We start from the raw sequence: 267737 nt of genomic DNA, 5'->3' as shown, positions 1-267737 counted from the left end.
TGCTTTCCTTGCCATCCCAGTCTCAGACAGGACTCTTACCACACCAGCCTGGTCTCGCACTCACTCCTCAGGTACACCAGAGCATAATGTTGGATTATTTCTTGAAATAACAAAAAAAAAAGAATGAATGTAAAAGTGTTAAAAACAAATAAACACCAGAAACACTTTACAATAAGGTTATATTAGTTAACATTACTTAACATGAAAGGACAATGAACAACACTTTTACAGCAGTTATTAATCTTAATGTTATTCTCAGCATTTACTAATACATTTTCAAGATAACAATTAGTATGTTAACATTATTTAATGAACTATGACCTAACATGAACACAAACATTTGTATTAACATTAATAAAGGTTAATAAATGCAGTAAAACATATTGCTCAATGTTAATTCATGCTAGTTAAAGGAATAGTTCACCCAAACTAATTTTCTCACCCTCATTTTGTTTTAAACCTGTATGAGATTCTTTGTTCTGTTGAATGCAAAATAATATATTTTGAAGAACAATGGTAAACAATAATTTAAATAAAATACTATGGAATTCAATGGGGACCAGAAACCGTTTGGTTATCTTTTGCATTCAACAGAACAAAGAATCTCATATTTCCTTGGGTGAACTAACCCTTTAAAACATTAACTAATGTTAACAGATGAGACCTTATTGTAAAGTGTTACCAAAAACACCTGTTTATTCTTCACTGTTACTATTTTACATTTTTTAAATAAGTCATCAACGCTATATAAATTGAAAGTATATAAATTTTTTTCACCCTTCGTTTTATAGCTCCCTTTTCCCTTTTTTATTTTCAGAAGAAATGCAAATTTGGGCAAATGCCTCTCAACCTTAATTTGATTGGTAGTGTATACAATGTGACTATTTGGTTATATTAGCCTATATTTTTATACTATGATATTTAAACCTGTTAACTGTCACCCCCCTCTTTTAGATCATAGACGTAAATAATGCACATCCAAACTTAAATAGTTGTAATTCATTAATGATTTGGAATACAGAGATAAGGTTTCTTTTTAAAGAAGACTGTAACGGAGTTAGTTTGTGTGGGAAGAAGGACGCGGGAACCGGCGAACATTCAACAGACTTTAATAAAATAAATGAACACAAAATGAAAGTAAAAGCGGCAGCCCCTCACGGACGACTGCCGCGCACACACATGACAAAACACAACTTAAAATCCAGGCCTGGTCCTCTCTCGTACTTCACTCGTGTCCCTCGTCCTTGTATGCCTCCGTGCTCCTTCATGAGAGGACTCGAGACCGGTGTGCCTCGCAGGTGACGCTCATTCTCAATCACACACACCGATCTCGCTCGCTCCTCCCATGTCTCTTGCTCATCCACCTAGCCACATACCCCCAACACCCCTCATAGGCCGGGGAGTACGCCGCGTCTACGCCTACTCCCCCCCCCTCCCCTCCGGGGGATCGATCACGGGGCCCGCGGTACCTGGGGGTAAGGACAGAGAGGCGAGAGAAACGGAGCCAGGAGCATGAGGAGCGACAAAACGAGAGAGGGGAGAGAGGAGAAAAGAAAACAGGAAAAAAAATTCTGGTCCGGTTCCCGGACACACTGCCGCTCGGTCCTCAGCCAGCCGAGAGGCTCTTCCTCGCGGTGCCATGCAATGGCACTGGACGCTCGGTGGACGGCTCGATCCTCCTCCGCCCCCTGGTGGCCGGCGGTGGCTCCTCCTGTCGAGGGCAGCCGGCAGCGAGTCCCGCGCTCCTTGCTCCTCCCCTACACGGCGGATGGACACAGGCTCCGGCCCACGGCGAACGCCGGCAACTCCTCCGCTCCCTCTAGGACGGCAGCCACCCCACCTCAACCCAGGGGCACAGCAGCGAGCTCTCCGTCCCACCAGATCTTCACTCGCTCCAGCACCACCGCCTCGGGCAGCTCCTCGCGGTCTACACCTATCCATGCTGCCCGAACTCCTCAGCACCCCGATCCCCCTCAGCAGCGAGGGCTCTTCGACAGCATGTCTCTCCTTCCTCCCGGGTTTCGGCACCAATGTAACGGAGTTAGTTCGTATGGGAAGAAGGAGGCGGGAACCGGCGAACATTCAACAGACTTTAATAAAATAAATGAACATAAAATGAAAGTAAAAGCGGCAGCCCCTCACGGACGACTGCCGCGCACACACATAACAAAACACAACTTAAAATCCAGGCCTGGTCCTCTATCGTCCTTCACTCGTGTCGCTCGTCCTTGTATGCCTCCGTGCTCCCTCATGAGAGGACTCGAGACCGGTGTGCCTCGCAGGAGACGCTCATTCTCAATCACACACACCGATCTCGCTCGCTCCTCCCATGTCTCTTGCTCATCCACCTCGCCACATACCCCCAACACCCCTTATAGGCCGGGGAGTACGCCGCGTCTACGCCTACTCCCACCCCCCCCCCCCTCCGGGGGATCGATCACGGGGCCCGCGGTACCTGGGGGTAAGGACAGAGTGGCGAGAGAAACGGAGCCAGGAGCATGAGGAGCGACAGAACGAGAGAGGGGAGAGAGGAGAAAAGAAAACAGGAAAAAAAATTCTGGTCCGGTTCCCGGACACACTGCCGCTCGGTCCTCAGCCAGCCGAGAGGCTCTTCCTCGCGGTGCCATGCGATGGCACTGGACGCTCGGTGGACGGCTCGATCCTCCTCCGCCCCCTGGTGGCCGGCGGTGGCTCCTCCTGTCGAGGGCAGCGAGTCCGGCGCGCTCCCTGCTCCTCCCCTAGACGGCGGATGGACACAGGCTCCGGCCCACGGCGAACGCCGGCGACTCCTCCGCTCCCTCTAGGACGGCAGCCACCCCACCTCAACCCATGGTGCACGGCAGCGAGCTCTCCGTCCCACCAGATCTTCACTCACTCCAGCACCACCGCCTCGGGCAGCTCCTTGTGGTCTTCAACTATCCACGCTGCCCGAACTCCTCAGCACCCCGATCCCCCACAGCAGCGAGGGCTCTTCGACAGCATGTCTCTCCTTCCTCCCGGGTTTCGGCACCAATGTAACGGAGTTAGTTCGTATGGGAAGGAGGCATGAACCGGCGAACATTCAACAGACTTTAATAAAATAAATGAACACAAAATGAAAGTAAAAGCGGCAGACCCTCACGGACGACTGCTGCGCACACACATAACAAAACACAACTTAAAATCCAGGCCTGATCCTCTATCGTCCTTCACTGGAGTTGCTTGTCCTTATATGCCTCCGTGCTCCCTCATGAGAGGACTCGAAACCGGTGTGCCTCGCAGGTGACGCTCATTCTCAATCACGCACACCGATCTTGCTCGCTCCTCCCATGTCTCTCGCTCGTTTACCTCGCCACAAAGACACTCTGCAGATTATTCATATATGTGACCCTGGAGCACAAAAACAGTCATAAGTCGCACGGGTATATTTGTGGCAATAGCCAACAATACATTGTATGGGTCAAAATTATCGATTTTTCTTTTATGCCAAAAATCGTTAGGATATTACGTAAATATCATGTTCCATGAAGATATTTTGTAAACTTCCTACCGTAAATATATAAAAAAATTATTATTATTAGTAATATGCGTTGCTAAGGACTTCATTTGGACAACTTTAAAGGCGATTTTCTCAATATTTAGATTTTTTTGCACCCTCAGATTCCAGATTTTCAAATAGATGTATCTCAGCCAAATATTGTCCTATCCTAACAAACCATACATCAATAGAAAGCTTATTTATTCAGATTTTCAACTGGTTTTGTGGTCCAGGGTCACATTTGTACAAAATAATGTGGATTCTAAAATTGCTAGAAAACCAAAGCCATGTGTCTAACCAAGTTTTCCCAATTTGAGAATCAGAATCAGAATCAGAATCAGAAAGAGCTTTATTGCCAAGTGTGCTTGCACTCACAAGGAATTTTTCTTGGTGCTGAAGCTTCCAGTGCACATATACAAAACAAACACAACAAGAACATAGTAATACAAATTCTAAGAATTAAAATATGAAAAATAGTATAAACAAATATAAGGTCACAGTTACGTTTAGTCAGACTAAACATTTACAGATTATGAACATATTTACAGTATTTGAGTAGTATGAGTATATAAATATAAATAATCTAATAATTTGAAGTTATCACAAAAAAATAGGTTCCTGGCACCCTTTTTAAAATACATTTCTGTCACAATATCACTTCTATCACAGAACAGTAGGAAAATATGGAACCTTGAGTCTTAGACCTTTCCAGCAATGTTTTGTCAAGTATATTAAGTAGCCTATGTGCAGGTGGGGCAGTGCCATACCAAAATATGCATCCAAAACATAGACCTCTATATAAACTGAATCAATAATACATTGCAAATGTGTTCAGAATTCTGCTATTTCGACTATTTTCAGTCGTAAAGTGAGCAGGATACATTGAAATTGAACGTATGGCTTCGGCAGGCATGCCATGTAGGGTGCCTGAGTCCTCCCCAGCTCTACAGCGCCCCATATTTTCCAATGTAAATCTGTGGTGAAAAATGGAACTACAGCGCGCTCTAATTGAGAGACTGCCCCGCTTGTTTTCAAACCTCGCTCCCAGTCAGAGTAGACCATAGAGCGGAGTAGACGATATCAATCACCTCAGAAATGTGTACTTCAGAAATGTGTACTTTAGTCTGCATCAGGTCAGTAACTAGTTATGTGTTCTTCCTGTGTGGAGTAGCTTATCAAATTAATGAATGTATAAGTTAAATCCTTTAACGTTAGTTTAAACGGGCTCATGTTGTGTATGTTTTATGTTTGACTTTTTTCCCTCACTGGAATTCCTCGACAACTTATATTAAAGTAATATTTTAAAACAACATCCGGAGGCAATAAATACTACATTAAGGCAATTCTAAGATGACATTCTATGCCTGTGTCCACTGCAATCAATCAACATTAGAGCGCCACCCTCAGGCTGACAACGGAACTTCTGCCAAATGTTTGTTTATTTATTTATTTAAAAATGGACAGTGTACATTAATCAACATTCATGAATGTAAATGTACTCAAATTAGCCCAAAGGCTAGTTTTCATTGGTAGCCTTTGCCAGATGGGGCCTAAAACTAAAGAAAAGAAATAAGAGAAAACAACAATAACAACAGCAGGTTATTGATTAAAACCTATTGCAGTACATATTGAAACATGACACCGTCCACTAGGGGGAGGAGCCTGCTGAAAGGTTTTAAAGTACTGTTTCCATGGTAACGTAATGTCCAATTTCAAAATAGGATGACTTAAGCTTTTAAATGATAATTTATGATGAATTCTAAAAATATGTGATGGGGAAAGAAAATAAAAAGGCATGCCAAGTGTCCCACTACAGTGGTACTGTGTAAGGCCCTTCAATGAATTTTCATCATGGTAGTGTGCAAAAAAACATGGCATTACCATATTAGCTATACACTATACAAGACATACACCCAAACAATAATACAAATAGCATTTAACTTAAGCAACAACAAAAAAATGTGATAACAACTGATTACCTAGACTCTAATAGATTTTATGTTCTCACAAGGCAATGGGCAGGACAGGGCTGGCTGGCTCCTCTATGGATGGACACCTGGACATGTCTCACTTACAAGTCCCTAAACATGTGGGATCACCACAAGATGAGCCTAATGACCTGGAGGAGCTGGAGCAGTTTGCTAAAGCCTTCAAACAAAGACGCATCAAACTAGGCTTTACTCAGGTAAGATTTTGTGCCTGGTTTTATAACTCTTTTAGCTGTATATTTTTATATCATCAGCTTCTGATGAGTTTGGAAAATTATTTATACAGCAATCATCAGAATATCTCTTCTCCTGTCTCTAAAAATGTCACAATTTTTAAATCTTGCTGAGTCGCTGACACTCGTTTTAAAGGGTTAGTTCACCCAAAAATGAAAATTAGCCCATGATTTACTCACCCTCAAGTCATCCTAGGTGTATCTATAGATGTAAATGCATCGCTTCGCTTCAGAAGACCTTTATTAACCCCCCGGAGCTGTGTGGAGCAGTTATGATGGATATAGATGCCCTTTTATGGACTTTAAAAACAGAGCAACATTCACTGCCATTATAAAGCTTGGAAGAGCCATGACATTTTTTTAATATAACTCTGATTGTGTTCATCTGAAAGAAGAATGTCACATACACCTAGGATGGCTTGAGGGTGAGTAAATCATGGACTAATTTTCATTTTTGGGTGAACTAACCCTTTAAATGGCATTTAGTCAACTAGGTGGCTAAAGCACATTGAAAATATACATAACCGGAAATAAATGAGTTGTACTATTTTAAAACGGAAGTGCGTCACAAAACTCAGTGCAAGTATTCCATCCCGGAAGAGAGACACAGGCCGCATCCAAAAACGCATAATTCCCTACTATATAGTAGGTGAAAAACAGTATGGGCCCTATCATACACCCGGTGCAAATGCGACACAATTGTTTTTGCTAGTTTCAGCCCGGTGCAGTTATCATTTTCAAGTCCAGCGCCACGTTTAAATAACAAATGCACTTGCGCCCATCTGTTTGCCCATGGGCATGCTGGTCTGAAAATGAGGTGTGTGTTCAGGCACATTGTTGCTATTTTGAGACAACTGAAAACGACTGTGCCATCGGGTGAGACGGGTGCACAACGCACGTACACTCTGCTTATTACGCACACAAACATGGCAAATATTAAAAATAAAAGGATTCCTCTCTAGAGAAGCGCTCAGTCTTTCCGCTCGCAAATTCCACCATGTAAATAGTGAATCCGCCGCGGTGCAAGTGCAACTGGCTTTTAAAGGGAATGAGAGATGAGACTCTGATTGGTTTATTGCACGTTACGCCCAAAACACACTCATGACTCATTAAGAGAATAGGTACAACCCTTTTGGACCATGCGCCTGTTGCGCAGACGTGTCAAAAGTATGTGCAAATTCACAGTACTCATAAAAGAGTAGGCAAAAAGTACCTGGATGACCTACTTCCGGTGAGATTCTGAAGTGTGCATATTATCACATGAGGCCACAGGAGAGGATTTGAGTGAGTGGCAGTGAAGAGACGCAACTGACGCTGTTAAGGCCTGTACACACCGGGACGAATATCGCGCGCGCTTATCGCCAGCGTTTTTCGTGCCGTTTTTCGGCGTGTCTTGAGTCACACCCAAGCGATTTTCACTGGCGCTGCGCCGAGTGAACGTGCACATTCAGTCGATGCGCTCCCGGTACACAAGATGGTGCTGCGGCACTTTAAGCCTCTGACACTCGCTTGTCACACAGAAGGAGAAGAGAGACAGTATTTACGTGCTTGCCAAAACCATAGACATATTATGTATATGGACAAAACCATTCACACACTTTTTGCTAACTGGCAAGCAGCATTAGCAGTTCATCTTCTTCTTTGTCTACTTACTACTTCTTCATCGTATCAATGTGTGCTCGGCAAGACCGTTTTGTGCTCGAGCGCGACCAAGTCGTGTTTTACTGTCACTTCAGCAGCTCCAGGCACGTGAACAAAAGCGCCGATCTCATTGGTCGGACAGTTTTTTACGCGCCGCGTCAAAATAAAAAAACGAACCCGAGGCGTTTTTTTTTAAATTACGCTTTTACGCCTGGCGTTTTGCGCGTCGGTGTGAACACTCACATTGGCGCCCATTGTTTAGTCCCGAGGCGTTAAACGTCGGCGATAAACGCGTGCGAAAATCGTCCTGGTGTGAACAGGCCTTTAGGTCACGTGACAAGTGCAAAATGGTGAATATAGTACGAGCAGATTACATTCATACTACACACATTACTATAAAGAATGTACTTTTTTAGTGGCCGTGAAGTAATTATCAAAATAAATACCTACCCAAGAGAGTATACAATTTCGGTCGCTTCCATAGATTGAGCTTGAAGCCGCTTAATTCTCATCAGATTGCATAATTAATATAAAACAAATAGAAATAACAATTCTATCGAAAGACATATTTTATTAATGTAACAAGTAATGAAATATTTTTCCCTAAAGTACATTGTTTAGTGAAGCCCTGTGATCACAAATAAACAGGAGCGATCACGATTAAATACATTTAGGTATTCAAAATATATCAATAACTGCCAATTGATTTTGCATAATTTTGCAATCCTGACAATTGAAATTACAGTCAGAGTGCGTTTACATGCACCCTCATAATGCGATTATAATGGGATTTTGGCAATAATGTGATTAAACTTTACCTCATGTAAATGCAATACTTAGATCAGTCTAATGCGATTAAGCGCTTAACCGTAGTAACCATATTTGATTTAAACTATGTGGCGTGAGCCAATTTTAATCGCAATAAACAGGCATGCAAACACCTTAATCGCATTAGTTGTGGCGAATTCTGTGACCCATCGAATTATGTGATCCTAGTAGTAATTTGATGGGTCACAGAATTCGGCACTACACCGGTAACATGCATATGTATGCCTATCTGAGTGTGGTATAATCATACTTATGAGCGAATAATCAGATTGCAAAAATTGCATGTAAACTGGAGTGAAGAGTTCTGCTCGTATTGCAATTAAGACCTTACTCTGATTATTAGAAATAATCGCATTATTGGTGCACATGTACAGTTGAGGTCAGAATTAGTAGCCCACTTGATAAATATGATCAATTATTTTACTTCAATGGAAGGTTAGATTTTGTGGGGGGGTTTTTTTGGAATGAAAAATCAAAAGGATAAACAATGCAGTTTTTTTTTACAGCCATATTTAATCCTATATGATCTAATATTTCTGACCTCAACTGTAAACGTATTGTAACCAGGTTTTATCATAAACAGTGGTCAAATATTAAAGCTTTTCTAATGAAACATTTTTTCTCTTGCTCAAATGAGAGTGCTTTTTTGTTTTATTTATCGGTGAATAAACAAGCATACTTAGTCAAAATCTATGGTGTATTTATTTGTTTTGTCAGACTAATGAATTTCACCTATATTGTGATTGGTTATTATTATTTTATTATTGCTATTATTTCAACTGTCTTTTCAATTTAACTTCATGTGGGTATTATCCACTCAAATTTAAACGGAAAAGGAGCCAATTTTGAATGGGCTACTCAATGGCCCTGTTTCCACCTGGCATTAGGATGGTTCACAAGTGGATGACGCTAAATACAGGTGTAAACCGGGTCTAAAACGTTTTGAGCTTGTCCACTTTTAACCACTTCCAGAGGTAGTCGAAAATGCATTCAACCGGATTGCTTTTGTAGTGTAAACGCTCATAGACAGCCTACCCTCCACCTACTAACATTATGGGAAGCACGCTAGCCAGACGGGATTTCAATTTTGTCGGCTTGGCTGGAGACCCATGTTTGGTTTGAAGACGAAAACCGCACCAAGCACAATGTTCTCTCACCATTTCTGATTTCTAACACGCCCACATTCGGTCTTGCAGGTGTCAGAGCAGAAACGAAAGCTGCTGCTCTCTGTGTTTTTCCATCCTCTCCGGGCGTGTTCATATGTAAATTGCCTGAGCGTATTTTGTCCATTAGGTTGAAAGATCTGAAAAAACCCTCCCCTGAAAGAAATCAGGACAGAAGTGGTTGAAAGTGGACAAAAGAGACGGATTAAAACACCATGTGTAAACAGGAATGTCTACTTGAGATCCGATCAACTAAAATGCATCTTAATACCAGGTGTAAACGGGGACAATGTTGCCCGACCCCTATTGTAGATCTCATCCAGTTCTCAAATGCTTCTGTGATGTGTTTGCAGGGCGACGTGGGTCTAGCCATGGGAAAGCTGTACGGAAATGACTTCAGTCAGACTACCATCTCTCGTTTCGAGGCTCTCAATCTTAGCTTCAAAAACATGTGCAAGCTCAAGCCCTTGCTAGAGAAGTGGCTGAGTGATGCAGGTATGTGCTGCAGTGCCCTCTCGTGGGCAGAACTTCCGAATGTTTTTTTTCTTCTGTAAGCATCAGTAGGTATTTGTTTGACTGTAATCACCTGCGATATTAAGCCTTCTCTTCCCTCACCTCAGAGAACTCGCCATCCGACGCCATGACCAACCCCACCACCCTACCGCCCCTTATGGAGGGTTATGGAAGGAAGAGGAAAAAGAGAACAAGCATTGAAACTAACATCAAACTCACACTTGAGAAACGCTTTCTAGATGTGAGTTTGCCATTTTTACTTTGATTTGCTTCAGGCCCTCATATGAACATAATTTGCTGCTTTTTATTGCTAATCTTGAAAGGTGGTATTAGGGAGGGAGAATGTCTTGTTGTAGAGAGGATTTGATACGCGAGAAGAATGATTCATATTTTTGGTACGTGCTTTACAAAAAGGTCTAAGTCTAACAATAACTAACGATGAGCAACATGTTTGTTTCAGTGTTTGTTCATCTTTTTTTACATTAGCTAATAAAAATACTGTTCATTGTTAGTTCATGTTAGGTCCATTAAATAATATTAACTGATACAACTTTTGATTTTAATAATGTACACTTCCATTCAAAAGTTAGGCATGATTTAATTGTTGATGTATTTGAAAGAAGTCTCTTTTGCTCACAAAGGCTGCATTTATTTGATAAAAACAGTAACGTAGTGAAATATTATTACTATTTTCTATTTGAACATTTTTTAAATGTAATTTATTGCTGTGGTGGCAAAGCTGAATTTTCAGCATCATTACTCCAGTCTTCAGTGTCACATGATCCTTGTTGCCCAGTTGTATTATTGGTGCTCAATTATTAATAATGGTTCTTATAATTTGTCAGTTTGACAAATTATATATATTTTTTTATCTTTTGTATCAGTATAAATGCTTTTTATCTGTCACTTTTGGTCAAATTAATGTCCTTACTGAACTTTGATAATTATAAATTATAATATATCAATTATATATATATTATCATTATAATAAAATGTTTCTTGAGCAGCAAATCAGCATATTGAAATGATTTCTGAAGGATCATGTGACACTGAAGACTGGAATAATGATGCTGACATTTCAGATTTGTCCTCACAGGAATAAATTACATTTGGACAACAGCTCTTTAATTGTAATGATATTTTACTGTATTTTTTTAATCATAACATTAAGCATAACACTGTGTCCTAACTACACACGACGCGATAAGATTCCAGCGACAAGCAACTTGTCTATCCCATAGGTTAGGACAAAATCTCGAATTAACATGGAAAAGAGATATTGCAGCGTTGTGTGTAGTTAGGACAAGGTGTAAGAGACAAAAACATCTTAATTATTCCAAACTTTTGACCAGTAGTGTAAATGTTCAAATTAACATTAACTAAGATTAATAAATATATAATTTTTTGTTAGTTCACATTAACTAATATATAGTTAACTAATGTTAACAAATGGAATCTTATTGCAAATTTGTAATCTGCTAAAAGTTACTTTAGTCAGCTATGTGCATTAGCATTTGGAGGTTTCATCCAAAACTATCCTAAGATTTAGTAAACTATAAGATGTCACCACTTGCTCAAGACAGTCCCAACCTGCTCCTGGTAAACTGTACTTACTAACGTGGCGTAGCATGTCCTTTTCAGCAGTGACACAGTGCACCAGTTTGCTTTTAGTGCCACCTGCTGGCTGTGATACATAAACACACTTTATTCCCTATCTAGAACCCAAAACCCAACTCTGAAGAGATTACGCTCATCTCAGAGCAGCTAGCCATGGAGAAGGAAGTAGTGCGGGTTTGGTTCTGCAACCGGCGGCAGAAAGAGAAGAGGATATACTGCCCCATTTCCACTTCACCCATGAAGTCTCACAACTACAACCCTCGTCTGGTGAGTATTGAATGAGACGGGGGTCTGTCTGTTTTCTCTAGGAATGATTCATCTAGTCCAGAGGAAATTATTAACATTCCAGTTCAGCCAGCCCTGAAATTTTGCAAAATGGTAGTGAACATGATCCATAATGCATATGTGACATGCTTTTTTTTCCCCGTCATAAAAGTACAACCTATCAACCGATCATTGACCATTACGTTTTATTAAATATAATAGATATAGCCACATAGGAAGTTTCTGAGGGTTACCACTTTATTTATTCAATTCAACATTGAGAATGGGTATCCACCAGAAAATATTATATTATACCATTACATAGTTTGGGGGCGGTATGATTGTTTAAAAGAAATGAATACTTTTATTCAGCAAGGATGCATCAAATTGATCAAAAGTGACAATAACATTTCTTAAAATGTAATTTATATTTCTAGTAATAAGATTTATATTTCAAATAAATGTTGTTCTTATGAACTTTCTATTCGTCAAATAATCCTGAAAAGATATGTATCATGGTTCACAAAAGCATTTTCAACTGTGAAAATAATAAATGTTATTTGAGCACCAAATCAGCATATTAGAATGATTTCTGAAGGATCATGTGGACACTGGAGTAATGGCTGCTAAAAAATCACATTTGTCATCACAGGATTAAATTACATATATATTAAAATAGAAAACAGTTTTTTTTTTTATTGTAATAATATTTCACAATATTACTGTTTTTCGGTATATACAGTAAATGCAGCCTTGTTCAGCAAAAAAGACTTATTTCAAAACATTGAACAACCTAACTGACCCCAAACGTTTATTTTTATTTAAAGAAGTGGGACAAATGGATAGCCAAAATATGTAATAATAAGTGGAGAACATTTTTTTAAAAAGGAAAACATACACCCATTTAATCACAAAGCCTCTAAAACACAGTTTGGGGAGGACGATAAAGTTATAAACATGCCATAACATAATAATAAATCATATTGGCATGTTTATAACTTTATCATCCTCCCCAAACTGTGTGTTTTAGCAAAAAACTAAAAATGTTCTCCACCCTTAGTTTCCCACTAATTTGATTCATTTCCTGTTTCAGCCTTCAACTTCGCGTTCATTCAGTCCACTTGCCTCTGGAGGTGGTAAGTATAGAGCTGGTGGGATGACAAACCACACTATTGCCATTGTAGAAAAATGTAATGTCTGGGATTTATAACCTTAATGTGTTCTGAAGTTATAACACATTTTTCTTGCAGTGTCATCCAACTCCTCCCCCAACAGCCCCAGTCGAGGCTCTTCCCCCAGCGCTCTGTCCACCACATCCAGTCCACTGACGGCACAGGGGGTCAACCAGGCGTTCAACACCACAGGGTATAACCACATCAAATACCATCCCTTAAGTTACTTCACACGTGCAGCCATCTTATCTTTAAAGAGACCATATGATGCTATTATAAAAGGTCGTTACTTTGTTTATGTAGTGTACTAGAATGAGATAAAATGTTTTCATGTAAAAAAAAAAAAAACATAATTTTTTACATACTGCACATTTTTGCTGCACCTCTAGCCCCAGTCTGTCTGAAACGCTCAGATTGAGGTACATTTTCTACAAAGCTCCTCCTTCTGAAAAGCCCAGAGTTCTCTGATTGGCCAGCTGTAAACGCTGTTTTCTCAACTCAGTTGTGCACCTGCAAACCATATCCTAGTCCGCTTTAATAAGCTAGCCTGGGGTATGGAATATTATCTGGGTTCATGTGAACTCTGGTATAGTTCGCGCGGCTGATTTGAACGTAAATCGTGGAAGTTAACTGCTATTAAATGTAGGGTAGGCAATTTTCAGAGAGGCTAACAATAGTGAGCTAGCTTTGAAAGCATAAGATCCCACCTTCCCAACAGAGCGCTCTTCAAAGCCACGCCTTCTTCAAAACACATGAATGCGTACAGCAGGGAGCAAACAAAAGCATCACGAGAGACGGCATTAAACTACCTCATGTCTCAAAGCACATAACATCACAATAATAATGAACATAAACAACTTAAAGAGCACTGACCTGTACCACCTGACTGCTGCAGATTCATTTCGCCGTTGATAGTGTTGCCATTGAAACGCATACATTTGAGTCACGAACCATTCAGAGTTTAACGTCACGGGTTTCCATCTCTTCCAAATTAAAGTAATTATGGCGTGAACATAAGCTGGTTGTTTTGATTCAGGAGGAACTGTAAATGGTTGCTGCTGTTTTGGTTGCGGTGCTCAGTGACTGACGTCTGTCTTACTGATGAAGTGTAATGTCTGAGCGAGCAAGGTGCGCGGAGGTATGAAAATTCATATTTTGACAGGCAGGTAAGATGAATTCAGACCGAATGCAATGATTAGACAAACATTTTATGGTCCTATGACTTCCACAGACGATATATAAACATGTAAGTACATTTAGACCACTTAACTTAGTGATTGCTATCAGGATGTGAAGACTCTTGCAAACAGCATAACAAAAACATTTTCTGAAACAAATCGCCTACCCTGCCTTTAATGATGTTTGATTCGATAAAACTGTGTTTATGTGTTCTCACTCACTATCCTGACCAGTGTGACTGACGTACTGTAAGCAGACAGAATGTATATCTCATTTCTGCTCACCTTTAGCATAAATGGACTCCCGCTTTCTTCGAACAATTGCAGTACATTTGCAGTAGATTGACTCAAGTGCCGTTATGTGCTGACGCTTTGAAAAGAAAACCAAAATAAAAAAATAATAATATATATATATATATATAGAATTGAGGCGAGTAACACTATGCATTTTGCGGCCTTCTCCTGTGTCGGGTACAGCTGCTGCTTTGATGATGCAAGCTGTAGCAACAATGAGTTTCGGGGAATAATTAATTCAAATGGTGTAAATATTCATGAGTCTATGAATATGATTTGCTTGTTGTACAGACAATATCAACGTATAACGGAACCTTTAATCATTTAAAAGTAACCTTTATCCAAATTGATTTCTTCATCAATTATCAATCTTACAAACCTTAAGAAACATTAATCTGCTTGATCAGGACAAATAATATCTCTTATGTTTGTACAATTTGTATCACTGAAGTAGTAATACAAGAACATCAAGCTTAAATGGGTAGCTAAAATCTTACGTCTCATTGACTTTGATATTTGTGAGCAAAACAATACGGATTCACTTCAATGCAATAATAAAATAATTTAATAAAACAACTACAGTTTACAAAGCTACGATTCACACGGGGGAAATATGCATATATATGTAGGAGAAAACAAACAATATGGTACAAACAAGGAAACATGAAACTTAACGAATAAGGGGAAAAGAATGATGGAAAGAGAATTAACATGGGAGAGAGAGAGAGAGAGAGAGAGAGAGAGAGAGACAGAGAGAGAGAGACAGCTTCACAGTCCTTTCGCAAGAGCCCTCAAGAAATTCATATTCCTGTGAACGGGAATAATTCAGACAACCTTTTCCAAGCAGTTTGATTGTGAAATAGAATACTTGCATTACTACGGCTTCTCGTGTAAGTGTCTGAGTTCGAATCGTCGGGGAAGTTCGCTAAGGATTTGCGGGTCCAGGAGAATTTCTTTGAAGTTTAGGAAAGTCGTTCCAGAAGTTTGTTGGCAGCACGTTGCTATTTTGAGGAACTGAAAACGACTGTGCCAATGACCAACAAAAACCTGGTCTAAATTCAATAGTGCTGTATTTTTTGTGTTATTTTAAGGGCACGTTAGTAATATGCACATATAGGCGGGTGCACAACACGCGCACACTCTGCTTATTACACACACAGGGATGCGCATCAGCACACAAATGTAAATAGCGAATCCACCATGATGCAAGCGCAACTGGCTTTTAAAGGGAATGGGAGATGGGAGACTCTGATTGGTTTATTGAACGTTATTTGGACCATGTGCTTAGCACGCCGACCATTTTTTTCCATCGTTAAACTAGCAAAAGTGGATCTGGACATGCCCTAAGTACACCTGTGCCATGCGCTTCAGACCTTGCGCTTAGATCGTTAAAATAGGGCCCTATGTGTGAAAGTGCCCTAAAAATGTGGATGATCAAGCAGATCGATCGGAACCAACTTTGTAAGCACGACTTGTGTACAACCAGCTTTGTCAGGAAGCTGTCCTGACAAGCTAACTTTTGGGTTGTACTATTCAGGAACAGAATTATAAATATATCTTAACCACTGATTCCTAATTCAGCAATGTTTGGAAGGCCAAACAAAAGGGTTTTGCTTTGACATCAGAACACACAGCATCTCCACGACATGCGACAACATTTCATATTGTGTCAGACGTTTACGTAATTAATATCTGGACTTTGATGGAGGCATTTTAGGCAAGTCTGGATCTGTGTTCTCTGTTAGAATAAATCCCTTTTGTGGGAGACTATGAGCTTTGTAACTTTGCAGATGAGGGCAGTTGTGGCCTAATGGTTAGATAGTGAGAAATTTGCTGGTTCGATTCTCAATACCAGCAGAAAATGACTGAGGTGCCCTTGAGCAACGCTCCCTGAGTGCCACAGCAAAATGGCTGCCCACTGCTTCGGTTGTGTGTGTTCGCGGTTTGCAGTGTGTGTGTGTTCACTTCTCACTACACCTAATGTGTGTGCACTAACTTGATGGGTTAAATGCATAGGACAAATTCTGAGTATGGGTTACCATTAGGGCTGTCAAAAGATTAATCGCGATTAATCGCATCCAAAATAAAAGTTTGTGTTTACATAATATATGTGTGTGTACACTGTTAATTATTATTTATATATAAATACACACACAAGTATGTATATATTTAAGAAAAAAATATTATTTTTATATATAAAACATTTATATTTATATAGATTATATAAATGTATATACAGTATATACATGCAAATATTTCTTATATAATATTTTCTTATATATACATGAATGTTTGTGTATTTATATATAAATGATAATTAACAGAGTACACACACATATATTATGTAAACACAAACTATTATTTTGGATGCGATTAATCGCGATTAATCTTTTGACAGCCCTAGTTACCATACTTGGCCTTCACATGTCGCTTTCACTTTCGATTTCATACACGCACAAACAGATACATTACACACTAAAGGAAAAGGAAAGCATTAAAAAAAAGCATCATATGGCCTCTTTAATTAATTAAAGAAGCAGTCAAATTGACATATGATGAATTTTACAGATCCTGGTATCGCTGGAACACCGCCTCATACCACCACTGAGCACCTCTGAAGAGCTCCAGTACATCCGGAAGCAACAGCTTCCCTTCATAACTCGCCAGACGAGAGAGTTCTCTGTGAAAGAAAGGAAATGTTCATTCTGTAATGTTTACAACCAGCACTAAACGTGGAGGCAGAACGCAGAGGACCACTATTCTGCTTCTCATGGTCTAATGTTCAAAGGGCTTGTGAATAGATCTTCACTGCTAATTACTGAAGGGAAAAAGCACTAATATGTTTATGCACATTGTTTAGATATGCAAACTTGCTGCAAAGAACATGGCAGACATGTTCAGCATTTTCAGCAGAGCTTTTAATGTGCATGAAACCCTATTTTACTTTCTGTGCAAAATCTCGGTGCCAATTCTGTTGGAGATGAAGGTTAAAATCTGGCTTTATGTGAATTGATTACGACAAATAAACTGCACACAACTAAAAACAATATTTTAAAAACCACTAATATTTGTATACTTTGTTTACATATTGCTTTATTAGAAACTTGTGTCACTGTTATGTCATTTTATGCTGAAGGTTCATCAACAATTTTAGATGCTAGGTCAAGACATTTCGGCATGCACCTAGTTTTGTGTTTCTGAATTTTTCTAAGGATTTCTGGCAGGGAAAACATTTTATATGCCTGGTGTGGAATATAAGCATTTCACACTATTTTTTTATGCAGCATTGTCCAACGCATTTGAAGTGCCTTGAGTTTCACATTTTAGCTTTAATGTATGATTGATATTATCTAGATATTGTTTGGTTGTTCTTTGCTTTTTTATTTGTATAACACTGTTGTATATTTCAATGTCACTGTTTGACTGTTATTAAAATGTGCACTTACATTTGCCTTCTTTTTTATATGGGGGGGGGGGGGGCATATAATTATGATAGTGATAGAAGTCAAAATTATGAGATAGCCTACAAAGTATAATGATGAGATAAACAGTTGAAATTATAACATAAAAAGTTTTGGTCGATTTTGAGGTTTTCACAAAAAAGTTCATTAAGCCCTCGTCTAGCGATCCCAATGCTTCAAATGGCAATTAAACATCTAAAGGTATCTTTATTTGTAAGTTTTCTGGGAGGAGTAGCCTACGTTTCCTTTGTCCATCCGTGTCCATTACAGTAGAGTAGATTCTAAATAAAAAAGGATCTTACTTGCGCCCGATCCGACGCGTGCGCACAAAGACGCTAGTCAAAGCGCCGATATACGCATACAGAATCACAGTACTTCAAAATATCTGTCTTGGCGAGTATTTACTCAAACATTATCTGTTATTTCTTATGTTTGGCTAACTGTTGGGGAAAAACATGTGTAACATTATTTTAGGTCCGTGCGGTACAGATAGTCTTAATATATAAATTTCTAATTACTTTAAAAACTTTGTTACTTTACTTAAGTACATTTTTCACGTGTCTGTACTTTACTTAAGTAGAATAAATAGAGCATACTTTTGACTTTTACTTCATTACATTTTGCAGTAGTTATTATACTTTCTACTCCACTACATTTCTACAACGTTCCGTTACATTTTCTAATTAGTAGGCTACCATACAGGGCTCGACATTAACGCTTGTCCTCTTGTCCAGAATATATTGTACATTTATTTAACACCTGTACCTGTATTTGACTATTCAGGCGCAAGGAGAACTGATCACGCGTGTGACAGAGAGAGAGCACTTCTGTTGTGTGTCATTCAGCGTGATTCTGCCTATCCCGCTTTCACTAACTACAAGTTAATCGATAAAGAATCGTAATTTTGTGAATTGAATATTTTGTGATACAACGGTCTTGGCATTTCATTTGGCTGTAGGCTGAAATTATATTCAACCAGCCAAAGTGGCTGGCTAGTGGGAGTGGCTGCCTTACCCGCCACAGCTGAAATCGAACCGCATTTGGCAAGATTGTAATTCACTGACGGTAGTGCTGTTGACGCTTGCCCAGCCTCATGAGGGGAAATGGAAACAAATCCGCTCACACAGAGAAACTCAGTCGCATACTGATGAAACTCATGAATATAATTTAAGCTCCGCCCAGTGTCACCGAAAATCTCAGACACAGAGGATGCGTCTCAATCTTTTACAGTCTATGGTCTCAATGAGCCCCCTAGTTCAGTAGTCAGGGCACTGATCAGGGAGTCAGCCAAATGACTTATGTCCTGATCAGTGCCCTGACTACTGAACTAGGGAGCTGATTAAGACGCACCCCGAGTATTTCAAGTCAATCACGGAAAGTTTTGAAGTTTTATTTTATTAATATAATGTTTTTTTTATTATTTTTACCATATTATTCCTGGCGCTTCTACCTAAGTTATTAAAGTCGAATCGGCACATGACATCGCAGATAAATTAACTGTTAATAACTTAAATAATCTGTTCCGAAACACTGAGAAATATGGCGCTTGTGATCATTGTAAATAAATACATGATGAAAGTCATCATCCATTCCTTCATTTGTAAAATCATATGGTCTTTTTCATTTGGTCTTGTTTTGGGACCCTTTAATTAATTTGAATTTCTTCACCACTCTACTACTAACCGGGGTGATGACGTATTTGTGACACTGAAAGCTGATTGGCCTTGATGGTTACTGTATGCGGAAGGGGCAAATGTTGGAAAAAGCGTTGAGAAGAAGTGGGCTAATGTACACAGGTGATGATATTTATTTTAGTACACTTCACCTAAAACCACACTACAAAATAATTGTGTAAAACTCAGTAAACCTTGATATTATTACTTGTGACATGAGAACAAAATATATGCACCCATGTATAACTAAATAACGATCTCTTAAATATTTCCTAATTTCACTAAACATTTTCATTTAGTTTCGTGAATTTTTTTTAATTAAACATGGATCTTTATTTAAAAAGACTTATTTTAGCTTTTGTAGGCTCATTTTGTAAATATAAGCACCTAATTTGTATGTGCAAACTAGGTGCCAGTGTGATGAGACGTCATGCTTGGCTAGATCCGCCTAGAACTAGTTCATCTTCGGATGCGAAGTCGCACGCGCTGTTACAAAAATATGCGCTGCACACCGCCAGGCGAAATGGGGTCTTGCCCTCTTGCTACTCACAGGCCCTGTCCCAAATGGCACACTTCATGTGCACTTTCGGTCTTGTGGACTTACAATGGCCGCTGCGTGCGCGTGCGCGTGTCCGTTAAGTCCACGAGACCGCAGGGTGTCCCATTTGTCATTTTAGGTCTCAGAAGGGTGCTCGCGAGCGCCCCCTTTGAGGTCGATAGGCTTCCTTTTAGCACAGTACAGTTTTAACTGGCATTTGTGGATGTAACTACGTATTGTGGTACTTGACAAAGGTTTGCCAAAGTAGTCCTGAGCCCATGTGGTGATATCGCTTATAGATGAATGACGATTCTTGATGCAGTGCTGCCTGAGGGATCGGAGATCATGGTTGTTCAGCTTAGGCTTGCGCCCTTGTCCTTTACGCACTGAAATTCCTCCAGATTCCTTGAATCTTTTAATTATGTTATGCACTGTTGAATGTGAAATATCCAAATCTCTTCCTATCTTTCTTTGAGGAACATTGTTTTTAAACATTTCAATAATTTTCTCACGTATTTGTTGGCAAACTGGCGATCCTCGGCCCATCTTTGCTCCTAAAGAATTAGACCTTTCTTGGATGCTGCTTTTGTACCAAATCATAATTACAATCACCTGTTGACATCACCTGTTTCAAATCACATCATTATTTAACCATTTTACCTCATTACTAGCCCTAAATTGCTCCTGTCCCAACTTTTTTTGAAATGTGTTGCAGGTCTGAATGACAGGAAAGGATACATATTTACAAATGACATGAAGTTGACCAGACAAAACATGAAATATTTTGTGTTCATATTGTCTGCAATGAAATACAAGTCAAAGTAAATTTAGAAATCACTTCTTTTTTTTTATTTGTGTTTTCCATACTGTCCCAACTTTTTCTGATTTGGGGTTGTAAGATGATTATGGCCTATAAGATGAGTGCAACACACGCCTCGCGAGCAGCGGGACTTTTATTATGACACAGTCGCCGGCGCCACTTCCGCTTTTCCGGTCATGAGTATGAGGTAACGCAGCTCTGTTGATCATATTAGATACATCCGAGTGTGTTGAAAATGATGGAGCTCTAAATCCATATTTGCAATGTTGAACTGACTTTAGCCTTCTTTTTTTTACTGACTTTAGCCTTCATATTTTGTTTGTTTGTTATTTAGCTCAGATCAGGTATAATAATTTGATTAGACAATTATCTTCCAAGAACGTGAATATTTTGCATAAGTTGTTAGCACTATTAGAAGACCAGGATCAAAACATTACCGACAGAAATACAAAAGCAAACTACAAATTATTAATTCCACGGATCAACCACTGTCTGTAATATGGATTGTAGTTTGTGATCTACCTGTTAATTGGACGACATTCTGGACCTATCGTCTCCGCGACAGAGCGGGCACAACCACAGACTGTGAGCGATGCTGCGGAGCGAGCGGGAAAACACGGAGCGGATTAGCATAATTAGTGGATCTTTAGCGGAACAGAATGCTTTTATAGGAATCCTCTGGGGGTGAGGGAGGGAAGGGGGGCAAGAGGGGCACCTAAGTCGATGAGGACAGAGGGGCAGTGGCTCTAGCCACCGGGCCACCCCCTGTTACAAGCACGCCAGGCTCCACCCCCTCACTACCACAACGATCCCATTCACCAGAGTACTGAGCACACACACCTGCACGTCATCACCACAGTAATCACCATCTGCACTTAAGCCCCACACTCACACTCAGTCACTGTCCGGTATCGTTTGCACATGACCCTACATGCTTGCTTCCTTGGACTCACCTGATACCTTACCTGATCTCCACGAACCCTGTGTGTCTCCTCGTCTCGTCCTGTCTCCTGGTCCTCGTCTCTTTCGATCCATTGTTCCTGTGTTCAAGATTCCAAGACGTATCGTATTACCAACATATCCAGCATTACCAGATACTCTCACTCTGCTCACTTCCTGGTTCCGAAATAAACTCTGCTTTCACCTGCCTTTGTTCTCCGTGTCACCTCTGTTTGTAACAGAATACCGGACCAACACAGCGCACCAGGATGAGCACCCCGGATCCATTCCAAGAGCTCGTCGACGCCATTCGGCGAGCTCTTCCCACCAGCGCACCTGCACCTTCACCGGCGAGCACTTCCGGGATCCACACAACCACTTCTTCGTCCACACAACCACTTCTTCGCCCCCCGAGTACGCCAGTCCCATGGCCAGACCGGCGCCCTTCTCTGGTTCGGTGGATTGCAACGGATTCCTTCTGCAATGTTCGCTGGTCCTGGAGATGCAGCCGCGCCTGTACCCCAACGATCGCGCTAAGGTAGCGTTCATTACATCTCAACTCTCCGGTAAAGCGCTCCGTTGGGCGGAATCCATGTGGTCCACTGACAGTCCAGTTATCCAGACCCTGTCGGGGTTCCTGTCTCACTTTAAGGAGGTCTTTGGGAAACCATCATGGGATTCGTCGATCGGAGAACAGTTGTACCATCTGAAACAAGGTACCTCCACAGTTAATGAGTATGCTCTACAGTTTCGAACCCTCGCTGCTGCTAGTGGATGGAACGAGCAGTCCTTGCTTACGACCTACCGACAGGGTCTGGATCCTCGGGTGCGGCTGCATCTCGCTGCATACGAGGATACCATCGGGCTAGAACGCTTCATCCAACTCTCCATCCGCTTCGCCTCTCGTATGCAGTCGTGTATCGAAGAGCACCAGGGCCAGTCGTCATTGTTCCTCCGCCGACCAGGTGATGTCAGCACTCCAGAACCCAACCCCGAGCCCATGCAACTGGAGAACACCCGACTGACGTCAGCTGAACGGCAGAGACGGCTGACCCAGAATCTCTGTCTCTACTGCGGTCTACGTGGGCATTACATCTCAGAATGCCCAGTCCGTCCTCCTCGACCCATGGTGAGTGCAATCATTCCTTCACTCTTTAAAATGAAGCCACTCACCACAACTGTGAACCTTACTGCTGCTGAAATCTCCCTTTCAGTTACTGCCCTCCTCGATTCTGGGTCAGCCGGGAACTTCATCTCGGGAACCCTCTGCCGTCAGCTCAAGCTCCGCATGTCTGCAACTTCGACGATCTACCAGGTCCAGTCGGTAACGGGCAGACCACTCAGTCGGAGGCAGGTTAGTCGCTCCGTGGGCCCCATCGGAGTGCAAGTCGGAATCCTCCACATGGAGCGACTACACCTGCTGGTTCTGGAGGAATCCACTGCTGACATCATTTTAGGGCGCCCGTGGTTAGAGCAGCACAACCAAGTCATCTCCTGGAAGACAGGAGAGGTCCTGAAATGGGGCGACAGCTGCTTCCCGGACTGCTTCCCATCTCCACCGATTCGTCCCTCTCCGCGTCCCCAAGATCTCCCCGTCTGTGCCACGTCCATCGAGAGTCCGGTAGAGAGACGATCGGTGGATGTTCCCTCCTGTTACGCCCCCTTCAGAGACGTCTTCTGTCCCCAACGGGCCTCCAAGCTGCCTCCCCATCAGCCATGGGACTGCGCCATCGATCTGCTGCCAGGTGAACCAGTGCCCAGGGGGAAAATCTATCCCCTCTCTCTCCCGGAGGAGTCAGCCATGGAGGAGTACATCAAGGAGGCACTGGAGCAAGGCTACATCCGTCCATCTACCTCCCCTGCTGCTTCGAGCTTCTTCTTCGTGGCAAAGAAGGACGGAGGCTTGCGGCCTTGTATCGACTACCAGTCATTAAATAACATCACAGTCAAGTTCCGTTACCCCCTTCCTCTCGTCCCAGCTGCCCTGGAACATCTCCGTGGTGCCACTGTGTTCACGAAGTTGGACCTCCGCAGCGCTTACAACCTCATCCGGATACGTGAGGGGGACGAGTGGAAGACCGCCTTTGTCACGCCCACTGGTCACTACGAGTATTTAGTGATGCCCTATGGACTCGCCAACGCCCCCTCCGTATTCCAGGACTTCATCCACGAGGTGTGAGTGTTCGTGCACAGGTTCGTGCTGGTATATATAGATGACATCTTGATCTACTCCTGACCATCGCCGTCACGTTGCGGAGGTCCTACAACGCCTGAGGAACTACCAGCTCTACCTCAAGGCAGAGAAGTGCTCATTCCACCAGCCCACTGTGCAGTTCCTCGGGTACAACATAGATCACAGTGGCATCCGGATGGATGAGAGGAAGGTGGAAGCCATCCGGTCTTGGCCAACTCCCACCTCCGTGAAGGAACTACAACGCTTCCTGGGTTTCGCAAATTTCTATCGACGCTTCATTCAAAACTACAGCTCCATCGCCAGTCCCCTCACCAGCCTGCTCCGCAACAAGCCCAAGTCTCTGTCCTGGACCCCATCAGCCACCCAAGCCTTCCAGACCCTGAAGGACACCTTCACGACAGCTCCCCTCCTGGTCCATCCTGATCCCGAGATTCCCTTTGTCGTGGAGGTGGACGCCTCTACCACCGGGGTGGGTGGGGTCCTTTCTCAACAGCAGGGGAACCCCAGCCTCTTTCGATCCATTGTTCCTGTGTTCAAGATTCCAAGACGTATCGTATTACCAACATATCCAGCATTACCAGATACTCTCACTCTGACTCTCACCGCACCTGCTCACTTCCTGGTTCTGAAATAAACTCTGCTTTCACCTGCCTTTGTTCTCCGTGTCACCTCTGTTTGTAACACCCCCCTGTGCACAGCCCTGCTGATTATCTCTTCATCTCAGCACCTGTTAGTGGGTGGGATGTATATTAGGCAGCAAGTGAACATTTTGTCCTCAAAGTTGATGTGTTAGAAGCAGGAAAAATGGGCAAGCATAAGTATTTGAGCGAGTTTGACAAGGGCCAGATTTTGTTGGCTAGACGATGGGGTCAGAGCATCTCCAAAACTGCAGCTCTTGTGGGGTGTTCCTGGTCTGCAGTGGTCAGTATCTATCGAAAGTGGTCCAATGAAGGAACAGTGGTGAAACGGTGACAGGGTCATGGGCGGCCAAGGCTCATTGATGCACGTGGGGTGTGAAGGCTGGCCTTTGTGGTCCCATCAAACATACGAGCTACTGTAGCTCAAATTTCTCAAAAAGGTAACGCTGGTTGTGATAGAAAGGTGTCAGAATACACAGAGCATCACAGTTTGTTGCGTATGGAGCTGCATAGCCGCAGACCAGTCAGGGTGTCCATGCTGACCCGTTAACTGCCGAAAGCGCCAACAGTGGGCACATGAGCATCAGAACTGGACCATGGAAAAAGATGACCTGGTCTGATGAATCACGTTTTCTTTTACATCACGTGGATGGCCGGGTGTGTGTGCGTCACTTGGCTGGGGAACACATGGCACCAGGATGCACTATGGGAAGAAGGCAAGCCGGCGGAGGCAGTGTGATGCTTTGGGCAATGTTCTGCTGGGAAACCTTAGGTCCTGCCATCCATGTGGATGTTACTTTGACACGTACCACCTACCTAACTAAGCATTGTTGCAGACCATGTACACCCTTTCATGGAAACGGTATTCCCTGATGGCTGTTGCCTCTTTCAGCAGGATAATGCGCCCTGACACAAAGAAAAAATGGTTCAGGAATGGTTTGAGGAGCACAACGAGTTTGAGGTGTTGACTAGGCCTCCAAATTCCCCAGATCTCAATCCAATCGAGCATCTGTGGGATGTGCTGAACAAATAAGTCCGATCCATGGAGGCCCCGCCTCGCAAATTACAGGACTTAAAGGATCTGCTGCTAACATCTTGGTACCACAGCACACCTTCAGGGGTCTAGTGGAGTCTAGATTCCTTCACGGGTCAGGGCTGTTTTGGCAGCAAAAAGGGGACTAACACAATATTAGGAAGGTGATCATAATGTTATGTTATGCCTGATCGATGTATATATTTGGGGGCATATGTTTCCTTAAAAAAAATGCTACAGTTTTTCTAAATTGCTAAAACAAATGTCGTCTCTTGCCAGACAAAGGGAAAAACCCTCTAGTGTGCCAGATCCAGCCTTGATAATACTCTCCACACCTCTTTCCTTACACACACTCTTCCTCCTCCCCCTCTTATATTGTTTCCATCCATTGTTTTGGTATAAACATTCAGTGCAACATTTTGATTCAACTTTGGCTCTCTGAACTGACTTGAACTATGTACAGACGGTTTGATTAAGTCATTAGAAATAAGTGTGAACAGTTTTGAGTCATTGTGTGTAAACGATGACACCTGTGTTGTAGTTGTGTTTAATGTTTGCCTGCCTGTCTTTAGCATTTTGAAACTTAAATGCATCACAGTGCAAAGTGTGTTTTAGTGAGTGAGAATGGACAGAGATTTGCTTAACTACCTGAACTTGTTTAATGTTTTAAAGAAAGAGTGATTTATTCGACAAATTGATTTAGGATATTGAGAATTTGGCTCAGAGAATGGAAAGTTGGCATGAAACAGAAGTTGCAATAGTTTTTTCTTCCCTATTGTGACACATTTCTGAGTGAAACAGCTCTTCAAAAAAAATGTAACTAAGGGCGGGACGTGATTTTGTCAATCGAGAATTGATGGAATGGTTGTGGTTTGCTATTCTTGTTATGTGATGTCATGTGAGTGACAGGTTGTTCCGCTTCCGCCCATGTGCCAGTAAACACATCACCAGAGAAGAGAAGAAGTCGTTGCAAGAGGGAGGGAAAGCTATTCTGATTCATTCTGATGCGCATGGTGTTAGGTGTGAGTGACCCGTTTTATTACATTTTTGTTCCTAAAATCTACCCTTTTGCTGGGATCAGGATAATCCTGATTTTTTTTTATTCAAAGGTATCCCAATCTTACTAAAACGTTTTGAACATTACAAACTGATGATCTGATCAACTGGGCCCTGGGCGTTTATTTTGGCTCCAGTTTTCCCGAATCAGTAGGGCATGGTAGGGAGGTGGAGCCTTTTTATTTAGGATAAATTCTGTTTTCTCTTGTTTTTGGTAGTTAGGGAGGGAAGCTTTTGTAATTTATTATCAGAATTCTAGTTCAGTCAGGTCCTCTTAAGACACCATAGACAAACTTTTAGTCAACTTTTTATTGGCATATTTTGCAAAATATTTACATTTGGCAATATGGCTCTGTTCTAAATTCCCCATCCTTTTCATGAGCTTCCTGAAAAGCCAAGACAGGGAACAGCAGCAGATTCTGGGGACAACCTCCCATTTTTAAACTGGGAGGGCAGAGTAAATCCCCCATTTAGAACAGAGTACGCATCAATGACAACAGAAGGACATTGATCAAGTTAAACACAGTTTAAGGAGGAGCTGGGGAGGAGGTGGGTTGCAAAGCAGCGTGCAGCAGAAGCGGCCAAGCAGGCAGATTTATCTGAAGCTATCATCATTAACTCACCCTCAAGTTGTTCCAAACCTGTATGAGTTTCTTTGTTCTGCTGAACACAAAAGAAGATATTTTGAAGAATGTTTGTAACCTATCAGATAGAGCAACCATTGACTACCATAGTAGAGGAAAAAAAACTATGGTAGTCAATGGTTGCTCTATCTGCTTTGTTACAAACATTCTTCAAAATATCTTCTTTTGTGTTCAGCAGAGCAAAGAAACTCATACAGGTTTGGAACAACTTGAGGGTGAGTAAATGATTACAGAATTTTCATTTTTGGGTGAACTATCCCTTTAAGCATAGCTTCAGATAAATCTGCCAGCTTCTGTAAATCTGTAAGTAAGGCGCCCTGTTTGAGAGTTGCCAATTGAGTGCATAGGAATCGGATCAGCTGATATGGGCAGAGTTGGAATTTTTCCAATCGTGGCCTGCCTGAACTAAAGCAGTATGCTTGATTTTTGTATTTAATGTCAGTTAGATTTGTTTATCTTTTATGCCTTGCCTCCTCCCAAAGTTGATGTTGCTCCTTATTTCGTTTTTTTCCTAATACATTTATTTCCTGCACTATAAAAGTGTCTGTGTGTTTTAAAGTCTCGGGAGTGAGATCGGGCCTCTTTTTGACCGGATCCCTGTTATTTTACGAGTTCACACTTCCAAATAAATCTGATAGAATAAATGTTAAGCATATTTGGCGTGCTGTCCGAGGAGAGGGCTCTGAGCTCCGTATTTGGCCCGAACCCAGAGTACTCCCCCTGTATTCCTGGCTGTGGTAGGAACAAGCGAGTAAGGAGTCGGGGTGGTAGAGGGATGCTGAAAACTGTCGAGGAATGCCGGTGAGTCGACTGTATGTATATGCTTCCTCTCATGCGGATAGGATAGATGTTGTAATTGCTGATGACGAGTTGTTTGGATAGATCATGTGAACGTGCTCCTCCCGATCATTTGTTACGGGTATCTTTTTAAAAATGTATGTAGATTAAAATAATTGGACAACTGATAAATCATTTATAACCAATACTGCAATATTCCATAAAAAATAAAAAGATTTATCCATTTTAATTTCATGGTGACTTTAAACAGATTGACAGATGATAAAGTATAACTTTAGATTTATAAGCTTAACGGCAATAGAGAGATTATATGTTATTAAAAATCAATATTAATTTCACAAGAAACCATGTACCTTGCAATAGTAATAAATACATATTTTTGCCTGTTTGTTCCACAAAGCTATCAAATGACTTCAAAGAATGATGTGGAATATAGTGCATTATTTGTATGACACACTTTTATGATACTTTCGAAGCTAGATCTTCTCATTTTGTGTTCCTCATAAGAAAGAAAGCCATATGGGTTTGGAAAAGCATGAGCGTTATGGATATTAGCTGCCTTAGTCATTGTCCCTCAACTAATAAAGGATTTACTGCATCAGTTAAAACATGCATTCCAGATTGAAGGCCTCCCTAAGGTGTATCGAAAGGGAAGGGCTGTCATTTCATACACACCTGGACAGACCTGTTCTCTGTGCTCACTGATTGGCTCAATCCTATCGTTCAGTCCTGCTTGTCTGGTTTCAGCCGTACTGTTATCCTGTTATTTGCCATCCCACAGCTTTATCCAGAGCATTGTGACTCGTGGACACATCCAGACTCAATAGAGGACAATATGCTGGCTGTGCTCTTCATCCTGGGGGCGTTGTGTCCCCTAAGCTTTGCAGGTAAAAATGATAACTAATGGCCTCACATTACCACTACAAACTACTGTTGCTTAATATGTGTTTCCGGTATTTAAATACATTTAGTAAGTGTTTATTCAAAGGTTTTGATTATTATTTGCTTTTTAGAAATCCCGATTAGATTGCTGAGTCCTACAGATGGGGTAGTGGCGGGCAAATTCCCAAACGCTTTTCTCCTGGCACAGCCTGACTGTACTGTTTTTGGAGACAAGACTGCTTACCTGCTGTACATAGACGTGGACAGAAATGAAAACAGTATGGATCGCTTTCATTCTGAATTTGGTTCACGTGACATTGTCTAGAGAGTAAGCGTTGTGACTTGTGTGTCTTGCAGGCACAAAGAGTTTCCAGGTTCCAACTTGTTCTGTCAATCAGCTGGGGTACCTTCTGCAAGGCCTAAAAAGTGGAACAAATTACAAGTATGTGTGTGTGTGTGTGTATATATGTGTGGACATGTTTTTCTATCCCGGTGGGGACTTCAACCTGAATGCACACAGACTCATGGGGACTCATGCCACTGTGGGGACCTAAATTGAGTCTTTTAAAAAATGCAAAAAGTTTTGTGTAATGTTTAGGTTTAGGGGTAGGGTTAGTGTAAGGGGATAGAATATACAGTTTGTACAGTATAAAAACCATTACGTCAATGGAGAGTCCCCACAAAGATAGCGTGCCAGACGCGCGTGTGTGTGTGTTATTCTATCCTGGCGGGGACTTCAAACTGAATGCACACTGACTCAAGGGGACTCGTGTCACTGCAGGGACCTAAAGTGAGGTCCCCGTGAGGAAACAAGCTTATAAATCATACAAAATGAGTTCTTTTTGAAAATGTAGAAATGCAGAACATTTTGTGTAATGGGTAGGTTTGGGGGTTAGTGTAAGGGGAGAGAATATACAGTTTGTACAGTATAAAATCCATTATGTCTGTGGAGAGTCCCACAAAACCAGACATAAGTGTGTGTACAGCTTTTGCCTTAAATCTAATAATGTATGCCGGTTTGTGTGCTGCAACAACTCATTTTTACTGTAGTAACATTAGTAACTAACATTAATAACTAGTAACAAATAGTGTAACATTTTATAAAACCCCACAAACTTTGAAAATGATTTATGGTTTAACTTAAAGTAACCTGCCTTCAAATTCATTGATTTCACTGATACTCAAAATTCGAGTTAATACAGACAAAGAGACTAGTTTAATCAACAGAAACTCAAAAAATGTGATCTGAACAACATTAGTGAATCTAAGTTGATTTTTTTACACAATTTTAGCCATTAGAGTTCCTCACTAATGTAGTGTGGGTGTGTGGACATGTTTTTCTATCCCAGTGGAGACTTCATCCTAAATGCACACAGACTCGTGTCACTGTGGGGACCTAAATTGAGGTCCCCATGGGTACAAAAGCTTATAAATCATACAGAATGGTTCTTTTTAAAATGTAAAAATGCAGAAAGTTATGTGTGATGGATAGGTTTAGGGGATAGTGTAAGGGGAGAGAATATACAGTTTGTACATAAAAACCATTACGTCTATGGAGAGTCCCCAGAAAGATAGCGTGCCAGACGTGTGTGTGTTTGTGTGTGTGTGTGTGACCATCACTCGGCAAATCAAATCTCATTATAAATGCCTTTGTCTTTCAGCATGTCATACACAGTTGACAATAATAGCAGCGCAATCTTGACTGAAAAGACTACCACAGGTAATAAACATGTTACAGTAATTTAATATGAGCTGCTTGTAATAAATGATACACGTACCAATTGTATCCAGATATATTTTTGCTCATGTCACAAAAACGTAAAGAATCCCCAGCTTGAAAAAGATGTAACATTAAGGATTCGGTTGTAATCGGGTCTGTTTCTCTTGTCTCTTTTCCCAGCTCTTGATTATAAGCAGATAGACACAGGTCTTCCAGGGCGCAGTGGATCTATGGTGGCCATCACCGTCATTCTGACTCTGGCTATGGTGGCGCTCGTGGCTGGCCTCATTGTTAGCTTCTTCTTTTCAGGCTGAGTCAAGTCACCTTATGAAATGAATTTTGTATTAGATGAAAAGCTAAGTTTTTGATTGATTGATTTCTGTTGTAAAAAACTGATTTTAAACTGTAAAAACGCATGTAAAAAATATATATATTGCACAAAATAAAAACAATAAACACTACATGAAATCTATTTAACTTCAAAAATCATTCAAATGCATTTCAGAAACCTTTCAGATAGATCTATATTGTGTTGGATGTAAAAGATAATTACACATTATGTAGGCCTAGAGAATTACAAACTGAATGGTGTAGTGAATTTCAAATAAATATTGTTCTTTAAATACATGGTTTTATGTTTCTAGAGGTCTTTTTTGTTAGTTTTTAAGACATAAATTAGTTTATTTACTGACAAGCAGATTTTAAAGGCACGATATGTCGTTTTTCGCTGCTAGAGGTCGCCTTTTCAAAGCGTAGCTTGATGACGCAGAGACTGAGCGTGGAATCTTGGGAGTTGTCGTCTTCACCTCACAGCCGGTGGAAAAGAATCGGGACGGGACTCGGGCAGAAATCGTGTTCATGGATGAGATTATTAACGTTACTGTAGTAGTATGAAGCAGAGCAGGCCGAGTGTTGTGGCCGCTGGAGCGATTGCTAATGAGAGACGAGCGTGACACTGCGACAGCAGCAGAACCTTTATTATGCCACAGTCGCTGCTTCCTCTTTCGCCTTAACGCAGCAATGTTGATCATATTAGAGTTTGTATTAGATCATATTTGAGCGAGTTGAAAATGTTATAACGTTAGTCTCAGCCTGAACTTCTGATGCATATGGTACACTTATCTGGAAACACTTCAGGAGTTTCGAAGTCGTCATCTGATAAATGAGACACGTGTGTCGCATTCTTTAATGGTCCCCTGGAAAACAAATGCTGCGACTCCAAACTCCCTCTTGCGTTTACGACTGTGACAATGAGCGCTCACCAGGATCAACTAAACGCTGGATTTTCAAAAGTATGTGAAGTTCGCGGCTCCATTGCTGCAGTTAACTTGCACAACGTTCTTGAATGAATAATTTATAGATGCACGCCGGTCTGTTATTGCAGGGACATTTTCACGGCCCTAAACATGACGCGGAACAAAACGAACTGTGATTGGTTGCGTTACATGTCAGTCAAACATCCTCTGGGCCAATGAAAGCTGCGATAGAGTCCAGACCCTTCTGCCGCCAGTATTCTGCACACTGCAGTAAGCTAGATCTATATTAGAATATCATATTAATAAATGCTGGATGGCTTGTGTGGCTAAATGGCATGCAATATATTTTAAAACATTATATGACTGTGAAAATGCTGCGTTACTGTACAATAATAATTTTCTGTCTCCAAACAGTTGATCCCTTGCCTAATAAAACATATAGGATATATTGAAGCGTCTTTGGTGTTTCCATGGTTTCTACAAAATAAAACTGGAAATCAAGGGCGGGTATGATGTCATTGACAGGTGACGCACGCCATGTCCTGGTTAAAATTTCTCAGCATTTAAACATTCTTGGAAACATTTGGGATAATATAAGTAGGCTACACAAGTCAACAAAATATATCTATCGGCTATAAAATATAAAAAAATTATTTTAAAAAAAATACATATTGTGCCTTTAACTGAAAGGTTAAACTGTTCTCAATAGAGGTGTATTTTTCCATCAATGTCAGGTTGGTGCAAGTTGCCTCAAATCAATGTGAATAAATCTAGCGGGGCATGTTGTCACAAAATGTATGAACCGTAAAAAATCTTTTAAAACTGTAACGTGCTCTACGAGGACATGAATGCTTTTATAAGTTAAAATCATAATTGCGGTAATTACGACACGTGAACGGACCTTTAGCCCCAGTGATCACAGAAAACTTCCACACTCTTGGTTCCTAATAAGCTTAATGATTCCCACCTGTTATAATGAACGATACCGCCACATTTTAAGTCTTAATAACCACGACATTTCTTCGAATTAAAAAAAGATACGTGGCTTTATTTACACACGTTTTGCTGCCTATTCAAACATAGTCGGCAAAATGTATTTACAGCTACAATCCAAAAGCAGATTTAGCGACCTTCATTTAACCAGCGGCTTACATGACTGGGACATGAACGAAGAAATAAACTTAACGACGACGACTGATCAGTTTTACCACGGTAAAATCATTTCAGTGAGTGATTCACTCGAGTATGTGAGACAGTGCCGTTTGTTTCGTGTCACTGAAGTGTCGTGGTTTGGCAGATGACAAGCGGACTGACCAGTATCTGGCGCAGTGGCACTACGCACGAATCTCCAGAAGATCATTACCGGCAACGGCGGCAGCGCACAGGAGTGTCCAGCTCCCGCTCAGCGCCAGAGGTGTGTTCCATCCGTCACACCACCAGTCATATTAACTAATGGATCTTCATCATCTCATACAGGACTTACAGGAACAAAACACAAACTAGATCTCCCAGTCTAAGTTTTTTTTTCTAGAGGTTTCGAAACTTGCCAACCCCACCCCATTTATTTGTTTGTTAGTTTTTTTTAAATGCAAAGCTTTATTTATTTGTATTTTATTTTATTGCAGGTTTATTTTGTTTAATTTAATTTCAAGTTTATTTATTTAAAATATTTCATATTTATTTAGTGAAAATGTTCAAGTATATTTATTTATTAATTAATTTCCAGTTTATCAAAAGTATCAATTTCAGGTTTATTTATTTAAAATATCATTTCAAGTTTATTTAAAATATAATTTAATATTTATTTAGTGAAAATGTTCAGTTTAAGTTTATTTATTAATTTAAAGTTTATCAAAAAATATTAATTTCAAGTTTATTTATTTAAAATGTAATTTCAAATTTATTTAATTTAATTTCAAGTTAATTCATTGAAATGTTCATTTCAAGTTTATGTATTTATTTGTTGGCAGTTTCTTTTCCTGCCCAATAGCAAGATATTATTCCATTTTAAACTAGGATTACTGCTAAATAGTACACACTATATCCAAGACTATAAAGCCTGGTTTCAAAATTCAAAGACCGAGCTTAGGCTGCGTTCACACTGCAGGCTGAAACGACCCAATTCCGATTTTTTTGCCCTTATGCGACCTGTATCTGATCTTTTCATGACAGTCTGAACGACACGGATCCGATCTTTTCAAATGCGACCCAGGCCACTTGGGTATGTGGTCCAAATCCGATACATATCCGATCTTTTGAAATGCGTCTTCAGTCTGAACTGCCAGGTCACATGTATCCGACCCGCACGTCGTTGATATGCGACAAACGTCATCATTGTACGTTTAAGTAGGCGGGAATGAGAAGATACAAAACGCCATTGCCAAAAACCTTGCTCTCCTCCTCTTTTTTAATTTTCTTCTTAACATGAGAAGGTTGTAATGGTGCTGGCTCCGTAGCGAAAATAACTTTAATAAAGCTAAACGAACTCCAATGCTGACACCCATATTTGGCTACTTCCGTAAACAACAAGTGACGTTGTTGACCGTTGAGTTCTCTTCTGCACATGCGGGTCACTTCTGGGTCATTTCACGTTCACACAGGAGATCACAAAAGGTCGCATTTAATTGGAAATGTGAACGGCCTTGCAAAAAAAATCGCATTTTTTCAAAAAATCGGAATTGAGCATTAAGCCCTGCAGTGTGAACGCAGCCTTAGACTAGGCCTAGTTCAGTTTGATTCTCTGAAAATCCTTATTTGATGGTCCTTTCTGATTGGTTCCCAGTTCTGAAAGACATTATTATAGGAGTACATTCTTGAGTACATTCCTTTTAACTCCTGTTTCCTTTAAATGTTCTTCAAAAATCTTGTTGTTTCTGTGTTTTAAAGAGCCTGAAATACAACCTAATCTGTGGTTGATGGTGAATCCCAGTTTAGCCTGCCCCATAAAATACCCTAGTAATTACCCCAAAGCTCCAACACCTCCAAAACCGACACCGTTGTCAACAATGCCTAGAACCACCACACCTGTCCTGGCACAAAGTGTGCGCCCAGTGATACTGCCTGATGAGACCTGCCTAAATGAGTCAATGCACGACACCTCCCTCTCCAGCGAGTATCAGGTATGAGTAAAACTGCATTACATGATTTGTTTGCCATGTTGATATACCGGAATTTAAACCTGAGAGATTATTTGTGTCTATGTGAAAGATGATTTGATATCTCCACCTTGTACCAGTTCACAGATGAAGATGACGCCTCCTCTGTAGACGTGCCTGTTTGTCGTAAGGTGAAGGGTGCTCGGAAGGGGAGGACGCCCAAAGCGACCACTCGCAAACTGGGTCTGACGCAGAACAGAAGGCTTCAGAGAGCGCTGCAGGACAGTATGAACCTGAAGAGCGGCGGATGGCCTCGGCCCCCTGTTAACTACTGCATCCTCATCGCCATGGCCCTCAGCAGCAGCCGCAACGGCAGTCTGAACGTCCAGCAGATCTATAACTTCACCAGGTCCGAACCAACCCTGAAAGTATACCATAAACCATTAGAAAGGTCTTAGGTTTAATTATAAAATATTAAATTATGCTATAATATTAATGTGCAGAGGAAAAAAAAAACTACTGTACACTTCTCTACCAAAAAATATTTCTCTCTTTTGTTTTTTTTTATTCTTTTTTTTTAAACCCAAAATAAGGTGTTTAAAGCACACAATATCGGTTTCATACTTGTAGCCAGAGGGCGCCCTACCAGAAAGTCCACAAGAGAGACTCATAGGAGTAATAAATCTTATGAAATCTGTTATGTTGACAAAGGCATCCAGCTATCGCTGTAACGTATAGACGTTTTGACTAATAAAACATGAAAGTATATTTATAATGCAATGCTAATCTACATAGCCTTTATCACTGTACCGAATATTGTAAAATAATATAATTTGTATCTCATTTTGTGACGTGAAGCACGTCATATCACAAGTTAGTTATTTAAAACGCGTGATTACATTTTCAACATCATTACTCCAGTCTTCAGTGTCACATGATCCTTCAGAAATCATTCTTATGCTCATTTTCTTATTGTTATTCACAATATTATTATCATTATCAATGTTAAAAGTTTTTGCTGCTTAACATTTGTAGAAGCAATGATGCCATTCAAACACGGTAAGATAAAAAAAAAGAGAGAAATGAACTTTTATTTATCAAGGATGTATTAAATTGATCAAAAGTGACAGTGAATGCATTTATAAAGTTACAAAAGATTTTTATTTAATAAATGCTGTTCATTGAACTTTCTAATCATCAAAGAATCCTGGAAAAAAGTGTCACCATTTCCACAAATTAATGATAAATCAACATTAATGATTAGAAATATTTATTGAGCAGCAAATCTGCATATGCTTTCTGAAGGATCAGATGACACAGGAGTAAAGTACATTTGAAATATATATCAAAAATAAGGACATAAATTTACATTTGCTTGTATATCAATAACATATGATTATATTTGAACACTTAATTTTCCTGGTTAAATAAACATTACATAAAAATAGAGACCAAATGCAATTCTATTTTGTATTTTTACAGTAACTAATGTTCTATTTATTAAAGGTGCAGTGTGTAATATTTATGAAGATCTATTGACAGAAAAGCAATATAATATACTAGTGGTGGGAATAGATACATTTTTTTAATCTAGATTAAAATGGCTCATTTGAATTCTGCCGAAGGCATTCAGAATATGTGTACTTGTAAGTGATCGTTTGTCTTTTTGTAGTTTGAATAATAAATAACTTCTGTCCCTTTAAGACCTGACGCACACGTGGATCCCAGACACTGTTCCTGTGAGCTGGTTATGACTGTGTTTACGTGAAAACTCACCAAGATGGGCATTGAGACATTTTTGAGTGTATTTGACCATTAATAAGATGGAAAAAGGAGCTAATTTTTGCACCTGTCAGAGGCGGCTTTATTACTGTATGTGTGTGTGCGCTTTAGATGCGAGCACGAAATCTGCGGGAATTGGTAGAATTAACGTTATGTGCAACCCCGTGCAAAATTCAGACCGGTCACACCAAAACTAACAAGAATCCAGCAGAATACCCGATCGCAATGTTCAGAGGATTAGATGGACTGAATTAGAGGAGGCGGGTGCATGTCAACTCTCTCTCGGTCGGAGAGGAGAGCGCAGCTGATATCGATACTGTCGAAAATGAGTATTGTATCGTTTCAGATATTTCAGTATCGATACATAGCGAAATATCAATATTTTTGACATCACTAGTAGGCATACACACAAGTTCGAAGACTCGTTCTCTCGCCCCCTACAGTTCGGCTAGGTATACATCCGCGCTAAACTATTAAGGTGAAAGTCATCATAGCTTGCGTAGTATAGACCCAGCTCCCAACCCAACTTTGAGAATAGATTAACGGCGATATTTTTTTTTATCGCCCGATAAGAGTCTCACGTTAACGCCGATAACGGCTCACCACTATAATATACATAACTATGTTTTCAGTGGTGTAAAGACCTTATAATGAACCGTTATGTTTTTATTACCTTAGAATGAGCAATTTCTATCTACATAGACCGTGGGTCCCCTTGTAGTGAAATCGCCATTTTGCTCCACCATGTTTCTACAGATGACATCTTCGTCCTGTGTCGGCCACCGTAGCTTCTCTATGTGCTTCGAAAGGGAGGGGTGAGCGGTGGGCGGTTGCAATTTACAATCTCACCGCTAGATGCTGCTAAAACTTACACACTGCACCTTTTAAAACCAATTTCATAAAGTTAGACCCAGTCCACACGTACACATGTATTTTCATAAACAGTTTCTCCTCCGTTTAAAACAACAACAAAAAACGCGTCCACAAATGCAAAAAACGCACTATGAAACACTGTCAATAGCATGCCAAACCAACAGGTGGCAATATAAACCTAACGTAAAGCCATGTTGGCCAATCAGAAGCCTGGACAAAGTTATTGCCAGTTCCGGTTCTGACGTAACAATCCAAAATTTCCGGTTTCACTGTCCACACAACAACAATGCAACCGGAGTTTCTAAAAAAATCTTAACCCCTTAACTGTCACTGGCGGGATGCCTGTCGCTCTTTTATTTTTATTTTTTGCCTTTTTATCGTATCATATATTTAAGTAATTATCATAAATTGGGTATCATTCGAAAGCTTACGAACTCAAAATTCATCCTGTGAAAACCGTTTTGAAATCAGATGTTGCGTTACCATGTAAACGGTACTCTAAATTCTTCTACCGGGCTCCTCCCCCTAGTGGGTGGTGTCATGTTTCATATTACAAAATGTATTTAAACTACTTTATAATTAATCTTGACAAAACATATTGTTGGAAAGGTGTATATATTCCATATTTGGTGACTGTTTTGTGATGGAAGTGATATTTGGACAGAAATTTACGGGAAAATGCACTGAAAAAAAAGATCAATGGAATGTTACACCCGGTGGCTATTTTTGGTATAGCGCCTAAACAAAATCTCATGGGGACTTCAATTTTTGTGATATCAACTTCAAATTTGGAACACAACTTGGTTGGACATATGGCTTTGATTTTATAGTAAAACATTTTTTGTAAAATATAGAATTTATATAAAATAAAAAATATTTAGTACAGTATTTGTCATTAACATTTTCATAACTTTTACATACTTTCATATTTTACTACCAAACTTGGGTCTATATTCCAAAGCATTCTTGAATTACAGCCCTTTAAGTTTGGATAGTGCATTTTCATGAGTATTCTCAAAAAGGGGGGTGACCGTTAAAGGGATGGTTCACCCAAAAATTTAAATTCTGTCATTTACTCACCCTCAAGTTGTTCCAAACCTGTAATAGAATTTTCATTTTTGGGTGAACTATCCCTTTAAAGGGATAGTTTAGTTTCCAGGCCATTTCAAGTTCGATTTTGACATGACAAAGCTGTGATATCTAAATGACTGAATTGTCTTCATTTAGGCCGAGAATGTGCACGAAAAAACAAGAGGCGGGATTTATCGCACAAACCAATCGTATCCTATTATAACTGATCATATCCAATCATAGCGCAATGGAGCCATTGCCTCTCACGTGACTTTCCCCCATTCATTCTCAGTTATCACCCACCCACCGCACACTTTAGGGGGTCTGTTAAAAGTCAATGGGCTCAGGGGAGGCAAGCCCCCTGCTGTACTTCACCTTGACTGTTATTTTATGAAAAACAAGTGACTTACAGTTTTTAATGTCACATTTTGTAATATTTGTCTTGTTTAATTTGATTATTTTCTCATCCCGTTTTTATGAGGAGACACTGCCTCCATTGGAAACTAGACAGATAGACCTAACTCATTTTATATATTTTAATTTTCTTTTTGCAATGTTTCTCATCCTGTTTTCTTTTGTTTTGCTAGAGAGCACTTCCCCTTTTTCCTTACAGCTCCAGATGGGTGGAAAAACACAATCCGACATAATCTGTGTTTCAGCAACAGCTTTAAGAAGAACCCACAACAAGTATCTGGAGATGGCAAGAGGAAGTCGTGTCTGTGGCATCTCACTCTGGACGGCCGGCAGAGACTGAGAGATGAAATTCATACACTTACAGGAGATTCCTTCAGAATGCTGAAGAGGAGCATGAACTATCCAGGTGAGGGTTGAGTGGTGAAATAAGCAGCATTCTGTTTAACATCAATGAGTTTGATTTGATTTCACTCTCAATATTGTCTATCACAGATATGATTCAAGGGTTGTTAGAGCTGTAATCCAACTCTGGCCCCTGAAAAATCAGATCATCAGGCTAGACAGCAGGACCTGCCATGCTTTATTTTCCTTTATGAACTTGTGAATGTTATCACATTTAACGTCTTTAATTTAGTTATTTATGTAATTGTTTTCTTTTCATGTGCCTGTTTCCTTTTTTCTCAATGTACTCATTGTGCCTTATTAAATAAACAAATGCATGTTAGTTTCTTTATTTCCTTAAAGCAGCTGAAAAAAATATATAAATGGCTTAACTGACTTCAAAATCAAATCCTCTATTCACTGTCATTATAAAGCTGGGAAGAGCCAGGACATTATTTAATATATCTCCGATTGTCTTCGTCTGAAAGAAGGAAATCATGGGGTAATTAGCATTTTTGGGTAAACTATCCTTTTAGTAAAGGTTAAAGTTTATCTATAACGTTACACCCCAACCACAAGAGGGCGATGCTGCATATTTAACCACACAAAACGTCACTGTGTTTGGGAAAACCTCAAGTGAATGCTAGCTCTTGCTGCAGTGGCTAAAGAAACAAACCCAAAGTAGTCAAATGGGTGCATTTTATTGCTCTATCTGCAAAAAAACGGATTTTTCTGGAAAAGGACACATTCATGGGAAAAGCCACCAGAGTAAACTTAAAGTGATTCTTGTCAAATTCATGGAGAAGGTAAGTGTGCTAACCAAACAACTAGAATATGCTACGATTTGGGCGCTTAAGTCACAGATAATGTTTGAAATGTATTTTGTTAAATAACAAAACATCCAAAAGAGTGAGTCATGTTTTGCAGTTCCTTCTAGTAAAGTGTTATCAAAGCGAGTTTAGTGGCTGTATGAAGTCAGTTCAGGTGTACATTAACTATGAATGGGTTCAGATGGTTGACACCCACAAAATGTCTTAAAAATAATAACGTTACTACTTTTTCCTTTTGCAATGTGTGGAGGCTTATTCTGCCAATGAACTAAAATTGCAACCTTTTAATCTCAATTCTGAGAACGTGTCATAACTAAAGTCAGAATTAGTTATAAACTCTGAATTGCGAAAACTATAATTCTGACTATAATTTATCACTCGCAATTCTAACATTTTCTCGGAATTGTGAGTGGGGAAAAACAATTGAGTCGCAATTGCCGTTTTTATTGTGAACTTAAAGGGTTAGTTCACCCAAAAATGAAAATTCTGTCATTAATTACTTACCCTCATGTCGTTCGACACCCGTAAGACCTCCGTTCATCTTCAGAACTCAAATGAAGATATCTTAGTTGAAATCTGATGGCTCTGAAAGGCCTCCATTGGCACAATGCACGGTACACTCTCAAGACCCTTAAAAGGTACTAAAGACGTCGTTACAAAGTCCATCTCACTACAGTGGTTCTACAATAACTTTATGGAGTGACGAGAATAGTTTTTGTGCGCAAAAAACCCCTAAATAACGACTTATATAGTGATGACGATTTCAAAAGCTTCGAAGCGTTATGAATCAGTGAGTCGAATCATCATTCGGATCGCGTGTCAAACCGCCAAACTGCTGAAATCGCGTGACTTTGGCGATCCAAACTGCTGAATCGACTCACTGATTCATAACGCTTCGAAGCTTCATGATGCCGTGTTTTGAAATCGTCATCACTATATAAGTCGTTATCTAGGGTTTTTTTTTTTTTTTTTGCGCATAAAAACTATTCTCGTCACACCATAAAGTTATTTTAGAACCACTGTAGTGAGATGGACTTTGTAACAACGTCTTTAGTACCTTTTAAGGGTCTTGAGAGTGAACCGTGCATTGTGCCAATGGAGGCCTTTCAGAGCCATCAGATTTCAAGTAAAATATCTTCATTTGTGTTCCGAAGATGAACGGAGGTCTTACGGGTGTCGAACGACATGAGGGCAAGTAATTAATGACAGAATTTTCATTTTTGGGTGAACTAACCCTTTAACGTTGTATTATATAATTCTCAGTTTTTGCATGTGAAAAATTTTAATTGCTATTTACAAACTCAGCATTGCAAAAAATAGTCAGATTTTGCGACTTTATTTGTCGCAGTTCTCACAGTTCTGATTTTTCCTCAGAATTTTGAGAGATAACGTTAAACTCATTATTTTATGAAGTCACACTCGCAATTCTGCTATAAAGTCCAAATTTCATTTAATTCCGTGGCGGAAACAAAGCTTCATATGACATTAAATGGTTAGTTCACCCAAAAATTCAAATACTGTAATTTTTTTTTTACTCACTCATGTTGTTCCCGCAAGATTTTCGTTCATCTTCGGAACACAAATATATTTTTATGATGAAATTTGAGAGATTTCTGTCCCTCCATTGACAGCTACGCAACCACCACTTTGCTGGATAACAGATATAATTTAGGCTTTTATTCACATTTGAACATGATCATTGAACATAAACAGAAGTTTAACCGAACCTGCTTGACACGCGAGAACAAACCTCATTGGTTCTCACGGAAGCTCAAACGTGCTGCGTAACACGAGAATGAACCTCATTGGTTCTCACACATCAAGCGGACATGTTTGAGCTTCCGTTTACCACAACTGATGTGCGAGTTGATGAATGTCTATGTGAATAAAAGACTAAATTCAATCTGTTCATCACATAAAGCGGTCGTGTCTCTTCATAAAATCTGGACTAAACTGCTCAATTCATAGGGATCAGTTTTATGATCTCTTAGCGTAGCTGTCATCGGAGGGACCGAAAGCTCTCGATTTAATCAAAAAGATCTTAATTTGTGTTCCGAAGATAAAATTCTTACGGGTTTGGAACAACATGAGGATGAGTAGCCCAATTAATGACAGAATTTTCACTTTTGGGTGAACCTTTAAGTATGACTTGAGTGTCAAAGTCCTATTTGGAGCCACTACCTGAAATAAACGAGATCAGCTCTGTATCTGCACAGATGTAAAATTCCCAGATGTTATTGCAGGTCAAAGAAGCGCGGCGGACCATTAAAAATCCTCAGGTGGAGAAATACAGTCCCTATCATGACGACAAGTTCTGGTGTTACTGCTGCGCGCGGGAGGTGCTGAAACACGTGAGCGACAGTAACATCACTGTGCTGTATGGAGGACTGCTGGAGCACATGAGCACGTAAGATCACACACGGAAACATTTGAGAAACGCATGCAGAGCTTGCAGTGAATTCACAGAGCGCTTCTTTATTTCAGCCCAGAGCACAGGAAAAACACACACAAGTTCTGGTGGGACAATAAAGCAGATCCCAAACTACGGGACAAGTTTATCATAACAGAGGAGGAAACTGAGAGGTAGTTTGCTTGCTTATTTGTGTTTAGAGAAATGTCTGTGTTCATAATAGCATTTAGTACACACGTACAGACACTAAAAGTTTGCTGGTGTTCTACAGAGAAAAAAATTAATGCTTTTTTTTGGTAGATTCAAGTCTGAGGTTTCCAAAGCTCTTGAACAGTTTGAGGAAAAAGAGGATGTGTTTATTAAAGAGGTAAAGACATTTTACAGGTTCTTTCCGTGGAAATGGTTGTCGGTTCAACCATATCTGATGGTTTCTTCTCTTCCTTTGTCCTCAGCAAGCAGCAGTGATCCGATCTCAGGAGCAGCACAGACTGGAGGTCCTTCAGTCATTATCAGAGGTTTGTTTTCCTGGGATGCTCCAAGCGTATCCATATCTCAGTACTCATCTGTTCTGTTTGTTTGATGTCAAATATTAACTGAAAATGTGAAGCTTTCAAACCCCAGTGTTAATGAGCATTTTTAAAAACGCCATGCATTTGTCAAAGTAATTCCTTTGCTGGGAAAATGATGTTAAAGAGACATGGACCATTACTGTTGACTTTTCCTGAATCAAACTTAGCCTGATCCAGAATTGCTACGACCTGCTGAACTGGACCAGTACAGCAACAAACAAACAGCCAGGTAAAAGAAATGTCAAAATTATGGCCAGTGTTATCCTGAAACGTGAGGGATGCACCAATATCCATTCCAATGCACTTGCGTTCAAAAGTTTGGGTACAATTTACCGAAATCCATATCATGTCACAATCGTTCAAGCGCGGAAAGACGTTAATAAAACTTCTTGTCACATTTACCTCAGAAAAACCATATCCAGTGTCCATAAACTCGTTAGTCAACTAGACATATTAACTCTAGAGAGGAGCATTTTGCTAAATATAGGCATCATATTACATATTCATTATAACCTTTAATGTTTTTCAATATTTAATGTTTGAATAAATCTGGCAAGTTTTTATGACAGCCACCACCGTTTAAATGTTTATAGACTGTGTATAAAGACTGGAGTAATGATGCTGAAAATTCATCATAGGACTAAATTACATTTTAAAATTAAATTATTTTAAAGTGTAATAACATTTCACAAAACTAAATTTTTACTGTGGATACAAAATGCAGTCTTGGTGTATTGAAGCTTGTTTCTGCCACTAAATGAAAAATTAAATAGGTAATATCTTGCAATTATGAATTATTTAAAAATGATACACGACCCAAAACTTTTGATGGGTATTGTGTGTGTGTGTGTGTATATATTAGAAGTGATTTTATATGCATCCTATACCGTGCAGTTTATGCAGAGATAGACATGTGCCGGTAAACGGTAATATATACCGCAATAATGAACATGCACAATATTGTTATCGTGGGCACTTCAAAATACCGTGAATAATTATTTATTACGAATTATTCAGATTTTTAGAATGAATTTTAAGAATACTTTACCCATCAACGGTTTAAAATTAAAAACATGTCAAAGAGGAACGTGTCAAAGAGGAATGCGCACTGATGTAAATAGACCGTGCATGAGCCGAGCACATGGCGGAATGAGGAGACGTGCTGAAGTGCACATTCATTCTTCGACAGCAGAGGGCGCTGACGGAACAGCAGAAATGCAGCCGTTTCCCCAGTAATCACCAAGCGGCAACCTCCCGCAGTTTCTCTTGAAGCCAACACGGAAGTGCCTCAAACTGCAATTCATCGACTGGCCGCTAGGGACAGGATCCAGAAGGGAGCAGAATCTCATTGAGCCCCATGTTAAAATGGCCAACTTTAGAGCAGAATAAAACATGTTTACAGCCTACAGGTACAAATTGTGCTTTTGGTCTATACGGCTCATTTTGCCCTTCATGACAACGGTGAGGGGGGTGAATTTTTTTATAACTCATTTGTTTACATTATATAAAGCCTTAAAATTCTGCATAATTAAGGGCGTGGCCATTTCGAGTGACAGGTGGATAGCCATTTATCTGCTGTCTGTTAGTCATTGCGTCACTTAAGCTCCGCCCACGTCCCGCCTTTTTGCCCATTTTCTGTTATCCGGGAGTGACGCGCGATGACGCGCTGCCAAGATGGCTCGTCCCTACTTTGCGCTTCAGAACGGCTCATCAGAATCCTATGGGTGACGTCACGGACACTACGTCCATATTTTTTTTATAGTCTATGGTAATCACATAACCTAATACATAATACTTAAAGACTTAAGACTATTAATTTTCAAACTTGCATTTTATATTTTAATCTGGACTAAATTACATGCCCTAGATATTGTTTGAATATGTTCTGACTGTTGTTCAATCACACACTTTACAAGGCTCCAGTATTTAACATTAGTTCCTTCATTAACAAACTGACAATGAAAAATACTTCTAAAGCATGCATTAATCTTAGTTAAATGTAGATTTCAGCATACCTATTGTTCTTTATAATTCTTTTGCACTTTAATCGGTTTTAAATATTTGTTTAGTTTATACATTTTTGTGTATTGCTTTATTGTATTTAAACGTTATAAGAAAGTGATTTAACCTGTTATAGTATGACAACACTTTTTTTGCAACTTATTTCAATATCGTGATAATACCGTATACCGTGATAAAAGCTTCAGCAATTAATCGCAACATGAAAATTTGATACCGGCACATGCCTATGCAGAGACAAATAAATTGGGAAGAGTATAACGGATGGCAGAGACAGATAAACATAAACACCAGTCAAAACATTCTATATACATAAGATTATATTCAACTTTATTGTCATTGTGCGGAGTAGAGTACAACGAAAATCGTTAAAACGTACTCCTTATGATGCTTTAGTGTTTAGAGTTAGTTTTCTGTATCTATGTTCTAGATCAGGGTTCCTCAAGCTCAGTCCTGGAGGGCCGCTGTCCTGCAGAGTTTAGTCCCACCTGTGATTTTTCTAGTGATCCTGAAGACCTTGATTGGTTTGTTTTATCAGGGGTGGAGCTAAACTCTGCAGGGCAGTGGCCCTCCAGGACAGAGTTTGAGGAACTCTGTTCTAGATGATGAAAATACTATGCTGTCATTAAATTGCAGCGTTACTAGAGATACTGGTGCATCCCTGGGGTCCGTTCTTCGTACCTCGCTTAATACATCTGAGATGATTTGACAGATCCCAGATCTTTTAATCGTGATAACTGATGTCTGGCTAATTTGGTTCTTCAAACGAATTTGCGGATTGGATTTAAATATCTGGATTAAATGATCTAAGATCACTGTGCGTTCTTGTTGTTTTCCCTGAAGAGGGCAGATGCATCGATACTCGAAACCATGATCAGCAATGCAGCGATTGGCTGGCGTCAAGACAGCAACGTAATGACATCATATAATTAAAAAGCCGCCTGGCAAAAAACCATAAAAACTTGGCAAATTACACAAAAAAAAACACGAATATCTGGACCTTTTATAAGAAAACAGCTAAACGACCAAACCAACATAAAAGTTATAATGGATCAATGATCAATGTTTTTTTTTAACATTAACAATTATATTCACGATTTTATACAGTATTTGTACACCCTTTACATTTTTATTTCAATGTTGTAATTCAATTTAATTCAATTTGAAGCAGATTTGTAACGTGACCGTATTAAAGTTTCTTAAAGGTCAAGATCAAATTCTCTGCATCTCCTGCGCTGCATCAAGCCACTCCCATAATATCCGTCATCACTTAAATTAATGCACGGCTCAGATTAACTGTACAACATGTGTGTAAACCTCCAATTAAATTATAAAGTAATTATTCCATCATAAATAAATCTCTTAATCAAGTGGCTGTGTCGATAGTGTTATACACATTATAATATTATATACATATACAATTTAAAATTTGTATATTATTATTTAAAATTATTATTATTGCCCAGTAATGAACTCTTGTAATAAAGTAGCAGTGGCTGGGACAGATTTTAAGTATCACCTCAAGATGCAATCTAATCCTGTTTACATGAAATAAGCCTGCTCGCGAGCAGGTTTAAGCCTACGGACCTGTTGCTATGACAGCAAGTCCAGGATGAGCGTCGAAGAACCAAACAATCCAAGATCATGCCAAATCGCCAACAATCAAATCCAGCTAATGGAGTTAGCGAGGTACGAAGAACGGACCCCTGATCTTTATACATATATACAGTTCTAGTCAAAAGTTTGGACACGTGAAACTGGTTTTGTAGACAAAATATACATTAATCCTATAGATGGATTTCTTTAGTTTTTCTTCTGTAGTTTTCATTACCATTTTTAAGCTCTACGCAATACCCATATTTCAATTTATTTTATAGTTTTGATGACTACTATTATTATAAAATGTGGAAAATAATAAATGAGTAGGTGTGTCCAAACTGTTGACTGGTTTGTGTAATAGCAATTTCTCTTTGTCAGTGCTGAGAAATACATGTTTTAGTGTCATTTGATGACTAGAATCAGAGTTTGTAATGTCTAAAGCATGAGTTCTGATGTTTGATGATAAGTTCCCACAGTCGCTCTTATGAAATGGAGGCACAGCCCGGGCCGAGCCACGAGGATCTCGCTTCTCACAGTCGGTGGAATGAACCAGGATTTGGCTTAACCTTCATTGGTTACCAGGTATATTCTCTTACACTATATGCATGCAACTATTATTGATTCGATTAATAAACGAGGGCAGGCATCATTTTGGTTTGCTGTCTGTATTTGCAGGATGCATCCAGCAGTGGAAATGTTCATACTGGTGAGTAAAGTGGCAGCGCGGAGCACATGTGAACTGATCATCTCTTTAGCTTTACAACTAGTTACAGCACGAAATAAACATGAATAAACATCAAAAGGTATGTTGAAAGATACAGTGGTCTCATAAATGCTGTGTTTTAACTTTCAACTGCAGATGTCAATAAAACAGCCCGTGGACAATATATCACATAAACCCTATTCACACGGGATTAGTATTGCCTGGTGACCTCTAGTAATTTGTAATAATTGTGGAGGTTATCTGTGATCTTAATCCCGTGCGAATAGGCCATATCTGTAATTTGTAAAGTAAAAATTCCCCCGCAAATGACCTACCATATTTCACAGAACACCGAGGTCATGTGATTTAATATTAGTCCTGTGCGAATCGGCATTTGGCGGGGTCGTAATTTTTCAAGGTTTTTGTTTCCTGTGCACCTTTTTATCCATCTTTCGCGAAGAATGGAGGCTGCGTTGGAAACTTTTTGAAGTTAAAGGATTAGTTCACTTCAAAATGAAAATTTCCTGATAATTTACTCACCCCAATGCCATCCAAGATGTTCTTGTCTTTCTTTCTTCAGTGGAAAATAAATGTTTTTTTTGAAAAAAACATTTCAGGATTTTTCTCCACACGATGGATCTCAATGGCAACCAAAATGTTGAAGGTCCAAATCAATGCAGTTTCAAAGGGCTTCGAATGGCTTTAGAGGACTCTGCGCAATCTCAGATGAGGAATAGAGTCTTGTCTAGCGAAACCATCTGTCATTAAAAAAAAAAAAGTTATATACTTGAACCTAAATTGCTCATCTTGCGCTGCTCTGCGACACTCGTTGGAAAGGTCGTGCTAGACGTAGGCAGAAGTACCGCCCCTGTGTTTACAAAGCACTCGTGCGAAGACTAATACAAACATCCTTTAGCAAAAAAAGGTTAAACAGCGATGTTGGATGATTTTGAAGTTAGAGGTTTTTGTGTAAAGAGCTTTTGTATTAGTCTTAGCATGTTCACTTTGTGCGGTTCCGCCTTCATCTAGAGCAGTGGTTCTCAAACCTGTCCTGGGGACCCCCCCCCCACCGGTGCACATTTTGCATGTCTCCCTCATCTAACACACCTGATTCAACTCATCAGCTCATTAGTAAAAACTGCAAAACTTGAATTGAGTGTGTCTGATGAGGGAGACAAACAAAATGTGCAGTGGTGAGGGGTCTCCAGGACAGGTTTGAGAACCTCTGATCTAGTGACCTTTCCGACGGAATTGTGCAATCCGTGGCACGTCGCAGAGCAGCGCAAGATGAGCAATTTAGGTTAAAAAGTATATAAACGTTTTTTTTTTTTTCTTGAAAATTACTGATGGTTTCGCTAGAAAAGACCCTATTCCTCAGCTGGGATCGTGCAGAACCTCTGAAGCCCTTCGAAGTGCTTTGAAACTGCATTGATTTGGACCTTCAAAATTTTGGTTACCATTGTGTGGAGAGAAATCCTGGAAAGTTTTCCTCAAAAACTGAATTTCTTTTCGACTGAAGAAAGACACGAACATCTTGGGTGAGTAATATATCTGAATTTTCATTTTCAAGTAAACTAATCCTTTTAAATCGATAATTCTAAACCGAAAGTAAAATGTGCACGGCCGCACAGGCATTCATAGCACGGTTACCGCACGCATTATACTTCCACTTTAGATTTAGTGCCAATTCAGGGGTGAATTGCTTGAATGGTCAATATTATTCTGATTGAAAACCACAACAACTGAACCGTACAATGACAAACTCAATTAAATAGGTGCTTTTACAGTCCGCTTTGAAACCAAATCTTCCGCCGTCGCCTTGAATGAGATGTGACTCCTGCTGCTGGTCTGTGCCGTGACTCTCGTTCGGCTCACGCTGCACGTTCAGTTTTTAATTGTAGTGTCTGTTCTCTAACTGAACACAAATTATTTCTGTTACTATAAAAAAATCTAAACGACGGTGGCAACACAGACTGTCGCCTAACATGTGTAGCAGCATGCAGTAAGGAACATTCTAGTGTTTAACCTCAGGAAAGCCATTCAGTGTTCATAGCTTGTTAGTCAGCACCAAAAATAACTCTAGTGGAACACTTTGATAAATATTATTACATATTCATTCTATTCTTATACCGGTCTTTCAGTATTTAATGTATGTTTGAATAAATTTATGATGAAAACAAGTGTTTATGACAGCTACTATGTAAATGTTTATATTTTACAACTTGTATTATTATTATTATAATAAAAACAGCCTTCAGTCTCCATGAAATCAAATTGGACCATTCAAATTTTTTATTATATATTTATTATAAACGATCTATCTAAGCACAATTCTTTTTAAATTCATTTGTAATCTTTAATCAAAATAAACGCATCAGAGAAGAGATGCAGAGGGGAAGTTACTGGCGCAAGGGGAAAAGATGGACAACAGCCCTTCACTATCTTCCATTGGAGAAAAGTGAAGCCGCCAATGTCTGAACTTGGCGCTGGCATCTTGCACTTTGGCTTCACTTTTCTGGACGTGTGCGACACACTTGTAATGTACCAACAGACAAGGTTTACACCATAAAAATTAGAAATTTACGTTCTATACCCTATATATATATATATATATATATATATATATATATATATATAAATAAATCGAATCACAATTGTGTCAATACCCAGGTGTAATACTGTCCACGTGTGTTGAACTGTAGGCGCTGTACCGCCGTGGCTATTGGAAGAGCCTGATGAGGGCTCAGGCAGCGGACAGCAGGAAATGGGACCCTCACTTCAGGAGTTCCTCAAACACAGTATGTACTTCACTTTCATGGTGACTCTGTTTTTGGCAGATCGAGCTGGGTTTACCCAGTCTAGTAACAAATAAATGTTTAAATATCACTATCACAACCTCAGACCTTTCCGACGATATGCGTTTTGTCAAGATTATAAAGTAGTTGAAATAAATTTTGTAATATGAAACCTGACAACTCCCACTAGGGGAGGAGCCCTCTAAAATAATTTAAAGTATCTTTCCACGGTAACAACGTCCAATTTCAAAGTAGTTTTCACAGGAAGAATTTTGAAGCTTTCGAAGCATACCTAATTTATGATGATTGCTAAAATATGTGATATGAAAGGGCAATAAACCAAAAGAGTGACAGTAAAGGGGTTAAAAGAATGTAGTTACACAAGTGCTATTCATATTTTAATTAAAAACATTTTATAATAATACTTATCAACAAATAAACAATCTTCCAGTCATCGGTTTCTTTATGGTTATCCTTTAGTTGCGATTTGAAATTTTTTTTTGTTATTTTTATTAGGTATATCTTCCCATTTTGATCTTACTCTTTATATATTTAAGCACAGTCTAAGTTAACCAGGGTTACGTTCAACTGCAAGTTGTATTCTTGTATGTACTGTAACTGTGTATGTTATGAATGTTGAATCACAGAGGAGAAAGAGAAGCTCAAGAAGCTTCCGCCCAACCGTGTGGGTGCGAACTTTGACCACAGCTCACACACTGACGCCAACTGGCTGCCATCTTTTGGACGCGTGTGGAATAGCGGCAGGCGCTGGCAGTCTAGGTGAGCGCTAATTCTGCACAAATAGCAGGCTCGTTTAATTCTTCTCATTTTTACTGACACCCCCCCCCCCCTCTCCCCTCAGGAATCAGTTCAGGGAAGAGGAGGCAAAAACTAGAGGGAAGAGGAAGTGGGAAGATGATGGGAAAGCAACAAAGAAGCAAAAGGGCCTCAGTAATGGAGACTTATGAAATGGATACACCAATTACGCTGGCTGCAGGAGGACAGTACGGCGTATATATTGCTTTTCTCATATTGGGAATAACCATGTAAAGGGAGTAACATGCTTCAGTTTGACACAAATTACGGCTATTACATGTTTGTTTTAGCTTGTGAATATGTGAAACAGTCGTTATGAAGGATTTGTACGAGAAATGAACAGCACCGTTTGTGTTTCCAGTTTATTGAATACATTTTTTGCTACAGATGTTGTGTAATTTCCTTTTTTTGGTCTTAAATCCAAAACAAAAATATCCTTCCCACTCTCCTCAAAAGGTAAATGTGATAAAATGAAGACACAATGTGCAATATCTTCTTTCCATTTGGAACAATACATCAGTCAAATTGAATAGAATCTCATCTATTAGAGCTATTTCATGTTCTCAACGGAAAGCCAAGACCATATTAATGTTCAATAATATAATAAAATACCTCAAACGTCTAGACAGAATAATAAAAATACAGATTACATTAATATTAAAGGATACCTTGCAGTCTTTTATTTTTCTTCTTTTTTTTTAGTAGTTTCTGTTAAAATAATACATGACTGAACGCTTTAGAATGCAAAAGAAGAAGAAAACGAGTCTCTGTAAGAGATGCAGTGTTGGTCATAATTGTACAATACATTACATTTAAAAATGGACCGTTAAGGGTCTTCATCAAGTTCCTGCGTTGAAGCTTCTTTCTATTTAACTTCATTCTCAAAACCAAGAAAATCCGAAAGATGGGTCGGGCCGAGCTGCCGGAAATACGACGCTTCAGCCCGACCCGACGACATTGCGAAAGGTCCGGTTTTCCCATGGCCTCGCGCGAGCCAGAGAAAACGCTTTCAGTAGCTTCATTAAATAGCATGTGGTTTATTAAGAGAGGAGGAATGAGACACCACCACAATCGTCAGCCTCATTTCCATACTAGTATCATTTGCCTTCATCGTCAGTCGGCAAACATCGGCAGTTCCCCTTTGAGACGTCTCACGTGATCGTATTCTCCGCACATCTAATAACGTTCTCTAGTGTTACAGGACTTCAATCAGAAGTTCTCAACGCCACTCACTGCTGATTGTGACATCACATATACCACATGCCAGATTGAAAAGGAAGTCAGACATTCGGTTTATGTGAATGTCTGTCTGTCTGAACTAATCACTCTGTCATCATTATTAAGCACACGTGCTAGTGAGGTCAAAGATCTGTGGAGCTACCCAAGTAAAAGATCATGTGACCACTCAAGCTGTACTTTGATTGGGTGAGTCGATATTAGCCAATGAAACTTCATGAAAAAAATTCATGCAGCCTGGGGGCATTTTGCAGATCCACGCTTACATTTACCGGTTTTCTTTTCCATCCAACGTGGTTCATCAGGACAGCGTGGTTTTGGCAACGACGGAGACAAATGTCTTGTGTCCTCATTGCAGATGGTCGAGTGAGAGGCGATGAAACTTCCTCGCATGGCGATCGTTCTCAAAGTACCATGACGTGCGCTCGTCTCTGCGGGTGTGCAGAGATTTGGAGCGAGTGATTGGGGTCGTCCTGTTGCGTGAGTGTGAGCAGAATCTCCGGATCTCCTGTTCATTCTGTCTCGTGCATGAGCGTTGTTTTAGGAGGAGCAGGGCTGGAGCAGCCCAGTGTCTCTGTGTCTCCTCCTGTCTCAATAAACAGAAAGAGCTCCACTTCACTAACTTTTATCTGAAAGAAGGATAAAAAAGAAACTATGAGAACTATGAAATCTCTTTTAGGGTGTATATATAATGGCAGTACCGCGCTACCTTTGTTTTCCTCTGTGTCAGTAGCTGTTTCCTCTGATAGCCTTTGGCGTAGCTGGTTATACTTGATTTCTGTATCCTGGAGAAAAACAAAACAAAAACAGAATCAAGTATTACTTCAAATTTGTGACTTGAGCCAAACAGGCATGTACCTGTTTTATTTGATTATTTTTTCTAAAATCTAAAAATCATTTGCCAACATGCAGTGGCCCCAGAAAATATTTGGTCAGTTTGACATTAAAATGTATGAATCTCATTGCATTAAATCAGGGGTTTTCATTTCAAGGGCCCCCTGTCATAAAATATAAAGACAGCCAATTTATCTTGCAATCCAAATTATAGATTGCAAGAAAAATAGTATGTGTGATGTTCTATCAAAAATTTAACTTTTGGACATTATCCAGACATTTACAGAAATTACAGCATTTCTTAACAGAATGTTAGTTTTCTTTTTATATTATAAAAACATTTTCAATTCAATTCAAATGTATTTGTTCAGCACTGTTCAGTAAATACAATTCTAAACAGCCATAGAACCAGTACGCTTGCAAAATTGTAAGGAGAGATTTAAACATAGAACTAGAATTTTCAGAAAGATTTCATAAACAAAAAACATGCAGTTTTCATTTGTTTTTAATTATTACTGTTAAAATGTGTTTTGTAATTATATTGTCTCTCAAATTCTCCAGGGACCCCCAAGAATCTCCGGTGCTTTGAAAACCCCTGAATTAGATAAAATATCAAAGTGCCACTTATTAAAAAAAAATTAAGTTATGTTTTTAAATAACAGTAAAACAATATAAAAGGGAAGTATTGTATTGAAGCTTGTTTCTACCACATAAAAAAAAAAAATTGTAAATGGGCTTTTCACAATACATACTTTTTCTCAAGTGGTTTATATCTCTCAATTCCAATTTTATAACTCGCAATTCTGATTTTTTCCTCTCAAAACTTAGATATAAACTCGCATTTCTGAGAAAAAAAATCTGAATTGTGAAAAGTCTAAAGTCGCAATTACTTTTTTTTATACTACCAAGCTTCCATAGTATTGTGCCACTTCCTGGTTTTCTAACATCATGTTTACAGTTAATATGACCTGTGGTTACTCTGTGAACTTGAGGTGAACCGACTTCATACATCCACTAAAACCACCCAAACACTAGTTGATTAAAGACACAATGTAACTTTTTTTTCTTCAAAAGGAACAACATTTAAATAATGAGTCAGTACATGATCTATCCTCTGTAATGTGTTTTTTGTCTTTCCGTGAGCACATTTACATGCACACCAGTAAGCTGATAACTCACAAATATCAGCTTATTGAAATAACCAGTTTTCCCAGTTTACATGCAAACCAGTAAACTGACAACGCAAGTAAACAGTGTTTACATGACTTTATTAATAAATCGGTTTATTTCCTTGTAGTGATGTCAAAAATAATAATTTCCGTATCTGACTCCGAGTATTCCATATGTTATGTCAGTTGTGATGTTAAATATAGCTTACGTGTCAGCGGGAAACTTGCGGCTATAGTACACTCTCATGAAATTACAGATGCAGCGTTTTGACTGAACCACTTCTACTGCACTAGAGATGATAACACATTTTTACAATTTTCTGGGTCTTAAAAGAGTCTGCGTTTGTGATTATATTTCCTTCTTTCTTTCATGCAAAACGCTCACTCGGTCTAGATGTGTTTAAATCTGCTCCACAAGTGTGCGTTTCTGTCACCTATCACACATGCGCATTTCATTAAGCCGACAGAAAGCAGGTTAATGCGTTTACATGCAGCGCAAAATCGGGATAAGAGGCAAAAAAACGACCTGTTCCTACCGGTTTCTGCCTAAGCCGTTTATGACCTTACTCCGATAAAAGAAAACGGGTTACCGTGTTTACATGACCATGTTCGTTGTCGGCTTAAGAACATGCTTGTAAACGCACTCCCTGATTGACTATGGTAAGCCAATTACTTATAAATACTTTTTGGTCATTGTATATTTGTCTATCCGTGACCGGTTTTCTTGGAGGGCAACATGTCACCTTCAGGTGCTGCAGATTGGCCTGTAGAAGACGTATATGGGTCATGATCTGTCTGTTGAGGTTTGGTCCCCCGCTGCTCTGAGAGGAGGAAGAGAGGAGCTTCTTCAAGTCGATGCCTGAGTCTCCCCCGGCGACAGGCTCCCCGCTGTTGCCCTGCACGTCGTCATCTGTGCTGCTCTCACCTGAGCCTCCATACACCTCCAGCACCATGTAACTGCCTGCAGAGACTGACAGAAAACGAACGAGAGGAAGGGTTACAGGATACGGCCAACAGAAAATGTAAATGTAGTGTAAAAAGTAGGCTGCTTCCAAATGTGCATACTTGCCTACTATAGAGTTAGTGTAAACAGTACAGTATTTTCCAAAAACTAAATCAGGCATTCAAAACATATGCAAAGTGCACAGATTTGGATTTGTGCCAAATGAAGAGCCCAAGATTATTTGTATAGCTGCACATTTCCCACAAGCCGTTTATAATGTTTGAGCTAAACTAAAATACAGTTCAGTATTAACTAAAATATATCTTTATAATATGTGTAAACACTTTGTTTTATTTACTGGTATTTTACATTATTTCAACATGTAAATGTAATTTTGACCCGGTGCAACTTATTTTCTGAAATATATGTTTTGTACGAGAAGCATGTACAAATTCACAGTATTAATAAAACAGTAGGAAAAACGTACCCAGACAACCTACTACTTCAGCTGAGATTCTGAAGTGTGCATACAACAGATCTTTGACTTTTCAATCCCATGAGGCCACAGGAGAGGTGAAAATGATAATGTAGTACGCCCAGATTACATTCATACTACACACATTCGTTCTATATTGAACTGTTTTAACCGTTGTAAAGTAACAACTTATTTAAAAGTACCACCTACGATTTTGAGCGTTTGTTTCACTGATCAATATAGCACTTGTCTTGGTCTTTATACTGGCAACTGCTGGTGTGGATGAAACATCACATAAACTGACTCCACTATTTGTGACCAGTTAAAGCTGCAGTCTGTAAGTTTTACCTTTTTGTTGCCATCTCTGTTTGAACCCTGAAATCGCAGTTATTTGTGCATCGGCACAGCTCCTCAGCGCGAAAGAATCTGATGTTGTGAGGTGTATGTGTCTATCAACGCATCAGTTGTCAACGATGATTGTTATTTTGATAAATGATCCGCCACCTGCAGCATCCTCACATGCAATAGCATACTACCTGGGACTCCTTCTTTATGTATACAGACGTGATGTAATGACGCAAAGATGAACGGCGGAAGCTCGAATTTTCCACGGAAAGCTATTAGTACCACTCAAATTATAACATTGTTACAAGCTTACCGCTGTGAATCGGCCATGGTAAGGAGATCGTTTTGAACACTGGCTGGTTACGTACTTGCTCAAATTGATTTTGGATTATTTTTAACCAAAAACAGTCGGCAGCTTTAATATTTGTTAAAGGGATAGGACAAAACAGGACAAACACACACCACAATCCTCAGACGTCTCAAAGAAGCCTGTGTCTCCGGAGGGCAGTTCCTGTGCGTTCTCCCCTCTGTTCTCGCCCCTCTCTGAGCCGTTCTCAACAGTGGACCCGATCGCAGCGCTGTCCTCCGGCCCCTGCTGAGAACCTGTCCTCGCCGCATGTTCCCGTTGCTCTCCTCTATCTGGGTCTCTGTCTGTGTCCTGACTGGACATGTGGTTAATCAGGAGCTGCCTCAGTGTCGCCACTAAAGAACACAAAGAAATGAGAAATCGACAGATTCATAGGGCTGCAACTAATATTTTGAAAATTGATTAATCTTTTGATTATTTGTCGATTAATCTATAGATTGTTTTTTATTAATCTATTGATTATTTTCGGATTAGTCTATTAATCCATTAACGTAATTTTCCCCCATTTATGAGAAAACGCTTACCCACCACTGCAGATTTATTTATTTTTTTACAGCTTTTACCGTAATATGGTAGGGAACACTATTACGCATCTTCTGAAAGAGCACAGAATCTCAGGATCAAAACACAGGCGAAGCAGAAACAAGTGATATAATATGTAAGCAGATGCATATGTAAAATAACACAATCATCAACATTAAACAGCATATAAATTAAAACGTCCTAATGTATGCTCTTTCTTTTGAAATATTGCATGTTCAGAGATTCATACAACAAAATATTCTGGGGGCCATGAAACTTTTGTGAAAATTATAAAAAATGCTTGCAGGGAAAGAGTTAAGTTACCCAGCAATAGAAGCATTGCTTATGCACATGTAAAACAAGCAATCATCAAACATTAAAGAGCATATAAATTAAATTTAAAACTGCTTAAGTTACCAAATTAAATCTTGACCCATGAAGAGGTAAACGACTGTGAAGCTTTAGGGGTGTTGATGGACTCAATCTACTCCATCTATGTTTTAAACATCATTCTGAATCCAATCCGGATGTAATCTTTGACAAAAACGCTATTTTCTCAGCTTTTTGTTCAAAAGGTTGTTTTTTATGAAACTTCAAGAGTTGATAAAAAAAGAAAACAGCGGCTATTTGCACTAAGTGAAAATAACATTTTCTTAGCGACAGATGATATGTACTAAGTGAAAAAGCATATTAAGTGAAAATATATATTCTATTTATACCATGTAAAAGTAGCAGTTCTTTGCAATATGTGTAAATAGTAATTACATGCAATTTATACTTTATTTTGACAGATACATACTATTTGCACCTCTGTATTGTTGTACATTAACAGGATGCAGTATTAACATGGAGTGTAAATTATTATATTTATTAAAATTATTAAATGGATGCTGCCTTAATGGGACAATAAAACCCCTTCCTACACCGACCCCTAACCTACCCATTAAATGCTTTTATTATTATTATTAAACATTCTGTTAGGCACTTTATTTATACTTTAAGAACATTTTCTTAATTATTATTGAAAGTAAATGCTTTTCTGATGTGATATGTGATGGGGAAAAAGGGAGAAGAGCGAACTCGGCAAAAGGTGGATTTGAACCCGGGTCGATCGCGTCAAAACCTAGATCCTTAAGCCTAACGCTTTACTGACTGCGTCACTGAAGACGTCGAAATATCTTGTTTGGCCCAAATAGGCATTGTTAGACGGAGCTAGTGCGAATAGCACTTGCCAACAAGGCACGCTATTTGCACTTAGTGTAAATAGACACTACGAAAAAAAGAATGCATGAAGCTAGATTTTTTTTAAAGCAGAGGCTCCTGTTCTTTCTTTTGATATATTGCATGTTGAGATATTCATATAACAAAATATTCTGTGAGTTTTCTGAAAATGATCAAAAATGTTGGCAGCTTCTTTAAAAAACACTGATGTGGAAAGAGATAAACAACCAACAACGGCAACTTAAAATGCTTTGTAACCGACTGCAGATAGTACGTTTGAGCCGCACCTCACATTTCACATCCACGGCAGCTCTGGAGGTTCTTCAGATGAATGCAAATCATTTCTCTATCTCTGTGAGTAAACTAATCCATCTAATTATACAGTTTTGTGCGGCTCTCCCATTACATGGCGCGGCAGATTACTTGTTGTCCAGGGCGGTTTGTTGACGTGTCGTTACAGCCCTACAGTTATATAGGGTTACAGTTAAAGGCACAATATGTACGATTTTTGGATTAAAATATCCCAAAACCACTAGAACAGTGTTATATATTTTGCTGACTTGTGTACTTACATTATCCCTAATGTTTCCAAGAATGTTGAAATCCAGAGAAATCAAATGACATCATACCCGCGTTAGCCTCGATTTCTGGTTTTATTTTGTAGAAACCGTGGAAACACCAAAGATGCTTTAATATACTATGTGTTTTATTAAACAGGTGAGCAACTGTTTGAATACATTAATTGACAGAAAACGAATCATTGTTAAACAGCTCAACACAGTTAGTCTTATTGTTTAAATCTTGTTTTCTTGATTTACCGCGGGTACCATGTTTTACCATGACTATACCCAGGGTTCCCACTCTTTCATGAACACCAGATTCAAGGACTTTCAAGGACTTTTTAAAGCACCTTTTATTTTAAATCAAGCACAACAAATACGATAAAGGTGGGTGTGTTACTGCCAATATATCAAATACCTACTATACCGTTGTCTATCATTAATGCAGTAACGCTAAGGCATATACTGACAACTAAAATACAATTTCCAATGAGGAAAAATTTCTAATTTTACAAAATCCAATGAGTAAAGAGGCTGGTGTACAAGAGCGAGCGAGTTTTCACGAGATTCAACTTATTCCTGCTTTTAACATTTATTTCACACTAGTTTTAGTTTTCTTTTTTATAAATCATTACTTAATTATAACTTCAAAATATAGAGATAACATTGTATACATGAATTTTCCAATTAAATGAAAAGATATGGACAAGTTAATTGTTGTGCATTAAAAATATGCAAAATTATTTATTAAATCACCTGTACATGTACCTTTTTAAAAATCCATTTGAAGGCTTTTAAGACCTGCAAATATATTATATTTAACATATATAATTGCTGCCGTAATAACGGCCCATTTCAAATGTTTACGTGCTTTTCTTCTTTTAATTTTTTGAGCAGTGATGAAATATATCGCTCTTGTAAATACTCGCCATCATTTCAGTAAGGAAAGTCTAGAATAAATGCATCCAAATTACAGCAAAGCACAACCGTACGGTGGCTTGCAGTGGTCAAAAAGAATATAAACAGGGAATTTTTAAGTGATCTCGAAAACTCAGAGATGTGGATTTGGACGATAATAAAATCACTACACGTCCTTGGTGTTTGTCTAAAAACAGTAGGTAATTCGGACAGGGATTTTTACGCGGGTGGTGGGAGAAAAACACTGACATTCTGGATTTTGGCTGCAATAAAATCACTGACTAGCCCCTGACAATGATGAAAATACCACACGACCCCACAAGAAACAATTACCATCCGAATAGGGCTTTTGACAGTAGATGGCGCTTATGGAACAGTAGAAATATATTGAAATAGCTTCCTCCCGTAGCGCTGGTTTGTTCTGGCTTTGGCAGCGCATGAAGGCCAACGTTTGTAATAGCACCATGCTACTCTAACAAAATGTAGTTAATGCTTAATTCAAGCACTTTCAAGGACCTATCTTTGTTTTCAAGTACTTTCCAGGCCTTGAATCCATGCGTCTTAAATTCAAGAACTTTCAAGTACTTTTAAGAAGCGTGGGAACCCTGTATATCAATCTAGCTCACTGCAGAGTGCAACAAGTGTCTCATAGTAGCATTATAACATAACTTTCAACACACTCAAATGTGTCTATGATAAAACAGCGCTGCCTTACCTCACATACGCATGAGCAGAAGCAGCGGAAGTGTTCGTCTGCGACTTAATAAAAGCGAAATCAAGGCATCATAAAACTACGCCTTTATTTTGAATAAGCGACCTCTAGTGGCAAAATTTTACATATTGTGTCTTTAATCCCAGAAGTTGTTTTGTTGGATTTTATCTGTCCCTATCCGAATTAAGTTTTCAGTTTCGGGAGAGGGGTAGCTCGTAGAGGTTTATCTTCTACTCACGTGTTCTGAGAGCTTCATCAGCTCTGAGTGGCTGGAGCTCAAAGGCCTCGGCCTCATCCTCATCTATGGCGATGCCCAGCCTCGAGCGCTGCTTCAGTAACGTCAGTCGATCAGTCAGATCAGCCACCACGAACGCTTCATCATCTTCAGCCTGATCCTGTAGTAAGTTTTCTTCTTTTTCTTCCTCTTCATTCTCCTCATCAGATTTGGTCTCAAATGGGTTGGTGCTAGATGGCGTGGTTGACATGACCTCAGTGTCATCTTTTTCTAAGGAAAATATACAACATATTTGAAGAAAACAATTCTGAAACATTTGAGGCTCCTAGCCAAATAAACTAGATATTTATGAGAATTAGGTGACTTTCACACAGGCAGTTTAAATCAAAAAGGCGCACGGTTGGCATGAAAAATTGCTAATGTGAAAGCTATAATGTGGACCCGGGAGTGCACCATGGTACACCTGTAGGACGTCTTCTGAGTTTGGTTGCAATGGAACTGTGGCACGATTCGTGTGCATGTGGCACACAACTCAAACTTGGGTCTGCACTTGTTCAGGAGGTGATGTAACATGCAAATGCGTTTTAGACGAAGTCATTAATTCAACAAAATGACTGAAGATAATGATACTGATACATTATCATTATCACCTCAAAATGTTGTCACTGCTCAACAACCTGCTGTGGTGAGTTGAAATAAGTGAAGAAACAAACAAACAAACAAAATGTTTACCTGGAGACTGATGTTGTTCCACATGAATGTTCCCTAAAGAAATGGGCTCAGAGTCTTTGTTTAGTTTCTGAACACCAGAATTCATCAACTCGACCTCTTCACGTTCCCCACTGGAAAACATGTCATGTTATCACATTAACTTACTGCCAATAAAACGATATAAATGATGTAGAAACCTTAAACTCACTCAGTCTGAGGTAATGGAATGATGTTGTGTAGTTTGGTCTTCATGCAGTCTGCTCTTTGTGTGATCAGACACTGCCACCTAGTGTTTGGAGAATCAAACAATCAAAACAGGTCATGAACTGCATTTAAAAAAAAAAAAGTATAATGTTATCAAGATTTTTACATTAAAAAAACCTTATTTAGATAAGCTATTTTCTATCCTGTTTTTGACCCTCTCTTTCGAACACACATTTTGATTCAAGACTTTGAAGTAAATGCCAACTGCTATGATTGGGTAATAGTTTTGCATATTAAAATAAGTACTTGGAGTTACCGCAGTTATAATTGCCAAAGGATGACTTGCGGTGTTTCGTGTAAATGGAACTATGAATGAATGTACCATAGTTTGTCTCACTTGTCATACTTGTTCTTATAGGCTATTCAACGTTCATCCTTTTCGATAAAATGAAATATTTGAAATGTCATATTTTAAATCAAATGAAAACGTAACATTTTACTGATGACAAAACAGAAGATGTCGCTCACTGAAGCTTTTATTCAGGATTACAGGGAATGGCTTAGATCAAAACAATAACAAAAGCAGCGTTCTCTACCTGCTTTCTTCTGTATATGATAATCCAACACATTAACCCCTTAGATGCAGAACAGCAAATCACAAGTATTCAGTTTGACTGCGGCACTGCTGTATAAGTACTCAGAACATATCAAACGATCTCTATCGGACTAAACAATAGTGACACATGGTGAAAAAACTGTTGCTCGTACTTGGGTGTTGCGTCGTAATCGATTCCAATATATTCTGCACTGAATTCTTTTTTATTTTCTCTCTCTGAAAATGTTTAACAACGAATCCGCAGTATAATGAAGTGAACAAACGCACAGTGTCTCACTGACACGATCTGACTGGAAATTTAAAAAATAAATAAAGTTTATCCACATTTTCTTAATGTTAGCATTACAAGGATTGCAATGGTTTTTACACAACTAAATCCTCAGAGGCATCTCTATAATTCTGTTGCTGGAGTAATCTAGCAACAAAATCTACTACATGACGTGTGAATCGGTGGGAAGGGCTAAAGAGGCAATGATGGAGAAGTACGCATGGATTTTCTTCTGCAGAGGCGATCTTTCGTCACAATATAAGGTAATGTGACAAAATCCGAAACGAGTTGTTTTCTGAGCTTGGTTTCAATAAAAAACAGTTTTTGGACTGACAAGGAAGTTTTGTGTTCTGAAACTAACAGGCTATTTTTTATAGTACAATGACCTCTTATATGTCAAAAGATCAAGGAAAACTGAACCATGAGCCATTTTAAATGTTAGCTATAATGTTTAAAAATCATTTTCGGTAACTGAAATAAGGCTGAAATAAAAATAAACACTAGATGGAAAAACTTAAATTAGAGATGTTGCCTTGGCAACTAACTGAAATAAATACATTTACTAATTAAGGCTCCATAGAAACAGATATATAAAAAAATATTAAATAAACAAAATTCCTTAAATTAAAATGAAAAATACACTACCAGTCAATCATTGGAATCATTAAGATTTTTTTAATGGTTTTAAAGAAGTCTCTTCTGCTTACCAAGGCTGCATTTATGTTATTAAAATGTAAAATAACTGTTATCTATTTGAATATATTTTAAAATGTCTTTTATTCCTGTGATGCAAAGCTGAATTTTGAGCATCACTACTCCAGTCTTCATGTCTCATGATCCTTCAGAAATCATTCTAATATGATGATTTGCTGCTCAGGAAACATTTATGATTATTATCAATGTTGAAAGCAGTTGTGTAAAAATTTTTTTTAGGATTCTTTGATTAAAAGAAAGTTCAAAAGAATAGAAAGCTTTTGTAACATTGTACTACCGTTCAAAAGTTTTGGGTCGGTAAGATTTGTTTTTTTTTTTAGAAAGAACTTAAAAGAAATTAATACATTTATTTAATCAAAATTGATCAAGTGAGAGTTTAGACATTTATAATGTTGCAAAAGCTTTATATTTCAGATAAATGTGGTTCTTTTGAACTTTCTTTTCATTAAATAATCCTGAAAATATTTTTTACACAACTGTTTACAACATTGATAATAATAATAAATGTTTCTTAAGCAGCAAATTGGCACATTAGAATGATTTCTGAAGGATCATGTGACACTGAAGACTGGAGTAATGATGCTGAAAATTCAGCTTTGAATCTTAATGATTCCAAACTTTTGACTGTAGTGTATATAAAAATAAAGGCTCATTCAAAATAATAATAAATACTATAATGGTACATTTGTGATTTTTAAATAACATTTGTCTACTGTTTTTGAGGCTAAACATATTGAGGTGAATTTTGTTTACTTAAACTGAATAACAGATACTTTGTGGACACTCTGAAAGGGCAGATAAAAAGGAATTATGGGTAAAAAGATCAGTACTCACGTCTTCTGCTCAGATACAGTCTGGGCCATTAGCTCATAGATCTGGGCTCCATTATCAGACATAGACAGCACAAAGAATGACCTGTTGTCTGTAATACATTCAGACAAAAATGTTATTTCGACCTACCCTTTATGCTTTTATTTTAATCAGGAAGCCATTAAACACCTTTAATAGTTTATTTGATTATGGAAGAAATTATTTTTGAGGTTTTTGCCAAAAGTACAATCTGATAGCAGTGCTCCTTACCGGTGGCAACCGAGCGCACCATCACAGTGCTGAGTTTAATGATTGGGCTGAAGATGTGTTTGGTCTCAGCGGTGCCCGCCAGATTCTTACTGTGGCATTTTAAGATCAGCTTCTCATCTTGCCTTTGAAGTAGCACCAAAATATCTTCCAGCAGCAATGTGTACAGCTCTGCACACACACATAACACATGTAATCATTTCACAATAATATTACATTAAAGTGCCCCTTATTATGCTTTTCGGACACTAACTTTCATGGAGTGTTATATAAATGTTTGTGAATGTAAAAGGTCTGGAAATGTTCAAATATCATTTGCCCTGTCAGTAGAAATTCTGAAATGACGTAACCCGGCTGACAGCGACGTCACAGGCATTTGGAGGATCGACGATGCCGTGACCGGAGCTTTGTTTTTGTTGTGTGTCATGCGTTTCGTGATAACGTAGATGGAATGTAGATGTATAAGTTATGCGATCACTTATTTAAGAGGGCTGAGAGACGAAATCTATCATCAAGGCTGAGAAAAGAACACGCTGCGACAGGTAAATGCCATTTAATCGCCGTTTTCCATGTTAGTGGAATTATTTTCTGAAGTATATGTAAAAATGTTTACATGGCTTTTTGGTGGGTGTCGTGTTTCGTATAGCATGTGTTCGGCTAATCACTGGTTCCTATTGTGCCGGGTTAGACCCTACTCTGAAGTAGGAGCTAATTTAATTTTTTATATTGATTTTTCTATAACTAAAATCATTCCCAGTTCCTGCGGTGCAAACACACCAAAAAAAGCAGGTCCTTCCGCCATTAGTTATAGGAACTACGAAAATGTTCCTCCAGTGCAAAAGCCCCTTTTAAAAAAGCATAATAGGGGAACTTTAAAAATGCCATATTATACACTTTTGCAGCATTACATTTTTGTCCTACTGTCCACTTATAATGCTAGTCAAGCTGTCTTGCACCAAACACAAGTCATAATTGTTCAAATGTAATCAAATAATCAAATGTTTTTCATGTCCATTTTCCTCAACAGAATTAAACAGGCTATTTTCGCTACTGCACCTTTAAGAGATCTTTATGTAAATGACCAAGCCACACCCACCAATAGTTTTATCTTTGTTGACCTTCCAGGATAGCGGTCCCTCATGCACCATCTTCCTCTTAGTCAAGTCCAAGTTCTAGATAGAGAGTAAAATTATTATTTTGTTGATAGCAAGTGATAATGTGTTATGCAACTTTTTGTAATATCCTGGTTTTTTTAATGGTCTCAGTTATATGTTGAAAAAATGGATTTCAATTAGATAAATATGAGGTCTCACCTTAAACTCCGCTATCATGGGGTTCTCGCTCTGTTTCAATGAGGACAGGTCCAGTCGTCTCTGGTAGTCCTCCAACCTCTGGGGGCAGCAGATGATCCAGGATCAGTTCAATATTGTCTGATCTGAGGTCAGGCACCCATTGTGTTATTTACTCACCTGTTTGTTTTCTGCTTCTTTCACCTCCTGATTGACGTGAGTGAGAATCTTTCGACAGCATTCGCCGGCTCTTTTCACTTTACTTCTCTCCTCAGGGTCCTCTGTTGTATGTGAGAATTTGACATGTCTTACAATGTGATTTGCTCTACCCCATCCAAAACTTACATTTCATGACAATTTAGTTTGTAATAATTATCACTGGCCAACTTCAAATGGCCATTTTATCATTTATGCCTGATACTTTATGTCATCATTTCCTGTATTGAGCTGCAGCAGAAATTCAGTTAATGTGAAAGCATTAAATAAGTCTGCTGATGATGTTACACAGATTCAGGATGTGTTGTTCACGCTAATTCTGGCTCATATGTGAACGCTCTAAACAGAAACAGACCTCACTACATCTTTAATCTCAAGAGATTAATTTTAGTATCAAACACAGTGACAAAATAGCAACATGTATTTTTGCTAATGAAGTGGACATAAAAAGGTAAATGATTTTTGTCAGATTAGCATATATTTTAATATTTAACATATTATTATATTATGCATTTTTGCTAATGAAAAGGACCGAACATTGTAAAGAATATATGTCAGATTAGCAGATATCGTAATACTTAAGATATTAATCTTAATTATAATTGTATGTATTTTAGCTAATGAAAAGGCTTAACATGGTAAAGAATATTTGTCAGATTTTCAGATCTCTTAATACTTAAGATATTAATTATAATATTATGTAGTTTAGCTAATGAAAAGGTCATAACATGGTAAAGAGTATGTCGTCATATTTGCAGATATCGTAATACTTAAGATATTAATGTTAATTTTAATATTATGTATTTTAGCTAATGAAAAGGGCATAACATGGTCAAGAATTTTTGTCAGATTTGCAGATCTCTTAAAGGTCCCATGGCATGAAATTTTCATTTTATGAGGTTTTTGAACATTAATATGAGTTAGCCTGTATATGGTCCCCAAGTGGCTAGAAATGTTGATAGGTATAAACCGAGTTCTGGGTGTCCTGCTCTGCCTTTGAGAAAATAAGAGCTCAGACGAGCCGATCTGGAATCTTCCCAGTATGTCGTCATACGGGGAACGGTTACCTCCCCTTCCTCTGCTTTGCCCGCCCAGAGAATTAGGAGAAAATGGATTCCGCTTATCAGTCGCGATGTCAGCACAGGCTTTACAAACAGACTTTTACCATTTGGATTCAACAGCACCGCCACAAACAGTGAGTAACAGTTTTCATTAATGCCTGATCTGTGATCAGTGATTTCTGATGTGTAGCTAATCATTCAAGTTCACGCAGACTTTCTTTCTAAATCATTTAATACTGTCAGTCCCACCGCTGGCCGTCTTGATGCCCTAAGCGTAATGCATCAGTGAATCAACCAGTGACTAAAACGATAAACTTCACATGGTTTCTGTTAGTAGCATGAAACAAATCCGTTATTTAAATTATTACAGAGAGCGATCAAAGAACACTTTCTTTATAATGGCCGAAGCTGTCAATCACACGTTGCGAGTGTATCTGCACACTTGTCCAAACTGCCGTTATAATGAATGATGCTGTTATGCTGCACAACAAAGCTCTTACTGTATTCATATCGATGTTGTGTTTGCTGTAAGTTGTGGTGAAAGCATTTTGTGAGAAAAATAGCACTGCAATGACGAGATCACTGCATTCACGAGATCAACAGACTGCCTGTGTACTCAATGCTCAAGCCTTTCATGTGATGGGAAAATATCTAAAAATAATTCTATAATCAACACTTTCACGATTCGTTCATCTCGACGGCTGTGATGGTAAAAAAACGTAGTAAAAGTATTCGAGAGGGGTTCCACATGTTACAAAGTTCGTAGGATAAGAAGGAGGAAGAAGAAATGGGTTGCATGACTGGGACTCGTGTTTATTCAGAACTCCCAGGTACAAACAAAATAAACTTGCGCTCACAGTACTCTCAACAACTTGGTACACTAAAACTTTCTCAGCTATCTTCTGTGCCCAGTCCATCTCTCTCTCTCTGGCAGCGCTTGCAGACCTTGCTAAACCACGCCCCCTCCGCCACATAATCTAATACTCATTTCAAATGCAAAGATGTCAGCCAATCACAACAATGGGCGTTTTCACTGAAGTCTCACAGCAGACACGCCCCTTCAAACAGAGCATTCAAGCCAGAGGGCTAATATCAGTATTGAAAAAATGCTTTTTATTTCATTTCTTAATTATGACATTTTTTTAATGTAAAAACCATACTAACAATATAAGTACACATCAGGAAACATTATAAAATAATAAAAAAATCCATGCCATGGGACCTTTAATACTTAAGATATTAATGTATTTTAGCTAATGAAAAGGGCATAACATGGTAAAGAGTATTTGTCACATTTGCAGATATCCTAATACTTTAGATATTAATATTAATTATAATATTCAGTATTTTTGATCATGATAAAACATAACATTGTAAAGAATATTTGTCAGATTTGCAGATATCTTAATATTTAAGATAGTAATTATGATATGTATTTTTGCTAATGAAAAGAACATAACATGGTAGAGATGATTTGTCATATTTGCAGATATCTTAATATTCAAGATATTAGTAGTAATTTTAATATCATAGTTTTGCTCATGAAAAGAACATAACATGGTAAAGAATATTTATCAGATTTAGCATATTATTTATAATATTATGTACTATGCATGTATTCTATATTAACAATACACAGAACAACAAGCCTAATATAAAAACAATTGTGGTCAGCTGTGACAGCTGTGACAGCAAATGTAATATGAGCGCTGAATAAAGAAGAAGCTGCTGTACCTGTGTATTTGGCGATGTTCTCTAGCAGAAGGGGATACTTTGTGAGCCTCTGAGTCTCCACAGGAATAATGTCCTTTAACTGCAGCCTGCGACAATTACGGTTACTCTCCGCCTCCTGCAATACAAACACTTCTACATGAAAATGACATTAACCATCTGGCAACAGCCAGATTGATATCAAACACACAAACACGACCGAAAGCAAGTACAGTTACAAACGATTATGAAAGCAACCACTGGACTTTTAAGCTATTGACCTGAATGAAGGAGTTGAAGCGCTGGTCTTTCTTCTGTTTGCTCTTGATGAGTTCCAGGGCGAAAGGCTGATTACTGCAGTACGTGCCCGCAGCTCTCTTGATCTTCGCCTCTTCTTCCCCACTGAACTGTGAGTAAAGACACAAGCTAGTGTGAAGCTTACATGAGCTGGAAAATCTAATGGGAACTGGTTTAAGATGGTTCGTAGCTGGCTAAAGCTAGTCATTCATGGTCATTACCTCGTTAATGTTGGTTAAGTTGGTAGAAACTAGCTACCATTAAAAAAAAAAAAAAAAAAAAACTTGACTACTGCAGACTAGTACAACCTGGTTTTTCCAGCAAGGAGCTCTCTTTAAGGGGGCTTTCACACTGGGCACATTTGCTGCGGTCGAAGCATGATTTTTCCCTGCGCCCCCCACAGCGTTGGTCTGGTTTCACACTCTTGAACTTCATTCTATTGAACCCTGTTGCATTTGCGTTCATCTTACGTCACCACAAACATGCACGCCGCATGATGGAAAACAGAACACGGGTCAATATATCGTGTTTTTCAATAATTTGGTGTTATATTATGTGCAGCAGCGTGAACGACACTTGCATCTACTCTATGTGAGTCGCATGAAGACGGCTTTCTGCTCCTTGCAAACGCCATTCATTTGACGCTCTGGTTGCACTCACTATGTGTGACTACACTGCACATGCACTCTCGCTCATATTCTAGGTAAATCATCACCACTTCACATGAAAATCGCACCACAGTTCCAGTGCAACCGAACTACAGGTAGTCTCAGGTTCGGTACCCCGTCGCACACCCGGGTCCGCATGACAGCTTACACATTAAAATTTTTTCATGCGAATCGTGCCCCGTTTCGAACTTAACTGCCAGTGTGAAAGCACACAAATACACATTTGCCCCTGTATTTCTTCCTTCCTTACCCAGGAAAGCAGATCGTCTCCTAATAAGTCAATGAGCGCCGTCTCATTCTTCTTCCGAACAGCAGCCATTTGTTCCGTTAAAGACACTGAAGTGAGAAGACAATGAAGAGAGTGTTTAGAAGGCATGCTTATTTCAGAGGTGTTCAAGGATTTAGGGGGTCTATGAAGTTGTGAGATTTACTGTGCAGCTGAACGATCTCCTCAAGGTTGCTGAAGATGCTTTTGATGTCTGCAGGAGGCAGGATGGTGTCTCTGATCAGCGGCTGGTAAAACAAATTCTCCAGAACCTTCATCATTCGAACGTGTGCTCTCTCAGTGTAGAACAACTCTGTGAAAGCAATGAAGTGGCGGAGAGAAGCGGTCACACAGGATGGTTTGCACTGGTACATTGCCCATGAGCAAGAGAACAAGCTTCTCAAACCGAATGTATGCTTATACACTGTTGGGAGAATTCAGAATACTTTTTCCTGGGATAATGTAGGGAATTTATTTTCAGAGTGTCTATTCACACCAAGTGCAAATAGCCCGCCTTGTTTTACACTAACTCTGCACACCTTGTCTGATTGAGCCAGACAAAATTACAACAGTGGTGTCGAGAGTAAGGCATGTGGCGTTAGCTTTTCACAGTCTATTTTAAACAAAAAAATAATAAAGTATTTGAAAAGTAGAAATAAAGTGCCTAACGGGTATGTAATAGTGGGAATTAAAGTGTTTATCAGGTATGGTTAGGGGTAGTTTATCATTGTAGGTGAGGGCTTTAGGCATAGGGGCAAGTAATGTCCCAATAAGGCAGTATCCATTTATGATTTTAATAAATATAATCAATTACACCAAATTAGGGTTGTGCCGTCATGATGCCACACCCCCCGTTGCGAGCCTTGCGAGTGCGACACACACTAATCCTAGTCTCTTCTATAGTTAACCTAAAAACTTTAAATTGAGAACATAACTAATACATATTTGCTATTGAAAATACTGTAGTCTATGCCAGAGACGATATGTGTTAGTAGAAAATACTGTGTCAGACAGTAATCTTGACATTGTTAGCCTCTTGTCTTTTTTACATGTCTTACACTGTACATTTAACTTAAAATATTTAATTTTGTACAAGAAAACAGAACCTTATTAATGAATTATTAGTAGCCTACTGTAGTGTCTCAGGAGATCTTGCTCATTGTCACATAGCTCTTCTGTGGCTACTGCACTGAAGCGGCAATTTAAGATAAACCCAGGCTTCAGCGAACGTCAAATAACTTTAGTCTGCTTAATACTTTTGAAGACAATTTGTCTTGGCCATAATGTCAAATCAAATGAAAGAATGAAGGTGATTCTGATAACACACATTTATTAAAAACAAAGAAGAACAACAAATCAAGAACAAGAAAACGGGATCAACACTCAGACCGAAACTCTGGATTTACATTTCACTAATAATTAGCAGCACAATTAACTTTTTGTTGTGCAAAGCATAGCATAGGCTACAAAATAAATTATGTTATTGAAATATTGTAAAGTGGTCATATGAACTACACGAATGAACGTAAAAAAAAAACAATATGCAAAATCAAAATTGAATAGCTCCGTAACGGATTGCGAAAAGTGCGTGCAACCTATTGGAAAGCGCAAATGAGTCATTAGTTGGGTTGGTAAAATAACGAAATGATAATTTTTAAAGTAGAAAATAGTATTTATGTAAAGAGATATAGTAAAATACAATCTAAAAATCTAAAAAAAAGAAAATAGTAATGTAACATTAAAATAAAAATAAATATGTAAAATATATACATAGCGTTACTTATGTTACATATACAGTTTTAATCAAATGAATAGTTCACCCAAAAATGAAAATTCTGTCATCAATTACTCACCCTCATGTCCTTCCAAACCCGCTATACTTTGATTCATCTTCGGAACATAAATTAAGATCTTTTTGATGAAATCTGAGATCTTTCTGGCCCTTCGATAAAAGCCTAAATTCAATCTGTTCATCATATAAAGCGATCATGTCTACTCAGAAGTTTGAACAAAACCACTCCAGGGTTTTTCCTGGGTCAAAAATGGTCTTCGGTGGTGGTTGACACACACACACCCTACCCACGTGATCTGCGAGCGCAATACTGACAATACATTTAAAAAATGCTAGTAATTTTGATCATCTTATTTTGATATCTGCTGATAATTGTTTTGGTATACAATCATATCAATATTAAAAAGTAGCATTAAAAATGAACAAATAGCCTAATTTTCTGCCATATGCAATTTAATAAACATTATCAGCTAATAACAACTTTGTTCTGGTTTCACCTCACTCCAGTTTAAATGATTGAAGGCTATTTATTTTACTACACATTGTCAAAAGAAATAAGCTGAAATACTGTTGATAATTAAAAATAATTCTTACTATCCACACTTGCTAAATTGGGTGAGCACACTTGTGTTCACACCCAGCGGTTATTCTAGGAAAAAATTGTCCGAATGTGCCACGTGCAACATGGTTTTGGTCTTCCGACCTTTTGATTTGGATTAATATGTGAAATGTGAGAAAGAGCTAACAACTAACACAGTGATTATTTTGAAGACCCAGAGAGTGCGTGAGGGGGAGGAGCTCTCTGATCCAGCATCTATTCTACATCACTCATAAATAACAATAACTCATCAAATTAGGCTTTGGCAGGACAAAAATTTGTTTTGGCGGCCACCAAAAAAATTTCAATGCAGGAAAAACCCTGCACTAAATTCATATGGATTAGTTTTACGATCTCTTACAATCACTTTTTGAAGCGTCAAAGCGGTAGTTCTGTACCTGTCAATGGAGGGTACAGAAATCTCACAATTTAATCAAAAAGATCTTCATTTGTGTTCCGAAGGTGAACAAAAGTCTTACAAGTAATTTTTGGGTGAACCATCTCTTTAATAATGATAGATACATTAACGTCCAATAAGGAATAGTATTTCAATCAAAAATGTAATAATAACATGAAACTAAAGGCAAGAGATTCATGTAGCACAACAGAAGGTGACTTATGTCTTGAACTGTATGACAATTTATCTGATATTTAATAAAGAACAAAGTGTTCATCATTCGTCCATATCATACAGTTTGATTTCAATTTATGAAAATAAATAAAAAATTAGAAGAAGAAGACAAAAAATCAGTGATTACTTTAGGGAGCAACTTCCCCAACACTGCTCCTACATTAAACCACACATGTCGCTCACCATTGATGACTTCCTGTCTCTTGATTTCCTGAGGGGTAAGTGTGGACAGGACGTCTCTGCTCACCAGCGTCTGCCAGTTAGAAGGCTCTAGTTCCACCTCAGCACACTGATCATCCTCGCTCTGCACTTCACCAGAGCCCAGCGGCTCCATCCTGCTGTACAAACACAATGAGAAACCATGATCATCACATCTAATCAATTCAATTACTAAAACTTTAACAAATTAATAATTTATTAATGTTAACAATAATAGCCCCCCCATTTTTCCTGGATTCTGTGTTTTATCATTTATTTCCAATTTATCATCAAAAACAGTGGTAATCAAATGAATTTATAAAAATGTAACAAATCTAAATCAATCTTTTAAAATGTAATCAAATGCTTTTTTTCTCAAAAAAGTGCTCTTTTTTTACTAAATGAACATGTTTTTGAAGCTGGTATGAAACAGAGCTTGGGCCGAGAGCCTGGAACAGTTTACGTTGCTGTTTATTATGCTTATATAATAATAATAATTTGTTACATTTATATAGTGCTTTTCTAGGCACTCAAAGCGAATCTCCTCAACCACCACCACCAGTGTTGGGGAAAGTTACTTTGAAAAGTAATGCATTACAATATTGCGTTACTCCCTTAAAAAGTAACTAATTGAGTTACTTAGTTATTTTTTAAGAAAAGTAATGCGTTACGTTACTTTTGCGTTACTTTTTCTCACCTGGGCTGGGCTTGTTTTTGGGTTTTTTTATAACAAAAAAGTTATATTTTTGTGCAACGGTAAAGACCTCTTCATACCAAAATGTAAATAATAAGCCCAGGCTGAGGTAAAAATGCAGATTCCCGCATGAACAGTAGAGGGCGCAGCTCTGGATAATGGGAGAATAGGATGCAGGAGAAAAAAGTTTTACCAATAAAAACAAAAAATCTAGTAATTTTCATCATCAAAGGTCAGCAGCAAGACATTGGTAAATTAAATATAAAGGTAGATTATGCATAAAAATAGGTGTTTTATTTAACATTTAATTATTGGAGGTTTGCATAGTACTCTGATTTTGCATTTGACTGATTTTATTCATTTTGAGGAGTACAGAATCTTTATTGTGCAAGTGAGATAAATAAATGCTCACATTTAGTCTAGAAACTACAATAACCCTCATGTTCACACACACACACCTCTGCACTAACTCTCAACATGAGGACAGGAGAGCTGTCAGTCAAATGAATGTGAAAAAGTAACTTGTGTTACTTTTTTGAAAAAGTAACTCAGATATTTTGTTGTACATTTGAAAAGTAATGCGTTACTTTACTAGTTACTTGGAAAAAGTAATATTATTACGTAACTCAAGTTACTTGTAATGCCTAACCCCCAACACTGACCACCACCACCAAGCATCCACCTGGATGATGCGACGGCAGCCATATTGCGCCAGAACGCCCACCACACACCAGCTGATTGGTGGAGAGGAGACAGAGTGATGAAGCCAATCTGTATATGGCGATGATTAGGAGGCCATGATGGACAGGGGCCAATGGGCAAATTTGGCCAGGATGCCAGGGTTACACCCCTACTCTTTATCGAAGGACATCCTGGGATTTTTAATGACCACAGAGAGTTTAACGTCTCATCCGAAGGACGGAACAGTGACACTTGGTGGTGGCCGCTGGGATTGAAACAGCAACCTTCTGCATATGAGTTCCATGGTTTAGCCCACTGGACCACCATCACACCCCCCTTATGCCACAGTCGGCCACTGCCACTCCTTTAGTTTTTTTAGTTTGTTTATTTTATGATTAAACTTATTGTTTTATGTTCGCCTTCTTCCCTGAATTTGAACTTTTTTTACATTTACGTTTGCTCACTTAAATTCACATTATTTTATTTAATTCTAATGAAATAGACGCAAGTGCTGAATTACTACTCATACAAAATTATGTGACCACTAGTGAATTTTTGTCTTTTTTATTATACATTTGGCCCATCTGAGCTTTCATTTTCTCAAAGGCAGAGCAGGATACACAGGGCTTGGTTTACACCTATCACAATTTCTAGCCACTGGGGGACCATAGACAGGCTAGGGAACCTCATTTTAATGTTAAAAAATGTCATGGAACCTTTTAGTCAGTGCCATTGTTTTGTCTCAAGATGCCCACCAGTAATGTTTTTTTCTAAGGCAAAGCTAACTTAAATGTCTTAATTTAACCAAGGCCTAGTCCTGCTTAATCTAAGCCCTGTCTGTGAAACCGGGCCATTATATATGTGAATAGTCAGTTTATTGCCCATATTGGTCATGTTATTGTTATTAATGGCCAAGAGATGATATCAGCATCGAACACTGAAACACCCACTGGTCGACCACGAAAGCAAAGAGCACTCACCTCCGGTCAGGCCTGGGGGTGCCAGTGTCCTGCGTCCTGTAAGGTAAATCACATTACAATTATCCTACAATAGTAACAATCCCAACATCCCAAAAGCAGCATGTCGTCAGCATTCCCTCTCTCTCTCTTCAATAGACCCAGTCATGAGGCACAAGCTTAATTCTCTATGTCTGTCCCAATAAAATAATTTACAGAGGAGAGCACCACAGAGCAATGCTTTGTTTCAAACGTTACATGTGCATCGTCACAACGGAGACTTAAGGAACAAAAATAGCTGTGAGGCCTGTATTGTGGACACTGAGACAGCAGAGACTGCTTTTACTTTAAACAGCCTGATTGTGAGACAACGGCTGCTCAACTTTTAATGCAAATCCAAATTAAATGCAAATTAATGTTCTGGAGTGGTAATTCTGTCAAGCGCAGGGGCTGTTATATACACTACTATTCAAAAGTTTGCAGTTGGTAAGATGTTTTTGAACGAAGTTTCTTATGTTCACCAAGGCTACATTTATTTGTTCAAAATCAAAAACAGTAATTTCATTAAATATTACAACAATTTTACTTAATTTCTGTTTTAATACATTTTAAAAGGTAATTCATTCCTGTGATGTCAAATCTGGATTTTCCACATAATTACTCCAGGCTTCAGTGTCACATGATCCTTCAGAAATCATTTTAATATGCTGATTTGCTGCTCAAGAAACATTTCTTGTTATTATCATATTGTGCTGCTAACTATTTTTGAGGAAACCTTGATTTGATTTGATTTGAGGATTCTTTGATGAATAGAAAGTTCAAAAGAACAGCATTTATTTAAAATATAAATCTTTTGTAACATTATAAATGTCTTTACAGACACTTTTGATCTAATAATTTAGAAAAGTAATAATTTCTTTAAAAATGTAATCGAAATAATTAAATAAATAACACTTTCTGACCCAAGATTAAGTGGTAGTGTTGTACAGAATCAAACAGTTTCCGTTTTTGAAGTCTGAACAGGAAAAAAATATTAAAAATGTGTTTTTATCTGAATAAAATTTGATTTTTGAAAACAATCAGTATGAAATGTCAGATTTTTCCTCTTCCAAGATGCAAATTATATTCAGTGTCACATTGAAGAGGACATACTTTAACTGACTGAGCAAATGGAACACAGATGAGATTTGATCAATTTAAATTGTGTGCAGTTTGAAAAAGTGGACAGGTCTGGATGGTGATGGCTTGACTCACTTGTCTGTCTCGCCTTCCTCCTCCTGTAGATGCTCCAGTGTAGAGGGGCTGAAGTCAAAGTGAGTGTTTGAAGAGGAGGAGTCCTGCGAATCTCCTGGGATGGAACCCTCTCCCAGTCTGACCAGTGCAGAAGAGGGAAGTCCACCTAATCCACAGTCAGAGAGACGCACAATGTGTCAGAAAAAGAAAAGCAAAACCAAGCTAAACCAAAGGAGCAGTAACACTTTATTATTTTGATGGTCCACTTTAGAGATTCTTCTAATTATAAGTAACTTTGCGACTCCATGTCAACTACCAGTCATTAGAGTATTAGTAGACTGTATGTGTGATATCTGTGCGCTCAATTCCGATTCATTGCTCAGATCCGATTTTTTTACATTGTTGTTTTAAATGTAAAAGCCAGCAAATGTATGCGCAATATACATATATATATAAAAAAAAGATGAGCATGCAAAAAGAGAGAGCACAGTGTTTTGCTTGTATATAGAGCTGTCACTGGGTGCATTCCATTCGACAGGGACCCTACGCATTGTTCACTGCTCCCTACTCCCTGAGCACGGTATATTAGTTGAAGTAAACTTCGCTGACAATAATCGTTCATTTGGAACGCCCTGCAATGTCATTAAAGAAGGCAAAGATGGGGTAGCGCAGATTATGATATAACAAAATAATATTGTAATTTACTTTACTTTCAAAATTAAAACCATATAATAGGCATATACATTTACAAAACACATAGTATGCATTAAAAAAACTAATTTCAAAACATTGTACATTAGTTTTATTAGTTTACATATACCTGTATTGACTATGAACAGATTTGAAGCTGCACCTGTCATTCAATATGAAAATACATTTCGATTTGGTTAACTATGTATAAATGTATTCTTAATCAATGGTCTCTGTAGCGGTCTCATCTTGTGTGCTTTCTTTCCCAAGCGCAGCTGTGAAGTAAACATTCCTGAGGTAAATATTAAAGTAAAATATTTTAAAAAATGACAGCCCTTAGCTGCTTCTCAACACTTTTAATTTGTTTACATATTCATAAAATATAATGTGCGAATGTAACAGTTATTGCCATAACCATTCATAAATACTCTAGTTTGTATAATAACTATGAATATTCAAATGCATACGTAAACTCCTCCATCGCAGAGCTGTTTAAAAACTCTTCCAATGGCACTGCTCCGTTCAGACAGGTGATGCGTCGCGCAATGACAGTTGGGTGATTTTCACTCTCTACTTCCTGTGAAGTGATGTATCGATGTTCCCTTCTTCCCTACGCCGTTCGCGGTACCCTTCAAACTGAACATGTTCACTTCCTTTGGATTGGAATCTCACTTAAGATGGCGGAATACCCTCTGAAGTCCACTTCGCAGTCCACTTACGGCCGAATGGAACGCACCCAGTGTAATACTTGTAAGCTCTGACACTGTCCTTCACTGACTACCTTTCGCAACAGTCTTGATAACGTCTACATTGTAAAATCTTTGAATCCATGAGTGCAGAATTGTGAAGAATGTTGCTCTAGAGTCTGACGTAATAGTTGCATTAATTCAGTTATGACTGTTAAAACTGAGGTTGCATTGCAAAACATCTGACCTGCATTTAGAACCACATATGGAAGTGGCCCAAATCGGAATTAAAGAGATCAGATTTAATCCATTTTTTTTTTGCTGTTCACACTGTCATGATAAAAACAGATCTGAGTCACGTGAGCAAAAAAAAACATGGCAAACTCCTAATGACTATCATCTAAATTCAATTATGGTTAATCTAAATATGGTTGGATCTTCATTGGGGAGCTTTTCTCAGCCAATGCTCACATTTACATGATCAGCTTGGTTATTACTAAAAAATATAATGTAATTAATTTCATTCAAATCATCTTTGATTCAAATCTGACAGCGGACCAAAGACACTCGACAGCAATGATTTGAGAAGCGTCTCTCACCAGTTTCAGACTCTCGGCTGATGCTGTCTGTGCCCTGTGCTGCTGGAGCGCTGTGAGGTGGTGACGTGACCAGGGCAGCGGTGCCATCTGAGCCCTCACTGGACTGACTGCCCCGAATGGGAAGAGACGACCCGTCTGCCTGCTCTCCAGTGCCCAACGGCAGCTGAGGCTTTGTCAGACGCTGCCTCGGCTCCAGAGCCTTGCTGACTGCAGGGCGAGAGACAGAGAGAGAGAGAGAACAAAATCAGTGTCAGGGCTCGACAATAAGGACAGTTGACAGAATTGTCTTTAGGGGATGTGAAAATATATATAATTCAGTGAAGAATATGCAGTCTTTTTACATTTGACCTTCATTTCTATAGTATTTCTTACCTGAATACTACTGTTAGTCCTACCTGAAAAACTTAAATCGCCATTTATTCCATTTGTATAGTATTTATACGGTATCTATTGGTTGTTTATTTGTTCTTATTTTATTACTGACTTTACTTGTCTTTAATAATGTTTAAACTTTTTTAATGGTTGCGCTAGTATTTTTTGCCATGCCATCGAAAATAGAATCGAGAATTGTGAAATTTCACAGGTATCAAAGGGTCTGTTTACATGTGTTTTTACGGATCGAATAGCTATCTGATTTCTTAAAACGGTTCCATTTAAATCCAATCTTCATTTCCCATGTGGCATCAGCACTGGTAAGATCACTTAGTCTCACTACTTTTAATGAAAATGTTTGTGTTTTGAGCATCTGCTATTTACTTTCAGTTTCATTTGTGACAGTTTGTGCGTTGGCTTGCTGAAGAGAGGCAATACAGGTTATAGTGGAGCAGTCATATCTGGCTATAAAGTCATATAACCTATAACAAGCTCTCACACGTTTATTTTTTTACATTTTGGGAGGAGTAAAATTCTCATATGTGGTTTCAACAACCAGACGCATTTACACTTGTCCAGTTTTGTTTGGAATATGTCCCAGATCACCTCCTGAAGTGGTTTGAGTGATCAGATTAAAATCAGTCTCAAATATATAGCAGTAAAAAAAAAATCCTGTAAAAAATGGTATGTCTCTTCAAGTTTCTTTCAAATAGGTGGTTGCCTTTAAAAAATTGTCACAAATAGGGAAGTTAAATAAACCCACAATCACTTTACAAGGAACTACATTATACCACGGAAAAAATTCACCATAACAGAAACAAAACAAAGAGGATTTTTTTCTGGGAAATGAGAATAGATTTTTTTTTTATACTAAAAACAAAAATGATAATATGGTTAACATTAATATAGGGGGCCTGCAAATAATTGTGTTGGACAATGGTGGACCTTTGAGTCAAAAAGATTGAGAACCAATGGTGTAACCATTCATTAAATTAACCATCAACTTACGTGATGAAGCATCAATCCTGCTCGGCCGTCTCTGAGGAAAGACACTAGGAAACCGTGTTTTCTTTGATTTCTCCTCACTTCCATCTTTCTCGGGCTTTATACTTTTCTGTTTAGGGAGCAAAGAGAGACTGGTTTAGTTTATTTGGTTTCATGGAGTCATTTGGAGATTAAGTGATGTTTGTTGAGAGTTTGTACCTTTATCTTAGGGAAAAGATTCATTAGCTTGGGCTTGTGCCCAAGTGTCTCCTTCCCTTTTACACCAAGCTGCTTCATATATGACAATATGACAAATTGCATGGTGGTACTGCGAGAGAGAATGACAGAATGAGAGAAATGTAAAGGGTTAGTTCACCCCAAAATGAAAACTTAATTTATCTTCGGAACACAAACAAAGACATTTTTAATGAAACCATCCAACTAAAGCCTAAATTCAATCTGATCATTATATAAATTGGTTGTGTCTCTGAAAATTTGGGCTAAACCGCTCGATTCATATGGATTCGTTTTATGATCTCTCTTTATGAGCTTTTTAAAGCGTCAAAGTGGTAGTTGTGTAGCTGTCAATGGAGGGACAATAATACTAAAATCATTAAACATATCTTCATTTGTCTTCCGCAGATTAACAAAAGTCTTACGGGTTTCGATCAACATGAGGGTGAGTAACTGAGGACAGATTTTCATTTCATTTTTGGGTGAACTAGCCCTTTAATACTTGGAATTTGTTGAAATCACTTACTTAATAAAGAATAGTATTGCATTCACGTTGCGTTATATCTGTATAAATACCCAGGTGTTGATCATTCAGACAAAACTTACGGGGCTAATCAAGCTTTTGACTTGAACGTTGTAGTTTAAAACCGACTCACTTCCAGCAGGGGGAGCAAGAGCTCGGTTCAGTCCATGTTGAAATACTTTACAGTGCGCAGAAAATTATTCTGACAGCTAGGGGAACTAACAAAGCTGTTCTCACAAACACTTACAAGCCAAACAGATGACTTGTACAATGCGCAACTGCAGTCAGTGCCAGAGCAGAAATAGCTCTCACAAGCTCCTGTCAGAGGCTTCATAGGGCTCCAGTCTCTTGAGTGCCATCTGGGCGGACACACAACGCCTCAGTCCCTGCTGCTGCCACCCATATGGGCTCCTGTCCGATCATATGCTGCAACAGTGCAACTACACACCACTCACAAGACTGCAGCTAAAACTGGTGGGAAGGAAACTAGAGCACTAGTGTGATTTGTAGCTCGTTTTGCCTTTAAAAGCTTATTAATACTTCAAGTTTTCAGTTTACTGCTTTATGCAATAATGTAAAACTGTATTGTTTTACTAAATATTTTTAGTGCGACGTTGGATTTAGAGTCCATCTATGAGGCTGGACAGTGTTTCAGGGGTTAATTTGGGGTGACGTAATATGTCGTTCATGGAAGAGAGAGGACATGAGAATTCCCCTTACCACTTATCTTCCTCTGTGGCCTGCGACGTCAATCTGAAACAAAACATAAGTTGCAATTTATTGAAGTGTGAGAGAGAGACAACTCTCAGTGAGTTTTACTTCTCATTTGAATAGTGTCGTGTATCAAAAGTATTTACCCATTTTGGTTTAAATCTAAAGATATTGAAAGAAAGTGGAAGAGACATGTGAAGGCCAAGTATGGTAACCCATACTCGGAATTTGCCCACTGCATTTAACCCATCCAAGTTAGTGCCCACACATTAGAGGTAGTGAGTAGTGAACACACACACACACACACACACACACACACTGCAAACTGTGTACACAAGGGCACCTCAGTCATTTCCTGCCGGTATTGAGAAACGTACCTGCAACCTTTGGATTACTAGACAATTGCAGGTAACTTGAGTTTATATCAAAATTATGTAAACTCGCAATTGCGAAAAGTGAGATAAAAACCTCGCAATTACCTTTTCTTTTCGGGTTCTGACTCTCTAACCGTTAGGCCATGACTGCAGTGTAATTAAACAATTAGTTTAATTTCAATGCTATTATATTACTCTCGGTTTAATCTTAGTCAGTCTTTTGGTCAAAAGTGATCCTGATGTGTCCCGTAAAGAATGACCAACAATGAATATGCCATACATGAACCCTTATTAAAATAATGTACCATTCCAATCAAAATGACATCACTATTCATGGAACTCAGTGAACTCAGAAAAGATAAATGCTTCTTTTTTTTTACTTTATCTTAATTTTTGTTATATTTATCAGTCAGGAACAATCTTAAAATGTCAACCCAGTTGCAATGATTTTGTAAACAATGCCAAAACCAGAATAATATCAGAATTAATATATTTCAAATAAGTCCCTTGATGTGTCAAGACCTTTTACAGAGTCAACTATCTGACTAAAGACAGTTCTGCTTAGTTTATATATTGACCCGTTACAAAAAAAAAAAAATAATAAAAAAAATAATAATATGGACTAAGCCCAAAATGGCTAAACATTACGATTTTAATTGTCTTATCACAACTTACTGGTCAGGAAATTATCAAACATTTAAGCAAATGCACTACTTAAAAAGCAATTTCTGTTTTAGAAAAAGTTTTTAGCAGGATATGCACGTTTAATTTAGAGTGGTTTAGCAGAGCTGTGTGGAGTGATGAACACCAATGAAAAACAAGTTGCATGGTGATGCTCCAGTGCGGTGTCTTTTAATATCTGGCGAGAAATATAATAATAAATTCATCTCTACCACAATGAAGCCTGGAGGTGTGTCATTGTGGTATTGGTGAGTTACTTCACTGTGAAAAATCATTTAATGCTTTGGAGTACAGGAGATTACAGAATGGCTTGCTTTCCATAAATAAAATGTTATTTAAAGAAGAATGATCAGATGTTATTTTTCAACAAGACAACAATGCTCCTGCCCAAAGTGCAAAAAACAACCAAGAAGTTGCTTGAGAACAAGTCAACCAGGCTCATGTTTGGCCTGGTCAGAGTCCAGATTTGAACACTATAGTGTATATTTGGTCTCACAATAAACTCATTTGAACTGATAGATATGTTTCTACCACTCATGAAGCCATTAAGAGGAACAACACTGACTCTTCTTCCTGTAAAAATCTTTCTGCAAGTTTACCCACACGGCTTAAACATTTAAAGAAAACAAAGGGGAAGTCTATTCCGTGCAAAGTTACTTTATCTACAGTATTTGTGTAATTCTTGCTAATTTCCTGACCAGCGATTTGTGATTAAATATATATTTGTGATTAAAATTGTTAAGACAATTAAAATACCATTTATATACAGTCAAACCAAAAATTATTCAGACACCAGATATAATTTATATAAGGACACTATAGTTCATTTATGTAAGTGAGGATAGCAAAATAAAGTAAACTGTGACATCCTATACACAAAAATTCTTCATACAGTGGACTACCAGTAAAATGTAGAAAAAATTTGGGACCAAAATTATTCAGACACTTTGACCTGACATGTTTTTTCTTTAATTGCTAATGTGACCTTTTACACCACAGACTGAACAAAATTAAGCATTGCTTGGTTATTGGTTGACCTAAATCGGTATTATCCAATTGTGTACTTAAATTTAACTTTAAGTACTTTAACTTTAAGATAGGAAGGGATGTAATGGATTACAATCAATGTTAACTGACATTATCAAAATGAATTTGTTCTGACACAGTGGTTGTCATAGTTTATTACCATTTTCTAAACTATAGCAAATAAACGGTGATAATGTGAGAAAATGTTAAAGGTGTCTGAATACAATTTTGGTTTGACTGTGTGTGTGTGTGTGTGTGTGTGTGTGTGTGTGTGTGTGTGTGTGTGTGTGTGTGTGTGTGTGTGTGTGTGTGTGTGTGTGTGTGTGTGTGTGTGTGTGTGTGTGTGTGTGTGTGTGTGTGTGTGTGTGTGTGTGTGTGTGTGTGTGTGTATATATATTAGTGCTGGGCATCGATGAAAAAAAATTAACTAATTAATCGCATTTTTTTCTGTAATTAATCGCGATTAATCGCAAGTTTTTAATATTTTACGTTTTTTATATTTTGATATTGTAATAATTTCAGTTACTCTCCAAATTAATGTATAAACAATTTAAAGACAGTATATTTTAAATATGTGTTGTATTGTCATATTTTTGTGAATGAAGGCCAGTATCACTGATACTAAAGTCTCTATGAAACATTAATGACGTTACATTACAGTATAACTGAAAGCTCCCAATTTCAACATTTATTAGGCTTTAAAAAACAACAACTTTTAATTTAAGTGAACTTAAAACAATCTTTACATAAACCCAAAATAAAAAATGTTTTATTTACCCATGGCCTTCCCTGTTATACATATACAGAAATGTAATAGTTATCTTTCTTAACTGCATAAATAATAAATAAAATATAGAGGAATCATCATTAAAGCTACAATTTTCTCTGTTCCCGTTGTTCTTTGATGAACATTAATGACAGGCATTATCAGTGCTCCTGTCACTTTAAGAACAGCCGCGGATCTCACGCGCTGTCCCGCGCATCTCATTTCCTCACAACTCTTTAAGTTCATTTAACACGTTATTTAACTAATTTAAGACTCCTTATATGAGAATACTCAAAATCCTCTGTGTTATTGTTTGTTCAAGAGCAAAAGAGAACTCGATGTGAGCAGGAAACTGACGCGAGTGTATCTATGCGTCGAGTGTGTGTGTGTGTGTGTGTGTGTGTGTGTGTCCCTTGATTAGCTGACATGAGACGCATCCACACAGACAGGACACTGACACACACACACACACACACACACACACAGAGGACATTGGCATACAGCGCGTTCTCTTGTGTCTTGTCGCTTGGAAGCATTTACATGAATAAGAGCGTGATGATCATGTAACGCTAAGCAAAAATGGATATAAAAACGCACGCTGCATTATTTGCGTTAAATATTTTTAATGCGTTAAGCTGGAAAAATGAATCGCCCGCGTTAACGCGTTAATTTGCCCAGCCCTAATATATATATATATAAATAAATAAATAAGAGGAAGAGCTGTGTCAGAATAAGCAAATATGCTGAATTGAAGGTCATCAGCATAACAATGGAAGCTGAGACTATGACAGCAGATTATATGAACATGGGGTAACAAGTAAATATTGAAAAGAAGAGGACCAAGAACAAAGCCTTATGGGACACCCAGACTGAAAGGAGTAGTGGAAGATTTAGTCATAAGTCATGGACAACAATAAATTGTCTAGTGAGATATAAGCTAAGAAAAAGCAGTACCCAAGACGCCAGCAGCTGAAAGATGAGAAATAAGTACAGTATTTATTAAATAGGAGATATATATATATTTATTTATTTCAATAGTACTGACTGATAAAGCTATTTGACAGTACAATATACTTTAGGTAGCTTCTTCTGAGCTTTTTAATAATGCTAAGCATCTTAAGGATTCTGCAAGGGGGTGTGTAAACTTATGAGAAAAGTGGTATGCAAATGATAGTGATCTGTAGTGTGCGTCACATACATATGTCAGCCCGGACATGTGCACTTACAGTACATCCTCTATCTTAGAGATGATGTGCTCTGCACAGGATCGCTCTTTTTCCGGAGCCACGCGGTCTCTCATTCTCTCCGTATCCAGACGGGCTAACTCCGCTTCAGCCAGCGTCAGACCCATACTGCGCTTTTGCCTGAAACATACAATTACTACATGAGAGATCATACTGGAGGAGAAGGTTTCCACTGACACTTGTGCTACATTGGAGTTGTAGTGTGTGTGTGGATTAGATGAGTGCATCTCACCTGAAGTCTTCTAGGTTCCTCTGGATGTCAGGTAGAAGTGTGTCCTGCAGCTGCTGCACGTACTGTCGGTGGACATCCTCTGAGATGGGCTCCGGCCTCTTCCGTTCTGCATTAATTGAGTGTGCAGTCCGCTCTACATTCACGCAAACACATAAATTAAAGTCACGCAAAGTGACACGATAATGTAATTGAGATGAGATGGGAGTCTTTTAAAATAATAAAGATAAAAAATTTATCAGCAACATATTAGTAATCTGATGATTTTTTCATTTATCAATAAACCATCCAATATCAGTCAATAAATACCGGATATCGGCTGACACTGATGAAAAAAAATCTAATCAAACAAAAAAAAAAACTAATAAACTAAACAATATGGTGCATACATATTGAACATACTGGATTGAAAGTCTTCTGCACATTTTCAGATGTAAATTGCGTTCATCATCTAGCACTTACCTATGCAACAAAAGATTATGTATAAAATTCACTTGTAGCTTTATTTTTGTTAAATTTTGTAAAAAATATAAGATCTAATAGTAACACTTTACAATAACGTCTCATTTGTTAACATTAATGAATGTATTAAGTAACATGAACAAACAATGAACAATACATTTGTTACAGTATGTATTAATCCAGCTGTTCATAGTTTGTTCATGTTAGTTCGCAGTCCATTAACGAATATTAATAAATGCTGTAGAAGTATTTTTCATTCTTAGTTCATGTTACTTGAACTTATGTTAACTAATGAAAGCTTATTGTAAAGTGTTATCGATATAATATTGGTCTTTTATAGGTTATCCGTCATAACAGGTATCGGTATCAAGCAGAACATCAGTACATCCCTATGAAAGAGGAATTTATTGGTAACATCCTAGATTCATAACAGACATCAACATAACATCTGAATTAGTTATAATAGTCCTTTACGATTGTTCTTTGTCAGACTGTACTAACATGATCCCCGCTGTAAGCCATGTCACATTGTAAGATGTCAGTTGTCATTAATGTCAGACTGTACGATAGTCAAGGCGCGTTCAAAAAACGGACGCACGCAAGAAAACTCGTCCAGAGTTTTATATCATCAATCAATGACACGTTCGGTGACAGTGAGCTGCATTACACGCAGGATTGAAATGGTGGCTACAAAGAAATCTCTAGTGCTCATTTTGGGGGTAGTTTGTCTTGAAAAACGAAGATAATTTGACGGTCGTTGTAGGAGAAGTCACACTGCAGGATTGTGTGCCAAATCTTCTGACACTGCAAGAATTTCATCTGATGTAAAATTTGATCGCGGCGGTCATTAATCGGCTGCCGGTGAACATGTCAAACTAACGATCAAAGACTTCAGATTTTAGCCTAGGATCAGCGGAATCGTTTAGGATTTGCAAAATTTGTCTCGGACAGCCAAATTGTGGCCAAAATCGCACAGTGTGCACCCGGCTTTAGTCAGACAGACCCCATGTTTAATATGATTTATCCAAGTAGGAAATATTACTGGATCAACATTCTTGTTGGTCCTAAAACATTTCTATGAAACTCAATGAGGATTTTAAGTTGAAGGCCGTGGTTTGGGGTTTGCACAACACTTTTCACAGCCTTTCATTTCATAACTAGCATTTCCATGAATGTTAAAAAAGGCAATTTAACAATGTATTTTAGAGGTTTGAACTTACCCAGGTCAGTGATGATGGATTCAGGTACTGTTACTTTCAAGCTCTGTTTAAAAACAAAATACAGCTCTTAGTCAGAGATCACATCATCTACGACAAGCTAAACAATCTGAGACGGTTATAAGCTGTCCCTCACAGCTGTTTTGTCTATGAAGAAGGTATCCATGAGGATTCGTCGTGTCTCTTTGGAGCTGGTCTGTTTGTAAAGTTCAGCATAGAGGTAGCACAGCTGCGGAGTGAGAAGGGAGATGAGAGGCGCTTTAGTGATGTGACTCATCTGATCTGAGACCAAACCATAAGCATGTAAGAGAGATTCATGGAACATGGAAAGCCCTTTATAAACATTTTGTTAGATGCCTGGAAATTCCAGGTTTGTGTGAGAGGGTTTGTGGGTAAGAGGGGTGATCGATCTCACCAGTGGCGCAGGGTCAAACTGAGAGACCACATGATGGATAAAAGCTGCCAGGTGAGCAGGCCGAGATTTCAGGAGGTCTATGTTCTGAAAACAGCTACACTGGCCATTAATCTAGAGACAGAGAGAGTTATTTACAGTACAAGCACAAAATTATTCAACTTTATGTGAATTGTGAATGTAATTGTGTAAAAGTTTTTGCTATTTCCCATGAATAAATGCTGACCTCAGTTCCAAAATCTAGTGAGCTTCCTCATCAAATGTCCACATAGGCCGTTACTTCTAAGGCAACATCCATCCTAAAAGGAAACTTCATAGACTATCTAGGGGCCCTGATATACTTCAAGCTAAATTTAAGAACTTCTTTTCAAACTTAAAGGAACGCTACACTTTTTTTGAAAATAGGATCATTTTCCAACTAGGTAGCACTTTTAGCATAGATCATTGAATCTGATTAGACTGTTAGCATCTTGCTCAAAAATGACCAAAGAGTTTAGATATTTTTCCCATGGGTGCAGCAGGCGCAACGCTATTACGCAGCACCTGAAATGGTCCCCAGCACGCTCTCTGTGCAAGCAGGTTGTCACATCGGTTATGTTGACGGAAGTTAGCCTATTTTCAGGCGCTGTGTAATATCATTGCTCCTCCTGAGTTCCTTGATTATTACGCAGGAATGAGAGTATAGTTCCTAGCCATACTTTTCATTTTCTTGTAAAGTGTACTAAGTACACTATGTAAGAGTCAAGTTTTGAATAGGAAAAATATCGAAACTCTTTGGTCATTTTTGAGCGAGATAGCTCACTAGTGTTTGGAGGAAAGCCCACAAGTTCAAAAATACAACCAGCAGAAACAGGGCCGTATCACATGAATTCTAACAATGCACGAACGTGAACAAACATGAAGAAGCTTGAGACAGTTGACAGGCCAGCACTGCCTTGTCATGAAAGTTTAAAGGCCTATTCACACGGGGATAATTTTCGCGCGCGTTTATCGCCTCTTGACTAAACAAAGGGCGCCAATGTGAGTGTGCACACCAACGCGTAAAACGCCAGGCATAAAAGCGTCATTAAAAAAAACACCTTGGGTTCGTTTTTTTGTTTTGATGCGGCGCATTAAAAACTGGTCGACCAATGAGATCTGCGCTTTTGTTCACGTGCCTGGAGCTGCTGAAGTTACAGTAAAATACGACTTGGTGGCGCTCAAGCACATAACAGTCTTGCCGAGCACACATTGAAATGACGAAGAAGAAGTAAGTAGACAAAGAAGAAGATGAGCTGCTAATGCTGCTTGCCAGTTAGCAAAAGCGTGTGAATGGTTTTGGCAAGCACGTAAATGTCTCTCTCTGTCTCTCTTCTTCTTCTGCGTGACAACCGAGTGTCAGAAGTGTAAAGTGCCGCAGCACCACCTTGTGTACCGGGGGCGCCAGCTACAGAATTTGCACGTTCACTCGGCGCATCGCCAGTGAAAATCGCTTGGGTGTGAACACTCAAGACGTGCCGAAAAACGTCTCGAAAAGCTTATTTGCGCGTGATATTCGTCCCTGTGTGTACAGGCCTTAAGCCTTGACAAGAGACGTGAAAGGGAGCTCATCGTTACTCACGCACTGTGTGGAAAGTTTTGCGTGTGCACACATCTGAAGCGCTCGCCCAAACAGCCGCGTCAGACAGCACGCGAATACTAAACTGAGCTCTCTTTCATGTATTCATGACAAATTGACACAAAATTGTCCAGTATCATAGTAAACATAGCCGGTTATGTCGGTCAAGTAAACATGTGTACAGTATCAGTATATAGATTCTTGCATTTGCTCTTAAAGTGACGGCAGCCATAATATTCCTGTTGATGTCTGTGTTTTTAATGTTAATCAAACAACAAAAGACAAAAAAAAAAAAAAAACTCACACTGCTCTTGACTAAATATTTTTGTAACTTTATTAAGGATTAATAAATAATATTAAGATAACTTATACAGTGAAGAAGTTATTTTACATTTGCTTTCTTTATTACATTTTTATACCTGAAAACTGCTGTTAGACCTACTTGAAAACCCTGAAAAGCATTGTTTATTTAATTTGTATCTTTGTTATATTGTATTTATTTGTGCTTTTGGTTGTAATTTGAATATTTGTTCTTATTTTTATTACTGACGGTTTACTTTTCTTTAATAATGTCTTAAATGTATTAGTTAGGCTAGTAACTTTAGCTGTCACATCAAAATTTTGCAGAAATTTTTCATGGCCAGTAAAAATGGCAAAAAGGTAGTTTTAGGTCCTGGGCAAAAATAACCGTATAGAATACAATCAAGCCACGTCACCCCTACCTGTTCCTGCTCTGTGTCAAAGTCTTCATCCTCAGCACCAATGATGTGTGCAACTGGACGAGAGGAGGGGCTCCCCATACTCGACTGAGAATCCTAAATGAGAAACGCACAATTTTTGCACAGCTCTAAGAAACTTCAAATGAACCCATTAGGTTAAGAGGTCACTCACAAGTTCAGGTGTGTCTTCGGCATCCGGTGAAGGACAGGAGTTGAGGCTGTCTCGGGGTGTAGTCTTTGGGCTGTGGCAGGGGGTCTCTCTTTGGCATGGGCTCTCTGGGACAGGACTAGGAGTGACCTGCATGGAGCAATTGAAAGCAAATGTCAATTATATAGAGGAACCATAGATCTGCGTTCGAGAAATGTGGAAGGTGAGGTGTACTGACAGGGGTCGTGGTATTGTTGGTCCACATTGGCTCCGTTCCAGCATCACCCTGCCAGGAAGGGGGTCGATCCAAATCTCCCCCTCCATCCTCCTGATCTCCTTCACCTGGCCTTGGAGATATGGAGCCATCCTACAACATACACAAACTCTCATTATGATTGTAACTTCATGACTTATTGTTAGAACGTGAAGTGTAATTTCCACACCGCTAGTGGTACTGAATAGAATCAAACAAAATAAAGACTGTAACTGATACCCCGCAGAGGCCGGTTTTCATGTAAAATGTTGCAACGACATCTCGTTTTTGTCACATCGCGTCTGGTTAGGGCAAGACTACATCAGTTATTTCAGTATCATTGATCATATACTATGTTTATTTTGATATGCAAGTTTCAGTAATTTTGTTGGATGTTCCTTTTATTTTATTCTTTTAAATATAGTTTTTATGAAGTTTTAGTTTATTTGGTTATTTTAGTACTTCACTTAAAGTCACCATGAAACCAAAATTGGCAATTCTTTTTTTTAAATATAAAAATACTGCAGTATTTATTATACATTATTTATTTGTGCACATCAATATTATTTATTTTTAAATTCATGCACCCTCATAATCTTCGATCAAAGTAACATCCCCCACCCTCTTGCAAAGACCTCTCTTCTCTTGTTTGATGACACGTTTTTTTCACGCGAGGGCGAGACTACCTGTCACTCACATGACATCACAGCAATGGCCAACCACAATGATCAAATGATCCAATCAATTCCCTATGGACAAAATCAAGCCACGCCCTACATATTTTCTTGTTCAAGAAGCTGTTTCACTCAGATATGCCTTCACAATAGGGAAGAAAAGACAAATCACAACTTCTGTTTCATGGGGAATTTAAAATAAACAAAATTGAATGAAACAGAAGTGTTGCTAATTGAGAAATATGCTACTTGATGTCACCCACTTACACATTACTTAGATACACATTTAGAAAAGAAAATGATTGTGTGAATCTCATGAAGAAAAGTCTTGGATATACTTTACATCGCAAAAAAATGACTAAATAAATTATGTTTTGAAATAAAGAAAATGAAAATTGTCCCAAATTGTAATTATTTAACCCAAAAAATTAATGCAAAAATGTGATTCATAATGTCCAGAGACAATTATTTTTAATATTAAATTAACATCTACACATACTTTTGTTTATTACAGTAATACATTTTTTTAGGGTTTAGAATCGAGAATTCCTCTGAATCAGAGGAACTGGGAGTCTGTGTGTTTGAGTGTGTATGTATATGAGTCTGTACCTGTCCAGTCCCAGTGGGCTTGCTGAGCTGCTCCTGGTGCTGTGGAATGTGCTTCTTGGCATCCTGGTTTTCCTTCAGTAGTTTAGGTGTAGGGTTCCTGCTGTACTCCTCCGTCATGGCCTGCAATTTATCAAACATTACAGCGGCTCTGATCACTCACACGTCTCTTGTCGCAGAGGATGTGAGATTGAAGACAGACTCTGTCACAACATCACGTGGTTGATGCATGTACACTTATGTGTATGAGCTCAATGATAGTCCTAACCACACATGAGTCAGTCTGTAATAATAGCTTCAGTTCTGCAAATTAAGGCAATACTTTCCCATAGTTCAAAACCAAATGTGTGATGCATATAGCGCACACACAGGTATACAAATAATAATAAGTTGCAGTATCAAGCAACTCTATGTGGCAGCAGCATTGCACGTAGTCTTAATCAGCAATGCAATCTTTTATAATAATAAAATAATACAGTTCTTGAAGAAACATAATAATGGATTAACTAAAATAATTATACAAATAAATACATTTGAATAGCCCAAATCTCAATAACCAATGTACATTACCTTTGAAAAGTTTGTTGTCGGTAATATTTTTGGTTACACTTTAGAACTAGTTAACTTTAGCAACTTTGCAGTCAACTAGCAGTCATTCGAGTATTAGTAGGCTTAATATCTGCAAACACTTTATTTTGATGTTCCCCAACAGACATTCTACTGACTATAAGTAACGTTGCAACCATATGTCAGCTTATTCTACTAACCCGAACCCTAACACCTAACAGTCTACTAATACCCTAATCAGTGTTGTGAGTAACACATTACAAGTAACTTGAGTTACGTAATTAGATTACTTTTTTCAAGTGACTAGTAAAGTAACGCTTAACTTTTAAATTTACAACAAAGTATCTGAGTTACTTTTTCAAATAAGTAATGCAAGTTACTTTGTTTTCCCATTTATTGACTGACAGCTTTCAGTCCCCGTGTAGAGAAAAATCGAGAGTAAGTGCTGAGGTGTTGTGTGTAAAAATGATGGTTATTGTAGTTAAAGTTCTCACTTTATTGACCAATGTACTAGCTGCTGATCTTTGAGGATTCAGTTAAACCATAAGCAAAAATGACTTTAGATTTTCTGTTTTTATTACTTAAGTATGTTAAAATGTCTTCATCTCCGTCCTATTCTTCTGTAATCCTGAATGGCAGCACAGCTGAAAGGTTTGTTGGAGCTGTGCCCACTAATGTACAGGCATGAATATGCATTTCCTTCAGCGTTAAATTTGTTGAATTTTTTTTTTTTTTTTTTTGGTGTGAAAGGGCGTTTACATTTGGCCAAAAACAGAACTTTTTGGTATAAAAAAAACAAGCCCATCACAGGTGAGAAAAAGTAACGCAAAAGTAATAACGTAACATTACTTTTCTTAAAAGTAATGCAATTAGTTACTTATTAAGGGAGTAACGCAATATCGTACGGCATTACTTTTCAAAATAACTTTCCCCAACACTGTTGGCATGTAGATACAAATTTTCTTATAGTTAGTATAATGTCTAAAGTGGACCACCGAAATAAAGTGTAACCAGATTTTTTTAATGCTTTTAATAGAAGTCTCTTATGCTCACCAATCTAAATGTATATACTTTTTAACCTAAATTGCTCATCATGCGCTGTGCTGCTCTGCGACACACTACGGATTGCGCAATCCCGCTGGAAAGGTCACGCTAGACGTAGGCGGAAGTACCGCCCCAAGCGAACATGTGAAGACCAATACAAACGCCCTTTACAAAAAAAACTTTTTTTGTAATAGGATGTTTGTATTAGTCTTCGCACGAGCGCTTTGTAAACATGGGAGCGGTACTTCTGCCTACATCTAGCGTGACCTTTCCAACGTGATTGCGGAGAGCAGCGCAAGATGAGCAATTTAGGTTAAAAGTATATAAATTGGGATCGCGCAGAGCCTCTGAAGCCCTTTGAAACTGCATTGATTTGAACATTCAACATTTTGGTTGCCATTGACGTACATTGTGTGGAGAAAAATCCTGAAATGTTTTCCTAAAAAAACGTAATGTCTTTTACACTGAAGAAAGAAAGACATGAACATCTTGGATGGCATGAGGGTGAGTAAATTATCAGGAAATTTTGATTTTGAAGTGAACTAATCCTTTAAATATTATTACAATATTATTATCATTATTAAAATAACATTTTCTAATATATTTTAAAGTGTAATTTATTTCTGTGATGGCAAAGATTTGGTGCTCAAGAAACATTTCTAATAATTATCGATGTTGAATACAGCTATTTATTATTTTTGTGCAAACAGTGTTTTGCACAAATTTTTTTTTGTGCAAATCCATTTTTCAGGATTCTTTGATGAATATAGGCCTGGTTTCTCAGACAGGGCTTAGATTAAGCCAGGATTAGGCCTCAGTTCAGTTAGGGCATTTAAGTAGCTTTTATAAACGTGCACTAGAGAAAAACATTAGTGGTGTGCATCTTGAGACAAAAAAATGGCAGTGACATATTTTAAGATATGTCAGTGCAAGTTATTTGAAATAGACATTTTTTTTCTGTCCGAAACACTGTCTGTGAAAAGCATGTGACTGCTGTTGTATTTTTGCTGCTGTGATGCTCCAAACACAACCATTAAAATGCACAATGAGTTACTGTAGTAAAAGGCTTACAGTTCTATGAAAGAAAAAAAAAAGGAGGAGCTGAAGGAGATCAAGGCTGTTTTACGGTGATCTACGGTGAAGACTGAGTTCTTACCCATACAGGCAGAGGGGTCGGTTTGCGCTCCGAGGAGTTGGGGGAAGAAGAGGAGCGGTCTTGACCGATGGGCCCCGGGGAGTGAGGGGAAGTGAGCGAGAAGAGAGGCCCCTCCTCCACCTCACCGTCTGAGAGGGGGATCTGAGGCAGGCCCGGCGGTCTCCCCAGCACGGTTAGGGCCACATAGGAGCCCGCTGTACACAAACACACACACATACATACAAATAGGTTATCTGTACAGAGTAACCAAATATTGTTCACTTTAAATGTGAATAACTTCAGTAAAATGACTAAAGTGAAAGACACAGGCTACTTACATTTTATTAGCTTTACAACTTCTACATGATTTGAATGTGTAACTAATGTCCCGTTGACCTGCATGAAAAAAAAAACACGCTGATTAATTTAAATTCATAGATAATAGTCAGCAAATCAGAATGCTACACTAGTCTGTACTTTGTGCTGTATATAGTGAAAAACCCAACTTTATTTTTATAAAGCCTTTAAAAGTTGCTTCTCAACATTAAGAGCAATATTGCCAGTTACTTTGTCTCTTTCTGCACCAGCAACAAAAATAGAGCCAAAAATGCTTATTTTGCTGGTTTATGAGTCGAAAGACTTGCACAACCAAACTACATTTACCATCATTCTCTATAACAGAATGATAACGATATATATGTGTGTGTGTGTATATATATATATATATATATACACACATATATATCGTTATCATTCTGTTATAGAGAATGATGGTATATATACATTTACCATATATATATATATATATATATATATATATATATATATATATATATATATATATATATATATACACACACACACACACACAAAGCACAAATTACACACCAAACGTAATGTCATTTAGTTACACCAGTGTTCCACAAAAACATCGTGTCTTTGTTGTGTAGTGGAAATGAGAAGAAATATGAAAAAGCCCAATTTTTCTTTCTTTTTTAAGCCGTTTCACTCGGATATGCATCACAAGACTATTGCAACTTCCGCTTAATGCCAACTTTAAACTAAACACAAATGAGAAATGTTGCCTTGGCAACTAGCTGAAATAAAATAAGTATTTTTTCTATATTTTATTTCAGTTAATGTTTATTTTATTTCATTGTTTTTCTTTTGAAGCTGAACCAAAGATTTCCAATTTGGAATAAAAAAATCCTACTTTTTGTCACGCATCCCAACTAATGAATAAAACATCACGGGTGTAACGATATCCTCATGTTGCGATACATATCACATTACTGTACTCACGATACGATATTATTAAAAGGTTAATAAAAAATGTAATGTTGATTAAAATGCTACATTTGGTATTACATCAGTGGTGGAAATAAATAGGCTTGGACTTGGTGCTGGTAACCCAATGCACAGGACAATGGTGACACCAGAATAAAAATATTCAGGATTCTGAAGCAGAAAATACAGAGATATTTTAGATGTATATGCTTGCACTCTGTCACTGACTAGATATATGACTAGATATATTTAAAATAACGTTGGCCAGTATTTTTACTAACATAAAACCTTTGGCATTATCAGGACCAACACATATTCTACTATTGCATCATTATATTCAACATTATATAGTAGTTTAATGTAGTACTGACACTAAAACTCTGTAAACTTGAATTGTTTTCTCACACAGTAATTTTCATTTTGGGTGAACTATACACAATACAGATTCTCAATATCCACGATACTGTATACGATATTGTTGCATTTTTGTATTGCGATATATGTGACACAATATATCGTTACACCCCTAGTAATTAGTCAGTTAAGCACATTTAAACCCAATTCATTACTGCAAAAATATGATTCATAATGTCCAGACACAATTTAAATTAACATCTACATATAATTATTTTTTTATTACAGTAATACATTTTTTTAGGTTTTAGAATCGAGAGAATTGCAAATTGTAATGGAAATGAGAAGAAATATGTAACAGCTCAATGTGTCCATTTTATTCTGACAAAAATGATATGAGGGTGCACTACTGTTCAAAAGTATGATTTCACTTTTAAACAAATAATACTTTTATTCAGCAAGGATGCTTTAAATTGATCAAAAGTGACAGTAAAGACATTAATAATGTTACAAAATACTTTGAATCCTTTGAGCTTTCTATTCGTCAAAGAATCCTGAAAAATGATTCACAATTCGCAAACACAATTGTTTTTATCAATGATAATAAGAAAAGTTTGAATGATTTCTGAAGGATCATGTGACACTGAAGACTGGAGTAATGATGCTGAAAATTCAGCTTTTGCCAACACAGCAATAAATTACATTTTAAAATATGTTCAAATAGAAAACAGTCATATTAAATTGTAATAATATTTCACAATATTACTGTTTTTGCTGCATTTTTGATTAAATAAATGCAGCCTTATGCACAAGAGACTTCTTTCATCTTACGGACTACAAACTTTTCAACGTTAGTGCACGTCACATCATAATTAGGACATATGATGATTTCCGAACTTAAGTATGACCAGAGAACGTATAGATCTACTCTTCTTCATTCAGCCAGCAGGTGGCAGAATGCAGCACCCGAGGCATCCTGCCGACATCAGGTGAGCCTGTCTGGAGAGCTTCTTTGTATTGTAGCCTCAGGGCTTAAAGACACAAGCTTTAATAACATTTTCTAGGGTTGGTCATACAGACTGCGCTCATTTTTAACTGAATCTCAAGAATTTACATTAAAATCTTCTAATAAATCCGAACTTTGTCACAGTGGAGCCCCTGATAGTCATCACCTTTATGATCCGGTCGCCTGTCTGAACACCAGCTCGCATGGCAGCTCCATCTACATGCAAAAGAAGAGAAGGAGAGATCATGCAGTCTGCTGGAATGAAATATATATGCACCTTTATCTGAAACCATCATTGTGTCATGATATCGCCACAGTACAGTGTAAGGATCACAAGTAGCTTGAATACACATTTTCACTGCCTCACTGTAGTTACCGGGAAAAGCAACTATGTATTTAGCACCGTCAGTGTCGTAATTATACCGTACTGTGGTGTTACACAACTGGATAATTATCCAAGGCTGGGTAGTTAAAAGAGACAAGCATGTGTTTAAGTCACTCGTGAATCTGCTCTGCATGCACATGAAATGGAGGGCAAAACAAGGACAATAAACAACATGGTTTGTGTCTTTCTTACCCTCTTTTACAAGCTGTACAAACACAGGGTTATCGCCGCTCACTGTCAGCCCAAAGCCATTCTCATCTTTCTGGATGATGACACAACGCTGCACAAGCCCTGAGAGACAAACAGAAAGAGAGAGGGGGGTTACAGGAATGGAAAGATATGGAGGGTGCAGGAGAAAGGATGATGACTTGGTAAGTAGAACTCAAGGAGCTGGATAAAGAAGAGCGCGTTATTTCTGGTCACACACAGCATAGCGGTCGTGTGTACGTAAAACTAGACCAAACGGTTGAGAGACAGTAGGTGAACGCATCGAAAATGATTTCTTAAAAGGCCTTGAGCATGCCAGATGCACTCAGCCATAAAAGAGCTTTAGAAACGACATTAAACAACAAAAACCTGTTTCTTTTCTGGCATGCCTGTGACAGGAAGTCTGAGTGAGAAACTTACACTTACACTACTGTTCAAAAAGTTTTTTTATGAAATGAATACTTTAATTCAGCAATTATGCATTGACTTGATCAAAAGTGACAAGACATTTACCAACTGTTACCAACACAAAAAAAGACTATTCATCAGCATATTAGAATGACATTTTAAAATCTAAGGATTTTTTTTTTAAATTGTAATAATATTTCTCAATGTTACTGTTTTACAGTATTTTTTGATCAAATAAATGCAGTCTTTATGGGCATAAGAGACTTTTCAAAAACGTTGTACCGACCCTAAACTTTTGAACAGAATGAGTGAATATGTGGAAAGTGAAACCTCACTTCACAGTATAAATAAGCTTGAGGAGAAATAAGAAAGATTTTAGATCATATCAAAGTCAAGATGAAACCCATTCTACTTTTGTAATCAGAAGTTGTTGTTTTTTTAATCAAAAATAAAAAAAGTCATTATAAGAGGGTTTGTTGGTGTCAAGAGTAGGAGAAAGTTATTACATTATGATGAAAATATGATGATCATTTTTTTATTTTTAGAATAACGTGCAGTGATTTACGCAATTTACAATAAGATCAAGAAGTTGTATTAATAAAGTAAGTGGGATCAATTTCAAGATGGCTGTGAACTGGCAAAGTCTTAAAATACTTTGAAAATTATATACTGTATGGACTTTTTGTACAGATAATAAATTAAGACCCTGCCTGCCATCAACTAAGGATATTTGTGCAAGCATCTTCAGAAAACAATAAATCCCTCAACTATGAGCACTATAGTGTCTTAAACAAGAAAAAGGTCATTAAAAATGCAAGTTTAAAAATAATGAAACAACAATATAAACATCACAGTCCTCACAAATAAATAATTCATTTTACAGCAGAAAAGAGCTGTGGAAATACAAAACACTTGTGCACCAACTACACAAATTAAGATTCATTCAGCACAGATGATAATGGGGTTTTATTTTTCCCAGAGTATTTTCATGTGTATAGCAAATGTATAGTACAGAAACTATTGAAAGTTTTTTGCCTCAGACTGGTGTCTTTTAACAGTTTTTACATGGACACTGCTTTTGTGAAGAGTGGAAGTGTAAAAAAAAAACCATGTCAGATAACAACTCTCTCACCAGACTCGATCAGTCTGCAATGTGTTTACATGAAACGCTTTGGAGTAGCTCATAAGCCATTCATGTGTGATGGCTACAAAGCGGATGTTCCTCCATTTGTGCTGCTAACACAAAAACACACATGCACTCAAAAACGCTCAGACCAATGCACTCCAAATTTGTGACAACCACACTCAATAAAACAGGACTAGACAACCTGCCTTTGGAATTGTATTGCTTTATGGATGTGACATCTGGCCTAGATGCGTCTTTTAATACTCCTGGAAGTTGTTAGAAAGACAACTCCTCGTTCTCATGCATTATTATGCATATCTGTTGTTTTACTAGTTGTATTCAGTGTAAATGAATGTAAAAATTGTATTCATTTATACATTATTACTACTACATTAATTTGAAATATACATTTTTGTCTCAACACAAAACCATATTTATAAAATTTTTGTGTACATGTAATCTAAGTTGCTAAATTAAAAAAAAAAAAAAGTAAACTCATTTTTGGCATGAAAACATTGACAGGTTTTATGCTCAAAAATAAGCATGTATTAAGCATGTGTTAGTGGACAAGAGCCCATGTGAGAAAACTAAGTTGTGTTGATTGTCAATCTCCTGTATGAAGATGATGTGCTTATTTTAAATGAAATTCTTAATGAACAACTTGAGCTGGGTGCACATGGTCAACTAACCACAAAGGATTGGCTAAATAAAATGTTTCAAGCATCTGTTCATTCATTCTGTTCGCTTACATCAAACAGATGGCTGTAAAGTAAGATTAAAGAAAAATAAAGGCATGAACTCACTATAGAATAGATAAAAAAAGAAAGGTTAAGGTGTGTGAGGAAAAGGCACAGCACACCACCTCAATAATGCAAAAGTACCAAAATTGCTGATAATTAAACATGTCTTTGAGTAAATTCAATTCCACCAATGTATAGCCCGACACCAAGACATGCTAAAGGATTGGTGCAGGTCGAGTCTGATAGGCCGACGGGCATAAAAGAGAAAGAATGAGGCTCACACACACACACACACACACACACACACACACACAAACCACAGCAAAACCCCAGAGCAGTGGCAGTGACCCAGTGACTCTTACCGCAGGACTCTGGCCTTCCGTCGGCTACTACACTCTGAACAGGCAGTTCTGACAGCAGAAAACATGCGGCACACACACACACACACACACACACACACACACAAACAGCAGAAAACAGCAAGATAAATAATATGATTATGAAAAACAAATCTCACTAAAAAGATAAAAAGTAACTCATATAAAGGCTTTATATGGAGGAAATCTGTGGAGTTGTTCTTCTAAGTATGACTTGAGTTTTTAAAATGAGTCACATTTTTATAAGATTTGAGACCGATTGAACTTTCTATTCATCACAAATTGCTGGGGGGGAAAATACAGATTTTCAATTTACACTAAGTGCAAATAGTCCGCCTTGTTGGAAGAGGCCATTTACACTAACTCCGCCCACTGAAGTCTGATTGGGCCAGACAAAATTAAGGAAGCTGCACTGTCAACAGTAGCAATTGTGTTGCAGTAAGGCGCGTGGCAGAAAGTTGTGATGCAAATCGACTCGTGTTCGAATCCACCTTTTGCCGAACACAATCTACTCTCCCTTTCCCATCACATATGAGATCGAAGAAAATATTCAAAAAGTGGAAATAAAGTCTCTAACATGTTTAATAATAAAATATTTAGGGTTAGGGCTAGGTTGTAGGGAGGGCATTATCGTTCCAATAAGGCAGAATCTATTTAATAATTTATAAATATAATAATTTATATTATGTTATTATTGCAGACCGTTTAATGTACAACAACACTGAGGTGCAAATAGTATCTGCCACTATTTATATTTATAAATAGCACAACTACTATTTATACTTCTTGCAAAGAAAATACTGCTATTTTTAGATAGTGTAAATAGAATCTATCGCTATTTGCACTTATTGTAAAGAGCATTTAGTGTCAACTGTTTTCAACATTATTTACAATCAATAATGTTCCTTAATTAGCATATTAGAATGGCTTCTGGAGAAGCCCCAAACTTTTGAAGGGTGGTGTATAAATTGTATTGATTTGAATTTTTTTTTAATAAATACTATATACATTTTGTCTTACCAATGCATATTTCCATCAGGACATTTTGAGTTGGTTGTAAATTTTGATTACACTATATTTTGCTACAGTGTAACTTTGCCGATTTTCAACCCGCTTTGTATTGTTACAATGTCTGTAATATATGTAAATGAACAATGTTTACTTGTTCTTCGTGTTACCTGGACTGAAAAATTCACGTTTATTTTGACAGCTCCAGGGCTTTCGTGAAAACGGCAGTTTCTTTCAGTTTTCCTACCTAAACCTAAAGCACTGTTCGTGGTCATCCAGTTCGAAACGATGACTACAAACACAAAGGTTTTCACATTTTCCATTGCAGCGCTCTCTCCGTATTTACAATTATTAGCAGCCTTTAGCTACTGCCTACAACATGCTGGATCCTTCACTGGAAAGTAACTCACTCCCACTAAACGTTTACTTTCGTGAATTCTTACACCCAGAATGATACAAGTCAACACCATTATGACTAAAAGTTTGCTAAGAGGCATTTCCTACTAAAGCAAGGCAGTATTTGACTTTGGTAAGCATTTCCAGCAGCCATATCATCCTGTAGCTTAAGACTGGTTTCCCACTGAAGCTAAGCAGGGTTGATCCTGGTCAGTACCTGGATGGGAGACCTCCTGAGAAAACTAGGTTACTGCTGGAAGAGGTGTTAGTGAGGCCAGCAGGGGGCGCTCTCCCTGTGGTCTGTGTGGGTCCTAACGCCCTAGTATATCGATGGGGACACTTTACTGTAAAAAGCACCGTCCCTCGGATGAGACGTTAAACAGAGGTCCTGACTATCTGTGGTCATTAAAAATCCCAGGATGTCCTTCGGAAAAAGAGTAGTTGGGTGTAACCCCGGCATCCTGGCCAAATTTGCCCATTGGCCTCTGTCCATCATGGCCTCCTAATCATCGACATATAGTGATTGGTTTCGTCACACTTCTCCTCTCCACCAATAAGCTGGTGTGTGGTGGGCGTTCTGGCGCAATATGGCTGCCGTCGCACACCCAGGTGGATGCTGCACATTGGTAGTTGAGGAGATTCCCCCCTTCTATATGTAAATCGCTTTGAGTACCCAGAAAAGTGCTATATAAAATGAAACTAATTATTATTATCCATAACAGACTGGTGGGAGTGGCCTTGGACAGCAACATGCCCAGCGCATTATGGGTGTTGAAGTGCTCCTACCTATTTGGCAAAAGGGAAGACAACAGCCTTGTTTCTCTGTTTACTCTAATCAGTTAGCACTGATTTCAAAAACTAATTCATAGGCAGCCAAGTTTTATTGAAAGCCCCTTTTGTCAGCGGTGAAGTACCCCTTTAACACCCACTAAATTTTTCAACTAAACATCGAAATACATCTAAATAATAAACTAAATTAACCATTTAAACTAAATTACTGATCAAATTATTGATCTAAAGCCCACACTGTCACTGTATGATACTTGAAATTTTTCCAGAATGGCTATACAGCTGAATAAAATTATGCTGCATTATTTTCCTGTTTAACACTGTAAAGCTGCTTTGAAACAATCTACATTGTTAAAAGCGCTATATAAATAAAGTTGACTTGACTTGACTTGACTTTAAATACTAAGCAATAATAATAAACAACATTTACTTACTATAAGGTTAGAAACAGGATTCGTTTTATGGTTAATTAATTATGCATTATTTACTGTTACTACAGTTAGAACATGTAACAAGGACACAAAAATATCATTACATTAATCTTTTACGTAAATTTAGGGGGTGAAACTAAAAGTAAACTTATGGATGAATCCTGATTTTTGCATGGAAATGTTCACAAAGGTTTAATGCACACAAATAAATGTGTATGCACGGTTACATGGTTGTCAGTTTATCCATGATCAACAGACACTGCTTTCTTTTTCCTCCCAAATCATTTATAAAACGATGACTCAAACCCATCTGAGACACACCCTGTATATCCTCCTTGATGACTCAGCTAGATCCCTTACTAAAATAAACTGTCATCCTCAAATGAGATTTCCCTCTCTGATGGCCGCACAGCTGTGCGTCTCTGCGGCAGGAAGAGAGAGAGGGGGATTACAGGCCTGTGACAACATCCGGAGCTTGTGATGAGATGGGCCTCCCACATAATGGTATAACCAGGCTGCTAAAACGATATCAAGTCCAAAGCTCTGGGAATTAAAGAGTTAAACTTCCATGCCGCATGGCAACATGGGCTCTTATGTGCTTGATTCGATCACTTCAGTCGTGTCTAGTTAATCCCAAGAAAGATTATGAATGAATCATGACTTCCAGGTTTGAAACACAGATGTGTGAGGAGTTCAGAAAAGTATACAAAGAGCACATTTTCACTGCTATGTGATATTAAAAAAGAAATTATACATTCCCATGGATCTCTTTCCATCGAGTGTGAATATTCGCATTTTGTTTTTGTCCAATAAGCCATTTGTTTTATTGCTCACTTTTGGTTCATGTGTCTGGAACCAGTATTTGATATTGCTGTACGCTGAGTAAACGTAACATTTAATCTCCATGAGTGTAAACAGTGTGCAAAGAAGTGGTGATATGACAACCAACTGTTGTCAAAATGAGAATGTTTATAATATAATTGAGTCAAAAATGAAAAATGTGTCATAATGCGTGTCCGCAAATCTCATTTACACTTACACATTTCACATATTTCTGCAAGAGAATCGAAAGGTTTGTGGATCTGTTGTATGAATTTAAATTTTCAGTCTGTTCCTCACACAAAGCTATCGTATGAGAGTGGGCAAGTCATGTAGAGTATCTTTATAGTGTTCTTTTTGTCATTTTTATTAGGCTTGACAGCCTCAGTTCTCTTTCATTTTCAATGTATGGAAAAGCGGTGTAAACATTTAGCCGTTAGTCAGTCAGTCAAAATAAAACTGCACTGCAACTGCACCACACACATCATTTGAGAAAAGTGTCAATTATATAATGATGGTAAAATTTTACCTGAACTGAACTGAGTTTTCAAGACAAGGGTATTTGTTACAAATGTCATGTTTGGCCAAACTGACACAACTGGGTCGAGTTACATATGCATTTAAAACGCTAGAAATTTTTGTAAACATTTAACATGCAAATATTGAACGTTTCCAGTGTCTTTTTTTTCATTGTCAGTGAAGTGGAAAAAAACACAATGTCTACACACCTGTTTTTTTTAAAAGTTGAACTTGAGCGCCACGTTTTTTGAACGCTGTCATGCACAAGACGATTCAAAAGTCATAAGATGTGAGCGCAACTGTTAAACACATCCGTCTAGCACGTGTTTACATCGAAAACACTGGAAAAGTAGTGCAGTGGAATAGAATCTAAATATTGAGAAAATTGCCTTTAAAGTTGTCCAAATTAAGTCCTTAGCAATGCATATTACTAATTATAATTAATTTTGATATATTTACGGTAGGAAATTTACAAAATATCTTCATGGAACATGATCTTAACTTAATATCCTAGTGATTTTTGCCATAAAAGAAAAATCGATAATTTTGACCCATACAATGTATTGTTGGCAATTGCCACAAATATACCTGTGCGAGGGTGACCTCCAGGGTCACATTTGACAGTAGCATGAGTTAACATTTTGTAACTGTAATTAAATTAAATTTCAGTAACATCTGTAAAAACTGTAACAACCTCATTTTATACAGTAAAATTAAAATATTCTGACTGTTTGTGTTTACTTTACTCTTATTAAAATTGGCCATTGTATCATACATTTGTAGATCATGATAACCATGATAAAAGTAACTATATGGTTTCTGTGATATTTGTTATGAAAAACGATAGGCAAAAGACATTCTGTTAAAATACAAATGCATATCAAATACTATAACATGGCTCCAGACAAAAAAAGAATTAAGGAGCCATTGGCTCCAATAAGGGGGGAACCTTTTTTTTTTTTAAAGTGCCACAAAAAATAAATGTGTTTTAATTGTGTCATGTGTTGTCACATCTGCCCTCCTTTTACAGCATAAGCATTTTCATACATCTTGTGGATGTCCTGGGAACTAAGATTCACTTAAAGTAGGAACTGAATTGCTTTTTCAACTTGAGAACTACATACAGTCACAAAGAATCCTTCTTTACACAGAATCTAAACCATAATAATGTCAGCATCACTATAGTTTGGCCTCCTGTCATATGTCTTGCACACACACACACACACACATCTATTTTTCTTCATTAGCAATATCTGAGAGGTAAATTTGGTGAAAGGCCGCTCTTCACATGCAATTAAATGTGCGGTGTTGAATTTCAGTTTTAGCTCCTTCCATTCTTTCTCATGTCGACAACAGGTTAAGTAAAAATATAAGAATTATGTGATATAGTGCATATACAGTATTTAGCAAAATGCCCCTTTCTATAGTTATTTTTCTAGCTGACTAATGAGTTTATGAGCATTAAAGGGATAGTTCACCCAAAAATGAAAATTCTGTCATCATCTACTCACCCTCAAGTTGTTCCAAACCTGTATTAGTTTCTTTGTTCTGCTGAACACAAAAGAAGATATTTTGAAGAATGTTTGTAACCAAGCACAGAGAGCAACCATTGACTACCATAGTAGGGAAAAAAAATACTATGGTAGTCAATGGTTGCTCTATCTGCTTTGTTACAAACAGTCTTCAAAATATCTTCTTTTGTGTTCAGCAGAACAAAGAAACTAATACAGGTTTGGAACAACTTGAGGGTGAGTAAATTATGTTTCATTTTTGGGTGAACTATCCCTTTAAATGGCTTTTCTGAGGTAAATTTGATGTTACGTTATGTAAGTTCTTTAAGTTTTATACAAGGTCGTAATGCTGATTAAGCGATCTTGTCACATTAAAGAGTGCCAAAATTACATTTATTGCTTGTATTTCGTGATCAAATTGACAGAATTTGAAAGTTGCAATAATATTCCATTACTCCTTTTATAAATTGAATACATGTCTGCATTAATATAATACATTCTATATGAATAGCCCATCTTTCTGCCACAATACCAAAGTTACAGTACAATAAATCCATGGAAAAATGTTAAGTGATCCATGGATTGAAAAGCGTTCTAACTGGCACAATGTTTCTCCTGTTTTCCGTGACAGTTTTGTTGAGAAAGTCAGCGCTGTTTCCCCAAACTAGCTTAAATCACAAGACATTTGTGGTTAGAACTCTGTGCCAAACTTGAAAGCATTCCATTGGATCTCACAGCGCTGTTTAGTGGTCGTGTGATCGAGATCACTGGTCAGTGAGTAAACGCATTTGCTCTAAGCTCACGCTGCGCTGTCTTTCGGGCTGAGCTGATCAATGGTCGGTGTGGCGCAGCTCAAATTACTAGCGCCGTTTCGTTCAGCTTTTGGCTCATTTGTTATAGAATGTTTCATATGAGCGACAGAATAGCAGCGCTTACCAGTTTGGCAAATTGGTAGTGGCATCAGTGTGACCTCTAACAAAATTCAGTCGCACCGGCAGTAAAAAAGGTTGCAAAATGCGAGCAATCCGCAGTCTAGAGCCCTGAATATGCTTATTTGGTGCTCAAGAAACATTTCTTATTACTATCAATGTTAAAAACAGTTGCTGCTTAACGTTTTTCGTGGAAATTGTGATACATTTTCCAGGATTCTTTGATGAACAAAAACAGCATTTATTTTAATAATCTTACAGACCCCAAACTTTTGAGCGGCAGTCTACGTTGCAGAGAAGCCAATAATATGATGTTTAACGACAGTTTTAATTTTTAATGGGTGAACTACCCCGTCGATCCATGAACACATTACTCAGCGGTTGCCTAAAGTCAAAGTCAGTGTTAAGCCTTTAAACAAGGTGCTACTCCAGCATTTAAATGATGATTGAGGTCCCTGTGGTCCCTCTGATGTCACAGCTTGACATGTCCCTGGTGTAATTATCTTTATACAGACTGAGGCAGTCCAGCAGCACAAGTTGGGTCTGCATTCAATCTCTCCAACAATAAATCTACAGAAACGCAAGTTCACTGGTCTTTAGAGCAATGTGCACTATATCTGCACAATGTCCTAGCTGTCACAACCCAGATATACGCATTGCATTGTAAATAACCTGATTAACTTGGTCGGTTACTTTTACTTTTCAAACAAAATAACTTGAAAACACTTAAACATTTTGTTTTGCACCACAAAATATTCTTGGAATGAAGAAAACAAGAGAGAGAGACAGTTATGTATTATTTAGATGTTTTTCAAGAGGAAACAAACAGGCGGGTTCTTACCTGTGGGGTCAAACTCATGCGAGGGGGGGACTGACGCCTTGTCGCTTTTGGGCTTTTTGTCTGGGGGATGGTCCTTGCTGAGAATACTTCCTGTCCTGTGCACACACAAACGGAAAAAGGGTCAGCATCACCGCCACATAATGCTATTCTTATCCAGCAGCACACAAAAACTAGACAGGAAATTTGGATCCACTTACAAAAGGTCACACTCATGCCCCCTGTCCAAAAACAGGCCCAGAGAGAGCAGACAAAACATTTCTGATCAACACAATGCAAACTACTGTTCGCTGTGATTTCACCAACTACAAAGAGCCATCATGATGATGGGTCAGGATGGTTGCGTAGTCATCCATTAAGTGAATTCTGAGTTCAGCTTTAATTTGGCACTTTAAAGGGGATACATTTAAAGATGGCACTTCCCAGAGTGGGTTTGAGCGTGCTTACATCATATTGTGCTGGTGAATTGAGAAAATAAATGTAGTTTTTATTTTAAAAAAATTTGTCTCTATGAATGCAGTTATTTAGATGTTTTGTGACAAACAGCAAAACTCATTGTATTGCAGATAAGTCTACATCTTCCCACCATTCACAAAAACTTAAAGACACATTGTGATTTTCTGCCTCTTATTTTCGTGTTTGATCAGGGCTGGGGCTGAATTTTGCAGTAAGGTAGATCTCCGGGTTAAATGCGATGGAAGGCAAAATAAACTGTCTTTATTTATGCGTTCTCTCGCAAATATTTTGCGTTTCCCGAGAAACTTTGCATTCACTCGTAAAGAACTCCAAAGATTCTCCGGGGAACACAAACATTTTGCGATTGAATGCAAAGTTTTTCGTGAAGTGCAAAATATTTGCGCGAGAGCGCAATAAAGACATAATTTTTTCATCCATCGCATACTTTTTCCACCACAAAGTCCTTTGAGGGGCTCCATATTAATTCAAATGTTTGGGGTCAGTAAGATATGAAAACTTTTATTCAACAAGAACACATTAATCTAAAGTTTATAACGTTACAAAAGACTTCCATTTCAAATAAATGCTGCTCTTTTGAACATTCTATTCATCAAAGAATGCTGAAAAAAATATGTAATAATAGAAGTTATTTTAAATTGAATTTCACAATATTACTCTTTTACTGTATTTTTGAACAAATAAATGCAGCTTTGGTGAGTGTAAGAGACTTCTTTAAAAAAACATTTAAAAATCTTACCTAAATTCAGAAGGGGTAAAAATTTCCTAGATACGTTTTCCTTGAAATAAAAATTTGGTTGAAGATGATCGGGAGCCTGTTGCATAAACTATAGTGATTTCAAATTAAAATAAAGGATCCATAAAAAACCTTTATAATTCATAGAACTATTTTATTGCACAAAAGGTTATTTATAGTTGAAAAAGCTTCTCACATTATTCAAATGTTCTTTACATGAAGAAAAGAAAATGGTTGTTTTATGAACTGTTGACCGAAAGGTTCTTTGGGGAACCAAAAAAAAAAAAAAAAACCTCTTTTTTTCTTTCTTTTTTTAAGCATGCATGTTAAGACTGAAACATTTGATTACTAAATTTTAAGACTAGTCTAAGCAGTTTATGCAACCGGCCACAGATGATGATTTTGTGATTTTTCCTAGATGTTGATGAGTTTTGCAATTTTTTATTTTTTATTTAATGAGTGTACGCCTTAGATCCTGCTCACAAGCAAATAAGCAAACTAAAACTGAAAGAAAGGATATGATTTAATTTCAAAATGCATGTAAAGCCTGAGTGGTAACACTTTACAATAAGGTTTCATTAGTAAACTGCTTTAGTTAACATTAACTAAAACTGAACAATACTTCTACAGCATTTATTAAGTGTTCATTTCAACTTTTACTAATACACTATTAAAATCAAAAGTTGTATTTATTAAAGGAACATGCCACTTTTTTTGAAAATAGGCTCATTTTCCAAATCCCCTAGAGTTAAACAGTTGAGTTTTACTGTTTTCGAACAAGGAACTTTGCTGCCGTGGGAGCAGCAGGCGCAATAATATTAAGCAGCACCTGAAAATAGTCCCCAACTAGTCCCTGTGCAAGCAGGTTGTCACGTTGGTTATGTTGACGGAAGTTAGCCTATTTTCAGGCGCTGCGTAATATCATTGCGCCTGCTGCACCCACGGTACTAGGGCTGTCACTTTTTATTCGATATTCGAATATGCATTCGAACATGACGTGAAATATCCGTAATCGAACTATAAATAAACTATCCGGTTTTTAAAGTGCCATGCACAGTCCTGCACGGGTAAGGGTACCCGCGAATATTGCTGAAACGGGTGAAAAACATCCTAACTGTGTCGAAAAGGGGTGCGGGTCGGGTAAGGGAGTTTATTTGTGCCCGCGCAGCGCGCGCGCGCGCCCTCCCAGGAGAATCACAATTGCGTGCGCGCGATCTGCCTGCACTCGTCGAGATGGATCCTGAGGAGTTGAACAAAAGAAAGCCGCTAATGTGGAAGTTCATCGCTGAGGAAGCACGCAGATAACTGTGGTAACAAACCAAGCACACGCAGTTCTATCGAACAGTATTTTTGTTATGTTTCCTGAGTTTGGTCTCTTAATAACACTGTCTTAGTACATTAAGCCACGTTAAGCGTTTTCTTATAGCCTAATGGTTTTCTATGGGAGAAAAAACGCTTAACGTGTAATTAAACGCGTTGCGTTCATATTCTGGGCTCATCTGATTTTTTGTACATAGTATACGTTATTAGTATTATGTTTACTGAGTTTGGGCTCTTAATAACAGTTACATTAAGCCACGTTACGCATTTAGAATGTCCCGAACAAGCTTGTCCTTGTGTTAATGATCGTGTAATAACTTCTGTAGGCAGGCAATAAACATTTTTGTTAGTGTGTCCGTAATGTGATCATTTAAACTGATTTTATTGCGGGTGTTGTTTTGTTTTTGTCGAGGCGGGGGATGTAGATATTCAAATATATTAGAATACATTGCTTGATATTTGATATCCGTTCGAATTAGATTTTTCACAAAAATGACAGCCCTACACGGTACGGCAGCAAAGTTCCTTGATTATTATGCAGGAATGAGAGTATAGTTCCTAGCCATATCGGCCTAGAAAATTGCTACTTGTCATTTTCCGGCGGTCTTAGTTACACAATGTAACTACAGAAGAGTCAAGTTTTAAATAGGAAAAATACTTTGACATTATTGTAAAGTGTTACTGCCTGAGTTAATGCTGTGAATCTGAGTGTTTTATTTTGTGTCACTGTGTTCATATCAGTGGCAGCATCAGTGTTGTGTCTATCCTCAACCTGCCCATGTCACTGTCTGAGAAAACCGGCATTAGCTGTCTGTCTGGCTGCAGTGCTTCTCTCTGGGGCTATGAGGGCATTTCTCTAGGAAAGAGCAATATGAAGGAGGAACGGCACTCACCTGCTCGCTTTTTTGGGAAACCTGGAAGACAAACAATGTATTTTTAAAAAAAAAAGGCTAATAGAAGTTTAAAAGTTTCAATTTGTTCTTCAAAGTGGTACACTACCATTCCAAAGGTTGTGAGATTTATTTAATGTCAGTAAGATCGGTAAGACTTTTTAATGAATGAAAGGCATCCAAGGTTGCATTTATTTAATCAAAAATACAGTAAAAATTATTAAAGTTTAAAATAACTATTTGTATTTAATATATTTTAAAATGTCATTTATTGCTGTGATGCAAAGCTGCATCAGTATCATTTCTCCAGTCTTCAATGTCACATGATCCTTCATAAATCAATCTAATATGCTGAGCATATGACATGACAGTTGTGCTGATTAATATTCTTAATATATATTTTTTCAGGAATTTTTAGATGAATAGAAAGAACAGCCTTAATTTGAAATAGAAATCTTCTGTAAAAATGTAAATGTACAATATTTGTCACTTTTGATCAATTGAATGCATCCTTACCGAATACAAGATAAATCAAATCTTACTGACCCCAAACTTTTAAAATGTAGTGTACATGTGTGATATAGACATTAGCATTATTTTAGGATAGCATTAAACATAAAATTACCACCACCCAAATCTCTACAATATTCATACACACATTAATATAAAGGTTAGTTTTAAATAATTAATTAGAATTATATTATGCCTAGATGGCACATACCTCCAGCAGGTCATTTTTTTAATTCTACATAACCAATTACTATGTATTGATATTCTAGTGAGTTATAATAGCACAGATAAACAGAATAGTGGAATCTCTACTGGTTCTCAATACTGCCCTCAGCAATAACCATAATGACCGTTTCCAAACATATCCAAACAAGCCCACAGAGGCTTTTATTATTTTTCTGTCTTATTTTCTTGGAATCAATACATCGTTATTTTTGCAGTTCTGTTGGTGCAGAAAAGACACACTTCAATATTCATTTTCTCTCCTTTACATCATCGTTATGTTGTAACTGCCTATATATTGTGTTCACTGCTGATGGCGGTGCTGCATAATGAATTTGGGTCTGACTTTCCATCGCCCTAAACTTTCCCCTGCCCGGTGCGCAGCCCATAATCTGTTTGGTGTGTCTTGCCAATGGATTCATGTACTGTACAAGGATCAGATTCAGATGTAAGTATTCCCTTGTGACCCAACCTTGCCTCTGTCACACTTTAGTCTGCTATCAAAACACAAGAATAAAAGGTTCATCCTCTACATAATAAAGGATATAGATTGTAAATGCTAAATGGCTGCATCACGCTGGTCTTTAAATGACCAACTAGACGATTGGTGAGGTTGACTAGTTTAGGGTTTTTCAAACGTTATGGTACCAAGGACCCCCAATTATGACGTTTACCTTGTGGCTTTCATTATTGTTATTGCACTGAAGTAAAAGCAAATTATTAAAATTTGATTTATAACCAGTATTTAGAAAACAGAATGAAAGAGTAAAGGCCCGGTGTGGACGCTAATATAGTTATCTTTAAAGTTATCGGTGTGAACGAGCCTTAATAACATCATTTATGGTATGGTATCATAACATTAACTAACATGATATAGTGAGCGAAATTCGAATATTTTTTTCAGATAAAAAAAAAAAAAATAATGTTTTTTAAAAGCTCCAAGTTGGCTGTGCTTGTTTGCAAAGCTGCGCAAACTGACAAACTTATATAATAATAGTGGAATCTCAGCTGTAATAAAATTATTGTAACTGTAAAATAAAAATGTGAGTATTTAAGAAAATGTATTATTTTACAGTAAAACTATAAGTAATTTTTTCATCATGACGTTCATCATTTAAACTTTAAACTATCCAGCGAAAACAACCAATATACCCTCTGAAGCGCTGCTAGAGCCATACACATTCAAACAGATCATCACATCTTGCACTTTTTTTGAACGTCCCACCAAAAAAGCTGATTTAAGATGTAATTTCAAGATAAAAATGTGTTTGTTGTAAACTCTATCCCAGCCATTGACAGCATTTTTTTTATATGGTAGGGAATGCTATTAAGCATCTTCTGAAAGGGTACAGAATCTCTGGATCAAAACACAAGTGAAGAAGCAGAAACAACCAATAGTATATGTAAGCAAGTAAGCAAATGTATATGTAAAATAACACAATCATCAACAATAAATGGCATAAATTAAAACTGTCTAACGTTACCAAATGAAATGTCGAGCCAGGATGAGCTATAGGACTGTGAAGCTTTGGGGGTGTTGATGGACTCGATCTACTCCATCTGTGTTTTGATCATCGTTCTGAATCCAATCTGGAGGTAGTCTTTGATAAAAACGTGATTTTCTCAGCTTTTTGCAAAAAATTTTGCTTTTTTTATTAAACTTACCCACATTCAAGTGTTCTGTTCTTTCGTTTGATATATTGCATTTTCAGATATTATTATCTGGGCGGCATGAACATTTTGTGAAAATGATCAAAAATGCTGCCTGTGGCTGGGAACTTGTATAAAAAAACGGTGGAGAAGAAAAGAGTTAAATGCCTCCTAATGTATCCAAACCCTGAAATCACCTTAAATATAAAATCTCATTCATGAACGATTAATTAGTTGAGTTCAAAAGTGTGTAGCTTTGTACTTCCTCAATTCAAAAACAGCCTGAACATGTTAAGCTGGTGTGACCTGGTTTTTCCAGCAGGGATTTCTGCCCTTGACCACGGAGCGGAAAAGACATTGGTTGTGTACAGTAAGGCTTTCATCAAACGCAAGTTTTCATGTTTCCACCGGCATCAGATTGAGTCACATGTATTTTTGAATTTGTGCGTCATCCTTTAACATGGCCGACTACTGAGATAGATCGTAGAGATAAACTCTGCAGCCGAACACGCAAGAGCCGCCATATCTCATCAGCGAGCAGACCACTCTTTGGGAAGGAGCCCCTTTACAGAAATAGCTCAGACATCTTGTCCTCCCTCCCTCCCTCCCTCCCTCCCTCTCAGCTCCTTCCGCGGGTGTTTTTTGTTTTTGCTGCTGTTCCTTCCCCTCCACAATGGAGCTCCGCACGGGAACAATAGCCTTCACGTCAGAGCCGGCCCACTACACAGCAGCCCTGTGGGCCTGATTCCCGGAAACAGAAAGGGCTTCTGGCAGGGTCCCCTGTTTCCTGAATGTGTGAATGAGGGAGGGGGGGGGAAGGGGGCGTTTGGGGTGGCTAAGAATGAAGGCAGGGGGCAGGACTGGGCCAAAATAAAAATTCTCAGGGCTTTGCTCCCTCACGCTTCCTACTTCTCTCTCTTTTCCAAGGCGCCGCGCTCTCTTTCTCTGGAAAAATGTCTTTAAGCTTTTAGTGGCCAAAAAACAAAATTGCAGCTTAAACATTCTCAAGCGCTTCCGATCCAGGCCACAACAATCAAAGTTAAGCTGAGAACATAATTTTTTTTCTTAATGCTGAGTGAAATTGACAAAATTATGGATTCGACAGAAAAGAGTTTGAAAATAGGATTCATTCTGGCCTTTGTTTTTGAAAAAAAGAAGGAAATCTGTAATTATCTTGCGGAAAAAGGAAAAGCTTCATAATCTAGTTCACAAGAGATTAGAGAGAGGAAAAGAGAGAATTAATGCCATGGTACTTTTTCTTACCGAGATGTGGGGTTACACATTTAACCCGGAGATCTTTTTCTTATCCTAATCAAACCCTAATTTTGTTAACCTGTTTCACTGTTCCATTAAAAAAGAACAGATCTGAAAAAAGTGAAAAAAAATTGTTTGGCCATTGCTGGTTCTGAACCTAAACAGTTAATAAAAAATGGTTCACTTGGTAATCTCTTTCCATACATTTTTACTTACACTCCAGCAAAAAAGTCTACCGACAACTTTGACCATATGAGACCATATGACAAAATACTATTAAAAATTCTATTTGTTGGTATCAACAAACAAGAGACTCAAGAGTCCAGTGAAGAGACTTCTAAGCCATGAATATCACACATCTGTGCACAGTCTGTTTGCAGAAGCTGACATCACAGAAAAAAAAAAAGTCAAAATGGATATCAAAAGGTTGGTGTCAATGACAATTATCAGTGAATAACAACTTAAATTTTGGTCTTTTCCTCAAACAAAAGTCGCAATATAACTGAAGTAGCGACAAATTATTTATTTTGTATGTTGAAGTACAATTCACCAGTTGTTGAGTGGATGGAGGCAGATCTGAATGAGAGTTTGAAGACCATTGTAAAAGAGGGTGGGAGTGGGGGTTAATAATAGGGATGTGTGCAATGACAAATTTCATAACCGTTTAAAGGGAAATTTTGCAAGCGACTAGTCAACTAGTCTAACCCTGCCCCCCAGAGAGTCTTTATATGTGATCCATTTGAAAGAACACTTCATCTACGAACAGTCAAATCCCATACTGAATGCTTCTAAAATACACTATATTGCCAAAAGTATTGGGACACACCTCCAAATCATTGAATTCAGGTGTTCCAATCAATTCCATGGCCAAAAATATATAAAATCAAGCACTTAGGCATGCAGACGCTTCTACAAACATTTGTGAAAGAATGGGTCGCTCTCAGGAGCTCAGTGAATTCAAGCATGGTACCGTGAAAGGTTGCCATCTGTGCACTCATGAAGTCCATTCATGAAATTTCCTCACTACTAAATATTTCACGGTCAACTGTTAGTTGTATTATAACAAAGCAATTGGGAAAAACAGCAACTCAGTCACAAAGTGGTAGGCCATGTAAAATCACAGAGCAGGGTTAGCGCATGCTGAGGTGCACAGTGCGCAGAAGTCGCCAACTTTCTGCAGAGTCAATAGCTACAGACCTCCAAACTTTGTGTGGCCTTCAGATTAGCTCAAGAACAGTGCGTAGAGAGCTTCATGGAATGGGTTTTCCATGGCCGAGCAGCTCATCCAAGCCTTACATCACCATGTGCAATGCAAAGCGTCGGGCGCAGTGGTGTAAAGCACGCCGCCACTGGACTCTAGAACAGTGGAGACGTGTTCTCTGGAGTGACGAATCACGCTTCTCTGTCTGGCAATTAGATGGACGAGTCTGGGTTTGGTGGTTGCCATAACGGTACTTGCCTGACTGCATTGGGCCAAGTGTAAAGTTTGGTGGAGGGGGGGATTATGGTGTGGGGGTTGTTTTTCAAGGTTTGGGCTTGGCCCCTTTAGTTCCAGTGAAAGGAACACAGAAGACATTTTGGACAATTTCATGCTCCCAACTTTGTGGCAACAGTTTGGGGATGGCCCCTTCCTGTTCCAACATGACTACGCACCAGTGCACAGAGCAAGGTCCATAAAGACACGGATGAGCGAGTATGGTGTGGAGGAACTTGACTGACCTGCACCTCCTGACCTCAACCCGATAGAGCACCTTTGGAATGAATTAGAGCGGAGACTGCAAGCCAGACCTTCTCGTCCAACATCAGTGCCTGACCTCACAAATGTGCTTCTAGAAGAATGGTCAACAATTCCCATGAACAGTAAATACTAGGGATGGACCGAATATTCGGCCACCGAAAATTTTCGGCCGAAAATGTCCCAAAAGTGCATTTTCGGTTTTCGGCCGAAATACTTTTATCACCGAAACAACACGGCCGAAATGTTGTGATGACGCAAACAGAAACCGCGACCTGCACGTGCTTGTCTGAAGCAGTATATTTGAGAAACACCCACTTCAGCTCCATGTACAAGCACAGACAGCCAGAGCTCATGTTCTCGATGAGAAGAGGAACAGACTTCACTGTGAGTTCCCACACAAACATCGATCAACATGTATAACGAAATTCAAACGATAAATGCCGTTTTGACGCTCTTTAATGTGGCATCACTGATCACATCACAGTTCAAGCCGCAGCGCGCGCGCGCGTGTGAACGCGATCATCTGTGAGCGCGATCGATCATCTCTTCCTTAAGAATAAACATGAATGAACATCTAAGGTGTGTTGAGGATACATTAACACTTACTGTCACGTATCATATGTGGTGTAATCGCTCAATCAGTGTTTCAACAGCGAAAAGACGTCAATATAACTGCTTGTAAACTAGCCTAAACAATGTCATGCAACTTTAGCATCACATTTACCTCAGGCAGTCATTCAGTGTCCACAGAATTTTATTCACTAGATAAATCAACTCTTTCACTAAATATATGACCTATATTAGCCGTTATATTCATTATATTCTACTTAACCTGTTAATGATATCTTGATTATTTCCTGTATGTTTAAATAAACCTGTCATGAAAATGACAGACACTGTGTATAAATGATTATATTTCAACAACGAATTGGAGAAAAAACAATTTTATTATTAGATTATTAGTTATTGCAAAAACTGCCTTATGTGAAGTTTGCATGTTTGCGTACTATGTTATTTGAGTGTTGATTATTAGACCTAAAAATAAATAGCAACTGAATTTAGGCTAATAGTTTGGGCTCTGTTGTTAACCTTTAATATTAATGTGCAAGTAAGGGCTCCCTATATAGTTTACAGCAATATCTTCAATACACTTTTAGTTATAATTTAATTCATTTAAGAACAGATACTTTTTTTTTCCAGTAAACCAATAAAAATAAATAAAAAGTCATTTTGTAAAACTGCTGTACCGAACCATCAGTTTTGTGTACCGCTACACCCCTATTCTACAGTTAACATATGGGCTATGGCAGTCTTTGCTTTGATACACTATTATGTTGAAGGCCTACAGAGAAAATAGTTTTATCTTTAAGCAGTTGCACTTGTTCTGAATGCACTTTCTTGTAGTAGTCCTACAGAGAAAAATTTAAAATGCACTAGACCTAAATGTACTTTGTTTTTATGAGAGAACATTTAATTTTAAAACCTTGCTGTAGGCCTGTACATTATTATTTAATGCACAAATGAGTGGGGTCAAGTTAAACATTTTAGTTTGAATTTTATTTTATACTGTGCATTGTTGCAATGTGCTAAATAAATATTGGCATAATTTGTAATTGATTTATTCTTTGAAACTTTAATATTAATTTATGCAATTACAATGCCTTGATTTTAGTAAAGTTAGTAAACAGTCATAACCATAAATGCAATGGTACTAATAATTGGCATAATTTATTTCGGTGTTTCGGTTTTCGGCCTTGGTTTCCTCTTTTTCGGTTTTCGGTTTCGGCCAAGAATTTTCATTTCGGTGCATCCCTAGTAAATACACTCCTAAACCTTGTGGAAAGCCTTCCCAGAAGAGTTGAAGCTGTTATAGCTGCAAAGGGTGGGCCAACTCCATATTAAACCCTACGGATTGAAAATGGGGTGTAATTAAAGTTTATGTGCATGTAAAGGCAGGCGTCCCAAAACGTTTGGCAATATAGTGTCGGTCAGATACATGCAATGTACTTGCTTTGCATTACGATCATTATATATTAAACTCGAGCGTTCAATTAAGCAATGTTAGCCATTATAGACATATTTATTCAAATCAACTGAATCAGTAGGCAGCGCAGGACCAATAAATTCAAACCTATATTGTCCCTCATAACCAGTAGCAACAAGCCTAAAAGCAAGCTTATTTGTTATAGGCTAATTTGACACAACATCAAAGAAAACTGAAACGTTTTGTGTAGGCTTTCAAAATACTTCATCTTCCGAGTGGACATTTCTCTGAACGTGCCACAGAGAAAACCAACGCATGTAAAATTCTGAGGTAAAATTAAATGATTTTGTTTTCGGCTGCAGATACACTTTTCAAAAAAAAAATTTAATTTCAAGATGTAACATTAACATGACAGTAATTTAAACGTAGCCTTTGTAAAAAATTTAAAGCAAAACATTAAATGTGCAAAAAGTCTAGCAAGTCTCGCAGATCCCTAGTTAATAACTGGATTCATTGATTGAAGAAGTCCGGCATACGTTACCAGGGAGAAGTCTGACATTTCAACAGAAAAACTAAATATGAAACACATTATTATCAGTTAATGCATTCAAACCCATGAACTTGGTGTGGCTAGTGCCATTGTTTGAGCAACTGGAATGCTGAACACATGAATGGATGAATTGTTCAGAACAAGATCATTAATATGCATTTAGGAAATAGGGTCAGTTTAAGTTCTGGAATATACAGCAAGGTTATCTGTTTTTGGAAGGCAGTCCACTTCCACCACTCAGCAGCTTGGACATTCCGGAAAGTTTCTCCTTTTATGATCCACAGAGAAAACAAAGTCATATGGGTTTGAAACAACACAAGTGTAAATAAATGATGACTAAATGTTCATTTGTGTGTGAACTACCAGTAACAACACTGTGCAGTGCAAGTTACTCCTTTAATAAAACCATTTCAGATCGACTAAAACTGTGGCACTATATCAAACCATCAATCAATTAAACTATTACTGATCCCAAATCAGTCAAACAAGAGATGGTTCCCAGGCCACATCGCTCAAAGACACCATTAGCACGCTGATTTAGCAGCAGTGTTAATGACTCTACTATAGTGGTAGATCTGTAATATGATGCCATTGGAACAGAGGGAATAATGATTATGCTAAGCTGCTCAGAGAACATTTAGCACCTCAGTTTTCCTGCATTTGATGGCCAACAGCAGCCTGGATTAAAGAGCCATTTGTGGGTTTTTGAAATGATTTGTGCGTCTTTGCCTCACTGAGCTCTTAAGCTTGTTAGTGTGAAACTAGACTTTAACAAAACACAATTTATACATTTGTCCATTTCTTTATTGTCCTCATTGTTTCCATCCATTTTGTGTGTAACACATATCTTGAATCCTATTGGCTGGCGAGTCTTAAAATATGTATGATCACAGCAGAACATGCCTCAAGCCTGATAGTAACAACGGCCACACCTTCTGTCCTATTGCCCCCTTTCACTCTCTCAAAGTGCTTGAAGGATGGGGTCTCATCTCCAGAGCAATCTCTCATTCTGCCCCAATAAACCCGATGAGAGCGACAGGACGAGTGTGCTCGGGGACGCACATTTCTTCACGCTAGACTGTCTCTTCACGTTTTATTATGATTAGGATGGGCTGGTGGGGGCAGGAGAGAGGGCGAGAGGAACCTACACTCATTGAAACTTGAGGGAATCCTGTTCTCTCAATTCCCCAGAAGATCCGAACACAACAGTACAGTACAAACGTGAGCCTACATTACACACATTACACACACAGGGGGGAAACAATCCCAGCAACACAAACAAACAGGGCGGCTATGATCAGGAAATTTGGTGGAGTATAATTTAATCGATCATCATTTTGATGAACAGTTATCAATTCATCAATTGTATTCAGTTGATGAGTGAACAAAACTAAACATTAGTTGTAGCACGCCTCCCATCCAATAATCGCAATAAACTTTATGCTTTGTTAATTTTGATATGGAAAAAAGTATATTTCAAATTCTGTCAATTTTATCACAAAATTCAGTTGATGAGTGAAAAAAACTAAGCATTAGTTGTAGCATGTATGTATATGTATATGTATATGTATATGTATATGTATATGTATATGTATATGTATATGTATATGTATATATATATATATATATATATGTGTATGTGTGTATGTGTGTATGTATGTATGTATATATATATATATATACATACATATACATACATATACATATATATATATATATATGTATATGTATATGTATATGTATATGTATATGTATATGTATATATATATGTATATATATATATATATATATATATATGTATATATATATATATATATATATATATATATATATATATATATATATATATACATATATATATACATATACATATACATATACATATACATATATATATACATATACATATACATATACATATACATATATACATATATACATATATACATATATACATATATATATATATATATATATATATATATATATATATATATATATATATATATATATATATATATATATATATATATATATATATATATATATATATATATATACACACACACACAATATATGTGTGTGTGCAGTTAATAATTATGTAAACACAAACATTTATTTTGGATGCGATTAATCGCGATTAATCGTTTGACAGCACTAGTTATATCATTAACAATGTATAGTGAAACTTCATTGTGTGCAATTGAAATGTTTGTATAGTCGATTGTCGATATTGTTTGAGGGTTGATTATTATATCTAAAAATAAATTGAAATTGATTTTCAGCTGTTAAGTTTAACCTTTATTATTTTTACCGCCTTTAAATATACATACAATATACACATACTGGAAACCAAAATGAAAGGTATGATTTCCTTTAAGGCAAACAAATATTGCACAGGGGTAGAATGGATATGCCATAGTTTGAAATCAAGGGTTTAAAGTTTGTTGATCGTGCGTCTCCAGTGAAGCTGAACTAATTCACACAGACAAACCGTCACGCACAGAGTAACGTTTGTGCTGTCTACAAATGTGCACTTCAGAATATCTGACAGCTAAGTCTGCAAGGTTTGTGAAATTAAATGTTTATTAGATATTCAAAGATTTGTTTAAATTATGTAAATGCGTATTTGCTGAATGCTGAAGATAAATGAGAAAGTATAATAGTGTTTGCCTTTCTGTTACTAATAATATAAAATCAAACGCAATTAATACTTTTTTGTATAGTTTACTTTCTTTGTTTAACAGTTCTATCTATTCTATCTCAGCGCAGTCAAAATAAAAGTCCCGCTTCCAATACATCGGCCAAACAGAAAAATGTAACGGCCCATGCCGATATTTAAAGGGTAACTAAACCCTAAACCAACTTTTTTTAGTTAATGATCTGCAAGACTGGGGCTTTATTAATGCTGTTCATTGATTTGAGTAAATGTTTTGACATTTGGGTATAAAGTGTTTTAATTCTATAATATATGGTGTAAAACCATCTGAGTGCTGCCCTCTTAAGGTTGAACGGTGGCTACTGCAGTGGAATTTTCCTTTTGGACGTTGTGGGTCATCGTGACGCAGGATGATTCTTCCAACGGCTCACTACCCTTCGCTAGCATCGGGAGTTAACGCAGTTTGAGCCAGCATTGATAAGGCTCCGGGTCTGTGTCTACAGACAATTCACCCTCCTCCACTTCAGGTGAAGGTGGGGGAGAATGACCGCTCTGTTGCAAAGCTACTGGCGTCACTCCAGTCATTCTCCATCTTTGCGAGTCAGACAGCTGTCAATCAATCCATCACTGCGGGTCTCAGGTAGGGATGAAACGGTATGGAAATTTAACATCACGATTATAGTGACCCAAATTATCACGGTTATCAATATTATCACGGTTTTGTTCAAACGAGATGAAAGTGTTCAAAAAGAACTGATGCACACACTTAAAACATTTCAACAAGTTTTATATTTGAAAATCAACAAACAACAAATAAATCAAGCAGCTCTATGCACTTTTTTTAAGCTAGATTCTGTGGGATTTCCTTCCTTAATGGCCGTTGTCAATAGCAACGCATAACGCATAAATAATAATAATTTGTCGTAAATATAATCTCTAATATTATCTCTGATGAGAATATTGCTTGAGAATATATTTACAGTGTTCAGCAATGATGCATTTAAATCTAGCATATTTTGTGTTAGAGCCCAAACAGTATCCAAGTGAAATAATGCATATCCATATTTCCATATGATTTGACAGTTTATTTTATTAAATATCAAAATGTGTGCATCATACCTGACACCTAAATGATCACTTTACAGTCAGTTTTATGACTGTCATTCTCTTCAAATGCTGAAGTTTGAAACGTGTAACGTTACCAATGTTGTGTGTAACTTTAGAGACGGTCCCTAAATTCGCCAGCGTTATGCCAGTCATATCAGACGCGCTGTGCTTCTGCTGTGTTTTTAAAACCATTTTCGCTGCTGAAATAGAACAAAAACAGTACAACCACTATATGATGAATGAATCTCCTGCATACATCGCACGTTTATCTCTGCTTTTAGTGTAGATTTCAGCGAGTAAGAGCGGCGCGCGCTCTGAATGAAACTCCGGCTAATCTGAACGCCTCTGATTATGAGACATTGCATTCATAAACTCAATAGAAACACGTGTGAGTGGTTATAATGCGCAACGCGATTATAACAGATGGCTTTTGAGAAGACTATTATAAGTTCAACAGCCAGAGTGGCTAGTGTGCAGCCGAAATAACGTTACACCCGCAAATGGCGGTTGTTAATGTCAAGCCCTGATTATTATCCCTTAAATGTTAGTCTTGACTAAATTTGTTCGTTCGCTTCACGTTATTATTTCCCAGATGTAGTTTTGGTATTGAGGTCAAAGTCCACTTGGCGTTCGTAGTTTTGAAGTGTTTCCCCCAGTACAGTGACTTTCTTCTGGCATGTTCTGCAGACAGGGTGACCATCTTAGATTAAGTTTCCCTCAGGACTTTTGTTAAAGCCAAAATATGACCACGCCTCAGATTTGGTCCTTTTAGAGGCTGAACAATCCCCAGAAGTGCTGTCACTGCTTTCTGCCATTTCTCCTCATTCAGAAAACAGCGGTGCGCCAGACTGACGCTGACTACACAGGATTTACCGCAAGTTTTATGATAATAAAATTTTATACGATATTACTAACCGTCACTAAATTTTATCGTGGTTTATCGTGAAACCGGTAATCGTTTCATCCCTAGTCTCAGGTGCACGCCCTCCGCTCAGTTCCGCCCCCTCTGGGCTCTGCCCACTTTTCCAGCAATTTTCAAATATTGCCAGTGGGTGGAGTTAAGCTCTGAGCTGGGGTTTAGTTACCCTTTAAAAAATGCAAAATATCAGTGCCTTGCCGATATACCGGTCGACCACTAGTTACAAGCTCCAATATGACTGGTTGACTTCTCCACAACTGAAAATGTAGGATCTGTGGTTGGCTTCCTGTCTTAAGTGGGCGGAGCTTGACCAGAATGCTGCAGATAATAAAAATGATCATGAAGATAATTAAAAGTCTATGTAGCACTATTTAATCATTAAATGAAAGGGAATTCAAAATAGTTATAGCTTAAACATGAAAAACTCTCTTGTTCTCTTTTGATTCTGCTCTGAAGAAGCTCAGATGATTATAGAATTTTGTAAACTTACAATTGGCAAGAGAACATCTAATAGACATGATACTGACTGTTTGTGAATGCAGATATGCATTCATGGCAGATGTTTGAGAACTGAACTGTGATTAAAGGGAGACTCCAGTGATTTTTCTGTCTAGTTCCTTTGTTGCCATTGTCAACAACACATGCAAATGCTGCGGAGTGTGACTACAACACGTCCAAAGAAACAGACTTTAAAACCATATCAAAGATATTTTAAATAAACACAATGGGCAGCCCATAGAGGGTAAAGCTGAGATGATACATTTCAAGAAACTTTACGAATCTCTAACTGCAGAAAGCTAATGTTCATCCATGATGAAAGTGTGAAGAAAGACATGTGTGAAACTGAAAATGGAGCAGCACTTCAAACATTCTGAAGGTTTAAATGAGCAGAATGAGAATATTCAAACACTACGAACTTAAATCACACACAATTAAAGTTTCAAGAAGCCTCAGCAAAAGTCAGAACAATCAAAGTTCCCAAAGTAACCAGATTCAATATGCTGTATGGCTATGAAATCAAATCAGGCATGCAAACTCACAAAGGATTACAGGAATTACAGATCTGAGGAAATACTTCACTGGGAATGTACAAGAACAAGATTTCAGTTATTTTCATATGCATTTATATTTTTTATATTTAATAGTATTTACAATGAATAATAATCAGCATTATTTAAGGTTTTATTTCTATGGTTCTTGAAATTGAGAAGCAGGATGGTCAGGCTCACTAACCACTATCGTAGTCAAACACTTCAGATCTACATGAATCACGTAGGAACGTAAGTGAACAAATCTGCTTTTCAAAACAGTCAAATTCGACGAAATTAGCGGTTTACTTTACACCCCCATTTAATAGCCCATGTCCAATTCAGGAAAATTCATTGTCATTCCATTTTCATGCTGTAAGCATGAGCAAATATAAATCTAAAATCCTCAAAATTATATTTTCAAGATGATTTTTCTAATATGGATTTGCAAATAACTAATTCAATATAATTCAAACATGTTTTATTTGTACTGATTCACAAAGTTGACATGTTTGAGCAGTAGGGTTGGTATGGAGAGCCGGATTCATTTTAGAACGGGTTCCAAGTTTCCGAGAACCGTGAATTCAATAAGACACGCATTTCAATTCAGCTTACTAATTCCTGTGTGCACATTCTTGACTATTGAAGCGCAAGACATGAAAGAGAACTCAATTCTGTGCTGAGTACACATCCAAAGCACGCAAACAAAAAGACGCCTCTCATATAGTGCGCAAATACTGAATTGAGTTCTCTTTCGCATCTTCTTATGCTTAAATGGATAATTACACAAAATTATGTCAAAATAGACTAGTCGGTTTTATAAGTGAACATAAACGAAAGAAAATGCATGTGTAACAGTATATTGGATCTCTGCATTTTGTCTTAAATGACAGCCGCCTAATAAACCTGTTGCCGAAGAACAAAAGAAAAAGAAAATCATACACTGACCTTGACTGAATAACTTTTGTGTTATTTTACATTTGATTAAAATTTTTGTACCTGAACTTCAGTTGTATTTATTTGTGCTATTGCTAATTCGTTCCTATGTTATTACTGACTTTTTACCTGTCTTTAATAATGTAAACGTATGAAATTTAGTTAGACAAATTGTTTTTGCTGTGGTATTTTTGTTAAAACCATAGGCTAAAGTTCCTTGTGTAAGGCTGATGATTTCTGTTCATAGTATTCAGCTGCAACAGAATGTCTTGCAAAAAGACAGAATAAATATGTTTGATATCTAAATGTTTGAGTTTATAATTTTTTTTACCTATATTGAAATTGGAAATCGGTAAGAACCGGAAATTGCTCAAATTCACGATACCCAACCCTATTGAGCAGCCCGACAAACAAGCAATTTTGAAATCAACCTGCTAATGGCTTACTTCTGATTGACTCAGCATTTTAATGTAGAACGTCAAAAAATGCACGCGTCTAATGACAGGTCAGGGGTCAAAGGTAAAAGAATCTGCTGGAACACAAGCCGAAGCAAACAGCTGATTCACCAGCAGCTGAACTGAGTTGCCCATCGGCTGCATAGCAATGCAGTCCCAGACATGAGCTTCTGCCTCCAGACAACAGTATTTCTACTCTGATCACGAACCCACTTCACTCACACGACTCCTCACTTTAATCATTTTAAAAACGAGTGCAAAAAATGACTCCGGGGCTTCAAACAAACATGATTTACACTTCAGAAGCTACAGTCCTGTCACAGCAGTGTGAGAAAGATTTATAAGGTTGCGTGAGTGTAGAAAGCTCAGCGTTTATGACAGATGCAGTGTTTTCCTCAGGTCAATCCCTTCAAGCCTCAATCAGTTCCACAATTGACAGTGCACATGCATGAAACATGCTTGACATGAGTCGGGACTTGCTCTGTGTGCCACTCATTAGAGGACTCTTAGAGGGCTTGTAATACATCCCAGTTAAAATTGTAAGTCAGCCCCAGGCTACTGTTAGTCAGTGAAAAATAATGACATTAATGTATACTAAGTAGGGCTGAACGATATGGAGATATTTCATATCTCGATTTTCATGCCAGATATCTCGATATCGATACAATACAATATGACTGTGTTCGGTGAAAACCAGAATCTGAATTAAAATGTGTTTGATTTAAGCCTACATTTCAAAAATTTGTGTCAGAAAATGTATTGTTTTTAAGCCTTTCGCACGTACGATCACACAGGTGTAATCAGTCTAGGCTGGTCCCTGGAGCGTATGATCAAGTGCATCACATGATCAACTGCTAAATTCAAATGTTGAATTTAGCCAGAGACAGGCGCGCTCAGAGCTGTCATATCACAACTTTTCAGTGTTTTCAACCACATACTGTTTATTTTAGGTTTCAAACATATAAATTCACATAAGTACTAAAAAAACAATACATTTAGAGTTTGTAAAATACAGACTGATGTCTATGGAAGAGGTAATAATAATCCTTTCCATTATAATTCGACACGTTTTATTCATATCAGATACACATTGTGTAAGTAACTTCAATGTTTACTCTATTCTATTCCCAGTTCACCAGCCACTTACTTTTAAGTATTTCGGGAGAAGTGGATGAATTCACGTGTTGTAAACATAGAGGTTGTAAATCTAACAGATCCGATTCTCTGAGCTGCGTCTGCGGCACAAACTAACACGGCGCCGCCCATCGCGCATACAGCTCAACTAACGCGATCGTTATAAAGGTGTTTAACAAAAATATACTTCCACTTGCATGTATTTGACAATCGGAATATCAGATATTTCATGCCATATAGCTAACACATTTGTGAATATTCTGAATAAAAAAGGAAAAAATGACATAAAAGCAGATCATCATTCATTCAGCGCTGTTGCTGCTGCGGTGTGTCACGTGACAAGCAATGACGCGTCACCATGGAAACGCCGCCCCCCCTCTCACAATATAGTTCCCACGTCCCTGGTAGTGTGTGCGCGCTGGCTTTAGCGGTGCATTCAAGGGCACTCGTAAAACTGATGTTTGTTGTGACTGCCAGAGTTGTATGCAGGGCGAGCGCGGAGAGAGGAAATCTATATCGTCTATATCGTTGCTTTTTCCGATAGTAATATCTTGAAAGTTCATAACTAGATATAGATACGATAACGATATATCGTTCAGCCCTAATACTAAGACAACATCATGTAATTTAAATCATTACTGGTTGGTAGGGATGTGACGGTGAGGAAATTTCCCCACCGGTTAATTGATGTGTGACAACACCGGTAATACCGGTATCACCGGCGGAGGCTTTTAAATCACTAATTCTATCTAACCGAAAGTAACATGCACACGACCGCTCTGAACTGAAAACGCACCAGTGCGCACACACCGTGAATGACAGCTCGTCTGTAAATGCGCGCTCTGTGAGGCCATTGGTGCGTCTCAATCAGTTCCCTAGTTCAGTAGTCAGGGCACTGATCAAGCATTGATCAGTCTATGATTGAGATGCACGCCATGAATGAATAACAGTTCGTCCGTAAAGCCTTGTTTATACTCGGTGCGCGCTGCAAAAATGAATGCGCGCAGTCAGCGTATCGCGGAGGCTCGCACAGCGGAGCCAGGCGAAAGGAAACAATGCGCGCTCTGTGCTGCCGTGCACATTTTACTTTCGGTTTTGAGTTAGCGCCAATTCGGCTGCGGGTTGCTTGAATTGTGGGTTCATTAGCCTATTATTCTTAATGAAAAACACAACAACAAAACAAATGACAAACTCCCTTAAATAGGCACTTTTACGTTTCGCTTTGAAACCAAATCTTCCGCGATCATCTCAGTCAGCTCCTCACTCTTAAATCTGATGAATGACTCCTGCCGCTGTCGAGACTCACGGTCGGATTCTGCTTTATTAAGCAGATACGTTCAGTTTTTATTTGTATTGTCTGTTCTCTAACTGAACTAAATTATTTTATTACTATAAAAAAATCAAAAAGACGGTGGGCGGTGCCACGGTGGGGAAGTGATGTAACCGGTGTTGAGTCTGGACACCGGTAACACCGACTATCGTAGCAAGCCTACTGGTTGGCAAGTAGGCCTATATAATTGAGACCAGACGTAATATTAGTCAAAGAATTTCAAAACGTCAAGATGCTGGTTGTTCAGCTTTTTACAACTGAAAGGTATCCGTGTCATTGGAGCATTTTAAAATATGCAGAAACGATCACGCAACTACCTGTAGCACAATAGCGGGTATAAACATTTTCAAGAAAAAAAGAAAAGAAAAAAACACCACATTAACACCGTAGGGGCTGGACAACATAGTTAAACTAATCCTTTTGATGTTACTTAATATAAATGAATATGCATTTGTTAGGGATGTAACGATTCACTCAACTCACAATGCGAGAGCGAGGAGCTGACTGTGATGATTGCGGAAGATTTGGTTTCAAAATGAAATGTAAAAGCGCCTATTTAAGTGAGTTTGTCATTGTACTATTTTGCTGTTGTTTTTCATTAAGAATAATAGCCTAATGAACCCCACAATTCAAGCAACCCGCCCCCGAATTGGCGCTAATTCTAAATCGACACTAAAATGTGAACGGCCGCACAGAGAGCACATTTCCGGCAGAACTGTCATTTATTCACGGCCGCAAAGAGCACACATTTCCGGCCGAATTGTACATTAAAACAGTACAAAATAAGTCATTTAAGTTAGATTATATTTGTTATTTTTTCAGTTTTCATTTTAATTTAAAACTTAAAATGTATTTTATTTTAATTAGCTGCCAATTTTCTTTCCTTTTTTTGTTTTTCATCTAACATAGATATATTTTATTTCATATTTATTTTGAAAACTATGAAATTTTTAGTTAAAAATGTCAGTTTTCAATCATTGAAATTAATTTCAATAATTGAGGCTCAGAGATGCCCAATCCTTTTTTTTCACAATTGCAGCAATTTAACCTATTTAACAACATGAGAGACAGCTCATATACATATTTCAATTACACTAAACTGATACAATGATGAAATAAGTGAGAAAGACAGGAAAGAGATATTGCATCCCATCTTTGGCTCCATCACAATGGTTTTGCTGTCAGTGTCTGTTGTTTGGCAGCAGTGTGTGGGATTCCCCACATCATCTCACAGATCAATATTTCAAGCATGCTCCAATTACACTAGCTCAATTATATCTGCCTCAACCCTACTGAACCAGACGGTTCATTTAACTAAATGGACAAGCCAACAATTGAGCGTCCAGCAGGGAAATAATTTGATACCAGTAACCAGAAGGACAAAGAGCTCAATATTACGTTTAGTGCCAACCCAAACAACAGTATACAGAGCCAGAACTCCATATCAACTCTACAATACATACATTAACACCTGAAAAATGAATACTTCAGAGAAGAAAACTCTATTCAAATGTTAATGTTAATGGCCAATCCCACAAAACATGCCGAGAATCTATCCAGGCCATAATCAAAAGAGAGAAATTATGCTTTACTTAAAGAAAAATCAACCCAATTAAAAGGTGCAACAAGCAAATTCTGAGAAACGCTGTTGAAAGTGGATCAGACTTTGCAGCACAAGACACCTGTAGCCAATCAGCAATAGGGGGCATGCCCACTCATGATGGGGGAGGAGAGAGAGTGAGCAAGAGGGAGATTTGAAGAAAGATTGTAGAAAGAGAGATGAAGAGAGATGCTAACAGCTAGCACAACAAAACAGAGACTTCACTGTAGGCTTGCTACGATAGTCGGTGTTGCCGGTGTTACCGGTGTCCAGACTCAACACCGGTTACATCACTTGCCCACCGTGGCACCGCCCACCGTCTTTTTGATTTTTTTTTTATAGTAATAAAATAATTTAGTTCAGTTAGAGAACAGACAATACAAATAAAAACTGAACGTGTCTGCTTAATAAAGCAGGATCCGACCGTGAGTCTCGGCAGGAGTCATTCATCAGATTTAATGCTGCCTTCACGTGCTATCGGAATTATCGTAAATACGAGTTTCCTAGGTAAAAATTGCACATGAACGCCCTCTGATGTCGTGTTTACCACTGGGAAGTTCGGAAATAATTTTGATACCCCAATTCCCGAGATGGGCGTGTCATAAGCTTTAAACATGGTGGCGGGGAGAACTAATGCTGTGGCAGGTGTGGTTTTATTGTTTTTTTTCCAAAACAGCTAGGTCGTCTTGTCTTGACATTAATGCTGTACATATTTACATGTAAGAGTAATCATATGAAGCGTATTGTATGTTTGGTACACAGCGAAAATAGCCTGCATTTGACTGAAATTACAGAATCAGCAGAAAGTGGACTAACTGGAATGTTTACATGGTTGTCGGTGCATGGGAGACTACATATGATGTTGGTTTTAATAAGATTTTCCCAATAAATAGGCAAGAATAACCTGGTGTCCACCATGATTCCTGTTCACTCCGACAACAAAGCACTTGAATGCAACAAGCTCGTAATCACGACTTCTAAAGTGGGAATTAGGAAATTTCCGATAGCACGTGAAGGCAGCATAAGAGTGAGGAGCTGACTGAGATGATCGCGGAAGATTTGGTTTCAAAGCGAAACGTAAAAGCGCCTATTTAAGGGAGTTTGTCATTTGTCTTGTTGTTGTGTTTTTCATTAAAAATAATAGGCTAATGAACCCACAATTCAAGCAACCCGCAGCCGAATTGGCGCTAATTAAAAACCGAAAGTAAAATGTGCACGGCCGCACAGAGCGCGCATTGTTTACTTCAGCTGCTGCGCGGATTTATTTTTGCCGCGCGAACCCTCGCGCTCGTGCGGGCGCGTCGAGTATAAACGAGGCTTTACTGACGAACTAACAGTGTGCATTCATGGCGTGCATCTCAATCATAGACTGATCAATGCTTGATCAGTGCCCTGACTACTGAACTAGGGAACTGATTGAGACGCGCCCATGGCCTCACAGAGCGCGCATTTACAGACGAGCGGTCATTCACGGTGTGTGCGCACTGGCGCGTTTTCAGTTCAGAGCGGTCGTGTGCATGTTACTTTCGGTTAGATAGAATTAGTGATTTAAAAGCCTCCGCCGGTGATACCGGTATTACCGGTGTTGTCACACATCAATTAACCGGTGGGAAAATTTCCTCACCGTCACATCCCTACTTCACTGGAGACTGGAGAACACCCAGATTCATGGTAAACACTAAAAAGGACATAATCCTTTACTAGCTACAAGCTGGAGACACAATCGAAAACATCAGATGGCTGCTATCTCTTTTAGTGTAGAGATAAGAAAAACATGTTTTTCTGTCTGCGTAAGAACTGTGTTTTGAGAGTTCAGATTTTGGTAGTAGTCATTGAAGTACCAACCCTCTATGCACACCTCGCCATTGGCTAGCACATTTTTTAATTTTTAATTTGAATATTATATAAAGCATATTTTTCTTTAACCATGCAGCAAAAAAACTAAACAAAAAAGCGTTAAAAACATTTAAACTGTTTAACTGATAATATTAATCGGTCAAAGTTCTTACTTTCGGTTAACGGTTAAACGGTCAATAGCATACACTGCTGTGGAAGATGTTTACTTCGTTAATGTGTTTCCTGTGATAATGGACTGAGGATGGGAGTAGGATTCGGTATTCGGTTTCGGCCGAATCTTAACCAGTGGAACCCCAAAAATCTGGATTCGGTGCATTCCTAAATATAAGTGAGAGAACAGTGAGAAAACTGTGGTGTGTTGCCGCTGAGTGAGCTCTGATTGTGTAACATCTTAAACATGCGCACAAGAACGTTGTAGTATTCTGAATTAAAATATAAATAAATAAAATCACAGCCTTATGCGGTTTAGAAATCGCATGGGCTCAAATCGCGATTGTTTTGCGATTGCAATTAATTGCACAGCCCTAGTAATAGATCATTTTAATTATTAATAAGATACTACTACTACTAATTCTACTATTAATAACAATATACAATGCACTAAAGACTGATGAGCTCCTAGGTTCATGCATATTAATCACGTTGTCAGCGTTGCTCAAACTGATTTGCTGAAATCAAAACAGTGAAGGTAACAGATGAGCGACAGCCAATGAGATTGCCGTTTGCGCATTAGTCCCGCCCACTACTGCATATCTTCTGCTGCTTCTTAAAAGCTGGAGAGCGAAACGGTTTCTCTGAGTGTTTAGCGAGTGAAAATATATCTATGCTAACCTTATTCTTAGCCTCTTATACATACACTAGCGAGTAAAATCTAAGCATTTATTAGCCAATGACTAATGATAGATATTTTTTAGTTGCCCAGAGTGAAGATTTACTCACAAATGCGAGTGATTTACTTGCATTGTAGAAGGTTGCGTACGCATGTTTTATGACTATGTGTGCCTGCGTCTTGCTGCGATATGACCAGTCGAACAAAGAGTGAACAAGAGCTCCAGTTTCCCACCGTGGTAAATTTAATCTTTACGATTGTTTTTTTGGTTAGTGGTAGGGAGATTAAAATGCAAAAGCCATGAGGTTTGGACCTGTCATCCAAAGAATAGGAAAAAAAGATTTCCCAATACGCCGAAAGACCAAAGGAACCATATAAAGAAGCCATACCGGTTTTGATGTCAAATTTCAAAAACATTTTCATGCTCCGACAGACTGAGAGCCAGTGGTTAAATGCTCCAACAGTCTCTGGGAGTGTCCAGGACCCCGGTCTATTTATAGCAGCTTGATTACGAAAAAGAAAAAAAAGGAGGCACAACAACAATACTCTCATGTCTAGAATGCCAAAAATACCAGACAATTCCTGAGGGGTGATTCAAGCGCTGGCCTTTCACAGCCTGGCGCTTGAGTCATATGGTTTGATCTACTCAAGTCCTTTTACCACTAGTTAGAGAAAACTAATATGGCCCATCTACTTATAAACTAATCCTAAAACACATCCTTGATTTCTCAAAACAGCTCTTCATTATCTCTGCTCCAAATCTTAGTGAGTTGCAGGTAGACAGCATATAAAACACTACAAGCTGTTCCAAACTGTAGGCAGCAAACATATGCTGACTAATAAGTAACTTTATTTTGTGCAAGAACTAAAGCTGAATCACATATCTTTCAGAGAAGGCCATCCAAGAATGCACTGCAAAAAGTAGTGAAAACAAGAAATATTCCAAGAAATATTGCAATACTGAAAAGAATCAATATTCCCTTGAATTTGTGTGTGCTGTCTTTATGCTTGGAGTCAGCAACAACAAAGCAGCTGACTAAGTTTTAGAATCGCAGGGAATGCAAGACCTTGAAAAAATGAGTCTTCCCTGTCTAATAAATCACTACAGCTTCCTCCAAAACAAAAATGTCCCAAAAAAAAAACCTTTCAACAACCAATAAACCAACTCGATTTTGAGTGGATGAAAATTGAAGTATGGATGGAGAAAAGAGGGAACGAGGGATTTGAGCACAGGAGGAAAGAATGCTTTCAAGACAAGATAAGAACTGCAGCAGGAATGAGACTGTGAACAATGAGAGCTATACTGAATACCAAAATCTCTCAGTTCACGTCTCGGCTATGAAGTAGTTTCCAGGCAACTCCCAGGTCTGTCAGTAGCCTCTGCCTAGTTGATGGATTTCAGTAGCGCAGGCATGTCCCCAGTGCTGTAACACCGGGGGAGGTTGGCTTGTGCACTTTGTTGGGAGAACAAAAACAAAAGGCTGGGCTCAGCAGTTGCTTTTGTCACCGGTTACTTAGTACACTGAAATTTTAACAGGCCCTACAGCTGGGGCCTATTCAGGTATAAAAACATACCACTCACTCTCTTTCTGCTATCTGCAGTGTATGATAACAAGGGTCACATGTCCCTTGATTTGATGACATTTGCTGAACCTAAAAGGAAGTCATAATCAAACACACCTGAAACTGTTATTCAAAGACTTCAGGATTGCTATAAAATTCCATGCAAGTGATTTTAGGCAGGTTGGAGCTGAACTCTGCAGGACACTCATGCCCTAATATCATAGGGAAATTATACAGTTTATACAAGTGTTCAAATACACTGTATTGTCAAAGGTTTTGGGCGCCTGCCTTTACATGCACATGAACTTTAATGACATCCCATTCTTAATCCGTAGGATTTAATATGGAGTTTGCAGCTATAACAGATTCAACTAGTTTGGAAAGGCTTTCTACAAGGTTTAGGAGTGTGTTTATGGGAATTTTTGACCATTCTTCTAGAAGCGCATTTGTGAGGTCAGGCACTGATGTTGGACGAGAAGGTCTGGCTCGCAGTCTCCGCTCTAATTTATCCCAGAGGTGTTCTATCAGGTTGACGTCAGTCAAGTTCCTCCACACCAAACTCGCTCATCAATGTCTTTATGGGCCTTGCTTTGTGCACTGTTGGGAGCATGAAATTGTCCAAAATGTCTTGGAACTCCTAATGCTTCAGTATACCTTTCACTGGAATTAAAAAGCCATGCCCAACTCCTGAAAAACAACCCCTCCACCAAACTTTACACTTGGCACAATGCAGTCAGGCAAGTACCGTTCTCCTGGAAACTGCCAAACCCAGACATCAGATTGCCAGACAGAGAAGAGTGATTCATCACTCCAGAGAACACGTCTCCACTGCTCTAGAGTCCAGTGGCGGCGTGCTTTACACCACTGCATCCGACACTTTGCATTGCAGTTGGTGATGTAAGGCTTGGATGCAGCTACTCAGCCATGGAAGCCCATTCTGAGAAGCTCTCTACGCACTGTTCTTGAACTAATCTGAAGGCCACACAAAGTTTGGAGGTTTGTAGCTATTGAAGTTGGTGACTTCTGCGCACTGTGCGCCTTAGCATGCGCTGACCCCGCTCTGTGATTCTACATGGCCTATCACTTCGTGGCTGAGTTGCTGTTGTTCCCAATTGCTTCCATTAACATTATAATACCACTAACGTTGACCATGGAATATTTAGTAGTGAGGAAATTGCACAAATGGACTTACTGCTACCTTTCATGGTACCACGCTAGAATTCACTGAGCTCCTGAGAGCGACCCATTCTTTCACAAATGTTTGTAGAAGCGTCTGCATGCCTAGGTGCTTGATTTAATACACCTGTTGCCATGGAAGTGATTAAAACACCTGAATTCAATAATTTGGAGGGATGTCCCAATTAAGACCCTGTCCCAAATGGCACCCTAAACCCTCACGGTCTTCCTCTGAGTCCGCACTTCCACGACGTAATGCAACTTTGACTGCCAGGAAGAAGTCCGCTGCAAAGCTCACACCAGTGCGGGCTCGGCAGAAGTGCGCATCGAGGGCGCATATCGACCTCAAAGGGGGCGCTCGCGAGCACCATTCTGAGACCTAAAATGACAAATGGAACACCCTGCGGTCTCGTGGACTTAACGGACACGCATGCACGCAGCGGCCATTGTAAGTCCACAAGACCGAAAGTGCACATGAAGTGTGCCATTTGGGACAGGGCCATAGTGTACCTAACCCTAGCCCTAAGCCCAACCTTCAAATTTGATTGGTTGATGAAAACATTTCTTCAGGACCAACAAATATGGTGACCTGGGAATGTCCAATTTGATGAAATGACGGCAAACAAAGAATCTGTTTAATTTTAAATTCCACAACTTCCTCCAATAAATAGAGTTCAATCAATCAGCATTTTATCCCATTTTGACGATTTCCATCCTGTTTGCTGGAGCTGAATATCTACAGTGAACATAGTTCAGAGTGTAGTTCCTAAATCAATTGAATACGTCTCACAGGTCCTAAGTCTATCATTGCAGGATCTTTATCACATTCCAAAGTAATTCAAAAACGTTTGCACTCAGCCATCAACAGTGAATTGATGTTTCATTCCATTTAAACACTAAATGCACAAAAATATGTCAAATATAACTGACAGAAATTGCACAGTTCTCGCATGAACATAATGCATAATGATGTCCAGGCAGATGTTGAGCCAAGTCTGAATCACGGGACAGTCCTACAGAGACAAAAAAGGCAGACGTGCCATAGTTCTGTGGCTGGGTTTGGTAATGGTCTATTGGAGCAGGAAGCAGACTGGCATGGATATTGTGTAGAACGTGGCAGGGTGGAGTTGCCAAGCCCTTCTTATCTCCCTTTCAGAAGCAGATGTTGCCAGCTGTGTCGAGCAGAGATATTGATCGGGGTGCGCCTCCTGTTGAGATTCGCTCCACTGGACTGGAGAGTGGAGAGGTGGGGGAAGAAAGCGGGAAGCAGGAACACAGATTTACAGGCCCAACCACAGGTACTGACAGCAGAGATTCAAGAAACAATTTCAATTTCTCCGTCTTTGACAACTGATTCACCCTAACTAAAGTACATCCATTTTTCCTAAAAAATACTGTATATCCGTGTGAATGGGGATCGTTTTGACAAAGTTGTCGAATGTACGTGAAAAACACAAAGGAAAAACTTTTCCATTTTTAGTACATTGTTGTACTGTAAACGTACCATTAAAATGTTCAACACGAACCTGGTGTTGATTCAAAACCAATCAAATTAAAATGGGCATGCTTGAATATATGATATAAATCATATCCCAGCCAATTCCAATCTAAGTGAGATTTTTGTGTGGCCCTTTAGATAACTGTTTGAGATTTTTTTGGAAAGATGTGTTCTCAGCTGTGTGTTTGACAACTGAACCACACAACAATACAACACATTAAACAGACTGTGTGTCCCCATGTTGTGTTTTCATTTGAGTCAAATGAAGTATGTAATCTACCCCTGTACCTAAGTACATTAAAACGCTTCACATTTCTCGGATGATGTACAAAGCACAATGGTTTTAGAAAGCAACAACAACTGCTGTCAACATGACCAGTTGCACCTAAAACTAAATGTACGTCAACACCTCCGGCATGAACAAAAGCACAACATTTTTCCTTATGTGAAACCAGTTTTTCTGTCTGAGAAACCATGAACTGTCTATCTTGTAATGTCTGTATGTATGTAACATCAATATGAACTTATTACAGCGACAACCTGTCTGGAGCAACCTGGAGGGCCTTACTTAAGGGCACAGTGGTGATCATTTTAGTGGGGATTGAACCAACAACCTTCTGGTAACATGCCTGTTTGATAAAAAAGTGACGTTAACATCTGTTGACAACATCTCCACCTGTGAAGTATGCTGCTTCCCCAAAAACATACCCAAGTGACCCTTAAAGAAGGGGCACAGAGGGGATGAATGCATATAAAGAGAACTTAAACCGAATTTGAGGAAGAGCAGGGACTCTTACAGGAGAAAGGTGGAGTGCAGCTGGACAATAAGTCTAGGATAGTTTTGGAGGGAGTAACACAGGAGAATATGGAGATGGCCAACAAGCAGAACCAGTTATTTAACAGAATGGATTCAAGGTCCCCTTTGGTTCACCATCCAACCCCCCATGGCCACTGGCTCCCTGAGACCTCACAGCTCTAAATGCCTTTTGCCTCCATTCCCTCTGAGCCTTCAGCTAGTAAGCAACAGCAAGTCTCAGCCACAACCCTGCAGCTGTCACACTTTCACACCTCTTCCTCTGGCATCGCAATCCTGACAACTCAGTCCAAGCTGAACGTCACGGCAGACCAGGTTCAGAGGGAACTGAGTGGCACATGTTACCATTAGTCCCTTCCTGGAAAGAGTCATTGTACTCTGGAAAACAACATATTGGGTCCACTCCAGACACCAAAGCACCGCACTGTTAACAACAGCTGACCAGTCACTGAACTCCAACATTATGAAGACAATGGAAAAGTATAGTCAGGCATATCTAGTTGACCACTGTTTGGCTCGATGAATCTATCTGGAGCTAGAACTCTGCGATTGTGGGATATAGTAAGGGCGGCAGGAGTAGGAGTATAGATTACTAGTTAGTTAACAACTTGCAATAACCAAGGAGCTGGTGCACTTCAGGTGGAAAACAGACCAACAGCCCCCAATTTACAGTGGGGACACAGAGATTGTGGATTTGTATCGGAATTTACATTGACAACAACTTAAACAACTCAAATGAAAACATGATTACTTCTTTTTTTTATAAAACCATGAAATGGGACTTCATTTTTGAGTGATGACTCACATGAACTGACGAAAGCTGCTTCACTGAAAATATTAAACAAACCAACTTCCTAAAATAAATATGACTTGAGGTTTCTGCCTGCTTGATACTGGGTATCGCCAAGTACGTCAATATATGATGTCACAGTTGAATACGTCGCAATGCGTTACAATTTCATAACTGGTTTGTGATTAAAACTGTGGCAAATGCACAAGAGAGACCAAGTGTGTCTGCGAGAGATGAATGTGCGGGTTAAGATTTAATCTCTCTCTCTTGCCTCATACAACTGGCTCTGACTGCACTAAGAAACATCAAGTATGCACTTTAGATGTTTACATGCATCACTGAAGAGTATGACATTATATGAAAGCAAATAAGCAAATAAATGACAAAACCTTGGGTCACACTTTATATTAGTGGTGAGTAATTATGTACTTACATTAAAAAAAACAATTTTTTGTTGGTACAACGTATTTACCGTGTTCATTTTGTATTGCCAAACATTTTTACTGCTAATGAGGTGGGAAACGAGTAAGGTTAGAGACAGGTTTGGTGCTATGGTTAGGTTTAAGGTGGGTTAATGTGTAATGAAAGGGTTAACAGTGTAACCGTGAAATTATAGATGTAATTACATGCAGGTATTTTTTAAAATACAAGTGCAATGTAAAAACAATAAGTGCATTGTATCAAATTATTCTTTTCAATGTTAGTCTAGTAATAGAAACATAAAGTGGGCCCAAAACTTTAAAAAAAACGTTACTCACCAACAATGCACCAAAAGTCCTTTAAGTTAGATGACATTCGACATAATTAGGTTTCCACTAGAACTAGAGATGCACCGATCGACCAGCCAGGAATCAGACAATTTTTCGCATGATCGGCCCAGATTTTTGACCAGTGGTCAGTCTCACGTCTTACCGATTACGAGCCGGTCTGTTTTGTTGCCAGTGGTACACGTTCGCACTATCTTCTCTCTGATGGCGGAGTAACACACACACTCCTTTCACTCACTTGTATCATTTCGTCCAGTTAAATAGTGTCTGTGTGAATATTAAACCGCAAGAAGACAATTCGAATATGAATCTTACATGTTGTGTGTTTCTCTGTGTGAATGAATGAATGAATGGTGCAGATGCACGGTTTCATTTACCACACACACTGAAGCACACGTGACGCTCAGTGTCAATATATGACGGCATGAACTTCATCTCCAGAGCTGCTCTGAGTCAATTTATGAGCATTTTACAGTTTAATTTGAGAATTATTGTCATATATCAGATGCACATAGAAACTCAAGATCTTAACGGCAACATGACAGAAATATATCACTGGTATTATGTACTATTGTACAGTATAATGTGTCTTAATGTGATACTACTACTACTAATAATAATAATAATACCACCAATACAATCATTATAAAACTTTATTTTTAAAAGGAATAATTACAGCATTTTTGCACTGTGTTTGCCAAAAAAACTAAAGGGTTTATTCAAATTTAATTTGATTAAAAATAAATTAATGTTTTATACCTTCATTTGATTACCAGAAAAACTAAAACACACACTACAGAATTTCTGGGGGGAAAAACCTTTCCTAGGGCCCTATTATTGTAAACAAATTAATTAATTTTTATTAGACATGTTTTTGTTTAAATCATTCAAATGTAATCCAGAAAAATTTAAATGAATTGAAAAATAAATTAATGTTTTATACCTTCATTTGATTACCAGAAAAACCAAAACACACACTACAGAATTTCTGGGGGAAAAAACCTTTCCTAGGGCCCTATTATTGTAAACAAATTAATAAATTTTTATTAGACATGTTTTTGATTAAATCATTCAAATGTAATCCAGAAAAATGTAAATGGAAAAACCGAATTTGGAAAAAAATTGAATGGATTTCATTAGGGGTGTAACGGATTCGTATTGAACCGTTTCGGTACAGGGCTTTCGGTACGGTGCGCACGTGTACCGAACGGTTATGAATGCAATCTTTAACAGTTAACAGTCGGCTTGTTTAAAGCGCGGAACACACTTCAATCCAAGTTCCCACACAAACTTATTGAGTATTCAGTCCATTTTATCACAAAATTAAAACGATAAATGCCGTTTTAACGCTCTTTAATGTGACGTGACTGATAGACGCGTATCAGTTCAACTTCAAGCGGCAGCGCGCGGCGCGCGAGTGAACGCGATCATCTCTTCTAAAGAATAAACATAAATTAATATCTTACGGTATGTTGAGGATACATTACAACTTACACTGAAACGTATCATAATCATATGTTGTGTAATCGCTCCATCGGTGTTTCAACCGCGGAAAGACAATAAAACATCTTGTAAACAATGTCATGTAGAATCACGTTTACCTCAGAAGTCATTCAGTGTCCACAGCTGAGTTCACTTGAGAGATTAACTCTTTCACTGAATACATGCCCTATATTAGCCTATATATTCGTTATATTAGCCTATATATATTCATTATATTCTACTTAGCCTGTTAGTGATGTCTTGTTTATTTAATGTATGTTTAAATAAACCTGTCATGAAAATTACAGCCACTAAATGATTATATTTCAACAACAAATTGGAGAAAAAAAATAAATAATTAGATTTAGATGTTAATGCAAAAACTGCCTTATGTGAAGCTTATGAGTGTTATTATATCTAAAAATAAATAGCAAATGAATTTAGGCTAATAGTTTGGGCTCTGTTGTTAATCTTTAATAGCAATATGTAAGTAAGGGTTCCCTATATAGTTTACAGCATTATCTTTAAGAAGCTTTAGTTATAACTGAATTCATTTAAGGACAGACACAATTTTTTTTCATTAAACCACTGTTGAATAAAAATTAATAAAAAGCAATTTTGTAAAACTGCTGTACAGAATCCGTACCGAACCGTGACTTCAAAACCGAGGTACGTACCGAACCGTCAGTTTTGTGTACCGTTACACCCCTAGATTTCATAGTGCCCAAAATTCTCAAACAGCTTGTGAGTCACAAGTACCAAAATGAGTGGCTTACTGCGCTTAAACAGTCAAATACGCACAAAATTATTTCAAAATGTCCATCTTGGCGAGTATTCAGTTAAAGAAATCGGAAGGTTACAATTTAAAAAAAAATCTGAAGTCGGCCAAGAAAATTGCAATCGGTGCATCTCTAACTAGAACCATACCCTCTCATGGTCCTGCACCTTTGGACCTACCACCAATCAACAGAGCCTGGTCTTGACTTTTATAGAGAGCACAACAAAACCTTGTGCCACTTTGTTTTCACACCCTATGGGCACTTTTATTTTTTCATCTAACTGTGTATATATATTCACAGCAAAGCTAGCATCAAACTCTATATTGTCTATATAACTGGCTGCTTAAAACTCCTTTGGTGAAATCATTTACAGGTCACATTTTACCTCAAAATCAAAAGAAAAAAATAAGAAATTATATTTGAAGAAAGGGCCATTTTAGGACCATGTGTTCACCAGAGATCTGAAACTTTTAGGTAACAAGAAAACTGAGGTTTTGACCTCAACTATTAAATTACAGCTAAAACGGCATAATGCAGTCAGTCAGTGTCATGACTCATTTTGGCTGCATTGTGGCATTTTGAGGCTCTAAAGCCTCTTGGCTTTAGTCTGCACTTTGGTCTCATACAACATGGATGACCTTTGCCAATCCGTAAATCCTCAGGCTCTGAGGCTGATGCTTGTAATGAGAAAAGTGGCAATTAAAAACTCATTTCTCGTAAGCTCAATTTTCTCTCATATTTTTGGACACTTACAATCTGTTATAGACAGTGAGGCATCAGATCCTGAGCGACATACACTGTTGTCTATGCTTTGACATGAGTGATGGAACTGACCTTTCACACGTCTGGCATGCTGAGAAAAAAAACACAATTCTGAGACAAAGTTGAAGCATGACATGCAAAGAATTATGATAGAAAATACATTTGCAAAGAGGAGGGAAAAATAATCAAGATAATGATTAATGAATGTTTAAAAAAAAATACTTTTTGCCATTATCTAACTTTTTCCTTCCCAAACCTAAAGCACAAAGATCTAGTGTAGCTGATCACAGATCAGCGGTAAACTTCAACAATCACCTCATCCCGACGACTGTAGTATGTCAGCAGGTTGTAGAGCTGTATAGATGGCAGACAACATGGCAAAAGATTGGATCTGAGGAGGTCAAGTTCTTTCCTAACAGCTCGTCTGGCAAAGGAGAATGGGAAAGCTGCAGCAACATTACTTGCAGTTTCCAAGGTGACGCAGCTGGGAGAGTCAAAGGGCCTGTCACGTGTGTGTAGCACGAGGACTCTGTGTGCTGTTCTGGCCCCAATATCTCCAGCCTCCAACAGCACACTGGCTCCCACAGCCACTTCCTACTTTTTCAACACGGGTCTATAACCCCGTCCCTGTCCCTCTCGTTCACTCTCTCTCTCCAGCCACACTTCCTGTGGGAACTGTATGCAGCAAAGCCATTAAAAGAGATCAACATCCTACAGTCCTTTCAATTTAAACATGTCTACAACTTTAGTTATTAAACTCATGGTAACTTTAAACACATACTGTCAGTCAATAGTATGATGCAATTGTGTTTTGACCTTACCAATAATAAAGACCATCCGGCTGTTTTTTTATGGAGAATATATTTTTTTTTTATGCAAGTACAAATGGAAAAAAACTCCAAACAAAAAATAGGCCTGTCTATAGCTTCAATTAGTGAGATTTGTGCAACTATGCTATAGCTGTTTAGCTAACCTCTGTGAAAACATGGGAACAATTAATTCTGAGTGTTGTGTTTAAGACCGGCGGATCTTGTTATAGGAAGGAACCACTAAGAAACATGTCCAGTAAACCTGAAACCAGCCTATTCATGGCTTCCATAATGTCAAATAGTCTAATTGTTGTTCGGACAATGCACTGACTAGTTAATTTTGAAAATTTGTAGTTGTTTAACTCACTAAAACATCCACAGTAGTCCAAAAAGTCATTCACAGTCCAAAAAGACAAAAAGAAAGTTTCAGTTTTGGTTAAAATAATTTCGGAGGGTTGAAATCCCCTTTCCCTTTGGGTTTCCTTTTGACTGTGCCAGAATCCATTTCTTGCACACAATGTGAATCACCTACAACACGTAAACATGTCAGCAGTGTAGAAGCACTTGACCATGACTAAAAATGATGATAGAGTAGCAATATGTAAAATTTGTTCTGATGAAATATCGAGAGCAGGTGCACGTTGCACAAGAACTTTACTTTGAGTACACAACACCCTGAACAGCATCGCTAGTTTAATTACCTGAACTTCAGTTTCGGTTTTCAGATAAACTTTACATTTCGGTAACAAAAAATATTTTGGTGTAGTGATGCACCGAAATGAAAATTCTGGGCCGAAACCGAAACTTTAAGATGCACTTGGCCGAAAACCGAAACTGAAGCCGAAAATGGCTCCTTTTAAAAACGTATACTAATATATATTAAAAAAAATCAGGAACCAATAGAATAATCAAACTTTTATTAAGTTACATAACAAAACCTAAAATATTTTTAACAATAAATATAAATAATACCAAATAGGCCTTATATTATTCTTCAAGTTTTATGTTCCATCAAATAAAATAGTTTTTTAACAGTTGTGCAAAATAAGATCCACAATTATCTGAATAACTGCACAAAAAATCACAGAATGGTTCTCATAAAGAACATGAGATGCTGCACTGAATAGTCTCTCACTGTTCTCTGGGAAAAATGGCATTTGGGGGGTAAAATTTGTGTTTTTTTGGCAGGGTTGCCTGCTAAAATGCGCATTCCTGGGTCTAAATATCACATAATTGGGGTCGCTTCAACCCGCGGACATGGAAAAATATCCCGCGGGAAAACCGCGGACTTGATAACACTGCTTGGGGCAGATAAATACCTGCGTGCAATCCGCGCAAAGCAATGGAAAGCGGCCTTCGTTCGCGCACCAGTAGTCAAGGGGATTGTCGCTTCTGGCAATGGGTAGTTCAGCTAACATTAGATACGTCTCTATTTGTTCTCATACCGCTGACATGCTTAATCTTTGATAGGCAGACGTGTCCCGTGGCTCGACTGTGAGTGAAAACTAAGCGTTTGCGCACGGATGGGAGGGGCGGGTGACATTCATTTTCGGTTTACGTTTTCGGCTGTTTTTTTATTTCGGCCCGAGACCGATAATGCCATTTTCGGCCGAGCATTTTCTGCGGCCGAAATTTCGGTGCACCCCTATTTTGGTGCATCACTACTAGATTGCATTGAATGCTGCTTGATGACAACAGCATAGTGTGTATATAGTGCATATCCAGTGAATATGTCAAAGTTAGGGGAGTAAAGGCCTGTTCACAACAAGAACAATAACTAAAGATAACGATAACTATATTAACATCCACAACTACTACTGTGGGCTGCGTTTCCCAAAAGCATCACAAGCCTAAGTTGATCGTAGAGACCATTGGTGGTAATTGTTCTACGATCGACTTAAGCTTGCGATGCTTTTGAGAAAAGCAGCCCTGGACTCTGTTATTCTATTAAATTTAGAATAATTTTTTTAAAGTATATCTTTATAGTTATCATCCTTGGTGTCAACGGGCCTTAAATCACAGTATGGCTTGGCACATATCCTCTTCAACAGTGCAGTCTGAAGAACAGAGACAGAGTACTGATCACGCATAAATACATGTGGCATTTATCAGAAATCCCAGCATTTAATATAGTCTAATGAAATATTATTTCATTTTAAAATAGTATAAATCACACAACTTTTAAAGCCATGAAAATGTGTCACTTTCTGGAGTATTCAAGCTCCGCTCCTCCTCTTCTACTTCTGTACCATGATTCACTATATGAGAGGTGTTTTTCCAACAGCCCATGTTTACTCAATCATAGGGGTGTAACAATATAGTTTTGTATCGCAATACAAAAATGCAGCATTATGTATTGTGCGTAGTGACAATCTGTATTGTGTATAGTTCACCCAAAATGAAAATTACTGCGCGAGAAAAAAAAAAATCAAGAGAGTTTTAGTGTCAGTACTAGATTAAACTACTATATAATGTTGAATATAAAGTATAATAATGCAATGGGGGAATATTTGTGGGTCATGATAATGCCAAATGTCTTATGTTACCAGTAAAAAGTGGCCTACATTATTTTAAATATATCTAGTCAGTGACAGAGTGCAAGCATATTAGTCTAAAATAATTTAAAAATATTCAAAAATAATGAATATTTTTATTCTTGTGTCACCATAGTCCTGTGCATTGGGCTACCAGCACCAAGTCCAAGGATATTCATTTCCACCCCCGATGTAATACCAAATGTAGCATTTTAATAAACAGTACATTTTTTGTTAACCATTTATTATATGTTTTGGAGTATTGCAATAATATTGTATTGTGAGTTTAGTGTCGTGATATGTGACATGAGGGTATTGTTACACCCCAACTCAATTATAATTTGTATTTTCAAAAGCCTTCCAAAACACATTTGTTCTTCATTCAAAAATGAAATATAAAAAGCATTTGTGAGTGAACTCTTCTCTTCCAGTGTCTAGCTCACTGGGGTGTCGGCCACGATTAGTACAGGTTTCTATCTGCTCAGCAAGCTGAGGCATGTCAGACACACTAAGAAGTGGTGTTTAATTAAATGGGCCAAAATTACCAAGTGAAACTGCTCATATATAATTGGAAAGATATATATATATATATATATAATATATTCTTATGTCACTTGCATTTACTGCAGGTGAAATATTCAAGAATGCAGGTCTATATTTACAACATGACATCATGACTTTGCGTAAACATACACGCCACTTTCTAAAGCCAAATGGCGTGTTATCTGTACGCATTTTGAGCTATCCGCGTGTATGTCTACGCCATGTGATTCCGCGGCATGTATGTGTACGCCGAAACGAACCATCATCTCCGCGTGTATGTCTACGCCGTGTGATTCCGCGTGTATGTCTACGCCGTGTGATTCCGCGTGAATGTAAATGGATGTATAAACATACTAAATTATGTTTTTTTGAAAATGTAAAAATGCAGATGTTTCTTGTGATGGGTAGGTTTAGGGGCAGGGGCAGTGTAGGCGGATAGAATGAAACGGCGTTGATAAACACGCTAAAAAGCAATTATGCGTCTTGATAGCACGCCAAAATGGCATAGCGAATTGGCGTGTCATACATACGCCATTTCATGAGATCAGTCTGATATTTATGTGGCCATACACAGTCCCAAATGGGGTACTCCTTACTAACAGATAGTGCTACCTCCTCCAATACACTGATGCAACAGCTATATCCAGAATCCCATTCTATTAAAGGAACACTCCACTTTTTCTGAAAATAGGCTCATTTTCCAACTCCCCTAGAGTTAAACAGTTGAGTTTTACCGTTTTCAAATCCATTCAGCCGATCTCCGGGTCTGGCGGTAGCACTTTTAGCATAGCTTAGCATACGTCATTGAATCTGATTAGACCGTTAGCATCTCGCTCAAAAATGACCAAAGAGTTTCGATATTTTTCCCCATTTAAAACTTGACTGTTTCTTGATTATTACGCCGGAATGAGAGTATATCCCTAGCCATATCGGCCTTGAACATTGCAACTTTTCATTTTCCGTCGGTCTTAGTACACGATGTAACTACAGAAGAGTCAAGTTTTAAATAGTCGAATATCGAAACTCTTTGGTCCTTTTTGAGCGAAATGCTAACAGTCTAATCAGATTCAATGATCTATGCTAAACTATGCTAAAAGTGCTACCGCCAGACATGTTATGACATGGCGTGAACACAGCATAAGCTTGTTGTTTTGGTTCAGGAGGAACTGTAAAAGATGCCTGCTGTTTGTTTATGGTGCCCCGTGACTGTGGCGTTTAGCTGTATGTGAAAATTTTGTAACGTATCGTCGTTTCGTCCAGACAGATTCGGCATTTTGGGAGCCTGAAACCGCTATTTTTTTTAAACTGTGTCCCAGAGTGGACATACCAGAAAACAATACCCTTGCATTTTCGTGTGTATAGCCAATCCGTATATTTTGAGAAACGATTATGTCATCACCCCACGTCTCACACATGCTCCAAGTCTACGGCTGAATTCGCAAATCGCCCCCTATACCCTCAAATAGGGCATTATTTGAGGGGACAGCCATTTGTAGTGGTGTTCGAAACCATAGTGGACGTTACGGAGTGCTCTCATTCAATCCCACATTGCACCGCAATAACGAGTGTACTGCCGATATACACACACACACCGGCTGTCCCACTTCACGCACTTCTTTTCATTCACTCCTTCAAGTGAACTATATTAGTGGACTAACGTAGGGAATAGTGTATGAGGGTTTAGGGGGCGATTTCGGATTCAGCCTACTTCTGCTTTTTTAGTGTATTTCTGTAGCAGAATTACAGCACCACATACTGGTCTGGCATAGTTTTGAGTCGGTTACAGTGGTTCCGTGAGTACGCAGATATTTCTTGAGACGAAGAAAAAAAAGATTGGATCGTGTGGCCAGTGTCTACAACTCAGCATAGCCTTACGAAACACGCTGACGACGTGTGATGTCTGCGCGAGCAGGTGCGCAGAGGTATGAAAATACATATATTAACAGGCAGGTAGGTTAAAAATTATTTGGCCCTGAGACTTCCACAGAATATGTACATTTTAATATTTAGACCACTTCTATTATTGACTGCTATCAGGATGTGAAGAGAATTTTAACAACTAATAACCAGTATAACAAAAAGTGTTTGCAAAACAAATTGCATTCCCTAACTTTAATATTTCTGCAGTATACATCGATGACGTACAGAATTCTGTATTTGCAGCAATACAATTTTGTATCCATTGATGAACAGACTCATTATTTGATCAAAATGTCACAATATTTTTATATAAAAAAAAATGTATAAAAAAGTAAAATGTTTTATTTCCACAATGAACTGATGGCATACTACTGTTCATTGCATAATGCGTACTGCTTCACATAATATTTGCATATTTTCTTCCACAAACCAGATCAGCGCAAATCCCGCTCCACAGTCGATTCTAAAGATTCTGTGATTGAGATGACCAATGAAATCAGTGGAGTTTGCACTTAATGGCTTTAGGGGAAAAAATATGCATGCATGCTATTTTTGTTGCCATCAAAACAATGAAAATAAAAGCTTGAATAAAAGTGGAAGACAAGATCAAAAAGCAGCAAGCAAGAGCTAACTCATGTCTGTCCCTGAACAAGAAAAATGAAAAAGATGATCTCATGGTATTTAAAAAGATCGGCATTACGGCATTATTCAGCACATCTGTTTTTCAAGAATTTCTCAATCTCTCACAGACAAATACGAACACACTCGCACGCATTTTTTGCACAGCCAATGAGAGCGGCACAAAAAATGCTGACTAGGGCTGCTGACCATCAGCTGACCAAACAGAGCAAAGCCTGCCTTCCACCAACAAAACCAGCATAGCTGGGAAAAGCTTAGCAGAGCAGTTCGACCTGCTCCATACAGAATCTCCATTCACTGCCATTTTAATTCATAAAAACTAGAAAATAATTGAGCCCTCCATGAACCACTTTCACACCACTGTAAACTCCCTGTAATCTGTCAAATTGATCTGGTTGGTTGCAAGATGTCACATGAACATGTGTCTAAAATTGAGTCTTGTCAGATGCAGGTACCAGCGGACTAGCAAGAGATTGGTGTCAATGTGACTTTATATGGAGCAAGCACCTGTCATCGTAGCAGGATCAGGATGTTCCTGATGGTATCTTTCCCACAATTCTATGTCATGTGCTGAGGGTCTGATCTTTCAGGATCATGGCGAAACATGGCTCCCCTCCAAATGTTTTTTTCAAAGTGTTGTATTGGTGACAACTTAGACTTATCATCTGATAAAGATCAGAACAGTCAAAAGCTAAAATACTGGGTCAAATTCAGGTTTGTGAGGATCATAATCCTGTAGGTCTTAAACAAGAACTTAATGTGACAATTTCTTTTTTTTTATTTTTTTATATTACAACATTTTGAAAAGTGTTTTAATCTATTCTCAAATATTTTCTAAAAATACAATTTACATTTAAAACCATTTATTTCATAAAAGTATTTCCCCTCTGTTTTGAGTTACTGTTAAGCTGAATGTTGTTGCATAAAAAGCACAGAAGAAAACATTTTAAGTTTTAACAGTTTTAAGTGCAAATGTGTGCAAACAATTACAGTTCATTTTACAATCAAATAATGTTGTTTACTATTGAAAAAACTAGGGTTATCAAGCAAAAGTATTGTTAATTGAGTTTAGCTAAAACCTCTTTTCCTGATTAAACAACAGACCACGGTTTAAAGGGATAGTTCCATGTCATCATTTACTCACCCTCATGTCGATCCAAACCTGTAATACTTTCGTTCATCTTCGGAACACAAATGTATTATTGTCCCTCCATTCACAGTCTACGCAACTACAACTTGACGCTTCAAAACGTTCAAAGAGATTGTAAAACTAATCCATATGAATTGAGTGGTTTAGTCTAAATTTTCAGAAGAGACACAATCACTTTATATGATGAACAGATTGAATTTAGTCTTTTATTCACACCGACATTCATCAACTCGCACATCGGTTGTGGTAAACAGAAGCTCAAGCATACAGGACATACAGGAAGAACCAATGAGGTTCATTCTCGTGTGTTATGCAGCAGGTTTGAGCTTCCGCAAGAACCAATGAGGTTTGTTCTCACGCGTCATGCTGGTTCAGTTGATCTTCTGTTTGTGTTCAATGATCAATCAATGTTAATGTGTGAATGACCTCTCAATTCATATGGATTATTTTTACAATCTTTTCATCAATTTCTTGAAACGTTAAAGTGGTAGTTGCGTAGATGTCAACGGAGGGACCAAATGCTGACCGAAAGTCGAAAATATCTTAATTTGTGTTCCAAAGTCTTACAGGTTTTTAACAACATCAGGGTGAGTAATTAATGACAGAATTTTCATTTTTGGGTGAACTAACCCTTTAAAGGGACATTCCCTTTAAATGGTGTTCTTCTTTCTGACGAATAAAATTAGAATTATATTAAAAAAGTCCTGGCTAATTCAAGCATCATAATGGCAGTGAATTGATGTCTCGTTTATAAAGTCCATAAAAGTGCATCTATCCATCATATAACTGCTCCGCACGGCTCCTGGGAGTTAATAAAGGCCTTCTGAAGCGAAGTGGCGTGTTTGTGTCAGAAAAATATCTATATTTAAAACTTTATAGACTAAAATAATTAACTTCCGGTGGACTGCCGTACACATCGATTTACGGCAAAAGAGTAACCCTTGAACCCTTGACACATGCGTATTGACAAACGCAGAAGCGCAGAGGATAGAGCAAAACAAAACACCGGTCATGAATTAGAGTCTAAAACGAGAATTTTTAAAGAGAAATGGTGGAGGATTTCGATATAAGAGAAGAGGGGCTTGAGTTTGTTGCCCAGCACGATCCGCGAGAGGTGTCAAAGCTTGCGATGCTTCTATAAATCACGTCAGGGGTTACTCTTTATTACCCCCCCCCCCCTCCCCGGAGTCGTGTGGAGCAGTTTTATGATGGATAGATGCACTTTTATGGACCTCATAAATGAGACAACGATACACTGCCATTATAATGCTTGGATTAGCCAGGACTTTTTTAATATAACTCAGATTTTATTTGTCTGAAAGAAGAATGTCATATACATCTAGGATGACTTGAGGGTGAGTACATTTCATTTTTGGTGAACAAACCCTTTAAAGGGGTTATGTGGCCTTAATGTCAGCTTTAGCATAATCAGTGATTTATTGCACTTATTGGGCATGCAATTTACTATTACGTTCACACCAAGATAAGAGATATAGAGTCAGGAATTTTAGCTTGTTCTGTTGTTAAACGTTCTCCATTGAAGGATTTTTTAAAGAGATGTCTAAAGAACCTGTCAGGATGAATATTACACCTTCAGATAAACAACAAATATTCGTGCTATTATCTGTATAACTAAATGTGTTATTTAATGGCTGTATGGAGGTGGCCTGTGCTTCACTGTTGTTTTTTAATAATGAAATGCAGTGGGCTGCAGTGTTTACAGTACTTCTAACTTGATTAATGTAGCAGTTTTATTGGCCAGTTCAGACCAGAGGTTATTCATAAATTAATGAATCCAATATATATCTTGTCACAAGGAGTATATTAAACAGCCTCAAAATTAAGGCATTTAAAAGCTAAATCTCCCTTTTTGCACACTGTAAAATGATATAGTAAAAAAAATTGTAATAATGCCTCTTATTAACAGAAAAAATTGTTTATAGATAATATAGATCATATAACTAAATTGTTTTACATATATAGCATATATACGATAACTTTTTTAGCATTTTCTTTAACCAATTCATACAAACACCCCGAAACAACATTTTAAACTGCCTATATGGCTCTTATTTGAATTCATACAGAATGGCCATGTCATAAATAAAGTCCCAAAGCAACTCAATTTCTTCCCATGATGCACTGCTGGTGGCTGGCAGCTCTGTCAGGAAGAGCTTGTGGCCTGGCCCAGTTGACAGACATTGTTTATTAGTGATGTCACCACTTCCCGAGAGGGCCTCAGGGGTAAAAAAAAAAAAAAAAAAAAAAAAAAAAAAAAAAAAAAAGACCACAGATCAGCGAAACGCTGTGACAAAGAGCAAGCTGTACGATACAGCCTTCAGCAAACATTCAGTGCCCTGATGCTTGCCACATGAATTCAGATAATACAAATAAGAACACAAACATTTTTTGGTGTCTGTTTAGTTGATGTTAGTGTGTAGTTCGATATAACATTTAAGCTTTAACTATCTTGGAGGTTATGAGGGCTCAAGCTCATGTTTGCAATGTTTCGTATATTATATAGTTGATGTTAGAGTACAGAATACAATTACGCAAAACACAGCAAGAAACCGAAAGGCAAGCCAGTTTTCTTATGTGAGGTTCTTAGATACATTAGGAACAACATGAAGCAAACGGTACTAGGGCTGGACCAGAATATTCTAATATTCGTTCAGTGGGTTGGTATTCGATTTAAAATTTTGGGATTTGATTATTCTGGGGGTTTTTGTGGGTTTTTTTGCACACCTGGCATCCACCTTGAAACGGTTCTCATTCGTGCTTGCATATGTTTACACTATAAAATCTGGCGAAATACAATACTCTTTTTTACAATTATCTTAGTCTAGCCGTTTTTAATAGGATGGACAGTTGAAGGAACCCAACCTAGATATAATTAATAAATATATTGGCTTCTTCTTAAGATTTCTCCGCAGAGAACAAAGAAATTTGTTTGTTTTCTCGAAGTGGCAAGAAGAAGAACAAATTTCGTTCTGGCCATGACATTCCATACTTCTCGAGAAAAGCAGGCGCGCAACATTTCCGTTTCTCCGCATTAACCCCACCCACTTTAAATTTCTGACCAATCACACAATAGTTCTCGGACACCCACAAGAAAAAAGTTTGTCACAGATGATGTGCCGAGAACAAGCTGCGAAAACTCCCAAACCAGGGCTGCGAGAACAAAATGACGTCATGGGAGCGAGAACTTTTTTCTCTGTTCTTGCGGAGTATGTAATGGCCTTTAGCCTAAGTGTTCCCTGCAACTGAGTATTCTCTGTCTAGAGCGCACAACTGCATGAGCTTATTTAGAAGAAGCGAATGCCTGGGCTTGTATTTTGAGTTAAGCTGCATTGGTTTGACATTGTGGAAAATAGAATAAAAGAATCAAAATTAGGGCTGGGCGATTTATCGCATGACATTGTTAAGCGCATCTCGTCAGTAAAGCCGGTTCCTTGATTAGTAGTAAATCGCCATCACCTGCTTTCAGATGGAGCGGCATTTACTACACAGAGTCGTAGTTCACTGACAAGCTGAGCCATAATCGCATTACTTATCACGAACGCATCGCCTGTCATTCTGTTTCATTTTTGGGTGAACTAACCCTTTAATATTGGTCTTCCCTAAATAAATTAAACTAGATTAATCCTTACACTTATGGTTGCAAAAGTTAGTCATTCAAGAGCAGTGAGTGTCATAAAGGTTAATCAAACAACACAAGACAAAGAGAAACTCAGAGACTGCTATCACTTTAAAAGCGAACACGGATACAGTTACATGCAGTTGCACAAATGTTCACTCGCTAGTCACGACGGGGTTTACGTGCATACACATCAAGATGGTAATTTAGTACATACATTTGTGTGTATTTGACCATTTCAGCACAATTTGTACTAGCAAGCTTTTTGTGAGATGGCCTGTGTGTGTGTGTGTGTGTGTGTGTGTGTGTGTGTGTGTGTGTGTGTGTGTGTGTGTGTGTGTGTGTGTGTGTGTGTGTGTGTGTGTGTGTGTGTGTGTGTGTGTGTGTGTGTGTGTGTGTGCGCACGCGCACACTCATGGTCTCTTGGAGAGCGCGCGAGTGCTGAGCGGTTTGAATACTGGCAAGACTTAAAAATAAATGCAAATGATAAACTTTAGTGATGATGCGACACTGCCTCGATTGTGCAAGTGGCAAATCCTGTGTCAACTGTGCAGCTCGATTTTAGTGCAGATGCGATGCGCTGATGTGAAGCCATTTGAGCATTATGAAAGGGAGAGAGAGAGCGCGCGCATGCGGTGATTCACTCGCGCTGTTTGTGAACTTACGTCTCACAGAAAGTTTTCCTTTTGCGCCTTTGGTTGCAATATTCTTATCGCATATGTTGCACTTTGCTGACTCGGCATCCACATTTATTAGTGTATAAAAGCCGCTTGGCTTTTGGAACCGAAATTTGGCACCGAAAGATAAAAAAAATTACGATACTCATAGTATCTGAGTTTTTCGTTCGATACCATAAAAGTATCGCCGTTCGGTGCCCAGCCCTAGTGTGGGCAGTGCCGCGGTGGGCAAGTGATGTAACCGGTATTATGCCTGAACACCGGTAACACCTCGCAGCAAGCCTATTACCTGTTATTATCAATCTAAATGAATCTACTGCGATATATAGGAGCTTGTTACTGGGATGTAACAGACCTCTGTGTTTTGCATCACTAGTGCAGTGTCCGTTCTCGGAGCATATAAGCCCTGTCCGCGTGAGGCGCGCTTCTCCAGATTCCTGCCTTTATTAGAGTGAAGAATATGTTCAGGCCCCTCCCTCCGAAGCTTCGAATATTCTGCGTTGATTACTACCAAATAGGGCTGCAACAATGCATCGACGTCATCGATTACGTCGACTACGAAAATACGTTGACATGCGTGAAATGCGTCGGCGTCACATTATTTACGTTCTAGAATAGAACAGATCTAGGATAAAGGCGGCTTCTGCTCCCGGGCATAGTGAAAATGATAATTTATCATATAAAGCCAGACCTCGACATTCAAAAGTGTGGGAGTACTTTAAACAGAAACCGAATAAAACTGTGCTGTGTTCACTCTGTCATGCTCTGTAATGACTAATCAAAAAAATTGTCGCTAGATCAGTCGACAGAAAAAATAATCGTTAGTTGTAGCTCTACTACCAAAGCTTCGAAGCTCAAAAAATGGTATTCGGAACAGCCCTAAATGGTACAAACGATAGCAAAAAAGAAAGTCTGAATAATCAAGAACTGAACAAAAGTGCTGTAAACATCTGAATTTCACAAGCTATAACAATGATGTTTCAATCAAACAAGCATACTATACTAAGCGTCTACTTATGCTAGCCTAATTTCACACATCGTTGGCTGTGCCCAAAAACTGAAAAAAAATCTTCATAGGCTTCATAGGCAATAAACAAAAGCAGGACCATTTTAAGGCACAAGGAAAATGCATATTAAAAAAGAGGCAGTTGGAAGTTATTTGGGAGAAATAATTATAGTCAATAAACAATCAATCAAAATTTCTAGGGAGAAACAAGTATAGTCAATAAACATTTGCGTAGATATGACTAACTCTTAACATTAATTTGTTCTAGATCATTAGACATGCAGTTACGGAGTCTGAACCTAGCTTCCTTATTAGGCTTTTTCACACAAAAACACCACCTGTGAAGTCATCAAGGCAGCGGCCTTATGTTTCGGACACAGCTGTTGTGTTACTATGAAACCCAACAGATACAAAACTTGAGTTGCTTTCTCACATCTGCACTATTTTTAAAAACACAAAAAGCTTTTGTGAAGCCTTGAGATTAAAGTGGTGTGTGATGACGTACAAAAGCTTTCCAGAAGAAGGCTTCTGACTCACTCGCTACTGCCAGACAGTTATTCAGACAAATGATGAGAGGTGAGCAGAGCTTTGCTTTGGTGAGACGTCTTCAGAGAAGAGCCTGGAGAAACTTTAATACAGCCGGAAGAATAATTCTCCTCTAAAAATGCCAACATGCCCTCTGAACTCACTGCCAAAACTCCAGCCACCCAACGGAAAAAAAAAAACAGTCTACAAATGCAGCAAATAAAAGCCATTGATGCCACATCCAAGTCACTGTCTGTCCGTCCATTAAGTAGGTTTGGTCATCGTATTTATACAACGCAATATATACGCACACACTATATGCCAACATTTACGTGTATTTAAAATGTGTTACTGACCCAGATCTGCAATCTTACTGAAGTATAAACAAAAACCAAAATTATCCAATTTTATGCCATTAATATTCTTAATTATTATTTTTTTAAACAGATTTTGCTTATATTTTGTTAATAGGGGTGCAGTGGCTCAAATTGCTCACAGTTCAGTTTCGGACACGTTTTTCCCCTCCCATGTTTTGCAATAGTATCTTATTCCCACCAAAGCGTATTAGAGCAAAAATACAGTTAAAACAGTAATAGTATGAAATCTCTCAAAATGTTTTTTTTATTATTATATTTTAAAATGTCATTTATTCCTGTTATGGCAAAGAATTTAAAGCATCCATTACTCAAGTCTTTAGTGTTACATTGATCCTTCAGAAATCATCCTAATATGCTGATTTGCTTAAAGGATTCGTTCACTTCAAAGTTTCCTGATTTTTACTCACCCCCATCTAATGCAAGATGTACATGTCTTTCTTTCTTTAGTCGAAAAGAAATTATGTTTTTGAGAAAAACCATTCCAGGATTTTTCTCCACACAATGGTCTTCAATGGCAACCCAAATGTTGAAGGTCCAAATCAGTGGAGTTTCAAAGGATGGGCTTCAGAGGCTCTGCGCGATCCCAGATGAGGAATAGGGTTTGATCAAGCGAAACCATCTGTCTTTTTCAAGAAAAAAATAACATTTATATATATTTTTTTTACCTAAATTGCTCATCTTGCACTGCTCTGCGAGGTGCCACGGGTTGCGCAATCACGTCGGAAAGGTCACGCTAGACGTAGGCAGAAGTAGCACCCCAAGCGAACGTGCCAAGACTAATACAAATGCCCTTTACAAAAAAAACTCCATCTCCTCCTTTAAAATCGTCCGACATCGTTGTTTTACCTTTTTTTGCTAAAGGACGTTTGTATTAGTCTTCGCACGAGAGCTTCTGCCTACGTCTAGCGTGATTGCGCAGAGCAGCGCAAGATGAGCAATTTAGGTTAAAGTATATACATCTTTATTTTTTCTTGAAAATGACCGATGATTTCGCTAGATAAGACCCTATTCCTCATCTGGGTTCGCGCAGAGCCTCTGAAGCCCATCCTTTGAAACTGCATTGATTTGGACCTTCAACATTTTGGTTGCCAGTGAAGACCATTGTGTGGAGAAAAATCCTGAAATGTTTTCCTCAAAAACTTAATTTCTTTTCGAATGAAGAAAGACAGACATGAACATCTTGGATTAGATGGGGGTGAGTTATCGATGTAGATATGACGCAATTTACAGGCAACACAATGACATGCCGTTACACTGGTTAAAATAGCTGATTTGTGATCATTTAAGTACACAAGTCAACAAAATATATAAAATTGTTCTAGTGTTTTTTGGACATTATAAAGGGGACATATGCAAAATTCTCTTTTATAAGGTGTTACACAGATGTGTGTCCACGGTGTGTGTAAACAATCCACCCAATACTTTTCAGGGAAACCCCTAGTTTAGGCTGAGTGAGATTCGTTTTATTGTTGAAGGAGTATCCGAAGCTCGTGTAAAGGAGCCGCTGGAAGGGGGGGCGGGGAGCAGCAGCTAGTTTGCATTTAAAGGGACACACAAAAACGTTTTTGCTCACTCAAAAAGGGGCAAATTTGACAAGCTATAATATATTATCTGGGGGGTATTTTGAGCTGAAACTTTACAGACACATTCTGGGGACACCAGAGATTTATATTACATCTTGTGAAAAGGGCATTATATGTCCCCTTTAAAGGGTTAGTTCACCCAAAAATGAAAATTCTGTCATTAATTACTCACCCTCATGTCGTCCAACACCCGTAAGACCTCCGTTCATATTCGAAACACAAATGAAGATATTTTTGTTGAAAGCTGATGGCTGAGAAAGGCTTCAGATAGGCCTCCATTGGCATTCAGTACATTCACACTTCCATCTCACCACAGTGACTCTACAATAATTTTACGATGCGACGACAATAGTTTTTGTGTGCAAAAAAAAAATCAAAATCCAACCTTTATCCAACTTGTTCTTGTCTTCCGTGTGTGCCTCCACGACGCATGCGCGAGAATATGACGTAGCGCCAGCGTTCGGGAATCCATGAAATGCACACTTAAGCCCCATTTTGAGAACTACGCCGAGACCTAAAGCACGATCAATGTAGAATTCAACCGCTCGTCTTCCTCTGCTTGTAAACAAATCGCTTCTGGGTCATGTGTCCGAACGCCAGATTTGTGTCATATTCTCGCGCATGCGTCGTGCAGGCACACACGGAAGACAAGAACAAGTTGGATAAAGGTGTTATTTAGATGTTTTTTTTAGCACAAAAACTATTGTCGTCGCATCGTAAAATTATTGTAGCGTCACTGTGGTGAGATGGACTTTGTAACGACGTTTTAAGTGCCTTTTATGGATCTTGGAAGTGTGAATGTACTGAATGCCAATGGAGGCCTGTCTGAAGCCTTTCTCAGCCATCAGCTTTCAACAAAAATATCTTCATTTGTGTTCCGAATATGAACGGAGGTCTTACGGGTGTCGGACGACATGAGGGTGAGTAATTAATGACAGAATTTTCATTTTTGGGTGAACTAACCCTTTAATCCCAAAATCTTACATTTTGTGCCTTTAAGGTTACTGACTAACTGGCAGGTAATTTACTAGCCAAAGCCACTCACATGCTTTGCTTAAACTTAATTCAAACATAAAGTGATTGAGTCTCTTCAGAAAAATGTGGACTAAATCACTAAATTCATATGGATTAGTTTTGCGATCTCTTTATGAACTTTTTGAAGTGTCAGAGTGGTAGTTGTGTAGCTGCCAATGGAGGGACCGAAAGCTCTCAGATTTCATCAAAAATATCTTCATTTGTGTTCCAAAGATGAACAAAAGTCTTACAGGTTTTGGAACGACATGAGGGTGAGTAAATGACAGAATTTTAATTTTTGGGTGAACTATCCCTTTAAAAGCATCATCTTTACACATGCTTATCTGAACTTTCCTTTTCAAAAGAAATACGTCTCAAATATGCAATAATACAAATGTATGTCGATCTGCAAAACAGTAAATGGTGATGTTGAGGCCCTTCAGAGACCCGTTCTTGCCTCTGAAGAAGACAACCTGTCTTTCCTGTTTCACAGAACATCACCTTACAAAACCAGCTAGACCCTGCTCAGACCCTGACACACGAACTGAGAAAGCATCAGCCCTGCTGTGCACTACATCTGTATTAATGGAAAAAAACTAAACGTGGGTGTCAAAAAACAGATGTCACACAACATGCACCAAGGCACAACTCTGCACACAGATAAGATGACAACACATTTGCTTACCCAGCATCTTCTGTGTTTTGTTCTTTGAAATGTGTGCAACTGGTCGAGCAATACAGGTAACAACTCAAAGTTGAGGAAAACCACAACAAGAGACACACGGAGTCTTAAGAGCAGCATTAGCAGAACACAGCGAGATGGCCACATATCTAAAGTGCTTCCTGTCACAAGCTGTAGTGATAGGTTGATCATGAACAATTCGTTCATTTTCATTCCTCACGTGACAAAGAACGACTCGGACCAGAGTCAAAAGGTAAACTAATCAATTCTGTTTCTTGCACTAACATATGCAGCTGTCATGTGACAAAAGAATGAGTGACTCGGACCAGAAGACCCTGAATTAATAATTTCTGTTTCTCATAATTTGAGAAACAATCCATATTTCAGAATATGATCAAAGTTTGCGCAAGCAAATGTATTGGGAGAATCTGACTATTGAAAATGTAACATTTAAATTTAATTCTGCTCAAATTAACAAAAAATTCTCATTTTGTTGAACGAGATTCAAAGATCCAATTCAGATCTTCCCATCACTCACAGTTCCCCGGCTTATTCTGGGTGACTAAATGCATTACCAAAACAATACACAAACCCACACTATAAATACATTTAGTGGCTCCAAAGTGTTATTGCTTAGAAAAATATTCACATACATTGAGTTTATCTGAAAGAAAATCAAGTAAATTTGAGCTGCAAGGTCATAAGGTCACCAGTTTTCTTATCAACTCGACAATTTCGTGAGAAACAGGTTTGACTGCATGTCTACAAGACCCGAGAGAACAACTTTAACCAAGACTGGATAATCACACTTGTGACAATGTTACCCATCATGCTCTTTAGGATTGGTTTTAGCATTATACACTGAACATTAACTTAGGTTTGGGTTCTGGAAGGGGATACTCATTCAGATCTTATACTCACCCATTTCAACAAGTGACTAACACACCTTACATTAAAAAAAAGTACCATGCCACATTGATGTGTATTGAGATATTAAATGATTGCCATATTCATGTGATGTATATATAGTAGTCAAAGGTATTTCTACTACCATGGTACCAGAAATAGTACATTTATGTGAATACTTGAGCTCTTTAAAACAGTTACACAATGGTAATACGATGTTATTTTGATAATAAATCATGGTAGCAAATGACAATTATATTCATACACCAAAGTTCTCGCATTGTATCCCGAGGTAGTATAAGAATACCATGGTATTACTAAGGTAGCCTACACACCCAAACACTTTTCATAATTGTTTCTGTGTATTCCACAAGTAGCCTATATTTGGTTGAAGGCTGCCAGACTCATCTCAACAATAGCCTATAGTGTTTTGGATATGTATAAACATTGTCATAAACCTAAGACAGGTCACTATCATTATCATAAACACAACCATGTAAATATTATGTCATCATTTACCTCTCAGCAAGCGTGGACTGTGTGCCGCTCATTGGGCTTTCCTTTCTTGATTTTCTTCAGCTCTTATCCAATTGGCATTTTACCATGGTAAAACACCTTTGTATTCGACAGAAAAATAATATACACAAAAACAACAACAATAACCGGGTGGCACTTTTGAATTTTGACAGTTCCGTCTTGGTGTTCAGGGGAATGTCTCCTCTTGAATGGAATAGAAACAAGCTTATGTTTTATATTTCCACGGTTTGCCTGTGTTGGTTTTAGTATGCCGTGTCATTTGACTGTAGCTCGTCTACAGATCTCATATAGTTAGCAAAGGAAATCGATGCTAAAAGCAAACAGATGATCAATGGAGGAAAACTCTTTCTATCTGTCTGAGACGCTTCATCATTTTCCCAGCCAAAATGCCACCACACAGACTCGACAGGCTTCCCCCTCGCCTCTGTCTGGATACAGTCGCCTTTGTCGACCCCAAACCACGACTGGAAGTAAACTCAGAGAAACAATCTTTTGTTATTATGTTGCCTTACGAATGAAAGAGACTGTCCGGTTGCATTTCACGTCAGTCCAAAAGCACTTGGCTCATTTTCCAGTCCCAAATGTTACTCCGTGCGTCTCGGCGGTTTTCTATCATTCCCAACAAGACATACTTCCAAATCGGCATTCCTAAACACAACCTAATCCCATAGGCGATTTTTTTTCTACTGTAAAAAGCGCTAGTTTGCAGTACAGACTACACCACCAACTGAATTGGCACTGTAAAGTAAGTCTGTAAACTAAATATACATCCTTTTTAGGCCCTTTACACGCTGAATGGACTTTTTCTCCATAAGAATGTATCCTGTCCACTCCAATGTGTGGGAATCTGGGGAAATTCACTCAACAGATGGGTTAAAACAGCCATACGGTTCAAGCTTTCATCGTGATTCCTCTCCTACCTAGTCCAACTTGCAGAATTCCCACATTTTCCACTACAAAATCGGGAGAAAACTTTGCAAATCGTTTGATGTTTGCGTTGGGAGCAGCGGTATAGTTCCCAATTCAGAAATTCTGCTCAAAAAAAGCTTCGTTTCACAGCGGCAATAAAATAAAAGCCACGCTTGACGGATGTGCTACACATATTTTCCTCTCGCGAAAGCGATTCCCTCTTTTCTTGGAATAATTTGTTTGGAAACTTTGGTTTAGTCGGGTCCTTCCCTTCTTGTCTCCATGTTTTCCAAAATTCAGTAGTTTTTAGCCGTTCTTTTTTCACCGGAATCTGTTGACCAAGAATTCAGTCTCTATACAAACGCAAATGAAGGAAACACACGCATATGTGTTGTCACACGTGTCAGTTTCGCGCTGTACGAAGATTAAAAACGATTAAGAAAAAAAGATCACAAAAAATCCAGATAATTCCTGACTTTCAGTAAAATCACGTCCTGTATTCCTACGCCTGCTGCGACGCTTCACCTCCTTTTGCGTATCCTTCCGCAAACAGCAATATCGCCTCCCAAGTGTTGTAGACTAGCCTACTAGTTGTCAGTGGCAAATTAAGAACATTACTCAACCACTTTAAACCAGTAAATCAAGTTAGTTGGTTTACAGATTAGCCAGAAACGGCAAAGAATAAACAAAGTCACTATGTTAAATGATACATTCGAAAGAAGCAGATCAATAGTTAAATTAATGCGAAAACAAGAAGCATGTGTAACTTTAATATTCATTCATATGAATCATTTATTGTATTGTAATATTCAACAACAACATGTTTTTTTTTTTAAATTCATGGTCATGTTGCCATATTGTGTTGAACAATGAGAGATGATTTTATAATCTATAATGATAAGATAAATTAGGAGAAAATAAAAACAGAAATAAAACATTCGGAATGAAAAACACTGATTAGAGCAGTGATTTATTGGTCAATAGTGATAAGGAGCATATTTAAATCTTTTGCGCCACCTAGCGGTTCAAAAGTTTTGAACAATGAATGAATATCATATTTCCAGTGTTTCTGATCCCAGTAACATGTATCAATAATCTGTCATTTCACTCATGTGTGAACAGGGATACTGATATTGGCAGTTTTCCCATAAGAAACAATGATATTAAATAAATGTATAATAAAACAAAACAAAAAATGCGGTTGTGAAGTCATAAAGAAATCACAAGTCCAGAAAATATTTTGAAAAATATTTTGTCTTTCTTTTTACTATTTACTATAATATGGACAGCACGTTGGTCCATTGTAATGGTTTTGAAAGTGCTTTATAAATAAATTGAGTTCTTTTAATAATCAGGCCAACAAAAAAGTCAAATAGCATCTAAACTTCACCTGAATCCACAAATACACTTAATTATCAAAAATATCTTAGAATGGTATTTTGTTTGTGCAGTGAGGCTTTATTGATGTGGACATTTTGTCATTTTTAACATTGCAAGATTCTTCAGTGGATACAGTGAGTGACCTAGCATATATTCCTGCCTCTTGTTTACTGTAACGAAAACCCTTGCTTTATAAGAAAGATAAATACCTGTCCAAACAGATCATAAAAAAGTTGCTTAAGTCTTTTCTTTTTAAATTCAATGACCATCTCATAACTCAGCAGCTTTAAGGATATACTTATATGATTCTTACAGTAAGTTAATGGTCTTGCAGTGTGAAAAGAAACCACTTATATCTGAAAATCCACAAGGCCAAGAGTTTAGTGGTGAATTTAAGTTGTAAAACCTCTCATTCACAGACTCAATAGCATTAGCAGATGTGCACCATGAGTGTAATGTCATTGTTAGATTGCACATTCATGCAGTTGTGTTTTTGAGCACTTTGGTTTGGTGTTTGTAACACACAGTTCACTCAGTCATTAAAATACACATTTATGTGAGAAAGTTAAATTTATGCTTTCCAGACCAGAGTTCTGATATGTTTTGTCATGAACATGCATAAAATATAGATATGTCATGGAAAAGTAATCAAAATGAATACAATCTTTATATGTCACAGAAATTAATATATTAATAAGTTACGGAAAATAATAGAAATGAATAAAATCTTAATGTTTCACAGAAAAGTCATGAAATTTTAAATCCAAATATGTCATGAAAAAGTTGTGGAGATTAATAAAATCTTAATATGTCAAGGAAAATAGTGATATATTAATATGTTATGGAAAGCATTAAAATGAATGCAAAGTCATTCAAATTAAAAACTTGATGTGATGCAAAAGTTGTGGGAAATTAATAAAATCTTAATATGTCACTGAAATTTATAATATAGTAATATGTTATGAAAAGCCATGGAAGTTTAAGTTTTAATGTCATGCAAAACTTGTGGAAATTAATAATATGTCATGGAAAATAGTACTATATTAATATGTTATGGAAAGCAATGGAAATGAATCAAATCTTAATATGTCGTGGAAAAGGCCATCTTAATGTCATGCAAAAGTTGTGGAAATGATTAATATATTCATATTTTATGGAAAAGTCATGAAATTTTACATATTAATAATTCATATAAAGTTTTGGAAATTTATTGATATCTTACTATGTCATGGAAAAGTTGTGGAAATTAATAAAATCTTAATATATCATGGAAAAGTCCTGAAAATGAATACAATCTTAGTATGTTATGAAAAAGTTGTGGAAATTAATAATACTTTAATATGTTATGGAAAAATTGTGGAAATTAATAAAATCTTAATATGTGGTAGAAACGAATAAAATCCTAATATGTCATGGAAACGTTGTGGAAATTAGGAAAAATCTTCATGTCATGGAGAATTTGTGGTAAGTAAATAATAAAGGAACTGGAAATAGCCTTAATTAATATACATTTTTCTAGTTATGTTTTAACTTTTATGTAAATGTATCCAGTAAAAAGTAATGGTAATTAATTAGTAAAAAAGGTGTACAAACCATATTAAATTAGTTCAGCCAAAAATTTGAAAAATTCTTGTGAAAAAACCCCCCACAAAAGATTATGATGACAGAATTTTCCTTTTTGGCTGAACTATCCCTTTAACACAATCCTTCATAATAATAATAATAATTTATTGTCATTGTTATAATACAACGATCCACAATCCTAATAGCTGTATACATCAGCAGATATGCCATTTTTTCACAGATTGACCTATTTCACTTTATCAGCATGTCCATTAGAATCAATCAGCTTGTACTGTTCCTTCCATCGCCTGTATTTGCCGCGAGTTTTCCTGCAGGCAAAACATGCAATGTCCACCATGAAGATCCAGGAGAGAGTGTAAATAGCCACCCCACAAACTTTTACTATAAGCAATGGCTTTGGAGAGGTTAATTCACAGTACAGCATTCTGCTCCCAACACCGATCCTCACAGAGGCAAACAGAAGAATGAAGAGCAGGTCCACCGCATCTCCAGCTAAACTGTCATAGCGGCCCACGCGCTTGAGGAACCAGCGGGCCTGCAAGAGCGGGTTGGTGATCTCACTGCCGAAGAGGACAGCGCAGGTCTCGTTGCCCGACTCGCCAAGTCCCAGTGCCATCAGGATTCCAAGGATGCTCATGGTGTGGTGGGCCAACATCACCGGACCCTCGGTGCGGAAATACACAGACCAAGCCATGTCAAAGAAGAAGTATCCCAAGCTGAGAACAAGAGCCAGGATCTGGAGAGATGTGTTTTCAGTGCCTGATAACAAGAGGAGAGTCATATCTAATTCATTCTTAGACAGTTGTAATTAATAAACAATCACTCTAAATGACACAACATGGACAAATGATCTGTGTGGATCAGCGATAGTGCTGCCCTCTGCATTCACAGAAACAGAGGTTCCTAACTCCAGTGAGACACGAGGATTGTCTGTGCATGAGCACCTCACTGGCCTCAAGAGGCACGCTAGTGTCTGCAGTCTTAACAGTTACATTTGGTGCTGTTGACCCGGGTGGGAGTGAGGTTTAGGGGGGTGAGTGTAACGGACGTAGGCCAGTAAGAGCTATGTGTGTAAACCTCACTGCTCTGGCCTCAAAAGGCCTAGCGCGTCTGCCTCCCACGCTGGAGACACCGGTTCGAATCCCACTCAGAGCGGGTCGAGTATGACCGGTTACATCAAACATCATTTCTAGGAGTTTTTTTTTATGTGCTAGCAGTTTATACTATTTAACATCAGGTATGGTAAACACGGAAGCCCAAATGTTTGTGTGATGCACAATCACCAATGAGGTTTGTTCTAATCTAGAGCATAATACCATATTTAAGTTTACCATATTTGATGTGCTCTATATACAGTAAATTGCCAACATTTTTGGGACGCCTGCCTTTACATGCACATGAACTTTAATGACATCCCATTCTTAATCCATAGGGTTTAATATGGAGTTGGCCCACCCTTTGCAGCTATAACAGCTTCAACTCTTCTGGGAAGGCTTTCCACAAGGTTTAGGAGTGTGTTTATGGGAATTTTTGACCATTCTTCTAAAAGCGCATTTGTGAGGTCAGGCACTTATGTTGGACGAAAAGGTCTGGCTTGCAGTCTCCGCTCTAATTCATCCTAAAGGTGTTCTATTGGGTTGAGGTCAGGACTCTGTGCAGGCCAGGACCTTGCTTTGTGCACTGGTGCGCAGTCATGTTGGAACAAGAAGGGGCCATCCCCAAACTGTTCCCACAAAGTTGGGAGCATGAAATTGGTATGCTGATGCATTAAAAGTTCCTTTCACTGGAACTAAGCGGTCAAGCCCAACCCCTTAAAAACAGCCCCCACACCATAATCCCCCCTCCACCAAACTTTACACTTGACAAAATGCAGTCTGGCAAGTACCGTTCTCCTGGCAACCACGGAACCCAGACTCGTCCTTCTAATTGCCAGACAGAGAAGCGTGATTCGTCACTCCAGAGAACACGTCTCCACTGTTCTGGAGTCCAGTGGCGGCGTGCTTTACACCACTGCATCCAACGCTTTGCATTGCACTTGGTGATGTAAGGCTTGGATGAGCTGCTCGGCCATGGAAACCCATTCCATGAAGCTCTCTACGCACTGTTCTTGAGCTAATCTGAAGGCCACATGAAGTTTGGAGGTCTGTAGCTATTGACTCTTGGCGACTTCTGCGCACTGTGCGCCTCAGCATGCGCTGACCCCGCTCTGTGATTTTACGTGGCCTACCCCTTCGTGACTGAGTTTCTATTGTTCCAAAATTCTTTGACTTTGTTATAATACCACTAACAGTTGACCGCAGAATATGAGGAAATTTCACGAATGGACTTATTGCTAGGGATGGCAGACGCGAAACTGACGTTTCGGGGCTTTGCCGAGATCCCGAAGCGCAGATGTTTCGAAACACTGCTCCGAACTGTGATTCGAAACACCCATGTCACGTGACTATGGCTAAATGAAGCTTCAAAGTGTTTCATCAGGTGGCAGCTTCCGAAACTGCGTTGATTAAAGGGGGCGGGAACAAACCACACAGTCACACATCTGTATGAACCTAATTCACCACAGTTTAAAAGTGAAGTAAATCCATCTTCACCTCGTGGGTTTTTGTGAGAGGAGAATGATTTTGTGATAGCAGTGATTTTGTGATAGCAGTGAGATTTATAGTGCGCTTTGGTTAGTTATATTTAGGCTAGATTTAAATTAGATATATTGACTGATAGGTAGGCTATAGACAGTGACATATAGTTAGGATAGATATAGTGACACATTCATATAGGCTAAGTTAGATAGTGACAGATAGATAGCACAGCATAAGTTAGATATATAGAATTATATAGATATAGATTCATAGGTGATATATAGATAGATATATTAATAGAATATATAAAAATGGAGGCTGCACGCAAGAGATGCCGTACATCTGTGGTGTGGGAGCATTTCCATTTGGAAGCACCAAATAAAGTGAGATGTGTGTATTGTGATAGGCAGCTAGCCTTCTGCAACAATACATCATCCATGTATTTACATCATCCAAAAATATTTGTGCATGCCAGCAACAAGTGTCCCTTGTGAGAGGATTTTTTCAAAGGCTGGAGAAATTATATGTAAAAAAAGAAGTCAGCTGAGTCCTTCAACAGCAGAGCAATTCATATTTTTGAATACAAATGTTTTGTGACAAATGTGACACATTGTGGCTTTATTTATTTTATTAATGTTCATTTTGTATAACAAACAAAATATATATAGTTCTTTACAATGACGAGGCTACAGGTTACAAAAAGATCATGTAGTTGTCAGACAGATGTTAAAAACCATTTTTTTACATGGATCATTGTCAAGGTATTTCAGATCAACACATGGAAATGACCACTATATGTCGCCGTAGAGACGGGTGTCGGATTGATTCGAAGCTTCGAAACAATATGACACATTTGCTTCAACTGCTTCAGTGCTTCACGAAGCCTCGGTCTGCCCATCACTACTTATTGCACAGATGGCAACCTATCACGATACCACGCTTGAATTCACTGAGCTCCTGAGAGCGACCCATTCTTTCAAAAATGTTTGTAGAAGCGTCTGCATGCCTAGGTGCTTGATTTTATACACCTGTGGCCATGGAAGTGATTATTAGAACACCTGAATTCAATGATTTGGAGGGGGTTGTCCCAACACTTCTGGCAACATAGTGTATGTGTGTGTGGTTACTGGGATTTTGCCAAATAAGACATGTTCCTGGATCAACATATTTTTTTGATCCTGGAACAACATTCCTGTCTGAACCCAGACATCCCACCTCTCCCGAAAGGTCCGGTAGTCTCCAGCATATTGATAGTGGCTCCATGATGCCCACAAATTATATACAATAGCCTGTTTCCACCTGGTATTAAGATTCGTTTTTGGTGAACCGATCACAAGTGGTCAGCTAAGACACATTACTGTTACATCTGGTATTAGCCTATCATGCGTTTCAAATGCATCTTCTATGACCACTTGCGTTTAGATTTTGTGGAGATTTTGTGTTAGCCGGCTTACGTGAATTAATATAATAGCTTATAATATATCTGCTAATCCTACCCATAAATTATCCCTAAAATCAGAGGGAAAGGATAGGTGAATGATGATGATGTTGTAGCAACTAAGCCTGGTTGTAAACCTAAACTTGACATAAACTGTAAACTTGTCCCTCAAATCTGATCGGTTGTTTGGAATATTGTTCCAGGATTAACAAAGATGCTGATACAGAACATAATGCACTTGGTGAAATAACTTTCACTATGAAGGTGTATATGTAAATATTGGGCTAGGTGCACAAGATGGCGCCTGTTAGATTCAGCGATGCAAGTGTGTGCATGTTTACTTCTGCTCATATACTCTAAGGAGAAACTTATAAACCCCAGGGGGTCTCACAAGAGCTGCAGTTTGGAGATGCTCTGACCCAGTTGTCTAGCTATCACAACTTGGCCCTTTTCAAACTCGCTCAAATGCTTACACCTGCCCATTTTTCCTGCTTCTAACACATCAACTTTGAGGACAAAATGTTCACTTGCTGCCTAATACAGTCATGTGAAAATGTTAGGACACCCTATTGAATTCCATTGGTTTTCTGTATCAGGACATAATAGAAAATCATCTAGTGCTTGGCAGGTCTTAACATTTGGAAAATAAAACCTCAGATGAACAACAACACATGACATTACACTGTGTCATTATTTATTTAGCCAAGTTAGGACACCCTATCATACAATTGCCTGTAGATCCACTTTCAGCAGCAATAACTTGATTTATCAGTCTCTTACATCATTCTGGAGGAATTTTGGTCCAATCTTTACAACATTGCTTCAGCACACCTTCATTCTTTTCTTTTTCAGCCATTCTGTTGTAGATTTGCTGGTGATCTTCGGATCATTGTCCGGTTGCATGACCCAATTTGAGTCAAGCTTTAGCTGTCGGACAGATGGGCTCACAATTGACTCTAAAATACTTTGGTATACAGAGGAGTTCATGGTCGACTCAATGACTGTGAGGTGCCCAGGTCCTGTGGCTACAAAACAAGCCCAAAATCATCACCCCTTCACCAGCATGCTTGACTTTTTGTATGAGGTGTTTGTGCTGATATTGTCTTTTGGTTTTCACCAAACTTGTAGCTGTGCATTATGGCCAAACATCTCCACTTTAGTCTCTTCTGTCCAACGGACAATGTTCTAGAAGTCTTGAGGTTTGTTCAGATGCAACTTTGCAAACCTAAGCCGTGCTGCCATGTTTTTTTTTTGAGAGAAGAGGCTTTCTCTTGGCAACCCTTCCAAAAATGCAATACTTGACCCATTTATTTTTCTTTGTCATGAACTTTTAACATTTAACATGTTAACTGAGGCCTGTAGAGTGTGAGGTGTAGTTATTGGGTTGTCTGACATTTTTCTGAGCATTACACAGTCTGATCTTGGGGTCAGTTTGCTGGGACGTGCACTCATGGGAGGATTGGTGTCTGTTTTGAATGTCTTCCACTTGCGAATAATCTTCCTCACCGTAGAATGATGGACTTCAAATTGTTTGGAAATCGCAGATTGATGGCAGCAACAATTGCTTCTCTAAGATCATTGCTGGTGTCTTTCCTCCTTGGAATTGTGCACACACCTGAATGCTCCAGACCAGAAAACTGCCAACACTTCTGCTTTTATAGAGGTGATCACACTTGCTGGTGATCAGTTGATAATAATAATAATAATAATTTGTTACATTTATATAGTGCTTTTCTGGGTACTCAAAGCGCTTTACATATAGAAGGGGGGAATCTCCTCAACCACCACTAATGTACAGCATCCACCTGGATGATGCGACGGCAGCCATATTGCACCAGAACGCCCAAACACCAGCTTATTAGTGGAGAGGAGACCGATCAGTGTATGGGGATGAATAGGAGGCCATGATGGACAGAGGCCAATGGGCAAATTTGGCCAAGATGCCGGGGTTACACCCCTACTCTTTATTGAAGAACATTCTGGGATTTTTTTTATGACCACTGAGAGTCAGGACCTCGGTTTAACGTCTCATCCGAAGGACGGTGCTTGTTACAGTATAGTGTCCCCATCCCTATTCTGGGGCATTAGGACCCACACAGGCCACAGGGTGAGCGCCCTCTGCTGGCCTCACTTACACCTCTTCCAGCAACTACCTAGTTTTTCCCAGGAGGTCTCCCATCCAGGTACTGACCAGGCTCAACCCTGCTTAGCTTCAGTGGAAACTAGTCTTGGGCTACAGGGTGATCCGGCTGCTTAATCTAAGGCATTTGATTAGCAGTGCCTGACCATTACTCACCCTCTTAATCTCTGTGTTAACAGTAAGGGTGTCCTAACTTTGTCAACCATTGTTTTTCCCTTTTGGAAAATAAATAATGACACAGTGTGATATGTGATGTGTTGTTGTTCATCTGAGGTTTTATTTTCAAAATTAAGACCTGCCAAGGACCAGATTTTTTTTTTATTATTAATTCCTGATACAGAAAACCATGGAATTCAATAGGGTGTCCTAACATTTTCACATTACTGTATATCCCACCCAGTAACAGGTGCCGAGAAGAAGAGATAATCAGTGTTATTCACTTCCCTGGTCATAATGTTATGCCTGATCGTTGTACGTCACAATACTGAAGAAAAAAAAGGTTCCAAAACAAGGCAGGACAACTTACCTGGATGTGTGAAAGGCCATGGCCCAGCAATGAACCCAATATAGGCAGTGACACAGACACTCAGGATGCCATGGAGCAAAGTAACCAGCCTGCAGTTCCACTCATAATCTCGATCACTGTTCAAGTGACACAGCAACACGTACAGAAAGAACCAGCCAATCAGGCTGCAGCTAGTCTCAACAATAAACAAAGGCATCTCTGCACTGGAAAGACAAAACAGATAGAAATATTAAGAAGATATTCAGCAAATATTAGAAATTCCTGTCTGCATCAGGTTTATTATAGTTGACCAAAACGTTGTAACTTGAAATAAAATAAACATTAGCTGAAATACATTTTAAAAATGTATTTTATTCAACTAGTTGCCAAGACAGCATTCCTCGCTTTCATTTAGTTGTACTATAACTATAGCTACAGCTAAAAGTGAAATAAAAATTAACAAACACTCTATAGATACATTTTTTTCTGAAAATGCAAATATGAAAATAAAAACTCGTTTAAAATATAATAGTATCTCATTTCAGTGATATCAAAACAGCACTGGCATCCAATCAAGACGCTTCCTTTCAGAAGAGTTGTTCTCTATTTGAATTTGACAGTGTTTTACACCTTAAATAAGAGATAAGTTATAAATAAATAAAAAAGCCTAATGGATATCATCTCAGTTGAGCGAAAGACAAAATAGATAGAAAAATTAAGATATACATGATCTGTTTAGCGAATATATTTTGAGTTCCTGTCTGCGGGGTTATGGTTATATAAAAATACTATTCCGTGACTATAACATACATAGTGGCAAGAAAAAGTATGTGAACCACTTGCAGAATCTATGAAAATGTGAATAATTTTAACTAAATAAGAGAGATAATACAAAATGCATGTTATTTTTTATTTAGTACTGTCCTGAATAAGATATTTTACATATAGTCCACAATACAAAAACAATAGCTGAATTATTAAAATAACCCCGTTCAAAAGTTTATGAACCATTGATTCTCAATTCTGTGTGTCGTTCCCTTGATGATCCACGTTTTTTTTTTTTGTGATGGTTTTTCAGGAGTCCCTTGTTTGTCCTGAGCAGTTAAACTGCCCAATGTTCTTCAAAAAAATCCTCCAGGTCCTGCACATTCTTCAGTTTTCCAGACTCTTTTGTATATTTGAACCCTCTCCAGCAGGGACTGTATGATTTTGAAATCCATCTTTTCACACTCAGGGCAATTGAGGGACTCAAACACAACTTCTAAAAAAAAGTTGAAACATTCACTGATGCTCCAGAAGGAAACACGATGCATTAAGAGCTGGGGGGTGAAAACTTATTGAATTTGAAGATCAAGGTAAATTGTACTCAATGTGTCTTCTGGGAAACATGCAAGTATCCTCTGTTGCTTCTGAAGGGCAGTACTAAATAAAAAAAAAAAAAAAAAAAGATATTTAAACAAAATAAGAAACATTTGGACGTCTTCAGCCTGCTCAAAAGTTTTCACCCCCAGCTGGATGAAGATGTCCAAATGTTTCTTATTTTGTTGTGTTTGAGTCCCTCAATTGTCCTCTGTGTGAAAAGATGGATCTCAAAACCATACAGTTCCTGCTGGAAAGGGTTTAAATATGCAAAATATGCTGGAAAACTGAAGAATGTGCAGGACCTGGAGGATTTTTCTGAAGAACATTGGGCGGTTTAACTGCTCAGGATAAACAAGGGACTCATGAACAACCATCACAAAACAAAACAAAAAAACAGCCGTGGATCATCCAGGGAACGACACACAGTATTGAGAATCCATAAACTTTTGAACGGGGTTATTTTAATAAATTCAACTATTTTTTTGTCTTCTGGACTATATGTAAACATTGTTTTATGTAAAATATCTTATTCAGGACAGTACTAAATAAAAAATAACATGCATTTTGTATGATCTCTTTTATTTAGTTATTATTCACATTTTCACAGATTCTGCAAGTGGTTCACATATTTTCTTGCCACTGTAAAATAAACATTAACTGAAATAAAATAAAAAATATTTTAAAAAAAATATTTAATTCAACTAGTTGCCAAGGCAGCATTCCTCATTTTCATTTAGTTTAATTGTATGTACTAAAATAACTAAAAATTAATAAACACTATGTGCATATTTAAAATGACAAAAACACTACAAAATTACTAAAACTTTAATTCACATTCAAATTATATATACACAAAAAAAAATATATATATATATAATAAAATATATATTATATATATATAAAAATATATAATAAAATTAATAAGAAGTATATGTTTTTAGTGATACTAAAAAAACATGATGCAACTGCATACAATTCATTTTTAGATGAATTTTTTCTCTATTTTTGAATTTAGCTCTAAAATCTCAGTTGAGTGACTTAACTGCTCAAATGCATTTTAAATGTACAAACCTCAGCTACAACTCAAGCGCATGAACCTAAACATCCCGGTAAATCCATGAAAGCAGCTCCAGGATTCTCCTCAACCCACTGCATTCTCAATGCATCCAACCACAAGTGACATCTCCAACAGAAAATCCTTCCTCTCCCGAGAGTGGTGTGACACGGCAGACACAATCAGATTGTAAAACTACAATGCTTCTGTTCGCTCACTTCCTCTTCTCATGCGGCCTCAAGTGGCCTTGAGCCTCTTATGAGATTAGACTCTTTACTCCCAATATACCCTGGGATAAATTCCAAACTACATGGAGACATTCGTCTGCCCATCCTATGACCTAACAGTGGGGTGATGAATGATTCGTGCCCTCGTAAACTTCCAGCTTTAATTTCATTCAAGCTGTACTATAGTAAGAAGGGAATTGAGCCAACGAGGGAAGTATTGTGCAACATTTTAGTGTCAGGTGCTTGGAGGACATCAATTAAAAGACAGGATTAGTTTGAGGAGTAGTTCATCTTGCATTACAGTTTTCTGACTTTTCATGCATATGTAAGCATACGTTAAAATAATTTAAAAAATTCGGCTTGAAATGGATGTTGCGATGTGCTTTTCTTCCCTAAATATGACGCTTATATATATATGAGTGAAATGGCTTCTCAAACAAGAAAAAATGTGGGGCGGAACTTGATTTTGTCCACTGGGAATTGATTGGATTGTTGTGGTTTGCTATTGCTGTGATGTCATGTGAGTGACAGATTGTCCCTCGTGCCAGTAAACACATCATCAGAGAAAAGAGGAGATGTCATTGCAAGAGGGAGAGGAAGATATTTTGATTAAGATTATGAGGGCAAATCAAACCACAATCCGAACACGTTTCCAGCATCCTCCCTCTGCCCTTGAAGAGTGTCCTGAGGATGGGGATGGGTATCTGAGCCCCAGCATTAACCCACATCCAGCTCAGCCATAATCTGATGGAGCAAGGTTATTACCTCCCAACAGAGACCTGGAGGAAATAACTTGCAATTCTGAAACTTATGTACGTTTCGGTTGTATAATGTAAATAAAAACATTGGGATGCGGTCACTTTTTAAGTAGGCTAAATCTAAGAAGATTTATAACGGTTTTATAAACAAAGAAATACATGTGAATTTAAGTCATGTTAGCAGACATTCTGTATTCATAAATGAACACTAATTCCTCAGTGTTTATAGACATAAATGCTATGATAGCCTAGTAAAAATATTAAACTCATTATTGTAAACATAATGATGAGATTATTCTCTCTGCTGCTCTCATGCACATATAATGATAAAAATAAATGATAAGAATTCAGAAACCCTTGTTATTATAGACACTGGTGGCAGTTAAGTGAACTGCAGCCAGCAACTTATTGCTCATACTAAAGTACAAGAGTCAGATGAACTAAAAAGAACTTCGACGTGAGTATATCGGGATCGGGACTGAATCACGTTCTGAATCACCTAAAGTCCATTCATTGTACTTTAGTATGAGCAATAAGTTGCTGGCTGCAGCTCACTCATTTGCCACCGGTGTTTCTAATAACATGATCCCGATACACTTGCGTCGAAATAGCTTTTACGTTCTTCAGTAATGATCCCGATAAACTCACGTCACATCGAAGTTCTTTTTCGTTCGTCAGTCCCGATCCTGATATTCTCAGTCGAAGTTCTTTTTCGTTCGTCAGTAATGATCCCAATATACTCGCATCGAAGTTCTTTTCCGTTCGTCAGTAATTATCGCGATATACTCGCGTCGAAGTTCTTTTTCATTCGTCAGTAATGATCCCGATATACTTACGTCCAAAGTTCTTTTTCGTTCGTCAGTAATGATCTAGATATACTCACGTCAAAGTTTTTTTTCTTTTGTCAGTAATTATCACGATATACTTGCGTTAAAGTTCTTTTTCGTTCGTCAGTAATGATCCCGATATACTCGCGTCATATTTATTTTTCGTTCATCAGTAATGATCTAGATATACTCGCTTTGAAGTTCTTTTTCGTTCGTCAGTAATGATCCCGATATACTCACGTCAAAGTTCTTTTTCGTTCGTCAGTAATGATCCCGATATACTCACGTCCAAATTCTTTTCCGTTCTTCAGTAATGATCCTGATATACTCGCTTCAAAGTTCTTTTTCGTTCGTCAGTAATGATCCCGATATACTCACGTCAAAGTTCTTTTCCGTTCGTCAGTAATGATCTAGATATACTCGTGTCGAAGTTCTTTTTCGTTCATCAGTAATGATCTAGATATACTCGTGTCGAAGTTCTTTTTCGTTCGTCAGTAATGATCCTGATATACTCGCATCAAAGTTCTTTTTTGTTCGTCAGTAATGATCCAGATACACTCGTGACGAAGTTCTTTTTCGTTTGTCAGCAATGATCCTGATATACTCGTGACGAAGTTCTTTTTCGTTTGTCAGTAATGATCACGATATACTCACGTCAAAGTTATTTTCCGTTCGTCAGTAATGATCTAGATATACTCATGTCGAAGTTCTTTTTCGTTCGTCAGTAATGATCCTGATATACTCGCATCAAAGTTCTTTTTCGTTCGTCAGTAATGATCCAGATATACTCGTGACGAAGTTCTTTTTCATTTGTCAGTAATGATCCTGATATACTTGTGACAAAGTTCTTTTTCGTTTGTCAGTAATGATCCTGATATACTTGTGACGAAGTTCTTTTTCGTTTGTCAGTAATGATCACGATATACTCACGTTGAATATCTTTTCCTTTCTTCAGTAATGATATCGATATACTCGTGACGAAGTTCTTTTTCGTTTGTCAGTAATGATCCTGCTATACTCGTGACGAAGTTCTTTTCCGTTTGTCAGTAATGATCACGATATACTCACGTTGAAGTTCTTTTCCGTTCGTCAGTAATGATCTCGATATACTAGCATCAAAGTTCTTTTTCGTTCGTCAGTAATGATCCAGATATACTCGTGACGAAGTTCTTTTTCGTTTGTCAGTGATGATCCTGATATACTCACGTCGAAGTTCTTTTTTGTTCGTCAGTAATGATCACGATATACTCACGTTGAAGTTCTTTTCCGTTCGTCAGTAATGATCCCGATATGCTCGTGTCAAAGTTATTTTTTGTTCGTCAGTAATGATCCCGATATACTCACGTCAAAGTTCTTTTTTGTTCGTCAGTAATGATCCCGATATATTCACGTCAAAGTACTTTTTCTTTCGTCAGTAATGATCGAAAGTATATCGGGATAATTACTGTCGAGCAAAGTTCTTTCGAAGTTCTTTTCTTGCTTCGAAGTTCTTTTTCGTTTGTCAGTAATTATCCCGATATACTCACGTCAAAGTTATTTTTCGTTCGTCAGTAATAATCCCGATATACTCGCGTCAAAGTTCTTTTTTGTTTGTCAGTAATTATCCCGATATACTCGCTTCAAAGTTCTTTTTCGTTCGTCAGTAATGATCCCGATATACTCGCTTCAAAGTTCTTTTTCGTTCGTCAGTAATGATCCCGATATACTCACTTCAAAGTTATTTTTTGTTCGTCAGTAATGATCACGATATACTTGCTTCAAAGTTCTTTTTCGTTCGTCAGTAATGATCCCGATGTACTCGCGTCAAAGTTATTTTTTGTTTGTCAGTAATGATCCCGATATACTCGCTTCAAAGTAATTTTTCGTTTGTCAGTAATGATCCCGATATATTCGCTTCAAAGTTCTTTTACGTTCGTCAGTAATGATCCTGATATACTCGCTTCAAAGTTCTTTTACGTTCGTCAGTAATGATCCTGATATACTCGCTTCAAAGTTCTTTTTTGTTCGTCAGTAATGATCCTGATATACTCGTGTCGAAGCTCTTTTTCGTTTGTCAGTAATGATCCTGATATACTCGTGTCGAAGTTCTTTTTCGTTTGTCAGTAATGATCCTGATATACTCGTGTCGAAGTTCTTTTTCGTTTGTCAGTAATGATCCTGATATACTCACGTCAATGTACTTTTTCCTTCGTCAGTAATGATCCCGATATACTCGCTTCAAAGTTCTTTTTCCTTCGTCAGTAATGATCCCGATATACTCGCTTCAAAGTTCTCTTTCCTTCGTCAGTAATGATCCCGATATACTGGCGTCAAAGTTCTTTTTTGTTCGTCAGTAATGATCCCGATATATTCACGTCGAAGTTCTTTTTTGTTCGCCAGTAATGATCCCGATATACTGGCGTCAAAGTTATTTTTCGTTCGCCAGTAATGATCCTGATATATTCACGCCAAAGTTCTTTTCCGTTCGCCAGTAATGATCCCGATATATTCACGTCTAAGTTATTTTTCGTACAAGCAGCCATAGTATCCTACTATAGCCTACTGTCAACAAACATGCTGACGCCATCCACACTACTGAGAAACGTGTAGATGTAAAGCTGTGCTGTCGGCACTTTCCTCTCAATAACAAAATAAACACACAACAAAAATGACAGCGGTGAAAAAGCAGCAGTTAAGAAAGTATCTGATCATAGTGATGTGGATATGTTTGCACCAGTTCTGCAATTCACCTTCATCATGTCGACAGACGAGGTAATTAAAATTACACTGTTCAGATAACTTGATAATAAAGTACCTATTTGAGACTACACTATATCTGGCTATGTGAGACTAAAGTAATTTAATTAGGTATTAATTAATCCATTTTATTTGCTTGACAATTTGTCATTACAGTACAGAATGGCTCTTTCGGAATTTTCCTGAAGAATCGTTCATTTGATGTGTCAGTGAATGAAGAGAACATCACATCCTTTGGATTTTTCCGGCAAAAACGACCAGAGTTCTTCACATAAAAATCAGTCCAGGCAAACTAGGACGTTGGGGAAGGTCTTGTTTTTTAAGTTTCGTTAAAAGCTGTTCACACATTGGCAATACAAAAGTAACTGAAATACATGAAAATGCTTACATACAGTATATAGGCCAAGCCCCTTTAAACTCTCTTTTAAAAAATTTTTAAGATATAAATCACATTTGGCTTGCATTCGGGTGTTTTGACTTCTGACTGACTTCTAAAATGCAAAACTGGCAAATTATAATGAAACATTCCAACTTTGTAGAAATATATTAATTGGTTGGTCGGTCCAGTTTTATTTTGTTGTTGGCTTTTATATAATTTTATTTTATTTCACTTTCCTTCTTGTAAGTCTTTTGTAATATACAGACAGGTTCAAATAGCCTATGAGAAACAAAATGAAGCAGAAGAGAAAAATGAAGCATTATAAATTGAAAATGTAAACAAGTTTTGAGAAGAGTTTTAAAAACATAAAAAATATATAAAAACTTCAATTCGACTCGAAATTTGACGACTGGTAGCTGCCCTTTAACAAAAACCAGGTTCTTAATTACATCATCATGCAGAAGTGGAAAGAGTAATCAAATATTCTACCCATATAAAAATACTATGTATTTAGTGGTCAGGACTGTACCAGAGCCTTCAAAGGCAAGGGGAGCTGGAGGTCTTCACGTGCGTGATGTACAGTCAAGCATGTGAGACATCAGTCAAACAGGTCAGGAGCAAGATGCTCAAGAAGATTGTGGGAGAAGACGAGACCCTCAGGATTAAGTCAAGTCGATTTTGCTCGCCTACCCCCTGCCAAGACTCACTCATCCCCCATATCAAGCGGGTGAACTAGAGGCCTGTTACAAGTGGGCAGCTGAGCCGATATTCTGGAGGCCTAAACCCTATAGGGTCAGGGATGGGAGAAGAGACGGAATGATTTTGGAGCCTAGTCTTGTGGACCAATTTTTGCCCCCCTCTCTCATCGACCTGTTTGCTGCTGGTGTTGTCATGGAAGTTACACGTGAAAGCAAAAACAAAGGATTTGATTAATTCTGTGATGTTTTGTGGTGTGTACCCTCTTGTAAGCTAACTGTCAGTCTCCACTCCAGCAAAGGCTAACTTTAACTTTTGTTAATCTCTATCCTGTTAATTGTATGGCCATAATGTAAATAATCAAGCTATTAGTAATGTTTAAATGTCTGAGCTTGACCAGAGCATATTTCTGGAATGTATTCTTTAAAATACAACAAAGGTATATTCTTTTTTCCCCCTTTCTTTTTAAAGTTGAAAAAGGACAGCATAACAGAAGTGACCCATATGCACGACTCGTGTCTGTACAAATAAATCCTGATTCAGGACAGTTTGAGCCCTGTGTGTGATTTAAGTCAACTGTAGAGGGCAGCCTTCCTCTATATTATATCTTACCAAAAAACTGAGCAAGTCTGGGAAAGAAATTAGGTTGAATTATATATTTCTTTTACTATTTTGCTGATGTCTTTCAGACATTTCTGATTAGCTACTGTTATAAGAAAGAAGTTCTATATATATATATTTTTATCATTTCATTATAACAATTATGTGTCTGGAGCTTTTCTTTCTCATTCAGCACTACAGCATTAAACTTGAAATAACACAGTAATTAAGAACAATATATTCAGTGAGCCTGAATGAAAAATAGTGCCCTTGGTAATCTCAATAACAGATATCATGGAAACGGTGATTTAAATAAAACCAGCCAAAACCAGGATATTGTCGCCAGTGCTTCACTTCACTCCATTTAAAGGAACACTCCACTATTTTTGAAAATAGGCTCATTTTCCAGTAAACAGTTGAGTTTTACCGTTTTTGAATCCATTCAGCCGATCTCCGGGTCTGGCGGTAGCACTTTTAGCATAGCTTAGCATAGATCATTGAATCTGATTAGATGCTGTTAGCATCTCGCTCAAAATGACCGAAGAGTTGAAATATTTTTCCTATTTAAAGCTTGACTCTTCTGTAGTTACACCATGTACTAAGAAAATGGTGTACTACGAAAAATGAAAAGTTGCGATTTTCTAGGCCGATATGGCCAAGAACTATACTCTCATTCCTGCGTAATAATCAAGGAACTTTGCTGCCGTACCATGGGTACTGGAGGCGCAATGATATTACACAGCGCCTGAAAATAGTCCCTAGTTAGGTAACTTCCAACGTGACCATTACTAAGTTTGTGTAGTTGCAGGTATTCCGGTTCAAATAGATAAATAGGTAAATATCTTCTGAATCGTCTCTCACAAATGTTTCCATGTTTACAAGGCACGCTCCCTGTGCAAGCAGGTTGTCACGTTGGTTATGTTGACGGAAGTTAGCCTATTTTCGCCGTTTTTTAAATTTGTGGGTGTTTTCAAACTGATGGGTGTTTATAAATCACGCAATGAAAATGATCCCCTTCAACCCTACCCACACTGTGACGTGGGCAAATCAGGTAACGCTTTGAAAAACGCCGCTCTGTTTATGGCCTCGCCTACTGATCCAAGTATAGGCTTGTTCGACTTGATGCAGACCGGCTGACTTGAAGCAGTGCATGCCGGGTAGAAATTTTGTCCGACTTGAGACAGCGCACACGCCACGTGACAGTGACGTATGACATCAAAGTACCGCGATTCGAGAGCAGTCGGCTAATACAGCCGGTGCAGTTTCTCTAGAGCGGCTGCAGGAGGCTGCACAGGCTCTGATGACGAAGGCTCTGAAACACAGCTGTTTCGTGTTAATTCTGAAACCTTTGTGCCACTAATGCGCACAAATCTGTTTTTTATAACAGTAAAACCTCCTTTCATGTGGTTGCGATGTTATATTGTCATGTTTATCAAAATAAAACTGATAAAAAACATAGACCCCACTTCATTGACAGTGTAGGCTTATGTGTTGAACTTTATTCTATTCTTTATACTTTATTCTTGAGTATTGAACTTTATTCTATATTCTATACACACGCTGAGTAAAGTATTACATGACAATAATGTCTCTGAAACATCTGTGTTGACAAATATTGCATTTATTTCACTTCAGCTGTGATAAAGTATGCAAACACAGCGCGAGTGTCACCGCGGGAAGCAGAAAGTGTCCCACTTCATGTCTCCGTTTGCAGCTCCTCCCCGCCTGCACGCGGCTACTCTCGCCGATCGGTTGCATCCAGCCGCAGCCGATGTCGAACACACCTTTTGTCTCTGCAGGATAGTAATAGGAGTTAACAGATCCGTGGGCGTGGCCATAAACAGAGGGCCGTTTTTCACAGCGTTATACCTGATTTGCCCACGTCACAGTGTGGGTAGGGTTTAGGGGTGGGGTCAGGTGAAGGGGATCAATTTCATTGCGTGATTTATAAACACCCATCAGTTTGAAAACACCATAGACTATATACATAGTGTCCTATAGGATTCTGAAGAGCAGTTTTGAAGGGTAAAGTAGGGTCGAGCTGGCCATTGCCATCATCGCGCCTCACTCCCGGATAACAGAAAACAAAGAGGTGGGACGTCGGTGGAGCTGAGGTGACTTGATGACTGAAAGACAGCAGACAAACGGCAATCCACCTGTCACTCAAAGTGGCCACGCCCTTAATTATGCAGAACTTTAAGGCTTTATATAATGTAAACAAATGAGTTACAAAACTTTCACCCCCCTCACAGTTGTCATGAAGGGCAAAATTAGATATATAGACCAAAACCACAATTTGTACCAGGCTGTAAACATGTTTTTTTCTGCTGTAAAGTTGAGCATTTTAACATGGGGCTCAATGAGATTCTGCTCCCTTCTGGAGCCTGTCGCTAGCGGCCAGTCGATGAATAGCAGTTGAAGTCACTTCCGTACTGGCTTCAAGAGAAAACACCCACAAATTTAGAAACGCCCACATTTGTTCCGCAGAGACCTCACTGATCTGGCTACTCCTATTACTAACCTGCAGAGACCTACACTTGCTATTTTCAGGCGCTGCGTAATATCATTGCGCCTGCTGCACCCATGGTACAGTAGCAAATTTCCTGAATGAGAGTATAGTTCCTAGCCATATCGGCTTAGAAAATCGCAACTTTTTTTATTTTCCGTCGGTCTTAGTACATGGTAACTACAGAAGAGTCAAGTTTAAAATAGGAAAATATTGAACCTCTTTGGTCACTTTTGAGCGAGATGCTAACGGTCTAATCAGATTCAATGATCTATGCTAAGCTATGCTAAAAGTTTTACCGCCAGACCCGGAGATCGGCTGAATGGATTCGAAAACTGTTTAACTCTAGGGGAGTTGGAAAATTAGCTCTTTTCAAAAATAGTGGAGTGTTCCTTTAAGACTCTTCATCGGTTCTGGATTCAGATCTATAATGATGTATCAAAATTGAAGGTTTCCAAAAAGCTGGAGACAAAGATTGAATGTAACATATCTTTATTTTTATTTTTTTGGACAAAATTTGTATAAAAAAAAAATGCAAGCATCAAACGCATCAAACCACAAGTACTTAATTTACATCCATAAGTGAAATCAAAACATTGCGTAACTGTTTGCCAACAATCTACAATGAGAATGATAGTTTGCGCTATTACAACATCATTTGCTCACAAGGTCAGGCAGGGAAAAGATGCCAGTGTAGTATGCAGTGGTTCGACAGTGTTCTGACAGTCTCAAATGGCTCACACTTATATTTAGAGAACGTAAGTATTATTAAAATGCAACTTTTGCAGCAAAAAAAAGTGATTTGTAGAGCAAAATAAGTTGAACACAACAATGGACAACATCGGCCTACTTTTTAGATTTTTTGATGGTATTTAACTAACACTGAGGCTAAAAAAACAATGCATGAGCACAGCTATAATCAAATACGAATTGTCCGAGTGTGGTTTAGAATGGTAACAGAAGTCCTGAAGTTATTAGGTTCAGCTTCCTCAAGCACTGATGTAGATAACATGTGTGTCATGTTCTTATTGAACAAATGTAAAAGCCACATTCAACAACACGAAACAAGAAAAACTCTGTACATTAGAACAAATCACATTGAAGACTCAATGATAGTAACAAAAGTCTAAAACAAATTCGAGGAGCCAAACGTTGCCAGGCTAAAACATACTGCGTCTCTATATAAAACGTATAATTATTCATGGCATTTATGAAAACAACAAAACGTTCCCCTCACCAAACACAGAGACGTGCGCAAAACGAACAAGACAACACAAAGGTTTCAGTGTAACTAACATTGATGTGAAATGAAGACACATTTCCACAGGCACTGCAGTTGAGGCAAAAAACAGAGGGAGCTGCGATTCCCCTCAGCAGTCAAAACACAAAGAGCTACAATTTCCTTCCCTACGACTATTTACAAACAGTAAATGAGCTCTGCAGTAGTTTGAGTTGGACCATACACACACTATCAAGTGTCAGCTCTGTTTTATTGGCTGAATTCTGGTCATGTTTATCCACTTACTCGGCTTACTGCCAGGTTGAACGGGGATTCTTAATATTGTGAAGGGCTGTGTGTACACATCTGTTATTCTCAATGACTTTACGTGTTTTTTTTTTTTTAAAGTAACAGCCATTGAAACGGAATTTGCATTTATTATTTGGTCCATTGGGATTGGATTCACTGGAATACCAGAAGACACGACTTACTGTTCTGTGCTGTACATAGAAAACAAAATCAACAATCAAGTTTTTTTTTTTTCAAAGTATGTTTTTTGTGGCATTATGCAAGGATTGCAAAACTAAATCTTTTCTGAACAGAGCTTAGAAAAGCACAAGTGGAACGAATTGGGTCACACATAGGATCAATAAAACATATTTATAATATATACATTTTTGTGGCCTAAAAACAAGATGTCCTCACTGCAGTCTGTATCGCGATGATGTACTGGATTATACTGGATTATGTGTAGCGGATGCACGTCTTTTTCGGGTTAGGGTGTAGGGTTAAGTTTAGTGTTTCAACCCATGTTTGGGTCAAATATGGACCAACCCAACCATTGGTTTAAATTTTAAACCCAACGGTTGAGTTTGTCCATATTTGACCCGAACATGGGTTGAAACAGCCCAGCAATTTAGAGTGTATTTGTTCAGCACTGTGACAGACATCGTAAAATCTTGATGCCACTGCTTGACATCACTAATGAAATTCAGGGCAGAGTTTGTGCTGAACTGGTTTTGGGGAAATAAAATCACAATTAATCCAGTATGTCATCGCGTTACAGGTCGCAGAGAGGACAGTCTCTCTAAAAAAGACATGGTCTCGTTAAACAAGCAGAATGAATTTAGTCAGTAAAAGCATTTTTTACTTTTAATTCAATGCAGCAATTTGCATTGTCGTGCTGCATCGCAAAAGCTTGAGGCTGTCTAGATTGGACGCGCCAATGTGAACGTTCCAGATCCACTTGTCCATGTTGTTGAAACTAGCGTAAGGAGTACGTCAGCACTAGAACGGGCCAACCGTTTATTGACGGCGATGTTCACACTGTCAGTCCAAATCCAATTATTTGTGTATCCGATTCTGAATATGATCTAAAATGATTGACTGTCCAAATTGTGTATCTCAACCGTTCAGATCCGATTTGATGCCTGGAATATCTACATTGGTTTCTATTGTAATGACGTTGCATTGGTAGGTATAGACCAAAAAACAACAACAACCACAACATAGAAGGGTTTGCAATACAGGTGTCTTATTTACAACATGACAATGTGTAGCCGCCGTGCTGGACTACTGCATGTTTCCAACAACAACATCTGACATTTACGTTTTACGTTGTGTGAGAAAGTCACATAAACCACGCAAAATCCAATCAGACTGAAACGGGTTTCCAGAAATTTGAATAGGATTTCAATGTACGAATGTACATGAATGTACCTCGAATAGCTGTAGCTTTTCATGTGATTCTTTTACTGTTCGCACTTGCTAAATCTGAAAAAAAAAAAAACGGATTTGCACTGACAGTCTGAACGTAGCCTAAAGCCTCGTTCAGACTGTCAGTCCAGATCCAATTTTTGAACAAATCCGATCAGATATAGCACGTGTGTGAACAGCAAAAGAATCACATGAAATGCGATTTTTCCAAATTCGCATATGTGGTTTGATATCCTAAATCGCATTTCTGGAAATCCGTTTCAGTCTGAATGCTCTGATTTATGTGACTTTCTCACGCCATGTAAAATGTAAAGGTCAGACGTTGTTATAGTAAACAAATGACAGTATAATGGAGACATCTTTTGAAACGACACCATGGAATAAAGCCATGCATACCAGCCTCCTACGTTTCTGCCGCTGCCTCAGAAGACACAGTAATCCAGCATGGCGGCTACACATTGTCATGTTGTAAAAAAGACAACACCTGTATTGCAAACCCCTTCATGTTGCGGTTGTTGTTGGTTTCATTGGCATTGAAACCAATGCAGATATTCCAGAAAACGAAAGTGCGGCATGGACACACAAATCGGATCTGAACAGTTGCAATACACAATGTGGACATCAATAATTTAGATATACAAATAATCGGATTTGGACTGACAGTGTGAACGTAGCCAAAGCATGGCATCCAGCATAGACAGCATCAATGTAGACAGAATGTTTTTACGATCAGTTTGCTCATGAATTCATTTTGCTTGCTTTTCATGGAAGAGGCGCACTCTCTTGAATTGGTCGATGGTTGAAGAAAAACATTGGAGATCAGTAGAAAATAGAGAACAATCTTCCTTTATGGATCAGCTCGCTTGCGTCCCATTTATCCAAGCATGAATACTGCTGCTCACACACGAGATACAAAAGTACAGTCCACTTTATCCAGAGAAGGTGGCTGCTCCACAAGACGACGTCCTCCAGCTCTTAAGACTTGATTGTTGGGTCAGCAGGGAGGTACAGACACCATCTTTAGTCGCCAACAATCCTCCGTTTATGAGCTAAGGGTGTTGTTCTGTATTCCAGGAAAAAGCACCATATAATAAAGTTAAAGAGGTGTTCGTCATGGTCATCTTGATAATTGCTATGCACTTTGAATAAGAGTCATGCTTGACATGGTTACCTGCTCATTGAGAGGTTTCTTTTCCCCATTGACGCCCTTCAATAGCACAGACTCCTCCGTCTTTTTTGCCTTCATCTCTACGACGATGTCATCTTTGTTAGTCTTCTCCTTGGTGCTGTAGGCATTAATGCTGTAGAGATTACACACCAATAACACACCGATACACCAGACTGCACTGTACATATCATAATCACTTGAAAAAAACAAGCCTTATGCTTTACAAAAAAGTCTTATCAAATGACCTCTACAAAAGATTTTGTGAAATCATGTTATTAAAATCTAACGGTTTATGCTTTAATGCTTGAACATTTTTGTATGAATTTCATTCCTAAAATAGTCAAATTTGATATCTATACACTACATTGGTAAATGCAATAGCTAATTAATAATGATACTTTTATATCTTGGTTAATGATCATTTCTATGTACACTAGCATTCAAAAGTTAGATTTTTTGCTTTTAAAAAAGAAATTAATACTTTTTATTTAGGAAGAATGCATAGTAATACATGTATAATGTTACAAAAGATTTCTGTTTCACATAAATGCTGTTCTTGAAAATATATGTAATGTTTTCAACATTAATAATAACCTAAATTTAGTGAATTAGAATGACTTCTGAAGGATCGTGTGACACTGAAGGCTGGAGTAATGACAGTAATTACATTTGAAAATATAATAAAATAAAAGACAGTTATTTTAAATTGTATTATTATCATTATTTCACACTATTGCGGTTTTTACTGTATTTTTGATCAAGTAAATATGGCCTTAGTGAACATAAGAGACTTCTTAATATTAATTTTTTTTTTGCTGAGCACAATCTTTTGAACGGTAGTTTACACTAATACATATTGAATAGTTCAAGTTGGATAAATTACCATTAATGTAGTATGAACGAACATGAATTAACAATGAACATGTATATTTATAAATGATCATTAACCTAGATTAATATTTAAAAAAAAAAAAATTCTTAAGTTCGTGACACCTAATATAAACTGAACCAGACTGTAAAGTGTTACATTCAAATTGTATTATTCAATGTTTTCATGAAACAGTAATAGAGATGCCCAAACTTTTGACTTGTGGTATACCATGGTACTTAATGTGTCATATACCGATGTTCACATGGTGGTACTACAGGATACTTTAAAGAATACCAAACTTGATAATACCATGGTACATATACAAAAATGACCACAGTCCTTTGTTGTACTGTGTACAATAATGCAGGGGTTTTCAATCTTTTAGACCCCCATCCTCTATCGTAAAAAAGGAGCTATATTTATACTGTGAAAAATGTATACTATAAATATGAAAATATTTAGATTTATTACATTACATTATTATGTTTTTGTTTCTACATACTATAGTTGTATGTAGGTTTATTGTTCGATTTATTATGTATTTATGTATTTTAGTCACTTTTTTTTTCATTTACAATTTTCTTTAAACTTCCCTCCAATGCAGGCAGTCTGAAAACCCCTGTACTGATGTATACGAATAAACTGGATAGTATTAAAAAATATTACATACATTTCTTGCTTGCCTGAGCGTCCACAGGGTAACTTGCCCTTTTTATACAGGAAGTAGAAGACACTGCCCAGGATGGCCACCAACAGGATGCTCACAATAATCACCACAATAATCACTCCACTATTATCGACTGCAAAGAGAACAAGAGATGTCAACATTAGCATGACTGACTGATATATAATAACCGAAGAATTATTACCCTTTCAACAAGACTAATTAAGACTAGATTAATTCATGCTGAAATGCAATAAATGTGCTTTCAGGCAAAATACAAAAGTGAAACACCACACCAGATCACGAAAAGCCCTGAAGGACACATTACGCTGCACTTTTTAACAATGGCTGGAACATTTGGATTCAAAACGTGCGCCGCATGACAAGGACGCATGTCCTTGTAAACGAGACTAGTTTGGTATGCAACATATAATTAGAGTGTTTTAGTCAAATGGAATAAGAGACTCGTATTCCTCAGAGTCAAATAAAGAAAAATGAAGTAGCGCCATTCAGAGGAAGCGTCATCAAATGCTATAAATAAACACTGAGAGACGACAAACAATTGTCTGGGAATGAATTTTATGAGTTAAATCTACTCAATAAAACAGCAGGCCGCCACCACAATGTTCACCATAACAGTTTAACAGTCTCAGTTGCAGCCCAGCACTTCAAAACATTTGTTAAAATATGCACATAGAACTAATTATACATTCATCTTGGAAAACATTCAGCGCTAGATCTGCCCCTGCTATCTGAAGTAATGTCTGCTTCAATTTTTGCTTGCTTTTTTTTTGCACTATGACTTTTCTTCACACAGAATTTTAAATATGCCCAGAGGCCGACACGGAGAGCCAAGCTAACCGAGCTGCTGTGGAGGCTTCACCATATAAAATCTATGAATTATTCAAGTACATTAGATGATCTTTCATTGTTTGGTTGGGATGGATTTTGCGGGGATTAAATGGATTGGTTGTTGATTTAAAACGTATGATCTGTTCTGTCTAATGTACAGAACGAGAGAAGATGAAAAATAAATTGTTACCTGAAGTTTTTCTAGCCGTTGGAGTCTGGGAGAACGGAACTGGGCAAAAACGAGGGACAACATTAACATTTTACCAATGTCTACCAATGAAATCAAACAAGCGACAGGAAAGACATTTATGTTACAATTTACATGTATGTTATGTTACATTTATGCACCATATCAGCATATTGGAATGATTTCTGAAGGATCATGTGACAAGGAAGACTGACAATAAAATATATATTTTTTCAATATATTAAAATATAATACAGTTTAATATTTCACAATATTTCTGTTTTACTGTATTTTTGATAAAATAAAGACTTGTTTTTACTGCCCCCAATCTTTTGAACAGTAGTATATGTACACGTTTTAAAAATGAATAAATGATATTAATCTAAATAAATAACCAAATATTAAATCAAACAATGATATTAATTGTATACATTTAAGATAAAATAATAAATAATGTATGTATAAACTTTTACACAGTAAAGTATTTATATTAAAATAAATATTACTTTTATAATTATTCAATACATTTAGTCAATTATATTTAAATACATCAAATGTAATATAATCAAATAGATTATATTTAATACAATTATTATGTTTCCTGATTTTCAGTGTAAACAAGGTAAATGGACTCTTACTGCTCCTGATGCTGTAGGTCTTGGTCTCTATTCCAAAGTCATTTGTTGAATTGCAGATAGCAACCGTGTCAGTGGTAACTTTAAGCATCACAACGCTGTGAACTTCCTCCTCCGTCTCTCTTTTAACAACCTCACGCCAGCTCTGAGAGTACAACACACACACACACATATGAGACAAAAGCGTCAATCCAAGCTCTGTGTAACATGAGCGGAGGGCTGAGAGGAAATCTGTGTGTTACCTGGCTGCCTGTGATGCTCCAGGTGATGGCGGGTCTAGGGTAACCTCTCACCTCACAGCTCAAATTTAACCACCCTCCGACCTTTTCTGTCAGCTCGATCTCTCTCTCTGCATCCTTCATCTGAGGCGCACCTAGAGGAACAGATCCACTTTAAAAATATACTACTACTAAATGTATAGCTCTTTTCAGAAGTTTTAAAAAGGCCATATTTTACGCCCTTTTACAAAGTCAAAATGATCCCATGATTTACTCACCCTCAAGCCATCCTCGGTGTATATGACTTTCTTCTTTCAGACGAATACAATCGGAGATATATAAAAGAATGTTTTATAATGACAGTGAATGGCAGCACAAAATTTGAAGACCAAAAAAGTGCATCCATCCATTATAAAAGTAATCCACACGGCTCCGGGGGGTTAATAAAGGCCTTCTGAATGTATGGGTTTGTGTACGAAAAATATCCACATTTAAAACTTTATAAGCTTTTATTATAGCTTCCAGCAAACTGCCTTCCGTATTAAACTTACGAAAAAAGCGCAATTGACGTGACAATGATGTCAGACGTAACTTAAGTGTTTTGAACTGCGTGAGGCGTTACACTTTCTGTGTAAGTTGAATACGGAAGGCAGTCCGCTGGAAGCTACATATTTTACTTTATAAAGTTTTAAATATGGATATTTTTCTTACACAAACCCATCGATTCGCTTCAGAAGGCCTTTATTAACCCCCCGGAGCTGTGTGGAGTATGTTTATAATGGATGGATGCACTTTTTTGGGATTCAAATTTTGGGCTGCCATTCAATGCCATTATAAAGCTTGGAAGAGCCAGGACATTATTTAATATAACTCCGATTGTGTTCGTCTGAACGAAGAATGTCACATACACCTAGGATGGCTTGAGGGAGTAAATCATGGGGTGATTTTCATTTTCGGTGGACTATCCCTTTAAGCTTGAATGTTCAAAAAACACATAATTTTTTACATATTTTACATTGTTGCAGCACCTCTCTTCTCAGTCTGTCAGTAATGCTCTGGGCTGCGTTTCTCAAAAGCATTGAAAGCTAAGTTGATCGTGACCATTGAGACCATTGGTGGCAATGGTTCTACATTCTACTGACGGTGCTTTTAGAAAACACAGCCCTGTTTAGTTGCTGTCTCTATGAAGCCCCTCCTTCCGAGAAGGACAATGTGCCCTGATTGGTCAAATGGATCAATGTGCTGTGAGTGGTCAACCGCTTCAAGCTTGTTTCAGAAATGTCATGCCCCTTACCATAACTGCGAGTTCTGTCAGGAGCACTATCGGCAAAGATGATTGATTGACTATTAGCATCCAGTTTGGATTGGCGGTATGGTTCTGCTCTGGGCAAGAACTCTCTGCGCATCCATGCAGCCTAGCATGGATAAGAGCAGGGAGAGCAGCAATAACCCCCCTTAGGGTAAACAGAACAGAACCAACATAATGTATTGCAGATATCATTAATGTCGATATTAAATGTACAATTCAAGGGGAATCAGAATACCAAATCATGACTGGGCGAGAGGAGGAGCTGGGGATGGAGGAGGGCAAATGAGCTCTGGAGAAATGCGATAGCTGCTGATTGTACTGAAGGAGCTTATATATGTATGCTGTAATAGACGTCGTATTCCTATAGGTAGACGTGATCAGCTGACAGTCAGCTGATGCGAGCTTGACTAACGTGACCTACCAGAACTGACGCTACGCTTGATTTTGAACACATTACTAACACAACTCAACCAGGCCTCGTTCCTATTTTGCGTATGCCTTGGGCGGGAATTATTTAAATATTAATTAATATTGTGATGTGTACATTACTGGGAGAAAACAATGGAGGCATTTCAGGGAGTTCAGAAACAGTGCGCACTGATATAGAGAATAACTCCCTTTGAAGTGACTTTGTGCTTTGTAACTTTGCAGACCTTTTTTGTGCTCAAACAGCAACATTGCACACTAAAGAAAGTTAGTGAAAATGTAAAAAAGCATAATATCTCCTTGAGCTCTTCCTTACCCTGTACGATGATATGGACAGAACCGCTGGTCAGCAGGCCTGGAAGAGACGGTACAGTCACTTCACAGTCATACTGTCCAGCTGTGTCAAATGTGGCGTCCTGCAGCTGCATTATGTGTCCTCTTCCGACCTCAATCCCATCCTACACACAAACAAACGTGTGCAAACAAATTTAGCGAGGATTTACCGATGGGGTGAAAAGAAGCTCTAAACAGAATGTGGTAGACTAAATGAACGTGTCTAGACTGCTGAATGAAGCGGGAATCACACTGCAGTGTTACCTTAAACCATACAGTAGTGGTCTCTAAAGACGACAGGGCGTTGCAGGTGGCTGTCAGACTCTCTCCTTTCAGCATGACCTCTGAGTCTTTGGGCATCACCACAGCTGTGTCCAGATCTGCAAACACATAAACATCTTATTGATAGTATTTTTCTCCACTGGTGTGGTTGAGAGCTATTTGCAAAAACGAGCTGTGATACGTCCACTCTATAACTTGTGAAAATCTACAGTTATAGCGCCACTTAGCAGTCAAGAGCAGAAATGCATATGTCGCCGCAACCGTGACAGTACCCGCGGCAGCAAAAGATGCATTCTGGTTGAGTTCCATCTGTAAGCGGTCAATAATTCAGAGTACAAATGCAAGGTTTTGAAAATGATGACTTTACCGTCTCCATGTAAACAACAAAAACGCAAATTTTTGAAAACGGTGACATCATGCGTGACCTTTTCTTTTTCAATAAAGAGATCAACTTTTCATTATTCAACAAAAAGTTCACCGCTAATAAATTTGGCTCCTTTACGTTGAATTGTGAATTGAATTTAAATGAATATTTTTTTTTCCTAATTTGTAAATCAATTTGGACTAAAGCATCTGCAGTTGCTACAGTTAAAAAGTTTGGGGATGGTAAGATGTTTTAATGTTTTTGAAAGAATTCTCTTATTCTCACCAAGGCTGAAATACAGTCAAATAGTAATATTGTGGAATATTACAATTAAAAGTCTTCAGTGTCACATGATTCTTCAGAAATTAATTTAATATGCTAATTTGGTGCTCAAGTAATAATTATTATTGTTAATGTTGAAAGCGGTGCTTAATATTTTTGTGGAAACCACAATTATTATTTTTTTAGGATTCTTTGATGAAAAGATAGTTCAAAAGAGCAATATTTATTTGAAATATATATATTTTTAACAATCTACGTATCTTTACTGTCATTTTTTATTAATTTAATGGATCCTTGCTGAATACAAGTACTAATTTCTTTTTTTTCTTTTTTTATCTAAAAAAAATAAAACAAACTTTTGAACAGATATTAATATTATGCTGGTGGTGCGCAATTTTCAAAACCTGTGTTATAAATGAAGATGCTGGAAGTTGAACTCACAGTGCACGGTGAGCTGTAGTGTGTCCACCACTTCCTCATGGTTCACTGCATCCAGGTCCAGAGAGTGACATTCATACACACCGCTGTCTGCCCGAGACACCTCCTTCAGAACCAGCAGCCCATGATAGGAATCCATCTCCATGTCTGACTGTTATGAGCAGGACAGAGAGAACACTGTGAATGTCTATCATACTGACATTAAGATTTCCTTACAATTCATTAAATGACCTTAAGTTTGTTAACAGAATTTCATCTAAATGGTCATGTGAAAAAAAAAAAAAATCAGTGTGTGTATTGATGGACAAATCCATCAATTCATTCCCGAACAGCTTGTCCTATAGCGTTGCAACGATGCTGTGGAGCCTATTTGTATAAAAAATAAAATGTATTATATACAAAATACTATGTATTGAATAATGGCCAGTATAATTGTAAGAGCCAGACTGAGACATTCTGATTTGTCAGTATGTTAAACTAACCATTCAACTTATTTAGAAGTCATTCTACAGCAGTTGTTTTGTGTACCATGTCGTATCCTTTACCAGTGTTGTTTTTGTTAACTAAAACTATATATAGATTTATTAAAAATAACAATAATAACAAAACAACAAAAATCAACAATACTGAATTATCAACTAATGACAAATAATTACTTTGACGATTGTCTTAACATTAATTTCGGACTAATAAGTGTTCATTTTCGTTCTCTCGCTTCAATAATTTATTAATAACATTATTAAACAATGACAATTATGCGATTCTTGTTAGTATGTTAGGGTTCAGTCCACATTTTTAGCTAAAAAACAGTTGACTAAAAAGATGCAAAATAATAACAAAACTGTAATTTGGCAAACTGATAGTTTGGCTTTTCAAACATGTGGCATTGACTAAAGAATTTTAACAAGCTGTTTTGAGGTAGCTGTTTGCTAGATTTTCCCTTGATTTGGGATTTTTGCTGTACTGTTTTGACCATAACACATCTTAAAGTGATAGTTCACCCAAAATTTAAAATTAGCCCATGATTTACTCACTCTCAAGCCATCCTAGGTGCATATGACATTCTTCTTTCAGACGAAAACAATCGGAGTTATATAAAAAAGTCCTGGGTCTCCCCAGCTTTATAATGGCATTGACTTGATGGTTAGTTTTTGAAGTCCATAAAAGTGCATATATCCATCATATAACTGCTCCACACAGCTCCGGCTTCTGAGGCAAAGTGGCACGTTTATGTAAAAAAAAAAAATCCATATTTAAAACTTTATAGACTAAAATAACTAGCTTCCGTCAATCAGCGGTACGCAAGTCGACTTATGGCGAAAGAGTAACCCTTGACCCTTGAACCCTTGACACATGCGTATTGGCGAACACAGAAGCGCAGAGGATAGAACAAAACAAAACACCGGTCATGAATTAGAGTCTAAAATGAGAATATTTAAAGAGAAATGGCGGAGAATTTCGATATAAGAGAAGAGGAGCTTGAGTTTGCTGCCCAGCCCTATCCGCAAGAGGCGTCAAAGCTTGCGATGCTCCTGTACATCGCGTCAGGGGTTACTCTTTTAGCGCAAGTCGACTTGCGTACCGCTGACTGCCGGAAGCTAGTTATTTTAGTCTCTTTAGTTTTTTTAATATCCTCCTGGGACCCAGAAAAAAAAAGTTTTTTGAATTTAGTATTTTTTTTTGTCATTACATTGTTTAGAGCATAAGAAACAAATGGAAAAAAAAAACATTTTTGAAAAATGATATTTTATTCATATGTTATGATATGTCCTCTGTAGTTGACACCAGGACTGAGTTGTTAAAAAAATTAAATGACATGAAATTGCATGTATAGGCAAAAACAATGGGATTTATTTTTAATTCATCAATCAATTTTTAGGTTTCAGGGTTTTTTTTAAACAAACTTTATTTAAAGATGATTCTGAACTATGTTATGAAAGATATAATGAAATGCATTCATATACCATTTTACTTTATGAAATATGTGGGTAAAATGACAATACTTGGATTTTCCCATTCAATACAATGTATCTATTCACTGCATCTAATTTGCATATTAATGTGTTCTTGGTGCAACATGTAATGAAAAAAGAAGTGTAATAATGGGAGGAAAAATTGGCAACATTTTCAAAATAATATCTAATATTTCATAGGAATATTGATATGTAATTTCTTTCCCTGTTCACTTGTTATGTCTCCAAAATGCCTGATAAACATGATTTAAATCCTGGTGTCCACTATAGTGGTCATTTATGAAATCAATGCCCTGTTCTGTAACAGAAAGTCATATTTTGATTAGAAACCCCATAACATTTTCCTGAGATGTTGATTTATAACAAACAATTTGAAAATTAATCAGATTTAAATTATAATTAAAAAATATGATCATATTTCCATAAGAGTGCTCAACTTTAATGTCAGCCATTTTTAAAGACCAAGAAGAAGTTGTTGTCCTGGTGAAACCTCCAAACATTTGGTATCCCTGCAAAGCCCCGAATGTGCTCTTTACTGGACATCCAGACTGTGACATGTGACATGTATGATGTCAGAGAAATTCACTAAAATATAATGTCCACTACAGTGGACAAAAGTCTATTCTTGGGTCCCAGGAGGATATAACTCCGATTGTATTCGTCTGAAAGAAGAATGTCATATGCACCTAGGATGACTTGAGGGTGAGTAAATCATGGGCTAATTTTCATTTTTGGGTGAACTATCCCTTTAAAGCCAGTAGTAAATAGGGCCTAAGATCAAATCTGTGGGTATACACGATTTATAAATGAGGCCCAATGTCATTCAAGCAAATGCATATGTAACACTTACATAAAGCTGCAAGTCAGTAATGGTACTGTTCTGTCTGTGCATATCAAGCACATTGTCTGGGCCAGACGTCTGCTATGTCCGCTTCTTCTCAGAGCTTTACAGCCTCCCATTCAGAAAAAAAACGGGTCCGAATAAAAAGAGAAAAAAAGAGACTATTCTCACTTGTTCTCGGTTGAAAATGATGGGTGCTGGGGGGTTCCCATCGCCTTGGCAACGGATCTCCACTGTGTCCCCCTCTTTGACCAAGCCCTCAGGCGATTCTTTCCATATCTCCACGCTGGTTGTCGGGTCTATATGACATACGCACATACACAAAGACCAAGGGGCCATGAATCTTAATTCATTCATATGTATCTCGCCATCACAACATAATTCTTTAGTCAAAGCTGACAAAGCAAAGACCTTCATAGCTGTGTCACGACGAACACAACTCAAACTGGAGTTTACTTTTATTACCTGTGAAGTACTGACGCCATCTGAAATATTAAAAACATGATACAGGAAAATACAGGCCCTTACATATAAAAAACCATGTCAGACATGTCAAATCTGATGTGATCTTTAAAGGTGGGGTAAGTGCTTTCTGGTAACCGATGTTGATATTTCAAATCACCAAAACAAACACGCCCCTACCTCAAAAGGGTCTCACCCCTATTTTGATAGCTCCGCCCCACACAAACACAACCCAGGCAACGACTTAGGCGGAATCTGCTGTGCCAGCCGGCAGAGAGTATGATATCATCAATAAGTGAAAGCAATGTGTGTTACTATGGTAATTCAGGATTGAACTTTTAATGAAAAAGTCATCCCTTACATCCCAAAAACACAAAAACAGTTCTCATTAACAACTCGATAGCACAAGCTCAACAGTTCAACTAACGAACATATTACAATTATGACAAGATTAGAGGGTTTTATCGATCACGAAAAGAGGACCCAAAGGAAACAAACATATATTAGGAGTTTATTATCTTACTTTTCTGACACACTTTGGAAGCTGACGCTTGAAACAGACAGCGAGGAGGTTTAGACACTCCAGGCTTATACGGTGTGGAAATGAATGGGTCTTTATCATCGCTGAAGTGATCGATAATACGATCGCAAATGGACAAACAAGCAAACATGACACATGAGCATATTCAAGCAGAAGCCAGCATATATTAGTTCTGAGAAACAAAACAAAACCAATGTTACTCGCCTATCGAGAAGAAATAAAGCAACCTCGGCCGCTGTAAAGCTGATACTTCTTGCCTGATCGTAAGCCTTCTTTTGTTCCACAGATATTTTCCACGTTTGTTTTTTATCTGCCATCTCTCTCTTTCTGTCGTCGCTCGGCTAATGTCGGTCCTGTGTCTTGTCTTTTGAATAATGACGTGCACTGAGCGCTCTCTTCTCCCCGCCATTAGTAGACACGCCCCTTACTGCTGATTGGCTACAAGTTTGTTTTGGTACTCGGCCCGAGACACTTTTCTAAAGCATTTTTGAAATATCACATACCCCACCTTTAAGCCTTGTGTTCGCACAAAGATTGTCATCAGATTCAAATATATGCTCTGTTCACAAAGACACTAAAATTACTATGTGAAATGATGAATTTATTGTCAGTAAAGTCAAATATGATGTCTAATATGCAGGTATGTAAAGTTGGATTTTGGACCAATGAGATTTCACAGTGGGCGGAGCTATCCAGAACATTGCAACAGATACAGAAACCAAACAACCAACATGTTGTGTAGTGTGTTATACATATAACCTTAAAGGGTTAATTTTATGGATTTCGTTTTTTAGTTTATTTTTTTATTTAATTACATTTTATGAATTAAACAGCTCATAAAAATACTTTATCACTAGAAAAAAGTTTACATAACAAGAAAGTTTTCAATCATTTAAGACATTTTTCCTTATATGGAAACTTTCTGGCATAAAGGGTTCTTTAAAACTGGGTCAAGAATAAAGAAAGCCATTGAATATAGATCCCATCGAACCTTTCTTTCTAAGAGTGTGGTTAGAACAAACATTTTGATTGTCATGGATATGATTGGATGTATCGCATTACACTTCATCTCTCAATTATAAAGGGACTTACAGTGAACTGTAATATTGATGCCTTTGGACTCGGATGTCCTGACAGCTGCTGGGACAAAATAGCTGACTTCACAGGAAAAGTGCGCGTCTTTGTCTTCCTTGGTCACCTTATAATGCAAATCACTCTGCACTGTATATAGACCACTGGATTCCCTTGTCACTAGCGTTACCACATTCACCACTGAAAAGAAACACACACAACCAGACACACATACACATTAGTGGCAACTATTTTTCATACAGTACATTATAATGTTATAATGTATTTGTAGCATTTAAAACTATTGATTTTAGCTTTTAGTTTTTAATTTGGACAAGAAAATATATTTGACACAAAATTTTCCATTATTGTTATTTATTTAACAGTTTAACGTAAAATGTATTTTGGCTCGTCCCTAGTCTCAAAAGTGAAGCAAATTATTGCATCTTAATGTAATTTACATAATGTGATGAGTAGTGCAGGAATGTGTATTAAGAAAATAAATAAGATCCATTTTTTAATCTTAAGATATTTATATACATACCATTCAAAAGTTTAGGATCAGTTACATTTTTTAAAAAAAATGAATACTTCAATGTGCATGGACATTAAATTGGCCAAAAGTGATAGTAAAGACTTTTACATTGTTTCGAAAGGTTTAGATTTAAAATAAATGATGTTCTTTGTTTTACTGTATTTTTATAAAATAAATAGGAAAATAAGAAAAAAAAAATTGGTAACACTTTACAATAAGGTTGTATTCGTTAACATTAGTTAATGCATTAGTTAACATGAACTAACCATGAACAACACCTCTGTTCAGCATTAGTTAATCTTTGTTAACGTTAGTTAATAAAAATCCAGCTGTTCATGTTAGTTCAAAGTGCATTAACTAATGTATATAATATTTTAATAATGCATTAGTAAATGTTGAAATTAACATTAACAAAGATAAATAAATGCTTTACAAGTGCAGTTCATTATTAGTTCATGTTAACTACTGTAGTTAACTAATGTTAACTAATGAACCTTATTGTAAAGTGTTACCAAAAAAGACCCCTAACTTTTGTAGTATAAAAAAATATTATATTAATTATATTATATCATAGTAAAACTTAATATTACTGAATTAAAACTGAATGGTTGCACTTTATTTTACAGTACATGCACTTACATGTACTTACTTAAGAAATTACTGGTTAATATAAGGCAACTACATGGGTTAAGGTTAGGTTCAGGGTTAGTACCTAGTTATTACCCAGTTATTGTAATAACTATAATAAATACATAGTATGTACATGGGAAACAGGACCGTAAAATAAAGTGCTACCAACTGAAATATAAAGAAAAATGAATGTGGACTAAGTAGATAATAACTCTGTCAATGATGAGCTCCATGTGGAGCATATTAATCTTACTCACAGCCATTAGCAGGGTGGATGGGGATGTGATCACGGTACCATGTGATGTTTGGCTTGGGAAAGCCGTCTCTGGTCTCACAAGATGCAATCTAACCAAATAAGAGATGCGTCAGCTTAAACCCAGCAAATATAACTGCTACAAAGATTACATATGCACACAGGGGGAATCTGACAGCATGATGTACCTTAGCCGGGGAGTCACTGGACACAGAAACTCCAGAGAGGACACCTTCAATGACAGGAGGCTCTGGAGGGTCTGAAAACAGCACGTTAATGTTTACATAAATAAGCAACCATATTAAGCGTTTAGTGAGGATATTCAACTGACAGGAGGAAAAGACTTACCGAAAACCTTCAGGAGAGTCCTGCTCTCTCCATTGCCTGCTGCCAACCCACTGACCTGACAGAAAAACTCTCTCTCATCAGACAGCTTAACGTCCTGAATGGTCAGAGTTTCTCCATCACTGTTTGATTGCACGCTGATACGATCACTGTAGCTCGTGTTCCAATCCACCTTCTGCATGGTCAGATCGCTGTAGGAGATCCTCACCCGATTACCTTCACGTTCCCGCTGAGAATGATGGGAAATAAAACTTTGCAAATGGTCTGCAGATATGACTTGAGTCCCTTGTTCAATGTAAGTCCATTTAATGTCAGCCAGGTGAAAGTACGAGCACTTAAAAAGTAACAGCACACTTACAGCAATATTAAAGGGATAGTTCACCCAAAATTCAAAAATCATCATTTACTCACCCCCATGTCATTCCAAACCCATAAGATTTTCGTTGATCTTTGCAACACACATTTTTAATATTCTCTCATCATTTAGTCCATTCATTGAAAATCTGCTCAACCAAAACTTGCGCACGTTAAAAAGTACAAAAATAGTTTTAGTGTGGTTTAAACCAAGTCTTCTCAGGAGACACGACTGCTTATATGAGGAACAAATTTAATGCAGGCATTCATTCACATATAAACATTGATATGTGTATACATAGAGCACATGAAATATGTTAAACAGAATCTCACAAGCATGACCTGATGTCACACAAACACATTCGAGCTTCCGCAGAAACCAATGACGTTTGTACTTAAACGTCAAAAAACAAGTACGGCTGAGCTTCGGTTTGCCATATTTGATGTGCTCTATGTGTGTTGATCAGTGTTTATATGTGGATAAAATCCTATATTAAAGGGACAGTTCACCCAAAAATATATATGTCAATATATGTCATCATTTACTCACCCTCATGTTTGTTCCAAACATGTATGAGTTTCTTTCTTCTGTTGAACACAAAAGAAGATATTTTATAGAATGTTGGCGGTTGATGGCACCCATTGACTTTCCCTATAGAAGTCAATGGGTGCCGTCAACTGTCTGATTACCAAAATTCTTTAAAATATTTTCTTTTTTGTTCAACAGAAGAAAGAAACTCATACGGGTTTTGGAACTATGTTCAGCGATCGTGTCTTTTCAGAAGACTTGGATTAAACGCTCAATTCAAATTGATGGATTGTCTTTGTGAACGTTTTGAAGTGTCAAAGTTTTGGTTTTGTGGACTTTTAATGGACGGACAGAAATGTTCATTTGTGTTTCGGAGGTGAGTAAAAGTCTTATGGATTTGGTATGGCATAAGTGTAAGTAATTGATGAAAAGTGAAAGAGTGTGAGAGCTTTCAAGACTCACCACAAACCACTGCACCATCACCACCATGGGCTTCCCGGTGAAGTTGTACAGGCAGGGGATCTCTGCAGACTCGTCCATGTAAACCTCTACAGTGTCCTCCATCCTCAGATCCACAAGCGCCCAAGCTGCCAAAGAAAACTCGTTGAGATTGTGTGCTTGAGGCCATGTGAGAACAAAGGCTGCTTTATCAACGCATTAAAAAAAAACATTAACAAGCGTTTAATGCATTTTAGATTGTGTAGTAATGTTTAAGCCACAGCCTTAGAGAAAACGCAATTACACTCTTATTAATGAGGTCAACAACAGTAAAACACTCTCTTTGTTGAAACTCTTCAGGGTCATTTGAAGACTGTAAATGATGCTGGACTCTTGCATGTTCTGTGCTGATTTTTGTGGGGCGAAATTATTTAGGATGGATTCCATATGGTAAGACGAGTACAAAGAATACATCTATTCAGAACTGAAAATGAAATAAGAAAAAAAGCAGATAAACAAGAATGAAAGAGGCGACGCACGTGTACAAGCTTGTCAATTATGTGATTTTGCAAGTTTTTTCATGTTGTCTGAAGATGTTATGGTTTTGATTTTTCCTCCCACATCAATTTAAAGTTTTTCCGTAGTCAGTTGTGTACAAAAAAAATGTCTATGTGAGTTCAGAGCAAGTAGATTGCATGCGGGCGAACTGAGGACACAAGATAGTCAATGAGTCACCAGTCTTTAATGTTATCCTGTAGAGATTGAAGATATACAGACAGTGGAATCTGTAATTCTGAAATATTCTGTCATCATTTATTATTTTACACTACCAAAGTTAGGGATCAGTAAGATTTGTATTCATTCATTTGTAAAGAAATGAATACTTGTACTCACTTAAAAGTCACTTAAAAGTCTCACTAAAAGTCTTACTCACTTAAAAGTCAAATTTAAGACATTGTAAAAAAACAAAAACAAAAAACAAAGAATTAAGCAGCAAAGCTGTGTTCAACATCGATAATAATAAACGTTTCTTATTATCAGCAGATTAGAATGATTTCAGAAGGATCATGTGACACTGAAGATTGGAGTAATGATGCTGAAAATTAAGCTTTAGCATCACAGGAACAAATTACATTTGAAAATAATATTAAAATAGAAAGTTTTTTTAAATCGTAATAATGGTTCACAGTATTACTGTTTTTATTGTACTTAAATCAAAGAAATGCCTTGGTGAGCAAAACGTTTTTTAAAACAAGACTTTTGCTCACCAAAATGTGAAAAATAGATGTGTGTGCATAGATTCCACTATGCACACACATCTATTTTTCACATTTTCAGCACTGTTAGTGTAGTGCAATTCCAATGCAAATAAATCAGAACGGATTTAAACAGGGTTAAAATGTTAAAATGAGAGTACTTTACCCTCTGATAGCTGAAAGCATAATCAAATTAGCCAATATATTTAGTAAACTAATACATAACAGGGGTGGGGGAGGTGCATAACTTGACTAAAAATGTTTCAATTCCGCAGGCAGATTCCATGCAGCCCTTCGGATGACCCACATTTGTAGATGCAATGATCTTGCAGAAGTTGAAAGTTAACACAGCTTCCCAATCCTGGCAAAAATACATAGAAGAACGCTCTAGGCCACCATACCACATCAGCACTGACCGAATCACGGGAAAATAGGCAAAAATCATTAACTCCGTAAAAGTTATTCTCCATACAAGCCATTACATGTTATGGCTCTCAAAAGCATTTTCGTGGAAATCAAGGTATAAAACATGGCCCATTAAGTTGCTTCATAACACATAAAGTGAACTGTCTGCAGGAATATGAAAAACTATCAATATGCATCTAAGCTGTTTCACAAAAACATATCCAGGGCTGCGTTTCTCAAAAGCATTTTGAACTAAGCTGATCATTTGAATTTTTCTACGATCTACTTACGATGCTTTTGGGAAACGCAGCCTAGGTCAATTTCACCCAATAATAATCAAAAGAATGAAAAAAGAAATAATACTTTGCATTGTCCTTTTTGTGAAATATTTAACACAATTTTCCTCTATATTTTTATTTACTGTAATGTCCTTTTTTTATTACTGTATTACATTGTTTTTGTCATTTAAATCACAACAAACATACCACAATATATTACTATTAAGTATGACAAAAGTTATTGAATAGTTTTGTGGCTTTCAACTTTACATGGATAGCTTACGCCCAAAAATTCTGAAATATTCTGTCATCATTTATTATTTTACACTGCCAAAGTTAGAAATCAGTAACATTTGTATTTATTCATTCATTTTGTAAAGAATTCAATACTTGTATTAACTCAATTAAAAGTAAAATGTAAGACATTGTAAAAAAAACAAAAAAAACAACAACATCGATAATAATAAAAGTTTCTTATTATCAGCAGATTAGAATGATTTCGGAAGGATCATGTGACACTGAAGACTGGAGTAATGATGCTGAAAATTAAGCTTTAGCATCACAGGAACAAATTACATTTGAAAATAATATTAAAATAGTTATTTTTAATCATAATAATAATAGTTCACAGTATTACTGTTTTTATTGTACTTAAATCGAAGAAATGCCTTGGTGAGCAAAACGTTTTTAAAAAACATTAATAAATCTTAAATGTATAAATAAATGTACTATATTCCAAGTCTTCTGAACTCAGACAATAGCCTAGTGTGAGGAACAGACCAAAATACAAGGGTGAGTAAAAGAAGGTGAACTATTCATTTCAAATCCTCCCTCTTTTTTCTTTCTGGCTGTCTCTATTGTGGCAACATTGAGGTTTTGAGTGGCAAACACAGACCTGCCGGCGGCTGCCACCACACCAACTGAAAAAATACAGACCATGTGTCTTTTGTGTGTGATGATTATATTTGGCAGCACACGCCTAAGTAAAGCAGAGAGAAAGAACAGCATTTTTAAAAACAAGGCCCAGATTTTGTGGCCACAGGCTTGGTTTGAATCTGAAAACCTTTGTCTGACTCAGACATGAGTGATACTATTCATCTTCTCATCTTCCATTCCTCAGATATCTGCGATCAAAACAAGCGTCCAGCCACTGTGACTTTTCAAATGTCACTCTCTGCCCTCAACGGCCTTCTTGTATTAGAAGAAAGTCATTTTTCTTCCCTTCAGCCCCTCTATCGCTCTGCAACCTGCTCTCTGTCTCTCTCTCTTGCTCTTTCTCTCAGCATGCAGAAAATAGGCTCGGACTGAAAGGCCTCCTTTTTAATTGGAAACATCTGGGAAGCAGGGAGCTGGACTGGTGGGGTGCCGTGGAGACGGGTTATTATGGGATTTCCACGTCCTTGGCGAGTGACTGGTGGAGGAGAGAGACGTTGGCGAGGGTTCAGGGGTGAAGCGGCTCCACAACAACCTCATCACTCGTCTCCCTCCCCTCAGCAGTGTGAGGTCAGTGGCACAGCTACTGCTGGGAAGGACGGGGTCTAGCTGTGTCAACAACATCCGAGATGGCTTGAGTGTGTGTTTGTGATTGAGAGATCAACGAGACTTATGGTTTGAACAATTTCAGCTCAACGCTGCAAAAATCCTGTGATTAATCAGTATCTTTGTCCAATAAAAATTACGAAACTATACTTAAAATAAGATGAATCACTAAATGTAATGAGGTCTGGGCAAGTGCAGATGCAAATGCTTGGCCAAAGTACATCCTAATGTGCAATCTTGCATTAGTAACAAACAACCCGATCTCACGAGAAAACGTAAGTATTTTAGGAGGTGGCCATTTCGCATTAATTAGTACGATTTGATTCGTACAAAAGCGTACACTTTTCAAACGGTGTGGCCACGAACTTTAACACTAATTTGTGATCACGTTTTATCAATTAATTCCCTTTTTTTGTTAAATCATTGCCACTTTTTATTCATTTGATCTGTCGATAGCATGTCATATGCGAGGCTCTGTAGCTGTAATTAAGAAAGATGCTTTTTTGGACCCAGCTGTTGCAGTTATGATATCTACGGTCAAACTTTATATTAGGTGTCTTTACTATGTACTTACGTCAAAAAATAAGTACAATGTAGTTATTGGGCCCTATCATACACCCGGCGCAATGCGACGCCAGGCGGGACGCAAGTATTTTTTTTGCTAGTTTCAGCCCGACGCAGGTTAACATTTTCACATCCAGCGCCACGTTGTTTAAATAGCAAATTCACTCGCGCCCATCTGTTCGCCCATGGGCGTGCTGGTCTGAAAACGAGGTGTGTTCAGGCGCATTGTTGGCACGTTGCTATTTTGAGGCAACTGAAAATGACTGCGCCATTGACCAACAAAAACCTGGTCTAAAGTCAATAGCGCAGTATTTTTTGGGTTATTTAAAGGTTAGTAGTAATATGCGCCTATAGGCGGGTGTACAACGTGCATACCGTAAAACTTCAAATAATAGCCCGGGCTTCTATTTACCAAAATCACCGAACTGCACCGGCTTGTATTTGAAACAGGCGTCTATAAGAGACAGGCCTTTAATTTAGTGTTGAGATGTTCAAGCATGACGGTGGTTACCACATTATATTACGTTTTATTTATAATTAATTCGAATGTGTTTAACAAATCATTTAATGTAAGAAATTAGGGTTGTGCCGATGGAGTGCCACCGTCGTGATGCCACGCCCCCGTTGCGAGTCTGTTGTGAGTGCGACGCACACTAATTCTCTTCTATAGTTATAGTTAAACTAAAAACTTAGCAGGGATTGCTCTGTAAATTAATTTGAGAATGTAACTAATGCATATATGCTATTTTAAATACTGTAGTCTATGCCAGATTTATGTATAGCCTACATTTTGAAATCATTTGAGCAGCATGCGTGTTTATTTTAGCACTTCCGTCAGTGAAACAACACAGCCTATTCAACATTTAAACGATTTTCAGTAAATAATGGTTACCTAAAGAATATAAGAAAATTAAATATTAGTTAGAAAAATATTTGATTCATACTATTTCCCCGCAAAGATGTACTCTGCGCTTTGAGAGGAATGGGACAAAAGCTGGATAGACACCTTTCAAATATATCTTCGTGTTTTCTCCTGATGTTGCAAGGCAACACTTGTTGTAAAAGGTCTGAAGAGCGGATTTTATCTTCCACAAGGTCAAGACATTTAGGCAATGTTTGATTATTCACAGCCAGAGAAAACGAAACTAAAATCACCGCGGCGTGTGTGTGAAATGCGCTATTCAAATAAACCAAACTTGACGCGCATTACCAAGTTTAATAACAAGAACAAACTGTGTTAAATAAAGTTTGAAGTAAAAAGGTATTCGCCCCAGAGTTTTTTATTGTACTTTACCACAGTAAAGGATGTGAATAGTTATAATAGACTTAATTATAAGCAAACGAAAGGAAGAAACGTTTTTAACGTTAATCCCCTGCTAAAATGGTGACGTCCCCCCCGCTTCCATCAATAGCTACTGTCAGGCCACATACCTAAGGATAACATCCCGAAGCTAATGAAATATATCTCCTCCTTCTCCCTCGCACACACAAACACACGCGCACGTCTGCGCGCAAGCATTAAAGGAATTTTTCAGCCGCTCCGTATCCAGCTTTACCCACGCTTGAAATTTGACAACTGTCAGCTTAAATGTCAAATTATACTTTTCTCCATGGTGGTATTGAGAGAATTAAGAAAAACTGAAGACTGAAAGTTCGTTAACCTTGTTATGTTGCCATAGTGATGAGTCGTTCATGAACGGTTCCGTCTGTCACGTGAAATCTGATCAAAACATAGAACAGACGATCTGACGGGTTTGAGAAGATCAAATACAGCCCGATACTAAAAAACAGACCAGGCCTCTATTTGAGACCGGCCTTTATTTACCCAAACCTGTCGTCACACCAGGCGTTTAAAAGAGACAGGCGTCTATTTGGGACTCGGCTATTATTTGAAGTTTTACGGTACACTCTGCTTATTACACACACAGGGACGCGCAGCAGCACAAACATTTTTAATTATTAAAAATAAAAGTCTTTTAGTCTTTCCGCTCGCAAATTCGGCCATGTAAATAGCGAATCCGCCATGGTGCAAGAGCAACTGGCTTTTAAAGGGAATGGGAGATGAGACTCTGATTGGTTTATTGCAGGCAGAGCCGGCCCAGCCACTAAGCGAACCTTGCAATTGCAAAGGGCCCCGTGGCCAGCAGAGGGCCCCCTAGAGTCATTGCTGAAAAAAAAATCATACATCAAAAGTAACATAAAATAAATAAATAAAAAGAAAGAAAGAAATTGGCCTACAGCGCTCTTTATCAGGCATCATGATAAGCACAGTTGTTATTTATTTAGTTCTTTATTATGGCGAGTTCCCCGCTAATCTTGACCCCTGACTGACCCTGTGATGTCAGTCACTCGTCACCTGTCAGTCAGTGACTCCGACGTCGACGATGTCTGACAACAAGAAACGAAAATATCTTTCTGGCCATGAAAAACGACAAAAGAAGAGGCTGGAAGAAGAAAAGAAGCAAGAAGATAAAGGTACGTAAACCTGTAGGCTTAATTTTCCGATACCTATGTATGTATGGATAATCTGCAGTCTAAATATAAGTTAGTCTCTCTCGCTCGCAGTATAGCGAGGCGGTTGTTATAGCGAATAAAAACCGCCTCGCAGCTCGCTATAGATTATCCCTCTTATTACATGGATACCTACCAAATCAATTAATAATTTGACACAAAATATTGATTTAAAAATGAGTTTATTGATTTAAAAACGATTGTTGCTTCCGCTAAAGAAAATAGTCCGTTCCGCGTCCATAGCAACGCTCTGCTCAACGGTGTGTTATAGCTACTTGACAGCGGGCTGTTATCAAGACGTAACAGACCCGCATTCTACATTGGAATTCAACCAAGCCATGTAATAAATGCTAATAACATGCTGCATAAAATTGGTTTAGTATTATACCATTTGCTGTGATGTTAAAGCATTTAACAGAACAATACAACCCCAGTTTGGCTTCTTCACTAAAGGGCTAACATTAATTTACTCCTTATGTCCCCTTTCCAGGGGCACTATTAAAGTATATGCTGCCAGTTAGCAAAGCTCCAGCTGTTGGTGAATATAAAGGTACTGTAAAATGATAACCGTCTGCATTTTAAAAAATTAAGTCTAACTTTATATATAATTATTTTCTTTATTGCAGCTCCATCAACCACTTCTTTTCCTGGTTCACAACACAGTCATGTCACCCAAGAAGACACAAATACACAAGTTTGGATTTTAATAGTTCTATTGAAATGTTACCTAATTATTATTATTGTTACTTTTAATCTTGTTTGTGGTGTTTTAGATATTGTTAATTTTGTTTATTTGAAAAGTTAAACCATTTAAATGTTCTATTTATTATTTTATATAATAGTTTATTTAAATGTATTAAATATTATTCTATTTGCTCTATTTCATTTCAATTATATATAGGCTGTTGTTTGTGCCTCTTAAACTCTTGTGTCAATTAAAAATGTTTCTTTGATTGTCAGTGAAAATCACTTTATCAGTCTTTTTATTTAGCAAGTTCATCAGTGTGTTCATGGCACTGCACTGCCATTCAGCTCAGTGGTATCATAATTATACTGTTAGACATCAAACATGGAACTCAACTCAAGAACTCAAGGTCTTTTATTGTCATTCTGTACATGTTGCCACATAAGAACGAAATACGTACTCAGGACCAGCAGCGTCAAAAAGAAAATTAGCATACAGTATACATAGAATAATTAAAAAATAATTTAATAGACTAAAAAATAAAATAAAAACATAGTAGATATAATGTGTACAGTATAGTTATAAGGTAGTCATTGCTTTGCTTTAGGCCTTACTTAAAACGGTCAAAGGGGCCTCCAACCAAATTTTGCTTAGGGCCCCCAAAGGTCTAGGGCCGGCTCTGATTGCAGGCTACCCAAAACACACCCATGACTCATTAAGAGAATAGGTAGAACCCTTTTAGACCATGCGTCGGGCGACCATTTTTTCCCCCATCGTTAAACAGGCAAAAGTGGATTCGGACATGCCCACTTTAGAAAATGTGCTTAGATTATTAAAATAGGGCCCTGTATTTCAGATCTAGTGTGAAAAACCCTTATATAGTGTGTGTGTACATTTTACAAGAGTACATATAATTATTGCGCCGGGTGTATGATAGGGCTCACAGCCACACTAAGGACAAATCAAAACTATGAAAGCAAAATTTCACAGAAACCTCAGTTCACATAAAATATGAGAAATCTGTGTCTAATAATATAGATAATTCTAGTAAAAATCTAGACCTACAAATGTAGACATACCATAACCACAGTTTTTAGCCTATATAAAGCTGATCGTAATTACTACAGACTAACCCCAAACCACATCCTGCCCCTGAAAAAGAATGTTTTACATTTTTTTAATAAAATAAATAGTATTTTCTTTATTTAAAAAGCATTTTAACCTTTGAGAATGTCCTCAAAGAGGGTTTTGTCAGATTGTGTTAACTTCTGTGGACAATTTGTTCCCAAAGGTACAGCTAAGAGAACCTCCACACACACAAAGCCTTATTAAACTCCCAGTCACATCCCACTGGTCCCATTCTGCTTTCGCACCCCATTTTCAGGGCTGCTGCCTTTCTCTCTAACCCCCTCCCTCTACCACCCCAGCCCAGCCCACCCTAGCCGAGAGCAGCCGCCCCACTCATTGTGATCAAGACGCTGGCCCTATTTGCTTAGACCGTTCTGTCTTCTAGCACAGCTTCACCGAGGCCCCCCGACTGCGTCCATCCACCCATGGCCTTCAGATACAAGCCATTGTTCCCACACCTGGGGAGAAAAGCTCTTCTTTTCTCTTATCTAAGCTTTGAACATCCTGAAGGATCTCAAATTTGTCCTTGTTTAAGTCTTCAGGTAAACACAAGGGTGAACAGAAGTTCATTGTGTGCCCCAAGTCGTGCTTTCCTTATCTTCTCCAGCAAACATTTTGAAATAGCCTGGCACAAATAAGTTAACAATGATTTTTCCTTAAAAATGGCCTGATAATCGGATAAGCAAAGGTGCAGAATATCTTGTCAGAGGAGATTTGAGCCAAAGACCTACATGATGTGTTCTTATCTGAGAGAGAGAAAGAGAGTGTCCACAATAAAGGAAAAGAACAATCTTTTAAAATCTTCTAACTGAGGAATGTACTCTTTGTATTCATGTTGGATTATGAATATAATAAATGAACAATTTATAAATACGATTTAAATTTATACATATTACAACCTGAACTAACCTTGCCTTGTCATAAAAAGTTCAAATGATCAAATCTTTTATTTATGATTTATTTAATAATTTTTTTATGATACAAGCAGGGTGGGAAAACGAAACAAAACATCAAAACAAAAGCTTTAAAAATAATGGACAATAACAATAATATTATAAAATATAAGTAATCAGTTTAGTATGAAAGTAAAGTACTAAAATACAAAAAGATAGATAAACACAATTATAGGTGCACAAACAACATTTTATGGAATACTGCAATATTTATTATAAATGATTTATCAGTGCACGTCATTATTTCTTTTAAAAAGCATGTGCCCTCATAATCTTTAATCAAAATAACTTCCCCTTCTTCATGCAGGGACATCTCTTCTCTGCGGGACAACATGTCACTCACATGAAATCGACCAACAGTAAACCAAAACCATCCAATCAATTCCTAATGGGCAAAACAAGTCCCGCCCTACAATTGTTCTTGTTTGAGAAGTCTTTCACAACTCCTAATCGCAAAAAGCCTATCGCAACTCCTGGTCAATGCCGACTTTTTGTCAAAGCAAGAAAAACATAATATGCTGAACGACTGAGGTCAGTATACAAACTACTAAGAATTTCATAAAAAACATTCTTTATGTCTCCCCAAAAATGTCAAATATCATAGTGTATTCAAGTTATTGTACGTAGGAAATCTGAATGTATTTTTGAACCAACAGATCTGGATCAAAATATGTGTCATGTCACTGACCCAATGAAACATTGAGACAGAGAAGAGACAGATACCTGAAGCCCACGTACGTCAAACCACTGCGCTGTTATTAAGAGTCGGGGCAGTTGGCCTACCCTGCGCAAACCCACGTCTGGAAACCACCAGTGAATATTTGGACGTGCTGACAGAGTTTCAAATAACAAGAGTAAGGATGCCTGAAACCACATTGTTTTCACAGGATGATGACTAGCTAGTGTGTGTCTGTGTGTGTGTGTGTGTGTGTAGGAACGCAGGGGTGGAGGAATTGTGGGCCACAAGCTGAAACTGAGTTCCTCTAAAAACCCAGATATTATCTTAACAATTGGGTACGCCACATGATTACACTGCCACATATACATTGTGTCCCTGTTACCCACACAAAAGTGGACAGTAGTCACGACATCAGTCTGTCTGCTCAGCAACAAAGAAGATCAGCTTCTGTTTCAGCCCCAGCTGAGATGAATTACATCTCCAGCTGTTTTTTATTCTTGCAGTGTGACTCCCTAAACTTAAAGACAAATGCAAAACCCGGCAAGCAAACACAAACTCCCTCCCACTTGAGTCAAGTCAGTCAGACTTCAGTGATCTGATAAGTAAATGGGCCTAATATCTTTTGAATAGAAAGGGCTTTGTCTCGCCAATTTGGTAAACATTTCAAAACAATGGTATAACTAAGGAAGTATTTGACCCTGGAAGTCACTATTTACTTAATTTTTATTTTGAGCAAATCTCAGTTCAAGCCTCATAGACCCTCATTCTCGATTGTCCCTCTCTCTCCTACTTCGCTTTCTGTCAATTATCTATACTGTTGTATCTCAATAAAAAGGCAAAAAACAAATATAAAAAAAGAAATATTAAAATAAATTTGTGGTATCAGTTAATAAAAAGTAAGTGTTCGTGCTGCCTTAAAATGTTAAGTTTATTCGAAATGTGAAGCTGGACTAAGTGACAACTTGGATATTTAAGTTGACTAAACTTACAATTTTAAGGCAGCACGAACACATACTTTTTTTTAAGTTGAAACAACTTTTTTTTTTTTTACAGTGAAATGCTTTTATAGCCTGGATGCCAGCCAAACTTAGCCCCGCCCAGAACATTTGAGGTTGGGAAGTTCGGTCTGGACTTGATCCGTTATGGAGCAACTATGCTCGAACAAGACTGTTCGAACCAATCAAATTGTCAGGGCGGGCTTTATACGATGATGGACAGATGATCAACAGTAACGTCATCATCTACGTCACCAAAGAGCACTTGGGTTGAATTTGTTTACTAAACGGAGAACTTATTCGTATATGCATTCACCTTTACTATTTCTCTCAAAAATGATGATCGTGTTGGTAAGTACTCCGTGTATCCTTGAATTCTTTTTACAACACAGGCAAAGATCGTTTACACTCATCTTCTTCTTCTACTTCTTCCAGCATGCGTGTAGTTTATTTCTTTTGACAACTATGCGTCGCTCAACATACGTCACTTACTTCGTTGCTCTGTTTGGTTGTAGGTCTATCCAATTGAGTGCAGAGGCATTTTCTTTCCTGGTTCGGTTGAAACGCCCCATAATCACAGCCCAATGGAGCAGTATCAGACTCAAATTCTGACAAGAATCTGAGTATGACGACGTCAGGCTAATGCTTTTTATGCCAGGTTTGACTTCTTCTGAACTAATGTTTAAAATGAAAGCAAGCACTAATAAGATTTGAGAGCTATGGCATATGGCTTCAGAAGACGCATGTGTGAATAGCATGTGTGAATCACCATACATTTTACTGTACGGAGAAGAGCAGTAAAAAGAAAGTCATACTGGTTTGGAAAGACATCCCAGCTAACAGGGAACATTCTCAGAACTAGAGACCATTGTAGCAAGGTTCTCACGAAATAATGAACAAACTTCCAGTAACATTAATAGAACGTTCATTCAAAGTTATCTGGTCTTTAATAGTGTTCTCAAAATATTATCACAAAAACATTATGTATACATCATTCATGGAGCGTTTTTTTTTCTGAAATGTTTAAACACTTTTAAATGTTACTACTTATTTCCGAAAGTTCCGAGAACATTCAAAAGTAACGTTCCCGTAACATTCGCATAAGAATATTAACGTTTTGGATGTACAGAAAACATTCAGAAATAACGTTTTCATAACTTGCGTTCTTAGAACATATTTTCTGTTAGCTGGGATACAGTTGAATTTTCATTTTTGGCTGAACTATCCATTTAACTCCATCTCTGGGTTGTGTTCTGTTAGCCGATGCTGTGAACAAGCTGGTTTTCAACATGGTGCACACCCTCCCCCTCTGGCACAAATGTGTCACAACAGACCTCCCATATAGATCACATTAGTATGACTGGGCACCAAATGAACCTCTGTGTTCGGCTGTTTTCTCAAAGATAACCTGCCCACTGAGGGACTCACTAATCTCGGACTATCTCTGAGTCAATAGCTGGTGTTTGATCTTAAAATCCAAGTAAAGTTTGCTAATCTATACCTTCAGACTTTCTAAATCAAGGCTCTTTCACCTGTTTCTTTAAAGTGTGTTGGGAATCCGTAAGCTTTGCGAGAGAAAGGTTGAAGAGTGCTGGAGAAAGGCAAGTGTGACCAGCTCAGTGACAGGGAGGGATTCACCTAACACACCCCACATGCACCTGGGATCAAAGAGGCAATGCCTTACTGCCTCATTGCTCACTGAGTCAATGACTTAACGTGAGAAATGCGAGCAAAATCACAAACTGTCAATGAACTGCATTTGATGAAGAAACGTCCTGACGCTAATAAGTATTTTATAAGTATGTATGCATGCATGTAGTATGTATTCAATAAAGGCATTCTACAGCCACCATGTTGGTATTGTCATGTGACCTATGATCTCAGCTGTGATGCTGCCATTTACAAATCCTCCTCTCCTGCGGATAGTTCACCCAAACTTGAACCTGTATGAATTTCTTTCTTTTGTGGAACACAAAATTATGAAAGTTAATGCAGTCCAATATTCTAGTCAGAAGTTTGGAACGACGTGAGGGTGAGTAAAGTTTTTGGGTAAACTATCATTTTAAAGTTTAAAAATTAATTCAAATAAATTAAATGTAAAAACGAATGATTTACAAGCAAATCTCTTTAGCAAAAAATAAATATCAATTTTTCAAAGTGTACATTACAATGTTGTTATTCAATTGTAAAACGAGTGATTTTTACCTTTTAATGTTATATTTTTTATGTATTATACTTTTTGGGGGGGGGGGGGGTTGCCAACTTATTCGGGTTTACAGTAAGAAGATGTTAATACGCTAGGGGTGTAACGGTACACAAAACTGACGGTTCGGTACGTAGCTCGGTTTTGAAGTCACGGTTCGGTACGGGTTCGGTACAGCAGTTTTTAAAAATGGCTTTTTATTTATTTTTATTAAACAGTGGTTTACTGATAATGCTGTAAACTATATAGGGAGCCCTTACTTGCACATTGTTACTATAATATTAAAGGTTAACAACAGAGCCCAAACTATGAGCCTATATTCAGCTGATATTCATGTTTAGTTAAAGGATAATCAACACTCAAATAACACATGGTGTGCAAACATGTAAACTTCACATAAGGCAGTTTTTGCATTAACTCCTATTTTTTTCTCCTTTTTTCTCCAATTCGTTGTTGAAATATAATCTATCATTTTCATGACAGATGTATCTAAACATAGCATTAAATAATCAAGACATCAGGTTAAGTAGAATTGATATATATATATATATATATATATATATATATAGGCTAATATAGTGCATATATTTAGTGAAAGAGTTGATTTCTCTAGTGAATTAACAGCTGTGGACACTGAATGACTTCTGACTCTGAGGTAAATGATGCTGCATGACATTGTTTACAAGCTGTTTGACGTCTTTCCGCAATGGAAACACTGATTGAGCGATTACACTACATTTGATACGTTTCAGTAAGTGTTATCCTCAACATACTTTAAGATATTCATTTATGTTTATTCTTCTGGAAGAGATGATCGATCGCGTTCACTCGCTCGCCACGGCCGCTTGAATTGACGCGCCTATACAGTGATCAGTCGTCACATTAAAGAGCGTCAAAGCGGCATTTATCGTTTGAATTTCGTGATAAAATTGACTGAATACTTCATATGTTCAAGTGGGAACTAGGATTGAAGTGTGTTCCGCACTTAAAACAAGCCGACTGTTAACCGTTAAAGATTGCATTCGGAACCGTTCGGTACACGCGCGCACCGAACCGAAAGCCCTGTACCGAAACGGTTCGGTACGAATACGTGTACCGTTACACCCCTATAATACGCACATTCAAAACTAACATTAGTACTAACAAACTTCCCACAAAGCAACGCACACACATTGAGCTGTGAGGCCTCCTGATCTGATCTCTTTTTGTGAAGCGGGAACTGGCACAAATCCTTCACGATGGAGCTTCCAGAGTGAGACAGCCATTCAGTGTTTGCTGCCTCGCTCCGCGGTCAAACACACAAATCCGTCTGAGCGCCCCGATGTCAGGTCAGATCCTCTAAACTCTGCTGAACAGTGCATCCCTTCACAGCTCACGTTTACGTGCACAGGCAAAAATCAAACCTTTGAAAAGTGCACAGTCACACAAACACTTTGCTTTAAACCTGTCTTTTTCAATATTGCCACCAAAAAAACATTGAGACATTTCTCAAAATATAGTAGGCTATTGGAAATGATAGAGTTTTCATTTTTGGAAAAATCATCCCTTTCATAATACAAAGATCTATGAAACATTTAGAGTGGTTCTGCTAGCAACAGGGCAGTTTGCCTCATCACCATTAGCATTTTGAATTCCTGTCATAACAAGCCAGACTTAATGCATCGCTAATTTGCTGTTTGTCACGACAAGTGGTGCACAAATATTGCTGAGAGTGCTGTTTTTAAAAGAGCGAAATTACTCCCTCTGGTGCAGCACGTCTCCTCATGAATATTTCAGCAGCCTGTATGCAAGCTGAGGCCCCTTCAAGAGCTAAATGAATGTTTTATTTACAGACAACACACTGTAAATATGCTGCTGGATCAATATTCTCTCCACTGAGTGTCCGTCGAGACACATAGCAGATTTATGGCGGTGGTACATTCAATGAAAATTGTGCATTCAAGCCAAAATCATTACGGTGCAAACGTTTGAAGCATGGTAAAATCAAGTTGGCTGCAGAATGCTCTGTGATCTCTACATACTATTATTCAGTGCAATGTCAGGTTCTGGGGCGATGCTCTGCGCCATTATAGGCTGATCCAGTCGAACACCACATCTGATCCCAAGAGGCCAATCAAACCCTAATTAACATAACAAAGAGGGCCAATCAGGAATAACCCCCCAGGCACATTAAATAATAACTGCTCTATTACAAGCCCCTGATGAGGGTGAAGCTATTTGCCCAATGGGGTAGAACCACAAGTGAGAATTCCATGTTAAAATGCATTTCCACTTTTCTGTCCCACGACACGAGTGTGAGGTATTTAGACTCAATGTTCCTTCATTCAATGTGAAAGAAGAAAGCAATGTGGTGCAAAACTAGATTTGTATATTTTCTGAAGAACACATGAATGGTTCTTAAACACACAAAACATGCAGCCATAATGCTAAACTGCTGAAAGAAAATTAGTAGGACATTAAAGGTGCTCTAAGTGATCCTGGGTGGAGTAACTTCTTGTTGACGTTCGAAGGGTTGTCAAACAAAAAAAAGGTAGATAAACCCTCCCTCCTCCTCCTCCTCCCCTCCGTGCTTCCTGATTGGAAGCCCTTCTGCCGCCGGAGTTCTTGCCACCTTTCGAAGGCTTTTCCGATGTAAATTCGGGTTCCTTCTCCTTTTCCCTTTTCGTTGCAAGTAGTTCATCAGAACGTTGTCTCTTTGGTCGTGTGTCGGCCATATCAAAATCATATAATTCAAACTTCCCTCTTTATGCTTCTCTCTTCTACACACCCCCCTACATGTGCACGCGCACTAACCCCAAAACTCCACCCCCAAATAATTCTTGTTGGTTATTGGCTGGAGCACTGTTTATTATGTTTCGTTGTCCAGACTGCCCAAGCTTGTTTTTGTTGCCGTTTGTGGAGCTTGTGCTGACTACAGAGACCGCGGTTTTTTACAGTATGTTCAGGGGACAGGCAGCTAGCGGATAGTGAGGAGATGTTTGCTGTATGTGACAAAAAATGTTTTGGCCTAAAAATTTGGCTTATAGCACCTTTAAGTATTTCTGACATTATTTTTGAGACAATTAACTAGCCCCATTTCTATATACTATATACGTATATATAATAGGGAACGATTCAGATAGTGTAAATATGCTTTCCATTGGGGCGAATGAAGTCTGGTTTCACATTAGTGTCATGAGAACCGCCGCATAGTGCACACAGTCTGCTCTGGAGCAGAGACACGATAGCACAGAGCGGATCATATGTTCGAGTCGGCGCAGACCACAAAACGTTTCGGACCCATTTGAATTCTGCACAAAATGCTATATTTTAAAGCGATATGGAGATAAGAAGGAGAAACTTTTACCAGCTTTACCAAGCTCAATGGCTCAGGTCGAGCTGTGATATAAACCAAACGCTATTGGCTATTTTTTAAAAGGAGAGGAGCTACTCGAAATGTCCCACCCTCTCTTCCTGTTTCAGAGGAAATACATCACCACAATGAATAACGCTGCGCATTTCAAGGCACTTCAAAACGTGATGGTGTAGTTTCTATTTTAGTTCATTTAACATTTACATTAAAATCATGTCTAGCTATTTGAATATAATACAGTAAAATGCACCTTCAGGTCTGTGAAGACATTCAAAAAACAAACTTGGCATTTTAGAGGAAAGTGGGGGTGTTTTTCGTGTTATCTTGTCGTAAAAATCACACCATGGAGGATAAGCTTTGCTGACATTAAACAGAGAAGGTCAGGTAAAATGAGACTTAAGACAAAAACCTATATCTGCCGCTCTGACCCTCTGTTATTACAGCTCTATAAATAGCGGCCCTGTATCACATCAACTCTCGTGATGAGCGGGACTTTAACAAAGAGCCTCCTTGTCTGAAAGAGTGTGCTTAAAGGGGTGATGGATTGGCAAGCAGTAAGAAAGGAAAAGGGTGTGAGGAACCCTCCACTGGCAGAGACATTCTGTCCAAAAATAACAGAATACCACGCTCACAGCGTGAAAAAAAATCAATGCTTCTGCTCTACTGTATATTTCATTACAACCCTAGTGCGACTTTTATGGGCTGCAGCTTTCATGTGGAATAGCATTATGAAGTTGAAAGTGACTAGAAGATAAAAAAAAAATTTGCAATTTGGAATTGGGGCCAACTAGGGTTCTTGTACACCTCAGCCCAGTCAATCATTAGGCTCTCCGTCGCTCGAGGTATCAAGGCGATCACGTGTGCGTTAACCCCCAATCCTCCTCTGTATTCTGACAAATATTAACAAGCCCACAACAAAGCCAGATCCGTATTCCATCATGCCTTTCATCACACCCTTCAGAAAGCTCTGGCCGGGATGGGGGTTTAAGTGCACCCCATACTGTACCGAAGCGGGCGAGCGCTGTGCCGGGCTGCTGCCACCCCCTGCAGAGCCAGTCTAATGCCCTCAAAGAGAATTACAGATTGATCACAGGTTCACTCCATCTCTAATGAGCTCACGGCTGCCAGCTCCACCCACCAACGGACCTGCCAGACCCTCTCATTGAGAGAGTTTCCTTCACTACTTCTGACTCTAGTCTTCCATTTTATGTTATATTAATAGGTTTGAGCTGGCTTCAGTTTGTGCAGTCCAATTTTTTCAGTACAATAGCAAGAATGCGTTCGACAGCGTCAGTGGTTTGTGTTCCTGATGGACTGTTATTATTACTCATACTTAGGAATTGTTCAAAACCCTTAACCTCAAGTATTAACTCTTTCCCCATTGATGAAATTTTCCAGTTTTCCGTGTTTTCACTGTTATGCAGTAGGAGGCGCTATTACTCATCTTCTGAAAGAGTACTGAATCTCCTGATCAAAACACAGGTGAAGAAGAAGCAGAAACAAGCGATAGCATATGTAAAATAAGGCAATCATCAAAAATGAAAAGTATCCCATGATTTACTCACCCTCAAGCCATCCTAGGTGTATATGACATTCTTCTTTCAGACTCAATCGGAAATATATTTAAAAATATCCTGGCTTTATAATGATAGTGAATGGGGGTCACGATTTTGAAGCCCAAACAAATGCATTCATCCATCATAAAAGTAAACCATATGGCTCCAGGGATTTAATAAAGGCCTTCTGAGGCGAAACGATGGGTTTTTGTAAGAAAAATATCAATATTTAAAACTTTCTAAACTAAAATAATTAGCTTCTGGCAGACTGTCGTACGCATACTGCGCAAGTCGACGTGCGTCACAAGAGTAACCCCTGATGTGATATATAATGTAGGATGTAGGGGTAGTGTAAGCTTAGACGCCTCTCGCGGTTCAAACAAACTCAAGCTCCTCTTCTCTTCTTTAACTTTTTTTTCGTTTTAGACTTCTAACTCGTGACAGGTGTTTTGTTTTGCTCTATCCTCTGCGTTACGTGTGTCAGGGGTCATTCTTCTGCCGCAAATCGATGCGTACGCAAGAGCTAGGATATTTTTAAATATATCTCCAATTGTGTTCGTCTGAAAGAAAAATGTCATATACACCTAGGATGGCTTGAGGGTGAGTAAATCATGGGGTCATTTTCATTTTGGAATGAACTATCCCTTTAAAAAGCATATGCAACTGCCTAATGTTACTGAATGGAATGTCGACCCAGGACGAGGTATAGGACTGTGCAAGCTTTAGGGGTGTTGATTTGGGGGTGATTCGATGTTTTGATCATAGTTCTGAATCTGATCCAGATGTAGTTTTTGACAAAAATTTGATTTTCTCAGCTTTTTGCTCAAAATGCTGCTTTTTTTTAGCCTGGTTCTACCACTCTCGTACAATTCATTTGGACAGAGAGTCTGTTCACTCTCCATTGACAAGCGTTAACTTCCTTGAAGGCGGGAACTCTGTTGAAGTTTAAAACTATTGGATCTGCCCAGAGCCACTCTGGATCTGCCATAACCAATCGCTAACGTTTGGTCGTGACTTATGTCATCTTAAACTACAGCTCTCGCTGTACTTTGATGTCATACGGCGATCGGTCTGCACAGCTCAGATGCATCTTGAACAAGCCTTCCATCAACAATAGCGAACGTTGCATTACTATTGATGCACATGGCTTTAAGATCCTACATCGGCATCAAAACACAGCGAATCCAACACATTAGTGCAGCTCGCCGTAATTTGTATAGATGGAGATTACAATCGAGCAGCTATTAGCTCCGTTAGCTGCTATTTCAAAAATGGCGGTCACAAGTTTGTGTTCGTCTTGTTGGTCACGGTAACCCCGCCCCCAGCCCCTGACGCAAGTGGTTCTTACTTCTAGACCAGCAATGTTTTGGTGCTACTTAAGAACCACTTTTCCTGGTTCAGAGCTTGTGCTTTGGGTGTGGAAAGAAACTAGGCTCTGGCTCTGAACCAGCACCAGCACCAGCACTGCCTCGGTGGAAAAGGGGTACCACATTCAACTGTTGATAAAAAAAAGAAGACAAGAAGCTAGAATAAAATGTTTTTTTTTGTTTAAAGTAGAGGGTCTGTTCTTTCTTTTGATATATAGCATGTTCAGATATCCATACAATAAAAATATTATGGGGGCCATGAAACTTTTTTTGAAAATGACCAAAAATTGATCAAAAAAAAAAAAAAGATTTAAAAAACGCTGGCGGGGAAAGAGTTAAAAGTAAGCACAATGTTTGTACATGCAAGAACCATTTACATTTCTTGCTTCTTGAAACTGTCCTCACTAGACTTAATTTGATATGGTGACAAGCTAAAAACACCTTAGCAACCGCATAGCAACGACCTGACAAGCACCTTATCATAATGGCTGTGAGTTTTGCACAGGCAGACACCAATCACGATGTCTATAGAAATATAAATATCTAGTTCTGTGACATTAATTGGTTTGAGATGGCTTCAACGGTAAGATTATTCTGTCCATCAGAACGCTTGCAAAAACGCATGATTTTGTGTTATTGTCTAGTGCAAGTTCAGACAAATCATAGCTTCTGGGAAGAGGCAGGATTGGAAGTAATTGTGATTAAGGTAAACACTGAGGGTTCTCAATGCAGTGGTCACATTCATACAAAAACAAACCAGTCGAAACAGGAAACATTATGACTTCTGCTCTCAGTGCCCTGCAGGTTAGTCTGGGACGAACAGAGATTTCAGGGTGATCTCTATACATTAACTCAGTGCCCCAAGGTGAGCGCAACAAGATAAACGATTGTTTTTTTCTTAATATTGCTCTTCCCCGAGCTAAGTTCATTTCATTAAACACCCACACTGTGAACTCTTGTCCCCTCCAGCTCAGTGCGCAACAGACTCCAGCAACACGCTGATAAAACAAGAGCAGAGCCCCATCTGTACTCACAACAAACTCACACTGTGTTTTTCACTACAACACAGACTTACACTGAAACCTATTCTCTATTCTGGTTGTTCTGTTACGACAATACCACTGACAGTGTAATAACTGCAAAAACACAGGAGATGAGGAGATGTATTCACATAACATGCATTTCAGTGCTTAAAAACAGCACTTAAAACTGATAAATAGAGCACTGCATAATGAAATTGAACACAGGGGTTTAAAATTTAAAAGTCAAAATATTTCAAAATTGATAAGCCACCTTAAAAACATGACACTGCTTACCTCGAAGGCTTTTGTTTTATAATAAGTACAGTAATACTTATATAGACACACCGACTAGATATTAACTTATGTTTCTATAATGGTCCTTTTATATCTGTTTACATTTTTCCACTTTATCGTGCAGAACATCTAGAACTTCACGAACCAAGTATCATTGACTTTTATATACTGTATATATAGTGAAATAAAAAGGTATTATATCATCACTAACATCAACAGTGCTTGAGGCATCAATAGCCTTGAGAAAAGCTTCTGTTGTGGTTTTACTGTGTTTACCGCATTTCAGACTCACTGTGAAAGAGGTTTATAGGATAAACACTGCATTTAGGCTCTGAGCACCAGAGGCAGGGTGACCCTGACATGACACACAGTGGCAAACAATGGCCTCATCCTTCTGATTCCTATGTAAAGGACAGTCACAGCTGGGCAAAAGGAGTTTCCCTTGTGACACCTGTTGCTTGTCCATTTGTCAAGTGATTTGTGGGATTGGTGAGAAAGCCAGTGGACAGGCAGGGGGTGGGACCACACACCATGAGTGACAAGCACAGCTCCTATATTTCCCTCTCTTATCTTTATTTCTCTTACAAAGCTGTAGCCAAAGGAAGACCCATGTGTCCTCTGGCCAGTGGAGGTCTGCAAACCTCCAGCTCATTTATGGTCTCTCTCACGGCACCGCTGTCCTGGAATCCGGAACTGCCCGGTGTCCCCACTGGGCTCATAGCAGCAGGTGTTTTCGCACTAGAAACAAAGATTTAACAATTTGGCTGCTCTCCAGCTCATGTTTCCATCCTGCTTAACTGGATGTGGCACCATCATGGAAAAACAGGAGAGTTGGTAAATGCTGTTTGTAAATGCTACCTGTATTACACCTTATTTTCAACATTCAAACTTCAAACATTTAGAAAGTTTAAGCTCTAGCTTGATCCTTATCCTTCCACCTGGCAAAGGATAAAACAAAGAATCCCATCAACTTACATTGCAGGAGGAACCCCAGGCATATCTTGAGATCAAAACATTATAAGAGACTTGAGGATAAGCTCTTCTGACTTGGGCTATGTAGTAACTGCCTAGCAACCACAAAAACATTGCAACCACTCTTAACTCAATAGCAAAATCCTTAGCAATGCCCTAGTAACCCAGAACACCCTAGTAACAACAATGCAACCACTCCTAACTCAATAGCAGCACCTTAGCAACACCCTGGAAACCACCCGGCACATCCTAGCAACAACCTTGCAACCTACCTTATTTCTTTATATATATATATTAGTGGTGGGCATAGATCTTTTTTTTTAATCTAGATTAAAATGGTTCATTTTAATTCTGCCGAAGGCATTCAGAATATGTGTGCTCGTAAGTGATCGCTTGTCTTTTTGTTGACTTCTGTTCCTTTAAGACCTGACGCACGCATGGATCCCAAACACTGTTCCTGTGAGCTGGTTATGACTGTGTTTACGTTAAAACTCACCAAGATTATTAAGCTGGAATAAGGAGCTCATTTTTGCACTTGTATGCCAGAGGCGGCTTTATTATGGTATGTGTGTGCGCTTCAGATGCGGTGAGCGCGAAATCTGCGGGAATTAGTAGAATTAACGTTATGCGCAACCCCGAACGAAATTCAGACCGGTCACAACAATACTTACAAAAATCCAGCAGAACACCCGTTCGCCATGTTCAGAGGATTAAACGGACTGAATGAGAGGAGGCGGGTGTGTGTCAACTCGCTGTCGGTCGGAGAGGAGAGGAGAGTGCAGCTGATATCGATACTGTAGAAAATGAGTATTGTATCATTTCAGACATTTCAGTATCGATACATAGCGAAATATCAATATTTTTGACAACACTAGTAGGCATACACACAGGTTCGAAGACTCGTTCTCTCGCCCCTACAGTGCAATTCGGCTCGGTATACATCCGCGCTAAAATATCAAAGTGAAAGTCATCATAGCTTGCGTAGTATAGACCCAGCTCCCAACCCAACTTTGAGAATAGATTAACGGCGATATTTTTTTTATCGCCCGATAAGAGTCTCACGTTAACGCAGCACGTTAACACCGATAACGGCCCACCACTAATATATATATATATATATATATATATATATATATATATATATATATATATATATATATATATATATATATATATTTTTTTTTTTTAGCAGACAATATATGCATGGCTTACATTGCAAACCTGCGGTCTTATTTTTAACACTCATAAAGACTTAAAAAAAAATTTTTTATAAAATAATGCAAATAACCAGAAACCCTCCCATAACACTATAACTTCTCCTTAGAACTGCCCTAGCAACCACCCAGCACATCCTAGCAACAACTTAGCAACCACCCTTAACTCTATAGCAACATTATAGCAATGCCCTAACATCCACCCAGCATATCCTAGCAACAACCTTGCAACCACACTTAACTCTGTAGCAACACCTTAGCAATGCCCAAGCAACCACTCAGCATATCTTAGCAACAACCTTGAAACCACCCTTAACTCTATAGCAACATCTTGGCAACACCCTATAAGCCACCCAGAACACCCTATAGTAACAACCTAGCAATGGCCTAGCAACCAGCCAGAATACTTAACCTACTGGCTAAGATGTTCTGGGTGGTTGCTAGGGTGTTGCTGGGTTGTTTATTGCCATGGCAAAAACCTTGCAAACACCCTTAACTCCATAAAAACACATTAGCAACCACCCAGAACATCCTAGCAACAACCTAGCGACTACCTTTAACGCAACAAACAACCTTCGATTTTGCTTTAAACAATTATAAAAAAAAATATTGTGCCACATTTCCTTTCCTTTCCAGTCACGTTCCTTTACTTTAAAGCAGTGCACTTTCGGTCCTCCTTAATCTCTAATCTGTCAAATCATGTAATGTGACTGACGTAAAAAGCAGTCTAGTGCAGTACGTGCTTGATATTAAAAGCATTATTGAGCTGCGCATTAAGCTGTGAAAGAGAACTCACGCTTTTCCCCAGGCGTCTTTCTGAGCAAGCTCTCCAAGATGGAGCAAAACATGTACGAGCGAGGCGAGGTATACATACTTTGGGCTTTGGATACCTTCCTAAATGGTCAAATACACACAAAATATGGTGAGTATTCTCAAAAACAAAGTGAGTTATGTATTAAAGGGATAGTTCACCCAAAAATGAAAATTCTGTCATCATTTACTCACCCTCAAGTTGTTCCAAACCTGTATGAATTACTTTCTTCTGCTGGACACAAAAGAAGATGTTTTGAAGAATGCTAGTAACCAAACAGTCGATGGGCCCATTTTGAAAATATGCTGCACTTGTTTTGTGTTTAGCAGAGAAAGAAATTCATACAGGTTTGGAACATCTATTTTTTATTCTATATTATATCATACATCACAAACACAAACATAATTATTTGAGCATTTGAACAATTTCACGGCACTTCGCTAAACTGATCTTTTAACACCAGCTAATTCTCAGAAAATGGAGAGGCATGTGATATTTAGTTATCTCTTTCAAACGTCAAGTTCAAAGATAACATCAATCACCTTGATCTGTGGGCCAAAGCGACCCATGCTGGAAAAAAACACTCACATCATATCGTTCCTTTGTGTGAGGCCGAGAGATGAATAATGTCCTACAAAATTCAAACTCAGATGTCTTTCTAAAGAGCGGTGCCAATCTGATCATAAGGTAGAAGCTGTTGAGAAACCAAAAAACTTAGCACGTTATCCTGGTGGTATCAGTGTACCCAAGCAGAAAGAGTGCGGCCTGTGGTCAATTTCTCTTTAAGATATGACTGAATTTTAGTTCATCAGGGGTTTTCCAAAAGGCGGTTCGCTCTGTTAGCAGCCTGTGCCAGAGCTGGTGGATTAGAATGCATTTTATACAGTCCTGCAATATATATCCTCAGCTATGTGGTTTGGTGCCATTCAAAACCTTTATAAAATATGGCTGGCATTTGTCTTGGATGTCTTTCTGTGAAGTCTCGCCAGTTCATTTAGACTCTGTCAGTCCCAGTGTCAAATTCATTTGCCACCCTGCTGAAATTGAGTGAATCCAAAGAGCTATTTGTGATTTGGCTGAAAGATATCTTCTTCTCCTTTCATTCTCCAAGACTTGTGGACTTTGGAATTTGAATGACTGTATATTTATATTAATTTGATTAATTGTTCACTTACAATACATCTTAAATATGATTTGTTAATACTCACTCTAAACAGGTCATTGGAATTCAGACATAAAGACGATGCTGCTTTTGCTTTAGTGATTCAGCGGGAAGTTATGTGGCTTTGTAATGTAGTGCAATGCGGCCTGCAGAGTAGAGGTCTTCATGGGTGCACTTGGATACGAAAATCCAAGGTCCGACCTGAGACCCGAGTGGTTTCGGGTCCAAAACTTCATCGAGTGCCTTGGACTCGGGTTCGGTATTAGTGGCCTCAGGTCTTGGGTAATTTAAAATAAATGTGTTTTTCCCAAATGGACCCGAGAAGACTCAAATTCTTTTAAACTATGTCAGGCATTTAACAAAATGTTATTATTTAAAACAATTGACAACGATATTGTCTCACTTTTTCTACGTGCAATGGACTCTACGCACAGTTGCTTCTGCATTTAGACTCAGTTGCTCCACATCTTTGACTACCATCTTTGACAGGTATCTCTCACAACCTCTAGTAAGAAGGAGAAGGGCTTTAAACCGGATGTTTCGAGCTATGTCGACAATAGAGCCCGACCGATAAAGGATTTTTAAGGCCGATACCGATACAAATATTTGGTCACTTAAAAATCCGATATTCCGATATATCAGCCGATATATATAAAAAATAAAAAAATAAAATAACAGAAACGCGTAAAAAAAAAAAAACAGATTTCCCTTATACATCAGTTATTTGTAGTTATTCATGATCCCTCAGCCTCTCTAAAATAATATGATAATGCAGTTTAAAAATAAACTTGTTTGTTTTATTGTTACAACAGAACAGAGGAACATAAAATATATTAAAGTTCTGATAAATAAAATGTATAAAAATACAAACTTAAGATATGAAACTTAAAGTCGTTTGGACGAAAACACAATAGGCTAACAAAAACAAAAAATCAAAGTTACCAGTATTAATAGATGTGGTAAGCTTTATAAATATAACTTTTAGCAAGACTGGAAAAAAAATATTCAGTTAAGTTCTAGAAGTTCTGATAAATAACAACAACAGCAAAATAAAAAACTATATACAGTATAAATATGAGCCACCTTATAATTACAATGTCAACTTGCTTATCCCTTTACATGCACTTTTAATTCTATCCATCAAGCTACCACAAACCATTTTCAATCATCATTTGCTGCCTGCCTTCTAAAATCTACTACTTATGATGATGCAGTAAATCCATTATTTGACTCGTTAATGCAGCGTCTGAACGAAGTCACGCACTTTCGTTCACTCTTCACGAGCCTAACTTACGATTTACAATGCAGAGACTGGAACTACAAATATACTAGTTATAAATACAGTAATCATTACTTTATTTAGGCAGAATAAGTTTGTTGTGATTTCCAAGGCGCATTAATGTTAGCGGTCTCCCACTGATAGCCATGGCATTAGCTAGCTTTGTGGTTAGCGTCTATGATAAGTTATAATTTAGAAATATGTATACTTTTTCAAAATAACGGGCAGGGGAGAGATGATACGTCTCATGCTGTCAAACTGTCAGACTATTAAAGAAATACATTTTATTCAGTCACATTGTCCGAGGTAAAATAAGTCAGTCAACTGTAAGTTTACCTAGCGTAATTACCAGCTCTCTTGGCTTACATGTAACAGCAAAACTGGACTTGGCAGTTACAAATTGTGTCATGTTATTTGAGTTAAGAGAACTGATGGGGATGTTCTTTTAACTGTTATTCAATTCAAGCAATGTATGTCTCGTTGCCAACTTACATGCATTTCGCGGATGATCTGTGTTGTGAATGCAGCGCTCAGAGCGCTGAAGCTCAGCATGACTCTGCTGGATCAGCTGGTGGTGTTGCCAGCCGGCACGTTGTAGAGCGCCCTCTGGTGGACAAACTATGAAACGCCAACACTCAATGTGTTTGAGAGGCGTTTCGTCCGGTTTTTTTATTTTTAAAAAAATATTCATTTATCGGCCATCATAAATGCCGATACCGATAGTTTGGAAAAAGCCTAATATCGGCCGATAATATCGGCCCGCCGATATATCGGTCGGGCTCTAGTCGACAACTTTGAGGCCAAGTATTCTCAATAAAAGGAACACGCCAACTTTTTGGGACTTTAGCTTATTCACCGTATCCCCAGAGTTAGATAAGTCCATACATACCATTCTCATCTCCGTGCGTGCCATTACTCTGTCTGACACACTCACCGCTAGCCTAGCTTAGCACAAAGACTGGAGGTAAATGGCTCCAGCTAGCCTACTGCTCAATAATTGTCAAAATAACGCCAACATTTTCCTATTTACATGTTGTGAAGTGTATAGTTACATTGTGTACTAAGACCGACGAAAAATGAAAAGTTGTGATTTTCTAGACTGATATGGCTAGGAACTATACTCTCATTCCTGTGTAATGATCAAGGAACTTTGAGCCGTACCATGAGTGTAGCGGCGCAATGATATTATGCAGCACCTGATAATAGTCCCCAGCGCTCTCTGTGCAAGCAGATTGTCACGTTGTGTAGCGGACCCTGTCCGAATGATGGCCATACTTTAATGATGTTTCATGGAGTTTATTGAAACAATTTGATCTCCAATAAATCACTGTAAGAGCTTAACAAATAAAGCAAAGAAGTGCGCATTAACACCTCGTACACAAACTCTCTCTCTTCATAGCATTATCATTAACATACAGCGAAATACACAAAAATACTCATTACAGATGACAGTAAACAAGAACATACACACCTTGTGCCTTTTCGGGCTAACCACTCTGAACCGAGAGCTCTCACTATCTTTCCGTAGACTACAACATCCATCAAAATAAAAGTCCCTACTTATTAAGACAGATAATGCAGACCTTAAACCTATTTAAACACACAGAAATGTAAAAAATGTACACAAAAAAACTAATTATAAGATAAATCACAATGAAGTCTGTTACACGTGGGTTATGTTGATGGAAGTTAGCCTATTTTCAGGTGCTGCATAATATCATTGCGCCGCTGCACTCATGGTACGGCAGTAAACTTCCTTGATCATTACGCAGGATAGTATAGTTCCTAGTCATATCGGTTTAGAAAATCACAACTTTTAATTTTCCGTCGGTCTTAGTTCACAATGTAACTATACACATCACAACAAGTAAATAGGAAAATGTTGGCGTTATTTTGACAATTATTGAGCAGTAGGCTAGCTGGAGCCATTTACCTCCAGTCTTTGTGCTAAGCTAGGCTAGCGGTGGGTGCGTCAGACAGAGTTATAGCACGCACAGAGATGAGAATGGTATGTATGGACTTATCTAACTCTGGGGGACATGGGGAATAAGATAAAGTCCCAAAAAGTTGGCGTGTTCCTGTAAGTTGGGTCAGGACGGACTCGGGTCTGTCTCAGGTCGGGTTTTTATTTTAAGAAATTAATTTATACACGTCAGGTTCGGGTAAGAAGTGATTTGGGTAAATTCAGTTCGAGCACAGATTTTTGGACCCGAGAAGGCCTATAATGCACAGTCCTCTAACTTCAAAAATTAACATATTAACCTGCAAGATCTCTATCTCTATAGGCTTGTTTACACTTGGTCACTTCATGAGTTTTTCTGATCGGATAGCTATCCGATTTGTTAAAACTGCTCCATTTACATTTGGCCACATAAATGTGTCTCTGCAAAATGAATATAAATTTGATCAATTCCTGCGCTATACAGAAATGTACAGCTTCACAGCAACAAAAGGAATAGATTTGAGCTGTATTTTATTATCTTCAGCTTTCAAAATCAAAGACTGGAATTGAAGAAAGAGCGGCATCAGCGCTGGGAGAGTATGGCGCTCATCGCTTTTAATGCAGTTGATTGTGTGTTGAGCTTCCGGATGCGATGTTGAACTTTCAGTTTCATTTGCTGAAGAGATGCTCATCTGTGGCGGGCCTTATCAGTGGCGATGCGTGTTGCAGAAGCCCTGTCATATGTGACTACCGGGAGCTGGTATAATACGCTCTCATGTTTATTTTTTTTATCGTTTTGGGAGGAGTAAAATTTAAAATTTCAATAAAATGTCATGCATATTGCAGATTCAAGAACCAGATGCATTTACACTTGTCCTGTTTCTTTTTGAATGCTTCTCAAACCACCTCCTGAAGTGGAGGAGGGCATTTACACCAGGTCTTTTTATGATCAGAAAGCTATCCGATCAGAGAAAACGCGACAGAGAAAAAGTGACCAGTTGTAAACAGGCCCAATGACCAATGACTAACCAACGGAGGGAAGATATTTGCTTTTTAAAGCAATCCTTCAAGCTAAAAAGATTAAAGTTAACCTCTATCAACAGCATATGTTGCCTGTTTGCAATTACTACAGAAAACCATCGCTCAGTGAAAAAAAAAAAATGTTTATAGTGATGCACAGTGGAAGCCCAGCAGACAATAGTACCCAGGGGTTTAAAAGCAGAAATGTAAAGCACATTAGTTCTTTATATATTTTAACATTATCTACATCGTCATTTTGAGGTGGGACTACTTTTGTAGGCGGATAAACTGCCAGTCATGCGTTACCAACATAATTCATGTGGGTCGAATTCAGTGTTGATCTTATCAATGAAATGGATCAAGGATGAACTGTTACAAAAAATATTGAATGCTGTTCTTTTTAATGTCATCTCTATTAAAAAAAAGTCCTGTATTATGGTTTCCACAAACAAATTAAGCTGCAAATCAGCATATCTGAATGATTTCTAAAGGATCATGTGACACTAAAGACTGGAGTAATGGCTGCTGAAAATTCAGCTTTGCCATCACAGGAATAAATACAGTTCTAACATATATTGAAACAGAAACAGTTTTGAATTGTAATAATATTTCACAGTATCACGTTTTACTGTATTCTTACACAAATAAATGCAGCCTTAGTGTAGACTGGGTAAACCCAGCCCGATCTGCCGGCGATTTGATTTGGAAACCTGTACATATTTCTATCCTGCTTCTGTTACTAATTTGCGGGAACCAATCACAAACCGGCTTATCCACCTGGCGCGCTATTGGCGGGTTTAACACAATGAGCGATTGATCGTTGGTCTGATTGGTTGAAGGACTATCCAGTTGCGTACAGAGTAGGGCTGCTCGATTATGGAAAAAATCATAATCACGATTATTTTGGTCAATATTGAAATCACGATTATGTAACACGATTATTTCACATGACTTTGGGAATGTGTTGTATTTATTAAAAATACACCTTTCAACAATTCAATTGAAATTGTAACATTTGTTGTACTTTTTGAACTATTAAAATAAATAAGATAAACAATATGGTTCGGCTAGATATGCTTTTCAGGTACGTCTAACATTAGTTTTCAGGTACAGAAATGTCTCAAGTGTAAAATAACATTGCATATTTGAGTGCATAAATTAAAGATGAATCCTATTAAACTTACAAAAGCTATTCAATCCGGATCGGATATGCGTCGTCTTTTTCGACTGTATAAAGTTCACTTAAGGCATATACAGACTATGTCTGCTAGGATACTCATCAAGATGGACATGTTGACATACGTTTTGTGTGAGTTTGTCCGTTCAAGAGCAAGACTTGAAAGAGAACTCAATATTTGCGCGCTGAGAGACGTGTGCGCGCTCTCGGATGATACATTATCAGATACAGATACATTTCCTCACAGCGCGCGCGGCTTCTCATTCGCGTCTTCTGGCACTAAACCCGGGTGACGACGGTGAAAACGACTGGTCATATTCAAACATACGGCAGCACTCGCATGCATTGAACAAAGTTTACAAAGAGAGAATTATTTGAAAAATATGAGGGGAAAAAAGGACGTTTACACGGCACCCCTGCTCTCGTCAGTTTTTGTTTCTTTATTTGATTGTCATAGGTCACTCTGTTTAATTTTCAAGTGGTTAAACAAATTCGCGGTGTTCCCTTGCGTTGCAGCCACTGCCATGTAGCAAATCTTGCACGTAACATGTTTTTGCTCGTCGTCTGATTCCTCGAAGCCAAACTGTTCCCAGACAACGGAGTTGGTTTTGCCTTTTTTGCTCACCAAACGCTGCTGTAACTGCCCTCCTTCTGCCATCTTTACTCGCGCCGAGTTTTTAAATTCCAGCGGATGATATGCACACGAGACTCACGAACTGGGTGAGAGAGATTGTGGCTTAATTCGGGAGGGGCGGATGAGCGCATGCGCGTTTCATTCAGAACGCAAGGCAAAATAATCGTTTTTTCTCGATTGTACTATTTTGGTGATCGTTGGGAGGCAAAATCGAAATCGAAATCGAAATTCGATTAATTGCACAGCCCTAGTACAGAGTCATTTGAACTATGCCCGTTGATCACGCCTCTTGTGCAGTAGAAAATACAGAGCAGACTCCCCAGACCAATGTTCAATATTAAAAGATTGAGCTTGGTCTGGTGAGAGTCAGACAAGCCTTAGCGTGCATAAGAGACAGCAGGCTATAGAGGATCGAGCTGTTACTACCCCTGAACATCCAGCAAAGTTTCTACAGTTAAATGGCTTAAAAAGAGATGTTTAGTCCTTCAAATGAGTTCCACTCCAGTTTCCCACAAAAGAGTGCTTTCCTGTACCTGTTTCACTCATCTCAATAATTAAATGCTTTATCATGTTGTGTGTATGTTTTGGTTATGTTGGTGTTAGAGTTCCTGGCGTCAGCTGTGAGAGCAGATGCCAGTCGGTTGGAGGCGGAGCCGGCTTGCTGTGCAGTGAGTACTCCCACACTGGAGGGGGGATACTGACTCATCATCCTGACCAACTTGTTGGCCTTTACAGAAATCTATACGCCAGGACCCAGGGTATAACAAATTCGCTTTTTTGTTTTCATGATCATGCATCGGAAATAGCCCAAGACTTCATTTCCACTTCTGTAGAAATGAGGATATGATTTTTTTTTTTACAACCACAGGATAAAATTCTTCATGTGTCAGGGATCAGCAGTTACTAGCTGTGCTCCCTCCAGAAAAATGAATAATTAATCAGGTGTTAATCATGACTGATATGGAGGGTGCTCTTATGTCAATACTGTTCCACTTGACAGTCTTAACAAGGTTCTTCAGAGCCTGCATGAGACCCTGAATGATTTATTCATAAAGAAAGCAATACTCTTAGCTAAGTGATGCTGAGTGTTACTGATGCTAAGGCCCACATGAAATCTGAAAACTTCTTCACATTTGTGTGGGATAGTCTCAAAATGTTGGATATTTTAAACAAACGTAAAAGCGGACCTAGTAATGTCGCTGAAAGCATGCTCAAAATTAGTTAAATAAACATTTGACTTTATTTAAAGCAGTGTAATTATTGATAATTACTGTGTAAGTATTCTAAACATTCTATTTTAGAATATTTGTATTAAATTAAAACAATTTATTTTTAATATTCAGAGACTATTACATTTAAGCAATTCATAGGTTGATTTCGATGTAAATTGTAAACATCGTTTGGCAGGAAAATGGCTGGGACGGGACAATCATTTGTCTGACTAATGGTAGATTGGTGGAGTGTTTGGAAACATCTACAAACAACTGAATCTACCTAAATACATTAATTTATACAAACAAAACTAAAATCAAAATCAAAATATACTGGTAAACATTAACAACGAATACACAAACACAATGTCTGGTGGTCGTGTTCTGTGAACATTTGTGGAACTTTGCCGTAGATTCCATGTAGGCCTACAGGACTAAATAATATTCAGTCTTCATACAATTCATATTCAGCAGATAGTCCAACTGGAAAGAGTGTATGTTACAACAATTCCAAAACACTGAGTGGGATTTCATGCATATCTTAAGTTGAGTCAAGAAAGACGCAGCTGTTATAACATTATCATTGTAATCAATTTCTGAATCCAAGCCATTTGTATTGACTTTCATGGTGAATTAATGGTTATGGAACATTTCTGGAATAATTCAATATTGCCTTTTAACTGGGTCAAGAGCAGCTGTTTGTCAGGAACATTGGATATTTCAACCATATACAGGCCAAAATGCCACAATTTCTCACTCTATCCTTACTTTGTGCTAATACAACAATTAATAATAAAAAAAAGCATTTAATTTGTCCTCCCATTTACACATCAGAAATTTGCAACCATTTGATTATGGGATTTGAACTTTAAAGTGGTTCTTTAAAGAGCACTTTAAAGTCTTCGTTTCAGTTTCTAAGCACATATAAATTACATTTATCAGCAACCTGAATGAAATAAACAAAGGTTACATCCTGTTTAACATTTGCAAAAAAGAAGGTAAAACCTCAAAAGCCAGGTGAGAAGCTTTTAATAGACTTAGCTCTTTCATGCTGATTTGCGATCAGTTAAGTTTTCACAATAACCCTCTATGGGTCTGTACATGTGGTGGTGCTCCAACCAAACCAAGAGGAAAGGTGTTCAGTGCAGCCCAATGATAAACACCGCTATAGTGGGAATGGGATAGCTGGTCTATAGAGAGCAGATTTCACAACCACCCCATCCATGACACACATGGGACCCTGTCATTTACTAAAGAAATATGTAAAATAAAATACGTATTGCCTTTGTGAAAGCAGAACCAGACAGCTCTCGAGCATATCATATTTCACAGCAGATAGCAGTACCTGATAGTAAAGGTGTGAGGTCAAATTCCAGCCAAGACACACAATATGCACATACTTCAAAGATGTAATAGAGTGTCAGGCGACATCTGGGTGAATCACATGTCACATGCTCATTTTTTTGTCTGGATCTATTAATTTATCAAAAATTCCAAGGTGAATATACACTATTGGCAAAAGTTTTGGGACGCCGGCCTTTGCGTGCACATGAACTTTATTGACATCCCATTCTGAATCCGTAGGGTTTAATATGGAGTTGGCACCCTTTGCAGCTACAGTATAACAGCTTCAATTCTTCTGGGAAGGCTTCCCACAAGGTTTAGGAAATTTTCGCCCATTCTTCTAGAAGCGCATTTGTAAGGTCAGGCACTGATGTTGGACGAGAAGGCCTGGCTCGCAGTTTCCGCTCAAATTCATCCCAAAGGTGTTCTATCGGGTTGAGGTCAGGACAGTTCAGTCAAGTTCCTCCACACCAAACTCGCTCATCCGTGTCTTTATGGACCTTGCTTTATGCACTGGTGCGCAGTCATGTTGGAACAGGAAGGGGCCATCCCCAAACTGTTCCCACAAAGTTGGGAGCATAAAATTGTCCAAAATGTCTTGGTATGCTGAAGCATTAAGAGTTCCTTTCACTGGAACTAAAAAAACTCCTCCACAAAACTTTACACTTGGCACAATGCAGTCAGGCAAGTACCGTTCTCCTGGCAACTGCCAAACCCAGAGTCGTCAATTGGATTGCCAGACAGAGAAGCGTGATTCGTCACTCCAGAGAACACGTCTCCACTGCTCTAGAGTCCAGTGGCGGCGTGCTTTACACCACTGCATCCGACACTTTGCATTGCACTTGGTGATGTAAGGATTGGATGCAGCTGCTCGGCCATGGAAACCCATTCAATAAAGCTCTCTACACACTTTTCTTGAGCTAATCTGAAGGCCACATGAAATTTGGAGGTCTGTAGCTATTGACTCTGCAGAAAGTTGCCGACTTCTGCGCACTGTGTGCCACAGCATGCGCTGACCCCGCTCTGTGATTTTACGTGGCTGAGTTGCTGTTGTCCCAATTGACCTATCGGTAAGCCCCTCCCCTCGAACACAGATGAGCCAATAGCAGTTGAGTATCAGTTGCGCTGGGACCAGAACTCAGACATCTTTAGGTGTCAGCGCCATAGAGAAACATTGGAAAATCCAAAGCTCTCATCGGTTTGATGGTGTTTGTGCTACACAAATGCTAAAATGTCGTGCCTGAGGTACTGTAACACTGATTCCAGGGATCCTGAGAGGATTTTCTGTTTGTCATACTCTCGTTAAGTTACGATTAAAGTCCCTGCTAACATACAAACCAAAATAACTAACTGTTCTCACGTCATGTAACACTATAGGTCAAAAACACGAAGGTCTACATTTCAGTGCCTCTCCATATTAAACTGGTTATATTTAAATTAATTTGAGATATGTTTAAGGTCTACATTATCTGTCCTACTAAGGAGGACTCCTATTTTGATGGGTATTATAGTCTACAGGTAACGTAGTGAAAGGAAGAGCTCGTACGCAGTTTATCGGAGTTGTTTTGCAGATACAAAGTTTAACTTACCAGTTATTAACTGCACCCTCGAAAAGGCATACGGTCTGTGTATATGTTTGTTTACTGTTAGTTGTATGAGTGTTTTTGTGTAATTTGCTGTGTATGTTAATGGCAATGCAACGGAGAGAGATAGTTTGTGAATGAGACGTTAATGCGCACTTCTTATGCTTTGTTTGTTCAGCTCTTACGATGATTTTTTTGGAGTGAAAAAGGACATAATAAACTTGATAAACCATCAGTAAAGTCTGGCCATCATTCGGACGGGATATACGCTACATTCTGTGTCCAAAAACATCTTGGGATAAGGTTTTCACACTGACAGCTGTCATTGTAAGATATAGCAACTCCGTTTGTTTGTCCGAGTTAGCAAAAGTAACTAAGGGGGGCGGGGCTTACCAATAGGTCAATTGCTTCCACTTTGTTATAATACCACTAACAGTTGACCGTGGAAAATTTAGTAGTGAGGAAATTGCACAGGTGGCAACCTATCACTGTACCACGCTTGAATTCACTGAGCTCCTGAGAGCTTTCTTTCACAAATGTTTGTAGAAGCAGTCTGCCTAGGTGCTTGATGTTATACACATTTGGCCATGGAAGTGATTGGAACACCCGAATTCAATGATTTGGAGGGATGTCCCAATACTTTTGGCAATATAGTGTATTTGCTTTATCAAGGTATAAAGCAAATATATAACTACTTTTTGACTTGATGGTTACACTATATACAATTTTCAAGTAATTAAGCACTTCTAAGAAATTGGCACACAAGTTTTGTAACTACATTTAAACAAGTTTTTTTTTTTAATGTATTTTATTTATTCTTTATAATGCTACTACATGCTATTGACCTTATTGACACTGGACTCAATCCAATAGAGCTTGAACCTTTGCAAACATGAAGTGTGTATATGATAAGGAAGAGTCCAGACTCTTGAGGCAAATTTTGAGGTAAATTCCACAAGGCAGATCATAAATCTGGTCCCTAAGGGACAAAAAGGGGCCCATGAGAGCGACTCAGTAAGCAGACACTTATAGGGTGATAGGTTAAAGACAAAAGACATCAGACATAAATACAGGCCCCAAGACCCACCAAGAAGGCTTCCAACTGCATGAAGACCTGCGCCATGGTGTCTGTATAATTTGTGAGGGAAAGGATATACTCCCAATGACTGCACTTATTCACCATCAACAAGGATTTATATAGCTCTCTATTCCACTGATGGACCTATTTTATTGAAACATATTCCCAGCCCATACAATCTATTTACAGCTTTACTGAGTTACTCTTCTATAATGAATTCTGTCAACATGGGTGAGCTCAACTCACTGCTCCCTGGCTGTGGTCCAGAGTCATGTATTTGATTAAGCCTGACATGAAGATTTTAAACGCATCCACGAGTGTTTGACATCACCTGGTTGAGGTAGAGTAAAAGATGAACAGTATATTAGTGTTCTAAAAACAAGGGTCTGCTTCAAGGTTGAGGAGGGAAAAACGTGACAGCTGGGGGACAGCTGCATCTGTTGATTTTTGTCATTCATCTCCTCTGCTAATACTCAATTTCACTTCTATCAATGATCTTTTGATCTAACTTTTGTTTGATGTTCATGAAGTTCATTTAGAAGGAATCGGCTGATTCGACTCTTCAAAATATTAAAACTGTTGCAGCCATAGCTTTGTTGGTAAAGTGTCGACATATAGTGCATAAGTCCTTCAGGCGCTGAAGCTTGTGTCCCACTTGTAGTCTTTTCCTGATTCTGTTCTCCTCCCTTTTCTCCTATTGCTTTATGCCTCTCTTTAAACTATCCAGTCAAAAGCTAAAACACAAATATATAACTTGTATGTAAATCATGTGGCTTATTATAAATTTACACAATAAAAAAAAACACGGCCTCATGAAGCTCGAGAACCGGTTCCAACTTGGAACCGTTTAAAAAATAACGATGCCATTGGAATCGTTTAGAAATTTTGTTTTCGATTCCGATCATCGGTTCCAAACGCGCAAGTTTTCGGAAGTGCTTGCCGCGCCCGTTTGTTCTGTTGCAGCCATGGAGCACGGTAAGCGGCGCTCAAAAGTGTGGCTTTATTTTACTTTTAAAAAAAAGCCTGGGTCGGCACAGTGCAACACATATGACAAACTTATTTCTTGCACGGGAGGATGCACTACAAATATGTGGTGTATAAATTAACGAGTGTAGCGTGTTTGAAATGCTTCGCAGGTCTGTCCTCCTCGGGCAACCCTGCGCTAACCAACGTTATTAAAGGGATAGTTCATCCTGAAATGAAAATAAAGCCTTCTTTTACTTACCCTGATGTTGTCCCAGTGTCCTATGACATTTAAAATACTGTTCCTGCACGCGCTCCTTCCTATTATGGCAGTGAATGGCGATCAGCTAAAACATTACAAAAAATAAACAAATATATCACGCAACGATACAGGGAGACACGCGCCATATGGAAAGTGTTCAGGGGGCACACTATAAGGTTTTGCGAGAAAGAAACCGTATTATTCAGTCAAAACACTGAGCTCGGCCGTTATTCTGAGCGCACTCCTCTGTGTACACTATGAGCTGTCAGCAGCCACCGGCGCTCATGCCTACTATAATAACTCGCACTCGTCATTGCACCCAGGATAAGCACACACACACACGCACGCACGCACGCACGCACACACGCACCATTTTGAGAAATCATGCTCAATAGAAAAAAACGTGATTCTCGTCTTTTCTATAACGTATATGATAAGAAATAATACTAATAATATAACCTCCTTAAGTGAATATTGTGTACCGGTTGTCATGACAATATTGCACGAGGCTACTGCGGCTTGGAGTGCGCACACACAGGAACACGCGCCTTTGAACAACAGCTGGGTGAGTAAAAGATGGCTTTATTTTCATTTCAATGTGAACTAATGCCGCGTTCCAGGCAACCCGTAACCCGTGTTTTTCCAACCTTCTACCCGTGAAAGTGGACTGGAACGGCAGTCAAACCCGTGACTTCCCACCCGTGAACTCGTACTAGATAGATGTACTCCCAGTTACGAGTTTTGACGTCACATAGCCCGCGAAGCAACAATGGCAGCCCCTACGGATGCGGTGTTTATGAAACAAATATACAAATAACGTAAAATAAAAGGTATAACAGCTTTTCTTGCCGTCTGCGCTGTTTTTCTCCTCCGTTTCCCTCAAATAAGCAAGGAGTAAGCACCTTTGGCGATAGAAATGATTGTAAATGAGCATACACCCCGTACGGTCCGCCACGCTTTGTTTACATCTAACTACCACACAATTCCTTGCGCTCAGGCAGTTTGGCGTGACTTTGCCTGGAACACTACAAAGTCGTGAGTCGTGGTTTGAAGTTGTAATTTACGGGCTCAAAAACCTGCCTGGAACGCAGCATAACATTATCCCACCTCGTCATAATCAGGTAAGTGATTGTAGTGTAATAACAAAGCCCTTGACCAAATTGCGAATTGTGGTGAACAACAACGTTACTGAAATTATTTTTCCCCCTCGTAGATAAATGTAGCTATACGCAAATTGCCGACGCTAGTAGCAGTCCTAATATGACTGCTAATGCTGTTGTTAAACCGGGACTCGGTGTGAAACTCCATTCACCTTTGCAGCAAAGCAAGTGAAAATGCCAGCGGAGAAAGTCCCAAAACTAAAACTCATTATTGAATTAAAATAAAATTTTCCTCTGTGAAATGAGCCTGTGACATGTTGTGAATCCACCCCTCAAAGAATCGGAATCGAGAATCGAAAAGAACCGTAATCGAAACTAAGAATCGGAATCGGAATCAGAATCGTTCAAATCAAAACGATGACCAACCCCACCGCCAAACTGCTGAAATTTGGCGATCCAAACTGCTGATTCGACTCACTGATTCATAACGCTTCGAAGCTTCATGATGCTGTGTTTTGAAATCGTCATCACTATATAGGTCGTTATTTAGGGTTTTTTTGTGCACAAAAACTATTCTCGCCGATTCATAAAGTTATTGTAGAACCACTGTAGTGAGATGGACGTTGTAACGACGTCTTTAGTACCTTTTAAGGGTCTTGAGAGTGTACCGTGCATTGTGCCAATGGAGGCCTTTCAGAGCCATCAGATTTCAACTAAAATATCTTCACTTGTGTTCCGAAGATGAACGGACGTCTTACGGGTGTCGAACGACATGAGGGTAAGTAATTAATGACAGAATTTTCATTTTTGGGTGAACTAACCCTTTCAACTGGATTGTGGGTGGTTAATGAATATGCACTGATATACTGATACATTTTTGCACTGATATACTGAGCAGTTCGTAAGAGAATTCATAACTGAAACTTAGGGAGTGTTCAACTTGGCATGTTTGATGCACTTACAAAGAACCCTGGTGCGATTGCTCTGTTAGTGCGGTTCATTTGAATAAGTGTGAACGCTGCCCCCCGAACCCTGGTGCGGACCGAGACCACTTAAAAGAGGGGTTTCAGTCTGCATAAAATCGAAATAAAATGCAGTAGGATGGTATTTTGTACTCATGAAGAGCTTATAAAATGTGCAAAGGAATCAAAACAGCGGCAGGAATCCCTCCGTCACACACACATCCGAAGATCTGCTGTGAGGAGACGCTGTTCTGATGCCTGTACTGAACTGTGATGGGCAACATTGCAACGATGACGAGAAAAAACAGGTATGCTTGAGCATTCATGTCCCGGTTTTGGTTTGTTTACATGTCTTTGGTCCATGTTGTGTTCATACACCGATCAGGCATAGCATTATGACCACTGACAGGGGAAGTGAAAAACGCTGATTACCTCTTCATCACGGCACCTGTTAGTTGGTCATAATGTTATGCCTGATCAGTGTATGTAGGCTACGCATATACAACGAGCGTATTTAGACCAGCACACAGCATTGTTTTGGATGTTTGGTTTAAGTATTGGTTAAGTTTTGTCACTAAATATTACAAAATAAAAATCAAACAATCAGGTTTTGAACATATCCCTATGCCTTTAGGTGTTAAAAATGCCAATGTGAACACTAAGCGGACCAGGACTAAATGTTTTTTTTTTGGTCCGGACGAAACGAACCAAGCGAACCGAACCACAAGTGTGAACACACCCTTAATTCCAATTTATACACTACTGTTCAAATGTTTGAGGTCAGTATGATGCTTCTTTCAGCAACTATGCATTAAAGGTCCTGTTCTTCGTGATCCCATTTTTCAAACTTTAGTTAGTGTGTAATGTTGCTGTTAGAGCATAAATAATACCTTTAAAATTATAAAGCTCAAAGTTCAATGCCAAGCGAGATATTTTATTTGACAGAAGTTCCCTTTCAAAGCCTACAGCGAACGGCCGGTTTGGACTACATCCCTGTACATCCTGCTTTAATTACGTCAGTAGAACAGTTTGTCGACTAACCTCCGCCCACAAGAATACACGAAAAAGGGGGCGTGGTCTTGTTGCTCCCTCGTGGAGAAGAGGAAGTGTTGCGTTCGGTTCGGTTCGGTTGCGTTTGTCGCCATGTCGTCCAGACGCTGTTATTTTCATCCCGGAGTCAAATCACCTTTGTTTGGCCTTCAGGGGCTGTAGTTTGAGCGCGTTCATCTCCCCGTTATGGTAAGAGGCGTGACCTTTCCGGGCAATGTGCGCTATGCTGCTGTCGAATCACAACACGGGAACCGCTGGCACAATCAGAACTTGTTACGTATTTCTGAAGGAGGGACTTCATAGAACGAGGAAATTCTCAGGCCGTTTTGAGGACAGTGAAAACAGCGGTATACAGATAAGTAAATTGTGTGAAAAATACTGTGTTTTTTTACACATGAAACATGAACACATTTTATATTGCACACTGTAAACACAATCAAAGCTTCAAAAAAACACGAAAAACGGGACCTTTAAATTAATCAAAAGTGAAAGTAAAGATAATGTTACAGATTTCTATTTCAAACAAATGCTATTATTTCTATTGAAAGAATCCTAAAAAAATATATATTATGGTTTCCACAAACATATTAAGCAGAACAACTATTTTCAACAGAAAAAAAAGAGCCTCCCAGAAGGATTTCTGAGAGGATGTGACTCTGAAGACTGCAATAATGGCTGCCGAAAATGTACAGGATTACATCTCTTTTCAACATATATTAAATAGAGAGCAGTTATTTTAAATTGTAGTAATATTTCACAATATTACTGTTTAACTGTATTTTTTATCAAATGTGCAGCCTTAGTGAACACAAAAGACTTGATTCAAGAATATAAAAAATAATCTTACTGAGCCCAAACATTTGAACAGTGACACTCTAAATCATACTGTGAGGACATTTTATTGCTCAGAGGTTGCTCTTTCATCCTTTAGGAGATGTAATGGGTGTTCTCAATTAAGTTTTAAGTAGCAACATCAGACGTTTCTCCTAAAACTCCTTATGAGATTTATAAAGCTATAAAATTAATGTGGATAACTCAGATCATTCATTCTTTGAAGGAATTGATTACACATTTTTGTGTTCATTTAAAATCTCAAACTTTTCTTCTGAAACTCAGAGAGGAGACAGATGTGAGATCACTGGGAAGAATCTAAATTTGTTCTTCATATAGTCTCATTCGAGACAATAAAGAGATCTCAGTTGTGATTTTCCTTTCTTAGAAGCAGAGCTAAAATGTCTGAGCTGCCAGTTATGATCAGCATAAGTTGCATAGAATAATCTGAACAGTCTGATCTGTACATGGAAACTCAATTCTTTGCAATGGCTTTGACATAATTCTGCATGTCATGTCTGGTCTGATATGCTCACGGTGAATAAAGGGCTTTAGACGTCTCCTTTGGCTGAATCCAGCTGTTCTGACCGGTAACCATTTCCATGTGAGTAATACTGCCTGGTGCCTAGCTTATGAAATGTTAACATTGTCTGTCTTTCTCTGTTATAAATGGCACCTTAGCTCATGTTAACAGTCCAAATGGCCAGGAGTTTTAGGGTACACAAGGTTTAAATAAATTACATTGAATCCATCCAGGAAAATAGTACAAATTATCACACTATTTTCCAAATTTGCTTTGTAACGTTTGTATATCTCCTATAGTTTTAAAAATAATACCTCACCACAAAGACTATCCCTGGCCTGAGTGTAAAATATTTGTTGTATAATGTTACCTTTCAGTGCCAGATAAAACGATCATGTCAACAAAGGATCAAATAGCAAAAGTAGCATCCAGAATCCAGGGGGAACCTTGGAAGCAAAATGGCCACTGTCAAGTATTGATATACAGGCTTCCTGCAACCATCCAGTTTGCGGTTTGAGGTTGCTGCTGTAAAATATGGCATGCTGTCATTAATGATCCTTTTGGTCTTTGTCTGATTTCTGCTAGCGTACTTTTTTTATATACTCAGACAGCTGATGGTCACAGTACATTCGCTACATTTATCCATCATGCAGAATTAACCACCATGTGTGCTAGTACAATTTTACCACTAGCCACTACTAGTTTCCAAGCAAATATTAAGGCGTAGGTTTTACAAAATTTCAGTATTTCTACTTCAAAATTTCACATTCAATTCAATGTATTACATGCCATTTCTTTGTATTTATTTGTGAAATTCACTGGCAATTTCTGAAAATCCAAATTAGGTCACATTCTGGGGTGTATTTCCCAAAAGCGTTGTTAGCCAGCTAGTCGTAAGTTCCATCATTACCAATATAGTTGAATGATTTGGCATTTCTTGAATAGTTTCTTCATAGTTGCATTGTAAACTTACATGGTGGGAACTACAGCTCTCGAGCTGTGGATAGAAACACAGTTTCTTGTTCAAATGACGTGGACTCAAATAGATAGTGCTCTAGGGTACAATAAACAAGCTAAAATTCAGGCTACGTCTACATTAATCCGGATAGATTTGAAAACAGAGTTTTCGTTTCAAAACGCTCTCCGTCCACACTAGTGTTTTCCAAAAGTTTCTCATCCACACTGAAACGTCAGTACACGCCAAATTCAACCTACTGCGCATGCGTAAAAAACCATAAAAGCTCACTGAGATGATACAGACATAAAGTTTTCACACAATTCTTCTGGCAGGATCATTTTATTTAGCAAAATATCTCACCATTCACTGATGCGTCCAGGACGCACTCGGTCAACCATTATTATGTTTGGTCTAAGAACTCCACTGGACAGCAAATGCAAGTACATTTTCTGTCATCCTTGCAGGACTGTGATATGAAGTGTCCAAAGGAACATATTTTAGCAACCGTGTGAAAGTGAATAGCACATAACTGGCACGATAGCTGTATAAACATACATATCTATTGGTGCAATATGCGTCACATGACTAAACATGTGTCATCGTTTTCTCCACAGTCCACACTACGGCGCGAAGACAGCGTTTTCAAATGTATCCGCTTTGGAGAGCGTTTTCAAAAAGCTACGTTTTCGCCAAAACGGTGAGAAAAAGATGCGTTTTCAAACGGAAATGTAATGGTGTGGAAATGGCCTCAGTACATTATTTAGGTTTTATCCCATTTAAATATACATTTTAATCTATATAGCGTATCAAAAATCAGCACTGTTTTGAGGTTTGCGCATGAGCATAAATGTGTAAGGGAACCCCGGAGTACGACATATGAGGGCAGGGCCGGCCCTGACCAATTTGCTGCCCTAGGTAAGATTTTACTTGGTGCCCCTTGTATCAAGGTTTAGCACTACATGTTATCAGTCTAAGTTGCGGAAACACTGGTACTGTTTTATTTTTTTAATGCATTGATGTTTTTTAATTTTTATTGTTGTTGTTTTATATGATGTCCAGTCCATTCTACCCCATCATTATGTTCATAATATTATTATTATTTAATTTTTTTAAAAGGCTGGTGATAGTTAAACTATACAAAAATAGCACCTACGCTACATTACAGCCTAAACACAAATAACAAGTACAAGCACAAACTATTGAGAACTAGCAAAAGTGTTTGTTTTCCAGTAGATGGCAGCAAACTTCCACTATTATGCACATTCATGTTTTCACCATGAATTAAACTGAGAAATTTAGATATTTAATGTGAAATTTACATAACATTTTGCTATTTTAAATAAACCTGTATATAAATATCATTACTAATTTCCGCAAATACATTTTAAAATGTCCATATGTCCCCTTAAAACTGCACAACTGTAGAGTAAAAACATTAGGCTATTAAAAAAGTGATATTACATGCGTTTAAAAAAACAGATATTAATTTTTTTTTTTTTTGACAAAATACACTGTCTGGGGCCACTGGAGAACCCAAAACAGCTGCTTGCATATAGTTTAAGGTAAAACTGGAATTAATTTGCGTACATTAGTATTTTACTACTATGCAATTAAATAAACTGTTCATTCATTACATCAGTTTACCTCTGTCTTTACACTGCAAAAAATGCTCTTCTTCTTTAGTACATTTTTCTTGTGTCCAGTCCAAACATCAAAAAATTCTTAAATCAAGATGTATTTACTAGTAAAATGACATTAGATACATTTTTCCTTGTTTTCTGGGGGGGAAAAAATCTAAATTAAGTGAGTTTTAGCTTAAAACTAGCACAATTATCTGCCAAATGGGGTGAGAAAAATGATCTTACTTCTGTTTGGGACAGAAACAAGAAACAAGATTTCAATCAGAAACAAGATTATTTTTCTCACCCCATTGGCAGATAATTTAGCTTGTTTTAAGCATAAACTTTTTCATAAACTTTTTCTATTTCTATTTAATTTCTTGTAACTGTTATTTGCACTGTCCATGGAGCGGACCTGTTTACATTTCACTGCCAGTTGTATATTGTGTATATAACTGTGTATGTGACAAATAAAACTCTTGAATCTTGAATCAACTTACTTAAGAAAAAATATAATTTGACTTATCTAGTAAATGCATCTTGGTTTAAGAATGTTTAGATATTTAGACTAGAAACAAGACCAAAATACGAAATAAGAAGAGCATTTTTGCAGTGTTTCCCTTATCTTGCCTGCATCAGAGGGCTTCTGTTTTTTATGATACTAGAATTCGGCCATCCGTCATAAATTATCAGGCAACTTTCACCGTGTCTACACCTGGAGCGAGCGGCCAAGCACCCTAAAAAATGAAAGCAATCCTGTCTACATTAGATGCGGCGAGAGGCGACGCAACACAACAAATTCCCAACGTTAAACTGATCACGCGTTATATTTCTGACGCACTTCAAGTAGCTCGGCGGGGGAGATCGATGAGGCGGACCGGGAAGATGCGGGGGACTTAGTTAAGTTTTTTTGCGCTTTATTTGGTAATATTTCAAATGAATGTGAATAAAATAGTATCAGTAATACATTTTAGCGCCCCTATGGATGAGTGGCGCCCCTAGCATTTGCCTATTCCGCCTATGCCACGGGCCGGCCCTGTATGAGGGAACCCGCGATGAATCAAATAAAGCAAAATGACAGGAAACAAAAAGTTAAACAGTCTGCGAGTGAAAACATGAACACACTGGAGAGCTGCTTTTTAGTAGAAAATGAAGTTGCACTTCTGATGAAACGAGACACTGACAGTGTTTTTCGTGTTTAACACGGTAAAGCTGCTTGATTTTAAGCAATCTATTGTATAAAGTGTGTTATACAAATAAACGTGACGTGACTTTACTGGAGTGCCGTAGAGCTTTTGCAAACATCGACATGGCTACGATCAGATGCTTTTCTTATGCTTTGTTAAAAATGCTTGCTGTTTTCTCAATTTTGATGTCTTTTTATTTTGTTATTGAGAGGAAAGCGCACAGCACATATTTACATATTCATCTAAGCGTCGCTCTCAGCAGAGTGGACGGCGTTGGATGTTCACTCAGTCACAACTTAGTTTTACTCCTAAACGAAGAACAAAATAATTTTGCCGTGTGTATATCAGTGTGTATAACTAGCTAGTTACAATTGTATCCCGAAACCAGTCGCACCTCTATCATTTGAACAACATTAGTTCAACCATATAGGATTGTCGTTAAAGATGACTTCTGCTAATTAATCTGTTCGAGATTGCAATTAATGTATTTAATATTATTATAGTTAATTTACATAAACAGACAGCCATACATTTTTTTATCACTTTAACATGCAGTATTTGGTGTACACTTTACCCGTATAAGCAGTTTTGTCAATGAAACGTAACTTTTCCGACGTGCTGCTGTAATGAATTGAGGACTACTTCACTGTTTTTGTTTCCTGTCGTTTTGTTTTATTTGATGTTTGATTCATCTCGGGTTCCTTCCCTCATATGCCATACTCCAGAGTTCCCGTTTATGCACATGAACAATGTGCATGAAAAATTTAGCTGATTGTTGACATGCTGAAATATATACAAATTAAAATGTATATATATTTATATAGCATATACTGAATGTTAGCTTGCTTATTGTGCCCAAGATCACTATCTGTTTGAGTCCTCACGTCATTTTAACAAGAAACTGTGCTTCTATTCACAGCTCGAGAGTTGTAGTTCCAACCACGCACGTTTGCGAAGCTATTCGCGCATGTTCGTTCAAACTATTGTTATGGGAAATGCCATATCGTTCAACTATGTTGGTAACGATGGAATTTGCGACCATAGTTGGCTAACAATACTTTTGCCAGAATGCCTAACTCTTCTTAAAATAACAATTTCGAAAGACAAACTAAGCTATTCATAGGGTGACATCTTAAAAACTGATCGCTCCTGAAATTTGAAAAAAACTCTGTGATGCTATCAAAAATCCAGACTAAACAACAATAGCTATGATTACAAACGTTACATACTTTTACATTTCCGAATTGGCCAGCGAAGGAGACTGAATATTTACAACAAAAAAAGCAATTTTTTACACATCTTTAGACATCAGCTTTATTTTTAGATATGTCATCAAGACAAAAATGGCAATTATACTCGCGGTAGCTCTGGTGACATTCTAACATTGGCTTTTTCCAATTCAGAATGCAGCGACTGGGAACTGCACTGAAGATTTGTTTGGAATACATGTAATGCATATGTAAGCAAATATGTGAATAAGAGACTGCAACGTTTAGGGTTAATATAAACAGAACTTTTTTTTGTTAAATGTTACATTTGGATGAAACTACTAGTTTGTCCAGCCAATTCCTGATAAAAATTTTATGTTTCAGCTTTAAACTTTAAAGTAGTATCTGAAAAAAAGTAAATTGTGAACTGCATACAATGGCTAAGGCGATCTTTGTTATGGGCTTTACTTGACTTTGTTCCTGAAGAATGTCTAAAAATTACAGTCCAATGGCACCATATTACATGCAGGCCTTCATTACCAGTCATATTCCCAACTGAGAGCAACTACAAAGACCTGCTTTAGCACAACAGCAGGGTTTGAGTGGGGCTATGAATTGTGGGAGTACATTATTGAATATGCATGTGCATATGCACACACTCATATCTAGGTACTGGATCTGCCAGTATCAACCCACTATGCTTGATTATCAGATCTACGGGGAGTACAGGAAAGAATGAAAAGAGGACTGCTGATGGCAGGATGTTGGCACAGTGCCCACCACTGTGGGTGTTGGGGGATATTACCCCTTCAACAGATCTGTGATCAGTTACACAGTTTCTTCTACAGTATGCTGTTTAGAGTTTGAATGCAAGACACTGAGCATGAATCAGTCTCAAAGAGCAGCAAGTTTGAACTGCTGTAAAGCATCTGGGCTTTTAATATGGCAATGCTCTACTTAAAAAAGGGCTGTTTATCCCAGACAGGAACATCTGTATTAATATATCTTTGATGGAAGAAACTAAAACCTACTTTTGTGCTCCTGCACACTCCGACTCCAACAAGATGCATCTCTAGGAGAGAAAGGGCAAACTGTTCGTGTGGTTCTGGATGACATTTCAAAGATGAAGAACATTCTGTTTACTTCTGTTTCACTGATTTGACTGAAATAAGTGAGCGCTAACCTTTACCATGATGATATTTATCAGACTGTGTACTCAAATCTCTTCAGCCAAAAGATAAATTGCCCACACAATCTGGTGTCTGCAACAACATATGGTACTGAAAATATATACGATGTTTAAAAGCAAAGACAGGTTAAAAGATAACACATTATTAGTGATGCACTAAAATAAATATTCTTGGTAAATACTGTACAACAAAAGGTGAAAATCCTGGACAAACTGGACCAAAAAAACAAAACTGTACATTTTAAATGGACTTTTGTTTGGTTTCTTTAATAATTTCTGCAGTAAAGTACCTAACACTACCTTTCTTAGGAATAATGAAATTACTTGTTTAATAAATGAGAGGAAAAGAAGGAAGAAAGTATGGACAAGATGGTAACCGAGTATAACATCCTGGAGGACAAAGAGATGTGAAGGGTGTGGTGCTTCTGGAGGAATTTTTGCCTTCAGTAATCAGCAGAAGAGCACAATGAATGCCTCGACAGCTCTTTTGTCTAGAAAGATACTCATAGGATGACATATGTCTTGATCAAATTTCAAAAGCACTGAAATATATTTTGTGCCATTCTACCACATAATAGCACGTGTGCAGGATCACATGCCACTAACACCCGAAGAGCTTATGATGATACATCTAGTGTATTTAAAGGACAACTCAGGTAAAAAATGAACCTAGGGGTAATTAACACATGGTTACCGAGTAGATCGTTCTCTGGGATGCGTTTTCATGAAAATCGAATGTAAAGAGTTTTATCTCTAAAACAGATTAGCTTATAACGCTAGTATATGGGGCATATAATAAGTAAAATAAAATCGCTAGTTAATACCACTAACAAGGCTCAAAATAGCCTCACACTAACACGGTGGAATAATGAGGGTCCCTACATGCAAACTGAAGCATTGAGAACTTTGTAAGTGTACAAACAGTTTAATAAGAAGATACTTTATAAAGACAGTACATTACGCGTATAGACAGGAGCCATCTTGGAAAACAGTCTCGACAAGTCGAGCCATGGTTGAATAATCCGCCATGTCTTTAGTGTGTATCCTTTGGAAGCACTAGTCTCTGTTGCGTTTAGTTTTTTAAAAAATTATTTTTATTTATTTATTTTCTCTGTTGCGTTCAGTGCTTTCTTCCGGAAACAACGGACCATTAGAGATTCCAAGTCACAGTTCATCACTTAGCACAGTGTTCGTGGCTCGACTTGTCGAGACTGTTTTCCAAGATGGCTCCTGTCTGTATACACGTAATGTACTGTCTTTATAAAGTATCTTCTTATTAAACTGTTTTTACACTTACAAAGTTCTCAATGCTTCGGTTTGCATGTAGGGACCCTCATTATTCTAACGTGTTAGTGTGAGGCTATTTTGAGCCTTGTTAGTGGTATTAACTAGCGATTTAATTTTACTTATTCTATGCCCCATATACTAGCGTTATAAGCTAATCTGTTTTTAGAGATAAATCTCTTTACATTCGATGGTCATGAAAACGCATCCCAGAGAACGATCTACTCGGTAACCATGAGTTAATTACCCCTAGGTTCATTTTTCACCGGAGTTGTCCTTTAAAGGTGTGGAATTTCTGCCAAACTAACAGCACCAAACAGAACAACAAAATGTTTGTTTCAGAAGAAATGAGGTGTGTCCACAATAAAGAAAAGGAAACATATATAAAACATTCTTACTACTTTATCTTCATGTTGGTTTTTAATAAAAATCCTTTTCTTTTTTTCTTTTTTTTTCTGCATGCTGGTCGCAAAACACGACTGATTTGCTGGACAAAGTTTGCCAAACTACTTAAGGTTTTCTTTAAGATTTTAATTTATAAATGAGATGTTTTCTTTATTATAATATAAGGACAGTTGTATCACCCTGAAACTTTCACATTTATGCCCAAAGAATACCAAAATATATATATATATTTTAAATGCTCAAATTTAAAACAATGCTTATCATAGAAGTTGTATATCAGGTAATTTTATGCATGAATAGCATTTTTAATTAATCAATAGATCCAGAAAAAAAATGTCCAGTCATGAAAAAAATATTAATAATAATACATTGCTTCTGTAGGCTTATGTACGTTTGGAATCAGTCATAAATTCTTCTTCTTAAAGGGATAGTTCACCAAAAAAATGACATTAAAATAGTCTTGGTTCCCATTGACTACCATTATATGGTCAAAAAAGTGAGTGTATTTTCATTTTGGGGGGTTGACTGTCCCTTTAAGGTAAACAACCAGCAACCAACGTAATAAAAAACCTTAATAACTGCTTAAAGTGCCCCTATTATGCTATTTTAAAGGCTGATTTGCAGAAGTATTTCAGTAGGACAGTAATAACATGACTTAGACGGTTAGCCGGAAACGTATACACAACATAAAACTACGTATTTTGAACATCCGGTAGAAAAATATATACATCAATAATTATTCAGGTTCTGATTCTGAGGAGGAAGCTGGTCCATCTGACCCATCTTTCAAGAGCAAGCGTTTTGCGAATCCTGTGTTGAACTGTGAGATTTGAGAAGCAGTCGTCAGTAAAATGACATTTGAGGGCGGGTCAAAATGTTCGCAGGCGGACAGCGTACAACATATAGGCGAGCATTATGCAAATGTCTTTTCTAGTGACGTAGAACCGTCACACAGTCAAATTACAAATGACTCGTATAGGCGGTTCAGAGTCGATTCTTTCTTTTGGGAGCACTTTATTTATTGTGCACTTTCAACTTTACAACTTTGCAGACTGTTTACATTCACAAACAGCTACGCACTGCATGAAAGGGAATATTCAGAAAACCATAATAGGGGTACTTTAACAATGCCTGGCAAACCCCCACTCGCAGTTTCTTCCAAAAATAAAATCAAGTTAACTAATAACGTTACTCAAACAGTCTTCTCGGTCGTTTGGCAGGACTTGGCCACTGAGAATTACCTTGCAACCACCTGAAACACAAACACAGCAACTGCAGGTATGTCTGCAAAAATCAATAAAGATTTTGGAGAAAGTAAAACACATGAAGGGCCTGAAGCCCCTGGCTCCCTTTGAATGGGCCGGTAGCCAAGCCTGAGTGAAGGGCATGTGAGCATGAGGGAGATGTGGGAGGAGACCGTGGGGGATGGGGGCAGACAGCAAGACTGGAGGTGCTACTATTGTGGTGTATGATTTCTGAAACATGAGCAACCTACTAACTCACACGCATGCACACACATCAAGAAGAAAAAAAAAATATCCACATCTGCCTCCTCAAAAATGAGTTAGCCACCAGGTGTTTGCAGCTGTCTGCGGATTTTACGGCAAACAGAGAGAAAGAGAGATGGAAAGCGATAAAGACGGTCAGGTTTGGGGGGTGGGGGGTGAGAGGCAGTGATTTAGAGAGAGATTTTGGAGAAAACATTATCCGAGGACTTCCGAAATCCCCCTTGCATTGTGAGGATTTCTGCCAGATCCCGAATCGGTTCCTGGCCAGTGACGTGTCCCACAGATGGGGCTCTCCAAAAGTGACGGGCTGCGTTCAACCAATTAAATAGTGCATTTTGGAAGGGTGCGCTAAGCTGGTTATAAGTCTGAAGAATAATAATGAGATAAATCCAAAGAATCACAAGGGACATGGTCTGCAAAATTAAGCCTTTTATCAGTACATACTATGTATTTCCCATTTATTTTAATGGCATTAGAAAACTGTCTACAGCTGTGTCCTTAACACTGTTGCGTGAAGCATATAATTGCTATTGATCCGAAAAGAGATTATTTATGAATGGTATTGGTGGGGAAAATGTCCTTGTACCTTCCATTTCAAATAAAGGAATATAGAATGTAACAGTCAGCAGTCTATTAATTACATATTTCATTGTTAAATGAATAGTTCACCAAGAAATTAATCTACTCATGTCATGTCAAACTGGTATGACTTTCCTTTCTTCAGTGAAATACAAAGGAGAACGGAGAAGAAATTACTCTTTTCCATATAAAACAAAAGCATGTACACTACCATCAAAAGTTTAAATTATTTTATTTTTTTAATCTCTTATGCTTACAGTCTTCTTCGATATCACATGATCCTTCAGAAATCAACCTAACATGCTGATTTGGTGCTTAAGAAACATTTCTTATTATTATCAATGTAAAAAAAAATAGACAGGTGTGCTGCTTAATATTTTTGTCGTAACCATGATTTAGAAAGTTCAGGTTTTATTTTTTAAATCAAACTTTTTGGTAACATTATAAATATCTTTACTGTCACTTTGGATCAATTGAATGCATTGCTGAATAAATGTAAATATTGTACCAACACAAACTTTTTAACGTTAGTGTAGAGACTTGTCAAGCTCCAAGAAGAATGAAAATCCATAAGCATTCATACCACTTGTCATGGGCGTCACTAGGCCCTTTTTAGAGGGGCCTCAGCCCCCCTAAAAAAATTATGATTAACCTTTATAACGTATGAAACTGGCGGGAGGCTTCGGCTTCATCTCGTTTTTTAATCAGCGTGTTCTTCAATCCGCAGCGGCGCCGAGCAGAGCGCACGTCAGAAGCAGAGGTGTGTGCGTTGATCTGAGCCTCATTGGTCTGTCACCGCTCGTCAATGTCAAAATATTTGAGAAAACCAATCAAATTAGAGTAGGCGGGCTTTATGTACGCAGCTATCCACAGAAGCTGCTGAGGGCGAATTTTAGCAGCACGACTCGACGTCAAGTGCTAGATATGCAAGTAGCTAAACTAAACATTTCATATTTGACAGCTGCTTCTTTAAGTCAGAAATGTTAAACAAATTACAAAAAATATTCAGGCAAATTAATCAACTTTTGTCTAATTTCGCCATTTTGAATTGAAAATAGGCCTATAATGTGATTCATAATGTAATTAACAAACAAGAAATATTAACAACGCAGTTTTCATCAGATTAGGCATAAGATTAATAGCAATGAATGTGTGCATATTGTAAATTAATTTGATACATTTAGTTACCTAACTTTCCTGGTAGCCTTAACATGTCTACGAAAATTATTCATAAAACATAAATATCAGTTTACTGTCTTCACTTACGAAAATGGAAAAACTTTATCAGTCATATCTGCCCACTGACATGGTTTTCAAGCTATTGTTATCTAATTTTTTGGCGTTCAGAATATCATAAAATGCACATATGTAGACCATGGAAATCAACATTTTCTCGGGGGAGCAAGCCCCCGAACCCCCCTAACTACCTCACATTTGGGACTTCAGTGATTATAAATCTGCCTACATTGTATGATTAAGGGATGTACAATATGGTCATGCAGAATAAGGCATTAAAGCAGCACTAGGTAGGTTTTGCTCTCGGGGTCCCCCTACAGTCGGGGAACAGTATTGTCCTCTACTACTGTCGTAAACTGTCATTCTACATCAGTGGATGCATCGCACGTGCATTTGTTGACATGACAACTATGATAGCCCTGAACACTGCCGGAGTTCACATGCAGGTGTTCTGCTTGCGTCGTGTGTGAAATGTCTTCATCCCAGATACAGTGGCATATGTTTCAGCATGTCATATGAATATAATTTCATGGGTTTTATTTTTTTCAAACGCCAAATGATCGCGATGCTCACGTTTACAAGCCAGCGTCATTATAGTAGCCTAGTCTATTGGTTACCGTTTTACGGAATCTATATGATACTTCAATTCAATGTTTGAGTGATAGGTAATAACCATATATCGTCAGTATTATAATATCAAGCTACCCTAGATGAATCTGCAAATTTGAAAAATCGATTTGCATTATAGCTTGAGGCAAGACAAATAAACAAATATCACAGACATGTTAGGTATCCTAAAATATGATTTTGTACGTCTTATCATATGTATTTACTTGCAAGAATGTAGCCCCTCCTCCTCCAGCTCACGCCAACGAGCAAACGCTGGCTCAATGTTGATCCTCGTCCTGCCTTTAATCCGATCACTTTCTCATTTCCTCTTTTTGCTTTCCTCCGACAAAACCTTTGCTTTCTTATTTTTCTGTGCTGCTTCGGCCATGACTTTAACATTCGGCAAACAAATGATAGTTTGGCTCGCACGTTCGAATTTAAGGAAGTGGGGGTGGTGGTGGAAGTGACGTATATGCCGTAAAGCAGTCGAATTTTGTAGTTCTTTTTTTTCTCGGGTTACTACCCGAAACCCGAAGTTTAAAAGTACGATTAAAAATGATACAGACCCCGTCAGGCTATGGCAGACGTGTCATTCAACCTATTTTAAGTCGTTGTATCAACACAAGAGGTTTGAAAATATATTATAAAGGTTGAAAAGTTACCTAGTGCTGCTTTAATATATGCTTTATAAGTAATAATAAACAGCCAATATCCTAATATGCATACTAATAAGCTATTAGTTAATAGTGAGAATTGGACCCTAAACTAAAGTGAGACCATTTTTTTCATACCCTCACTGGGGGCTGAGCCCCCCTAAAATGAAAATCCTAGAAACCCCAAGATTTCTCATTGAAATCCATGGAAAACTACCACCGAAGGGAACTGACCAAGTGTCAATATATCAATAGGAGTGAGACCGTGTTGATATATATATATATATATATATATATATATATATATATATATATATATATACACTCACCTAAAGGATTATTAGGAACACCTGTTCAATTTCTCATTAATGCAATTATCTAATCGACCAATCAGATGGCACTTGCTTCTATGCATTTAGGGGTGTGGTCCTGGTCCAGACAATCTCCTGAACTCCAAACTGAATGTCAGAATGGGAAAGAAAGGGGATTTAAGCAATTTTGAGCGTGGCATGGTTGTTGGTGCCAGACGGGCCGGTCTGAGTATTTCACAATCTGCTCAGTTACTGGGATTTTCACGCACAACCATTTCTAGGGTTTACAAAGAATGGTGTGAAAAGGGAAAAACATCCAGTATGCGGCAGTCCTGTGGGCGAAAATGCCTTGTTGATGCTAGAGGTCAGAGGAGAATGGGCCGACTGATTCAAGCTGATAGAAGAGCAACTTTGACTGAAATAACCACTCGTTACAACCGAGGTATGCAGCAAAGCATTTGTGAAGCCACAACACACACAACCTTGAGGCGGATGGGCTACAACAGCAGAAGACCCCACCGGGTACCACTCATCTCCACTACAAATAGGAAAAAGAGGCTACAATTTGCACGAGCTCACCAAAGTTGGACAGTTGAAGACTGGAAAAATGTTGCCTGGTCTGATGAGTCTCGATTTCTGTTGAGACATTCAGATAGTAGAGTCAGAATTTGGCGTTTACGCAGAATGAGAACATGGATCCATCATGCCTTGTTACCACTGTGCAGGCTGGTGGTGGTGGTGTAATGGTGTGGGGGATGTTTTCTTGGCCCACTTTAGGCCCCTTAGTGCCAATTGGGCATCGTTTAAATGCCACGGCCTACCTGATCATTGTTTCTGACCATGTCCATCCCTTTATGACCACCATGTACCCATCCTCTGATGGCTACTTCCAGCAGGATAATGCACCATGTCACAAAGCTCGAATCATTTCAAATTGGTTTCTTGAACAGGACAATGAGTTCACTGTACTAAAATGGCCCCCACAGTCACCAGATCTCAACCCAATAGAGCATCTTTGGGATGTGGTGGAACGGGAGCTTCGTGCCCTGGATGTGCATCCCACAAATCTCCATCAACTGCAAGATGCTATCCTATCAATATGGGCCAACATTTCTAAAGAATGCTTTCAGCACCTTGTTGAATCAATGCCACGTAGAATTAAGGCAGTTTTGAAGGCGAAAGGGGGTCAAACACAGTATTAGTAGGTGTTCCTAATAATCCTTTAGGTGAGTGTATATGTCATATGGTGTTTTCTCTTTTCTGGAGTTTGACGTAATCCTTCCTCATTCACTTCCATTTTATGCAAAGCAGCAGCCAGGACATTCAGCAAAATATCTCATTTTGTGTTCCAACAAAATAAAGTAAGTCAAATAGATTAGTGTGTGTAAATGATGACAGAAATTTCATTTTCAGACAAACTATGCCTTTAAGAATAATTGCTCTTTTTATTATTGAATAGCCTGTAAGAAAAGAAAAACTGGGACAATTTTAGTGTGACCAATCTAATTTTGGATTCCTTTTACAGCTTTCTGAAATTAAAAAAAAAGAGAAAGTGAGGGAGAGGGGCAAAAAGAGCTGGCATCCGTCCACTGTAAATTCTTCACCCCCTTCGTTGCACTTGGATGATTGTTATTCATTCTCACGCTTCATTAATGTGGTCAGTCTCCACATCTGACTTTGATAAACATGCCATCACTATATCCCACGTAAGCCCAGGGTTTAACACATTTATTCTTTAGTTGGATCAAAATGTTGCTACGATGGCAGATTTTGCCACTCAGAACTTTCCGGAAAATGCAAGAATCTACACAGATCATTGAATAAAGTAACATAAGACACGCTGGCAGCTCCGACGGCCTCGTGGCCACAGCAAGTTTGACACATTTCCCAGACCACACTAATATTGTAAAATGTAAGCCAACAAATAATGTGGAGCAGCCAGACTGAGCCGAGCTTCGCAAAATGACTAGACACAGTTTTCTTCATTCCTTAAACAGTCGGTGCTTTTAAGATATGCCCTTGTTCAAATACAGATCAGATGAAGACTAGATGACAAACACAGAGCCTTTTCCTTTCAACGACACAATTGGCAAGCCACAAAAGGCTTTGATAAGAGCAATCTCTATCAGATAGTGATCTAACCCTGTAAACTCACCTGTGGATCTTAGACACGCACACCTCCTACTACCATCCCCCATTCTGCTTCCCACCAATAGGCATTTAACTGAGGAATCTCATGCCATTGTTTTGGCTTAACTCAAAGCGGGGGACTTCAAGCATCGGCCCGCTGTGCTGCCGTCTAGCCTGTCTCAGCTCATCACTATAGGGAAATCTTAGCATCAGGATCAAAACCTTGACTTCAGGGATGTGATCAAAAGAGATCTAATACTGAATTATGTTTGAAAGTAAAGGGCTGTTCTTTGATTTAGCACCGACGCATCTAGTGGATTTGATGGGATGATTCTTTTGTTAACAGGTGTAAAATATTTAAGTATGAGTGAAATGGTTACCATAGTTACTGCCTGACCTTTCAGCAATTCATATGCAGTATATTTTTGTGGTTTTGCACAGGGGAAACCATACAAATACCAAATGAATGACTCATTAGTGTTGGTTTGGATGCATCTAAGTACTTTTGATGGTAACACCTTACAATAAGGTCTCATTTGTTAACATTAGTTAATGTATTAACAGGAACTATAACAATGAGCAATACGTCCTTCATATTAGTTCACAGTACATGAACTAATGTTAAGAAATACAACTTTAGATTTGAATAATGTATTTGTAAATGTTAAAATAAACATGAACTGGGATTAATAAATGCTGTAGAATTATTGTTAATTCTTAGTTCATGTTAAGTAAAGCCGTTAACTAATATTAACTAATGAAAGATTATTGTAAAGTGTTACCTTTTTATGTACATCCTATTTGTATAATATTGAATGTACACACTACAGTTCAAAAGTTTGGTGCCTGTAAGATGTTTTAATATTAAGTAAAAACTGTAAAATTGTGAAATATTAATGTAAAATAATTGTTTTCTATTTGAATATATTTTAAAATGTACTTTATTCCTGTGATGGCAAAGCTGAATTTTCAGCATCGTTACTCCAGTCTTCAGTGTCACAAGATCCTTCAGAAATCATTCTAATATGCTGATTTTGTGCTGAATAAACATTTATTATTATTAATAATATTGAAAACAGTTGTGCTGGTTAATATTTTTGTGGAAAAGGCAATACTTTTCTTCAGGATACTTTGACTTCAGGATATATACATATATATATATATATATATATATATATATATATATATATATATATATATATATATATATATATATATATTAAAATGGCATGTCACATTAATAATAGTTCTATAAAAAAATAAAAAAAATGATTCTGTTCCATTCTGTTGCACTCAATCTAGCTGCAATAACACATCTTGTGGAAACACCCACAAAGAAAGTCGTCTAATCAGTCTATTTATGCAGGGCTTCCTTAAGATGAGGGCTTTCAATTACTCAGCCACTGTGTTGGCCAACCAATGGCAGACAGGCTAACAATTCAGGAAACCTGTACGAATACAGTCATTATTTTTGCAATTCCATTTGGTGACACTAGTGGCACAGAAATTGATCATTTGATTCATGTAGCTTACATAGGTTACATTACTATAAAAATGTTTTGACCTTGTCATTTTTAATCAAAATGTGATAGCTGGATCTAACAGTGAAACAAAAGACTTCTCATTTAGGGCCCTATCATACACCTGGTGCAATGCGGCGCCAGGCGCGACGCAAGTGTTTTTTGCTAGTTTCAGCCATAGATTGTAAAAAAAATATGGACGTAGTGTCCGTGACGTCACCCATAGGATTCTGATGAGCAGTTTTGAAGCATAAAGTAGGGACGAGCTGGCCGTTGCCATCTTGGCAGCCGCACTCTGCTCCCTTCTGGAGCCTGTCAATCCCTAGTGGCCAGTCGATGAATTGCAGTTTATGTCCCTTCCGTATTGGCTTCAAGAGAAACTGCGGGAGGTTGCCGCTTGGTTTCACCCTGACGCAGTTATAATTTTCACGTCCAGCGGCACGTTGTTTAAATAGCAAATGTACTCGTGCTGGTCTGAAAACGAGGTGTTCAGGCGCATTGTTGGCGCTTTGCTATTTTGAGGCAACTGAAAATAAAAGATTCCTCTCTGGAGGAGCGTTCAGTCTTTCTGCCTGCAAATTCCGCCGTGTAAATAGCGAATGCGCCACTGGCTTTTAAAGGGAATGAGACTCTGATTGGTTTATTGCACTTTCCACCCAAAACACACCCATGACTCAATAAGAGACTAGGTACAACCCTTTTGGACCACACGCCCTAAGTGCACCTGGCCAAACGGGACCATGCGCTCAGATCGTTAAAATAGGGCCCTTAGTCTGCTTAAACCCCACCCCTTTCTTACAATCGACTGCAAGCCTGCGTTCAGATCTGCCTCAACCAACAAGCACTAAGTCCCAGCTCTAAAATATTTATTTTCAATAATCTATTCCACTCAGATTCGTCATAATAAGAAATAAATGATCAAACTTTAAGGACTGAGGTAAAGGAAACTGGTTCAAGATTAGTGAATTCAAACACTAATGTCTTTCTGACTAAATGTATAAATGTGATACTGACAACAAGATATATAATCTAGAGCTATACACTACGAATTAGCACTGCATACTTCAAACTGAACTTCTAAAGGTAAATAATGCAGTAATAGTGCAATAAATGCAAGGTAATGGTGTACTAAAAGAAACAAGTGCACAATTCAAAGCATGCAATCAAACAATACAATGCATATTTGTTTGAAATCAATAACACACAAGTGTTTAGTTTTGTTCAGGTAATTGCCTTCTTGCTGCCCCCTGCTGGTAAGAGTCATTAAAGGCTCAGTGTGATTGGATTAGATAGGAGATTAACTCCTAAACTTGAGATGAACCTTCCCATCAGTCAGATTCAATATGCATCAGTGATGTCTTACACGGCATTGTACCCATTACACACAATTGTGCATAAACTTTGGGTGAAAACAATACTCAGCACCATATAGTTGCAAATAATGACAGTTAAACCCTAAATATGTAAGGATGTCAACCTTCATCTAATCCACATTGTTGCTTGCTGAAGCTGAACAGCAAAACAACAATGCAGATTATCCCTATAGAGGTCTTCACTGATTTCCACCTTCTGCCAGGCCAAAACAATAAGCCCACAGGCTTTTACATGACATTCACTGTCAAGAGTGACAGACAGGGGCTCAACCCAAGATTTTGGGCATAGAAACCCCCTCAAACCAGAAACAGCCACTCAATTGTATCGCCTCTACTGTGGGTCACGGGCTGCTATGGGAAGCAGGAAGTCTAAGGCAAGGCATCTTTGTCGCTGGCACACAATGCAGCTCATACGAATTTAAGGGAATGTGTACAGACATCTGGGATAAAAATGCACGTTTTGGCGGATGTCCTATATTAGGATTTTTCACTCAAGCTCCGGTTTTCACTTTGGATTGACAAGACCTTGATATGGAGATATGTCTCATTGTCTTTTGCTGTGGCCGTGAAAGGAGCCCAATATGTCGGTTTCATGAAATATATAATGACAGTAATATTATTTAAAAATATAATAAAATGAATATGAAAAATATGATATTACTATTTGATACTATATTAATATTGGGTCTTATATGGTTAATTAAAATAGGCAGGTTAGTGTGATTACTATTAAATGTTTAATGACTAATAAATTAATAATTATTTTTATAATTTAATAATTTTGATAACCTAATAATATTTAATATTATCATGCACACACTCTGAATACTTTTCATATATAGTGCTTAATATAAGTGCTGTCATATCGATTAATCGTGATTAATCACATCCAAAATAAAAGTTTGTTTTTATGTATATATGTAAAGATTATGTATTTATAAATATATACACTCATTCATGTATGTACTAAGAAATATTTGCATGTATATGCTGTATATATTTATCTAATGTATATTATATAAATATAAATATTTTATATATAAATATATTTTAAAAATCTTAAATATATACAAGCATGTGTGTATTTATATATATATATATATATATATAAATATATATATATATATATATATATATATATATATATATATATATATATATATATATATATATATATATATATATATATATATATATATATATATATATATATACTAATAAGATAATAATAATTATACACAGTACGCACACATACACATAACACATAAACACAAACTTTTATTTTGGATGTGATTAATCGTGATTAATCGATTTGACAGCACTATAGGTTATTAGTGTGACAATTCACATAAAAAAGGTAAATAAAACTAATATATACTGCATATGTATAATAATAATAATAATAATAATAATAATAATAATAATAATAATAATAATATTTTACTTTTCAATGCCCTTTTTCAGTACATACCATCCACATCACAGTCGCTATAAATTGTAAGGATGACACTTTCAATGTCAAGTTCTTGGATGAAAAATAGCCCCCTCACATTGAGGAAGCAAGGTGACCCCTCTTAATCATAGGGACAGTTATCTAACGGGGTGTTCGGTAATCCCAGGACAGACAGCTTTGGTTCATCTGCTGGGGAACTGGAGGGACCTTATTAACACAAGAGTGAACAGAAGGTAGGAAAGGGGCATTATTGGAGAGTCCTGATCCACACTGAACAAAATATGTTGGGAGAGAAAGAGAAAAGGCGTCGAAAAACACTGTAAAAGGATGGACAAAAAAGTAGTCGGATAACACAACAGGGGATAGATATAGATGGACAAGGAGAGGATTATGCAGTGGGGGTCCATCATCTGTTCCCTAATGAGAAGGGCTGGTTCGGTAGTCGTCTAGGTCATGTACAAGAGACCTACAGGGCAATTTGAACAGATATAAGCGTGATCAGCATTCTGTGGTTATACAACTGAATATCGCGTATTGTGAACAGCTTACTTATCACTGAGAAAATCTTTCATATCATCACATTTTTGAGCGCCCTATAATAGAGTTCCACAGACTGTATCTGAGAACAGACACACAAAGAATGTTTTTGTGACCACGTCTCAGGATCTGAACCACTTCAGTCATAAAAATAATACCAGAGGAAACTGTAAATTGGCTAGTTAGTATGAAGCCTCTGTATGAAATGTTTGCTTTGTTAAAATACATATTTGCTTTGTATTACTAGATAAAATAGGGTAATTAGATTAAATATTTTGAGAAACTTTAAGAATAATATTTAAGAAACACTTAGTCCACCTGCTGTTTTTGTATCAAGTCCAGTTTTAATAGTTTGCATATGGTTTTATGCAAATTCAGCATATGAAAATGAAAGGAAAATGAGAAAAATTAACGTTGCTTATTTTAAAGCAATATTGCATTACTGTACAAACAAGTGCTATGTATTTGTAGTAGCCTATAAAGTGTCTGCGTTTGAACACGCTGAACGTATTTACGAGCTCACGTGCAGTGTGTTTTGATGAGAAACTTCAGTCTTTTCTCACGCGAATAACAAATCCAAAAGGTCAAAACGCTTTACAAATGTGGTCAAAGTAACTTTGAGCAGCCGATGTCCCAGAATTGCTCATGGAACGCTTTAAACACCGCAGTTTAAACACAATGTGGTAGGCTACAGTATAACTGCAGCATCCGAAAACAGTCGCATGCATCCCATTCAAACGCGCGCGGTCGTAACGCTCCAAAAGTTTTTCGTAAAATTAAACCACAACAAAAAACAGCACCGCGAGGAAAGATGAGGTGAAATTGTCTTACCTGGCCACTCAATGGCGCACATTTGAAGAAGAACCAGTAAAAGTGAAGTGTTTGGCAGAGCCATGTTTCTGAAGTTATCCATCTGAATGAAGCGCACTGGAGGAGCTCAGCAGTTTTGGCCAGGAGGAGCGCGAGAGAGGGTGGGAGGGAGATGGAGTCGAGTTGCAAATGCTCCCTGTCTGTTCGCTATTGTACTGTCCTAGTGGGAGGAAATTTGGGACATTCTATTAATGCTCCCCACCCTACAAAATGAATATGGTTAAAATTTAATTTTTTGGTCTCATTACCCTCGCGTGAAAGGGTGTAGGCCTAATAGTAGCCTACGAAATTTGTATGTGATACCACTAGCAAAAAGTGCCTTCCTAGCATTTTTTGGATATGGTAACCTTGTTAATAACATTTTTATTGACATGGTAACCATTTTAATAACATTTTGATGGACATGTACCTTACATCTTCGTATTTAAAGTAATAATGATAATAATAATAATTTCGAGTTCAAAATAAATAGCCTTGTGTGTGGTAGGCCTATCGTCACTTACACCATGAGATTGATTACCATCTGATAACAATGTAGCCTACCAACACAGTACCTACTTATTTTTAAGGGTCTTTATATAATTGATTATGTGCATATTTGTTCTCGTTTATAATAGGCTACGTGTATAAAAGCTTACTGATTCTGAATAATTATGATAGCAAATATTATTTCTCAGATATCAGATTGTAGCATTTTATATAGCCATGTCAGATATGCCTATGTTAAACAATGACTTAATTCCACAATTAAACGACTTATAAAACGCAAAATAGCTGTATCATTTAAATGATAATTTTCTGGCAGGTCACTGGTCAGGAATTTCTCCTGGAGCCAGATTAAAAAGAAGGGGGAAAAAAACTCTCCATGAGAGAGAAAAATGTTTCACATTGTTCCGGAAGGAGGTGTTGTTGATGGTTGTGTGTGTGTTGGTTTAGGAGAGGGACTTCTTCCAACCCAAGTGTCAGCACGCAGGTTGTTAACAACCTCTACTGTTATCACCACTCCTCTATCACCTTAGCTAACAGCTGCTGCAGGGGTGTGTGTGTGTGTGTGTGTGTGTGTGTGTGTGTGTGTGTGTGTGTGTGTGTGTGTGTGTGTGTGTGTGTGTGTGTGTGTGTGTGTGTGTGTGTGTGTGTGTGTGTGTAGAGAGAGAGAGAGAGAGAGAGAGAGAGAGAGAGAGAGAGAGAGAGAGAGAGCGGGCCAGAGGAGGGCTGTCACTCCAGCTGTCGTCTACCCAGCCTCCTGCCATCATTCCATGCGCCGTTTACTCGAAACTGGCCCATATAATAACACAACATTCATTCATGAGCTCAAGTGCTCATATAGTTCTTGAGGGTTTATAAGGTAAACACATTTGTCTTTTTTCACAATATAGGGGCTTGAGGATAAGAAAACAGCATAAAAGGAGCCACAGTAAAGCAGATTTTTATTAAGATCTTCAATAACCTTTAGGTTTGAAAAATTTTATTAAAAGTGTCATTGTTTACTCACACTGATGTTGTTCAAGGCTTGTATGACCTCCTTTCTTCAAAAAAGCACAAAAGAGACGTTTTGCATAATGCTGCTTTTTTATACAGTGAAATCATATTGTGACCAGGGCATGTTAAAAAAACAAAAGAAGATATTTGAAGAATGATTTAACTGTTTTTGTTTATGTTATGCCAATAGCAATTTTCAAGCTCCAAAAAGAACAAAAGGTAACATGAAATTGACTCAATTCTTCTGAAGCGAAACAATCACTCTGTATAATGAACAGAAATAAGAAATATAAGCATTTCATATCAAACCAAAATATTCATCAGCACACACACACAGAATACATTATCAAACAATGCAAGACGAATATCAAAATCATGACATTTGGTTAAGAACCAATGAGGTTTCAGTTTCGTTGATGTTTGAGGTTCGTGTTTTCATGTTTCACGTGTCCTATTATTTCTGAGATTTTGGGTCCCATTCACTTTCATAATACAGAAAAAAACTATTGAGTTATTCTTCAAAATATCTTCTTTTGTGTTCTACAGTGTCATGGGTGGTTGCAGGTAAACAGATGAAGACGAATAATAAAGTTCTAGCACAAAGTTTTAATAATAATAATAAAGCAGGCAAACATGCAGAGCAACACACACTAAATGTACGAGTGACCGGACCAAGAGTGACTGAGAAGGTACAACTTAAATAGGAACACAAACAAGGTAATTAATGATACACAGCTGATACAAACTAACTCATAATGACAGAAACCATGACAGCCAAGGAGTGGCGGGAAAATGAACAAAGTGAGACAGAAAACGAGTGAATACAAACTAAAAGTCCATGAGAACTAAACAAACTGAACATAACTGTGACATAACTCCCCCCTCCTTCACGGCGCGACCTCACACCGTAAAGAAACAAACAGGAGATGAGGGAGGGAGGGTGAGGGGTTTAGGAGGAGGTCGAGGAGTAGGCGAAGGGCTAGTGAAGAGGAGTGGGCGAAGGGCTGGCACAAACAGGCAGGCAGACAGGCAGAGACTCCACGGAGGAGTAGATGGTGGGAGCATCCATGGGAGCGAAGACGGGAGGAGTGGCCAGAAAGTGCTGACCCAGAGCTCCCCAGTGCCGACAGCCCACGGCGGAGTCGAGGGAGGGAGGAGCCAAGATGCTGTATTGGCTGCCGAAATCTGGGGGGGAAACCGAAGGAGATGAGGCCGATGGATCCATAGGCGCAGACAGAGGGCAGATTGAACTGAGCGACATCACTGGCACTGGCACAGTCCCCGAAGGCTGAGGCGTGACAGAGTGGAAGGAGGAACCCGCTGCAGCCGTAGGGGTAGAGGGACGGAGCGCAGCGGACGGACCTTAAGTGCGTGGTGGAAGTAGAGGGATGACTGACCAAGGGAACCTGGTGAAGCCACAAGGCTGAGGGTCTCTGGTGGAGCCGAAGATGGGAGGAGCCAATGTGTAGCCGACAGGTCGACGGGCCGAGATGGAGCGAAAGGATCTTGCACTGGCCCGAAGATTTAATAACAATAAAGCAGGAAAACATGGTACAACTTAATAGGAACACACAAACAAGGTAATTAATGATACACAGCTGATACAAACTAATTCATAATGACAGAAACCATAACAACCAAGAAGTATGGAAAATTAACAAAGGGAGAAAGAAAACTAGTGAATACAAACTAAAAGTCCATGAGACCTAAACAAACTGAACATAACTGTGACATACAGAACAAAAAAATCACGCAGGTTTCAAATGACATACGACATTTTTACATTTTGAGTTTGCCAGTGAAAATCTTCCCCTTTGCTTTAGCTCTTAAATCTTATTCACAA

General features: G+C 38.2%; 7 protein-coding genes across 18 annotated transcripts in view; 4 read left to right on the top strand and 3 right to left on the bottom strand.

The window, feature by feature from the left end:
* The window catches only part of pou2f3 (POU class 2 homeobox 3), a 48175-nt gene extending 30319 nt beyond the window's left edge, over window positions 1-17856 (top strand). For 3 of the 5 annotated variants that reach the window (XM_079816012.1, XM_079816011.1, XM_079816010.1), the window contains 8 exons: window positions 1-71; window positions 5529-5702; window positions 9724-9865; window positions 9991-10124; window positions 11603-11767; window positions 12858-12900; window positions 13015-13129; window positions 16977-17854. The exon at window positions 1-71 is cut by the window's left edge and continues 18 nt beyond it. In XM_079816012.1, the coding sequence (XP_079672138.1) occupies window positions 1-71; window positions 5529-5702; window positions 9724-9865; window positions 9991-10124; window positions 11603-11767; window positions 12858-12900; window positions 13015-13129; window positions 16977-17016 (884 nt within the window). In that variant the 3' untranslated portion in view covers window positions 17017-17854. Of the gene's footprint in view, window positions 72-5528; window positions 5703-9723; window positions 9866-9990; window positions 10125-11602; window positions 11768-12857; window positions 12901-13014; window positions 13130-16976 lie in introns of all 5 variants that reach the window. The other 2 variants (XM_079816009.1, XM_079816008.1) reach the window with 1 other exon arrangement.
* Window positions 17857-28883: 11027 nt separating this feature from the next.
* upk2 (uroplakin 2) lies at window positions 28884-31434 on the top strand. The gene is made up of 5 exons (XM_079814149.1): window positions 28884-29089; window positions 29216-29362; window positions 29442-29526; window positions 30746-30804; window positions 30985-31434. The coding sequence occupies exons 1-5, from the start codon at window positions 29038-29040 to the stop codon at window positions 31116-31118; spliced, it is 477 nt and encodes a 158-aa protein (XP_079670275.1). The 5' UTR covers window positions 28884-29037; the 3' UTR covers window positions 31119-31434.
* A 1717-nt stretch (window positions 31435-33151) lies between these two features.
* foxr1 (forkhead box R1) lies at window positions 33152-39816 on the top strand (the record flags this gene model as incomplete). The annotated part of the gene is made up of 6 exons (XM_079814265.1): window positions 33152-33272; window positions 33358-33474; window positions 34947-35179; window positions 35296-35564; window positions 39469-39701; window positions 39788-39816. 6 exons carry the CDS (start codon window positions 33152-33154, stop codon window positions 39814-39816), a joined length of 1002 nt encoding a protein of 333 aa, XP_079670391.1.
* A 462-nt stretch (window positions 39817-40278) lies between these two features.
* On the top strand, window positions 40279-52255 carry cenatac (centrosomal AT-AC splicing factor). Of its 2 annotated transcripts, XM_079816006.1 has the most exons (11): window positions 40279-40482; window positions 42750-42913; window positions 42991-43089; window positions 43217-43283; window positions 43369-43431; window positions 43653-43714; window positions 47571-47685; window positions 47779-47809; window positions 50509-50604; window positions 51249-51381; window positions 51464-52255. In XM_079816006.1, the coding sequence occupies exons 1-11, from the start codon at window positions 40366-40368 to the stop codon at window positions 51567-51569; spliced, it is 1053 nt and encodes a 350-aa protein (XP_079672132.1). In that variant the 5' UTR covers window positions 40279-40365; the 3' UTR covers window positions 51570-52255. The 2 variants fall into 2 exon arrangements, with proteins under 2 accessions (XP_079672132.1, XP_079672133.1); XM_079816007.1 differs by lacking the exons at window positions 47571-47685; window positions 47779-47809; window positions 50509-50604; window positions 51249-51381; window positions 51464-52255 and having other exon boundaries at window positions 40281-40482; window positions 43369-43457; window positions 43653-44050.
* arhgef12b (Rho guanine nucleotide exchange factor (GEF) 12b) lies at window positions 51768-162776 on the bottom strand. 7 transcript variants are annotated; one of them, XM_079816001.1, is made up of 39 exons: window positions 161251-162776; window positions 111340-111360; window positions 107920-108014; window positions 98011-98109; window positions 97600-97649; window positions 95125-95182; window positions 94808-95001; window positions 92044-92163; window positions 90746-90874; window positions 90532-90657; window positions 90363-90455; window positions 88047-88157; window positions 87768-87860; window positions 87635-87677; window positions 85956-86088; window positions 85706-85843; window positions 81642-81674; window positions 80384-80492; window positions 80189-80294; window positions 78809-79015; window positions 76855-76999; window positions 75625-75660; window positions 73255-73409; window positions 70217-70363; window positions 70036-70121; window positions 69102-69227; window positions 68845-68959; window positions 66014-66114; window positions 65858-65935; window positions 65641-65716; window positions 64548-64715; window positions 64302-64389; window positions 61874-61951; window positions 61687-61796; window positions 60958-61224; window positions 56882-57121; window positions 55400-55626; window positions 53363-53438; window positions 51768-53243 (listed from the first exon to the last, which is right to left on the bottom strand). In XM_079816001.1, exons 1-39 carry the CDS (start codon window positions 161280-161282, stop codon window positions 53194-53196), a joined length of 4359 nt encoding a protein of 1452 aa, XP_079672127.1. In that variant the 5' UTR covers window positions 161283-162776; the 3' UTR covers window positions 51768-53193. The 7 variants fall into 7 exon arrangements, with proteins under 7 accessions (XP_079672127.1, XP_079672128.1, XP_079672124.1 ...); XM_079816002.1 differs by having other exon boundaries at window positions 51775-53282; XM_079815998.1 differs by having other exon boundaries at window positions 51775-53239.
* A 173-nt stretch (window positions 162777-162949) lies between these two features.
* On the bottom strand, window positions 162950-174418 carry tlcd5b (TLC domain containing 5b). Its single transcript, XM_079815997.1, has 3 exons — window positions 174234-174418; window positions 171822-172024; window positions 162950-165900 (listed from the first exon to the last, which is right to left on the bottom strand). Exons 2-3 carry the CDS (start codon window positions 172015-172017, stop codon window positions 165368-165370), a joined length of 729 nt encoding a protein of 242 aa, XP_079672123.1. The 5' UTR covers window positions 172018-172024; window positions 174234-174418; the 3' UTR covers window positions 162950-165367.
* A 12504-nt stretch (window positions 174419-186922) lies between these two features.
* Window positions 186923-210817, bottom strand: mcama (melanoma cell adhesion molecule a; the record flags this gene model as incomplete). The annotated part of the gene is made up of 16 exons (XM_079814264.1): window positions 186923-186943; window positions 187052-187166; window positions 188590-188719; window positions 189626-189664; window positions 190261-190402; window positions 190500-190630; window positions 192527-192668; window positions 192808-192923; window positions 193913-194060; window positions 196895-197022; window positions 198819-198998; window positions 200220-200307; window positions 200404-200474; window positions 200564-200789; window positions 201906-202030; window positions 210706-210817. The coding sequence occupies 16 exons, from the start codon at window positions 210815-210817 to the stop codon at window positions 186923-186925; spliced, it is 1914 nt and encodes a 637-aa protein (XP_079670390.1).
* Window positions 210818-267737: the final 56920 nt, after the last annotated feature.

Source organism: Gobio gobio (genome assembly GCF_949357685.1).
Source record: "Gobio gobio genome assembly, chromosome: 4".
Taxonomy (NCBI): Eukaryota; Metazoa; Chordata; class Actinopteri; order Cypriniformes; family Gobionidae; genus Gobio; species Gobio gobio.
This window is presented reverse-complemented; position numbering and strand designations above follow the sequence as displayed.

What these genes read in the sequence shown, in the direction of transcription:
- upk2 (XM_079814149.1), top strand. Translation starts at nt 29,038, where the DNA reads ATGCTGGCTGTGCTCTTCATCCTGGGGGCGTTGTGTCCCCTAAGCTTT. An exon ending in CGTGGACAGAAATGAAAACA is followed by an intron (nt 29,363 to 29,441) that starts GTATGGATCGCT and finishes TGTGTCTTGCAG; the next exon opens with GCACAAAGAGTTTCCAGGTT. An exon ending in AAAAGTGGAACAAATTACAA is followed by an intron (nt 29,527 to 30,745) that starts GTATGTGTGTGT and finishes TTTGTCTTTCAG; the next exon opens with CATGTCATACACAGTTGACA.
- cenatac (XM_079816006.1), top strand. Translation starts at nt 40,366, where the DNA reads ATGGGTGCATTTTATTGCTCTATCTGCAAAAAAACGGATTTTTCTGGA. An exon ending in ACAGAGGAGGAAACTGAGAG is followed by an intron (nt 43,090 to 43,216) that starts GTAGTTTGCTTG and finishes TTTTTTTGGTAG; the next exon opens with ATTCAAGTCTGAGGTTTCCA. An exon ending in GGCAGGCGCTGGCAGTCTAG is followed by an intron (nt 51,382 to 51,463) that starts GTGAGCGCTAAT and finishes CTCTCCCCTCAG; the next exon opens with GAATCAGTTCAGGGAAGAGG.
- arhgef12b (XM_079815998.1), bottom strand. Translation starts at nt 161,282, where the DNA reads ATGAGCGGCACACAGTCCACGCTTGCTGAGAG. An exon ending in GAGACAGGAAGTCATCAATG is followed by an intron (nt 70,364 to 73,254) that starts GTGAGCGACATG and finishes TTGCTTTCACAG; the next exon opens with AGTTGTTCTACACTGAGAGA. An exon ending in GAACATCGCCAAATACACAG is followed by an intron (nt 66,115 to 68,844) that starts GTACAGCAGCTT and finishes CACATACAACAG; the next exon opens with AGGACCCTGAGGAGAGAAGT.
- tlcd5b (XM_079815997.1), bottom strand. Translation starts at nt 172,017, where the DNA reads ATGCCTTTGTTTATTGTTGAGACTAGCTGCAGCCTGATTGGCTGGTTC. An exon ending in ATGGCCTTTCACACATCCAG is followed by an intron (nt 165,901 to 171,821) that starts GTAAGTTGTCCT and finishes TCTTGTTATCAG; the next exon opens with GCACTGAAAACACATCTCTC.